This window comes from Pseudorca crassidens, chromosome 10 (assembly GCF_039906515.1).
Source record: "Pseudorca crassidens isolate mPseCra1 chromosome 10, mPseCra1.hap1, whole genome shotgun sequence".
In the NCBI taxonomy this organism is placed as follows: domain Eukaryota; kingdom Metazoa; phylum Chordata; class Mammalia; order Artiodactyla; family Delphinidae; genus Pseudorca; species Pseudorca crassidens.
The window spans coordinates 15,093,493-15,354,362 of record NC_090305.1 but is presented as its reverse complement, the minus strand read 5'-3'; the positions used below and the strand labels follow the sequence as shown (position 1 = coordinate 15,354,362).

Genomic DNA, 260,870 nt, shown 5'->3' with positions numbered 1-260,870 from the left:
TGCGGGAATGTGCGGCTGGAATTTACTCTACCCCCGGCTTAGGCGGCTGAGGGAGCGCTGGGCCCTGCTCGAGGCTCTCCTGTCACTCCGAACAGCGCGGCACCCAGGGACCCTCCGCCACCCGTCACTCCATCCCTGGGATTCCAGCGCCTTAAGAAGGACGCTGTTCAAGAAGGCACGTTCGTTCTCTCTATTTTCCCCCTCCATTTCTTTATTCGCCTTTTCACAATTGCCGAAACCATAATGATGGAATGGAATGCGGAGGCTTTCCGTTCCTGTTTTTAAAACGTTAAAGCTTAGGGGGAAAGAAAAAGAAAAAAGAAAAAGAAGGCCAAATGCAGATTTTTGGTGAAGGGACGTGTAAGTAAAACCAAAACGTCGTAGGGTTTTTCTTTTACCCATCTAGATGCAAAAGTGGGCTCAAGAAATGCAGTTGCCTTCAGCATTAAATTAGGGCACGTAAATATTAAAAATGCATGGGCACGGAGTATTTAAAATTTCACCATGACATATAATATTAATCTGTTTTATGTAAAATTCATACCTGTAACTTAATGTAGGCCATTAATGCACTGCTTCACGTACCCCGCTTTAAATAAGATACTGAGAATGTCCAGAATCTCCTCCTTTTGCAACGAAGCATTAAAATTCACACTTCCAGTCCCTGGAGTCCTGCTTGGGCCCCACCCTGCAGAAAAGTCTGCTAATTAAAGACGTTTCTGTGTTAGATTTCTAATGGGAAAGCTGTCCTTCAATGGCTCAAAACAAAATTGCACAATGAACTTTGATAGGGCCTTGTGTGTACTCTGCAAGAAAAACTTGAGCCCTTCAGATAAGAAATGAGCATAAAAACTCTGTCAGTGGGGACATGAATTTTGTGTGCCTTTACCCTGCAAACCTCCCACCTTTAGACAAGCTGGGAGATGAATTAACTCAAGAATTTTCTTAATTTATATACATGATATGGATTGATGCCTTCATTTTTATAGATAATTGAAAGAAAGAGATATGGACCTCATTTCTTCTTGTCTACCCTCTGTAAGGAAACCCTCCCTTCCTTCCCAGAACAGAAATACCTGAATCAGGCAGGAATTTTGTTTAACCACGTGGGTACTTTATGACTATTGCATTGCTGTTTCCCCAGAGCACATTCCTTTTTCCTGATGAAGTGAGGAGTGACCTTTTAATGCTGGTTTCACAGGTAGATGCAACAACCCTCCTCTCCCCTAATCCTTATGCATTAAGGCCTCCGATAATTGTTGGGAAGCGAGTGACAGTCTCATTTACTCATGAGCATACCTAGATGGTCTACATACACACTTATCAAGAAAAGCAGAATTAGAAAACCCAAAAGAAGTCTCTCTTCTAAATACAGGCATAGTTTTATATAGGCTTAAATTGATATAAATACACACAGAGTGAATATTGTCAATTTTGATAGAAAGCTGGGCAAGGGAGCCCTGCTGGGTGTAAGCTATTCCCCTGGAGCCAATCACATCAGCATAGGTGATAATAATAAAAGGATATATGTACAGATGTTTTGTTCCATTGATTTTTTTTTCCTCCTTCCTAGAGTTTAAAAACTGCTCCAAAATTTAAAACCTAAGATTATTCTCTGCTTGGCAAAATGTAAGTATGCTAATATGCCTAGGGCATACTCACACTTCAGAACTTTACGTGTCCTAGGTTGCTTAAAATTTAAGTTTGAAATAGGTGACACAAAGGGACAGTCGTATCCATCTTTTTGGACTTGGTGAAACCTCAGAGAGCCATGCCCTGGGTGTGGCCAGTGCCAGATACCAAAGTTTCAAGTTTTTGGGGGGTTGCTCTGTGTGTGACTGGCTTAAAGTCAGAAAGACTGAGTGACTTTGGGACTCTGGGGGGTAAGTTAAAGGAATGTACTCTGGCCACATGATCAAGAACACCCAGGAAAAATGTGATCTCCAAATCCTGCCAGCAGAGGAGGTAGAATCAGTTATTGTATCCCTCTTTGTGAAGGTGGGAAGGCAAGAAGATATTTAAAAAAAAAAAAATCAAAGTTCTACATAAAACACGATACAGTGGAAAGAAGGTATACATCCTGTGCTTTTTGGCCCAGGAAACGAGAGTCCTAGGAGCTACACAGCGTTATGTTTTTGATTTTTAGACACAGTCACTTACATGACGTCAAAGCTAAAGTCACGAAAGACTCCAGGCACTGATAGTTCAAAACAAGAGGTTACTCAGCACTTGCCAGCTTTTGGAAAAACCTTACAAGCGACATTATTTCTGCCGTGTAGAAAAAGAAATTCAGTTTCCCACGACTCTTCCTTTTACTTCAAACTGCTTCCCTCGCGCTTGTAAAAGTAAGGCAGACCAGCCAAAAGCCCTTTGCCATGAAAGTGCTAGAGACTCCCAAAATGTACCTCAATGGGAAACGGGGGTGAAATATTCATAGGAGAATTGCTAGGGAGTCCTGGTGACCAGAGTCATGTGTACACCCCTCCTCCAGACAAAGGGGTCTGCAGCCCTTTCTGGGGTTGCTTTCTAGATGCTAATCAGACCCTCGCTGAACTGCAACACCCGGGCTCTTAGAATTCACAATCGCCCTGTGTTTACGTGAAGCAAGGGTATCCAAGCATATTGTGCTATTCAGCCCAAATGCCTTTTTAGGACTTGATACTTCTTTCTCCATGGCCTGCAGTGAAACAGTGGGTGGGCTCAGGCACACAGATAAACATGAGCGTTCCCATGCCTTGGTCCCTCTCTGGATGTAAGTGGTCACTGCACAAGGCACATGCATTCGTTCCGGGCATAAGAAACCCCTATGTACGCTGCTGCAGGAAAGTCCCTTGCTGCAAAAGAGTAAATTGGGCAATGAGGCAATTCAAACTCAAGGCTGCTTTATCTGGTACTAAGCATTACAGACTTACTTGTGCTACCCTTGGACTGCTGATACCAATCCCGGAAACGCTGATGACCTCTTGGTTTGCCCGGTCTTGGAAAAGGCTTGTAGGAAGAGGACTTTATATACTGAACATAGCCGGGCAGTTGTGGCCATCAAAAATGCCTACTACAGGAGTTTTGAAAGGTAGTCTGTTGAAATAAGATGTAGGTGATTTTTTTAAAAGCTCTCTTCGGACTTCCCTGGTGGCGCAGTGGTTGAGAATCTGCCTGCCAATGCAGGGGACACGGGTTCGAGCCCTGGTCAGGGAAGGTCCCACATGCCACGGGGCAACTAGGCCTGTGAGCCACAACTACTGAGCCTGTGCGTCTGGAGCCTGTGCTGCGCAACAAGAGAGGAAGCGACAGTGAAAGGCCCGCGCACCGCGATGAAGAGTGGCCCCCGCTTGCCACAACTAGAGAAAGCCCTCACATAGAAACGAAGACCCAACACAGCCAAAAAAACCAAAAACAAAAAACAAAACCTCTCCTTAGACAGATTAAGGACAGAAAATGAGAAGACAAAGGTGTCATTTGTTTTTACCTTAAGAGTCATCAAGAACATGGGCTCAAAATCAGCCTGGGCTCCAGTTTTGGCTCCTTGATTTACTAGTTTTATATCATTAAGCTGGATTCTTAAATTCTTGTGCCTTTATATATGAAATGAAGATAAAACTATCTACTTCATAAGGTATTTATAATATATATGCAAACTTATATAAAGTTTTTAGAGCAGTGTCTGGCATATAATGTGTGCAAAAAATGTTAACATTTATTATTATTTTTGATAAATAGTTCTTCCCAGTTTGTGGCTTGTCTTTTCATTCACTCAATCTTTTGAGAGCAGAAGTTTTTAATTTTGATGATGTTCAGTTAATCAATTTGTTCTTTTAAGGATCATGCTTTTGGTATTGATCTATCTAAGAAATCTTTTCATAACCCAAGGTAATAAAGGTTTTCTCCTATGTTTTCTTCTAGAAGTTTTATAATTTTTAGGTAGGGTTGGTTTCACAGTCCTGCAACTTATTCACTCACACAGGGTCCTGCTCATAGAAGGGCCCCATGCTTGGTTTAATGCTCTGCTATTAGCATTTTGAAATTCTCAGTAATTTCTGAACAAGGGGACCTGCATTTTCATTTTGCATTGGGCCCACGTGATATGTAGCCAGTGTTGGTTTTATGTGTAGGTCTATGATCTATTTTGAGGTTACTTTGGTATGTGGTTCAAGATATGGACTGAAGTTAATATTTTTGCATATGCATATCCAATTGTTCCATTGGACTGCCTTTGCACCTTTGTCAAAAGTTGGTTGTATATATGTATGGGTCTATTTCTGGCCTCTGAATTCTGTTCTGTTGGTCTATTTGTCTGTTTTTACACTCTGACCACACTGTCTTGATTACATAGCTTTATAATGTCTTGAAATCAGGTAGTGCTGATTGGCAGATCTTCCAGCTTTGTTCTTTCTCCAAGTTGTTTGGCTAATCTGGAGATGCTGCATTTCCATATGAATGTTAGAATCAGTTTGTGAATTTCTTCAAAAAAGGACTTGTACCCAAAATACATAAAGAACGTATACCCAGAATATATAAAGAACTCTTAAAACTCAATAATAAGAAAACAAACAACCCAGTTAAAAAGTGGACGCAAGACTCGATCGGACAATCCAGTTAAGTAAGATATGCAAATGACGAATGAGCACATGAAAAGATGCTCAGCGTCACTGATCATTTGGGTCGCGCTTCAAAACTACAATGAGATACCACTTACACACTTGTCAGGACTGCTAAAATTAAAAAGGCTGACCATACTAAATATGGGTGAAGATGTGGAACAACTGGAACTCTCTACACTGCTCGTGGGAATGTAAACGGAGAAAAATCACTTTGGAAAACAGTTTAGCAGTTTATTAAAAAGTTAAACGTACACATATCATATGACCCATCCATTCCACTGCTAGGCATTTATCCAAGAGAGATAAAATCATATATCCAGGGGCCACGAAGGGACATGAGAATGATGGATGTGTTTATTATCTTGATTGTGGTAATGGTTTCACTGATATACAATACGTTGAAACTTATCAAGTTGTACATCATATCTATATCTATACCTATTGTATGCCAATTGTATCTCCATAGAACTATTTAAAAGTATTAATTTTAAAAATTAACGTTAGGATCTCAGAAGAGTCCCTTCCATGAATCCACCAGGGTTTGTTTTCTATCTTCCATAACTGGGCATTTTATAGTCTCAGTCTTTCTCTCTCTTTTAAACTCTGTATCAAATTGCTCTCAAGCAGGCATTTTAGGAATAACTGCATTCTGGTGAGATGCCCTCCAAAGCAGGCATGAGACATATACTGCTTCAGTGTATCAGCTGTCACGGTTATGCATGAACATATTCAGTCACTTGCCAGAAGTGGATTCTGCTAAAACCACATCCACTCCTCCCTGTTTTGTATTGTTCTGATGTGACAGGGATTTGAGGTTCTGAGGAGGACTCAGCCTGATTATTTGAAATACTTTTCCCTTTTGCAAAAACTAAAGCTATGTTCTGGATTCTCATCTCCATGCTTCACCCCGGTTGTGACCTCTTCTGTCTCAATTACCCCAAATTAGCAGCTGCCGTGGGACAAATGCACACTGAGTGGAGAAGATAAGCAGCCTCATCATTCTGTTTCCAGGATGGCCTAGGATTTTTTCCTCTTCACCATTTCCTTCCCAAGAAAATAAACAATCTAACAGGATTAAATGCATTCATTTCCAGAGCAGGGAGCAAAAATTCCCAATAGGCACCATATTTTTGCCTTTAAAATCCTATGGCTCAATCTGTAGCCTCAGCTTCTCCATCTGGCAAGAGAAGGGATTTACAGGGATGGAGTGAGGATTAGCTGCTTCGAAAGCCCCAGAGGAAAGGCCGTAAGTAAACAATAGGGGGCAGTATACTTGCGCATAATAGATACTCAATGTCCATTAATGTCTGTGCCATTATTGAAAGGGGCTTGTAATAGGTAAAATGGTTATGAAGATGCCAAAGAGACCAAGTTCCTGCTTTAGCTTATCGTTATGCTTTAGCCTTTTGAGAAATTCAAAACAAAATTTATTTATTCGTTTGTTTGCTTATTTATTTATTACTTAAAAATTCGTGCCAATAAATTTATTTATTTATTTTTTGCGGTACGCGGGCCTCTCACTGTTGTGGCCTCTCCCGTTGCAAAGCACAGGCTCCGGACGTGCATGCTCAGCGGCCATGGCTCACGGGCCCAGCTGCTCCGCGGCACGTGGGACCTTACCGGACCGGGGCATGAACCCGCATCTCCTGCATCGGCAGGCGGACTCTCAACAACCGCACCACCAGGGAAGCCCTAAATATTGATATATATATTCCTCTGCTGCATTCTTTCTTGGAGCAGGTAATAATGTGAGACTTTGCCAAGAAATGTTCTGCTCACAGCACAAATCATTGCTAGACTTAAGTGATGGAGGGGTTTCGTTATATTTCCCTTTCTTTTAAAGTGAACACAAAATAATCTCAGAATATAGAAAGAGCACAATTAAATGTGTTTTAACTACTTAGAGGAAAGATACCAAATAAACAGTAATTTGCTTCACATCTTGGAACTGAATGTTGAATAGGAATCCATCACAGCAAATCTGCCTTCGCTGAGAAAAAACCTTCCCATTTTCTTGATATCTAGGTCAAGGTTCCTAAGAACAGATACAACGTTCAAGAAACAGTTGAATTGGGGCTTCCATGGTGGCGCAGTGGTTAAGAATCCGCCTGCCAATGCAAGGGACATGGGTTCGAGCCCTGGTCTGCGAAGATTCCCACATGCCGCGGAGTAACTAAGTCCGTGTGCCACAACTACTGTCTCTGAGCTCTAGAGCCTGCAAGCCACAACTACTGAGCCCATGTACCACAACTACTGAAGCCTGTACGCCTAGAGCCCGTGCTCTGCATCAGGAGAAGCCACTTCAATGAGAAGCCTGTGCACTGCAACGAAGAGTAGCCCCTGCTTGCTGCAACTAGAAAAAGCCTGCGTGCAGCAATGAAGACCCAACGCAGCAAAAAATAAATAAATTTATAAAAAGAAACAGTTGCATTATTTTTACCCTGAAGAGGAATTTTGGAGACATTTTTGTAGAACTCACGCAGTTGTCATTGGTTATTGGATGGCTCACAGTGTCAGCGAACTGTGTACCTGCGGTGGAAAATGAGTGTGTGGAAAGTAGATGAACAGCATGAAAACTCACTTGTATGTAGAATAATTAAACGAGTACATTTTTCTCCTAGTGCAACAAAGCACCAAAGGAATTAAAGATGCAGAATTAAAGGAAAGAGACTGAGTTAACTTTGAACTTTATCAACGTTGGTAATTATATATAAAAATAGTTCAGTTTGAACAAACCATCCCTTTGGGAGGGATTACAGGTAGAACTATTTTCTCTTGAATAAAATTAAATGATATTATAATCTTAAATGAAATATTTTTTCTTTTTAAAAAATTTTTTAAATTTAATTTTATTTATTTTTTTATATAGCAGGTTCTTATTAGTCATCAATTTTATACACATCAGTGTATACATGTCAATCCCAATCGCCCAATTCATCACACCACCACCACCACCGCCCCGCCGCTTTGCCCCCTTGGTGTCCATACGTTTGTTCTCTACATCTGTGTCTCAATTTCTCCCCTACAAACCGGTTCATCTGTACCATTTTTCTAGGTTCCACATATATGCGTTAATATACGATATTTGTTTTTCTCTTTCTGACTTACTTCACTCTGTATGACAGTCTCTAGATCCATCCACGTCTCTACAAATGACCCAATTTCGGTCCTTTTTATGGCTGAGTAATATTCCATTGTATATATGTACCACATCTTCTTCATCCATTCGTCTGTCAATGGGCATTTAGGTTGCTTCCATGTCCTGGCTATTGTAAATAGTGCTGCAATGAACATTGGGGTGCATGTGTCTTTTTGAATTACGGTTTTCTCTGGGTATATGCCCAGTAGTGGGATTGCTGGGTCATATGGTAATTCTATTTTTAGTTTTTTAAGGAACCTCCATACTGTTCTCCATAGTGGCTGTATCAATTTACATTCCCACCAACAGTGCAAGAGGGTTCCCTTTTCTCCACACCCTCTCTAGCATTTGTTGTTTGTAGATTTTCTGATGATGCCCATTCTAACTGGTATGAGGTGATACCTCATTGTAGTTTTGATTTGCATTTCTCAAATAATTAGTGATGTTGAGCATCTTTTCATGTGCTTCTTGGCCATGTGTATGTCTTCTTTGGAGAAATGTCTATTTAGGTCTTCTGCCCATTTTTGGATTGGGTTGTTTGTTTTTTTAATATTGAGCTGCATGAGCTGTTTATATATTTTGGAGATTAATCCTGTGTCTGTTGATTCGTTTGCAAATATTTTCTCCCATTCTGAGGGTTGTCTTTTCGTCTTGTTTGTGGTTTCCTTTGCTGTGCAAAAGCCTTGAAGTTTCATTAGGTCCCATTTGTTTATTTTTGTTTTTATTTCCATTACTCTAGGAGGTGGATCAAAAAAGATCTTGCTGTGTTTTATGTCAAAGAGTGTTCTTCCTATGTTTTCCTCTAAGAGTTTTACAGTGTCCGATCTTACATTTAGGTCTCGAATCCATTTTGAGTTTATTTCTGTGTATGGTGTTAGGGAGTGTTCTAATTTCGTTCTTTTACGTGTAGCTGTCCAGTTTTCCCAGCACCACTTATTGAAGAGACTTTCTTTTCTCCGTTGTATATCCTTGCCTCCTTTGTCATAGATTAGTTGACCATAGGTGCGTGGGTTTATCTCTGGGCTTTCTATCTTGTTCCATTGATCTATGTTTCTGTTTTTGTGTCAGTAAAATATTGTCTTGATTACTGTAGCTTTGTAGTATAGTCTGAAGTCAGGGATTCCTCCAGCTCCGTTTCTTTCCCTCAAGACTGCTTTGGCTATTCGGGGTCTTTTGTGTCTCCATACAAATTTTAAGATTTTTTGTTCTAGTTCTGTAAAAAATGCCATTGGTAATTTGATAGCAATTACATTGAATCTGTAGATTGCTTTGGGCAGTATAGTCATTTTCACAATATTGATTCTTCCAATCCAAGAACATGGTATATCTCTCCATCTATTGGTATCATCTTTAATTTCTTTCATCAGTGTCTTGAAGTTTTCTGCATACAGGTCTTTTGTCTCCCTAGGTAGGTTTATTCCTAGGTATTTTATTCTTTTTGTTGCAATGGTAAATGGGAGTGCTCCCTTAATTACTCTTTCAGATTTTTCATCATTAGTGTATAGGAATGCAAGAGGTTTCTGTGCAATAATTTTGTATCCTGCAACTTTACCAAATTCATTGATTAGCTCTAGTCGTTTTCTGGTAGCATCTTTAGGATTCTCTATGTATAGTATAATGTCATCTGGCAACAGTGACAGTTTTACTTCTTCTTTTCCAATTTGTATTCCTTTTATTTCTTTTTCTTCTCTGATTGTCATGGCCAGGACTTCCAAAACTATGTTGAATAATAGTGGTGAGGGTGGATATCCTTGTCTTTTTCCTGATCTTAGAGGAAATGCTTTCAGTTATTCAGCATTGAGAATGATGTTTGCTGTGGGTTTGTCATATATGGCCTTTATTATGTTGAGGTAGGTTCGCTCTATGCCCACCTTCTGGAGAGTTTTTATCATAAATGGGTGTTGAATTTTGTCAAAAGCTTTTTCTGCATCTATTGAGATGATCATATGGTTTTTCTCCTTCAATTTGTTAATATGGTGTATCACATTGATTGATTTGCATATATTGAAGAATCATTGCATCCCTGGTATAAATCCCACTTGATCATGGTGTATGATCCTTTTAATGTGTTGTTGGATTCTGTTTGCTGGTATTTTGTTGAGGATTTTTGCATCTATGTTCATCCGTGAATTGGCCTGTAGTTTGCTTTTTCTGTGAAATCTTTGTCTAGTTTTGGTATCAGGGAGACGGTGGCCTCATAGAATGAGTTTGGGAGTGTTCCTTCCTCTGCAATTTTTTGGAAGAGTTTGAGAAGGATGGGTGTTAGCTCTTCTCTAAATGTTTGATAGAATTCACATGTGAAGCCATCTGGTCCTGGACTTTTGTTTGTTGGAAGACTTTTTTTTGTGTGTGTGGTACGCTGGCCTCTCACTGTTGTGGCCTTCTCCCGTTGCAGAGCACAGACTCCGGACACACAGGCTCAGCGGCCAGGGCTCACAGGCTCAGCCGCTGTGGGGCATGTGGGATCTTCCCGGACCGGGGCACGAACCTGTGTCCCCTGCATCGGCAGGTGGACTCTCAACCACTGCGCCACCAGGGAAGCCCTGTTGGAAGATTTTTAATCACAGTTTCAATTTCATTACTTGTGATTGGTCTGTTCATATTTCTATTTCTTCCTGGTTCAGTCTTGGAAGGTTATACCTTTCTAAGAATTTGTTCATTTCTTCCAGGTTGTCCATTTTATTGGCATAGTTGCTTGTAGTAGTCTCTTAGGATGCTTTGTATTTCTGTGGTGTCTGTTGTAACTTCTCCTTTTTCATTTCTAGTTTTATTGATTTGAGTCCTCTCCCTCTTTTTCTTGATGAGTATGGCTAATGGTTTATCAATTTTGTTTATCTTCTCAAAGAACCAGCTTTTAGTTTTATTGATCTTTGCTATTCTTTTCTTTGTTTCTATTTTATTTATTTCTGCTCTGATCTTTGTGATTTCTTTCCTACTGCTAACTTTGGGTTTTGTTTGTTCTTCTTTCTCCAGTTCCTTTAGGTGTAAGGTTAGATTGTTTATTTGAGATTTTTCTTGTTTCTTGAGGTAGGCTTGTATAGCTATAAACTTCCCTCTTAGAACTGCTTTTGCTGCATCCCATAGGTTTTGGATCATCGTGTTTTCACTGTAATTTGTCTCTAGGTATTTTTTGATATCCTCTTTGATTTCTTCAGTGATCTCTTGGTTATTTAGTAACATATTGTTTAGCCTCCATGTGTTTGTGTTTTTTACATTTTCTTCCCTGTAATTCATTTCTAATCTCATAGCATTGTGGTCAGAAAAAGATGCTTGATATGATTTCAATTTTCTTAAATTTACTGTGGCTTGATTTGTGACCCAAATGTGATCTATCCTGGAGAATGTTTTGTGCACACTTGAGAAGAAAGTGTAATCTGCTGTTTTTGGATGGAATGTCCTATAAATATCAATTAAATCTATCTGGTCTATTGTGTCATTTAAAGCTTCTGTTTCTTTATTTCTTTCATTTTGGATTATCTGTCCATTGGTGTAAGTGAGGTGTTAAAGTCCCCCACTATTATTGTGTTACTGTCGATTTCCTCTTTTATAGCTGTTAGCAGTTGCCTTATGTATTGAGGTGCTCCTGTGCTGGGTGCACATATATTTATAATTGTTATATCTTCTTCTTGGATTGATCCCTTGATCATTATGTAGTGTCCTTCCTTGTCTCTTGTAACTTTATTTTAAAGTCTATTTTATCTGAGTATTGCTACTCCAGCTTTCTTTTGATTTCTTTTTGCATGGAATATCTTTTTCCATCCCCTCACTTTCAGTCTGTATGTGTCCCTAGGTCTGAAGTGGGTCTCTTGTAGACAGCATATATATAGGTCTTGTTTTTGTATCCATGCAGCAAGCCTCTGTCTTTTGGTTGGAGCATTTAATCCTTTCACGTTTAAGGTAACTATCGATATGTATGTTCCTATGACCATTTTCTTAATTGTTTTGGGTTTGTTTTTGTAGGTCCTTTTCTCTTGTGTTTTCCACTTAGAGAAGTGCCTTTAGCATTTGTTGTAGAGCTGGTTTGGTGGTGCTGAATTCTCTTAGCTTTTGCTTGTCTGTAAAGCTTTTGATTTCTCCATCGAATCTGAATGAGATCCTTGCCGGGTAGAGTAATCAGAGTAATCTTGGTTGTATGTTCTTCCCTTTCATCACTTTAAGTATATCATGCCACTCCCTTCTGGTTTGTAAAGTTTCTGATGAGAAATCAGCTGTTAACCTTATGGGAGTTCCCTTGTATGTTATTTGTTGTTTTTCCCTTGCTGCTTTCAATAATTTTTCTTTCTCCTTAATTTTTGCCAGTTTGATTACTATGTGTCTTGGCGTGTTGCTCCTTGCGTTTATCCTGTATGGGACTCTCTGCGCTTCCTGGACTCGGGTGGCTATTTCCTTTCCCACGTGAGGGAATTTTTCGACTATAATCTCTTCAAATATTTTCTCGGGTCCTTTCTCTCTCTCTTCTCCTTCTGGGACCCCTATAATGCAAATGTTGTTGTGTTTAATGTTGTCCCAGAGGTCTCTTAGGTCTCATTTCTTTTCATTCTTTTTTCTTTATTCTGTTCCACAGCAGTGAATTCCACCATTCTGTCTTCCAGGGCACTCATCCGTTCTTCTGCCTCAGTTATTCTGCTATCGATTCCTTCTACTGTAGTTTTCATTTCAGTTATTGTATTGTTCATCTCTGTTTGTTTGTTCTTTAATTCTTCTAGGTCTTTGTTAAACACTTCTTGCATTTTCTCGATCTTTGCCTCCACTCTTTTTCCGAGGTCCTGGATCATCTTCACTATCATTATTCTGAATTCTTTTTCTGGAAGGTTGCCTATCTTCACTTCATTTAGTTGTTTTTCTGGGGTTTTATCTTGTTTCTTCATCTGGTACATAGCCCTCTGCCTTTTCATCTTGTCTGTCTTTCTGTGAATGTGGTTTTCCTTCCACAGGCTGCAGGATTGTAGTTCTTCTTGCTTCTGCTGTGTGCCCTCTGGTGGGTGAGGCTATCTAAGAGGCTTGTGCAGGTTTCCTGATGGGAGGGACTGGTGGTGGGTAGAGCGGGCTGTTGCTCTGGTGGGCAGAGCTCAGTAAAACTTTAATCCGCTTGACTGCTGATGGTTGGGGCTGGGTTCCCTCCCTGTTGGTTTGGCCTGAGGCAAACCAACACTGGAGCCTACCTTGGCTCTTTGGTGGGGCTAATGGCAGACTCAGGGAGGGCCAAAGGAGTACTTCCCAGAACTTCTGCTGCCAGTGTCCTTGTCCCCACAGTGAGCCACAGCCACCCCCGCCTCTGCAGGAGACCCTCCAACACTAGCAGGTAGGTCTGGTTCAGTCTCTTATGGGGTCACTGCTCCTTCCCCTGGGTCTTGATGCACACACTACTTTGTGTGTGCCCTCCAGGAGTGGAGTCTCTATTTCCCCCAATCCTGTCAAAATCCTGTGATCAAATCCCACTAGCCTTCAAAGTCTGATTCTCTAGGAATTCCTCCTCCTGTTGCTGGACCCCCAGGTTGGGAACCTGACGTGGGGCTCAGAACCTTCACTCCAGTGGGTGTACTTCTGTGGTATAAGTGTTCTCCAGTCTGTGAGTCACCCACCCAGCAGTTATGGGATTTGATTTTGCTGTGATTGCACCCCTTCTACCATCTCATTGTGGCTTATCCTTTGTCTTTGGATGTGGGGTGTCTTTTTTGGTGAGTTCCAGTGTCTTCCTGTCGATGATTGTCCAGCAGCTAGTTGTGATTCTGGTGTTTTCACAGGAGGGAGTGAGAGCATGTCCTTCTACTCTGCCATCTTGGTTCCAGGACCCAGACAGTTTCTATATCACAGCAAGGAACCAGACTCGCTGCTCTCTGGCTTCCTGGATTCTTGCTAAAGGCAGGCCAGGATGATCAGATATCAAGGGTGGCATAGTGGGGGATAAAGAATCTGAAATATTTTTTCTTAAGACAACTGTTTGACCAAATAATCTAAAAATTTGATAAAGCCCTAGATAATACTTGGTCTGATTGAACCATATTTACCATTTTAAAAACATCTTGTTCATTAGGTCAACATTAAGGTATAATTCTCTTTGCATTATGATCTAAAAAATGAGTAAAACACATATTATCAGGAAAAGTAAGACAATTACTGTGACAGCATTGTAAAAATGCTACATATATTGTCATTGAGGCTTCTGGGCATAAGACTGGAGTTATATGAGATCAAAGAAACTTCTTGAAAATACTTTAACATTGGTCATCCACCCATTGTTCTGTCTTTATCAGGAATCTACAACCTGTACTACATAAAATGCTTTCGCCCCTTGGTGGATTATTAAATGGCCATTGTCCATCAACAGACTTCCCAGAACTGCCAACTCTAACTTCTGGTGAACATGGTTGGAAGAACGGTAATGCTTTCTTTTTATCCATCTGCTAGAAGCATCCTCATGTACCAAAGAGATATATGATTAAAACCTCTGTATTAGAATTATATCAAACCCAACTCTCAGCCTTACTTTTTTTTTTTTTTTTTTGCGGTACGCGGGCCTCTCACTGTTGTGGCCTCTCCCGTTGCGCGGAGCACAGGCTCCGGACGCGCAGGCTCAGCGGCCACGGCTCACAGGCCCAGCTGCTCCGCGGCATGTGGGATCTTCCCGGACCGGGGCACAAACCCGTGTCCCCTGCATCGGCAGGCGGACTCTCAACCACTGCGCCACCAGGGAAGCCCAGCCTTCCTTTTAAGGCTCTCTGTTAACTTATCCTTCTCCAAAACTGTTTCGATTCAATTCAGTTCTATTCAAGTCAATCCTGCACACATATGTCTTGTACAGCTATCGTATGACAAGGCTGTGTTCAAGAAAAATAAGCCCCTTATGTACCTCATGGAGCTTGCTATTTAATGGAAACGGTTTAAACAAATTAAAAATTAATTAGTGCAATACAGTGCATTCTGTGCAATAGTACAGGCATGGATGGGGCACAGTGGGAGCAAAAACCAAAGCCTGAGTCAAAAAGGAAACTTCAAAGAGGAAGAGTTACTCAAGCTGGATCAAGAGTTACCCAAGTTACTCAAGCTTGAAAAATGACTTCGTCAGTGGAAGAAGGCTTTTCAGGCAGTGGGAAGACTAGTGCAGAAGCTTGGAGGAGTGAAGCTCCAAGGGTGTCCCTTGTTCTCTCTGCTTCAGTCCAAACACTCAACTTTCATTTCCTTACAGTCAGCTAGTACTTTTCTTCCTCATCTCATGATGGTCTTCCCATCTAAACCAATTTCCACTCTTCTTTCTTCCAATCCATAGCCACCAACTCTTTCAAAAACCACTGTAGGTCTTAGTGCAACATGATTTCTTCATCTGGGAAGCCATCTGTTATTCATTCCCTCACTATAATTTTTTTAGAGTAACTTTATTCATTTTCCATTTTATAATAAATGTATATACAAATTGCAAAGAAATTCCAAACATAAAGATGAAAAATAAAGGTCATGCACAAACCCACACCTAGAAATAACCACTGTTTATATTTTATTGTGCATATTTCCTATGAATATAAATATTATTTCTTGAACAGAGACTTTAGTGTGCAATGCATACTTCTTGGAAATCTAATTTTTCGCTTCATACGGCATGGATGTATTTCCATGTCAATAGTTACTTGTCTTTGTCATAATTTTTATGGTTGCATAGTGTTCTATTATGTGGACATGCCATGACTTATTTAACAAACTATTATCGATATTTTATTATTTCCAATTTTTTGCTGTGTCCTCTTATCACATCAATAGTACACGACAGTTTGCCTTTGTTGGCACGCTACTGTGCAATTCTCCTTAAGCTATGTCAGGATTGTGTGTTTCATTTTATTTTATTATTTATTTTATTTTTTGCCACGCCTCATGGCTTGTGGGATCTTAGTTCCCCAACCAGGGACTGAACCTGGGGCCCTGGCAGTGAAAGCCCCAAGTCCTAACCACTGGACTGCCAGAGAATTCCCAGGATTGTGTGTTTTAGATTTTCAACTGTCAAAAGCATCTTAGAGGAAAGGCCAGTTCTTCCTTCTCTTTTGCTACTTTTCATAGGTGGTAAAGAGTTATTCACATAGTAAGTGCTCACAGGGCGGCTCAGGGGCACTGGCAAAATCTCAGATGGCATCCTGGTGGAGGGCTGGTCAGAGGTGACCTTCAGATATTGCACATATTGAGAGTGTGGCTAGCCTGTTGGAATGAGAGAGAGGAAGGGTTGGAGCAGAGTAGTGGTAGATCCACCAGGTCGGCTGACATCCAGGAAGGTTCTTGTCTACTTAGCAAAAAGCTTTAGGCAGGCTGCTAAAACTTACGCATTTGCTGGGGATTTCTCAAGTGACGGAAGTGGTGGGAAAGAGAGGCCCTAGGGGTAGAAAAACCTCTCATTCCTTTCTTTCAACTCTTTATTTTCTTGCTCAATTATATCCTACAGCCAGAATTTAAGTACAATTACAAACAACTTTGACAATGAAGTTTATGTCCCCTCTGCACAGCAACTAATCACTGTATTCACCCACATTGACCCAAACCTTTTTATTCCCCTAGGGCTACACTACCAGCCTTCTGTAGTGACCACCATAATGTACTCCAATGGCAAAAGGTAAACCACCCATTCTATTGATAAAAATGTAAAGCTGGAATAAGTAAATAGAAAAGGCATTTTTAAAATGAAGGGTTTTTTTTTGGACATTCAGGTGCTCATTCATTTTATTGAACAACCAAACACATAACTATGTAACTTAAGTAGGTATAAGGTCCCATTCAACAATAAGAGTTTAGAAAGGGTTGTTATAATAATGTATAACATTATACATTATAACTTTTTTATTTTGGCAAAATCCATCTTGGAATACAAACGTCCTTAGTATAAAAATGATTCTTCATTTTCTCAATTGGAATATGATAAGTGTTTTAACTTGTTGTTGATGAGACAACACTTTTGTAACCCAGGAGGTCAGAAATCCGTTATTTAATTTCTGAAGGGACAGGAAAGAACAAGAGTGGAGAACTCTTCCATCATCCTGCCGTAACATGTTTGCTGAGCCATCAGGCTCCTGGGGCACCTTTATATCTGCCCTGCTGAAATGAAGAAGAGTGGTTAGCATCTTATTGAAATGGTGGTTCTAAGATATTTATGGCAGGTGTTGTAAAGGGCTTCTTCCTTCCTTTGGCCTTGGATAACCTAAAAATGCGTCATCTGTCTTATGCCTTGATAATCAAGTTTAGAATTGTTTCCAAAAATGGGAAGAAGTAGTAGTCACAGTTCTATCTCTGTTCTCGTTACTAAATACCTAGACAATTCCAGACTTTCGGGGTGAGTAGACAGGTGCAGCCTGCAGTGTGGTAGCCAGCTCCAAAGACTCAATAGTCCATCACCTTGCTAGTGGGATGGTACATGGCAGAGGAGGTAAATTGTCTGAAGATCTCCCTGTTAGTTCTTGTTCCCTTGTCATGAGTAAAAATCACGTGTCTAGGACAGTATGGCTTCTTCTCTAGGCCATTTCATTCTTATAATTCTACCATGGTTGGAATACACGCTGAATAAAGGCTATTTTGTAGCCAGCAGAATTTGGATCAGTGATTGGGAAGTCTGTGGGTATTAACAGAACAAATAAATATCTCTGAACCAATGTTTCAGTGACAACACAGAAAAGAAAATACAAAGGTTGGGGGCAGGAATCCAGGTCTGACATCTAGGAAAGTAAATACAAGGAGGCAAAACATATGAGAGAAGGTATTTTGAACCAATTATCTATTTTAACTAGAGTCTCTGGAATGTGATATAAATATTTACTAGATAAACACGTAGAATTTCTCCTGTATTCACGTACTGAAAGCAGAATATAATGATCTGGGTGGGAGGTTGGACTGGAAATTATCTAGGTCCCTTCCAAATGTAAATTTCTGTGATTCCATGGCATTCTTACATCACTGTGCGTGCTATTCCCACTTCATCTGCAATCTCCAATTAGCTTTGCAATTATAGTTTTAGTAAAATGCTTCACTGGTCTTCACTTCTAAATGCCTAATACCACTTTACTACAGGCAACAAAGAGATAAACAGGTACCTTGGTGATAAAGGTACTTGGCCTATATCAATAATACTAATATTTCATCTTGCAAGAGATTCAGCACTTGTTTTAAAGCATGCCGTTTGCTTTGCGCCTCTGCCTTGTACGTTACCATCTAGCACAATAGTCTCACCTACAACTTGGAAGATATTTATATTCACGTAGTGGCTGTTTTTGAAATACACAGTATGGCTTTGTATTATCAATTCTGATTTCCGTACGTCATCCAAGAAAACTCGTCTATCCTATCACAAAGATGAATTCTGGTTATCTTCCACATTTTTGTTGACTTTTTTCTAGGAAGTAGAGTCTATGTAATTCTAAAAAGGATTTGCAACATATACAACAGTGCATTGTCAAACTCAGCCTTCTACTTAAAGCAGGGAAATCAATAGCCATTCCCCTATGACTATATGACTTGGAGTTCACAATTTAGGGAAGTGCATGCATTCACTCTCTTATCTCTTCGAATACCTAAGGTACCTAAACCTGAGGAGGCTTGAAGCTATTGTATTATCATTCATTCATTATCTATCACTTTGTACTTGGTCCTTCTGTATGTCCCCTGGCGATTTAAACTTTTATAATAATAATAATAGTAGTAGTATAATAGTTATTGTATGTATATTTATTCTGATCAATAGGTTCTAGAGAATTATACTCTGCAAATATGGGTTACTTTAAGGATGTCATAAGATAAATCTCTTTTACCATCTTAAAAATCACTGGCAAAGTGAGGGGATTGATAAAATGCTAGGGATTGAAAGTAGACTAACACAGGTTCCCAAATGTTGGTGTGCAAAACAACCTTCTGTGTACTTGCCTAAAATACAGATATCTGGGAACCACCCCTAGTTTTTCTGCTTCAGGTGATTCGAATGCAGTGATTTAAGGACCACATTTTGAAAAATACTGGTGTCCTCAATAGTAAGTATAATAATAAATTTAAAAAAGCAAACACTGTATATATGAAATTTCATCAAGTCTATAGGTAAAGGTAGATAATTCAAGACATGATTTTTTGAGTGCTATTTGTGCAGACATCACAGGAGGTGACACACTATGAATGGAAATGAACTGCGGAGGGAATAAAGTGGAGATGCATGTTGGTGATGATGATGTGATAGCATATAATACCTACCATTTATTGAATTGTGACTATATTCTATGCACTATGAAATGGCTTCACTTATAGGTATGTCATTTAATTCTTACGATCCTGAGAGGTAGCACCTCAAAATGAAGGACTGAGTGAAATTATTTAGCAGTTGCAATCAACAGAGTAAATGTAAAATAAGAAAGTTAAAAAAGCAAAAAGTCAATCAGAGGCAAAGAGATTAATAATCTCTATCTCTAACTATATAAATATCTATAAATATACATATATACTCACTTTCAGAAGTCTAATCACTAATCATTCATGTGCATGCTATATTTAAAGCTTAGAATTAAGCCAGGGATGGTTAAGGGAAGAAATTGTCAAAAAGTAAATACAAAAAGAACCAGAGCAGGGTAAACTAGTTTTCCAAATATAGACTCTTAGGAGTGAAAGGAGGAGTGGAGTTTCCCCAGCCAAGTTTCACTTTGGAGGAGAACTCCCAATACAGTGTAACCACCAGCTTTGGCAGCTTTGGCAGGGCTGTTTATCATAGCCAGCACAGGGGAGGGTGGAGCCCTTTTTCTGACAATGAAAACTCTTCCCAGAGTTCAGTGAGAACAACGTGAGCTCATTCTTTAAAAGATCTCAAAATTCAACAGAATTGTAAGTCATGAAAAACATAGTATTAACTGTAGTACTTTATTTTAAGACTGAAGTTACATATAATGTATTCTTTTTTTTTTTTTTTTTTTTTTTGCGGTACGCAGGCCTCTCACTGTTGTGGCCTCTCCATTGCGGAGCACAGGCTCCGGACGCGCAGGCTCAGCGGCCATAGCTCACGGGCCCAGCCGCTCCGTGGCATGTGGGATCTTCCCGGACCGGGGCACGAACGCGTGTCCCGTGCATCGGCAGGCGGGCTCCCAACCACTGCGCCACAAGGGAAGCCCTAATGTATCTTTTTATGAAGCTGAACTATGTAACTTCTGTAACGTTATCTGAAGATAAATCGAAAGGTACAGTTTCAGTTATGCAAGGTGAATAAATTCTAGAGATTTACAGAGAGAAGACAGCATGTTGCCTGTAGTTAACAATACTGTATTACATACTTAAGAATTTGCTAAGAGGGTAGATCTTAAGTGTCCTTATCACACACAAGAATAACAACAACAACAACAATAATAATAGTAAAAAAGAAAGCAGGAGGAAACTTTTGAAGGTGATGAATATGTTTATGGCATAGATTGTAGTGACAGTTTCATGGACATATACTTATCACCAAACTCATCAAGTTGTAGACATTAAATATTTACAACAAAAAATAAAAATTAGCCTTGGAGAAGTGCTCAGACTTGCAGCCTAATCTGGCTGCAGTCCTAACTCTACCACTGACTGGGTGAGACTCAGGTAGTCTTCTCCCCTATAGCTTCCCCCCATCTGTCAATGCAATAAGAGGCTAGAACTGCTTGATCTACAGGGTTCTGCCCAACTCCAATAGTGTATGCTTGTGTATAATTAATTAGTTCATTTGGGGTCTTGTTTTCAAAAAGAGTTATGTTGTAAGCCGCTGTGATTTACCTTCTCCAAGAATAATAGCAATGCCCTCAAGCTATTTTAAGCAAGGGTCAATGGGATACTGAGAGACATAGGGGGAGAGCCGCTGGCTGCTGTGTTGACACCATTCTGTACACAAGGACAGAGGTACGCAGGAGGTTACTGTAATAATCCAGGCTTTGACTGGGCTGACTCAGCAGACGTGGTGAGAAGTAAATGGATATATTTTGGAACTATGGCCTGTGGGTTGTTAGAGGAAAGAGGAGTCAAAATTTTCTGTAGTTTTTGGTCTTAAACAACGGAAAGGACAGAGTTGGCATTTACTGATGGTCGGGCTGGGGGAATGACAGTTTAGTTCTGCCCATATTAAATTGAAATGCCTACTAAGGATACAAACTGGACCCAAATTGGACCCAAATTGGATATCTGAATCTAGAGTTCGGGGGAGATGTTTGCACTCGAACTATAAGTTCGGGAGTGATTGTCTCCACGTGAATGGTATGTAAAACCACAAGACTGGATAATGCATTCCAGGGAGAAAGGATAGCTAGAGAAGGAGGTCCAAGGATCAAGTTCTGTGTCACTTCAATGTTCAGAGGTTGGGGAGATGAGGAAGAAACAGAAAAGAATGTGAGAAGAGAGACCAGTGAAAAGGGGAAGTGAAGGGAAGAAATAGTTTCAAAGAGCAGGGAGTGCCTTAGACAGGTCAAACGCTCTTAATATGGTACAGGCTGGAAGAAGCCTTGCCTGCAAGGGAAAAATCCAATAGCAATGGAAACTACCTTATCGGCCTCATCTTCCAGGTAATTCTTTGTACCTTGGCACAGCAAGCATAGGAAAGAAGGAAGACTTTTTAATTAGATATATTTAAAATGTGGATAGGAACATATCAATCTGGGTTTAAAATATATATATATATATATGTGTGTGTGTGTGTGTATATATATATATATATATATATGTATAATCACCTGTTTCCAAATTCAGTCTGCTAGGGCATCATGTAGTGATTTCTTCCAAGAAGAAATTTTATTTTTCTGTGTTTTCAATGATGCAAACTATCCCAAGAGCCTACTTTCCAATGGGAAGAATGCACTGTCAAAGGATTTTTTCAAAAATCTCTAAGTGAAAAAAAATGTTTTCCTTCTTTTTTTGTACTCATCATATGAATGTATTCCTGGATTTCCTTGTAAATAAGATACATGAAATGAATGAATGAGCTCTAACATAATGTCTATTGATTAAGGGACACATTCTAGGCTCAGTTTCTCACAGTGCTTTGCCCATAGCTTTCTGAGCAGTCCCTTCAGCCAGCACCTTTGACACTAAGATCTGTCATTTAGAACACCTCTTATTTGCTACCCTCCTTTCAGCTCTGACTACCCCAGATCAGGTGTTTTCCAGGTGGTCTGTGAGGGCACCGTATGTTTTCACTTCCTCAACTGTGGGCAGGAAACAGCTCTGACAGCCACCCAGAAACTCTGGTTATGAGTCTAATCTCCTCACTTGTCCAGTTGCTTTGTAGGAATCAAATACAATTTTTCATGATTACATCATTCCCACTAGCCCCTCCTCTATTTGATCCTTTTTGCCTGTGGCTTTCATGATCACATTTATGAGGATAATATTTCCTCACATGCTCAGAGAGAATGCTCTTCTTAGTGGCTTTGGGGAGAAGAGGCCCCTTTCCTGGCCTGTGGTCTTGGAGAAGAGTGACTCAATAACATCACCATTAAACTTACATTCTCTACAGTGTAGATTCGCTAGTTTTCCTAATTATCTGGTATTTCAAGTCAATGGATGTTTAAAGGTTTTGGTTTTCAATTATTCAGATTGTATTTGTATAGGTACGCACCATGGGAGTTACCCAGTGAAACATGCTGCCTGCTATGTTAAGTTGTGCACTGTTTACTTGACATTACCTAGAAGCATCTGCTTATCATCACATAATTTAGCATTTTATTGTTTCCACAGTCACCTTAAATGCCATGTAATGGCAGTACATTGAATGTTTCCTTTTCCCCTTATTTACCACAATAAAGTATTATTTATACCAATAAAAACAAAATAATTTTCTGTCTTTATTTCCTAAATGTTCTACAACAGACATGAATTATTGGAACAACGAATAAAAAGAAAAAGAAATACACCACCAAAGAATTTCTACTGTAAAATTTTTTTTTGCTGTTCTTTGTTTAGTGTTATTACTAAAGGATTATGGATTAATTCCTAGTGACTTTTCTAGCTTAATGAGGGATCCTGGGAATATCAGTTCTGGGTGAAAACAATAAGCATAAAAAACAGGATACATATGCCTTTCCCCTAGAATACAAATATAAAATCCAACTGGTCTGGAAGGCAAAAAGCAGCACAGAAATATATTTATGAAGGAAGCCATAAATATCCTGCATTTTGGGGTGCCTGAGTCATATCAGGTTGTAGTGTTACATCATGAGGCAATCTTTAAGTGAATCTGATTTCTCTGTAGGTGATATATATGAACATAATTCTTACCGCTCCAACTTTTTTAAAAAATAAACTTTCATTTGGAATAATATTAGATGTACAGAAAAGTTGCAAAAATAGAACAGAGAGTTCCCATGTACCTTTTACTCAGTTTCCCCAGATGTTAACATCTTTCATAACTATGGTACATTTGTGATGATTAAGAACTTAACCTTGTTATATTACTATTAACTAAATTACAGACTTGACTTGAATTTAACCCATTTTTCCACTAACGTTCTATTTCTTTTCCAGGAGCCAATCCAGGATACCAAACTGCATCTAGAGCTCCAACCTTTGAGGAAAATTAGGACCAGTGTTAGAGCTATAAAGACCTCAGATCTAATGGATAGAGACTTAGGTTTGGAATCAGGAAGAATAAATAGAAATAGCACAGATATAAGCCTTGGAAAAACCTTAACTTCAAAGATTTAGCCATCATTATGTTTTACTTCAGGCAATTTATATATCTGATGGAAATCTCAGGTCATCTGGTATTCCCCTTTATTGTCAGAATTTAGCAAGGGCTCTTTTAAGTCAAAACATTGAAAACTCTATTAACTGTGATACACTCCTGGACTTAAGCAAAGGGCAGTATCAGAGATTTAGCAGTATCATCTACATGAAAATGTGTATATAATCTTCTGAGATATAGTTATCTTCATACCTAGTTACTATCTTATGTATCTTATCTCCTTCCAGTTTATCCCTTATCCCTTGACCTGTAGCTACAGTAAGCATCACAATGTTTCTTTAGTTTGTTCATTCACCCAAAACAGGTATTGAGAACTACTTTGTGCTAAGCCCTGAGCTGAGCTCTGTGGACCCATTAGTCTTTTGCATGAACCCAGACAGGATAGCCAGGCTTTATTGTACAGTGGATAAGTGCTAATAGAGGTATTCCCAGAGTGCTGGGGAAAGAAGCATAGAAGACATGCACGGAGAAGAGGAAACTCATGCAAAAGACATGGAAGCATGAGGTAGCATGGCCTTTTGAGTGTTCATGCCTTGCCTGGGAAACATGGCAGGGACTGGAACTGGATGTGTGGTTGGGGGCTTGGGATGACAAAGACCTTGGATGCCAACTGAGGGGTCTGAATTAATCGTGCAGAGGATGGGGAACCAACAATCAAATTTTGCTTTGGAAAGATCAGTGTAGAGAATGGATTGCTGGAGGAAAGAATTTGAAGCAGGGAAAGCAGAGGGAACTTATGGGGCCATGTGGTTTATGCAAGAAACTACAAAGCCCTCCTTTCTCTTCTTTGCTTGACCAACATCTAAATCATCCATATAGGAATAGGTTGAAATGCTACTTCCTCTGAGAAGCCTTTTTTCCCTACTCCTCAGGACATACATAGTCACTCCTATAGCTCTTTGCTCATAATTTAATTATAGTATTTATCACTGAGTGTTGTATGATTGCTTGTCGTGTCTATCTCCCTACTACAGTGAGTTTTATAGGTCAGGGCCCCTGTCTTATTCATCTTGGCATCTTTAGCATTTAGGACAGTGCCTTGCACAGGGTGTCTGCTCAAATATTTGATGAGTGAGAGACAATGAACATTTGCCAATCATGGATAGAATGCATGAGAAAGTTGATATTTCCCCCCAAACTGAATATTCACTATTACCCAAATTAATTTTTGCAAAATGCCATGCACGATCATTTAATTAGTCCAACTGAGGAAACAAGGAAATGAGACTCAAAGAAGAAACTGTAAGTCTTTAAGCAATTGATATAGATTAGAATTGCTTGGTCATGATTAGATAATCAAAATTTGTGAGTTAGCAAGTAAAAAAGAGAAATGTTTATGGATGCAAACTCATTATGGAATATATTATAAAAATGAAGTTGTGTGGGCTTCCCTGGTGGCGCAGTGGTTGAGAGTCCGCCTGCCGATGCAGGGGACGCGGGTTCGTGCCTCGGTCCGGGAGGATCCCACATGCCGCGGAGCGGCTGGGCCCGTGGGCCATGGCCGCTGGGCCTGCACGTCCGGAGCCTGTGCTCCGCAAAGGGAGAGGCCACAACAGTGAGAGGCCCGCGTACCGCAAAAAAAAAAAAAAAAAAAGAAGTTGTGTGAGTTGTGTGATCTACCTCAACTGTATTATGTGGACAGAAATATCTTTAGTTCTGAGGGTTATTAGTGGGGGTAAGCAAAATCTCTGTTGCTGCTGGGTGCTAATTTTCTGGGAAAAGAACTCGATTTAGCCTATTTGGGTCTCTGTTGCCTAACTTATAAATAGTCACTTGAACCGGGGGTCACAAAAGCAAATGCCTAGAGGAGCCAGGTAAGTAGCAGAAACGAACAAAGGCAGCTGGTGCAATAAAGTAGAATGTTGGAAACACTTGTGGACTAGAATCATGCCTGACCCATCTCAAAGTGACAGCCCTTACTCTGATTCAACAGATAGCTGACATGCAGGAACTTAGGGTCAGTTTGCTGTAGGTTTTTCTTTTTTTTTTTTTTTGAGAAGCCAAATATCTCAACTTTTTCATAGAAACTGTATTTTTACACTGACAATAAATTTTAAAATGATTGATACTGTATGGGTGAATTCTCTTCCAGCAACCACAGCATAGATTGTTTTGGACCAACCTTTCCACTGAGAGCAGCTAGAGAAGCTGGACTAAATATTAAAAAAAAAAAAAAAAAGTATAAAATCAGTGCAAAGCCAGCAAGACTGTGAAGAATTGTGAAGTCAAGATCTGGGAGAGGATTGGAAGTCCATAGAGGTGAACCTGGTATTTGGGTCCACTTTTCTCTCAAATGTGATTGCTGATTCTGAAAGCTCTGGCTGAGACGGTGAGGACTGAGAGCTTTGGACACAGACACATGGAGGTAGGGGCCCCAGAATTGGATGTAGTGTTAGCCAAGGAGTAGAGATCTTGGTAAATGTCTCAGGCAGTCAGTTTGGACCCAGAAGGGCTATACCCAGGAATAACAGTGAACTAGAAATAGACCGATTCTCACTGAAACCCAACTTCAGATGGCCTCCATTTGCTGATTAGATTAAGGAGGTTAGGGGTTATTAGTGCCGCTAACCTAGCTGTCTGCCTATAGCATATGCACCTTCTCTCTGGAGGCATATAGCGTCATACAAAATCTCTTGATGATTATCATATACAGCGTCTGATGATCAATAATAACCAGGTAAACAAGGAGACAGGATGTGACCAAAATCCAAAAGAAAAATGGACAAGACAAACAGAACCACATGGGATCCAGATAACGGACTTTTCAGATACAGACCACCATTCCTATTTTAAGAAATTAAAAGACAAGATGAAAAGTGTCTTCAGAGAACTAGAAACAATAACAATGAACCAAAAGAAATGTACAGAATTAAAACACTATCTGAGCCATAAAAAACAACCAGAATATTAGATTTTGAGCACTGCTCTAAACATTGTGAGTGCAGATGTAGCATGAATGGTACCAGTGCAATAAATTGAAGATTGTCCTGATTTATAGTATAGCATAAAGCATTTGGCAGAAGTAATGAAATCTTTCTTTGTAGACCACAAAGCATAGCAAAGATTATAGGTATCAAAAAAAGTTGAGAGAACTGATGAAGTTCCATTAGCTTCAACAATGACTTGGACCTCCAGTAGCTTTGATACATGGGAATTAACCTATCAAAACCTCCAACCCCAAATCATACCTGAAAAGTTTTGACAGGAAAATGCTGAGAGATAGTATGGTAGGTTCCATAGTCTATAGAATCAAGTAGATCTAGGTTTGATACCTGGGTCTGCTTCTTACTGGGTGAATGACCTTGGACCAGTTACTAAACTCTCTGAATGTCTCATGTCTAAACTATGGATAAGAATTGATCTATTGAAATTGTTAAGAAAATTAGAAAATGAATGTGAAATTCCCAAGCACAGTAGAACCATAGAGTTATTGGCACAGAGATATCTCCACCCAATCTTCTTTCCTCTCTAAACCACCTAGAGCCCTTTCCACCCTGTTGCCTCCCATCACATGTATTTCTTCATTCTCTCCTCTTCTTCATTCCTCTTATTTTATTTTGGGAGAGAAATAGAATCTACTTCATGTAATTAATCATCATCTGGAATTAATATATTATCTTGAATATATTTTAATATATATCTGGAAGTGAGTGTATTTTAAAACATCACTGATTTAAATATATTCTGAAAGTACAAAAAAAATTGACCTTTTTACCTTTCTCACAATATGTCCAGAATAAAATATGAGTGGGAGTTGCCTGTTCAAACTAAAAATCTATTAGGCTTTTTTCCTCCTTGCCAAGGAGAGAGGGTTACAGCCTTATGTTTCTGTGGTTGATAGCCTCCCTTGTGATAAGCAAGACAGCTTAGCAGGGTCCTGAGTCATCAGCAAGACCCCCAGTTGCTTCAGTCACTGCACAGAATGCTGGCAGAGGAAAAGCTTTTGAATTCATTATCTGAAACCTTTATTTTTTGGCCATCTTTTCTTCCACACCTTCTTCCTTTGAGTGTACATTTCTACTATACCTTACCATATTGATATTGACAAATCTCATGAGCTATGCAAAAAAATTGTTTTCAGTTTATATTCCAAATTATTTTGAAATACCCCTCTGGATAAAATGCTATTTGATAAGTATCATTTGCCAAGAGACCTGCACTAAACTAAAAAAACATATTAGACAACAATTTTTATATAAAAATATATGAGCACATTCTATTTTCAGTCTATGTACTTCAAATATTAGTACTTAGGAGAATTGTAACATGTTTGCTTCCTTTCATATGAAAAACAAATTTAACCTTTGTTCTTTACTTAAAACTACTTGGATGTTTTGTACCTGATCTCTGTTTATGTATTTTCTGACTCAATTTTAACATCTCACTATGAAAAGTATGGTTTTCTACCAGGTTAACATCAGAAAAATGGCAATATTCTTAAAGAATGGAATTTGTTTTATTTTCTGTGCTAAGATACTAGGTAGTCTTACAATACTCTTTCTAACTGTCAGGACAAACATTGTTGAACTGGATAGTCCTACAAAATTTTTTTTTCAACTTAAGCAAACAATACATTTTGCAGTTTTATTTATCATCACAAGAAAAACATTCTCTCTTGCTACTCTCTTATTGGAAAGAAATATTAATTTAATAATTATGTTATGCATTGATCACTTATTAAAACCAGGTACTGGGGATATCAATTAGCATGACCTGACCAGTCCCTGCACTCAAGGCACTCATGGGTCCAGGTGCCCTGGGCATGTCTAGCTTTCCAAAGGTTTTGGAGGAGACATTCTCACAGGTTAGTTTGTTTGTGTTTTTCTTCTCTTCCTCTTCCTCCTATTCCTTCTTTTGAAAATAAACTTTAGTCTTTAGAACAGTTTTAGATTTACAAAGTCATTGGAAAGGTAGAACAGAGAGATTCCATATACCCCACACTAGCTTCCCCTATTATTAACATTTTACCTTGATATTATATATATAAATGTAATTTCCAAACCAATCCTGATACATTGTGATTAACTAAAGTCTACACTTTATCACATTTCTTTAGTTTTCATTTAATGTCCTTCTTCTGTTCCACGATCCCATCCAGAACACCACTTTTTATTTAGTTGCTATGTCTCCTTAAGATTCCCCTTGGCTGTGATGACTTCTCAGACACTCCTTTGTTTTTAATGATTGTTAAAAGGTTTTTGTGTTTTTAATTGAAGTATAATTGACTTACAATATTACTAGTTTCAGGTGTACGACATAGTGACTTGATATACATTACAAAATGATCACCATGACAAGTGATCTTTGATAGTTTTTAGGAGTAGTTTGTTTTGGTCTGAAAAATAAAAAGACAAAAATACTTGATCATAGGCTGAGAATCACATCTTGTGATTATTTTTCTAGTTGAAGTAGAACTCCCACTCAACTAGACAGTCCTTTGGTGAGGGCTGTGCAGGGTTTATTCAGCACCACTCCTGAGTACTTCATCATTGCCTGTCATGGGGCTCTTTGCTAAGCTCACTCACTGGGCACCTCCAGGCAGCAGCTGTATTTCAGATCATTTTCCTAACTCTGGGCAATGATGTTCGGCCTCTTTGAACCTTTTCCGGTCTACCTCAGCCTCTCCAGATTCCAAATATTTCTTTATGCTTAAAGTCCTAATTGCTTCTTTTAACTAGCAACAGAATCCAAATTTTTATCAGCAGAAATCTTGTACCTCCTTACTCAAGGGCAGAGAGAACCCAGTCTTCAAAAACCACAATTGCCTGGTGTCTGCTTCCTGGAGAGGAGGGGGGTTGCTTGCATTCCATCTTTCTTCCAGAACTCCTAACAACTTCTAATGCAGCGAAGAAAAGACGAAACAGGTGAGTTTACATTTCAAAGTAGATTGAACATTCATATTCTACTAGACATAATCACAGTAGCAGAGTTAGCATTGTTAACAGAGGTGTGTACAAGATGTCTCTGTACACACGGAGGAGCTAACGGGAGGGAGAAACGAAATCCACTGCTTAGAAAAAGGAAGAGGGGTGAGCAGGGGGTCAGCAGAGACTATAAAGCTTCTCATAGGTAACGTCTGAGCTGAGTCTTCAATAATGTGTGGTGGGCAGTGCCAGCATCTCAGATAGAAGCCCAAGCAAAGACACAAGGGCATGAACAAGGGCATGTTTAAGGAACTGTGAGCAATTCTGAACTGGTGCAGTGCGAGTGGTAGGATATGAGATGGGAAAGGTAAGCAGAAATCAATCAGACTGGAGAGTGCATTTTTTGCCACTCTAAGGTCTAAGATTGCTGTTGAGTGCTGTGAGGTTAGGTTACCTTATTGGCAGAGCAGTGTGGTTTAAGATCTAGATGGGAAAGGGTTAGGATAAGAAGGTTGGAAGGGAAGTGATCAGGGAAGAGATCTATCATCCCAAAGGGGACCATTTGGTAAAATGGTAAAAGAGCACATTTAAATCTCGACTTTTAAACTTCTTAGCTTGCGGAGCCTGTGGGTTGGCTAAGAGTTGGCAATGTAAGATTTAAGACTAGGTTATATGAGAAACTGAAAACTTTGACTGCCTGGACTGAGAAACTCTTTGGTCAAAGAGGAGTCCAGGAGGCTATTTGCCCTCTAGTGGCAACCACAAAGTATTTTCTACTTTGCTAGAAAGAGGACTAGAATACACAGTACAGAACAGATCATTTGGAAGCTACCGCTTAACTGTGCTTCGTGAAGCTCTCTGAATTACTACCTAGACTTGAATATCTAGCTTAATACACAAGCCTAACATGAATTAGTTGAAACAGAGAAAAAAGATGTTTAATAATAAAAATCTATCATACATACCACTAGGTTATATCACTGTCATTGAAATTATTTATTGCCATGTTCTAATATTATGCTTAATAGATAGGAGTGAAGTTTTTTTTTTTTTCAGTCTCTGCCTTCTATCTGAATTACCTTTTAGGGAGTGAAGATTTTTAAGTGTAGAGATTTTATTCTTTTAAATGTACAATGTAAGAAAATGTTTGGAGGTACAGAGATGTGTCCTTGCATATCCAAGAATCTATTTTAGGTTCTCTGACTGTTCACTTATACTCCCCCCTTTTTTTTTTTTCTTTTGACCCTGCCAGTGGCTTGTGGGATCTTAGTTCCCCTACCAGGGGCCTGGCAGTGAGAGCACTGAGTCCTAACCACTGGACCGCCAGGGAATTCCTGATTGTTCACTTAGATTCTACACTTGCCAACTAGAGAACTTTGGCTACTCAGTTGAGCATTATAGAGTTTCCAGTTCATGTCTTTCTTTTTCTTTCTTTCTTTCTTTTCATATAAATGGTTTATATTCTCTTGAGGAACTCTGGGTGTTTTAAAGTTTTTAATCTTTAAAATGTTTAGTCTTTTGAGAAGTAATGCTTTCTCCTGCCTTTGCTAAAGGCATTTCACAGAAACATTTCATTATTTATTTATAAGGGTAAGTCTCCAGAATAAGGTAACATTACCTTTGGCCTACTGTAGCCTCTGAACACATGAATACATTCATAATTGATGGAAGGGTCTATGCTACTGCTGCAGTTAGAACAAACCTAAGGTCAGATCTCTGGGAGAGCAAATCCTGTCATTACTTTTGTTACGAAATGAATAAGGGGCATAAGTTTAAAATTATCTAAAAGGAGACATGCATGTCAAGTGGGTAGGGGAAAGAGAAGGAAGTGTGGGAAAGAGGAGAGAAAGCAAACTGAAGAAAACAAGTCTAGAGGACTATTTTGAGCCATGCCTTGCTAAGAAAGGATTTTCCTTTTCTTTCTGAGCTGTCTCTTGTTGGGGTAGGTTAATGATTGACCGCTATGTTAGCCATTTTTGCTGGCAGTTAGGCCCTCAGTGAAACTGAAAGTCTTTGAGAAACAATAGAATTAAATTGCCTTAGGAAATTCTGATCAGATGAACATGGAACAGGCCTGTGAGGTTTCTCCTGGAATGCTTCTGCCTAGGTTGCCTTCCAAATTATCTCATTAGAGAGCTCTCCTCCATACAATGGATGACTAATGATGAGGATGTAGAGCTATTGACATAGGAAGATATTCACCTGTGTGTAGCTAAGGGGAGTGGGGGAAGTGAGTTACAAAATATATGCAGAGTGTACTGCCATTTTTGTAAAATATATATGTGTGTATATATATGTATTTATATACATATATTTATATATAGATATTTGTGTATAGAAAACCATCTGGATTTACTCTGAATGTTAATAAGGACTGTCTCAGGTTCGTGAGATTGTGGATAATCTGAGTCCCCCCCCTTTTTTAGTTATCTGTATTTTTTTAAATAATTTTTAAAAAAAGGATATAAATGTTTTATTAAAACAGAAAAGATAGTTACATTGTAGGTAGATAACTGAAAATACTCATGTTTATGTGTGTATATATGATCTGGGTTTAAAAAAATTATTCAAAATCCTTCAGGAATTTGAAAAAATAAAGATGAAGGCTAATCTGATTTTCTAATGGCATAGACTTTTTATGTGTTAAAGGAAAGTGACAAAAAACATAAAATATTAATTTATTTTATCACATAATTTTTAAAGCCTCTGTAAGTTTTTAGGTGGAAATACTGTTGGAATAAGGATTAAAGACACATACCAAACTCAGATAAAATATTTACAATATACAGGACCAATTAAAGATTCACAGCACAACACCTGGAACAAGGTAGAGGTTTAATAAATATGTGCCCTTATTATTAGTTATATTAATAAATATAAGCCATTTATTGAAAATCAGTAAGAAAAATAAAAATTCTTCAAAACTGGACAAGTGAAATGAACAAACAAGTCCCTGATCATGCAGTGGCGAATGGAATCAAATTTTAACTATCTAAGAGTTATAGAAATGCCTGTTAAAAAAATATATATATATATATAACCATTCTTTACCTAGTAAATGAACAAAGATTTATAAAAAAAGAAAAAAATTCACTTCCAGTGCTGGCAAGGTTTCAGAGAAATGGGTACTTACTTACTATGCAAGTGAGAATATGAATCAACACAAACTTTTCAGATGGCAATTTGTCAGTAAATATCAAAACCTTAAAAATATTTACGCCTTTCAATTCAGCAATCCCGTGCCCAGGAATTTAGCTTAAAGAAAGAGTCAGGAATGTTAAATACACTCTTTAGAGACCAAGTAATTTCACTTGCAGGAGTTTCTCCTACAAATAAACTCACACGTGTAAAATGTCACAGATACAGGGTTATTTATGCAGCTTTGTAATAAAAGATTGTAAACAACGTAGGTCACCATCAATAGGAGTAAGATAAATAAGTTATGGTACTTCTAGACAATAGAATATTATGGAGGTATAACAAAATGAAAAAGAATGTGGCCGATATAGAAAAAAAACCTTGCAATATTTTAAAATTAAAGTTACAAAACAATGTAAAAATGTGGAAAATAAGAATCTATTTCTCTTTGCTTGTATATTCATAGAAATACTCTGGAACGGTACACAAGAAATTAACAATAGCAACTTCTGTGGGGTGTGAGTGGGAAATTAGGCAGATGTAGGACAAGAATGAACGGGAAAATTCTCTTTCATCTGGTTTTTGAACACATAGATGCATTAGATTTTTTTTTTTAACTGAATGAATTGAATTTTTAAAAATACAGAATGCAGCTGTAAGATGGTGTGGAAAAGTCAAGTACCTTTTAAATGTCCAGACTGAATAAATAAAATACCTTAAATTAATTGTGCTTATCCTTTCCTCTTTGAAGACAGAAAAATTGCTTTTCTTTTCTTGGCATCCTCATACCTGAAAAAATACCTGCACATAGTAGGTACTCAATTATTTTTAGGGAAATGAATGAATCCATGCAAGTTTAAAAGTTAAGTTAGTCACCAAAGAAAAAGCCACAAGGACTTTTCACTTTCTGGATTATTTTTTCAGCAAAAACTAAAACTTTTTCGAGAGAAGACTGAAAATAAAAGTTCCACGGGTCCCAGTAGGTTTTTTTTTTTTTTTTTTTTCCTTTGCGGTACGCGGGCCTCTCACTGCTGCGGCCTCTCCCGTTGCGGAGCACAGGCTCCCGACGCGCAGGCTCCCGACGCGCAGGCTCAGCGTCCATGGCTCACGGGCCCAACCGCTCCGCGGCATGTGGGAGCCTCCCGGACCGGGGCACGAACCCGTGTACCCCGCATCGGCAGGCGGACTCTCAACCACTGTGCCACCAGGGAAGCCCCCCAAGTAGGTATTTTACGTACTTACCTCTTTCATCAGCTGTAATCCTAAAGAGGCTATTAATGTAGATTGTTAAAGCTAAGATAAAATAACTATAAGGCAACACACTGCCACACTATGGTACCATATAGTTTCATAGACCGGGTTTATCATTTCCATCCAATAATGTGCCAAATCACTTTTCCTTTTCTTGCCAATGAGAGATATCAGGATATGTTCACAACTAAGCCATGACAGTAATGAGGGATAGAAGACATTGAGCATAGAGAATGTGCTATAAACCATCAAAATCCACCACAAAATCTACCAAGTATTAAAAATGATATTGTAACTACCGTATAATAGTTAGCACTAGGGGAAATGTTCAGGAGCAGAAATGAAGTCTCTGAAATGAGCTGCTGACTATATATTAGGATTAGGGATTCTCAACACTGGCTGGACATTATAATCACCTGGGGAGCTTTTAAAAATTCTGATGCCGGGACTCTACTCCCAGAGAGTCTGATTAAATTCATGTGGGGTGGAGCCCAGGCATTCTTTTTTTTTTTTTTTTTTAAGTTACTGGGGTGATGCCTATGTGAGTCAGGTTTGAAAAACATTGGATTGGAATATGAGAAGGATGGAGGGAATTCTCTTACAGGAAAAAAGATGACTTAATCAGCTGGTTTCAGGCATTATAACTTATATAAAACCAAAATTTTTCAGATTAAATCTTTCCCTTTATTTCCTCATCTCCCAGACCTTATCTGAAACTCCATGCTTCGACTATTAAATTATTTCCTATAGGTCTGTCTCTCTTGCTTTCATTCTTCCTTCATATTTCCACTTTGCCCAACAATAACAAATGGTTTTCCTTCCATCAAGAGCTCTGCTATCTACAGAATGTATGCAATCTACAATTTTCAGGTTGGCTTCCACACCGAGCTCTGCCATTACCTAATGGAATCATTTTGCTACTCAGTTTCCTCATCTGTAGCAAATTAGTTGGGGCTAATAATGTCTAAGGTTCTTTTCAGCTCTAAAATTGTAAATTCCCTATTTCATTATCATACTACCCATCCCCCAGCAGCAAATATCCAATCTCATCTTTTGTAGCTCTCCAAAATATTTCTTAATTGAAGTCAAACAAAATCCTCTCCACTGCCCTACTAATTTCTTGCTCCTTTCCCTCTAGTGTCTGTCATTATTTATGCTGTTTCTTCTCCTGAAAGTGTTTTCATTCCCCTCAGCCTGTCACATCCTCAGACACTTGGCTCAAACTCACCTCCTCCAGAGGCTTTCAGGAAATAACACCACCTTACACCCATCATATACTTACTTAAGACATGATTACTACTTTGTAGTGTAGATGCTCTTTACTCAAATTGTGGTGCATGGGCCAGCAACACTTGGACGCCTGTAATACATCTGGAATTGCAACCTGCACCTGAGTCTGCATTTCAACCAGATGCCAGGTGACTTGAATGCACATCAAACTTTGAGATGCACTGGTCTGTAACAGCTTATTAGCGTCTTCTTTTGGTTTCTAGTTTATTTCTTTGTTTTGTTTTGTTTTGTTTGTTTGTTTGTTTTGCAGTACGCGGGCCTCTCACTGCTGTGGCCTCTCCCGTTGCGGAGCACAGGCTCTGGACGCGCAGGCTCAGCAGCCATGGCTCACGGGCCCAGCCGCTCCGTGGTATGTGGGATCTTCCCGGACCGGGGCACGAACCCGCGTCCCCTGCATCGGCAGGCGGACTCTCAACCACTGCGCCACCAGGGAAGTCCTCTAGTTTATTTCTTACTTGCATATCTTTAAAGATTTTCAGGTCAGAGATCCTATCTTCTAACTTAAAAAAAAATTCAACCAAAACTTCTAGTACTCACATACTGAGTTCAGGCACCCTGAACTGTTCGTTGAATGAATGATCATTGTGTTTGAATGAATGATCATTGTGTTTACCACAATGGAATAGGAATAGTAAACTCAAATTTAGTTTTAATGGTTGATAAATACAATGATGGGCTTATAGAACTTTAGGGGTCTTAAGAGAACATCTCACCACGTCTACTCCTTTTACAGATGAAGAAACCCAGAGAGGGGAATGACTGCAGCAGATTGGACATCTTCTCTAACGTTCAGGCCATACTCTTTAGTTTTCCAGTTTCAGTAACGATGCATCACCACTCTTGACACCACCAAAAGCCAACAAGTAAGCACCCAAAATAGATGTTTAGGAATTCAGGGGTATTCATTTGACGCAAGCCTTTACTCAAAGATTATTTGCTCTTGCATTGTAGATTATCCATCACAATTTAGATTGCTTACCCTGTCTGAGAGAGTGCTAAACGCTGGGGCTGCTAAAATAGCCATGACCCAGTACTTGGCTTTCTGGAGGTCACTGTCTAATGGACAGCAAGACAGGGCAGAGGAAAAACAAAACAAAAGCACTGAAAAATTGGAGCCTTCACCTTCCAGACGCTTAAAGACACTGTATAGTACAGGACAATGCAATAATGGAAGAAAACGCAGTCGGCTCCAGGCCTGAATCATGAATTTGTTACATTTCGTTCTTCCCTGTACAATCTTAAACTCTTGCGAGCCCTGATTTTTTTTTTTTTTTTGTGATTCCAGCACAATGCAGAGCACACAGTAAGGCCACAGTGAAGCAATTCAACACTTTCAAAGTCCACTTTATCTACGAGGACAAGTTTTATTTTGTTTTCCCTTTTTTAATGAGTAAATGGCATAGTCACAATAGCTGGAAAACAAGTCCTCTCTAACCGTACCAGGCCCAGCTCCCGGGCCTCCCTGGAGAGCGCGCGCTGGTGGGGGAACTGGCACAAAGTTAGGGGTCCCAGCGGCAGCCCCGGCGCGAGGAAAAGGGAGCGCCAGCCCAGCTTCGCCAGGAACGCGCCAATCGCCCCGGGACCGGCGGGGCGGGACGGAGCGGAGCGCCTCCCTGCGCCCGGGCCGCGCGGCTCCCGGCGCATTCCAGCACCCTCCTCCCGCGCGCCGCGCTCTCTCCCCCGACAGCTGATTCATTGGCTCGGCCGCCCAGACTGCCTGGCGCCGGCCGCGTGACGTCACCCATTCACCGAGCCCGCCTCCCCCCCTCCGCTGGCGCCGGCAGGGCGGTCGCCGTGACAACGCCGACGCCACCCGGCGCAATGACTTCCAGCTGGAGCAGCCCCGGCAGCCCGCGCGCTCTCTCGCTCGCGCTGAGCCCAAGAGCGCGGGGGTGGGTTTCTTTCATTCTTTCTCTCTCTCTCTCTCTGTCTCTTTCTCTTTTTCCAGGCTCCTGCGGGTTCCCCCTGCCGGGAAATGCACTCTCTCTAGTTTTCTAGGGCTCTAGTCCCAATCTCTTCTGAAGCGTGCTCGCAGCCTCCCTTCTCCGTCGCGGTCTCCCTGGGCTCTGTGTTTTGCTGGGCAGCATCCCATGCTAGGCTCGGCAGCCCTGTTGGCGGTTGGGTTCAGCCCTTGCAGCGCTAACACCTGCAGAGTCAAGACTCCTGCCAAAAGGCGTAGAGCAAAAGGAGGAAATATTTATTGCCGGAATAGCGAAAATGGTAAACCTCAGCTGTCTTAGAGAATGCCGGGGTAGGTGTTGATTATCTCCCACAATCACAAAACAACTTTTTAATAAGAATTTGCACTATCCCCTCTTAAAACGTAGTGCTTCTTATTTTGCTTTTAAATCAGACTTCACGACAGTTAGGAACTGAACGCTTCCAAAAGGATAAATCCTTCCAGAAGAGAAAACAGATCTGGGAAGTTGTAGTGCTGTAAATTAGAATGGAGGGTGCGTGAGGGTCGTATTTGGAGGGAGCGAGGTTAGGAGAAAAGGAGAGAGGGAGGGAGAGAGAGAGAGAGAGAGGAGGAGAGATGGAAGAGGCCGGTGGTTTTCGAAGTAAGGCAAATAGTTCAGTATGCAACCCACTTCCACCCTCCCCCCCCCCTACAAAAATCTTTAAGCCCTGAAGGTGGCGGAGGTGGGTGTGGGAGGGCGGAAGGGAGGGAAGTAGTTAGCTATTGACCAGGGTTGGATGGAAGGTAATACCTTATGCTGTATTTCACTTTTTTTGGACAAACCTCTTGCTTCAGAACAGCTGCATTTTTGGAAGTAAGTCCACAGCTGAGAACTAAGCGAAACCCTCCCACGGATAGCATAAATTTGCATTGCCGAAGCTGCTCATCTGCGGGATTCTTGAGCCCAGAGGATACAAATTCCCTTTCTAGCTCTTGCAAAAATACCTCCAGTAAAAACAAGCACTTTGGCCCCTTTATGAGTCCAGATTTCAGCATATCCATCTTTGCTTTATTTATTGTTTATATATTTGGTTCTGTCTTCAAACGGATTTTAAACCCTTCGAAGGCAGAGAAGGACTCTTTCCTAAACTTTCAATCTCCTGACCCAATTGAATAGATACACGGTGAGTATCTTTTCATGATGGTGCTAAGGAATGATTACTAACCACACTAGGCACAGTTCTGAGACTACTACGTGGTAGTTAATGATCGTTAGTAAAAATAACTAATATATTAGAATTCACGTTCAAGATTGGAATATTTACTTTTCACGTTTCCCAGGAAACTGCTGGTAGCAGTCAGCAGTTTGTTAAATTATTTTTTTTAAACCCTCGAACTCATTTTGTTACCCATCAAAAATGAGGAGTTAGTGAAACATTAATTTTCTAAAATTGCTGCATATTTAAATGTGATTGTAATTGCTCCTTAGCGTTTGAAAATTGTAACATCGATACCAAATGCTTTAGAATCAAAAGAACAGTCTATTGGGGTTGGCATTTTTGTATAAAATGGTCTATAACATAATAGATGACTGATTATCCCATCCACATTATTTGGATTCTCTTAAATGCCAGGTTTCAACATTGTGGGGGGAGACCCTCAAGAGACCTAAAATAGATTTGCATATTTATTTTCTTCCTTCCTATCTTCAACTAGACTTAATCACAGGTGTTTCAGTCCCTGTAGTTTCAGTAATAGCATGAGCTGCCAGTGGTTCCAAACCTTAGCCATACTTTAGAATTACCCCATGAACTTTTAAAAAATACAGCTGGCTAGGTTCCTTACCTAGAGATTTTTGTTTACTTGTCCTGCAGTATGGCCTGGACATCTATTTTTTTTTTTTAACTTTATTTCGAATTATAGATTAACAGGAATTTGCAAAGATAGTACAAAGAGGTTCCATATATCCTTTACTTTGTTTCCACCATTGTTTACATTTCACATAACTATAGAACAGTTATAAAATCAGGAAATTGACATTGGTATAAAGTGTTCCTATAATTCTGTGTCTTCTCATCGCTTGCAGATTCTTATAACCACTAGCACAGTCAAGACATGGAACTATTCCAACACAACAAAGATCTTCCTGGTGTAGTCCCTTTTTAGTCTCCTGCCATACACACACACCATCCCTAACCCTTGGCAACCGTTTGTCTATTCTCCATCTCTATTATTTTGTCCTTTTGAGAATGTTATATAAATTGATTCATACAAGCTTGTGACCTTCTGAGATTGGCTTTTTTCATTCAGCGTAATGCCCTTGAGATCCCTACAAGTTGTTGCATGTAACAATAGTTTATTCCTTTCTGTTACTGAGATGTTTTTCATCATATGAATGTATCACAGTTTAATTATTCACCTATTGTAGGACATTGTGGTTGTTTCCTTTCTTGGGGGCTGTTCTAAATAAAGCTGCTATGAACATTCATGTATAGGTTTTTCTGTGGATATGAGTTTTCATTTCTCTGGGATAAATGCCCAGGAGTGTGATTGCTGGCTCATATGGTAAGTATATGTTTAGTTTTTTAAGAAACTACCAAACTATTTTCCAGAAATGCGGTACTATTTTACTGTCCCAACGGTAATGCATGAGACAGCCAGTTTCTCCCATCCTTGCCAGCATTTTTTATTTTAACTGTTCTGATATGTGTCCAGTGATTTCTCACCATGATGTTATTAATTTGCATTTTCCTAATACTAGTGATGTTGAACATCTTTTTATGTCTTTATTTGCCATCCACATATTCTTTTCAGTGAAGTTTCTCTTCATGTTTTTTGCCCATTTTCTCATTAGATTGTTTTGTTTCTGCTGAGTTTTGAGAGTTGTTCATAAATTCTAGATATGAGTCTTTTATCAGACATGCAGTTTGCAAGTAGTTTGTCCCAGTCATTTTATACTCTTAAAAGACTCTTTTGGAGAGCAAAGTTTTTAATTTTGAGGAAGTCCAATATTTTGATTTTTAAAAATGTGTCATGCTTTTGGTGTCGTGTCTAAGAAATTTCCACCAAGTCCTAGATCTTGAAGACTTGTTCCTATGTTTTCCTTTAAAAGTTTTACAGTTTCACAGTTTACATTCAAGTCTATAATCCATTTTAAGTTAATTATTATATAAGGTGTGACATTTAAATCAAGGTGCATATTTTGCCTGTGAATGTCCAATTTGTTGAAAAAGACTATCTTTTCTCCATTAACTTGCTTTTGTACCTTTGGAAAAATCAGTTGGTAGTATTCGTGGGGGTCTATTTCTGGCTTCCCTGTTTTGTTCTATTGATCTATATATCCATCTTTCCATATACACCACACTGTCTTGACAACTGTGGCTATGTAATAAGCCTTGAAATTGGGTAGCCTGATTCCTCTGATATCATTCGCTTTGTATGTTTTTTAAAAGCTATTCTAGTTCCATTCCCTTTCCATACACATTTTGGAATAAACCTTGCTGGGATATTTGATAGGAATTGTGTTAAACTGTATATCAATTTGGGAAGAATTGACAACTTTACTATATGGGGTCTCCCAATCTAGGAACACAGTATGTCTCTCCACTTATTTAGACTTTGTTTGATTCCTTTCCTTAGCATTTTGTAGTTTCCGTACTGGTTTGCCTACTTCTTTTCACCTTGTCTTCAGTCATTTTATGCTTATTTTTCACAATGTGTTTTTAGTTGTACTTAGGAGAAAGACTAGGGAAAAGTACTTCTGGTGCATCTTTCTGGAAAGACCCAATGTTTTCTAAAACCACCATTGGTGATTCTAAAAAAGTACAGCCAGAGTTGAGAACCATTGAGCTATACCTCTTTGTGGTACATTGTAGATTATGAAGGGGTCTCAGTATCTATTTCTGTTAGGTTTGTACCATTTTCAAATTATTTTAGTATAAGTGGATTTGCATCTTTCCCAACAGAGAAAATACTTTGACGGAGGGAATAATACCTTCTTATTCTTTGGAAGGCAGCTGACACTGGTGGCATGGACAAGACTTCTGGAAGCAGGATATCTGTATTTTAATGAGATTTGGGGTAAGGTTCTTAGCTTTTTAAAAGCCAGTAAAATTAATTCATGGTTTTTAAGAGTAAATATACGTAAAAGATGTATCAGAGAGCAAGACTAACAAATGATATATGTTTAAATATTAGTATTTCTTCCCATTGTCATACTCAATATAGCACTTATACAGTGATTATGCAAGCTAAATACTTGGGCTGGGTGTTTGAGCCAGAGGGCGTACCTTGGAAGTCTCTTATTCTTAGGCTCAGTAACAGCCAGAAAGGTAGTTATAGGGAAGATATCGTTGTAAATATATTATAAAAATGTGGATTTTTAAAAATTGATCCAAAGCAGAAAGTATGGTAGGGTAGTGGTTTAAGTCGATAAGAAAGACTATTGACAGTGCAAAGGAGAGGTAAAAGTGATTGTAATGGGATTGAATAGGGAAGGCAGTAGAGCACAAACAGTAAGTGAAAGGCTGGAAGAAAGTTAGAGGTTAAGGGCCTGGAAATTTCATTAAGTAAAATTCTTCCTACTTCTCTTTACTTTCTCATTTTCTTTTGAGAGTTTCTTCCTTTCTTTCTTTTCTTCCTCCCACCTCCCCCTCCCTCCCTTCTTCCTTTCTTTCTTTTCCTCTCTCTCTCTCTTCCTTTCTTTCTTTCTTTCTCTTTCTTTCTTTCTTTCTTTTCTTTCTTTCTTCCTTCCTTCCTTCCTTCCTTCCTTCCTTCCTTCCTTCCTTCCTCTCTCTCTCTCTCTCTTTCTCTCTCTTTGTTTCTTTCTCTCTTTCTTTCTTTCTTTCTACCTAGTCCTTAAATGTTCGTGTGATGTGAGGTTCTGCACTCTTCTTCCTTTATGTACTGACCCTGGATAATGTTGTCCAATTCAAAGCGGTATGAAAAAACTAAAAGATTCCAAATGTATGTCTTTAGATCTCTCTCTTAAATCCAGATTCATGGATTGGGTCTCTAATTATCACTGGATATCTCCAATTAGATGTGTCGCTGGCTGTTCAATTTCAACAGGCCTAAATTCTCCCTCTCATCTGTGTTCTCTGTCTCATTAAACAGCATCTCCATTAATTCAGATACTCAAGCCAGAAACTCAGGCATCATCTTTTCAAGCAACAACCAACTATTGATTTTTCCTTTAGGAATCTCTGAAAAATTGTATTGAGTACTGAGGAGAGTAATGTTGGAAGAATGCCAAAATATGTCAAATATGCCAAAATATGAGAAGAAACTGAGAACCTAACCAGTTTCAAAACTAATATTCCCTAAGACTATCTTTATAACTTATGAGGTACCTGATGGAGTTCTCTTAGCACCATCCTTAGTGTCTAGAGCAGTTATTGCCAGTATTTGAATTTTCAGTTTCATATTCTTTCTAGAACTTCATATCCTCTTATTATTATCCTTATACAGCAAGGATTTACTGTATAACACCGGGAATTATACCCAATATCTTGTAATAACCTATAATGGAATATAATCTGTCAAAAAACAAAACAAAAATGAATCACTATCACTATGATGCACACCTGAAACTAACACAACATTGTAAATCCACTGTAACTTCAATTTTAAAAAAGAGAGAGAGAGAGAGAGAGACTCGGACAAGTTAGAGTTTTAGTAAATACCAAAAATGCACCTCTAGCACTTATCCCATGGCTCTAGGGTGCTGATGTACACCATTAGCAGTTGCATGAGTCGTCTTGGCAATTGAATGTAAAAATTCAGTGTGTGTATTTCCCTTGTAGTGTTTTAAAATGTTTGGTTCTGAAGAACACCTGTTCCTCTCTCTGCCTCATTCTGTCTCTCTTTCTCTCTGACTCTCTGTTTTTCTCTTACATCTAGGCAACAAGAAAGCATTCCCTCTTTTTTGTAACTTAAAAGGTTTTTAGCAGATCTAATTTATTTGAAAAGTTCTGAATACTGACTCCTGGCAAAACGGAACTCCATAGTCTACTTATTATAGAGGCATTTATATCAAAACTAATTCCTTTATGTCTTCCTTATTAGTATGCTCACACTCACTCACTCTAGGACTGCATCTCCTATAGTCATATAGAGTATAGCACAGCTGAAGGTTAGTTTTATACTGTAATGAGGAAGCCCTGTCTGTTAGATATGAACTGGGGCTACCAGTCTCATAACTGACCACTTGCTAACATTAAACCAATGCTAAGAGTAAAGCAGGGTGATAGAAAGGAAATCTAATTTATTGTACATGTTAATGAAAAAAAGATATATCTATGTGTACATATATGTGTATATGTGTGTATTTTCTTTTTCTCCTCCACCTTGCTCCTTATCCACACGCCTCCATGGAGTGTTCCATTCATTTGTCACCAGAACTAGGTCACATTTTTGTCCCTTAGACTTAGTGGGAGACTCCCAACCCATTGTGCTTGGACTAAGTAGAATGTTACCCTATAACCATGTATGAAAAAAAAAAAAGAAAGAACTTTACAATCATTTGAAACAATGCCAATTATTACTTTTAAAAAGCTACCTGCTTTCAATTAAGCAGGAAATTATCTAAGAAGCCACTTAATTTGCTTTGGTCTGTAGTCCCACCACTGCTTTATGCTGAGTGGAGCATGAAATTAAATATGTAACAACTATCCTAATGGTTATGTCTCAGAATCCAGCATTTTAGCATCTTAGGTACTCGGAGTGGTGATAGATACAAAAACATACAAATCAAAGAACAGGACTGCACTGAGTTTGAGAAAAAATACAAAATAGTATTAATGTCCTCTCTGTGTTTTATATATTTATATATGTTTTATATATATATATATATATTTTAAACTAAGTTTTAAAAAAATCTTCTATTAATTTATACATACAGGAAGGGTAGCAGTGCCCGTATGGAAAAATCTCTCTGACTTACAATAAAATGCCACCTTTCTCCCCATGGAAATTCTTATACTAGTTTCTTGGGTCTAAATATAATATAGATTATACAAGGATATATTAGAGGAAAAGGTCATAATGAATTTTCACCATTTGGTGAAGAAATGCTAATACTAATCCCTTGTTCGAGGTATCCATCTTTGTTAAGAGCCAAGAATACATACTGTTTGCAATGGAGAAAGTGTTTATGTCGACATATAAGGGCACTAGTTTATGCAAGAAATGTTAGGAGCTTTACTAAAATGACACTTCAATCAGTACTTAACAATGTTGTAAATGCTAGATGGTTCTCAGAGCCTCTTATTTATTTAAAACATTTTTTACAACTTTAAAACTATTTTTATACTAGATAAATCTTTTCAAACACTAATCATATTACAAGTAAACATTTAAAAAATCTCTGTATAAATGCGGATAAAAGCATCCTCGTTCTTTTGTAGGTTGTATCCCAAACCAACCCTTTTCTTTCTTTCTCTTTTTTTAAACTAAGTTAGGCATTCTGGCAGTTTTACCAGGAAATTTTGACAAATAGAAAATTTGACTGGTTATCTTTATCCCCCACGTGTGAAGCAGGACAAGTTTGAGCTGAGATGGCTGGCAAGGTAACAGAGTTACTCTGAAACTCATTTATTCAATGCTAAAGATGCCTAATATTCTAGTTTCTATCATTGAATCTCTCCATACTTGATGATATTGTTAAAAACATTTTCCTGGGCTTCCCTGGTGGCGCAGTGGTTGAGAGTCCGCCTACCGATGCAGGGGACATGGGTTAGTGCCCCGGTCCGGGAGAATCCCACATGCCGCAGAGGGGCTGGGCCCGTGAGCCATGGCCGCTGAGCCTGCGCGTCTGGAGCCTGTGCTCCGCAACGGGAGAGGCCACAGCAGTGAGAGGCCCACGTACCGCAAAAAAAAAAAAAAAAAATTTTCCTGTTTTATTAAACTAAATATTATCTATAAAAATTCTCTGAGGAAAAAACATTTATGGGGCTTTGGTATTTTTCTAGCACAAAAAGTTCTCCTGCATTTGTTCTTCAGCTTTTTTTTTTTTTTTTATCAGAGAAAGTGCATAGACCTTAATCCCAGAATCCTTGCATCAGAATCTGTGCAACCTGGAGAGAACTGCTGAAACTCTCTGAACCAGGTTCCTATAAACTGCAACATTGTTTTATGTGTACAATGGGAATAGTAACTGTCTAACAGAATTGTGGGGATTGCTTGGGATGATGTAAGAAAAGCACCCCTTAAAGTGATTGACACACAGTAGGGCCTCATTATCAAGATTTAAGTGGCTCCAATTAATTGGTGGATCATCTCAGCTTTTTTTTTCTAGCTTCTGTTCTGCTCTGGCAGGTCTTGTGACAAATACTTCATGTCTGTTATTTCATTTACTCCCCCCAACAGCCTAATGAGCTCAGTCTTATTATTATCCCATTTTACAGCTGAGGAAGTCAGAACACAGAGACTGATGATAGCTTATGCACTATTTCAGACAGACAGAAGCAGGTAAGGGTGACATTTGGAGTTCAAGAGGCCGTTTTGCCTGAGACTCAGCCAAAAGTTTTCCCTCCTAGTAGGACCTATGTGCCTGCACAACATTCCTCCACTTTGATCATGCGTCTTTTGACGTGGAATATTAGTGACCGAGTAAAGGATAATGATGGTTCTAACACTACTCTGTTCGGCTTGAAATGGACAGAGTTCAGCATATGGAACTTGTTCCCAGCAAAGCCAAATCTTTGCTACAATGAAAGATATTATAGAACTGTCCAATTGCATTTATTAGACAGTACTGAAATGCAAATGTAAAGATAAAAATAAGTGCCTTTCTATAGCTAGGGGTGTGATTTATTTATACACAAGGGGGTTTAATTTTCCAATTAATGAGTGGGGTCTCATGCACATGCTAATGAATGATGTGTGTGTGGTGTAAGAGATTGTTGTGCTAAACTCAAGGTGCTCCCTGCCAGGAAGTAGATCTGTATAATTTGTATGTGTGATATCACACCTATGAAGTCAAGAAAATGAATTAATTAAATTCACAAATGTTTGGTAGAGTGACAATTTTAAGAGTTAGCCAATTCTTTAAGAAATACTTAGGGGATAATGCTTTACTAGGAAATACTTGGGCAATATTTTAAAATTCTCAACGTGGAGGAAAGATATTTAATTGAAAGGAGTGAATCTAAAGAGAGGACCTAAAATAATATTCAGAACCCTGCAATTCACAAGTCAAAACTGGTCTAATTTAGGTTAGAGTAGAGATGTCATTTGGTCTTAAGGATGTGGGACTAGCCTTTACCTATCCAAATAATCACTCCTGAGAGCCTGATATTTCTTTTCATGGGAAGTTGCATGGAAAATAGAGCTAGAAAATGAAAATGTATTTGGTTTCAGGGAGCAGTAACCAATGCTCAGCTGGTAAAATGTACCAGATTTTCAAAATAAATGACCCAAATCTTAGGGTTTTGTCCATCTACATGACATGCCTTCTGACTGAGGGTCACAGGGAACCAAAAACTTTTCTCTCTAGCCATTCCTAGTGTCCTGTGGCTGCCATGCCACAAAGAAAAGAGAAAAAAAGAGAAACAAATGAGAACAGCAACACCAAGCTATGTTCTTGTGTGATTTCTGTATAAGTTTTCTTTCTCTCTTTACTTCCTATTGGACACACACACACACACACACACTCACTCACATACTCCTTTTCTCCAACTTAGCAGGTACGAAGGGTAATCAGCATGTGTGTATGCTTGTTGAACACATATCAAAAAGCAAACTCAACTTGAAGGGAAGGAAAGGAGAAAATACAACTATTTAAGCTCTGCATTTCTAGAAGAAAATTAAAATTACAATTCTGGGGCCAGCTTCTCAATTTTATTTGAATTTACTCCCTGCCTGTGTTTGAATGCTGGCCTTTTCATACTTAGCAAAGTCTAAGCATGCAGTGAATGAGCAGAAAAAGATCATGAAAGGGACTTCTCTTGGGAAGTCACAAAAACAAAACATTATTGTAGAAATACTAGAATGATCATCAGCACATTTTTCTTATCTAACATTCTATGGTTAGAGAAACCCAGATTCAGCTCTCTGGTTTGGTACATTATGCTCTATTATGACTCAGTTTCTTATTTGTCAAATGGGTATAGGAATATGTCTTTGCAATTAACAGGAATGTTATATAAGGTGAATGAGATATCATAATGTTTAAAACACAATACATTTTTTTAAACAAAGAGAAGTGTTATGAAATATCATTAATCGACACTGTTAAAATGATGGTACAAACCATAAAAAGAATATCTTGTTTATAAGGCCCTATGAGGTAATGTTCTAGAGCACTTAGCTAATTCTCTAATCATACTGGCTCTTAGGAGCCTAGTGTAGTCAGTGCTCAAAAGTATATCTTGAATGAGTGGAAGAACTAATGAATAAAAGAGTGACTATTTCAATTTTCACTTAGGGATTAAATAATTAAAGGCCGTGGAAAAGGGGTGGCAAATATGTAGTATGTGTACCACTTGTCCAATCTCCTTTACTAATTTTATTGCTGCTACTGAAGGTAACTTTAGAATCTTTCTCAGTACAGGACCCCAATATATCCCTATCAATCAACTGGAGTTCATGTGAAAGAAAGTGTATTTGCAATCCTGAAATATTTAGAGAGATTCATAAGCAAAAGGGCAGGGTTAATAATGGGCATGACACTTACCTGGGGCCTATTAACCCTGGATCATCATGAGTATTTATGTTCAAACATACCAGGGCACAGAAGAGTCAAAAGAAACAAATTTTCCACAAAAGAGATGTCACTTTTGTGATGGAATATGATCATGTGTAATCTAGTGTGTGACAAGTAGAGAAAGTATGTTGATATGAAGATGATTAAACATAGAAATTGTCTATAATTTACTAAGCAATATTATTGTTGTTGTTATTGTTGTTAGTAGAAAGGGTGGGAACGAGGAAAGAAGGAGAAGAAATTTCTCACTTTTTCTGGCAGTGTGTGAGTTCAAAGCAAGGATAGGCTTAAAATGATGCTTTTTTGATTTCAAAGTATTCAGTTAGGTTTATTTATTTATCTACCAAAAATCTGGGTTTATATATAATTTGTGAGTACTGTGTGTACACCCAAAGTAAAGATGTGCAATTGGTATGGGACATACAAAGATGGATAAGATTGGATCCCTGAACCCGACCATGCGAGCACCCTGATCTTGGACTTCCAGCTTCCAGAACAGTGAGAAATCAATTTCTGTTGTTTATAAACCACGCAGTCTGTGGCATTTTTGTTATAGCAGCCCAAATGTCTACGACACAAATAAATACTACTAAAGTTAAAGGTAGGGGAGATTTCTTCCTTGTGGAACCAGGGTGTGGATTAGAGATAGTTTATAATAATAGCACACAGGTTAGGGCTTTAAGTAAAGTATATACAATCCATCTATTTATCCACACACACACACACAATATTTTTTTATAGAAGTGTAGTATACACGCAGAACTGTAGTGTATGGCTTGAAATATTTTCACAAAGCATACACAACCCTATAATCAGCATTCAGATCAGAAACTAGGCCATTATCATCTGGTGTATGATACATCCTGAGGGTTTTTTCTTTTTTTTTTTTTTTAAATAAAGCGTGAGGTAGGAATTGATTTTTTTTTTCTTTGCATAGGGTGAGTCAGTAATTTCAGTACCATTTGTTGAAAATATTTTCCTTTTCCCATTGAATTCTCTTGGCATATTTGCCAAAATCAATTGACTGTATAGGTGTGGGTCTATTTCTACATTCTCTTCTGTTCTTAATGGTGCCCTTTGATGAATAGAAATTCTTAAATTTAATATATATATATCTCTATACAAATGTAAAAATATACATACTTTTACAGTTAGTGCTTATCGTGTCCTACTCCAAGGTCATGAAGATATTCTCATGTGTTTTCTTCTAAAAGGTTTATTGTTTTACCTTTCACGTTTACACGATCTACAGTCCCTCTGGGACAGGTTTTTGTGTGTATAATATGAGGTAAGAATAAAGATTTACTTTTTTCCATGGCTATCGAATTGACCCAGAACCATTTGTAGAAAATTCTATCATTTCCCCAGTGCATTGCAGTGAGTGGCCCCTTTGTCCTAAATCAAGTGACCTCATATGTATGTTTCAGTTTCTGAATTCTATTCTGTTCTCTTGATATTTATGGCAATCTATACTGTCTTAATATATCTTTATAATAAGTCTTGATATCTAGAATGTAAATTATCCAGCTTTTTGTTGTGGTTCAGGATTGTTTTCGTGATTTTTGCCTCTTTGCCAAAATTCATTTGTCAATGTATATATATATATATATATATATATATATATATATATATATATATGGGTCTGCTAAGGATTTAAGTAGGATTGTGTTCACCTATCACTAAATTTGGGGAGTATTGTTAGCATTACAATATTGAGACTTTCAATTTACGAACATGGTATAACTTTCCATTCATTCATTTACATCTTTTAACATAGTTCTCCTAGTAATTCTGTAGTTTTCAATGCAGAGGTCTTGTAAATTTTGTGTTTTTTTAGGTTTATACCTAGGTATTGGATTTTTTTTGGAGGGGGGGTATGCGGGCCTCTCACTGCCGTGGCCTCTCCCGTTGTGGAGCACAGGCTCTGGACGCGCAGGCTCAGCGGCCATGGCTCACAGGCCCAGCCGCTCTGCGGCATGTGGGATCTTCCCAGACTGGGGCACGAACCCGTGTCCCCTGCATTGGTAGGTGGACTCTCCACCGTTGCGCCACCAGGGAAGCCCAAGGTATTGGAGTTTTTAAACATTTGTGATAATGTTTTCATGTGTCAACTTGACTAGAGTCCACTAGACTAGTCCTTCCTACACTGGACTAGTGATTCAGTCAGACACCAATGCTGTGAAGGTATTTTGTGTATGTAATTAGTTATTGTAATCGCTGGACCTTGAGTGAGGGAGATTACGTGGATAATCTGGCCCTCCTGGGCCCGACTGTATCAGTTGAAAGAACTTAAAGTCAGGACTGACTGAGGTTTCCCTTTCAGAGAGAAGATATTCTGCTCCTGGATGACGGTGTTGGCTTGTGCCCACGGAGTTTCATTCCATTCATGATGCTTCTGTCCTGATGGCCTGGCCTGTGGATTTCTGGCTTGCTGATTTAGCCCTCACAAATGTAAATCAATTTTCTGTAATAACTTATCTATCTATCTATCATCTATAATCTACCTATCTGCTTATCTATCATCTATCTCCCACTGGTTCTTCTTCTCTAATGGAACACTGACTGATACAGATTTTGACACTAGAAGTGGTTCCAGAAGAACGGGAGCTTAAGGATGAGTTCTCTGAATTGGTACGAGGCAGTCCATGGAATGATATAGCAAAAGAAGTACTCAAATTATTGCCATTGTATGTCCCTGATCATATACCACTACCTCAGAAAGATTAAAATACTTTACTCAAGGTCACTAGATACTGGGGAGCAGAGGGGCTCTAAGACCAAGGTCTTAACAGCTATGCTATGCTGCCTCCCCATAAAACACTGGGATTTAATTAGATATAAATTAAAGCTTTAATATTCATACTCTGTGTGATGCTAAATGTCTAAGCATCTTTTAAATGACTTTCCCCTCATTTTTGTGTTGTTGGGAAGAATATACGGTTTGGGGGATGTTGGATATGAGGAAAAATAGAGTGGGATGGTCCAGCATTTTCTGATAAGGTTTGGAATATTTTGTTCTATTCAAATCCTCATCTACTCATTTCTCAGTGGCTCAATTTCATTCTTCTGATGTCAAAGACCATATGACTTTGCTCATATTCAGAAGCCAAAGAGATTCAAAAGCCAAAGAGAATACATTTAAAAAAAATTTTTCTTGTTGTTTACAGCTGCCTAGTATTTATGAGTCTTCTCTTCTTAGAAGTGAGAATGAGCTCTGGTGGCTCTAATGGACTTGATTTCCTTGGTCAGCACGGGCAGAACATTTTTGCACAGAGGTTTGCAGGCATAATACCTGCTGCATTTTAATGTTTACGGAGATTGAAGGGATGTGTGAGCTGAATGCACCCTTGGCGAACCTTCAGTCCTAATCCCTAAGGGAACCAGGAACTGAATGAGGTCTCCGCCACCTCTGAGCAAACACATCCAGAGCAGACCTGGGAGGGATCAGGACCAGACAAGCTTGGTCCCCTGGAGAAATGTTTGGTCTTTCTAATCCTAAAGTATGGGGTTTAATGGAGTATGGAGAATCCGTTAGGAAAAGAACAGCCTAAAGAAAAAAGAGGGAGCAAGGAATGGCAAAACTGGGTTCCACACTCCAACCAAATTTAAAGAAAAAAATGTATGGGAGTAGAGAAAACACAAACCCAAAGATGCAGCCAGGAGGGACCAGGGAGAGAGACAGCAGTGCCCATTCTGCTTTTCGATATTGCATCAGAAACATTTCTGGCTCTTTCTGTATGCCTCAGATATAATAAACTTGAGGTATTCTCTTGGGAGAAACATTTAATTAATTAAGGTGCATTTTTTGCTGATCTAGGAATTTGCAGAAGGCTGTGAGAGTATTTGTATTTTCATATCTCCCACAAATCTAGCGAGATGGAGTTGTCTTTCCCATTTTCCAGACAAGCTGAGTCCAGTGACTTGTCTAAGAGCCTCAAGTAGCCTGAGAGAAACATCTCTTGACTATTTCTCAAGTAGGCACTTGAGGAAATCATGAGCACTTATATTTCCAAAATACAGTTTTGTGCGTCTTTTCGTTTTTCTGATTATCAAATAGTATTTTGAGGTAGGCAAGGCAAAGGTTGTGATGGAAAATGTGCCTGGCTGAAGAAACCAAGGCTCAGAGAGTTGGAAGGCACCAATTTTCAACCTTGGAAGCCAGAGATCTTGGGCCACATCCATCCCACTCCCCACGCAGCACAGAACTACTTAAACGCTGGGACTTTTACCTCTTTGCCTTTATCAGCCCCTCTCCCTGAAATATCCACCTTTAACTCCAACTCCTGAGCTAGATGTGGCTTCACCAGGAGCCTGGAGGGGATCCTCCACCCTATAACCATCGGGCTTTTGGGAGAAGGCTCAAGGCTCAAGGTCACGGCAGCTGGAGCTGAACCTGGGCTGGTGCCTGTGTGGCTCACATCCACCTGGAGCTGCTGGAAGAGGAGCCTGCAGGACGCCCACCAACTCAGAAAAAGTGACTCTCCTTCCAGGGGGCAGGGAAAAAAACTATTTTGTGAACAGTAATGTAAGAACAAATCTGACTCCATATTGGATCTATTCCTTTTCCTTTAACCTTTGTGCTTTGTTGCTCAGGCTTGGGCATGTTGGCTCTGCCCCTTTTGTAAAAGAATGTTGCCTATAGCCTGAAATATATGGGATAGCCTATTCTCAGGGCTCTGACCTTTAAGAGTCCGTTCATACAGAGATAAAAAGCACCACAACAGAGAATAACATTTGTCTTGTTGGAGGTTTACAGGAACATCGTGACCTGACCTACTTGGACAGCTGCAAGATCAAAGGATTCTGACGCCAAGAAATTTGCAACAACTAACCACGCCCTCCCTCACCTTGCCTTTAAAAATGCTTTGCTGAAATCCTTTAGAGAGTTGGGGTGTTTTGGGCAGGAGCCGCTTTTCTCCTTTGCATGGCCCTGCGGTAAACCTTTCTCTGCTGTTTGGCCTCACTGTGCGTCATGGGGCACATGAACTTGCGTTCAGTAACAGGAAGCCCTTGATAGGCTTACCGTGTCCTACAGGTTCACCAGGTGAAAGTAATCCAGCCGTACTTGCCTTTGAGAGGTCCTCTGTTTTCTTCCTTAACAGAACCATCTGCTGACCAGTCTGCGGTTAAATGAAACATCCGCTTTGCTTTCCTCTACCAATGGACTACAGAGAGGTAATAATAATAGTTGTCATTGATTGAGTGCTTCCTAGGCTAGGAAGTGATTTACTTATATTGCTTCATTAAGACCTTTGAGGTTATTTCAAAATTACAGAAGGGGAAAATGAGACTAGGCAAGGTAAATGGAGGTGCCTGAAGTTATCTACTTAGTAATGAGCCAGAGCAGGGCCTGGGCATGCCACGTAGAAGTCTGATGCTTCTTAATTCCACCTGCTTTGAGCCAGGGCAGGAAGGAAGGTCATTTAATACGGTACTTGGAAACTGGTTTTGCCCCACTAAAGACGCCGCGATTGAACTTTCTCAGGGAACAAGCCCGGTCCTGCTTGCCTTCTATTAATTACCTGTGCAGACAGCCTTGCACTTTAATATTGCCTCACACCTGAGACTCTCCCAAGGTTATTAGACTGAATCCTAAGGTGAGGAAAATTCTTTCTGAGCATTAGTGCTTAACGGTCTTCAGCTCAAAGCAACTGAACCACTTACAGTGTTCTGTTCTGGGCCCCAGGAAAATAAAGATAAATTAGAACTGTCCCTTATTCTCCAGGAGCTTTTAGATTTGGAGGGACCATCACCTTCAAATGAAGCAAATAGACATCCTAGATAGACACTAATATGTGACAATAAATAGAATAAGTAATGCAAATAAAAGAGAATTGTAAAAATGGGACAAAATGTACTGTATAATGTAGAGCAACGATCAGTCGAAAAATATCAGGTAGGATTAGAATAGTACCAAGGAATGTTTGGTAAGTGTATTTCCTCTGATATTAATGGTAACTTTGTCTGAAAGAGATCATTTGTTCCACAAGAGGCACATTAAAATAGTGTTCACATTGTCACTTAATTTAAATATTTTCGATAATGGATTTAGGAAGAGGTGGTCAAGAAAAGCCAATCATACAATTTAATGTTTCTGAGTAAAGTCAGATATAAAGTATTGTTTCTGAGTCTAAGTACTTAAATGAATACAAAACATTAATTCTTAGGATAGTTATTGGTATGTACTAGGAATTCACCAAATGTTCGATATTATTGCTATTATCTCTTCGATGAAGCACTGGCTTGTGTTTTAGTTAGTGGTTCAAATGAATGTTACATAATGTATAATGTTTGGTGATTGAGTTTGATTTCACACAGGCTGTTTTTAATTGCAAAAAATTTTTACCTTTTCCATTTTGTATTTTTGTCAGCAAAAGTAGAGTATTTTGGGAGAAATGCATAGCTTTGTAGCTCGGCTCAATAACTATACCCCCTCAGGTATTTACTGGTAGTTACTTCGCAAATCCGTACATTTTCAAAAGACAGATATCCTTTTACGTAATTCAAAAATGTTTTCTAGGTACTTGTTCATATTCAAAGTCTGTTATCTTGCATGAACATTCCCCAAAACATGCACCAGGCATTTTTCTCATATTTTGAGTTGTAAATATGAAATGTTCTTAAAATTTCCCACAGCATCAGTTTTCTTTGTAAGTATTTTTTTTTTTTTTTGCAGTAACGCGGGCCTCTCACTGCTGTGGCCTCTCCCGTTGCGGAGCACAGGCTCCGGACGCGCAGGCTCAGCGGCCGTGGCTCACGGGCCCAGCCGCTCCGAGGCATGTGGGATCCTCGCGGACCGGGGCACGAACCCGTGTCCCCTGCATCGGCAGGCGGACTCTCAACCACTGCGCCACCAGGGAAGCCCTCTTAGTTTTTCAACACATTTCTTATGCTTTGATAACAGATAATGTCTTATTCTGCAATTACTTTCAAGAAAATGACTTGTATAGTTTTGTAGCTTTAACTCATATTAAAACTATGCTAGGGCTTTCCTGGTGGCGCAGTGGTTGAGAGTCCGCCTGCCGATGCAGGGGACACGGGTTCGTGCCCCGGTCCGGGAAGATCCCACATGCCGCGGAGCGGCTGGGCCTGTGAGCCACGGCCGCTGAGCCTGCGCGTCCGGAGCCTGTGCTCCGCAACGGGAGAGGCCACAACAGTGAGAGGCCCGCGAACCGCAAGAAAAGAAAAAAAAAAAAAAAAAAACTACGCTAATAAGCTGGTTGTCACAGGGAACTATCTTTGTGTCAAACTGAATGTAGCATTTGAAGAAGCCAATTACAATGAGAAAGGTTCCATACCTGAGCAATACTGATATTCAGTTGTGGAATTACCTGCCCAGGTAGTATTCCCAGCCATTGTTGTCTTGATGAAATGAATTGCATTTTGTGGAAGCTGAGCTATTCCGACCATTACTTTCACGGTGAGGAAATATTTTTGAAAAGTTCTTCAATAATAAGAAAAACATGAACTAAACAGGTAGATGTAATAGAGTGGAACAAATTACCTATCATGATAAATTTGCTAGCAGTCCCTTCCTTGGAAAGGTATTTGTATGTGTTATTTGCATTCCTTTCTGTATACTTAAAGGCCATATTATGAAAGTAGTACATTCTCATACAAATTTGGAAATTGTTGAAAATAATTAAGAAAAGAATCACCAACCTATTCATGGACAATCCCTGTCAACATTTTTTATGTATATCTTTTGATTTCTTGTGCATATTAAAAAATCATTGCAGTATGTATGTATTGTTTTTTATCCTTTTGTCTGGCTTTTCTAGAATTTCATCTAAAGGGAATATGTAGTCTTTTGTGTCTGGCTTCTCTCACTTAACATAAGCCTCTTGAGAACATCTATGCTATTGCTGAACAATATTTCATTGTAAGGATATACCACTAATAGTTTATCCCTTCATCAGTTGATGGGTATTTGAGTTCTTTCCTGTTTTTGACAATTATTAATATGAATAAAGCAGCTCTGAACTTGAGTACAACTCTTTGTATGGTCACATTTTCATTTCTCTTGGATAAGTACTTAGGAGTGGAATTGCTGGGCCATATTGTATGTGTGTATTTGAATTGATAAAAAAACCTGCCAATTTATTTTCCAAAGTGGCAGTTCTATTCTGCATCCCCACAAGCCATGCATAAGAATCTAGTTGCTCGACATCTTCACCAACACTTGGCATCTTCTGTTTTTAGAAAATTTTCTTTCTTTTAGCCATTCTAGTGGGTATCTAGTGGTTTTAATGAACATTTTTCTAATGACTATTGATGTTGAAAATTTTCATGTGCTTATTTGTCTTCCTTGTGTCTTCTTTAGTACCTTTTGCCTTTTTTATTGGATTGTTTGCTTTTCTTATGGAGTTATAAGAATTTTTAATAGAGTCTGAATATAAGTCCTTTATCAGATATATGTTCTGAAAATATTTTCTCACAGTCTGTAGCCAGCCTTTTCATTTTCTTAGCAGTACCTTTTGAACAGCAAATTTAGCAAATATTTTCAGTTTTGATGAAGTCTATTCTATCAAGTTTTTCTTTTTGAGTCCCAGTTTAAAAATATTTGCCTAACCTAAAGTCAGTAAGATTTTCTTCTAGAAGTTGGATAATTTTAGGTTTTATATTTGAATGTATAATCCATTTTTGAAATAATTTTTAGATGTGACGTGAGTCAAGTTTTACCTTTTTGCATATGGATATTCAATTTTTTCTTACACCAGTATTGACAAACAAAAAACCAAATGGCTATAGATATGTGAGTCTCTCTGTGGATTCTTTATTGCATCCGTTTAATTTTCTACATTGACACCATAGTACACTTTCTTACTGTAGCTTTTCAATAAGTCTTGAAATCAGGCCATGTTAGTCCTCTAAATTTGTTGTTTTTCCAACATTGTTTTGGTTATTCTAGGTCCTTTGTATTTATGCATGAACTTTAGAACCAGTTTTTAAACTTTGTCAAAAAAGGATTTTTATCCAGAATGTAAGAGGAACGCTCAATATGAATATGTTTTTTACCTGGAGTGGGGCTGGAGCACCTCTCTTTCAAGCTTATCCTCTATTCCTTTAGCACTTCCGTCCAGTGCAACTCTAGGTTGTTTGTACAAATATGCTCATTATGTTAGAAGTCCTAGCCTATTTCAGATAGTTCTTAAAACATTTAGAAATGTGAGTACACTTTTGATGCTGAGTCCTCGATCCTGAAAGTAATGGGGCATGTCAGGCCATAAGGCAATCAGGATCCCAGTGTGTCACATTAAAAATAGGATGGGTCTTTTTGAGCAGATGCCAGATCTAGATTCTGCTAATCATTGCTGCAGCCAGAAGTCAAAGGATTCTTTCTTGCACAGGATGTACAAAGAACTGCAGTTCTTGTAGCCACAACGTGGATACCCAGAGCACTCATTATCAGCCTTGAGAATATAGAACAGTGTTACAATGTCCTGGCCTTCATGGCGGCAGCTGTGGGTATGGTCCTCTCTAAACTGAACCTTTGTTCCTCATTATAGTTATATTGTTCCAGAACTTGGATCCATTTTTTAAGCCATCTTTTTTTAGTGCTTCTCTCTTGTTGGATTCTTTTCCTACAGATAGAAGCTACCAGTTTTTTTTAGATTTTATGCCGTGCTCTGTTTAGAATGCGTATTTTCAGGCATATATCGTATTTGTCGATCAAATCTTGACAATTAAAAGGCATTTAAATGATTAGATTCTGATTATCAAAATTCAAGCCCTTGAAATAGGACGCCTGAGCTAATGCATTCCACATTCCAGCATCTCATTTGCCGATCAATGTATTCATCAGAATCAGTGATGAGAGCATATTATATACTTGTCAAAGTAAACTTATTAAAAATACATTAGTTCTAAATAAAATCTTGTATTGATTTGTCATTTCTTTTATTAATAGAAAACCTTACACCTGCTCTCAAATCCTCAAATCAAAAGGTATCTGTTTCTCAAACAGATTGAAGTTCAATGATGAGTACAATTCCTCTGTGTGTGTGGGCGAGAGGATACTAGCTCATCAGCATGCACCACTGGCATGCCTTACATTCAGAAAAACAAAGATGAGAGCAGCTATGGAGAGCAATTGATATTCCTGCACAGGTTGGAGTTGATATGCAAATGGATAAACACAATGTTACCATTCTCAGGAAGCTATATGAAATCACACCAGCAGAGGTTTGATACTGTATTTCCTTCTGTTTTAGCTCTGTTGTCATTTCAGAAACTGTGAAACTAAGAATCTCTAAGAGATGTATTAAGGGATTCCAGCCCCCAGCAGAGAACTATGTAACAATTAGCAACCACAGAAAAAGGAAACAATAAAGCATGTAACAATACAAGGAGGGTGTTACAAAATGGATTTACAAATGCTGCTGTGGTATTAGTTCAGTATGACTTTGTTACTCACTATTATTAACATAGTGCTTACCGACCTTTTAAGATCGGTAAACTGGTCTAGAGCTAATTAGGTAATAGTTTTTTTTTTTGCAGTATGCGGGCCTCTCCCTGTTGTGGCCTCTCCCGTTGCGGAGCACAGGCTCCAGACGTGCAGGCTCAGCGGCCATGGCTCACGGGCCCAGCCGCTCTGCAGCATGTGGGATCTTCCCGGACCGGGGCACGAACCCGTGTCCCCTGCATCGGCAAGCGGACTCTCAACCACTGCGCCACCAGGGAAGCCCAAGTCCTTCCCTTTATTAGGAAAGAAAAGTCTTTAAGTAGCTTGTCCAATTCCTTTGTGTTTGTGTATGCGAGAAGCTCTTGCAGACTTTCTCTTAAGCTCAGTGGCCTGATCAGGATCTCATGGGCACTGGTCACATGGCCAACCTTAGCTTAAAGGAGGCTAGAAAGCCAGTATCCTGATTTTTTGTCTTTATAGCGGGAGGAAAGCAAGACAAGAGAAGGGGATTTGGGAATGGTTGTTGTGTCTGCCCCGACTGATCTTCTCATTTCTCTGTTTATTCAACCTTCAAGACAGGCCCACTGAACTTTTAGCTCTTAATCATTAGCTCTTCATAGTTTTGCTCCCTTATGCTCTTGGCTGTATTTTTCTGTGCATGCGTTTTTTTCCCTTAGTATTTCTCCATCACTGATGGGATAAAGTCCCAGTTCCAGATCATAGCATCTGAGACCCTTTGTGCATGGCCCCTACCCCCCACTCCAGCTACCTCAACTTCTGTTTCCTCAAAGATGCTGCTCTTCCATCATGTGGACTCTCTTACTGTTTTCTAAAAGTGGCATTCTGTCTTCAGGCCCTTGTTGCCTCCAATACATAACATTTACCCGTTATTCAAGATCATCTCAATCAATATTTCTTCTGGGAAGCTTTTCCAGAAGGCCATCCTTCTGATTAGTACTGACCATGCTGCGTCATAATGGTTTTTTCACATTCCTACACTCAAGGATTTCTTGGTCTAGTGGGACAAAGGGAGTTGGGAACAGTGCCTGGCACAGGGTAAGCATGTAAAAAATGTGCAGTGTAGGAGACTGAAAGCCTGAGGAAAATAAGTATCTTTTAGTTTTTCCCTCGCAACAGCCTAACACGGTTAATAATTAATGACCCAAGATAAGTTGTTAGAACAAACTAATTTGATTAGTTGATTGAGCAAATGGGCAAAAACCATTTTTTAACCTTATAACATCAATTGAGATTAATCATCATTTTGGCTATTATATAAGTTACCAATTGCCCTGTTCACAATATAATGAACATGGTAACTCTTTTCCTATCTCCTCTCCCAAGTATGTGCTTATGTGTGTTTGTGTGACTTTATTACCTGTATTTTTCTTTCTCTGCTTCTAATTTCTCCACCATTAGTAATGGCAGTTCCATATCCCTCATTGTTCATCTGTTCGTGTCTGATTAATATTATCACCAGGTATAAGACTCGTCTCTGCCTCAGTGGAACAGGGGCAGTCTTTGTATAGAAAGCAAGGATAAATCTAAGGATTCTCACACAGAAGTCATTTAACATTCATAGCACTGACCTCTGGTAAGCAGATTTTGTGTGCAGTGCCATGAAGATTCATTGAGGGATGAAGAATTATTTTTTTTCCCACAGTAAATAACCTGAAGACTACTTAGTTCCCTTACAGACTTTTCATTCCATTAAAAAATGACAATACTGAATTCGCATCACTTAATACATACTAATATGGATCTCAGAAAATTCTCAGATTCGTTTTACCCTTTCCCACAGGATTTGAGCATCTACAGAGCATCTGTAGAAGTTGACAGAGACTGACCATCATGTAATACTGGTGAGTTGGCTGGCTTGCTAGGAGATAAGAGTCTCTTCAGTATAAGAAGGGGCACCTGAATCCTGACAGAGATAAAGATTTAAAAAAAATTATATCTTTAGATACATATTTATTTTTATTGCGATATAATTGACATATAACCTTGTATTGGTTTTAAGTATACAATATAATGATTTGATGATTTGCAATGATTTATATATTGCAAAATGATTACCACAATAAGTTTAGTTAACATCCATCACCACACATAGTTACAATTTTTTTTCTTCTTTTTGGTGATGAGAACTTCTAAGATCTATTCTCTCTTCAACTTTCAAATATATAATATTGTTAATTATAGTCACCATGCTATACATTACATCTCTAGGAATTACTTATCTTATAACTGGAAGTTTATACACTTTGATCACCTTTACCTTTTCTTACATTCTCCTCTTTATTTTTATATTCGTAATATTCATACACTTTTATGTTTGAGCATCTTGGAAATACAAGCCTGTGAAATGGGGCTCACTTAGGGCCATATTAGATAGTAAAAACAACAACCAAAACACCTCTTCTGCCTGTTGATTTACTTTGGGCCATTTACAGAACAAAATTGGGAAGCAGGTGAAGTTTTACTATCCTTATTCTTTCAGTAAACACTTATTTAGTGGTCACTGGAAAAAAAACACACACATCCTCTGGGGATTAGTCAGATGTGAGATTGAAGCCATATATTGGTTGCATGACTTTGGGGAAGTTGTTTAGCTATTTAGAACCTTGGTTCCTACATCTAAAAAAGGACTGGTAACCCTTATCTTAAGGGTTGTGAGGCTGGGACACTCAAGGTAAGTACTCAATAAATGCTGCCCATTACTGTTAGTATTATTACTGCTGTTACTGGCTCTAACATGCCTCAAGAACTATGTGAGATAAGGCACAGCCCTTCCTCAAAGGAGCTTTTTACTTTACTTGGGGTAGAAGACCAAAACCAACTAATAATACCATGATACAGCATAATTCTAGGGCAGTAATAAAGGTATAAACAAAATGTTACAAGATGAGACAATGGGTAAATTTGGACCACATGGAGACTTCAGAAAAAAACTCCATGACGAGGAAGAATCTGTGATGAGCCTTCAGAAATGAGCAGGCTCTTAGCAGAGAAAGGGGGAAAGGGACTGATTGGCATTACCCCAGCCTGCTCTTCCTTTAACCTGTATATGCTTACAATGGCTTCCACTACATTCTTCCTCCTTTTTGTACCCAGTACCTGCCTCCGAAAACAATACAAGACTGTTGTTTGAGGGGAAGCACTCTATTATTACATTTGTGTGTAACTCTTGTGTGGAAGTCATGTGGAAGGTTGTATGGTTAAAAGGTACTGTTGTTTTGTGTTCTGTTTGTAAAGGGCAGGGACCTACTGGATTTAAGTGAGAACCAGTCACCTTGAAAGGAGTGTCTCAGGCTGGACAGCCAGAAACCAGAGAGTCAAATCCAGGGCAGCTGCAGGATGATTCTCTTGGTTTTACACATGAACTTAACCAGATATTGGCGAGGTACTCTCCTTACAGAATAGGGTGGGTATGGGGAGTTAGGAATTCCAAGCAACTTAACCTGGAAGCTGCGGGCATCCTTTGGGGCTCTGCGTGATCCAGGTGTATGCGCCTAAGGTCCTGCACACCTGGGTTTGGAGTCCAGCTTTGCCATTTACCAACGGTTGATCTTGGGCGAGTTATTAAATCTCTCTGCATCTTGTTGTACCATTTATAAAGCGTGAAAAATAAAAGCTCCCTTATATGATTGATGTGAGAATGAAAGGACATAGCTCCTAGGCATGGAAACCTTCTAGACAAAGAGTCCTAGACTGTTCGTTCTCTTTCTTCCTTCCATTTCTTGTTTCCTCCATTTCCCCTGCCCTCATCAGCATTGAACTTTAATATAGAATAAAGACTTGAGTATTCTAGTCAGTATCAGCTATGCTAAGAGACACTGAGAAAAGAGGTTTTAGTCATGCGTGGCCTAGAATATCAAAGGGGAGCATGGCGTTTCTGGGGGTCAGCATGGGGCTGGCTATGGAAACTGAAAGAAGAGAACTTCAAAGAGGTGAAACTCTGGTGAAGGGTGGGGTGAGGGAGAACCAACACCCCGAGAGGCCAACCTTCTTCACTAGGATACTGTTCTTCCAGTGCTGAGTTCTAACAGCTCTACATTGTAATAAGGAGGAGCTACCCCCCTACGGATATCCATCCCTTAATATAAAAATGAGTAAACACATAGCTTCTTCCCAGTGACATTTTGAAATGAAAAACTTTGCCCCATGTGAAAGGAATTTTAGGAATTCTTAGGCAGTTTGGGAAAATTTCAGGGAGCAGGGGATGAGGACAGGCTTGGGTGACAGGGACATTTACTCTAGTCACTGGACTTAGAAGTTAGACATTTACTTGACCTAAATATAAGTGGCTTTACCGTGGTGGGGCAGAAGACCAGAAGTTCCTGTATTTAAATTGCTCAGTCTCATTCGATGAGCCATGATGAATGATATACACTAGCTAATTTGAGTGTCTTCTTACAGCCTGGCCTAATAATACTCTAACTGACATCATCATCTCTCAGTATTTAATTCTTCTTTACTTGGGTCTGCAAATGCAAAGTGAAAAAGAGAAATGAGGCCAAAATTCTCTTCGGCACAAATATATGAAGCTAAAGCGGATTTTGGCCCAAATGATCCAGAGCATTGTCTCAATTCTCTGTCTTTTTAGCCCAATGGAGACAAGCTGTTGCCCTAATGGGAAATTAGGGATCAAGATGGAGCTAAACCTGGTTTGGAACTTGAAATGTGAAAATCACGGCTCTTTAGGGAGGAAAGCTGTATTAAAATTCAACTTCTATTTGACACATATATATCTTAGTTTCATGTTTGTGATGGCCATCTCACAAGCAATGTGCACATATCGTTCTAAATAACTAGATATAGGTGGTCTGCAGATGTTTGTGAGGGAATCACTTTTAGTTCTGTAAATGGTACTTATGGATATATGACAAGTCTATTGGGTTAGAGTTAGGAGGCCAACTGATTTGCAGTGATGCATGCATTGCTCTCAAAGTGAAAATCCTCAGCAGTGCTGAATGTACTTGGTCTTAATTCTTGTCTCACTAGTGACACTGGTGAGACAGATAAAAGGATGGTATTGAGAGAAGCGTGACATGAGACAAATATGTAGAAATATTGTTGCTTTTTGATATTAGTAATACTGTCCACAGGTCATTGTCTGCAAAAGCACTGACTCAACTCAAACTCACCAATAGTATCAGGAGAATTCTGGTCTCTCAGAATTAGCATTTAGGATATTTGCCTCATGGTTGAATGTCTGAAGTTGGAATTTAGGTAAGTTTTAAAAGCTGGGGACTTTTCTGAGATAGATACAATAACATTTTCAAGTCCACGGTTAAACAGTGGTCACTACACATCATATTCCAGGTTGGCTGAACTAGTGTTGTAAACAACGTCAGCATCACCTCTGTATTCTAAGCCATGCTAATTGTGTTGTACCGTTGAATGTTCATGTCTGAGTTCAGTATTCTCTTTGCCTTCCTTTGCTTTTAGAATGCACATGTACAAATTGTCAAAATCTTTCTCATTCTGTTATTCATTCTATTTCATTATTAAGTCTATTGGAAACAAAGATATGCCATCGTTATTGTGATCAAAACAACTGGTTCCACATCTTGATAGTTACATCAGTCTTTCATGCAGGTGGAGGTGGAGGCTGAGTGAGTGGGTAAACCTATGCCATGAGAAATGTGTATGTGTATATAATCAGATGCACATCTCACAACCAACAAATAAAAAAAACACATCTAAAAGAGAAAGAAAAGAAATGACACATATCTTGGTCAGCGCTAACTTTACCTATTTCTGCTGACTGCATTGTTTAAACTCTCTGCGAGAAAGCTCTGCCCCCAAGAATTGCTCAATACCCAGCACAGAGGACATTGTAATGGAAAAACCCGCCACATCGACCCCTGCTGAGGGGGTTGAGTCTAGCAGCAAAAGATGATAGTATTGATAGTCAGTATCTCCATATCATCCTCATATAGTCGTTGCTTCCTTTGCTAGATGACAAACAAGGCAAATTTCTGGATACATCTCTGAAGTTCTAGAAGGCTTTTCAGGGTGATGCAAGGTTGAAAACAGATGCACAGTTGGCAGTCAAGGAGAATGGAAAAACAAGAACGAAATGAATGAATGAACGCGACGGAGTGCTCTCTGTAGTCAGGAAGGAAGAGCAATTCATATGAGCTTTCATTTCATGCCAGCTTCTACGTCAAGTTCCTTTCATTCATTTCACATAATCTTCACTACAACCAGGAAACGAGGCACGGAGAGGTTAAGCACCTGTCTGACGTCATATAGCCAATAAGTGGATCGTCCGATCTGCTGACTTCTTCACTTCGATCCAACTGCCTACCCGTAGTTTAGGGTTGGCATTTATATAGTTGATTTCATGCAGTACCTGACGGTAACACAACAGATGGAATGTTCTCGGATCACAACAAAAAGTCAATGAAGTTTCCTTCTGGTTCTACCTGCTAGGAAGTTATCACTGAGTGTCAGGGTTTACCCATCAGAGACATCAGTGAGCATGTAATAGGAAAATTTCACCTGTTGCAAAAAGCAACAAATGAAAATGGTCAAACGGGGAGGAGTGGTTTCTTTGTGTTATGTTAGAAGGTCAGAAGTGCCGGCGTGTCCTTCGTGAGCTCTGCCGTTTGAAAGTCTTTCAGTAACATCGGCAGGTCATTGTGTTTCCACGATTACTTCTTTCTAAGCAGTGCATGGTATAGTCATTGAAATACCCTTATTAATTCCAGGCAAGTTTACCATTATTTCAGAGTTTTTCCTTGTTCTATTTGATATTTCCTAATTAAGAATACCAATATGCAGTTTATATATAGCTTTTCATATTTACTCCATAGCATAACTTACTATGAATAGTATATTTTCAGCTAGACCCTTCTCCATGTCTATCATGTAAAACAAACAAAAAATCATAAGAAGAAAAACATGCCAGCAATGTGATCATTTTCATTAACAGTGGGCCTCTCTGCTTCTGTGTGATTGAGATGCAGTCCGTTTCTGTTGCACCTCTCATTTACTTCCAAGAAACAGTCCCAGTTGTCTAAAGAGTCAACACCTTCTGACAGGCACCATCTGGCCAGCCATTCATTAACTCCCACGGTGCTGCCTGTGAATTTGCCTCTCTCCCTGTGACCAGTGACACTGTTGAGAGCTGTTGTGGCTTAAAGCAATATTGCTTCCTTATCTGGATCATCCAGGCATCACCAACCATGAGTCCTACAGGCAATGTTCTACCTGGCATGTGATTTTGTTATATCACTAAATGTAATACTTAATGACATTTTGGAAATTTAAAGTTGATTACAAATAGCAAAAGAATTAAAGTTTTGAAGAGCGAGTAGGTCATCAATGATGAAAATTTTTGTTTGGTTTGAGGATGGAAAACAATGTAGAAAATTCTTCTTTGGGAGTACTTTTTTAAAAAAAATTCATTAATTAATTTATTTATTTTATGTTTGGCTGTGTTGGGTCTTCGTTTCTGTGCAAGGGCTTTCTCTAGTTGCAGCGAGCGGGGTCCACTCTTCATCGCGGTACACGGGCCTCTCACTATCGTGGCCTCTCTTGTTGAGGAGCACAGGCTCCAGACGCGCAGGCTCAGTAATTGTGGCTCACGGGCCTAGCTGCTCTGCGGCATGTGGGATCTTCCCGGACCAGGGCTGAACCTGTGTCCCCTGCATTGGCAGGCAGGTTCTCAACCACTGCGCCACCAGGAAGCCCCTGGGAGTACATTTTCTGAGAGGCGATTAACAAATAGAGAATCATGAGTTAGATTCATTTTCAGCTTACACTTAAAAATCCCTTTTGCTTTCTTGCTGTTGTTTTTTACTTTTATTATTCAGTTTTTCTTGGTTTACATCCCTGTACTCAGAGGTCGCGTGGACTAATAGAACGAAGAGAGAACATGAAGACACTGCAAGAATTTAAGTAACAACTTGTTACTGGATGTTTCTTAATTCTGGTTTTATCATTTGACAGTGGGACACAAGTCCCAAACCAACTCTTCCAATCTCCCATAGTTTCTAAAGGGCACAGTTTCTATGAATATCAAGTAAATAAGCATGTGAAAAAAATAGATACTTTTCCACTGAGCATCTATTTTGAGGTACATAATATTATAGATGTTGGGGTACCAAAGTATAAGACAACTGGCCCACAAGGAGCTTGCAGTTCAGTTGGAGGGATGGACACAGAAACAAACAAAATGTGACAAACCATTAAGATTCCCCGAATCATCAAGGTCTGAGGAGCCCTGATAATATGAGAGGAATCCCACAGAGCGGGAGGGGGTCTTCTGGGCAGAGGGGACAGCATGTGGAAGAACGGAGGTGAGATAATATGGTCCTTTTGAAACCTTTAAATAATTAAGACAATACCAGTTTTGGCAGAGGACCTGGCAAGACCTGAGCTATAAGAAGGGTCTGGTTCATGAACAGCTATGTATGCCATGCACAGCCATTGGCTTCTACCCTGTGGACAACAGGAGGGTGTCGGGGAGTTTTAAACAGGGGCATGAGATGATTGGAAATGACGTGAATGACTGTCAAGGGATGTTTGAGGAACGATTAGAGGGGACTGAGCCCGGATGTCAGAAACCCAGAAAAGAGTCTAGTACTTGCTAGAGATGCTGAGAAAGGAACTAGAAGAGTGGCAGTGAAGGTAAAGAGGAAGGGAACCATCAGAGGAATCGAGTATGCAAGAGCAAGGCTCGTGGTCATTGTAATTAATCCAGAAGATCCAGTGTCAGATAAATGTTCCATCATGTCTCAGGCTCATGTGTTTTGAATTCATTTTTTTCCCCTTCTAGTTTTCATATAGGGAAGATTTTCTTATTTATTTTGTAAGAGTTGTTTGATCCATCACGAGTCTTGGAAGGATTCTTCTGAAATTTTCGATGCCAAGAACGTTGCCAAGAACATCACATTTATAGAGTAATTCTCCTCCCAAACTTTGAGCTCTATGAGAGGTAGGAACTAGGTTCTCTTATCCTTTGTTGTATCCTGAGCACAGTGTCTGCCATGTCATAGATGCTCAATAACTTCTTATTGAATGCATCAATGATCAATTCTGTAGTGCCACACAAACAAGATGCTCTGATAATCATAATAGTAGAAAACATTTGTAGAGTTCTTTTTTTTCCCTCCCCCCCCTTTTTTTTTTAATTTGGTCACGCTGGGTCTTAGTTGTGGCTTACGGGCTCCTTAGTTGCGGCTCGCCAGCTCCTTTGTTGTGGCATGCGAACTCTTAGTTACAGCATGTGGGATCTACTTCCCTGACCAGGGATTTAACCTGGGCCCCCTGCATTGGGAGCGCAGAGTCTTAACCACTGTGCCACCCGGGAAGTCCCTAGAGTTCTTATAAGTACCAAGCACTGGGATAAATGTTCTTTGTGTGCCTTGTCGGATTTAATCCTTATAGCAACACTTTGTGGGTGTTGTTCTTATTCCCATTATGCAGATGAGGGACGTGAACCTTAAAAGTTACACAGTTGGTGAGTGGCAAAGCCTTGGCTCTAATCCTGGGTTGTTTAAAGGCAAAAACCCGTGCTCTAAACCACCATGCTGGATTTAATGACCCCTTGAATGACGTGAATTCTGAAAATGACAATTTAAATAAGTTAATCCTTTCTTTCCTCCTTCCATTTCTATGTCTTTCCTTCCTGGATTGTTCATATCATTTCTCAATACATATGCCTAGATTTTACAGGCATGGATGCTATCTTCCCTTCCCTCTCCCATGCCTTCTCTCCTTCCACTTTAAATGATGACATGTAGTCAAGGTATTGAAGCATATGTGCTGAGTGGTTAGATATATGGGTCTCCATCCCAGTGGAGTGATGATCTTACACATTTTCCTCTCTAGCCTCTCTTGTGTGGTGTCTGAGTCTTCGTAGATGCCTCCACTTCATCTCTCTAGCTCCCCGTATTTAATTCCCCCTTCACCATCCCTACAGGTTGATGGCTAAGGTGTGGGTGTATGTAGCACTTGTAGGGAAAGTCAGATAACAATAGATACTAGTAGTGATAAGAACAGCCAGCAAGGAAGGTCAGCTCCTTGAGGGTAGGGACGAGGTGTTATTTATCTTCTCCGTACATCACCTAGTTCACTCCCTGGCATGTAGAGGCACTTGATAAACATTTGCTGATATACCTAAGTGTGTATATATGTATGTGAGCCATCTTACAAGAAAACTCACTGCCCTGTTTTATTGTCTGTGCAATGTAATCGACTCTCTTCTTTATACATATATTCTTAACACAGTATTGAACATCAATATGTTCAACACAGATCAGTGAGCATTTTTTCCTTTCTCCTTTTGTGGTCTATCTCCTTCCTAATGAATTTATTCATTATAAACAGGGAACCATTACAAAAACAAACCTTTTACAAGTAGCAATGCAGGTATGGAGGTTTCCTCCCCTTTTTGGTCTCAAGATGAATAGCTGTACATACCACGTAGCTTCCTTGGTAAGCCATCTTTTCCTTTCAATGTGTCTCTTTCCTTCTTTTAAAGGCTAATAATGCAATATACATGATTTTAATTGCAGAATTTGGTAATGTACTCCAATTTTACAAATACTGTGGCTAGTCTTAAAAAAAAAAAGAAAAACGTTTGACAATAACTTGCACTCTGCATTCAAGAATGTCTCTTATTTGTGATATCAGTTCCCCTTGTGCTTTGGACTTTGTTTTTTTTTCCATTTCACCTCCAAAATTACATTGAAAACATCTGCTAAGGACTTATTTAAACAGCTAGTTAATGCTTTGTAAAGCTCAGAGGTGCACCCATCTGTTCCGGGAGCATTCTCTTTTCTCAACAGCTATATCATATTTTCTACCTGTCTGACAGCTGGTTTTGTCTCAAAACTCTTAATTTCTCTCTATCAGTAGTATACACCTTACATTAAAGTTTATAACTGAATTTTCCTCATCTTGCTTTGCTCTGAACAATCAAGTTGTTTCCTTCTTTTTCTTACGTCTTACTTAAATCTTTCAACGTTGTTTTAGTTTTTAGAGCCAAGATGTCCCTCCTTCAATCTTCGTAACCAAACCCAAGGCAGAATGTAGTTCTGATGGATTTCATCTCCAGCATCCTGGTCCTTGCACCACACTACCATGCTCCCCCCACAGCCCACCCTCAGGTACAGGACCCGACGCAAAGCCCTTTGGTTTACATCTGCTCCACAGCGATCATTGACACATCCTTACTAGGGAATGCGGGCCCATCCCAATATCACCCTCCATCATACCTCCTTGGACTGTTTCAGCTTTCTCAGGAGTGATGCAGGAACCAATCCTCTGTGTCGCCTGACGTAGGGAAACCCATTTCCAGATCTCTCGATGGTCCCTTGGAAGCCCCCCCACCCCCACCCCATCTAGGCTGAGAGGACAGAAGAAGCTCTCTCTTCCCCTCCACCCCTTTCAGTGGGCAGACTCAAGGTAACCACCTTCTCCACTGAGTCTCTTAACTGTTTCTCTCTCTCTCCCCTTTGTCCATCCTTTTTATATTTTCAAAATAAGTGATGGGGCTAAGGAGGTACAGTACCAATTCTCAGAAATTTCTTTTGTAAACTCTGGGTGTGGGGAGCTGTTTCATACTCTTTAGGGTATCTGATATCTAAAGGGTATCAACACCTCACTTGAAGAGAGATATGAAGAGTCCTGATTTAACTTCCAGTTACACTCTCCTGACTGCATTATTTTGTTATAGTGGCAGCAATTCAGATGCAGTAATTTGTGTTCTGCCCTTATTACAGAACATCAGATGGCATCTTGCAGCTATTTATCCCTTACATACTCAAAGATGAATTTACCCCATTGGCTTTTTTTTTTTTTTTTAATGCTCAAGCAGAGCTAACAGTCCTCTCATTCTAGACCACAGTCTTTCTGCCCAGAGCCTCCATATTGCCTTCCCAGGCTGCTCTGAGCTGCTTCCCAGGACTTCAGAATACTCTTTGCTCTGTATGCCCATTGGTATTTTTTCCTAATCATGAAAAAATTGTTGCTATTATTATTGTTGTTGTCATAATTGTTGTTTTCATATGTGAGGAACCTAAGAATTAAATGCCCATTTACACCATTTTTTTTTCTGACATAAGAATACTAATTTCTTCAACCTTCTCTATACATGTCCTCTTCTATTTTCCTCCTGATTTCCACGAATATCCTCTAAGAGGCAGCTACACTCTTGGTCTTCTTTCTTTTGCCTCATCAAGTAGAGAGGATGCTGGAAGGAAGAGGTACTTCACATACTGCATACTGACTTAACCCTTAGAGAAGTTTATTTTGGACTGAAATTGGGGAGTTAAGAAAAGGCTTATCTGACTCAGATTTGCCATAGAACACTTGTTATATCCCTTGGTGTTTGATTCCTTCTCAAAATAGAGTTCCTGTGTCTCAGAAACCAAGCATAGTTTTCCATTTGGTCCTCAACCAAAGAAAATACTGTCAGTTCCAGGGAGTCAAATACAAGATTGTCTGTGCCAGTCCATTAAAAAAAATTTATTCAACTGCTATTATTAGTAGATGGCAGTTTCTAAGGGCAAATCCAAAGAATGAAAAAAAAAATGTGTGCAGTTACTTTGCGCTGATGTAGTCATGGTTATTTTTGTTTATCAAGGAGGAAAAAAAAAAAAAAGACTACTTCTTGTATGTTCTACCCACACACACGATGGGAGCCATATTTCTCTGTAAACAAGTGTGCCAAGAAAGCTAGCTGAAAAGCAAGGGCTGGTAATAGACCTGGACAGTTACCCTCTCGCTCTTCCTGTGCTCGTGAGATTCTGGGTCCGTGGACTGGGAATTTTGCAGTTGTCTGGGCATCTGATGACCCATGGAATTTTAGGCAGGTGTTTCTTTGTGACCCGGTTATTCCAGCTGTGCAGTGAGTGGCAACGATAGGAGTACTGGGTAGTTTATTAGCGAAATGGAGTCATTGTTGAGCAAGGTATCTGCAGGAAAAACTACAAGGAAATTTAACTGCTAGAAGTGAAGCAAGTCTGTTTTTTATTTTTAAAGAGGAGGCCCAAGGACAGCGTATTGTGGAGAAGGAAGTCCTGGTTATCTTGACCATCCTCTGCTTCCCTTGGAGCCTTTTGTTCTTCTGGTTTTCAGAAAGTCTGAGACTTGTTTTAATTTTTCCTCTTCGTTAAAGCACCAGTGGAGGGCAATGTCCTCTGAGGGTTAGCCAATACCAACACTAGATAGCCCTCTAAACAGCATTAAAGTTTTATTGTGTGCTCTTGCAGATATGAGGGCAAATATAGGAATTTCTAGTGATAGAACGGCAGTTACAAGGGGTAGGGGGATTTCCAGCGCTCTCAAACTCATAATTGGTCACTTACACCATCTACTATTAAGGCCAGTCTTGGATCCAAGAATATATTGAAGGATGGTGATGATTTCACCGGCAAGCACTGGCAAACTCTGGAATATTCTTGTCAGAATTAAAAGCAGAGATTCTAATTTGCTCATGGGTTCATGGGTCGTCCTGGTTGGAACTTTTCCTGGAGATCCTTTAGACTTTTACTTGATGTCCTGTTTCTCTGGCAAGGCATGATATACATTTCCTTACTGCTTTCCGAAGCTCTGGAGCATCTGGAAAGGCTTCCTCTCCTTCTCATCAATTCCTTGGAAGGTGCTTAGTAGCAGTACCAGGGCATTTGTTTTCCTGCAGAGCAGATGGGGGTAGACAAGAGCAAAACGAACTTTCCCACGTTTTTCAGTGAGAGTCAACAAGTCTTTCCATCCTACTTACTCCCTGCACTTTAAGCCATTGTTTCTCATAAGAGATTTTTATAATATCGAAAGCAAGGCACAAAACCAAAATTTGTTATGCATAAAGGATAGGTACTACAGGACTACTCCTAACTTTGAGAATCATGAAGGTGTTTTTCTGTGAGATAATGCGGATAGTCTCCTGCCTATGTAATGGCTTTGCTTCACCTTCTCTATCTGGACAGATAGCCACCTTCCCTGCTGAGCTGCACAACCCAGAGCGATCACCTTCTAACATCCCTTCCTCCCACTATCACATACCTACCACCTGGTCATGGACTAGTTTGTGTTAAGTTTGTGTTGTTGCAGTTTTTACCATTTTACATTGTATTGGATACGCATTGTAACTTCCTGACATTTCTGCAGGGTTTTATTCTTCTGGTCGAACTGAAAGTCTGACACCTGTGATGTTTCAGTTCCCTACTTGGCTCTAAGCCTTGGACCAGTCACATATACACGTACAGGTTCCCGAGTAATTTCTTTAGCATCCCTGACATTCTCTATCGTGAATGTTAAAAAAGCAAAACACAGTTGCTTAAAGGGAGGATATGGGATGAACCCAGCACACCAGCACTGAAGACATGCCTACAAATACCCAATGTGGACATGATTCATGGTTGGATTATAACATGGCCCCATGATAGCCATCGTTTGGTGACCTGAAATGGAATAACTGCAAACAGTAGCATAGAAAGAAACACTTTAAGCACACCTGGAGCATACTTTAAGGACACCATACACCATCAGCTGTATGGTGATGGATGGAAACTACATTTTTGGCGGTGAGCACGCTGTAGTGTATACCGAGGTAGAAATACAATGTTGTACATGTGAAATTTATATAATGTTATAAACCAACATTATCTCAATAAAAACAAAATGAAAACAAGCTCATAAAGAAAACCCAAATAAATAACTTATACTTGATCAAATCCTATCAAATTTACCTGTGTACAAAGTGGAAATAAAAGTCAGTTATGCATTATTGTTTAACCCCACATATAAAGGCAAAGTCATCAGTGTGATAAGGAAAATTGTGTATTTATGTATCATCTGTTATCCATTGTCTGTGGAGGATAAGAAATCTATATTGCCCTCTATCATTCTCAATTCACTATTTGGTTCACTTAAATGTATTCGTAAGAGATTCTTATAATATACAATGCAAGGCAGGAAACTGGTATTCATTGCACGTCAAGAATAGTATTAGGCACTATGTTATATGATTTCAACTTTCATTTCATTTTTGCAAGCATGGCCTGAGAATAGATATTGTTACCTCTGTTGTTTTCAGAAGAGAAAAGCAAAACCCAGTGAGGTTAAATAATTTATCTATAGCTATGCTTGGGGAGTGCCAGGACCAGGGTTCAATGCCATGTCTGTAAACTCCAGAATCCATTATTTCCCATTACTCCAACAAAAGCACTGGAGAAATCACAAATGTTTACATGCCAGACTTAACAAAGACATTTTTAAGGTGCAAAATATTTTTTAATAGAAGCAATAATCTTCAATTAAAGAAAGAAATTGATGTGTCGATAATAGATTAATTTTCCAAGACCTGGTGGCCATTAACTGGTTTAGTATTTATACCCTCTTCTTCCCTAACCCCCCACCTTTGCCCCACTCAGGCTGTAGGAACCTCCCCAACTTTCTATTTGTGTTTGTCCCACTGAAACCCCTATCAACGCTGGGCCTGCTTCCCCCGTGCCTTGTGGATTGGCTCTTAAACATAGAGCAGATTTCTTCTCTGAAGAAACTGAACAGGAGAGGTTCAGACTCAGAGAAACCAGGCATTAGCATGGGTGAGGGTGAGGCAGTGAATTGGAAAGAGGGTTTTGAGCGGAAGTGTGCCTAACGATGCCTAGCCCACAGGGCTAGCTTCTCAGACACAGTACTCAGGAAGGCCCAGTGCTTGACTGAACACTCTGCTGCCGCCATCTTGAAGTTCTTAATAGTTGTATCTTTGAACTTGTGTTTTGTAAGTGAAGTTCGATGGGATGGTGGAGCATGATTGTGAGCAGAGGAGACAGGTGCAATGTGCACGTCCATGGTTCTTTGCTGCCCCATTGGAGAATAGTGTTTGCAACGTCCCATGAGCACAGGATTCCAATGGATCCAGATGTGTGGTAGTTGAGCAAGCCTCAAAATGAATTCAAGGTAAGTGTGTTCGTCTATAAGAGAGGACACTGAGGCACTGACAGACCCCAAGGGACCACGCTTTCTGTTTAAATCAGAACTAGGGCAATTGCAGTCTAAGAAATATGGCCACCAAGGATCCCTACCCCACCCTTTCTTACTCCTGTTGCTTTCCTGTATTAGCCAAACCACCTACAATGAAGACGAAGATAAGAAGGAAAGGGAAAGATAGGGCAAAGCCATAGTTCCTTTTCCTTCCAGCTCTAACTTACTCAGCAGTAAGGTCACGGTAGAGAATGTTGGTAGAACCTATCAAGAAGTGAAATGAAAACAGCTGTATGTGTGTGTCCAGCCATTGTTTTGGTAAGAATGAAATATACATGCAAGTACACACTATGCAACAAAAATTATGTAATTTTAGTGATTCTGCCTGAGTTAAATGTTCTTATAATTGCGTGTAAAATTGGCATTGCACAATATAAAGATGAACAGTAAAATTCATGCTAATAATGTAAAATTTTAATTTTTTTTTACTTAGAACAACTTTAAGTGGCAGCTAAAAAACACCGTGACCAATGGAGAGAGAGACTGCAGAAGAGGGGGAAAAGCTTTCTATTTTACTAACTTTAATGGAATTTTTCCTGCTTTTGGAACAAAGGGCCCACGTTCTCATTTTGCACTGGGCCCCGTAATTCATGTAGTTGGCCCTGGCAGAATGCTTGCCTCTCCCTGAGGGTCAGCAGTCAGGATTTTACCCTGAGGAGGGAGATTGGTGGATTCTACCCTGGAAGAAAAGAACTTCCATGAACTTAGGAGTTTACCAATATGCAGTGAACCTTCGCCCCATTCACTCTAAAGAGAAACCTACGAGGGTGTGGGCCCTCCCACGTGCACTGGATTTCCCATCGGTGTTTGGCCTCAGTCTGTGAACAGATGGCCAAGGACCTGCAAACATCACAAAATTTTCAGCCCTTTCATCATCCTGCTACCCTTCTCTGACTTAGAAGATGCCCTCCTTCCCAATTCACCACAGGTGTAGACCTAAGTAATTACAAATAGCAGATGCAATTTTAGTAATTGCATTTCTTGTCTGAAAGCGGTCTTCATAGAAAATATAACTTTAGGTGAGCTTCTCAAGAGTCGGTTTGCATCAAGAACAAAACCCTTGCAGATAGCTGGTGAGCTGTGATCCAGTGAAAAAGTCAGTCTAAACTCTACATTTAATGCAGTTGATGAAGTCATTAATACCAAGTTTGGGAGAAATATGTTCATGCTGGGCATAGAGGAAAAGGATTTAAACAGGTGGCTGAGATATTTGGGGAAAAGCCCAGTTGATTTTAAATTGCAATTCAGAGTGAAGAACAGAATGTTGATACTAGCAGTGTCTGGCAGGCAGCTCAGTGGAATATTAGGTTTTGCTAGAATCAGGCTTCATACTAACCTGACGAGGCTCATTTCTGAAATTGGAAACCTGACAGAGATATGGGAAGTAGCGTATGCATGGTTATATCCTGAAGCTGAACAAAAAATAGTCCTTGACCATCCACCGTCCTTGGCTGGGGGTGCGGTGGGGGGTGGTATATGGGAAGAAAAGCAGGAAGATTTATGATCCGTTTAAGAGAAATGAGACGTATTTCTTACCTTTAAATAAGTTAAACAGAAACTTTCTGGGAGGAGGGGCATCTTCTAAGTCAAGTGATCCAACTGGCTCTTCTGCCTCTTGAATCTTATCTCCGTTGTACCCGCTGCTCTGAGTCTATTCTGTGGGGCTATACAGAAAAATGTAACCCTCTTCCCCATGACAGCCCTTCCCACTTTTGAAGGCAGCTACAGTGTGTTTTGTAAACATCTCTTTTGAGGATCAGACAGCCCTCTTTCCTTCAGGCTTTCCTCATCGCAAAATTTTCAGCCCTTTCATCATCCCGCTATTCTTCTCTGACTTTGTTCACTTATCAAAAATTTATTGTGCACTAACTACAGGCCAGGCATGCTTAGAGCTAAAGTACCAACATAAATAAGATATAGTTCCTTCCATGAACGAGTTCTGGGGCTAGTGGATGAGACAAATGAAAGAACTATATGCTGTGATAAGTGCTACAGTACAGATATGCATGGAAGATATTATGGGAGAATAATTTGCTTTTTTGTGCAGAAGGAAGTAATATGTTTCAGGAAGGGTTTGACTGGTGCAGAGCAGAGGGCCTCTCGTATCTTAGAATTTAAAAAATCTCATCCGTAACTCTATTTATGGGCCCCTTTTCATACCTAATGTTATTTATTTATGACTTCTTTTCTGATCTCTTTTTCTTTTTTATACTCATCAACAATTATCTATTTTATTGGTTCTTTTTTGTTTACATCTGCTTTTATTCTTATCAATTTTTTCTACTTTTAAAAAGTGAGTTTTCTATTGTTTCTAGCTTTTTGAGTTCATTAATTTTCAGCTTTCTTGAGCTCTAGTACATTCTTTTAGGTCAACACATTTCCTTTGAAGGAAAGGAAAGTTAGCCACACTTCATAGGTTTTGGTGTAGGAGGTGGTTTTGTGGTTGCTCAGTTATGACCAATTTGTAAAGTTAGGTTTATCTAACCCCAAAGTTCTCCCAATGACTCTCTTCAGATCCTGTCACGCAGAAGCCCTGCACAGAGTCTGAGGTCCCTGCTAAGGGGAACTTGGAATGGTCACCCCTGCAGAGGGTCACTCCCCTTGCAGCATCCCTTTGCCCTCCACAGCCATTTTGAAAGAACAGCAAAATCCCCCCTAATTAGGGCAGACAATGAGGGGAGCTGGCAAATGGGTGTGTTTTTCTTAACTGTGTTGCCCACATGAGGAAATGAGTTCTGGAGAAGGACCCCTTGCCAGAACAACTCGTTAAAACAGGAGCATGACACGCGGCTGGGGGCTGGGCGTGTGTAAATCCACTCTCCTGCTCATTCAGAGCAGGAAAGTTCAGTGTGAGCACAGGTGAGCCTCATAAAGCTTTGTTTCACGTGGACGCCTGCTGGGCTGGCGGTTAAGAAGATGTTGTAGCCCATCTACTACTCCCTTCCCCGTCTTTTTTTTTTTTTGCAGTACGCGGGCTTCTCACTGCTATGGCCTCTCCTGTTGCAGAGCACAGGCTCCGGACGGGCACAGCCGCTCTGCGGCATGTGGGATCTTCCCAGACCGGGGCACGAACCTGTCTCCCCTGCATTGGCAGGCGGACTCTCAACCACTGCGCCACCAGGGAAGCCCGCCCTTTCTTTTTAAAATAGCCTTTTCTTATCAACCTTCCTTCAGGACACAGTGGTTTCATGCTCTCCTCATCCACTTCCCTGTACAAATTTGCCCTTAAGAAAAGATCTGGAAAATCCAAGATATAAATAATTGATAATATACTGCCTGACTGAGACTGACATTCATTCTAAAGGGACACAAAACCTTAAGTTAGGGGAAATCAGTGTGTATTTGTAGACTTTTCATCATCAGTGGAATAAGGGACGACTTGGAGGCAGTTGGAGATGCAGACTCTGCTGAGGACGGGGGCTTGGCTAGTGACTTAAATGAGCAAAGAGGACTGGGTGCATGTAAAGCAGTGGTTCTCAGCCAGGGAATGTTCACCCACACAGGGGACATTTGGTAACGTCTGGGGACATTTTTGGTTGTCCTAACTGGGGTGAAGGTTACCACGGGCATCTAGTGAGTAGAGGCTAGGGAGGCTGGGCTGTCCCCCACAGCTAGGAATTATCTGACCCCAAATGCCAAGAGTTCCAGGGTCGAGGAACCTTGGTGTAGACTGACATAGACTTGATAGTGACACTGGCCCCCATGTTGGAGAGATGGCAGGAGAGCTTCAGTGTGCCAGTTGGAGACCAACCACCTTCCCTGAGTAAAGGAATTTCACCTACTTAGCAATCAAGAGTACTGTCCTACGACCCAGTACAGACCGATCTGACTTCTTTGGAGAATTCTGAAATCCAGATTTTTACATGAACATTTAAAAATACCAGCAATGAATCCAAATGAACAAAGTTGAGAGAGCCACAAAAAAGACGACCATGAGCTGCCCTTGGCTTCTGGGTGGCTACCTACAAGCTCTGACCCACAGTTTTGTCCCAGGAAGTATAGTGTGGGTTGTAAATCCAGGGCTTCAAGGTACCAGGGGAAGGTTCTGGCCATCAGTCCTTCTGTCTGCAAAGACCATGACTATTCTACTGAGGCAGAAGCCAAGGGGAGGTCTGTTTCAGCTCTGTGAGAAAAAAAAAAAAAGTATTGGTGCTCTTAGATTGCTCTAGCGCTATTTAACATAGTTTTCCAAAGCAATTTTACCTTTTCCTCTTGTAAAGGTCTCTTGGGCTCAATATGTACATTTCAGATTCTGGACTTCTACTAATTCAAATATCTAACTGACAGAGTTGTCGAAAATATTAAATAATATATAAGAAAGTTCATAGTGTAGGGTTGTCTGGCACTAAAAGAAATGTTAGCTGACCCTAAATACAAAGATAATTCTTCACGATTTGAAAGGGACTATAGATATATTTTTTAACAGGATAGAATTAGTGACCAGCTTCTGGGGTGATGAGCTGAGTTCACCCGCTTGGATTTCGAGGGCAAACGCATGTTCTTTGTGTCTGGGAGGTATGGTTGAGATTTCCTTTGGCTCTCCCTGCTTCGGGGAAAGCAAATTTGGCAGGGCCTTTGAATGACTGCCTCTCCCCAACTTTTTTTTTTTTTTTTTTTTTTTTTTTTTAGTACGGAAGCTTTGTAAATTCGCCCTTTTATAAACAAGCACCATCTTCATACCTGCTGAAACTGAATTCTCATCCAGAGGCTAGGAAATGAACAAAGGGGGCAGTAATACCAACTGCATGCAGACAGCTCAGCCCACGCAGGTACACAGGCATGGCTGCACCAACAAGGGAGGGAGGCCCTTTGTAAAGAACCCTTTTTATTGTGACTCTTTCACCTCCCCCAGCCCAGCCTGAGCCACGAGAAGAAGAGTGCTGTCAATGAGACAGGCCAATTTTACCCATCTTACACAATCGTGCATTACAGACTTTCCAAGAAGACGCCATTCAGGGTGAATCACCAAATTCAGGATGAAAAGGTTTTGATTTGCAAAAGCACTCAAGCATTTCTCTTTAGAGCTGGAGATGGCAGGGAAGGAACCGACGTGCACGCAGCTGCTTCACCTTTGGGCCAGGTGCACTGGCAAGCACTCCCTGGTGGAGCAGGGCGAATGCACCCAGCATTCACAGGCGCCTTTGTCACACGCTGGGTGCCGGGGGCCATGAATGCCTTATTTAAGGCAGAACAGAAGGAGAAGGTGCTGGTGACTGTGGGGTATTGAAACGTGTGGAACTGAGTCAAAGCATGAACTGCGGGTTAACATCAACTGAAATTAATGTTTAAATTTTCAGGTTCTCAATTCGATTTCATCAACACAGGCAAGAGGTGATGAGAAAGAATGCTAGATTGAGGATTGTATCATTTTGGATGATTTCAGCTACTGATGACAGAAAATTTATCTCAAGTGACTTCAACCCTTATTACTCATAGCTTGGGCTCAGGACCGCCAGGATCACCATCACCATCACCTGGGGGCTCGATGGAATTGCAGAATCCACAGCCCCAACCCAAACCTGCATCAGAATCTGCACTTTTACAGGACACACAGGTTATTTGCAGGCACATTATGGTTGGAGAAGCCCAGCCTTAAACGAGAGCTCTGTTTTTTTTTTTTTTTAATCTCAGAGACCAAGTCGACTAGAGGTAGGCAGTTCCAGGGTTGGTTAATTCAGCAACTCAACAATGTCAAGAAGGGCCTGGGTGTTCTTTATTTTTCTGCTCTGCTCTGCTAAGTGTGTTTACTTTTATCCTCCGATTTATCTTCCTGTGGTCACAGATGGCTGCAGAAGCTCCAGGCATCACCTTGAGCAGCCGAGTGAAGGGGTAGGAAAAAGGAAGCTTCCTCTTACCTGTGCCTTTTTAACAGCAAAGAAACAGTTTCCAGGAGCCACTTAGTACATTTCCTTTCACATTATACGTCTCATATCTGATTGTCCAGAATTTCAATCACTTGCCCATTCCTAAACCAATAACTGGCAAAAGGATTAGAATAATGATGATTGGCTAAGAACAATGAACATTTAACCTCTGGGACCAGGTAGGAGCCTGGTCTTCTTTGAGGCACATGGTGATTAATATATGAACAAAATGGGTTTCTGTAACTTGGAAGAAATAAGAGTGGGTAGGAGAGACAGCAGGTGGCAAAAGCAATAGTGTGTGCTGCAAGAATTTTTTAAAGGCTGCTCACGTATATTTTGGGACATTAGGAATTTCCTCATGAGTGTTTGTTTGAGAGATGAACCCTCCGTGAGGGGGTCCCTCTATGACTGAGCCAAGAGATGCTGTCCGAGTGACATGTATAGCCTTGGATAGTTGGTGCTACAGAAAGTTCTTAATAATAGAATAACGCAATTATAAGTTGTAAAACTAGACAGCTAGAAGGGATGTTTTAGGTTACTTGGTGTCATGCCTGTACACTATAAATGAACAAAAAGTCTAAATGATCTGTACATTGATCAGTTATGTGCTACCATCTTGATGGACGTAGTTCATTCTTTCAATTTGACATCTGGACTTTAAAGAAGTATATAATTTTACCTTTCTGGGGAACATGAATGATTATGTAGAATGAATCGCCTAGAGGCCATTTTAAGACCATCTAAGAGAAATAGGATTCAGATAAGCAGGTTGGAGGATCCCAGATGCCATGAAACCATGAGACCCCAAAGAGCGGGGTCTGTCTGGTGCAATCTGTAGGCACTTGGCGAGTGTTTGTAGAACAGTTATCAGTGGGTAAATGAATTACATGTAATTGTATCTTTCTCTAAAGAAAATTTTCATGTGACCTACCTTCACCATTAGCATTCTTATTTGCTATACATTGTTTTTACTGGTTTGTTCTGAATAAGTGGAATAGAACCAATGGATTCCTGGGCATCCAGGATACTTTCTCTCTCATACTCTTATTTCTGAGGGTCTGAAAGAGAAATGCAAATACAACATTAGGCTCCATTAATAAATGAGATGAGAAAGCTGAAGTTCAGAGAAGTTAATTAGCCTAAGGACAGCCACTTACCTGTGGAGTTAGGATTTGAACTCAAGACCATCTGACTGAGCCTTTAACACCATGATAGTAGTTAATCTATCTAAGCATTGATTGTATGCTAGGTATTGTTCTAATGTGTTATCCATGTAATCCTTGCAAAAAGCCAATGAGGTGGGAAATGTTTATTATTCCACTTTACAGGTAAGGAGACTGAAGCTTAGAGAGGCTGAGTAACCTACCTGTATCTACACAGCTATCCCTGTTAACCCTGGACATGAACTTATGTCTGTCTGACCCTAGAGCTCCATGCCCCACTGTCATGTTATTGCTTACAGATGGTGGAGCCCAATATTGTATCCTATGTTGCTCAAGAGAGCAGAATTCAGATTTAGAAAACCTTTTAGGAATTGGTCTGTGCCCACAATAGACTTGTCTGCCTCAGCTACACGTGAGCTGGTGAAAGGTAACAAACATTGTCAGGGAGGCATAGCTGAATTTACTACATGTAATTAGAGGTAGGATTGGGTTATTTCTAAAGTCTTTTTCAAGAATGGGGTTCTATAAATAGTCTAAATCTTTTTTTAGGCACTTTTATTTTCAGTACTGGGCCATTCACTTAATCAGAAGCATATTTTGCAAGGGAAAGAAATAGGTAGAAAAAGGAGACTCTTATTTTCATCTTCTTGTCCTTTGCTCTCCCACATGCCTACCCCACCTCTAGCTCTTACACTCAAATCCCTACACTTGCAAATTTACTGTAGATGACATTCTTTTCCGCATCTGGTAAAGCAGTTTCCACGCTTTCCCTCTTAAATAAGAGTTGAACAGTGTTTAGATATATTTACCATCCCTCCCCCAAACACCAACATCTGATTATCTAAAAGCACGTGTCTTGAAGTTGTGAGCAAGTAGTCAAAGATTCCATCGATGCAAAGCTTAGATAACATTTCAATGCAGAAAGTATTTGCTTAATTTCTGTGAGGTTAAGATGGTAGTCAGTGGAATCTCTGATTGGTTTTGAGAAATGGATACAAATTTAATGTTTGCTCAGATAAGCATTTTCAAATGTCTCAATCTAGTTTGGCTCCATTCTGGGGAATGATGCTTCAGTAACTTGAAACCTTACCAAGTGAAGTCATCCTGTCTTTGAAACAGTGGGCTTGAGCTCAGAGGGCAAGCTTCTCAGGCTAATACTAAGCACTTTCTTTTTTCTCTCTCTGTCTCTCTTTCCTTTTTCTTTGTCCTGCACTCTCCTTCCTTCCGTTGTCTACCTTTTCACTTTGAAAACCACTGATTTCAAAAATGCATCTGTAGCTGTTACTTTTGCATGCATCTGATTTTAAGGGTTTGTGGAGCTCCTGAAGTTAAATTAATTTTAAATGGATTTTAATTACTAATGCTTTGGGCCATTGCCTTTAGCAAAGTCAACAAAACAATCAGGGTTACCTTAGTTTGTCTCTTTGAGGAATGTATTCACCCGTTTGGGTGAATACTTACTAAACAGAGCAGTTTTCTAACTAGAAACATAAATGAAATAAAGCTACTGCTATATTTGAAAGTCTGAATTTATTTCTTTTCAAAAACGGCCACCTTTGATTTAAAAACTGGGATTTTAAATGAGCACAAAGGGATTTCTGTTTGTCAATAATACCCCATTATTTTTCAAAGGTGGAGAGGGTCCTAGTCGTAATATTATGCTATGTAAATGCTGAAGCAGAGGCTAAATTATGACCTGAAGGTTTGAATTCTGTTCTTAGCCCCACACAGAGTGCTTTGTATGTAACAGTAGAGAAACTGGGTTCCTTCTCAATACAGTGTCCCCTTGTAAATTAAGGGTAATCAACTCCTAGTTGAAAAGTGAAGGGATAATGAGATAATGTTCAAAATGGCTTTTAAGTGTCTACCTATAGAGGTTGAAGGTGAAAAAAGAACATTGTGATGTCTGTGAATACCCCCTCCCAGGAGGGAAGGCTACTCACGTTGTTCCCAGTGGAATGTTCTGTTCAATCAGGGGCCGTCACTTGAGTGGTTTGATAAATAATAAGCTTAGATTGACTGCAGATAAAAATGGGAAAGGTTGATTAAGTCATTTAGTTCCTTGACAATTTTGCAAACCAAGCAATTTCTGTAAGGATCAGACTTAGACTGTGTAGCACACCGTCCAATCAAACCACCAAGGTTCTGGGTTCCACCTACCGCCCCTTCCCCCAGAAAAGATCGCAAGATTTCTACTATTTTCTCTGAAAATTGATATCAAATTTCCTTCATCTAAATGTATGCTACTATTATTAATGATTCCCAAGTGGTCTCTAATACCTCTTTTATCCTTCTTAGTTGAAAATACGCTAAAATACACCCAGGTAATAGAAACACCCATGGTTGTCAGCTGGTTTATTCATTAATCAGTTAAATTCATTGTGTAGCTTGACAGATATAAGAATCTTTCTAAGCAGAATATTAAAACTCTATCTTAATGTCCAAATACACGAATATAGAGGATGATTAGAAAGGAAACAGTGATTTAAATAAAAACTCCAAATATAAACTTCCTGGGGCAAGTTCAGGAAGAGAAAAGGAATTTTTTTCCCTGTAGTTTCTCTCTAGAATTGGCTTCCCACTCCTATTTAAAGCAGCCCCCAATAATCCTATTTAAATCACACAGTGTATCTGAATGTGCAAAGAAATAAATATACAAGCAATTATTTATTAATAGCAACAATATATTACGAGTGTCTAACGTTTTACAGTTTCCAGAGTGTTTAAACTCACTCTTTTTAGTAATATCTGCTTATTTCCATCCAGGTTTAAAAAATGATCTGTGTAACTTTTCACCTTTATAAAAGGACTCATCTTTCATTCATGTAATACTTGTTTGATTCGTGTGTATTTGAAAATTTAAAAAGTAGATGACTTTTAAGGGCACCCATGAAGTTCAGATTCCAGGGTTTTGCATAAACACTGCCATAGGCACGCACATGGACACGTACACACACGTACATCCACTTTGCTTCTTTATCTTTGTCTTGGCTGGTATTCCTGGTCAGAAATTACTTTTCTCTCAAATCCCCCTTGATAACTCAGATTATATGTGATTGCTTTCAATGGTTGCCCACCATTAAGGAGTTTTCTTTTTCCTTCTTTTTTTAAAAAAATATCTATTTATTTGGCTGTGCCGGGTCTTCCTTGCAGCACGTGGGATCTTTTGCCGCGGCAGTCTTTGCGGCGTGCAAGCTCTTCGTTGTGGCACACAGGCTTCTCTCTAGTTGTGGCATGAGGGCTCCAGAGCACATGGGCTCTGTAGTTTGTGGCATGCGGGCCCTCTCGTTGAGGCCTGCGGGCTCAGTAGTTGTGGCACGCAGGCTTAGTTGCCCCGTGGCACATGAGATCTTAGTTCTGCAACCAGGGATCTAACCCGCGTCCCCTGCATTGGAAGGAGGATCCTTTACCACTGGACCACCAGGGAAGTCCCAAGGAATTTTCTTTAAAGGCCAAGAGGCTGGATAGAAAAAAAGATGAATCAGAGAAAGGAAAAAAAAAAAATTGAAGAAAACATACTTGGGTAAAAGAGGGAAAAGCAAATGACATCTCTTTTAGTTATATGGGTGTTTCCAAAACTTGTGCCTTTCTCCACTATGTATAATTTAAGCTCCATGTGAATTCTCAGTACTTTGGAATAGATTTTGGAGTAAATTTTCTTGTTCTGATTCACCTTAAATATAGATCACTATTTGAAAAAATAATAAGTGATAACTTATTTTTTCAAGTAAACAGGGACAGAGGAATTGACCATAGGGAACCTCAAAAAAGAAGCAGGGGAGAGGGGAATTTGCAGGGTGAAATGAAAGTGTTTGATAGGAACAAAAACATAAGCTTGCGATGACTAAATCACAGAACTTGAGTGATGAAGGGAACCTCAGCTCATCTTTAATTTCTTTGTCTCTGCATCTTGGGTAGTTACATGCACATAAAGGAGCCTCCAATGAAAATGTCTTCACAGTCATATTTTATCACTGTTGTGCCCCCCCATCCCCTCATTCCAGCCACACAGGCCTTTCTTTACTCCCCCAGACATTCAAGTTTCCCCTCCTGTATCAAGGCCTTTGCAATTGTTCTACTTTGTTGAAAAAGTCACCAGAAACAGCATTGATCTAGAACATGTTTGATCTGCCAGGACAACCCATGATACAGCTGGTTCTACAGATGTGGAGTGTGACACACAGCATCCTAGCAGGGTCACTCCAGTGGGATACTGGAACACGCTGTCAAGGAGAGTGCAAGGCAAAGTGATGGCATGCCACTGAGGAGTGAATCTCAGTAACAGCCAAGCATCTAGAGGAGGCATCAAAGGAGAAAGAGAAGTGGTCATGGAAATGGGATGTATCAGCTTAGGGCAATGTCTTAGGAGACAAAGAAAGAAATGTTTTAAGAAGACAGATACAACCAGTATTGGACATGGTACTAAGCACAGGGCTGGCAGGTAGAAAAACACTTCATGGTGCCATTCATTCATCCATTCTTTAATCCAGCCATTCATTCTACAGATACGCATGTGTAGCTAAGTGGCAGGTGCTCATCACGAAGAAATAAACAAAACAAACACAGTCCTGGGCTTCCCTGGTGGCGCAGTGGTTGGGAGTCCGCCTGCCGATGCAGGGGACGCGGGTTCGTGCCCTGGTCTGGGAAGATCCCACATGCAGCGGAGTGGCTGGGCCTGTGAGCCATGGCCGCTGAGCCTGTGCGTCCGGAGCCTGTGCTCAGCAACGGGAGAGGCCGCGGCAGTGAGAGGCCCGTGTACCGCAAAAAACAAACAAACAAAAACACAGTCCCTGCTCCATCCTAAAGCTTATATTCTGAGGGAAGTGGGAGTGGGGTGAGGAGAGACAAGAAACAAATTCAAAATAAATATATAATATAATCTCAGGTGGCAATAAATGCTATGGATAAAGCAAAGCAAATTAAAGAGATAGAAAGATCAGATGGTACTACTTTGGGTAGGGCAGGCAGGGAAACCGCTCTTTGGGAGGATATTTCAGTGTAGAACAGAATGAAGTGAGGCATGAGATGCTAGCGTTTGTGATGATGGATGAGATGCTCTGCTGCTGAAGAGTTGAAGAGGGTGGCATGAACGGTACCAAGGGATGAGAGAGTTATAAGAAGGAGAAAACTGTCAACAATTCAAATGCATTGAGATGTCAAAGTAAAGGAGAGGGAAGTGTTCATTGGATTGTTGGGTTTGACCATTAAAGAGGTTAGTAATCCTGAAGAGAACAGTGGCAGTGACTTGTTTGGGAGACAAACTGCAGATGACGAAGGAGTAAGAGGGTAATAGGAAATGGATAGAGGGGAGATATTTTGAAAAAGTTTAGTGATGAAGGAGAGTGGTTAGGGGAGTAGCTAGATACAAAATGATATAAAACTAGTTTTTTGTGTTTTTTTTCCCCTCTAGACCAGGGTTTCTCAACCTTGGCCCCATGGACATTTGGGGCAGACGATTCTTTGTTATGGGAGCTGGTGAGGGGACTGCCCTATGCATTGTAGGATGTTCAATAACATCCCTGGCCTTTACCTACTAGATGACAGTATCACCCCCTCCACCCAGTTTTAACAACCAGAATTATCTCTAGACATTGCTAAATGTCCCCTGGTTAAGTCACCCCCACTTGAGAACAAATGCTTTAGACCAAGATGACCTGTGTTGTTTGAAATGATGGAGAAAGAGCCCCTGGAGAGAGAGTGAGAAAAGAGATTGAAAACGAAGGGTCTTAATGTGCGGAGCCACGGTCAGGAAGTTCAGCTCGTCTCCCCTGCAGAAAAAGCAGAACTATAGGGACTATTAGTCAATGCTGTGTTTTATGAGTTTAGGAACAAATGTTGTTACTCCAAATTAAGAAGGGAGCATTCAAGCTTAAAATTAGAAAAGAAAAAATATATTTGTTGTAACAATTTGGAAACCAGCATGCAAACTTTCAAGGAAAAGCAGTATTATTAAAAAAGAGACACCATCAGTTATCCTTTTACGTTTTAGTAGGATTAAGACAAATGAGCACACAGTTTGAGTTGGAGAGTAGATCATGTGATTCACAAATTGCCCCTTAGCCTGGGAAGTCCTTAACTTGGGATTGAAGACAGATGTTTCTGATGTGACTCATGTATTTTTACCACTTTCTCATGGGCACAGACCGAGTTTATTCCTTTCTGTGTCCCGGTGATGTCAATGTCTTGTTTACACAGGATGAGCCAGCCTAAGTCAAAACTAGCCCTAAGTCATGTGGTGTATGGTAAAAATACAGAGGCGGGTTTCTCTTTAGACAGAATATAGTTGCAGGCTCTAGGGGAATAGACTCGATTTCTGGGTTGAATACATGAACTTTAGATATTTGGGAATGTTCTAGAATAACAGAATTTCAGAGTAGAGAAAGATTGTCACAGTTACCTCCACAAACATTTTACCATTTCTCAAGGTGGTCTTTCAAGTATTGCACATTAAAAATACACAAAAGTTGTCTCCTAGGGACAGAACAAATGCGAATGTACTACTTTGCAATTAAGTATTTTCCCCCCTAAGTTAAAATCAAATGTTCATCTATACCTGAAAAGACAACTGGCATTTACTGAAAACATACTATATTAGAGAGAACTACTATAGTTATTTTATGATGTGATCTCCTTAAAGCCTCATGACAATTTAGTGAGCCAGGTATTATTCCCATGGGCAAGCAAGAAAAACTAGCAATCATGCAGAAAATGATACTGCAAAACCTAACAGTGTAGAAACAGCTGTTTTATGTCCAGAGTTGATTTGGACATTCCTCCCCCAATGATTTTTACCTGTCTGATGAGATCTCAACTTCTTTTTAACAGTACACACAAATTGAACTACTTTGGAACGGATATTCAGCAATTGAGTTCATGCAGCCAGACTCTGGTCAGTAGAGTTGAGTTAGCAGACATGATTTCGGTTCCCCACGTCCTGTGTAACAGAGCACCCTTCAGCCTCTCCTGGCAGACCTCTCTAGCAACACACTCTGGAAATGATCCCTTGAGGCTCCTATCAGATGTCATGAAGAGGTAAGTTTCTTTGAGATTTAAATTATGGGGCTTCCCTGGTGGCGCAGTGGTTGAGAGTCCACCTGCTGATGCAGGGGACACGGGTTCGTGCCCCGGTCCGGAAAGATCCCACATGCCGCGGAGCGGCTGGGCCCGTGAGCCATGTCCTCTGAGCCTGCGTGTCTGGAGCCTGTGCTCCGCAACGGGAGAGGCCACAGCAGCGAGAGGCCCGCATACCACAAAAAAAAAATCATGGACTTGGGTTTGGCCATTGGCCTCCATATGAGAAGATAGTTACGATCTTTTAATTGAGTATAGTTTTTGTAAGCAAGCTTGTGTTGCAAGATTTGTTGGAATCTATTACATCTAAAAGAAAAAAAACCCTCAGAAAATCATTAATTTCTAATAAGTAACTTATTTCAATTATAAGGACCCTTTCCGGTAGTTCTGGTCTAATCTGTGTATTTTCTTAACTTTCACAGTAACTGTTACCATGTACTTGTTATACTATATATATATATATACATATATATATACATCTTCTGCTCTTAATGTTTTGTTTGTTTGCTTGCTGCCTTTTCATTTGGCTCTTAAGAGCCCCCATAACCCACAATAACTTGCAGACTCTATTTAGCCCTGGGGGAAAAAAAGAGCATCTCTGATAAGCATCACTTCTCCCAAATATAAAGGGATACACTGAAGTGACTTAAAAAAAAAAAAGAAAGAAATCTGTGGATGTAAGCTTCAGGATATGCAGTGTAAAAGCATCCCAGGAGTCTTTAATCCAGCATCTCACCCAACTGAACAAGGGATCTCTTCCCAATGTGCCTGCAGATGAAATGATTGGGAAGGCGCAGTTGGGTGGGCCGGTGGGGAAAGATAGATGAGTGGCCTCTGTGTATGTGAGGCAGTCAGCGAGAGAGGCAAATCCCTCCCCCTACTCCCATGGCTGTGTGTGCCACTCTTCCTCTGTACAGAGACAATTTGCTTTTCATGTAGTAATGAAGAACAATGTTAACAGACAAAGGAGCTTCTAGTTTATTATTGTGCTGTCTTTGACTAGAGCTCGATGCTGGGAAAAATGGTAATTCACAGTGTGAATGCTTCTTTTCCAGCCTTACGGGTTATGGCTGAGCATGTACATTGTATATTGCAGATGGTACAATAGAGAACACTGTGAGAACGAGGAAAGAATGAATTACAGCTTTTTTTTCCCCCTTGCTGCCAAGAAACCAGGAATTTCTTCACAATGATTTTTATTTATGACTGTGTGTATATGGGTTATTCCTGAGCAATATACACTGCTGGATTCTGATAAATGATTTTAGGTTTTAGTGTTTTTAAATTAATGTATAAAATCTACCAAGATGCTCTTAGAACACCTGTGTTCTGCTTTTTCCCCCAGTAAACTGATACAAGGCACAGGTGGTGCCTCATTAACTTATTTCATGCAAATAAAAACATATTGCATGATTTCTTCTCCTTAACTATATAATCACTGAAACATGATCGCGCTGATTAATGCAACAAACTTTGGGAGGAAAGCATTCAGCATCTTTTGTCGGTTCTCTTATGCTGAAGGGATTTGCAGACCTTGGAAATCTGATTTAAATGGAAAAGTAGTGGGAATGTCTCTTTCCTATGTAAGAAATATGTTTTCCTCTAGTCTTTTCTGTATGTCATAGGACCCTCCGCGATATAAAATTGGAAAAAAAATTCCCAAATTTCCCATGGAGGTAGAGGAATTGGGAGCCCAGATGAAGACCCATCTCAAATAAGCATGCTTAGGTGTCTTGATTCAGTGTTCAGATATTCTTATCGATGATTTCCAGAAAGTGACATTGATTTGCTTTGGAAACAATGATGGAAAAATAGTGAATGTGTACTGGAATGCTTTTAGAGCTCTAAAATCATACTGGAAAATGTCCGAGCATTCCAACCCAACTATAAACAGTACCATGCTGTATTTATGGGGGATGGCAAGTCTGTTTTTAAAAGTCTTTTGCAATATTATTTCTGTTTTTAATTTATTGAATTAAAGCCAGATTTATTCATTAAGATAATACACTTCAAGGTTAACTGCCATTTGCTGTTCATTTAGGCAAGCTATTGTACAGTTATGTAAATTTCATGAACAGAGACACTACTTAAGTGTCTTAATTACAAGCAAAAAGTGTCATTTAAATATGAATTAAGTGAATAGTTGCCAGTATTTCCTGTTCCTGTATTTTCTATCTTCTTAAAATCTAAGGGCTACCCTATGATCTGTACTGTGTCCTAAGATTCTTTTGCTTGTAAAAGAAAAACACCCCTACTACGAAATATTATTTTTAAGGGTAGGAAAACATGCAAAAAATGCCATCATCTCATTGATAATGAATCAGAGAAATATCTAAATAAGAAGGTGACCATTTTTTCCAGTTGGCCCCTGACAGTCATTTTCACATTGTTACTGAAATTAAAAAAAAAAAAATTCCATCTTATACTAGGGGGGATGATTTGCTACATGTGTCATTTGCTCAAATTCACCCTACATGTGAATTCGTATTTTTTAAAATACCCTCTTTTAAATCTACCCATTTATAATGCATCCAAACATTCAGTTTTCCGACTCAGACAGTGGGATGAGCATACTTTTACCACCGCTATAACATTGTTGAAAGAAACCGTTATTTTAAACTGAGAACTGTCACAACTATAGTTGTGGTTAGCGAAAGTGACCCATAACCTGATACTCTGCTGATTTCTGTGAAATAATTCCCTATGCATGTCGGACTTAACTGACAAATATTGTTTTTGTTTCTCGCTGTGTTTTTGGATAGTTCTTGTGTATAAAAATGATCTAGAGACCAATCTGGCATTAATCACGATGCGGAAGGGAAGGAGTCACAATTAGTTAATGAAAACCACACCTCAGTTCTGTGCAGCCCGTTCGCAGCTCCTGTCCGGAGCCAGAAGGCTGCAGGCTGGGAAGATATTCCCAGCCGCCCCCGAAGGTAGCTCCTGCTTGCTCCCCCAGGAGTGAGAAGTTCACTATTCACTCAATGCTTGCATCATCCCTTCCAACATGTTCCCACTGATACATTAAAGGAATTAATTGCTCATAATGATCTCACCATCTGTTAACAGAGGTTCATACCTACAGGCTGGTGGCATGCGGTGGTTCTATTCAGGGATCAATAGGCAATGCCGGGCAGACGCTTTCCCACATTGCCTGCCTTTGCGCGCTGAAAGGGGAGGAGAGCTCGGTGCCGGCCATCTGCTCCTTGTCTTTCTGTGCGAGACCTTGATGCGGTCCAGCACAGCTCTGATCTGACTCCAGTCCGATTGGAATGTGGCTGATCTGAGAGCCTCTCAAAGCTGTGAAAGTGAGTCAAAAGGAGATGCCCATTGTCCGGCAGGGCTGAAAGAAAATGATCACTTTAAAATTCATAACTCCCAGGTGCCTGCCATCTATTCATGGGAAAAACCCTCTGAACTTCTCTTCATTAAAGAGAGAGAGGGGAGTCTTGCTAAAAAGAGAGAAAAGGAAGTAGTTTGTGGGAATGTGCAGGGGATTTTCAGGCTAAACAAATGAGGAATTTGGAATTTTTTCACTTGTATCAAAAGGGCTGTATAGGGAAGGGGAAGCTCTTATTTTAAAAAAAGGGAGTGGGGAATCCCTTCCTGGGGCACTGTAGCAACTAATAAAGAACATTTTAATTTTTCTCCGGGAAAATTCAAAGATCACCCTGCCCTTTTACTTTTATTACCTGAAACTGAGAAAAAAAAATTCCTTTTTGATTCTAGACAACATTCCAAGTTGATTTCCATTCTTATTCCAGTGGGGTGCAATTTGGGTGGGAATTTAGGGAAGAATGAGAGTCTGGGAAATTCCTGAATATGGTACAGGACATCAGTGCACACGATGAAACTCAAATCTACCAGGTGTTTCTAAGGAGGAGTTTATTCAGCAGGGTTACCTGTACCCACCAAGTTATCTGTCAGGAGCACAGTTCTCGCTGAGCCTTGGTCAACAGAAGAGCCATGAAGACATAGTAAAGAACAAACTTTAAATCTCTCTGCCTAGGCAACTGAAGATTCAACGGAGTTCCAGAACTGCGGGAACCACAGCATTGGTGGATCAACTACTCTTGGTTATTGGTCATCGTGGAAAATTGATGTTGCCTCAGAGCCACGTAGGAATTCAAAGAGGATCTGTGGATTGATGAATTGAGAGTCAAACAAAAGTATAAACAGAAAGACCTAAGTTCTGTCTCTTGAAAATCTTTTATCTTACAGATACTGACTTAAGGCCCCTAGAGGTTAAGTGACATATGCTCTAAGTCACATGTAGTCATAGAATCTGGGCTACAGCCTTACCTGATGGCAATTTTCTTTCTACTGCTTCACGCTACCTCCCTTGATGGGGAGAGTTTTAAATTATTTTTGCTCAACTTTCCCTAATTAAAATATAGATCAGTATTGCCAACCTAAATAATGTAATAGTTCCTTTTAAAATAAACCCTGAGGGCTTCCCTGGTGGCGCAGTGGTTGAGAGTCCGCCTGCCGATGCAGGGGACACGGGTTCATGCCCCGGTCCGGGAAGATCCCACATGCCGCAGAGCGGCTGGGCCCGCGAGCCATGGCCGCTGAGCCTGGGCGCGTCCGCAACGGGAGAGGCCACAACAGTGAGAGGCCTGCGTACAGCAAAATAAATAAATAAATTAATTAATTAATAAAAATAAAATAAACCCTGAGCTCTTAGGAAGATGACGAATACCAATATTCATCACCAATACATACAGAAGAGAATATTGATCAAACGAGGCCCTACTATCATACAGAAAGTATTGTAATAGATGTGGCAGAACCTACTGGTGAAACAGGGTAGTAAAGTCCTGTAGGACATCAATAACCAAATACAGGAAGAAGGAACAAGTGTAAGACTTGGCAATCATGCACGCAGAGTCAAAAAATCACTCCCTTGACAAGCAGGGAGTCAAAAGAAGCAAATGGTGGAAAGGAGATAGAAGAATCTAGAAATAACTCAAACTTCTGAAAATGAGACAAGATATTTCTGACAGAATCTGTGTTGCTTTCTTAACAAAGAAGAGGCCGGCACCTTGATCATATTTTTTTTCTAGAAATTTAGATTCAGTTTATTAAGAATCATTGTTTTGCTTGACTTTTCCTTTGTAGGAACATATCTTTAATTTTCAGTGCAGTGGACGGGAACATAAAATACTCTGAAAAGAATTGTGACACATTGTTTTTATAGCAGGTTGAGGTGAGAAAAAAAGTAAGCAAGGTCGATTATAGATTTGTTCACTAATCCAATTTAATTCTTAAGTTACTAAATTGTCTGACTCTATAGCTTATATAGATAAAGTCAGAATTGGTGATAGATAAAGTCAGAATTGGTGAGATATGGGTTGGGAAAAAAAACCCCAAAAAACTCATGACTAGTACAAGTAGTCTGAGAATTGGGCTGAAGATTAACAGAAGCCAAAAAAGAATAGCTAATGTTTCTGAAGTATTTCATCTTCAGCCTGGAGCTCCAGGGAGAACCCAGAGATTATTCCAGAAAAAGCAAAAAATATAGGTAAACCAATAGAAGAAATGAGTTAAAAGTTACCCACAATCTCCTTACCAGGAAAAACTACCAATAACTTTTTAGAGTGTATATTAAACAACAAAATGAGATCATATTATCTTGAATAGTATTTAAGTTGAAATTATAGATACTTGACTGTTTTTGACCTACCAAAACAATGGCAATTTACAAATGGATCAACTTAAAAGCTTTTCACTTAGTGACATATTGTGCACCTCTTTCCTCTTCAATAAATAGGCAACCAGATCTATTTTTAACGGATTCATATATGCTTTAGGAACTGTTTGAATAAGTGTTCTCTGAAGGTTCTGAGTGTCTCAGCTCTCTTCAAAATCAGATTTAGAACTGCATGCAGATTTCATAGTAGAGCTAAAACAACATGCTGTAGGAATACAGTTCCTCAACCATTTTTCCTAAAAACATATTTGCTGAAATGTATTTGCTATGTTTTTCCTCTTGTATTGAAATGATAGCCCTCTTCCTGCTGATGCATACTCCTCTTTCATAATTGAAAGTGAGTGGGAGGCCATATTCTCAATTGTTAGGCTAGGAGGACTGTAGTTAATGAGGATGTGCCTTAAGAGTGAGGCATACAAAGGTACCCAACTCAAACCACAACAATGACCACAAGCAATGCACTTGAAAACAACAACAAAACCCCAAACAAACAAACCACCAAACCACAAAACATCAATGAAGCACAGTACAGAATTCAAAGGCAGTCCATTTCTTTAGTGGTTTTGGGTGAAGAGAACACGGTTGGTAGGACCACAGGGAACAGCTTGATTCCCGGCTCTGATTTGTGGGTTATGGTCCCCAAAGTTTTATCTTTAAGATTCAGATTCTTAAGGCGCTCTGACTCCCAGAGGAATATATAAGTGTGAATGGGTTTATATCAACTTTATTTCTAGTCATTCTTTTTTCTGTCAAATGTCGTCTGAGAACTGATAACATTGTTTTTCAGGGTTTTTTCCCACAGACTGTTATCAGGGCCAGAAATGCTCATCTTTTCTACAGACGAATGTGTTTTGTTTTTCCTTTCAAGGATCCTACAGGAAAATTTCCTCCCATTTTAATTATTCGGTTTTTGAGACTAGTTTTTTTTTTTTTAAAAACGTGCCATTGTAATCACTTTACATTTGCTCAATCATTGGACTCAACTTTCTTCTCAATCCTTGTGTGCAAATCTAATAAATAGAGAAGACTTTGAAAGCACAAAACAAAAGCAAATACATTTTAATGCTACCCTACACCCACCCTCTAATTCTCACAAACACAGGGCTTGTAGGGTTAGCTGATCTCTGGGTTTTATTATTTTCCCTTTCTTTTCTTTCTTTCTTTTTCTTTTTTTTTTAAACTGCATGGAAAGTAAAAGTTTATTGGGGGCAAGAGGTTCAACGACTATTTTTCCCTCAAACAAATTAATCTTGTATAACCTGCATTTATAAAGGCTATTTTTAAAAAGAGCAGGAAATAATCATGGGGGCCTTATTTGGAACTCTTGTGGGTTTGAGTTCACATTTGCACCAGCCAGAGATTTTCAATTAGCAGTGCCTTAGAAAACAGGGACCCCTGCCTTTGTCAGTGTCCTGTGCAAGAAGAAGAGCAAATAGATTGGAAATGGTCTTATGGCTCGAACTCCTGGGAAAATGTAACAGGTGTTACAGCTCAGCTGGGTGTGAGATTTATGAAAAAAGCGCACTCAGACTTTGCCCATAGAATTCTGCTTTCTAGCCAGGGCTTCAAGTAGGAAGAAACTAATGACTTCATTACCATCTCAATTCTGGGAAATGCCTGGCCCAGACCTGAATCATTAAAGGAAAGGTATAGCACTCTGGGTGACCTTCCAAGATCAAAATGTTGTTTAGGGCAATTTCAGTAGTCTGAGCCATAAACCTGCAAGAACACACCCTTCAGGAATAACACATCAGCAATAAAATGAGAAAAACAAAACCAAAATAAACCCCTACAGAAAAGGAGGGAGAAAGGAGGAAAAAAGCATATTCTGTAATCATCATGCTGGATTATTTCCTCGACTCTCTTTGAAAAGCCCCACTTCCAGCACTTCTTCCCCTCACTCTGTGTTGTGACATATTAAATGGCTCTTGTCACTTTCTCTTTTCCAGTGGATTGTAACTGGGGGGGGAGGTAGAAGCCAGGAATGATGTCAAATTTCCAAGCAGCAGAAGGTGAAGTAAATCTCGCCAATACTAATAGTACTTAATAGTACTAACGGTAGTAGTACTTAACTGGTAGCAATTAACAGTCATTTTTTTATTAGATAATTGCCTCTTTTATTAATCTGCAGTGGGAAAAACATAGTACATGTGAGTCTGTCTCCTGTGCTATTTATCACTAACAATCCTCCGTAGCCATTGTATTGTGTTTTATTTTACATCGCTACGTCACTGAAAAAACGAACTTGGCCAGTGAAAATGCAATTTCAGTAACCTTCTCACAGTCTATTTATCTCTAAATGCCAGTCCCCTAGTGGGGAGGTCCCCCACCCCCATATGACTCATTTTTATTATGCTCCCACATGCTCTGCTTTCCAGAACACCTCTGAGAGAAAAAAAAAATGTCAAAAGACAGATTGTTCATAGGGCCGAAGCTTTAAGGCTTGTGAACTTGCTTTAGGAAACCTAGGTGCCCTCCACTGAACCCCATTCCTGAGAAAGTGGACTTCATATTTAATTCTCTAATCATAATTTCTCTTGTAAAATGTGGGGTTATGCCTTCCTGGTAGATCTGAGACCCTCCACATCCTGGGGGACATTATGACCCTTGAACTAGAGCTAGTCACCAAGAAAGCATTAGGCTGGATTTTTCTGACACTGTAGGCATTAAAGCCCAATGGGATGACAGGGTTGGAACAAAGTAATTTGGATGACAGAGGGCAACAAATACTGCTGAGTATGGCAAAATTGCCAATTAAGGGTTGCAGTCCTTGGTCATCACATACCAAACTAATGTCTGCCCATCATTGCAGGTATTAATTAGGGTTATAATATAATTTGGGGCTTATTGTAGGGACCATGTAGTGGCCTATTTAGTGGTCAAAACAAATTAGGTATGATGTTTGGGACATTACTTCATGATGAGGGCTCTAGGCTAGAGATTAGAAACTTTCTGAAAGAAATGTTTGTTAGAAGAATATCTTGTTAAAGAACTATGTCAAAGGAAGTCTTGCAGAGATTTATTGCTATTCCCTTGTGTATTTTACTTCTACCTATTTCTCTTTTTCAATGTAAATATGGGTGGATGAGAAGGTATAAAAGTCTTACATGAGTAAATTTTACCATTTATAAATTAATCTCACTGAGCTCTTCACATCTGTCCCTGGAGGTAGATAAATGAGGAAACTAGGCTTAGAGAATTTGTTACTTATTCTTAAAACCAGATCTCCAGGCAAGATGATCCAGTGTTGTTCTTGCATTGTCTTGAACTCCTGGTGACAATCTGGTGTTTGGTCACATTGGCCACCTATGGTTTTTATATAATCTTAAAGTACTTCATAGCACAGTTTTCCACAAGAGTCTTTAATAAATTCTTTATGATGACAATGAAGAACACTTACAAATTGTTTTACTTGCTATTCCTTCAACTCAGAAGCATCAGCACAACTGCAAAAGGAAAATAGAGATAAAGAAGATACTCCCCTGGTTTGAAGGAAGTATATGAGAGAAAGTTTGTAAAGTGTTAAAAATCGCATTGCGCTGTACCAACACAAAGGATTAGCTTATCGTTGTGTTTGGGGATGAGCTTCAGATTCGATTTTGCAGATCAACTTTGCAAAAGCTCAGATACTTATCCTTGGGCTAAGAGACTTGAGGTTTGTTCAAAATAAATGTGCAAAGAATAAAACATTAACTAGAAGGTCGTGAGATGTGGGCACCATTCCTGTTCTGCCCAATGTTTTCAACCAGTCATAGAACATTTTTAGTTTGCTGTAAAAACCATGCACTTGACTTACAGAGTAAGCTGTCCTTGCATGAGAATCACTTGAACATTTCACAATAATGGAAACAATATCTGTATGAGATTCTTGACATTTTTACTCTTGCTAATGATGTGCTAAATATTAAGTAGTGAAAAATGATGCTACTGGCCAATTATCAGGATGGCATTATGGTTTTTCATAGTAGGGTATTTTTTAAAAAAGATATTTATTTTCAGCTGGCATGCTCAATCTGAGTTGATTTTTATTTCAGACATTGGCAGAACCAGGAATTGTGCTATGTTATCATTACTTGTTATTTCTAGGTTGGAATTTTGGTGGCAAAATATGATCAGAGGGTTTGCCATCTATTTCTCCTTCATGCTTATTTTATCCTCACTTGCCAGAATGAACAGTGAAACAGCAAAATCAGACTGCAGTTTTATTCCAATATCCATTTTATGTTATTTGACATAACTTTTCTACAGTTATTATTAGCTCAGATAATGAGGCATGGTAATAAGATTACTTCATATTTACAGAGTGCCTTTTCCTCTGAGAATTACAAAGCAGAGATTTGAAAAGCTTATTAAATTTATACTCCTCTGCAGGTGTAGTGCACCATTGTTAATCCCATTTCACAGATAGGTAAGCTGAGGTAGAGAAGTTAGAAAGTTGCATCCAATATTTTGGGTCCTGCTGATTATTTATTTTTAGTTGTTTTCTTAAAATGACGAAAGTTTTTAAAAGTTTTTTCATGAATTAAAGGAAGAAAATTATTTTTACATGTTTGGTTTTAGATTTTCCATTTTTTTAAAAACTATGACAAGATGGTAAGGAGAGTGATAAATGACACACTCTTAAATGATCTGATCGTTAATTATTAAAAGCTCTCAAATGATGGAGGGGTTTGAACAACCCAGTATTTTTCTATTGTACTTTGTCTTTCCAAGATGCTAAATGTCTCAGCAAAGGTCATTCTTGCAGGAGGCAGCAATGAAGGGGGAATTCTGTGTGTACCCATTTCCATGAAGTAGCGCTGTGCCTCAGATATACCCTCACAAGTTGAATCTTATGTTATTTGCTCCATAAAAGACTATTTGTAGGTAAAAAATTACACAGTCCCTGACAAATAGGAAGTGCTCAATATGGTGTTCATATATCTTATTATTGCAATGTAAGCTTCTCTCTCCATTCTGAATCTGCTAAGGCCAAGTATTAGAAAAATGAGAACAGAGTTCTAGTGGCCCCTGCAGAATCCTGTAGCTGAAGAAAGAGGGATTGAAAAGTTCATATTTCTATGAGTTTTTTCCTCCCTACTGCAGGTTCTCTTTTCTGCAACTTTGCATAAACTTGGCCATTTTAACTGCCCTTCTAGACTATCTCCAACTGATAAGCTCGTGGCCTGGTAACACATTGCTAAACCCAATACATATCAGCAGGAGAAGTGAAGATACTGAAGCCCAGTGTCTTGAGAACATAAATGTGTTCCCAAAGTGTGACAGGGTAGGGGTGGATTAAATTTTCACAATTATTTTTCATGGTATAATAGTCATAAATGCAGATCAATGGTTTTGTGGTACTGAGTTCTGTGAATAAAAAAATAAGAAATTTTAAACCTAGTCATATCAGAATAAAAGATAAAGAACACTTGATCACCTCAATAGATGCAGAGAAAGCATGTGCCAAAGTTAAACATCCATTCATGGCAAAAACTCTCCATATATAGGCATAAAAGAGAATTTCCTCAACACAAAAAAGACCAGGTATGACAAGCCCACAACTAACATCATAATCTATGAGGAAAAACCTGAAAGCTTTTCCTCTAAGATCCAGTACAAAGTAAGGATTCCCAACTTTACCACTTCAATTCAACATAGTACTGGAAGTACTAGCAAGAGTAGTCAGACAAGAAAAAGAAATAAAAGGCATCCAAATAGGGAAGGAAGAAGCCAAAGTATCTGTGTTTGCAGATGATGTGATATGATATACCCAAAAACCTAAAGACTCCACACATGTAAAAAACCTGCTAGAACTAATTTAAAAACTGAGTAATGTTGCAGGATATGGAATCAACATACAAAAATCAGTTGCATTTCTTTACACCAACAATGCTCCAACTGAGAAGGAAATCCAGGAAACAATCCACTTATGGTAGCATCAAAAAGAGTAAAATAGTTTGGAATAAATTTAACCAAGGAGGCAAAAGATCTGTGCACTGAAAACTGAAAAACACTGATGAAAGAAATTAAAGAAAACACAAGTAAATGGAAAGATATACTGTGTTCATAGACTGGAAGAATTAATGATGTTAAAATATCCATACTGCCCCAAACTATATACAGATGCAACACAATCCCTCTCAAAATTCCAATGGCATTTTTCACAGAAATAAAATTATAAAATTTGTATGGAAGTACTGAAGATCATGAAAACAATCTTCAGCAAGAACAAAACTGGCTGCATTACACTTCCTGATTTCAAATTATATTACAAAGCTATAGTAATCAAACAGTATGGTGCCAGCATAAAAACAGACACATAGACCAATGCAACAGAATAGAGAGCCCAGAAATAAAACCAAGCATATTTGGTCAGAGTTTTTTCATCAAAAATATGCAATGGGGAGAAGATAGTCTCTTCAATAAATAGTGTTGGGAAAACTGGATATGCACATGCAAAAGGATGAAATTGAACCCTTATTTTATACCATACACAAAATCAACACAAAACAGATTAAAGACTAACTTAAGACCTGAAACTGTAAAACTTGAAGAAGAAAACATAGGGAGAAAACTTCTTGACATTGGTCTTGGCAACAATTTTTTGAATGTCACAACAGAAGCTCAGGCAAAGAAAAAATAATAATAAAAGCAAAACTAAGCAGTAGGACTACAACAAGCTAAAAAGCTTCTGTATGGCAAAGGAAACAGTCAACAAAATGAAAAGGCAACTTACGAACTGGAGGAAGATACTTGCAAGTTATCTATGTGATAGTAGTTAATATCCAAAATATATAAGGAACACTTACAATTCAATAACTAAAAACCAGACAACCCAGTTAAAAAAATGGTCAAAGGATGTCAATAGATATTTTTCCCAAGAAGACATACAAATGGCCAACAGGTATATGAAAAGGTACTTAACATCACTAATCATTAGGGAAATGCAAATCAAAATAACAGTGAGATATTATCTCACACATGTTAGGATGGCTACTATCATAAAGAAAGAGAGAAAGAAAGAAAGGGAAAAAAAGAAAGAGAATGAGGGAGGGAAGGAGGGGGGAAGGAAGGAAGTTGGCAAGGATGTGGAGAAAAGGGAACACTTGTAAACTATTGGTGGGACTATAAAGTCATATAACCATTATGGAAAACAGTATGGAGGTTCTTCAAAAAACTAAAAATAGAATAACATATGATCCAGCAGTTCCTCATGGGAATATACCCAAAGGAAATGAAATCAGTACTTTAAAGAGATGTCTACACCCCCCATGTTCATTGAAGCATTACTCACAAGAGCCAAGATATAGAAACAAACTAAGTGCTTATCAACAGATGGATGGATAAAGAACTTTCGGTGTATGCATATACAATGGAATATAATTCACCCTTAAAAAGAAGGAGATCCTGCCATTTGCAACAACATGGATAAACCTGGAGGAATTATACTAAATGAAATAAGCCAGACACAGAAAAAAAATTGCATGATTTTACTTATGTGTGGAATCTGAAGTTGAGTACGTAGAAGCAGAGAGTAGAACAGTGGTGACAAAGGACGGGAAGGTGGGGGAAATGAGGGAATGTTGGCCAAAGGGTACAAAGTTGGAGTTATATAGCATGAATAAGTCTAGAGATCTGATGTACAAGATGATGACTATAGTTAATATTACTGTAGTCAATATTGGAAATTGCTAAGAGAGTAGATTTCATGTACTCTCATCACACATAAAAATGGTAACTGACGTGAGAAGATATGTTAATTAGCCTGATTACAGTAAAAAGTTCATGTATATCAAATCATCATATTGTACACCTTAAATTTTTGCTTAAAAACTGGGCGTATACAGGAAATCTTTTAATACTATGAGATTTTCTGTATTCACTTGTTCTTATTTGCAGATGCAAGTATATATATATATATCGTCTTTACCTGCCTATGCGCTTCTCCTTGGAACTGTGGGGATGCCAATATTTCAGATATTTGTGTGGAAAACTTATCACTAAATTTGGGTTTTACCCAAACAAACTAAGCTTTCCTTGAGTGATTTTTTTTGATCGGCTTTTTAAGGTTATTACTGAAATAGTAACCCATTACTATGTCTAGATGTGGATCCAATTCTTCTATTCACTTGTGTCATTTCCTATGCATGGTTATCTAGCGTAGACAGAAGAAAAAGACTTAAAATCTGAAAATAACAAATGCAGAATAACGGATTCTAGAAAATAACAAAAAGTCATAATAATGGAAATTCAGTAATATAGATATAGAGTCACGTGAAATGCAAGACTTTCATGTTAAAAGAAGAAATGCTGAGATTTATGTGAATTAATGTGAATTTTGCTGAGGGCAAGGTTGGCAAAGGAAATCGCCATCTTAGAGTGCCACCTTTGATGATGAAAAGTAAAGAGTCAATCCTCATACACACTGTGAAACCACATCACGCATAGAAAGAGCATGCAACTTGCAACTGGGTGATCTGGGCTACAAGTCTAGCTTTGTACTCACTAGCTCTGTGGTCCTGGAAAGATACTTACTTTTCTTGAACCTTAGAAATATATATATATATATATATATATATATATATATGTATATATATTTATATTCTCTAACTGGGGAAAATAATTCCCACTTATCTCAGAGGGACTGAGGGAATTGTACTGTACCGTGATATACTGTATAAAATGTGTTTCATTACTATATTATTTTGGGTTCCAACATGAGAACTAGATATCAAAAGATGTCAGGTAATTAAAGTTTGCTACCCAATGTGGAAAAATGATTTTATTTCAGTACATTTTATAGTTTGCATATTTTTTTTTCACATAGCCAGCCAATTGTTTACTACCTACTTACCAATAATTACTTCATTTGGAATGGAAAAATGAAAAATTTCCTTCAGATTTGTAGATATCTGTTTTTCAGGAGGAGAAAACAGGACTGGCTCCTGATACCAGAAAACTATCCTGGGGTTAGGAGGGCTCTTGTTGGCCTGGCACCACTAATCCCCAGCCGGTCTCCTGACCAGGGCATTTTGAGATCTGATAAACCGACGTGTGGCAGTACCAAGCAGAGAAATGTGAACAATCTTATGCACAAACCTTTAACCTAAGTAAATGCAACACTGAATTCCAATATATTTCAAAGGTGTTTCTTCTCTCTACCAACCAGTAGGAAAGAAGGGGCTCATTTTTCGTGGGGCCAGGTTCTTATCTCTTTCCTCCGAAGTCTTATGACATTAAACATTTTAGTTTCTTGTTATACTTATCACATGTTGCCTTGAATTCTAGTTATCCAAGCAACTGTCTTTTCATCCACATTAAGATGACTTTATCTCATGGAATCACACAGTTGCGTCTCTACTCCTTACCAACTGTAGGATCTTGAGCCTTACTTAAATTCTTCAAGCTTCAGTTTCTTCATCTGTCAAACAGGGATAATATTTCCAAGCTCAAAATGCTGTTGTATTGGAATAACATACGTAAAATATGGTACATGGTAGTTATTTAATAAGTATTAGGTTTTTTCTTAAAAACAAACTGTGTCATATTTATATCTTCCATAGTGCCTCAATCGTAGTAGTTATTTAATAAATATTTGTTGAATTAAAGAATGACAGTGACTTGTACAGATCCCCATCAGTGCAATGAAAATCCTCCTTGCTGTGGGGATTTGTCTGACTGCACCAGGGCTTCTACCCTTACTGACCCTATGGACACTGTAGATTTGACCATCAAGTTTTCAGTGAAGACTTCAGCACACCTGGCACCAGTGAAGCAAGACATGGAGGAAAATTGCTGGATCTCCTGGGACTGGAAAACTCAGCAACAGCAGTGAGAACTCTCTGAAAATGCCGAGAAACTATCGGGAGTGAGGAAAACAAAGCGCACTCACTGAATGACACTGATTACAGCATTGTCTGAAAGAAAGACTTGAGAGAGGCTAAGTTCAAGTTTGTTAACATGAGCCCAACTCTGGACTCACCATTCATCACTAAATATGCTCCAAACCCTCCTAAAAGCACAGTCCTCTAACACCTTTCAAGAGAGTGAATAAGGATCTGGAGACTTCATACATTTGCTAAGTCTTGGGACAGTCTCACGACTCGTCTCATAGGACAGGAAATCCTTCTTTAGGGTTTAAGAGGCCTCATTCTTTTTTTTTTTTTTTTTTTACATCTTTATTGGAGTATAATTGCTTTACCATGGTGTGTTAGTTTCTGCTTTATAACAAAGTGAATCAGTTATACACATACATATGTTCCCATATCTCTTCCCTCTTGCGTCTCCCTCCCTCCCACCCTCCCTATCCCACCCCTCTAGGTGGTCACAAAGCACCGAGCTGATCTCTCTGTGCTATGCGGCTGCTTCCCACTAGCTATCTACCTTACGTTTGGTAGTGTATATATGTCCATGCCTCTCTCTTGCTTTGTCACAGCTTACCCTTGCCCCTCCCCATATCCTCAAGTCCATTCTCTAGTAGGTCTGTGTCTTTATTCCTGTCTTACCCCTAGGTTATTCATGACATTTTTTCTTCTTAAATTCCATATATATGTGTTAGCAAACGATACTTGTCTTTCTCTTTCTGACTTACTACACTCTGTATGACAGATTCTAGGTCTATCCACCTCATTAAAAATAGCTCAATTTCGTTTCTTTTTATGGCTGAGTAATATTCCATTGTATATATATGCCACATCTTCTTTATCCATTCATCCGATGATGGACACTTAGGTTGTTTCCATCTCTGGGCTATTGTAAACAGAGCTGCAATGAACATTTCAGTACATGACTCTTTTTGAATTTTGGTTTTCTCAGGGTATATGCCCAGTAGTGGGATTGCTGGGTCATATGGTAGTTCTATTTGTAGTTTTTTAAGGAACCTCCATACTGTTCTCCACAGTGGCTGTATCAATTTACATTCCCACCAACAGTGCAAGAGGGTTCCCTTTTCTCCACACCCTCTCCAGCATTTATTGTTTCTAGATTTTTTGATGATGGCCATTCTGACTGGTGTGAGATGATATCTCATTGTAGTTTTGATTTGCATTTCTCTAATGATTAATGATGTTGAGCATTCTTTCATGTGTTTGTTGGCAGTCTGTATATCTTCTTTGGAATAATGTCTATTTAGTTCGTCTGCCCAATTTTGGATTGGGTTCTTTGGTTGTTTTTGTTATTAAGCTGCATGAGCTGCTTATAAATTTTGGAGATTAATTCTTTGTCAGTTGCTTCATTTGCAAATATTTTCTCCCATTCTGGGGGTTGTCTTTTGGTCTTGTTTATGGTTTCCTTTCCCTGTGCAAAAGCTTTGAAGTTTCATTAGGTCCCATTTGTTTATTTTTGTTTTTATTTCCATTTCTCTAGGAGGTGGGTCAAAAAGGATCTTGCTGTGATTTATGTCATAGAGTATTCTGCCTATGTTTTCCTCTAGGAGTTTGATAGTTTCTGGCCTTACATTAAGTCTTTAATCCATTTTGAGCTTATTTTTGTGCATGGTGTTAGGGAGTGATCTAATCTCATACTTCTACATGTACCTGTCCAGTTTTCCCAGCACCACTTATTGAAGAGGCTGTCCTTTCTCCACTGTACATTCCTGCCTCCTTTATCAAAGATAAGGTGACCATATGTGCGTGGGTTTATCTCTGGGCTTTCTATCCTGTTCCATTGATCTATCTTTCTGTTTTTGTGCCAGTACCATACTGTCTTGATTACTGTAGATTTGTAGTATAGTCTGAAGTCAGGGAGCCTGACTCCTCCAGCTCCGTTTTTCGTTCTCAAGATTGCTTTGGCTATTCGGGGTCTTTTGTGTTTCCATACAAATTGTGAAAGTTTTTGTTCTAGTTCTGTGAAAACTGCCAGTGGTAGTTTCATAGGGATTGCATTGAATCTGTAGATTGCTTTGCATAGTAGAGTCATTTTCACAATGTTGATTCTTTCAATCCAAGAACATGGTATATCTCTCCATCTATTTGTATCATCTTTAATTTCTTTCATCAGTGTCTTATAATTTTCTGCATACAGGTCTTTTGTCTCCTTAGGTAGGTTTATTCCTAGATATTTTATTCTTTTTGTTGCAATGGTAAATGGGACTGTTTTCCTGATTTCACTTTCAGATTTTTCATCATTAGTGTATAGGAATGCCAGAGATTTCTGTGCAATAATTTTGTGTCCTGCTACTTTACCAAATTCATTGATTAGCTCTAGTAGTTTTCTGGTAGCATCTTTAGGGTTCTCTTTGTAGAGTATCATGTCATCTGCAAACAGTGACAGCTTTACCTCTTCTTTTCCAATTAGGATTCCTTTTATTTCCTTTTCTTCTCTGATTGCTAGGCTAAAACTTCCAAAACTATGTTGAATAAGAGTGGTGAGAGTGGGCAACCTTGTCTTGTTCCTGATCTTAGTGGAAATGCTTTCAGTTTTTCACCATCGAGGACGATGTTGGCTGTGGGTTTGTCATATATGGCCTTTATTATGTTGAGGAAAGTTCCTTCTGTGCCTACTTTCTGCAGGGTTTTTATCATAAATGGGTGTTGAATTTTGTCAAAAGCTTTCTCTGAATCGATTGAGATGATCATATGGTTTTTCTCCTTCTATTTGTTAATATGGTGTATCACGTTGATTGATTTGCGTGTATCGAAGAATCCTTGCATTCCTGGAATAAATCCCACTTGATCATGGTGTATGATCCGTTTAATGTGCTGTTGGATTCTGTTTGCTAGTATTTTGTTGAGGATTTTTGCATCTATGTTCATCAGTGATATTGGCCTGTAGTTTTCTTTCTTTGGGACATCCTTGTCTGGTTTTGGTATCAGGGTGATGGTGGCCTCGTAGAATGAGTTTGGGAGTGTTCCTCCCTCTGCTATATTTTGGAAGAGTTTGAGAAGGATAGGTGTTAGCTCTTCTCTAAATGTTTGATAGAATTTGCCTGTGAAGCCATGTGGTCCTGGGCTTTTGTTTGTTGGAAGATTTTTAATCACAGTTTCAATTTCAGTGCTTGTGATTGGTCTGTTCATATTTTCTATTTCTTCCTGATTCAGTCTTGGCAGGTTGTGCATTTCTAAGAATTTGTCCATTTCTTCCAGGTTGTCCATTTGATTGGCATAGCGTTGCTTGTAGTAATCTGTCATGATCTTTTGTATTTCTGCAGTGTCAGTTGTTACTTCTCCTTTTTCATTTCTAATTCTATTGATTTGAGTCTTCTCCCTTTTTTTCTTGATGAGTCTGGCTAATGGTTTATCAATTTTGTTTATCTTCTCAAAGAACGAGCTTTTAGTTTTATTGATCTTTGCTATCGTTTCCTTCATTTCTTTTTCATTTATTTCTGATCTGATTTTTATGATTTCTTTCCTTCTGCTAACTTTGGGGTTTTTTTTGTTCTTCTTTCTCTAATTGCTTTAGGTGCAAGGTTAGGTTGTTTATTCGAGATGTTTCCAGTTTCTTAAGGTAGGATTGTATTGCTATAAACTTCCCTCTTAGAACTGCTTTTGCTGCAGCCCATAGGTTTTGGGTCGTCGTGTCTCCATGGTTATTTGTTTCTAGGTATTTTTTTATTTCCTCTTTGATCTCTTCAGTGATCACTTCGTTATTAAGTAGTGTATTATTTAGCCTCCATGTGTTTGTATTTTTTACAGATTTTTTCCTGTAATTGATATCTAGTCTCATAGCGTTGTGGTCGGAAAAGATACTTGATACGATTTCAATTTTCTTAAATTTACCAAGGCTTGATTTGTGACCCAAGATATGATCTATCCTGGAGAATGTTCCATGAACACTTGAGAAGAAAGTGTATTCTGTTGTTTTTGGATGGAATGTCCTATAAATATCAATTAAGTCCATCTTGTTTAATGTATCATTTAAAGCTTGTGTTTCCTTATCTATTTCCATTTTGGATGATCTTTCCATTGGTGAAAGTGGGGTGTTAAAGTCCCCTACTATGAATGTGTCACTGTCGATTTCCCCTTTTATGGCTGTTAGTATTTGCCTTATGTATTGAGGTGCTCCTATGTTGGGTGCATAAATATTTACAATTGTTGTATCTTCTTCTTGGATTGATCCCTTGATCATTATGTAGTGTCCTTCTTTGTCTCTTGTAATAGTCTTTATTTCAAAGTCTATTTTGTCTGATATGAGAATTGCTACTCCAGCTTTCTTTTGGTTTCCATATGCATGGAATATCTTTTTCCATCCCCTTACTTTCAATCTGTATGTGTCCCTAGGTCTGAAGTGGGTCTCTTGCAGACAGCATATATATGGGTCTTGTTTTTGTATCCATTCAGCCAGTCTGTGTCTTTTGGTGGGAGCATTTATTCCATTTACATTTAAGGTAATTATTGATATGTATGTTCCTATTCCCATTTTCTTAATTGTTTTGGGTTTGCTATTGTAGGTCTTTTCCTTCTCTTGTGTTTCTTGCCTAGAGAAGTTCCTTTAGCATTTGTTGTAAAGCTGGTTTGGCGGTGCTGAATTCTCTTACCTTTTGCTTGTCTGTAAAGGTTTTAATTTCTCCATCAAATCTCAATGAGATCCTTGCTGGGTAGAGTAATCTTGGTTGCAGGTTTTTCTCCTTCATCACTTTAAATATGTCCTGCCACTCCCTTCTGGCTTGCAGAGTTTCTGCTGAAAGATCAGCTGTTAACCTTATGGGGATTCCCTTGTGTGTTATTTGTTGTTTTTCCCTTGCTGCTTTTAATATGTTTTCTTTGTATTTAATTTTTGACAGTTTCATTAATATGTGTCTTGGCGTATTTCTCCTTGGATTTATCCTGTATGGGACTCTCTGTGCTTCCTGGACTTGATTAACTATTTCCTTTCCCATATTAGGGAAGTTTTCAACTATAATCTCTTCAAATATTTTCTCAGTCCCTTTCTTTTTCTCTTCTTCTTCTGGAACCCCTATAATTCGAATGTTGGTGTGTGTGATGTTGTCCCAGAGGTCTCTGAGACTGTCCTCAGTTCTTTTCATTCTTTTTTCTTTATTCTGCTCTGCAGTGGTTATTTCCACTATTTTATCTTCCAGGTCACCTATCCGTTCCTCTGCCTCAGTTATTCTGCTATTGATCCCATCTAGATTATTTTTAATTTCATTTATTGTGTTGTTCATCGTTGTTTGTTTCATCTTTAGTTCTTCTAGGTCCTTGTTAAATGTTTCTTGCATTTTGTCTATTCTATTTCCAAGATTTTGGATCTCTTTACTATCATGATTTTGAAATCTTTTTCAGGTAGACTCCCTATTTCCTCTTCATTCGTTAGGTCTGGTGGGTTTTTATCTTGCTCCTTCATCTGCTGTGTGTTTTTCTGTCTTCTCATTTTGCTTATCTTACTGTGTTTGGGGGTCTCCTTTTTGCAGGCTGCACGTTCGTAGTTCCCGTTGTTTTTGGTGTCTGTCCCCATTGGCTAAGGTTGGTTCAGTGGGTTGTATAGGCTTCCTGGTGGAGGGGACTAGTGCCTGTGTTCTGCCCGATGAGGCTGGATATTGTCTTTCTGGTGGGCAGGTCCACATCTGGTGGTGTGTTTTGGGGTGTCTGTGGACTTATTATGATTTTAGGCAGCCTTTCTGCTAATGGGTGGGGTTGTGTTCCTGTGTTGCTAGTTGTTTGGCATAGTGTGTCCAGCACTGTAGCTTGCTGGTCGTTGAGTGAAGCTGGGTGCTGGTGTTGAGATGGAGATCTCTGGGAGATTTTCGCCGTTTGATATTATGTGGAGCTGGGAGGTCTCTTGTGGACCAGTGTCCTGAAGTTGGCTCTCCCACCTCAGAGGCACAGCACTGACTCCTGGCTGCAGCACCAAGAGCCTTTCATCCACACGGCTCAGAATAAAAGGGAGAAAAAGTAGAAAGAAAGAATTAGTAGAAGTAGAAAGAAAGAGAGAAAGAAAGAAAGGAGGGAGGGAGGGAGGAAGGAAGGAAGGCGGGAAGGAAGGAAAAAAAGAAAGGAGATAAAGTAAAATAAAATTAAGATAAAATATAAAGTTATTAAAATAAAAAAATAATTATTAAGAGAGAGAGAAAAAAAAAAAAACAACGGACGGATAGAACCCTAGGTCAAATGGTGGAAGCAAAGCTATACAGACAAAATCTCACAGAGAAGCATACACATACACACTCACAAAAAGAGGAAAAGGGGAAAAAATCATAAATCTTGCTCTCAAAGTCCACCTCCTTAATTTGGGATGGTTCTTTGTCTGTTCAGGTATTCCACAGATGCAGGGTACATCATGTTGATTGTGGAGCTTTAATCCGCTGCTTCTGAGGCTGCTGGGAGAGATTTCCCTTTCTCTTCTTTGTTCTCAGAGCTCCCAGGGGCTCAGCTTTGGATTTGGCCCCGCCTCTGCGTGTAGGTCGCCTGAGGGCGTCTGTTCTTCGCTCAGACAGGACGGGGTTAAAGGAGCCGCTGATTCGGGGACTCTGGCTCACTCCGGCCGGGTGGAGGGAGGGGCACGGAGTGGGGGCGGGCCTGCGACGGCAGAGGCCGGCGTGACGTTGCACCAGCGTGAGGCGCGCCGTGCCTTCTTCCGGGGGAGTTGTCCCTGGCTTCCGGGACCCTGGCAGTGGCGGGCTGAACAGGCTCCCGGGAGGGGGGTGTGGATAGTGACCTGTGCTCGCCCACAGGCTTCTTGGTGGTGGCAGCAGCAGCCTTAGCGTCTCATGCCCGTCTCTGGGGTCCGCGCTTTTAGCCACGGCTTGCACCCGTCTCTGGAGCTCCTTTAAGCAGCGCTCTGAATCCCCTCTCGTCGCGCAGCAGGAAACAAAGAGGTAAGAAAAAGTCTCTTGCCTCTTCGGCAGCTCCAGACTTTTCCCCGGACTCCCTCCCGGCTAGCCGTGGTGCACTAGCCCCTTCAGGCTGTGTTCACGCCGCCAGTCCTCTCCCTGCGCTCCGACTGAAGCCCGAGCCTCAGCTCCCAGCCCCGCCCGCCCCGGCGGGTGAGCAGACAAGCCTCTCGGGCTGGTGAGTGCCGGTCGGCCCTGATCCTCTGTGCGGGAATCTCCCCGCTTTGCCCTCCGCACCCCTGTTGCTGCGCTCTCCTCCGCGTCTCCGAAGCTTCCCCCCTCCGCCACCCGCAGTCTCCGCCCGCGAAGGGGCTTCCTAGTGTGTGGAGACCTTTATTCCTTCACATCTCCCTCCCACTGGTGCAGGTCCCGTCCCTATTCTTTGTCTCTGTTTTTTCTTTTCTCTTTTGCCGTACCCAGGTACGTGGGGGTTTTCTTGCCTTTTGGGAGGTCTGAAGTCTTCTGCCAGCGTTCAGTAGGTGTTCTGTAGGAGTTGTTCCACATGTAAATGTGTTTCTGGTGTATCTGTGGGGAGGAAGGTGATCTCCGCGTCTTATTCTTCCGCCGTCTTCCCGGAAGCCCCACGGCCTCATTCTTAAAACTTATAGAAGCCAATGGAAGTAAAGCTGCCAAGGTCGTTTGCAAAGTCATGAACATATTTCCCCAGTTTTTCATGTGAAGCATAAAGAGACAAGAATGGAGACAGTGGTAGAGCTCACTTTGTGAGTAGGAAGTATGGAATGGAAAATAAGATGGTGAGGTTGTATGAAGAGCATGTGTACTCAGCTATCCCCCATGACTCCTCTGACTTCATAAAGTCTTCTCTGAGTTTTGACTTCTATTTTCCCTTCTCCAAACAAAAGCATCGTAGAAATCTTACAAATCCCTTCCATAGAGAGCCACGGTTGTCCTTAATAAAAATTACAGTAGAAGGACCACGGAAAGGTGTGAATGAATGAAGCCTGCTGTGATCTAACACCGTAGACATGAGTCTGATTTCTGAATAGATCATTAAAGTAGAATAATGAAGAAAGGAGAACTCTCAAATGATGGCGATGATGGCGTGAATGCCTCTTGGCTTTCTTTTTTTTTTTTTTTTTTGCAAGTAAGGAAGGAAAAATCTGTGTGTTATCATTAGAGCATTTGATGTCAAGCAGCATGTCCCAGTATTGTGATTCAATAATCACTCTTACCATCTTTAAATAGAAGTCAAACTTATTCTAAATTGCTGGTTAGGAATCTTCTCAGAATGATCGACGGTGTATGATTAAAACTGTTGTACAGGCAATTGCTTCCACACACATCTAGGGAAGAACAGAGCATCCTAAAGGCAATTCAGTGCTCCACATTTGAGCCAAGATCCAAGTACTAACTGTCTTTACTTGGTCACTTTTTAAAACTAGCTTAACTAGTTAATGAATACCTCTATCTACCTTGTCATCAGAGCCTGTCTCAAATATAGAATCTGTTCGACCAAAGTATCTAATGTCTAATAACATCATTCTTTTGCCTACTCCAAGTTCTGCATAAGACCCCCTCCAATTTATCTCCCATACTATGGCCTCATCTCCCAAGGACAGGTCCTGCTGAGAGCCTACGACTCTACGACACTTCCTACCTGTGTCCATCCTCCCATTCTCAGCCAGCTCGTCTTTTCCTAGGGGAAGCTTATCCATATTCTTGCTGCAATGCATGGTCTTCCTGCTATATTTGGGCCTATTTCTCTTTGGGATCAGAAAAATATACTTTTTAAAAAGCTAAGTGCAAGTATTTCCTCTATCCCAGAAGCCTGTGCTTATTACAAACCACAGTGATTAAAGATCCTGGGGTGCCAGGGGAAACTTGGGTCCACATACGACATGGGTCCATTGACAAGATTTTTACAATGCAGCAGACACAGCAGAAGTGATGGGAAATCATGACAGCAACATGTGAGTCTGTGAAGCTGTTTGGTATCCTGAAGCTTATATCCCGCAGCTGTTGATCTTTTTTGTTTCCTTAGAATGAGTATGCAAAATATATCCTTTGTGGCAGCTAAAATGGCACAGAGACTGATACATATTTTAGCAAAATACTAACATTTTAAATAGATTTAATATTATACTTATTCTTAATATGAATTATTAACTCACATAGTAGCCATTATTAACTAGCCACACATTAATTTCTTATAATAATCATAATATACCATATATAATATTTGCCCTGCACTATACCAAGTACATCACACATATTAACTCATTTAATATTCATAATAATTCCATATGGCTATTATTATTACTATATCTCTTTTTCAGATGAAAAAACTGAAGTGTATAAAGTTTAAATAAAATGCCGTAGCTCTTGTTCCTTGAAAATCCATGAGCTGGGTACCAAACTGAAGCATTACAATTGCAGGACCTGTACTCTGACTCTCTGGGCTAATGATACCAGGCAAGGGTTCTCAAAGGATGATTTATGTGCTGAAGAAATTTATACTGCGCATAATAAAGATAGGAAGAAGGAGGTCTATGTCTTTGTGACTTGGCTTCCTATAATCTTTTTTCCCAGTTTTACTGAGATATAACTGACATGTAACACATGTATTAGTTTATGCAACATAATGATTTAATATATATATAGTGCAATAATTACCACATAAGTTTAGTTAACATCCATCACCTCGCATAGTTAAAATTTTTTTTTCTTGTGATGAGAACTTTTAAAATCTACTCTTTTAACAACTTTCAGATACACTAAACAGCATAGTCACCATGCTGTACATTACATACCCAGAATTTATTTACCTTCTAACTGGAAGTTTGTACCTTTTGACCACCTTCGCCCATTCCCCATTCCCCTGGCAACCACCAATCTTCTTTCTGTTTCTATGACTTGGTTTTTTTAGATTCCGCATATAACTGAGATAATACAGTATCTGTCTTTCTCTGTACGACTTATTTCACTTAGCATAATGCCCTCAAGGTCCATCCCTGTTGTTGAAAATGACAGGATTTCCTTATTTTTTATGGATGAATAATATTCAATTGTGTGTATATGTGTGTATATATTTTCTTTATCCGTTCATCTGCTAATGGACACTTAGGTTGTTTCCATGTCTTGACTGTTGTAACTAATGTTGCAAAGGACATGGGGATACAGATCTCTTTGTGATAGTGATTTCATTTCCTTTGAATATATTCCCAGAAGAGGGACTGCTGAATCATATGGTATTTCTATTTGTAGTGTTTTGAGGAACCTCCATACTGTTTTCCACAGTGGCTGTATGAGTTTACATTCCCACCAGCAGTGCACAAGGGTTCCTTTTTCTCCACATCCTTGCCAACACTTGTTATCGTTTGTCTTTTTTATGATAACCGTTCTAACAGGTCTGAGGTGGCATCTCACTGTGTGTTGATTTTCATTTCCCTGATGATCAGTAATGTTGAGCACATTTTCATGTATCTGTTGGCCATGTGTATGAGTTCTTTATTTTGGATATTATCCTCTTTTCACATATATGATTTGCAAATATTTTCTTCCACTTGGTAGTTTGCCTTTTCATTTTGTTGACTGTTTCCTTTGTTGTGCAGAAGCTTTTCAGTTAGGAGTAGTCCTACCTTTCTTTTGTTGCCTTTGCTTTTGGTGTCAAATCCAAAAAATCATTGTCAAGACTGATGTCAAGGAGCTCACCCCTTATGCTTTCTTCTAGGAGTCTTATGGTTTTCAATTTTTTTTATTGGAGTATAGTTGCTTTACAATATTGTGTTAGTTTATACTATACAGCAAAGTGAATCAGCTATACGTATACATATATCCCCCTGTTTTTGGATTTCCTTCTCATTTAGGTCACCACAGAGCGCTGAGTAGAGTTCCCTGAGCTATACAGTAGGTTCTCATTAGTTATGTATTTTATACATAGTATCAGTAGTGTATATATGTCAATCCCAGTCTCCCAATTCATCCCCCCCTTCCCCATTGGTATCCATACATTTGTTCTCTACATCTGTGTCTCTATTTCTGCTTTGTAAATAAGATTGTCTATACCAATTTTTTTAGATTCCACATATATGTGTTAATATATGATATTTGTTTTTCTCTTTCTGACTTACTTCGCTCTGTATGACAGTCTCTAGGTCCATCCATATCTCTACAAATGACCCAATTTCGTTCCTTTTTATGGCTGAGCAATATTCCATTGTATATATGTGCCACATCTTCTTTATCGATTCATCTGTCGATGTACATTTAGGTTGTTTCCATGTCTTGGCTATTGTGAATAGTGCTGCTATGAACATAGGGGTGCGTGTACCTTTTTGAATTATACTTTTGTCTGGGTATATGCCCAGGAGTGGGATTGCTGGATCATATGGTAATTCTATTTTTAGTTTTCTGAGGAAACTCCACACTGTGTTCCATAATGGTTGCACCAACTTACATTCCCATGAACAGGGTAGGAGGGTTCCCTTTTCTCCTTACCTTCTCCAGCATTTGTTATTTGTAGACTTCTTAATGATGGCCGTTCTGAATGGTGTGAGGTGGTACCTCATTGTAGTTTTGATTTGCATTTCTCTAATAATTAGTGATGTTGAGCATCTTTTCATGTGCCTACTGGCCATCTGTATGTCTTCTTTGGAGAAGTGTCTATTAAGGTCTTCTGCCCATTTTTTGATTGGGTTGTTTGTTTTCTTGTTGTTGAGTTGTATGAGATGTTTGTATATTTTGGAGATTAGGCCCTTGTCTGTTGCATCATTTGCAAATATTTTCTCCTATTCTGTAGGTTGTCTTTTCATTTTTTGTTTGTTTTTGTTGTTGTTTTTTATGTTTCCTTTGCTGTGTAAGAGCTTGTAAGTTTGACAGGAATTTCAAAACTTCAGGGTTGAGATACAAAAAACCAGTATTATTAAAGGGGGAGTGATTCATTACAAATCGCTACCCTTCATCAAATTAGGATATTCAAGCATGGTGTCATTTGAATAAGACCATAATGTCACTTGCATGAGCTGTCACATTACTCCTCTTTTCCCCATTGGGCCACAGTATTTTGAGAAACAGACCGTCAAATGTGTAGGTAAAGGAGGGCAGGGAGTATACCTCTGGACAGAAATACCTTTAAGTGACTGAAGCAACAGTAACTAGTGGCAAAGGAAAAGAACTTGAGCACTCAGAACACTGTTGGAGGCCTTGCACACTTTATGAAAACTTGATTACTTGCCACCTGCTAGGATGAAGGGAAGACAGAAGACTGTTTTTTTTATCTTGATTCTGTCTCTACAAAGACGCTCTCTGCAGGTTTGTTTACTCCTTTAGTTTTGTCCTCAAACTGCAGACCAAGATGATTTTTTTCCTAAATATGTAATTTTGAATTAACACTGCCTGTCCCCATTCCAAATTGGCTCCCATTTTTCCTGTATCCTCCAAACACCCCCACCAATCTCTATCCTGCTGTGTAGGAAAACATACCAAAAATGGGTTTGCACTATATTTAGAAAGTATGATTTAAAAAAAATTATCAGTAATTGTATCTGGTTGTATTGTTCCCAGATCATATCCTCCTTCTGTGCTACATTTAGACGTTAGAGAGGAGAATGTGTCATCCATGGAGGGGGAGCTGAGGTGCTGATGTGTACACAGCTATAGCCCCCATGCACAAATCAGATCCTGAACCTGAAAAGTAGGAATATCTTGGTTGGAAACAAAACTGGATGGGAAACGTTGATCAAAATGTAAAATAGCCAATATGTCCAAGTGGTCAAAATGAGTATTTCCAGTCTATTAAGTGCATTTTTATGGCTCACAATTGTTATCTAATCATTGTGTTTTCCCAAACGGTTAGAATTTCAGGTCAAAAGGAGAAATAGCTACACCTCAGTAGAGTACACCACTGAAAAGATCATTTAAACAAACATCTCCCTTTCAAAGGTTCCAGAATGATAGATCACCCATTATCTATTATCTATCTAATTTTTATATCTCCATCTATATGCTAATGCACACATACTATATATTAACATGCGTGTACACACACATACATAATGACAGCATGGGAATATGTCTTTGAACTGCAGTTCTGTCATGCCCTTTTAGGTAATCACTTTCCCCCCAGTCCTGGACTAAGGGAAATATTTTTTGGAGAAAGAAAAAAAAAAAACCTCTTCATCCTTCCTTTGAATTCTAGCAAGAATTTGATGTATTATGAAGCAGGAAAGCCATTTAATTTTTTTCTCTGAATTTGATATTCTGACTGTCATGAAACCATTGTTTAGTAAAGGCAAAAATTGCAGCTACCTAGATTTTGCATGTTTGTTCACTGTTTTTAGATGGAAATCGAGGTAAAAGTTTGGATGGAATTTGAGCACTGACTATTTGACATGCTATGTATTGACATTTTCCTGCTCATTAGTTTGTGCATGTGAGCAGACAGCTTATTCTCCACAATACATAGGCACACTGGTGCTTTGTTGTGTGTTTTATGTTTATGGAAGCCTTTCTGAAACTCTCTTAGCAGTTTGATAGCATAAATCCATATTTTAAATTTTTTGGATGATTTTTTCTACTTAATAACTTCCTGATCACCGATCACTTTTATTTTCTTCTCCTTCTTCTTTTTTTTTTTGTGTTACGCGGGCCTCTCACTGTTGTGGCCTCTCCCGTTGCAGAGCACAGGCTCCGGACGTGCAGGCTTAGCGGCCATGGCTCACGGGCCTACCTGCTCCACGGCATGTGGGATCTTCCCAGACCGGGGCACGAACCCGTGTCCCCTGCATCGGCAGGCGAACTCTCAACCACTGCGCCACCAAGGAAGCCCTTCTTCTTCTTTTTTTGAGGGACACCATTATATGTATTTTATTTATTTATTTGTTTGGCTGCATTAGGTCTTTGTTGTGGCATGTGGGATCTTTCTTTGTGTTAAGTGGGCTTCTCTCTAGTTGTGGCATGCAGGCTGCAGAGTGCATGCGCTCAGTAGTTGCGGCCCGTGGGCTTAGTTGTCCTGTGGCATGTGGGATCTTAGTTCCCCGACCAGGGATCGAACCCACGTCCCCATTGGAAGGCGGATTCTTAAACACTGGACCACAAGGGACGTCCTTCACTTTTATTTTCTTCTGACATTCAAACAGACTTTTCACAAAAAGAATCCAAGTTTTAAAAAAAGAAACGAGAAATGATTATACAAAGAGAAAAAGAACATGTTGAGCATTTTTACAAAGATAATAAATATGTCTCTGTTAACAGAGTTTCATTACAATAAAATAGATGTTTTCCCCCTTCACCTATTGAGACACTAACAGTTTGGGTCTCCTGAATTATATTATGTTTGATAACTTCCTATTGCATTAGTGAATTTCCATTTGGCTATAAAAAATTTCCTGATAAAGCACCATTATTTCTGTGGCTCTGAGGCAAAGCATAATCTGATAATGTAGCTACTTTTATTATAACTGTAGCTAATGTGATAATATACACCATATTATTACAGAAATGCTTGGTGATGTTTTCACTTTTGGAAAAGGGCAGACAGGCTCAGAGAAAGAACAACAGGAGAGACAAGGATATTCAAACAGAACAGCAAAGTGTGCCCTTAAAAAGCAAGTTGGCGCCACAACTGCATAATGCAATTTGTTCTCCCAGGAAGAATGAAGAAAAGGGGTGGGGGGCGGCGGAGCATTCCCTTCCTCACAAATCAGGGTGACACACCCTGTGTCTGAAATCAGAAATCACCTGCCTCTTATGTTTAGGATGATACCTGTCAACAGGGATAGACAATGAAGATGAGCTCATTAGGACAGACTGGTTATCTCATTTAGACTGAGTTTACCTCTAAACCATTCAATTCCCATCCATATGTTGAGCCCCTACTGAGTCTAAGTACTATGCTAGATGGTGTAGATACAGTGGTGAAAACACCATGATCCCTACTGTTAAGCAGAACATATTATTTAATAATCATAACACAATGGAGTGGGAGGTATGTAAATAATTAATTATCATTCCGCGTAACAAGTGATTTTAGGAGATACTGACAAGGCCTCTTGGAGGCTGAGTAGAAGTTGCAGATGGATGAGACAGTCAGGAGTGTGTGGAACAGAAGGGAAGAGGTGGTGGTTGCTAGAAATGGTTGAAAAGGCATTGGGGGTGACAGGTTAAGGTCAGATGTGAAGGACATGACGTGCTCTGAAGAGTATTCTGGACTTTATTCCATGATGGGGGTGGAGGAGGTTATCCCCAAAGGAGCAGCAATAATAGTTCGGATTTATGTTTTGGAAAGAACATAGTGCAGGATGGATAGGAGCGATAAACAACTTAAAAGAGGGGAAGGCCATGAAGCTACATTAAGGTTGCTCACCAGATTTGAGGGATGCACAGATTTGCTATATGTATTTAAGCCAAAATCAATTGAATGATTGAGGGAAAAAGTGGGAGTCAAGCGAATTGACTTGTGTGACTAGGTAACTGCTTGGCCCCAATAACCGATAAAGAAAAATCTTGCTAATGAGTTTGTTTTGGGATGTATTAATTTTGAGATCACTTCCGGAATATCCAGGTGGAGTTGCCCAGCAGGCTCAAGAAAGATATCAAACTTCTGAGTTACCAGTATATTAGCGGCAGTTAGAGTTTGGGAAACAGATGAAATAGCAGAAGGAAGAAATGGAAGGAAAAATGAGAAAGCTGAGGGTGAAAGTCTGGGAACACACATTCAGAGGGCATAAGGAAAAGAACTAGTGAGGGAACCCAAGAAGAAGTATTTAGAGGGGAGGAGGAGAGAAAATAGGAAAAGGTAAAGTCGTGGTTTGACAAAGCAAGTTTCTAGATGGAAGGATCCAACTGTGTTAGAGACCCCTGGGCAGCTAAGAAAAATAATGATGGAAAGTCCTGAAGATGCACAGTTGGGAGGAATAAGAGTCTGCGGAGGCAAACTACTTATTTTGAAGCTTGGTAGGCAAAAGAATGGTAAGAGGTAGAGTAAGGGATAAGGAACTTTTGTAACTGGTGAGAGCCGAGCAAGGCTGTGTGCCGAGGAAGAGAAAAACGTGCAGAGAAGGTAAAATATAAGGATTAGCCTTGGACTTGGAGAAGGATAGGTACTGAAGTGAATGTAGAACGGAAAGGAGGCACGTGATGCGGTTCACATATCACATGCAAACCCCATCACACATCTGTGAGACTGAGTTACCCATCTCAACCCACTTGTATGTGAAAGTTTGCCTCTTTGTGGCCCCAGACTGACTCACCCCAGATTAATCTTCTTATGAATGAGTATCATTGTTCATAACAATCTCTAAGTGAGGGGTTTGTCAAGGTCATCACAAACCCATCAACAATGTTATAACAACAATAACAAAACCTTCAAACCAAAGCCCCTTAACACATACTGTATTTTTTATGAGTTAACAGTATTGTATTATCTTAGTGTACAAGAAATGAAAACAGGGTGATAAAACTTGAATTAACAGATAACCTCATTACTTGAAGTTTTATCTTACCCAACCTTTAGCAAAAAAGAGGCAAATGATAAACATGTTCCTATGAAGTTCACAGAAAGAAACTTTGCAAAATTTCCTTCCCTAATTCACTCTCTGTACCTAAAGTCCTAGGAAGATATTGTAAAATGTTATTGAACATGATACCCTGAGGCACAGAAAAATACTGGATCATTAAAGAGAGATCAAATTATGGTCATTTTCCTACACAGTAAGGAAAGAAGGGCTAAGCATTTAAAGATTTTCAGTGGAGTTAGAATACAATGTATTTGTTTGGTTGACCTCAGGTTAAGCAGAAAATAAAATTTGTCAGAACCTCTAATTTTCACCATTCTCTGAGCACTCCAGTTAATTTAAATTTTGTACAGGGAAACAGTACAGAGTTGATTTTTATTCTATGGTAGAGAAGTTATACTTGGTTACAGGTATGAACTTTCTAGGTATAAAGCACAGAAAGGTTTTCATCCCTGATGATAAATCTTTTCATAAGTTTTATCCAATTCACTTAGAATTATTGAAGCTATTCCAAAGGAGACACTCTGTCATTCTATACTAGTGGTACATAAGATAATTCTCACTCAATGGGGTTGGTTTTTTTTTTGGAAAACCAGTGTTTGTCTCTGAAGAAATGAGCTTATCTAAGCTCATTGACCATGTTTCTAGTTCTGGTTTCAGCTTTGCTGTTGACATTGACAAATCCTTCACTTGTTTGGATCTCAGAGTTCTTATCTGTAATGCAAAGAGTTTGTCTAAGATAAACTTCAAGGGCCCTTTCAGATTTAAAATGCTTTGTGTCCATATTCTTGGTATTTGGCCTAAATTTTCCAATTTGGGGCTATCTCACTTGGATCATTTCCTTCAGCGATCAAAACATCTCCCATCTTAAAATAATTTTGTTCTATGTCCAGCAGTCATCCCATTTCTCATAGAAAACTTCTTGAGAGGGTTGTCTGTATTGGTTGTTTCTCCTTCCTCACTTTCTATTCTGACTTAATCCCTCTCCAGTTGGGCTTCTGCACACACCTATCACTGAAACCACCCTTGTCATTGTTGACAGTGACTTCCATCTTGCCAAATCTTTTGCTTAATTCGCTGTCTTTATTTTGCTCATATGACCTAGTTAACTGTTCCTTCCCACTTTAAAAAATGGTTTCTCTAATCTTCCATGTACCACACTTTCCTGATATTTTCTCCTACTCACTGCACAGTAACCCCTGCTGGCTTTTCTTCTTCTCAAACTCTAAACCAACTTGTCTAATAGAAATATAACATGAGCCACATATGTGATTTTAAATTTCCTAGTATTTAATTTCCACATTAAAAAAAGTAAAAAGGAAGAGGTGAAATCAATTTTAATAATACGTTTTAATTAACTCAAAATCTCCAAAATATTATTTCAGTAAGTAATCACTATAAATAATTAATGAGCTGCTTTACATTCTTTAATATATCCTTAATCTTCACAATCTGGTGAGTATTTTACACTTATTGCATCTCAGTTTGGAGTAGCATATTTTGAAAGCTGAAAAGCCACATATGGCTACTCGTGGCCAACACATTGGATGGTGCAACTCTAAATGCAGGAGTGGCCTGGGGCTCAGTCCTGAAGCCCTTTTTATTCTCCACGTACAGTCTTTCTGGGTGACCGAGGTGAGCATATATTATCAGTCTTTCAATAAGTATTTCTTGGGTGCTTAACATGTGCCAGGCTACTGTGTTCTAGGTAGTAGAGGACACAATAGTGAACAAAATAGTCATAACTCCCCACCCCAACAGAGCCTATTTTCTACTAAAAGAGAGTAGACACTAAACAATATAACTGAGTTAAGTATATCGCGCAAGAGAAGGTGATAAGTGCTATGGCAGGGACAGAGGAGTGGCGGAAAAGTGGAAAGTGACGTTAGAGAGGCAAAGAAGGGGTCCGATGATTTAGAGCTGCTTTTTTTTTTTTTGTATGCTATTGAAAAATCTTTGGCTTTTATCATATTGAGATGAGGAAACATTAGAAGGCTTCAAGCAAAGAAATACATGATATAACTCAAGCTGTGAAGATGATTTTGGCTGCTGTTTTGAGAATATACAATAAAAGGTCAGGGGAGAAACATTGTGACCAGATAGGAGGCTGTTGCAATAATCTAAGCTGGAGAGGACAGTGGCTTTGATCTGTTTGTTACCAGGGGAAGTAGTGAGAAGGTATCAAGTTCAGGCCAGATATATAAACATGGGAATCATCAACGCATGTCTGCTTTGTCCAATAGGATAGCTACTGGCCACATATTGCTATTTAAATTTAAATTAATTAAAAAAATAATCAGCTCCTCAGTTATACCAGCCTAGCTGTATTTCAAGTGCTAATATCCACATGTGGTGAGTGATACTGCAGTAGACAGTACAGATATAGGACATTTCCATTCTCACTGAAAGTTCTATTGGGCAACAGATGATACAGATGACATTTAGAGTTTTGTCCTCCTATCTCTCAAATCAACTTCCTGCTAGATATTTCAACCGAATAATTATATTATTGTTATACTAATATATGTCAAATTATCATCATATACACAACATGGTCAGTATTTTTGATTCCAGTCTTCATTCCTCTGTCTACTTTGACTTCATTTTTGCCATCCCGGTAAATGGGATCACCATCTATACTACTGAGCCAACTGTGAGGTCATTCCTCATTCCTATCTTTCTCTCCCCACCCGTCCTGTCACTTCTAATCCATTAGCAGGTTGATTTGCTTCTACCTCTAAGACATAGCCTATGACCACCGCTTAGCATCTCCACGCCAATCACATCCTCTTTCACGGGACAACTGAGATGGCTTACAAATTAGTGTTTTTTTCCACTCTTACAATACGGTAGAATCACCTGGGAGTTTAGAACAAAAAAAAAAAAGCCAGGAAAAGCAATGCCTAGGCGCTACTCCACGCCCACAAATAGAGCTTGGCTTTATAGAAGTTTCCCAAGGGCAAGGAGGGCTGAGGACCACTTTTACCCTATCCTCTTCCACCACTTCCCATTGTCTACTCGCCACATAGGAGCCAGAGTGACCTTTCTAAATAGTAAATCAGATTATGTTATTCCCTCGCCTGAAACTTTCTCATCATCTCTCATTGCTCTGAAGAATTGGAGCTCCTGACCGTACAAGATCTGGCCCTGAATGTTTCTCCAGTCTGCTTTTGCCTGGTGGACACCTATGGTTGTCACTTCCTCTTCGAGGTGCCCCGTCCTTCTCATCTTAACCAGCCCTTCTCTCCTCCCCCAGCACCTTTCTCAGTCACTCCCCTTCCCAATTCCCTGGTTTATTTTCTTTATGGAATCTGTTGTTCTCTGAAATTGTTACCAAATGCAAGTTCACGTGCCCGCCGTATTGTGAGGCCAAACAATACAGAAACGTTGGAGTTCGGAGCCGGGAAATGTTTATTGCAAGGCCATGCAAGGAGAAAGGGGGCTCATGCCTCCTGCAAATGCCTAACTCCCAAAAGGGTTTCAGCAAAGCATTTTTAAAGGCCGGGCGAGGGAGGAGGGTCACAGGGTATGTGATCAGCTCATGCACAATTCTCTGATTGGTTGATTGTGAGGTAACAGGGTGTAGGTCCAGGACTACGTGCTCATGATCATCAAATAGTTAATTTCTTACATTTGGTGGTGGTTTTTAGCATCTGAAAAACTCAGTAAATATGCATGAGATACTATTATCTGGGTACTTCAGAGAGGAGCTACAGCAGAGGATATGGGGAAGGGGTCTGTCCTGGGAGGCCTCTCATAAGTTCCTGCTCGTTTACACAATGATCATATTTAATACTTTTCTGATCTGTTGTTTATCTCCCTGACTAGAACCTATAGTCCATAAGAGCAAGGAACATTTATCTATTTATCTCTAGCACTAGAGCAGAACCTGGCAACAAATAAATATTTTTGAATGACCCCATTCAATTGCTTCATTTAATACAGATTTTAAAAGATTTAGAATCTTCAGGGAAGAGACAGTGATTACAATGATGATAATAACGTACTCAGCAACAGCTATGATTTATAGAGTGCTTACTATGTGTTAGGCACTGTGTTTATTTCAATACACCCATTTTATGGATAAGAACACTGGGATTTAGAAAGGCAAAGTAACTTGATTGGGGCTACCAAGGTAGTAAGTATGAGAAGCCAGATCTGGAACTGGGGTCTGTCTGAGGCCAAGGTCCTAAATCTTAAAAAACAAACAAAAAACCCCCAAACCAAACTTGTAGCCCTTTAATAAATATGAAATAAATAGAATACATGGCAGTTGATGCATTTTAGAAGCTTGTCAAACACTGATACTTAGTTTATGATTAGGAAAAACAATATACTTCATCTTCTCTTCCCATGTAGACCTTGGGTCACTGTTGCATCCTTTTGCCCCTGTAAAGAACTCAAGTGCTGGCCTGCATTCCTCTTTTGCCAGTTATTTTGTGCAACATGCTGTTCTAGCCTAAAGAATTCCATCTCCTAGCAGCTACCAGGGTTACTTGCAGCCTCAACGATCTTCCTTTGAGAGAGGGAAAAATCCCTTAACTTTGTAACACAGTCCAGCGATGCATGAGAAGCCTTTGTCAAACCGTAGGGGGGGAAAGAAGGAAAATAAAAATACCGTTCTCCTCTGGAATGTCTCCTAGGACTAGTGAAAAATGCTAATTCTGACAACAGTGAAGTCATTTAAAAATCAAAGCACCTTTGAATTATATTCGAAATGAGATTAAAATGAGAAGTGGTGCAAGCAAATAATTATATGCTTCGAATCTAGGAGCATCTTATCCCCTCCAGCTCTGTCCTCCTGGTGTATGAAGCCCTCGATGTTTTTCCTCCAGGAATGATTTTCCCGTAACTCATCCTAGATACGCTTTGGTTCCGTTTGCAGGAAAAGGTAGAGGGCTGCAAGGCTTTTCTTGATTGCCCCAGAATAGGCTGATGGGAAGTTCGAGCCTTCCCTCCTTTCTATAAGAAACCCCCAACGGTGCAGCGTTTTTATTTTTAATTACTCCAAGCTTGGTGTGCATAGGGGGGCTTACTGGCCTCGACTAAACGGGCTGGATCTGGAGACTCCAGGAGATCAAGTTCAAAGTGGGTCAGAGCGCTTACAGAATGTGCATTTCTCCTTCCCAGCACAGGCCTACGCTCTCCACACCCCGCCTCGCGCCTCCGAGCCCCTCACCCTGCTGCGGAGACGCCCCTCTCCCCCGGCATCCAGGAAGCGGTGGGCCCGGGGGATGCGCCCTGGGAAAAGGGCAAGGATCCCAGGCCGCGTGATCTATCCCCAAGGCACGCCTGGCTCCCACATCCCCGGGCCGCCCCCGCCCCGAGCGAGCCCGGCCCGCGCCCTAAGGCTCCGGGGGCCCGTCCGCATTCTTCTGCAGCCAGATGACGGCCCTCGGGGCGCCCCTTCTTCCCGGCGCGCGGCTACCAGGGCGCGGGGGGCGGGAGCTGCGCCCCAGCCCGCGGCCCAGATGGCCCGGCAGCCCCGAGCGGGGACATTTTCTCAGGCTTTCAAAGAGAGCACTTTCTTTCCTGCCTAATATTTAGCTCCTTCAAATGCAAATGGAGAGGTTTCGCTCCAAGGTTAGCATAACAATTATGGGAAAGCTTTAAATCTGATGCGTTTGTTTACACGATGAAAGGCCGGCAGGATCCGAAAGCTCGGAGGCCCCGGCTTTTCAGCGACTATTTTCTAACTGGTGCCCTGCGAGTCAATTTTAGATCACAAAGAAAACCAATTTATAGGATGGTGGAGGCTAATTTTGGAGGGAGTTCGACGTTATTATCATGTTTTTTTAAATGACCGCTGCTGAAATAGTGATTATTTTTGTCCCCCTTTTTCATCGTGAAGTTTGGTGGGAGGTAATTGGTGTTGGTGACGGGCAGGAAGGTCTTCATTCCTGGGGACTATGGGAACTGAGCATGGGGCTAACGCAGGTAGAGGATTTTCCAGGGACCTGGTGGGATTTTAGCCTAACACGCGTAAAAGTGTCTTTCAGTGTGCTTGTCAAAGAAGCTGAACTTTTTTCGATTTGGCTTAAATGGTTTGGTGTTTCAAAAAGGGTTGTCTGGTTTTAGCTACAACCTCAGACTAAGAGTTAGGGAATGCCATTCCCTCACTGTAAAACCATTGATTTCCAGATCTTGACACTGAGAACTGGGCCTGGCCCATTGGAAGTGTCTCAGCTCTGCTGGGAGGGGGGAAGGATAACCCTCAGGGCCTGCTGAATCAGCAAGAAGGAAATCTCAGGCTTTTTTTTTTTTGTCTTTACTCTTATACCTTCCAGGAGACTTTTTCCAGCCCTCCCTCCTGGCACACAAAGGAGAGCTCTTATATGCGGTGCTGTGAGATCTCCGCCTATTAGGGTCTTCTCTGTGTGAGGCCCAGGAGAGAATGAAGACCCCTGGGAGCTTGTTAAATCTATTGGCTTCATTGATAATGTATTAGAAAATGTTTTGTAAACACTACAATCTACAATCCCTGTAACACTGAAAGTTTATGAGTATGGAGTGTTTAAGAGTATTATTCCATGTGGGGAGTATTTATTGACCAACATAAATATGCCGTTTTCAGTGTGAAGATTAAGTGACAAAACCATTTTTTTTCTTGAATTATTTCTACAGGTGAACTGAAATACCTGTCCTGACGGTGGGACCAGGGCAAGCATGGATGGTGCTATTATTGGACAGGTACAAAGCAGTAGTGTTCAACCTGAGTGTGTAGCCGAATCACCTGAGGGTCTTGTTCAACCGGATGGCTGGTCCTCACCCCCCCAGTTGTCTGATGGGGTAGGTCTGGGGTGGAGCCTGAGAATTTCCATTTCGCACAAGTTGCCAGGTGATACTGATGTCCTCTTCCCAGGACCACACTTGGAGAACCACTAGCAGAAAAGAATCAGAACTGTATTATTTTGAGAGAACCTAATAGGATAAAGCAGTTTCCTCTTTGTAAGAATAGCATAGAGAAAAAGAATAGCTACTGATTGCTACTAGGAATTAAGATTGAGGAACTATTCTTAAATTTAAACATTTCTCTGATGTGGGTTTTTTTTTTTTTTTTTTTTTTTTTTTTTGCCGTATGCGGGCCTCTCACTGACGCGGGCCTCTCACTGTTGTGGCCTCTTCCATTGCGGAGCACAGGCTCCGGACGCGCAGGCTCAGTGGCCATGGCTCACGGGCCCAGCCGCTCCGCGGCATGTGGGATCTTCCTGGACCGGGGCACGAACCCGTGTCCCCTGCATTGGCAGGCGGACTCTCAACCACTGCGCCACCAGGGAAGCCCTGATCTGGGTTTTTAAAGATTATTGGCTTGGCCTATTTAGGAGCTCAAAGTGAAGTGAAGTCTTTCTGAATAGTGTTAGAAAAACACTATTTGGCCCTGCTAGCTAGATGAATGGGTTCTCAGCAGGTGGTGGTATATTAATTAAATATATATTTTTTCTGATATTCGGGTACATGGAACTTGCCCCTTGGTCATCTTACTAATCTTGCCCCTCTTATGAATTACCCTATGATATGGCCTTTTCTGGAGTGTTTTCTTTCTCTGAAACCCTAGACTACAGGGTCCTTATCTTACTAAGACCCCTCTTCAAACCCAAGTGCTGAAATAAGCCTTCAAGACAGAGAAGTTGAGATTTTCATGAAATCTTAACTGTTTTAAAATGAAATCTTAAAACCCCTTCTCATTCATCTAACCATTTGATGTAATCAGACATACTTATATGCTTATGTTTAGTGTCTGTGTTTGATCTTAGTGTCATCAATATGCGTTTTCCTGTTTTATTTTAAATTGCATATCCTGTGAAGGAGAGACATTTTAATTCTCACTTTTCATAGTGCTTAGTATGGAGCCACACGGATGCAGATACATAAAAACAAATGATTTTAATGACGATGATGATGTCTCATTAAGTGGCTTGACATGAAGTTAGGGTCTGTTTACATGCTACTAGAATATATAGATGAAAATGTATCTTCTAGATAAAGTCACTTGACCATGGACACATGTCATGCTAGTTAGAGACCAGTAGTAAATTTAAATTACAGGAGAAATTTTTCTCAAGTCATATCTTTATGTGCATTAATATATAGCTCAATAAATCATATGTAAATCATTCTGTAAGATAAACAAACACCTAAAACTGATTTTTTGTTTAATAGGCACCATAACGTGCTGGAGAACACTGAAAAGTGAGCCTCACCAGTAACTAGTTTTGTGATGTTCGGTGTTGAGGATGGAGGGCGATGCTGTTGAAATAGAATTTGCTGAGTAAGTCATTTACCCTTCTCTCATCTACGAGCATGAGAGATGAATGATCGTTATAGTTGTTTGTGGATTACACGTATAGCATCTGCTTTGGGTTACTTAAACCGTATAATACATACACATGCATGAGGGTCAGCATTGGTTTAAACAGGTGACTATTATGATAATACTGTCAACACCTTTTAAAATTATTGTGATCTCCTCTACGTATGTTCAGTCTCCTACATTCAAGTCATCGAAGAGACATTTCATTTAGAAACGGAGCAGAATTTCTTTACCCTTGCCGTTATCGTATGTCACAGCTGACTGCTTTAGTGCCAATAAAATGCTTAGGGGCTCTGGTTTTTACTGGGCAAAAGCACTGAGTGACAAAGTCATTCCTGTTGAATATTAACATCATTTACTAAGAATATAATTAGAAATAAAATAAGCTAGCATATAAAATTTGTATCTTAATCATCCTCTGTCCTTGTTCAGGTGTTAAAAAATTCTTTTCTTGGTCCTTAATGTAGAGTCAGGGTTTTAAGGGCATTAAGCCATCATCACAGCTATTGAGGCAGCGGACATTTCCTCAGGTATTGTAAGAGACTTGACTATTTTGGAGGTCGAGTGAAGAGTGGGACACGAAATCTGTGTGTGTTTGTGTCTCTGTATTGTGGGGTGGGGGAATGGAAGTGGAAAACGATAGAGTAAATAAGGCTCACGGGTACTTACTAGTTCTGAAATAAAACCACAGTTTGAATCCGATAGGTCAATTATATATAAATACGGTGTAGAGGGCAGATAGCCAGAAATAACAGATTTTATTCTCCAGAGGGAAAGGGAGAATTAACCAGAGCAGAAGTCTCTGGAACAGGGGTACTCCATTAGATAAGAACGGTAAGACTTGAATACAATTATTTAATTGTATATTCATTTTATTTACCAGTTCTCCTGCTGCAGACATTGGCGTTGCTTCCATTTATCTTTGCTATTATAAATAATGCTGCTATGTTCATTATTGTGCTTGTTTCCTGGTACAAAGGTGCCATATTATCTCTAAGGCATATTCATTTTGTGATGCGTTATTAATTTCTATTCTGTCTATAACTTTTATGAACAAAGTAGTAACCCCTAAGCCAGTTTCATGTGTTTGCACAGTAGAATTGTTCATTAGAGGGTATGTAGCTCTTCAGCTTTGCAAGCTAATGCCAAAATTGCTTTCCAAAAACTGCATACTCCTACCACAGTGTTTGAGTTCCTGTTGCCGTGTATCCTTCCTAACACACTACATTGTCAGAATTTTACCTCATTGTCGTTTTTAATTTCCTCTCTTTGATTATTTTAATGTAGTTGATCATTATTCATATATTGTTCATTCATGTTTTGTCTTTTTTTAATGTAATTTACTACCCTTTTTATTTTTTAATTTTTTTTATTATTTTTTTTTACTTTATTTATTTGGTTGCCTTGGGTATTAGCTGCAGCAGGCGAGCTGCAGCAGGCGAGCTCCTTAGTTGCAGCACGTGGCTCCTTAGTTGCAGCAGGTGGGCTCCTTAGTTGTGTCAGGTGGGCTCCTTAGTTGCGGCTCACTGGTTCCTTAGTTGTGGCATGTGAACTCTTAGTTGCAGCATGCATGTGGGATCTAGTTCCCAGACCAGGGATGGAACCTGGGCCTCCTGCATCGGGAGCGTGGAGTCTTAACCACTGCGCCACCAGGGAAGTCTCACTCCCTTCTTTTTTTAAAAAAAATTAGTAGGAACATTCTCATACTAATCTTGTGATGATTATATGCTGTTGCAAATAATTATTCTTACTTTGTGGCTGCCATTTTCATCCTCTATTAGATATTTTTTGATAAACAGAAAAGTTCTTAGCTTTAAATGACTTATCATTTTCTTTATGTTTTCACTCTTTGTGTCCTGTTTAAGAATGCATCTTTTTATCAGAAAGATGTTATATCACATTCTTTTTCTAAAAGTGCTAAGCCCTCAACCAATCTGAAATTGTTTTTTAAGAAGATGTGAGGAAGAGATCCAAGTCCGTTTTTTTCCTAAAGGGGTAGCTGGTTATTCTTGTGTGTTTATTCAGTAGTCCCTGCTTTCCTATTGGTGTGTGATGCTACCTGTATCGTATATTCAATGTTCATATTTACCTGGGTCTGTTTTGTGGTTCTCATTTGTGTTCTGTTAGTTTACTTGATTCTCTATGCCCTAATTCTATACCATCTCAATTAAAAATGGCTTTCTAGTCTTCATATCCGGCAGAGGACGAACTTTGACTTGACTCTTCTTCAGGAGTGTCTTGACTGTTCTTGGTCTCTTGCTCTTTCATATGCACATTAGAATTAGCATGTTAATTTTCACATAAATTCTTTTCTGAATTTTTGTTTCTGAATTCTTTTCTGAAGTTTTATAGAAAGACCCTTGCTCAGTCTGGGAAGAATTGACATTGTCCCAGTATTATAATATCGAATTTTCTAAGCCATGAATATGATAAATCTCTCCATTTATTTACATATTCCTTAATGTCTTCAAATAAAAGTTGATAATTTTCTCTAACAGGTCTTCATGACTTTTGTTTTAAATAGTTAATATTCGGTGCTATTACAAATGGTATGTTTGAAATTAATTAAACGTTCTATTTGTCATTATTGTACCTAAATGAGATTGACTTTTATGTAACAACTACATCTAGCAACTTTGCTGACCTGTCTTACTAAATTTGATAATTTATCTGTACATTCACTTGGGTTGTTTTATATACCATCATATCATATGAGAAAAGCAATAGTTATATGTTTTCCTTTCCTTATGCCTTTAACTTTCCCTTCCTTTTTCTTCTCTTCTGTTTTCTCCTTCTCCCCCTCCATGCATCTCTTCCTGTATTCCTCCCTTCCTTCTTTTTTTTCTCTCCTCCTTCCCTTTCTGGGTTTCCCCTAACCCTATTGCACTGTTTTTATTGTACTAGTTAGACCTGCAGTCTAGTATTATATAGAAGTGCAGGCAAATACGCCTTACCTTGGATTTCAGAAGAAATCTTTTTAATGTTTCACCATTAAATATCTTAGTTGTAAGCTCTGTGTGTGTGATGTGTGTGTGTGTAGAAGATAACCTTTAAAAAATTTTTATTTATTTATTTATTTTGGCTGCGTCGGGTCTTAGTTGCGACAGGATCTTTCATCTTTCATTGCAGCGTGTGGGCTTCTCTCTAGCTGTGGCATGTGGGCTCCAGAGCACATGGGCTCTCTAGTTGTGGCTTGCATGCTCAGTAGTTGCGGTGTGAGGGCTTAGTTGCCCCAAGGCATGTGGGATCTTAGTTCCCTGACCAGGAGTTGAACCCACATCCCCTGCATTGGTAGGCAGATTCTTAACCACTGGACCACCAGGGAAGTCCCAGAAGATAATTTTTAATTTGAGAACAAGGTTTGTTAGGTCTTTTTTTCAGTTAAGAATGAATATTGATTTTTATCAGTTTTTTTCATCTTTTGAGACATTCACATTATTACCTTTTATTTGCTAATGTGGTAAATTATATTAATAGATTTCCTAAAGTTGAACCAACTTTACATTCCTGGGGTAAATTAAAATTAATATTAAAAAAATTATTGTATTAAGAAAACACATAAAATTTATTATCTTAATCATTATTAAATGTACAGTTCGGTAATGTTAAGCATATTCACATTGCCGTGAAAGAGATCTCCAGTACGTTTTCCTCTTGCAAAATTGAAGCTCTGTACCCTTTAAACACTCCCCATAACCCCATTCTCCAAGACCCTGGCAACCACCGTCCAACTTTTAGTTTCTATGAATTTGACAATTCTAGATACCTCATATTAGTGGAATTATACAGTATTTGTCTTTTGTGACTGGTTTATCTCACTTAGCATAATGTCGCCAAGCTTCATCCAGGTTGTAGCATGTGTCAAAATTTCTTTCCTTTTTAAATGGAATAATATTTCATTCTATGTATAGACCACATTTTGCCTGTCCATTCATCTGTCTGAACATTTGGATTGCTACTATCTCTTGGCTATTGTGAATAGTGCTGCTGTGAACATGGCTGTGCAAATATCTCCTGAGATCCTGCTTTCAAAACTTTTGGGTATATACCCAGAAGTGGAATTGCTCTATTATATGATAATTCTATTTTTAATTTTTTGAGGAACCGCCATACTGTTTTCCATAGCAGCTGCACCATTTTATACATTTCTTCACATCCTTCCCAACATTTGTTATTTTCTGTGTTATTGATAGTAGCAGTAAGGGGTATGAGGTGATATCTTATTGTGGTTTTGATTTTCATTTCTCTAATGATTAGTGATGTTGAGCATCTTTTTATATGCTTCTTGGCCATTTCCATGTCCTCTTTGAAGAAATGTCTATTCGAGTTCTTTGCCCATTTTTTAATCAGGCTATTTGTTGTGTTGTTGTTGAGTTGTAGGAGTTCTTTATGTACTCTGGATACTAACCTCTTATCAGATATGTGATTTGCAAATATTTTTTCCCATTCGGTAGGCTGCCTTTTCACTCTGTTAATAGTGTTCTTTGATGAAGAAGTTTTAAATTTTAATGTAATCAAATTTGTCTATTTTCACTTTTTTTTGCTTTTGGTGTAAAACTGTTATTTTTTTAAATTGCTGGATTTATTTTGTTAATATTCTGTTAAGGAATACTCTACATCTGTATTAATGAGTGAAACTGGCCTGTAATTTGCCTTTCTCATATTTTCCTTTCCTGGTTTTGTATCAGAATTATACTAGCCTCATAAAATGAGTTCAATAGTGTTTCTTTTTGTATTTTCTGAAATATTGTATGTAAGATTGGAATTATCTGTCCTTGAGTAGTGAATAGAAGTTGCTGGGGCCTGGTATTTCATTTGTGGGAATATTTAAAACTACTGATTAAATTTCTTTAATGGTTTTAAAACTATTCAAGTGATCTATTTTTCTTAAGTCCATTTGGCAAGGTATGTATTTTTTTCCTAAGAATCAATTTCAACTTTTTTGGTAGCATAAAGTTGATAATATTCTTTTACAATTTTTTAAAATGTTTGCAGCATCTATAGCTATGCACCCTTTTCATTTCCATATTACTTATTAGTATGCTCTCTCTTTTATTAATCAAGCTTGCCAGAGGTTTGTCAATTTAATTGCTCTTTTCTAAAAGGTCAGGTGGTTTCTGTGATCCTCTATTGTATTTTTAAAATTTCATTAATTTCTGCTATATTTTTATTACTTTATTCCGTATACTTTATTGGAGTCAATTTTATGTTTTAAAATTTCTAAAATTATCTGCTTTCCTTGCTTTTAATATACACGTTAGATGCATTAATCTTTTTTCTCTAAATATCATTTTACTAGCACTCCTGAGTTACTTAGAAGCATATTTTAATTTTCAAAATATATGAGCATTTAAACAAGTTTTCTGTTGCTATTGACTTTTGTAATGATTATTATATTTTCACGAAAGAATATTTTATATTTTTGCAAATGATACACATATGTTTAAGAAAATGTGTATTTTCCAGTTATTAAGAATATCCTATGTAATTCAGAATATTGAGGCTATGTTCGATATTCTTATTCATTTTTTCACTTGTTTATTGATAAGAAAGGTTTTAAGAATGCTTATTATGATGATAGATTTGTAAATTTACTATGATAGTTCTCTCAATTTTCTTTTTATATATTTTGAAACTGTATTTTGGGTACATTTAAATTTAAATTATTATATCTTCTGGTGAATCTTTTATACTATTGTGCTTCCTTTAACTCTAGAATATTTTTTGTCTTAAAGTATATAGTTTCTAACATTAGTACAGCCCAATCAGTTTGTTATTTTATGTTGTCTAATGTAAACTACGTATATCTAGATTTTAAAAATTCTGGTCTGAAACACCTTGACTTTTAACATGGAATTTGTTGTGATTAATGATACATTTGGATTTATTTCAAATATGCTATTGCGTATCCGCTATTTATTCTATTTTTACTGTGGTATTTCTTTTGGTTTCAGTGCTTATTCTGTATTTTAATTTAAAAATTCTAATCTCTCACTCAACAATGTAGTGATTTTAGAATATTTGAACTCCTGTTACTTTCCTACTGTCTTATTTGCTATTATTTTCCAGTGGCTTTAAAAAAAATAAACCGCACAAAATAGATATTATAGTTTTACATATTCAATATCTTTTTTTCAAGTTTAATCTATGTTTACTACTGTCTTTTCCCTTCTTAAATTTCTCACCATCCTTTCTTGTCTCTCAGACCTTCTTTTTTGCTCATTTTAATTTTTCTTAAATTAAATCCTGTACTTACATCTTCAGTGAGCCTCTATTAATAGTATATACTCAGACCTTGTCTGTTGCCTTTATTTTGCCCATGTTCTTAAATAATAATTTTACTGAGTGTAGAATTCTGTCTTGACAATTATTTTTTTCCTTAGCACATTTTGATATTATTTTGCTCTTTTCTGACTTTTGTTATTACTCTTGAAAACTCAGTTGTCTAATTTTAATTTTTGTTAATTTGCCTTTAACTTCTGCCTTCTTTCAAGATCTTCTTTTGTCTTTGATGCTCTACAGATTTTTACATTTCCATTTATTTCCATTTATTTATTCTGCTTTAGATATACTGGGATTCTGAGAATTTGCATTTTTTTCTTAATTCTGAAACAAACCTTAGCTAGTATTTCTTTGAATATTGTCTCTCCCACATTCTTCCTTTTACTTCTTTCTAGTTTGTCGATTACGGGGTATTAGATTATCTCTTTTTGTCACCCATTCCTTTTACCTTCTCTTTCATACTCTTTCCCTTTTTATAGTTCAGGGTCTCATTCTGTATAATTTCTCCAGATTTGTCTTCTGCTGCATTGGTTTTGTCTTCAGCTTTGTCTTTCCAGCTGTTTAACTAGTTAATTAAATTTTTAATTTCACTTATATATTGTATTTCTATAAGATCTATATGCTTATCTTCAAATATACCTCATTTTGATAGTTTCTCCTTCTTTTGAAATAATCCCAATACCTTCTTATTATTTATGCATGTTAAATATAGTTAATTTACATTCTGTTCTGTATCTGATCATTCTGATGTCTGTAGTTTTGTGGGTCTGATTGGTTGTTTGTTCTCCAAGTTCAAGTTCATGGCTGATATAACTTGTATTTATTTATTTTTTTAATTCATTTTTATTGGAGTATAGTTGCTTTACAATGTTGTGTTAGTTTCTGCTGTTCAGCAAAGTGAATCGGCTATACGTATACATATATCCCCTCTTTTTTTGATTTCCTTCCCATTTAGGTCACCACAGAGCACTGAGTAGAGCTCCCTGTGCTATACAGTAGGTTCTCATTAGTTACTTATTTTATACATAACGTATATATGTCAATCCCAATCTCCCAATTCATTCCATCCTGTATTTCCTTTTTTTTTTTTTTTTTAAACATCTTTATTGGAGCATAATTGCTTTACAATGGTATGTTAGTTTCAGCTTCACAACAAAATGAATCAGTTATATATATACATATGTTCCCATATCTCTTCCCGCTTGCGTCACCCTCCCTCCCACCCTCCCTATCCCACCCCTCCAGGCGGTCACACAGCACCGAGCTGATCTCCCTGTGCTATGCGGCTGCTTCCCACTAGCTATCTACCTTACGTTTGGTAGTGTATACATGTCCATGCCTCTTTATTGCTTTGTCACCGTTTACCCTTCCCCCTCCCCATAGCCTCAAGTCCATTCTCTAGTAAGTCTGTGTCTTTATTCCTGTTTCACCCCTAGGTTTTTCATGACATTTTTTTTTTTTCTTAAATTCCATATATATGTGTTAGCATACGGTATTTGTCTCTCTCTTTCTGACTTACTTCACTCTGTATGACAGACTCTAGGTCTATCCACCTCATTACAAATAGCTCAATTTCGTCTCTTTTTATGGCTGAGTAATATTCCATTGTATATATGTGCCACATCTTCTTTATCCATTCATCCGATGATGGACACTTAGGTTGTTTCCATCTCTGGGCTATTGCAAATAGAGCTGCAATGAACATTTTGGTACATGACTCTTTTTGAATTATGGTTTTCTCAGGGTATATGCCCAGTAGTGGGATTGCTGGGTCATATGGTAGTTCTATTTGTAGCTTTTTAAGGAACCTCCATACTGTTCTCCACAGTGGCTGTATCAATTTACATTCCCACCAACAGTGTAAGAGGGTTCCCTTTTCTCCACACCCTCTCCAGCATTTATTGTTTCTAGATTTTTTGATGATGGCCATTCTGACTGGTGTGAGATGATATCTCATTGTAGTTTTGATTTGCATTTCTCTAATGATTAGTGATGTTGAGCATTCTTTCATGTGTTTGTTGGCACTCTGTATATCTTCTTTGGAGAAATGTCTATTTAGGTCTTCTGCCCATTTTTGGATTGGGTTGTTTGTTCTTTTGTTATTAAGCTGCATGAGCTGCTTATAAATTTTGGAGATTAATCCTTTGTCAGTTGCTTCATTTGAAAATATTTTCTCCCATTCTGAGGGTTGTCTTTTGGTCTTCTTTATGGTTTCCTTTGCTGCGCAAAAGCTTTTAAGTTTCATTAGGTCCCATTTGTTTACTTTTGTTTTTATTTCCATTTCTCTAGGAGGTGGGTCAAAAAGGATCTTGCTGTGATTTATGTCATAGAGTGTTCTGCCTATGTTTTCCTCTAAGAGTTTGATAGTTTCTGGCCTTACATTTAGGTCTTTAATCCATTTTGAGCTTATTTTTGTGTATGGTGTTAGGGAGTGATCTAATCTCATACTTTTACATGTAGCTGTCCAGTTTTCCCAGCACCACTTATTGAATAGGCTGTCCTTTCTCCACTGTACATTTCTGCCTCCTTTGTCAAAGATAAGGTGACCATATGTGCGTGGGTTTATCTCTGGGCTTTCTATCCTGTTCCATTGATCTATATTTCTGTTTTTGTGCCAGTACCATACTGTCTTGATTACTGTAGCTTTGTAGTATAGTCTGAAGTCAGGAAGCCTGATTCCTCCAGCTCCATTTTTCGTTCTCAAAATTGCTTTGGCTATTCGGGGTCTTTTGTGTTTCCATACAAATTGTGAGATTTTTTGTTCTAGTTCTGTGAAAAATGCCAGTGGTAGTTTCATAGGGATTGCATTGAATCTGTAGATTGCTTTGGGTAGTAGAGTCATTTTCACAATGTTGATTCTTCCAATCCAAGAACATGGTATATCTCTCCATCTATTTGTATCATTTTTAATTTCTTTCATCAGTGTCTTATAATTTTCTGCATACAGGTCTTTTGTCTCCTTAGGTAGGTTTATTCCTAGGTATTTTATTCTTTTTGTTGCAATGGTAAATGGGAGTGTTTTCTTGATTTCACTTTCAGATTTTTCATCCTTAGTGTATAGGAATGCCAGAGATTTCTGTGCATTAATTTTGTATCCTGCTACTTTACCAAATTCATTGATTAGCTCTAGTAGTTTTCTGGTAGCATCTTTAGGGTTCTGTATGTATAGTATCATGTCATCTGCAAACAGTGACAGCTTTACTTCTTCTTTTCCGATTTGGATTCCTTTTATTTCCTTTTCTTCTCTGATTGCTGTGGCTAAAACTTCCAAAACTATGTTGAATAAGAGTGGTGAGAGTGGGCAACCTTGTCTTGTTCCTGATCTTAGTGGAAATGCTTTCAGTTTTTCACCATTGAGGACGATGTTGGCTGTGGGTTTGTCATATATGGCCTTTATTATGTTGAGGAAAGTTCCCTCTATGCCTACTTTCTGCAGGGTTTTTATCATAAATGGGTGTTGAATTTTGTCAAAAGCTTTCTCTGCATCTATTGAGATGATCATATGGTTTTTCTCCTTCAGTTTGTTAATATGGTGTATCACGTTGATTGATTTGCGTATATTGAAGAATCCTTGCATTCCTGGAATAAACCCCACTTGATCATGGTGTATGATCCGTTTAATGTGCTGTTGGATTCTGTTTGCTAGTATTTTGTTGAGGATCTTTGCATCTATGTTCATCAGTGATATTGGCCTGTAGTTTTCTTTCTTTGTGACATCCTTGTCTGGTTTTGGTATCAGGGTGATGGTGGCCTCGTAGAATGAGTTTGGGAGTGTTCCTCCCTCTGCTATATTTTGGAAGAGTCTGAGAAGGATAGGTGATAGCTCTTCTCTAAATGTTTGATAGAATTCACCTGTGAAGCCATCTGGTCCTGGGCTTTTGCTTGTTGGAAGATTTTTAATCACAGTTTCAATTTCAGTGCTTGTGATTGGTCTGTTCATATTTTCTATTTCTTCCTGATTCAGTCTTGGCAGGTTGTGCCTTTCTAAGAATTTGTCCATTTCTTCCAGGTTGTCCATTTTATTGGCTTAGAGTTGCTTGTAGTAATCTCTCATGATCTTTTGTATTTCTGCAGTGTCAGTCGTTACTTCTCCTTTTTCATTTCTAATTCTATTGATTTGAGTCTTCTCCCTTTTTTTCTTGATGAGTCTGGCTAATGGTTTATCAATTTTGTTTATCCTTTCAAAAAACCAGCTTTTAGTTTTATTGATCTTTGCTATCGTTTCCTTCATTTCTTTTTCATTTATTTCTGATCTGATTTTTATGATTTCTTTCCTCCTGCTAACTTTGGGGTTTTTTTGTTCTTCTTTCTCTAATTGCTTTAGGTGCAAGGTTAGGTTGTTTATTCGAGATGTTTCCTGTTTCTTAAGGTAAGATTGTATTGCTATAAACTTCCCTCTTAGAACTGCTTTTGCTGCATCCCATAGATTTTGAGTCGTCGTGTCTCCATTGTCATTTGTTTCTAGGTATTTTTTGATTTCCCCTTTGATTTCTTCAGTGATCACTTCGTTATTAAGTAGTGTATTGTTTAGCCTCCATGTGTTTGTATTTTTTACAGATCTTCTCCTGTGATTGATATCGAGTCTCATAGCGTTGTGGTCGGAAAAGATACTTGATACGATTTCAATTTTCTTAAATTTACCAAGGCTTGATTTGTGACCCAAGATATGATCTATCCTGGAGAATGTTCCATGAGCACTTGAGAAAAATGTGTATTCTGTTGTTTTTGGATGGAATGTCCTATAAATATCAATTAACTCCATCTCATTTAATGTATCATTTAAAGCTTGTGTTTCCTTATTTATTTTCATTTTGGATGATCTGTCCATTGGTGAAAGTGGGGTGTTAAAGTCCCCTACTATGAATGTGTTACTGTCGATTTCCCCTTTTATGGTTGTCAGTATTTGCCTTATGTATTGAGGTGCACCTATGTTGGGTGCAAATATTTACAATTGTTATATCTTCCTCTTGGATCGCTCCCTTGATCATTATGTAGTGTCCTTCTTTGTCTCTTCTAATAGTCTTTGTTTTAAAGTCTATTTTGTGTGATATGAGAATTGCCACTCCAGCTTTCTTTTGGTTTCCATTTGCATGAAATACCTTTTTCCATCCCCTTACTTTCAGTCTGTATGTGTCTCTAGGTCTGAAGTGGGTCTCTTGTAGACAGCAAATATATGGGTCTTGTTTTTGTATCCATTCAGCCAATCTGTGTCTTTTGGTGGGAGCATTTAGTCCATTTACATTTAAGGTAATTATCGATATGTGTGTTCCCATTCCCATTTTCTTAACTGTTTTGGGTTTGTTATTGTAGGTCTTTTCCTTCTTTTGTGTTTCTTGCCTAGAGAAGTTCCTTTAGCAGTTGTTGTAGAGCTGGTTTGGTGGTGCTGAACTCTCTCAGCTTTTGCTTGTCTCTAAAGGTTTTAATTTCTCCATCAAATCTGAATGAGATCCTTGCTGGGTAGAGTAATCTTGGTTGCAGGTTTTTCTCCTTCAACACTTTCAATATGTCCTGCCACTCCCTTCTGGCTTGCAGAGTTTCTGCTGAAAGATCAGCTGTTAACCTTATGGGGATTCTCTTGTGTGTTATTTGTTGTTTTTCCCTTGCTGCTTTTAATATGTTTTCTTTGTATTTAATTTTTGACAGTTTGATTAATATGTGTCTTGGCGTATTTCTCCTTGGATTTATCCTGTATGGGACTCTCTGTGCTTCCTGGACTTGATTAACTATTTCCTTTCCCATATTAGGGAAGTTTTCAACTATAATCTCTTCAAATATTTTCTCAGTCCCTTTCTTTTTCTCTTCTTCTTCTGGAACCCCTATAATTCGAATGTTGGTACGTTTAATGTTGTCCCAGAGGTCTCTGAGACTGTCCTCAGTTCTTTTCATTCTTTTTTCTTTATTCTGCTCTGCAGTAGTTATTTCCACTATTTTATCTTCCAGGTCACTTATCCGTTCTTCTGCCTCAGTTATTCTGCTATTGATCCCATCTAGAGTACTTTTAATTTCATTTATTGTGTTGTTCATCGTTGCTTGTTTCATCTTTAGTTCTTCTAGGTCCTTGTTAACTGATTCTTGCATTTTGTCCATTCTATTGTCCATTCTATCTCCAAGATTTCGGATCAACCTTACTATCATTATTCTGAATTCTTTTTCAGGTAGACTGCCTATTTCCTCTTCATTTGTTAGGTCTGATGGGTTTTTATCTTGCTCCTTCATCTGCTGTGTGTTTTTCTGTCTTTTCATTTTGCTTATCTTACTGTGTTTGGGGTCTCCTTTTTTGCAGGCTGAAGGTTCGTAGTTCCTGTTGTTTTTTGTGTCTGTCCCCAGTGGCTAAGGTTGGTTCAGTGGGTTGTGTAGGCTTCCTGGTGGAGGGTACTAGTGCCTGTGTTCTGGTGGATGAGGCTAGATCTTGTCTTTCTGGTGTGCAGGTCCACGTCTGGTGGTGTGTTTTGGGGTGTCTGTAGACTTATTATGATTTTGGGCCGCCTCTCTGCTAATGGGTGGGGTTGTGTTCCTGTCTTGCTAGTTGTTTGGCATAGGATGTCCAGCACTGTAGCTTGCTGGTCGTTGAGTGAAGCTGGGTGCTGGCGTTGAGATGGAGATCTCTCGGAAATTTTTGCTGTTTGATATTATGTGCAGCTGGGAGGTCTCTTGTGGATCAGTGTCCTGAAGTTGGCTTTCCCACCTCAGAGGCACAGCACTGACTCCTGGCTGCAGCCCCAAGAGCCTTTCATCCACAGGGCTCCTTAATTTGGGATGATTGGTTGTCTATTCAGGTATTCCACAGATGCAGGGTATATCAAGTTGATTGTGGAGCTTTATTCCGCTGCTTCTGAGGCTGCTGGGAGAGATTTCCCTTTCTCTTCTTTGTTCTCACAGCTCCCAGGGGCTCAGCTGTGGATTTAGCCCCGCCTGTGCGTGTAGGTCGCCGGAGGGCGTCTGTTCTTTGCTCAGACAGGACGGGGTTAAAGGAGCCGCTGATTCGGAGGCTCTGGCTCACTCAGGCCCAGGGGTAGGGAGGGGCACGGAGTGTGGGGCGGGCCTGCGGCGGCAGAGGCCGGCGAGACGTTGCAGCCTGAGGCGCGCCTGTGCGTTCTCCCGGGGGAGTTGTCCCTGGATCCCGGGACCCCGGCAGTGGCGGGCTGCACAGGCTCCCCGGAAGGGCGCGTGGCCAGTGACCTGTGTTCGCACACAGGCCTCCCGGTGGCGGCAGCAGCGGCCCTAGCCGCTCTGGGCGGCCCTAGCCACGTCCGTCTCTGGGCTCCGCACCCCTAGCCGCGGCTCGCGCCCGTCCCTGGAGCTCTCTCAAGCAGCGTTCTTAATCCCCTCTCCTCGTGCACCAGGAAACAAAGAGGGACGTAAAAGTCTCTTGCCTCTTCGGCAGTTCCAGACTTCTCCCCGGACTCTCTCCCGGCCAGCCGCGGTGCACCAACGCCCCGCAGGCTGTGTTCACGCCGCCAACCTCAGTCCTCCTGTATTTCCTTTTTAACTGTGGGAATTTAACTTTTTAAAAAATTTTTTTATTGGAATATAGTTGCTTTACAATGTTGTGTTAATTTCTACTGTATAGCAAAGTGAATCAGCTATACATATACATATATCCCCTCTGGGAATTTAACTTTTGATTGTGGATGTTGTAGTTGACCTGGGTTGAAAATGGTTCCTCTAAATGTGGATTTACCTTTGTTTATGCCAGGTTCCTGAAGTCACTACCTATTAAGCACCATTTGAAAACAATTCTTAGCTTGGAGTTTTAAGAATCATATAAATAGTATGAATTCTAACCCAAATGCTACATGAACACTGGTTTATGGTTATGAAAGCTTAATGAACTTACCCCCCTCTATCTCAAGTTGAGAAACTGATAGGCAAATTTCAACACCATCTTCCTCTGTGGATTTTTTTTCCTCCTAATTTACTCTTTGCTATCTCGTCCCAGGAGGATCTAATCTTGCTTCTATTCTGGAACCAACTGTAGACTTTGTCTCCTGCTCTCCATGAAAGAATGGAGCTAAATGACATGGGTTGGCAGATTGTCCTAAGACCACTGCTCATTTTAATGCATGATTAACTCTGGATTCAAGATTTCTAGATGTTTTCAGCCTTTGGGGATAGCCATCCAATCTTTTTTTTGGGGGGGGGAGTGGGAGAAGCTTGGCTGTATATTTAAATATTTAAAATATTTATTTTAGGGGTATTCCCTGGCAGTCCAGTGGTTAGGACCCTGAGCTTTCACTGCCGAGGGCACAGGTTCAATCCCTGGTCAGGGAACTAAGATCCCACAAGCTACACGGTGCAACCAAAAAAAAAAAAAGAAATATATATTTATATATATATTTAAAGAAATATATATATATATATATATTTTTACTTTTGTACCTGAAATAGTTTTCGTGGTATTTAGTTCTGCCATACTCTCGCACAAAGTTTTTTTTTAAAGAAGTAGTCACAAAGTGAAAAGCCAATATTAAGACTTGAATTTATGTTACATGGTTCAGAGAAATTCACTAGCTCTTAGCTACTAGTTTATACAATCATGTTTATGATGACAAATACATTTTATAATAATTTGAAGACTGTTTTCTGAACTTATTACTGTTGTTTCCATTTAGGAGTATAAGTAGCTATGATAAATATATTTTCAAGGATTATAGAGAAGGCCCATGAGACTCAAATGCAGGTGAAAAAAATTAAAATTTTCCCAATTTGCTGACCACATGGAGAACAATGCACTTAGCACTCTTACCTGGTTAGGGAAAAACAAGTCTATATTCTAACTCTGAGAATCAAATTCTTATCTTGAGTGTTTTTTGATCATATTTCACTTATAATGGCTTAGCTTTTGTATATTTCATGTGTATAAAAAGGGGAAGGGATGAGAATGACAAATGTCTTGTTTCTTTAAAACATATTATTTACTCTGAAGACTGGATATCATTGCACTGGTTTGTAAATCTCTCCAAATGTTTGTGTTTATTTCTCTATTGGAGGAAAAAAAGACAGGGAGATTACTTACGAAAGTACTTGGCAGTAAAGGAAAAGAAATCAGCTTTTATCCTAGGGAAATTGTGTCTATATCCGATTTCCTTTTAAGCAATTTCAGATTACTGGATATATTTATAATGGGTGACAGATTTTAATCATTGAAGATAATAACCTCATGTTTTTTATTTGTTCCTTGGCTTTAATAGGCCATTCAAATAATGCTCTAGCTAATAGTTTTGTTGTTTTTAGTGAGAAGGAAATGACATTTTGATATTATTCAAGAAAAGCAAATTGCCTCTTAATCTGTTATCAATGAGTTTCTTGTCATCTTCTATTCTGCATAGTGTCTGCCACTTAGAATTCAGAAGATTAATTATTATTTTTATAGAATTGGTCATAAAATTCTAGTTTGGTTATGTGCGATCATTTGATGCTTTGTTCTTTATAGTCTTTTAGAATGACCTCATTTTTAGCTTGTGCTAGTTTAATAGAAACCATGCCATTTGGTCTAGAAGACAAAATATTTATATTTACTATTTGAAAAGGTAAAATGCAAAATTATAGTGAATTATTTTACAACTTAGTGGCTTATTGTTTTTCTTGTTATTATGTGTTTAGCTTTGGAAATGTCTCCCTTAGAGTGGATAGGCTGGGGTTAGTTTAGGCAGGACTGAACAGAGACCCCTTGCTTTCAGTCTGGGTTGGAACTGGTCAGTGTATGTCTGAATAAAGTTTAACTTGTATTCTGATTTTACTTTACCTAGTAATGGTATATGTTATCCCAGTAAAATTTCGATAATCTTCAAGCCTGCTAAAATATACAGGCTTCTACTCAATGTTTGCTTGTTTCTTGTGTGAACTGTCCCGTTTTTAATAGAGTACACAATAATATCTTTCCTCAAAGAAAGAGGTGCATCAGAAACTATTGCAGCTTTTAAAAAAGTAACATTTGATCAGTTTGGGTCCTCAGTTCTTTCATATTTGAAAAAGCACAAATGTTTGGATATAATGGGACTATGTAGAACAAAGTTACCATAAACCAGAATATAGTGGAATGCATTTAATAAACCCTGAGAAATAAAGTCCTATGTGTGGTGGAAAGGGGGAAAGTGAGCTCAACTGAAATATAGCCCTTGTCAACAGAAATAGGGTTCAGACTGACAAACGCATGGTCATATTTCTTTGTTATAGTGGCTGGGAGGGTAAAGGAGAAAGTGGGAGGAGTGTTATGAGCACATCATACCATAAATTTGAAATACTAACTCCAATGTTAATAACGTTTAAAAAGTCTCAGACTTAAGAAATTGGTCCTTTGGCATTTGATTTTTCCATCTTTCTTCTTCCTCCTTATTTCATTGGTTTTTAACATTGTCTAGGTTTCATAGTCACTAGGGTAATTTTAAAAAGTAGATATGATACTCCAGTGCTGTTGAATCAGAATTTTCAGGATATGTGTATTTTAAAAAGCTCCTCCAGATAAATATGATAATTGTGAACCACTGGTCCATTTCCTAATAAGACCACCTAAAATCTCTTACTTGTATTTGCAAATGAGTTCATGTCAGAAGAGCAGTCAATTCATATTACATCTCCCAGTTAACTATTGATCTAACCTACACATTGTAGGATCTTGCCAGAGAGATGAAATACACCATCGTAAATCATCTCCAAAATAAGGAATACATTGAATTTTTGATTAATTCTGATGTGTAAATAGATCTAGGTAAGGAAAGTCATAGCCTGATTTTAAAAGCCTGCGGAGCAGATGCTCCATCAGGATGAAGAGGTGTCCACTGACTATATCCAGTTTCTATGCCTTTATGTAAAAATTTATTGTTCTTGTCAGTTTTCTAAACAGAAAACAAAAGAATTGCTTAGGAAGCATATTTGGGATCTTCATACAGAGCCCAAGGTTCCTGGAACCTTGGGAGAAATTGCCCATTTGGGGTTTAGCTCTGTATATATGGAACTCGATCACGAGAGAAAAAATATTAACACATATTCAAATAATTTTCAGTTTTCTTTTTTTAAAAAATGTATTCAGCTGGAACTTGTCAGCATTTCCAGGGAAAGAAAGTCACTCACTAATTAGTGCTGGAGGTGGTGAGTGAAATAATTTGTGTGTACGTGTGTGTATCTGTGTGTGTAGGAGAAGACAGAAATGAAGGAAGAGGAGGCTTTTTCTTTTTTCTTTTTTTTTGTGGGATCCTCCCGGACCAGGGCACAAACTCACGTCGCCTGCATCGGCAGGCGGACTCTCAATCACTGCGCCACCAGGGAAGCCCCAGGAGGCTTTTTCTTTATTTAATTCCCATGTTCCCACACTGCTTTCCTCAGAATTATTTTTCTTTGTGATTAACTTTCTCAGTCACATTAGTGAGATCTGTTTTTTTCCTACCGAATCTGATGTTTATTTGTTTGATTTACAGATAACACAGAACTGCTTGTTCTTTTCCATCTTAGTTATAGGTCTCCTGTCTACTGGGTCTTTGGTAAATTTAGTCTCTTTTCTCAGGACTTTTGTCCAGCTTTTAAAAAGTGTAATAGCTCCTTTAGAACTAATCTAGGTTATTACCTCAATAAGTTCTAAATTAAGAGGCTCTCTAATAGTGCATAACAATAAGACAGAGGAAGTTTTGATGACCTTTAGAATGGGTCAGTGGGGACTGAGAACCCACATGCCATGCAGTGTGGCCCAAAATTAAAACAACAACAACAAAAACAACAAAAAGAATGGGTCAACAATTATGGATTATAAGAGGTTCAGAAAGTCCAATGAGGGCTTCTCTCTCCAACTATTCTATTTATAAAGGAAAGGGGTGCCAACCAGACCTGCAAAGAAACAAAAAAACAAAAAACCTAAGTGTTGTTGGGAATGTGAAGGAACAAGAACTCTTAGGCATTGCTGGTGGGATGGAAACTTTGGAAAATTTTTGCCCATCTCTAGTAAAACTAAACATACATGTGTGGTATGGTCCAGTAACTCCACTCTTATATATACATCCCCTATAAGTTTCAGCTTATGTATACCAGAATATGGCTAAGACTTTTCAAAGTTGCATTGCAGTGGGCCAGATATATATATTCCAAACGCCCATCAAAATTGAAATGAATAAGTCAATTGTGACATATTCATGCCTTGGAATAGTATGCAACAATAAAAAGTGAATAAACTACACATACATGGAAGAATGTAGATCAATCTTAAAGATGAAATATTGAGCAAAAGAAAGCCAGGCCTGATGGAATATATTCTATAAGAATTGAGTTTCATCAATAAAAAACAGGCATAATTCAACCATACTTTAGGTATGCATAATTATATAATAAAACCTTAAATAAAGTCAAGGAAGTAGATAGAATGCATTTCAGGGATGTTGGTTATAGATGCAGGGAGGGAGGTATTTATATTCAAGAAGGGGCAAGTCTGGGACTCTGTTATTTCTTGCCACAAGTGTGGGTTATGTTGCTGTTCAAGGGTTCACTAAAGTGTACATTTGTTTTATGCATTTTTCTGTTTGCATTATATACGATAATTTAAAAGAAAGTACTCGAACTGTTTTTAAAAAGGAAATTAAGGCACAACCACAGGTGTTCGTGTAAAGGAAGTTTCAGGGACTGACTTAAATTTACAAAAGTAAGGACGGCCTCTGCTGATTGATTGCATTTTGCTCTTTACTCATCCTGCTGTGCCTGTTATTACGGCACATGCAGCAACCTATGGCATGCTGAGAGGACCCCTGCAAGAGTTTCAGGGGGGTGAAGTCAGGTTTGAAAGGAAGCCCTAAGTCTGAATCTGATTACTTGGGCAAGAGTAAGTCAGATGCTTCATGTTACTGTAGCATAGTTGTGTGTGTGCGTGTGTGTGTGTGCGTGCACGTGCGTGCATGTGCATGTTCACATGTTAATTCTACTCTAGTGTGATGAGGGAAGTGCTGGAATTCTGCACCAGCTAAATACCTAGTATGCACTTCAACCCCTGACCATAATGAGTATAAAATGCTGGTAGTAATAGATAGATTGAAATGAAAAACCCCTTCATCTTGGCCTGCAAGAGATTTGCAATCACATTTGGATCTCAAAGTGCTGCTTGACTGGAGATGAACGTGTGGGTTGATTGACCTTTCTTGTGAGAACTGCTGTTTTTGCGCTAAATATGTGAAAAACAAATTTCGAATAGCTGCCCTATTGCGCTTCTCTCGTGATTCATATTATCACCCTTTAAAATTTCTCTGCAATAATGGCACTTATTAAACTCACTGGAGCTTTTTTTCCCTCTTCCCCTCCTCCAAGCACTTTTATTTTTCTTTCATGGGGATGGAACTTTCTACCAACGAAAGGTAATTTCTTCCCCTTTCTCGTACTGTCAACATATGATTCTTCATTGATTGACTTGTGTTTGAGTCCCAAGAATGTCCATTTTAAAATAAAGGAAGCTTTTGGGATACTTTGTAAAGAGGTTGTTCACAATTCCAGGGGAATAAAAACCCATACTTTATTTTCCTCAGCTTTAAAATTTATTAGTTATATAGTTCCTAAATATAAATCTTTCTCAAGTCTTTTTTTTTTTTATAATAAATGTTTCCTGTGTGTTGCCCTGTACACAAATATGATGATTTTTCTTGTTATAACTATCGAATTGCAGCAGTTGATTTAGATTTTGGTCATATTCTTAAAATTTCTTTAAATGATTAAGAAAATGAAACAGGTGATCAGCCTGACCTACACTTTGAAGAATCTTTGAGAAAAAAAAAATTATCCATACTCTGCTGTACTATCAGTGTGGTTTACTTTATTTTAAATGCTATTTTGAGTCGGGACTGGGATGGAGTGAGGAGAGAGCAATTAACAGTCTCCCAGATCAGGAGCAAGCAATTATCCTCCTCTTTATATTTTGACATTCCTCTATATTTTATGTAGGCTAGGAGGTAAGTCATTTTATTTTCCATCGTGTGTTTGATCACATAAACAACCTTTAACATTTGTAGCTGATTTGAATTCATTTAAAATGTTTGAAAGATATCTAGAAAGTGTTGGAAAATTCCTACCCAATAGTCATAAACACCAACACAAAAATCAAATATACATAAGAAACCTTTTACCAAACCTAATTAGCTAATAAATAATAATTATAGTAAGTTGAGACATTTTGATGTTATACAGTATCTTTTCCTGTCTTATAGGAACATGTTTTTTTTTGAAGACTGGTATGGGGCAGAAGGGAAGGAAAAAGGGTACTAATATGTTTACATTTTAATTCTGGACTTCAAGGTTCTTAAGCAGCATCTGTGAAGGAAGGCTTCCTGCTTCAATGTTTCATCTGTATTATTCACGTTATTTTAAGAGCATACCACAAAGTCTGTTATTCCAATAGCTATATACTGAACTTGTTATAAGAGAAGCTTTATCTTTGAAAATCAACTTGTTTTGTTTTCCTGTTGCTGACTTATAAAAGCACTGCACTGTCGTCTTAGTTGGTTCTCTTTCTTTTCATGAGCTACTTGGGAAGAGATTTTGTCAGTCACCCTGCATTTAAAAATGGCCCCTTGTTCCTGAAGAATTGTATAGACTAGAACACATATTAACTTTAAATAGTCTTATGAGCAGATTGATGGTGCGTTTGTACTGTTGAAAAACCATCTCACAGGGGATTCGTAGTGCTCTTATTCAGAGAATAGATAGAAGTACTCACTTCTTCAGTGTCACTAGGGAGTAAAATGCCATCCAACCTGACAGTGGCTTCCAAGAGTAATCCACGCCTTTGCCATCTGCTAGAATATGACCACAAGTCACCAACTTTCTGTGGTCCCGTTGCTGCTCTCAAACAGTTGCCTCCTTGGATGGTGGCCCTTGTCACCTGTGAACATGTTTTACTGTGGAGAGGAAACAAGTGACCTGCTACAAGCATCAGATTGGAGTTCATTGTGGCTTCATCAGGATTTTTCAAAGTCAGAAGCTGAATGCTGACTGACATGCTTGAAGCTTTCTCAGCAGAAACATGGAGGAGAAAATGTGGACCACAGGAGAGGGAGGCAAGATCTGGGAGGATTCATGGGCATTTCAACATCAACTGAACCACATTTGAAACCTGTCCAGAAACATAAATCCTAGATTAACTTAACAATAGACATTGGGAAATACAGAGTTACATATGGGGTAGGGAGAGGAGAGAGTTATAGGGATGTAGATAGTATAAGGAGATGAGAAATAGACTCAGAAGAGCATCTTCCAACCCTGCTAACATAAGCTTTGTTGATTATGAGCTTAAAGATACTTGAAATGATGCTTTCCATGCCATGATTCAGTCTGATTTCCCTGGACAGTGCATATCCACTGGTGTGGGCAACAGGGCATGTCACATAGGAGCGCACAACAACGTCACAGTGCTGGCAGGATGTAGATGAGTCCTTGTAATGCAGTAAGTGGTCCTGTTGGGGATATTCCTGTATGTATCTACATGTAATTAGATATCAAAACATACACAAACACACATCTACACACACACACACACACTCAGAAACCACTTGGTGGTGACACACAGGGATTTTCAAGATGCTACAGAAAAGTGGTCAGAACATACTTCCTATTTGTCTTATTTGTCACTGGCAGGGTGCCTGAGGCGTGGAGGATGCTCTGTGCCCGGGGCTGATGTTTGGGTGGTCTTGCTGAGGTGAGAAGCTTAGGTGAACTGATGACCCATCTCAGCCTGTGCAGCTGACTCATAAATAATTGTCTTTTAACCAAGTGTTGAACTTTGTCCAAGTCAGTGGAAGGCTAGCTAGTTCTCCTGTAGGAGTTCAAGGCTCAAACAAGTTTTTCTTTGCTTTCCATGAGTTTAAAAAAATTCTGAGAACTTGCTGACACCTTTATTTGGAAGTACGGTTGGTCCTTGGAAAGATGCTCATCCTGTGTGTGCCCTCTGTCAGGTAGGAGGGCTCTGACTCTAGAGGAGCAATATGGCCACGAAGGAGGAATTTTAGCAACAACGGTGCCGATAACTGGATGGAGGGCCTGTGTCTTGGTCCCTCTGCCATAGGCCCTGGGCTCCCTGCTGGCAATTCCAGAGCTGCTTCCTTCTTCCAGTTCTGTGGCCGCAAAACTGAGAGCCAGAAATAAATGGGAGAAGACAGATCTTTCATCCCCCTGTTTTGAATAGTAGCAAGAGAAAGTTGAGCTTTGCCTAGTGGGGCTCATTGGATGCTGTTTTTCTTTGGAGCTGCAGAAAATGCTTTACTTTGAGTTCTTTTTGAATCTGCGGTTTTGCCTATTCCAGTACTAGATCTTTAGAACAACCCTGGGTTAGCCAGTTTTAAGCAAAATCTTGACATGAATGACTTTCATTTGGGGGGCTTGCTACTCCCTTTTACTTGTGTTTTTTTTTTTTTTTTTTTTGCGGTTCGCGGGCCTCTCACTGTTGTGGCCTCTCCCATTGCGGAGCACAGGCTCCGGACGCGCAGGCTCAGTGGCCATGGCTCACGGGCCCAGCCGCTCCGCGACATGTGGGATCTTCCCGGACCGGGGCACGAACCTGTGTCCCCTGCATCGGCAGGCGGACTCTCAACCACTGCGCCACCAGGGAAGCCCTACTTGTGTTTTAATTGTTAAAATGCCTTTTACTTTGGTGCCACCCCACTTTTTCAGATGACTAATTATTCCATGTAGCCAGGAATCCCTCCTCAAACTGGTCAAAAACATCAGATAAAAAAACCACAGCTATTTTTAGGATACAGAGATAGCTGAATAACTTTTTTTTTTAAATGACATTACAGTTAATTATTTTGTTTATTTATTTTCTGTCCCTTAAGTATCTAAAATCCATTAAAGGTAGGAATTTTTGTCAAGTTGATTCACAGTCCTGTTCCCACACTTAGAAAATTGCCTAGCACATTCAGTGCTCAATAAAATTTTGTTGAGTTAGTAACTAGATTTTTATTTTATTTTATTGTTTTTTGACAGCTGAATTTCTTGATAAAATCCAGAAGCATTTGCATTATAGAAATGGAGATCTACTTGCTGAGAAATTCAGAGGAACAGAAATGTAATGACACATTGTTGAGTATTTTTATATCCGGGCAAGGGAGATACTTTGGGGCAAGGAAAGTTTCTTGAATCATGCCACTCTGGCACACTATCTTTATCTATTTGTAAGGTTAGTCCTAGTCATAGATGTAATGCATTCAAATAAATGGCTTTTTAGCAAACAAAATGAAGGTATACAAGGTGTCTGTGATTTTCCCACGGTCAGATGAAAGTGACTCTTGTTTAATTTTGCTTTTCATTTTATCGGGAACCTCTAAAATGCTTTCCAGGGGTTATTTTAAATGATGATTAATTACAGGTAAGCATTAATGAGGTTTGGAAACAGCTTGGGCTTCAGTGAGGCAGACTGTTCTAGCTAGAGATCCCGAATGGAAGCGGTCATCTTCCTTGTCGTCGTCATCACCATCGATAATAACCGATTGCATTTAATGGTACCTCTTTCCAGAGATGTCAGCGTCTCACAGATAATTTGATTGCTCTCACAACGTCTTGTTGATGACAGAGGGCAGTTGTGGCTTAAGAAACCCTGATGATTATCACTCTCTACATTCTGGCTGTCTGGTTGTGCTGATGCCTCAGCCTTCTCTCCTTGTCTTTTCTCTCCCCCTGAAGTTGTGTAGCCACAGCTCAGTGGATGGAAAGAAACATATAACCTTGACTTTGTGCAGAGCAGAGCTGTCTATCCTCCATCAGTTGCTACTCCACCCGCATCTTGAGGGAACATTATACTTGATCGCAGCTCATTCTCGACTGTCTTCTTGTCCCCCACCATTTTTTTTTCCCCTCAGTCATTTGTCTTTTTCTCTTTCTTTCTCTCTCTTCTCCTAGCATTCCACTGCCTCCCTTATCTCCATTCTGTTCTTTTTCTATTTTCACTGGCCCTTTCAGATCTCTGTTGTTCCTTATTCTGTCCTGCCTTGGAAGTTTAAGCAAGATAAAATATGTACCTAGAGATTCATATAAAGAACAACTCTTTAACTTTTAAAAGTGGGGAAGGTTGTATTCTGCTGTTTGTAGTGTACATTTTTTTTAAATTAATATTTCTCTACCTTTGGTGACTATTAGCATGTTTTTAGCCACTTAGTTAGATGGAAGTGACTTTCTTCTAGCCCAGTTCCCTTGTTTTTCCTCCATTAAGTTTCCATAGAATTTAGAATAGGAGAGGAAATCTTGAGAGTTTCAAGGCAGGGCTTTGGGGTTGGTACATTCAAGGGGGTGGTAAGAGGAAAAATTGAGGGCTCCCTCATGGTTAAGTTTGTGCATCCAATTCAGTAGAATAATAGCCAGTAGCCCATGTTTGTTGAGCACATGCTAAAGGCCAAGCCCTGTTGAAAGCACTTTACATCCATTAATGCAGGAAGTAGGCGTGATCTGCCTTTTTGTATTTGCTTTAATTTCCCCTGAGGTTCTTGGCAAAAATTTCTTTTCCATAATTTCAAGCTCATGAAAACTGAAATATAAAGATAAGTATTCATCCCACACATTGGATAAAGTCACTATTATAGTGGTATGGTATTCCCATGAAGGGTAAATTGAATTGCAGCATTAAACAACTAAATTAGGTAAAACAATGAGCCTTTCTTTATTTAAAATATTCTTTCTAGTCTATGATTTTAGTATTTCTGAAGATGTTATGAAAAGAATTTATTCTTTGGTAAAGAATGAATTTTTCTAGATTCTGATAGCCATGAGGAAATTGGGGAGAATTGGTAAATCCCTTGGGCAAAGTTTCTGTGGTGATGGATGGGTGGTGCTGGTGGTGGGGTGTAGATAAACAAATGGTCCTGCCTGTTGGCTGGAGTTTATTCTGGCCACTTCCAAAGCAAAGAACTTCTTAGGCATATTTTGGGGAGATCTGTTCATTTGTGAGGGAGGAAAAAAATTTTCTTTAGATGGTCTGAATTTGGCGACTACCTTTTGTTTCTGAGAAATGGTATATCTTAAAATACAAAACAAAACAAACAAACGCAGAAGCCCAAAGTACCTTTAAAATATAAGGATTGTTTTTGCACAAGAGAAACTTGATTCTCTTGGTCTGTACTGGTCTGTACTGTTTTGATGTTCTCCTCTTTACGTCTTTTTAAAATAACCTTTTATATTCTAGAGCTTGTGAAAAATACCTTTGATTCTCACTTGGCCTCTTTCACTGAATTGGAAAATTTGGTTCCATTCTCTTAGTAGGTAAATAGCCTTAAAACCATTCATGGTTCTGTCAGGGTAGAGGAGAGCTGAAAAGCATTACATATGTTCCAAGTTAAGAGAGGCCAATCTTTTACTGTTTTCAAGTGGTTCTTTCCCCTCCCTTCTTCTATTAAGGGCTCTACCACAATGGAGCTTTAATCAGCTTCATTGATTTAAAGCTAATTTGCACTTGGCTTCAAGGTTAAGGTCCACAGCACAAGCTGAAGACCTTTAAATCAGAAGTCAGAATGAAAAGCCTTAGGTATATCATATTGTCTGCTGTGCATAAGAATGACAGCTCTTGATGGCTGTGAATTAACTATTGGGAAAAAAAGGCACAAAGCCAGTTTTTCCTCTGTGTTAATATAACCTCTGCTAGCCGCCTAACACAGCATTGCTATCAACATTTCTGCTTCATCATGTAAATTGATGGAGTTGGCTGAAAATACTTTGGTATTGTGATGTTTGCAGCCGTCAATTTCTGCTTGGTTTCAGTTGGATTTCAACCTAATTGCCAAACTGATTCCATCTGTAATAACTTTTAAAATTTATTTTTCCCAAAGGTAAAAAAAATGTCTTGTCTGTATTCTGCAATTAAGAAGGTGATGAAATATTCAGTGTGTGTCTCCACTCTGACTAAATTCTTTTGTTAACTTTATCAGATAAACTATAAAATATTAACCAGGCTCGCTGTTTGAGCATGTGCAGATGGCATAATATTTACCAGGCATATTTTCAATGCACATTTAATTTTATAAATTGAATTAACTATTACATGGCTAATTTTTTTCTCTCTTTTCCAAATTGACGCAACAAGCAACCGTGTTGTTGGCTGTACGTACCACACTAGAATATTTGAGGATAATTTCATCAGCTTAGCTGTGTATACAACAAATAACATTTCTCCCAAGCTTAACCACACGGAATCAGATCAAGCAGGAATAATGCTATTTTCTAAGCAAAATTATGCTGAGTAGCGATGTGCAGTGTTTTTGCTCTTTTTTTTTTTTTGATAACTTAGTTTTCCCAATTTTCTGAAACATTTAAATAGGTGAGTTAATTTTACCCACCTCTCTTATCCTCCACGCAACTGACCTTAAATATCCATAGCCCTATCCTCTCTGCTATTCCCAAATACACGAATTTAATAACCACGTAATACTTCACTTCAAGCAGATTTTCTCAGAATGTGGTTTGGACTGAATCAAGGTCAAATTGTAAATCATGGTATAAAGCTCATTCTATTAAGGACCATGAAAATCCTTAACAACAACAAAAAGCTAATGAACAAAAGGGTTATTAGTGAGCTAGTAAAATGTCTAAATAGGTCTGCCTAGCTGATCATAGAGTCCTACAAAGCTGCACTTCGTTCAGTGCCCTCAAGGATCTCATGATCTATTTAGTTAAGGAAAAAAAAAAATGGCACAGTTATAATCCAGTGTGGTCCGTGTTATGTTGGAGATGCACTGTAGGGATTGGAGAAAGGAGGGCGTATGGCTGATTCTGGGAGTCAGGGATAATGTGATGGAGCAGATTACAATTTAGCTGAGATTTAAATGGCTGTCCATGTGAACAACAGGGGTGCAGAGGAGAAGGGACATTCTAGGCAAAGGGAACAGAATATGTGAAGTGATAAACGTTTAAGTGCCATGGCAGATGTGTGAAAATGCACAGAGTGGTGAAGTAAGGAGAGCTGGGAGAAGAAATAAGGAGCGTAGTTGCAGCCCAGACCTCAGAGGTGGTATTAAGAGGACCTATTGGTGTCGTGACTCTGTGGTTCATGCAGTCATAGCAGTAGGATGTGCTGGAAGCCATGTGACCACAGGCAAAAGGCAAGCAGTGGAGAGGACAGAGTCAGGAATGGTGACTGAGTTCCTCGAGGTCCCCAGAAATTACTTAGAGGGCTGCATCTTAGGAGCAGAATGGAATGCAGCTACGAGCAGGGTGGGGAGGACCTGGGTGCTCAAACCAATTCATTTGGAATATGGGACCTTATTTTGTACCACAAGTTGGTGAATAGGGACTCAAGAGCTACACACATAAATCTTTTTCAAGTTTATACCAACTTCCAAGTTGTGGAATCTGATTTCATCATGTTTCGCTATGAACTCAAAAGTGGCTTTGAGTGTCCCTCATTCCTCCTTCTCCATTAATTGATTATAAACATGATTACTTGAAGTGTCATACAGTGTAAAGTGATCATTTCCAAAATAGAGTAAGCAATACCATCCATGACCGAGGAATTTGTGGTTAAGCCCAGAAAACTCAAGTCTTTTCCAAAGTGAAGAGACTACTGTGGGCGCTATGAGGAATGCAGAGGGGAATAAAGCCTAGAGAGCTTTCACTGGAGGTGGGAACTCAGAGCATAAATACATCACATTTTAAAGAACAAAAGCATGAAATTACTCAGAACACAATTTAGCGTTAGAGGGGATGGCTGCAGATGCAAAGAGGGTGCTTACAACACAGAGGCAGTATCATCGCATGTACTTATTTTAGACTGTATCAATCCATAGTCATGTTGATAAGTCATTTCAATTTGTACATGTAAGTTAAACGTAAGACATGTTTCATAGATAAACTGAGGCGATAATGATGGCTTATATCAAGTGAAGGAAGGGAGATGAAGCTACAAAGACATCTGGGTAATAGAAGTATAAGGCAAAACTGGATGGAAGCTAACATTTGTTCACACAAAGGAGCAGGGACATGCACAAGGACTCCCCCAAAAGCAAGAGGGTGAGTTTGGAGAAACGCTGTTTTAACATCACTGTTTATTTACAGCATATTACATTAAAACATTGGTTTTTAATTCCCAAGGTAACTAAGATCATCTCCCACTATCACATGCAGTTGTTCAGAACAGTATAGGTGCCATGATCATTACATCCCCAAGGGCAGCCCCAGGCAAAATTGTATACAAGACCAAGGTTCAGCACCCTAGGCTCCCCTTTTAAGTCCTTCTCTGCTTTAGTCATGGTTGCCGCCCACTTGGGGTTCAGAGCTCTTACCACCTCCCGACAATCCCCTATGGCCATCTGCTCTAAGAAAAACGAAAAGCAAATGGTTTCACACTGAGGTGCTAAAATGTGAGAAGGTTAATTTTTACTCTCTCTGTGCAGAGAATTTACATTCTCATTGAGGGCAGAGCCTTTAACTACAAGAAGGGCATTGGCTTGGATGTTTAGGCTCCAGTTAGTGCAGGGAAGAAAGTCTTAGCAGGTGTTGATTTTTCCTTCACTCCAGAGCTCACATCATGGATACAGTCACCTGCTATCCCTACCACCTTCATCACCTCTTATCTATATTAGGACAACTGTCTTTTGGTTGGTCTTTTTTTTTTAGCCTTTCCCCATAATAGGACCTAGTAAGCTAAAACAAATTTTAAAGCATGTATGAGAATACTATTCAAATTGCCACCTCACTCAGGAGCTTCTAATGGTCCACTAGGACAAATTGGAGTGTTTCAAACCCGTTGATAGTTGAAGCTTCTTCTTCAACTGCTGTGAATAGCCCCTTTCATCCTACTGCATTTCTCTACATTGTCCAAGCTAACACCCACCAAATCCCCACATTCCCCTGGAGTTTCACAATTGCCACCATCTTTCCTCAAATCTGTGTCTGTTGTTTCAGAATACAGACTCACTTCACTCCATCATCTTTTCTTTCTAACCCTGCCCATCCTGATCACTCACTTTTCTGTACCATTTTATGACTTTCTTCAAGTTTTATGGCTTATAACTAGGTATTTCCTGATGTATTGCTTTGGATGTGCAATTTTTAATATTGCTACTGGCTTGCAGTTCTTCGTAAATAAAGAATAAGCAACACCATCACGGCAGCTTCTTTTTTATAGAGCCTTTGCTACAAGCTAGATATCTTTCATACGTTATTAATAATCCCACCAGGAAGTTGTCATTATTCCTAATTTGTAAATAAAAGAACTGAGGCAAAGAGGGGTTAGGAAGCTTGACCAAATTTAGCTGGTAAGTGGCAGAGCAGGGATATTAGTCCCACTCTCTTTGTTGAAACACATATTATTCACATTTGTACTGGTCTGTGTAGGGAGAAGTCTTGCTTTTCTTGTCAAGGATTTCTTTTATGAGTCTTAAAAGCCTAGTAAACATGAATGTCTTAGGACCTGCCCTTTAAAATTAAAAATGGAAGATTTGGACACTATTAATATGACAGGCATTTGCAAGTGTTGCTTAATTTATCTCACATCAGTCTCTGGTCAGATGACAGTAAAATAATTTCATCCGATTATAGCCACACAAGAAACTGACCACCTGATGCCCTGGAAACTGAGTCCTTCAGTTAAATTCCCCAACCCTCATTTCGAAGATTTATGCTATCATATCATGAACATGTATCCCATAGCATCAAAAATACAAAATTGTTTGTTGTAGCTCTACATTTCTACTTACTGATCACATACTGATGGACAGTCAAACTTGTCTGCATCAAGCCAAGGAGAGACTAGGAGATAAAATTAAAAGGAATAAAATATAACACTCTAATTGCATTTGTGGCCAAGGGACCTACATTATACAGCAACCAGCATGTAACAGTGTACTTCATGTTCCATGATTTACCTTGCTGATAATTGCTTTGCACTCCTAATAAATTAACCCACAGAAAATCCATTCATCTGCATCTTCTTTTTATGCAGAGCTAGAGGAAAAAGGACCAGTATAGCAATTTGAGTGGCAATCATGCACTGATTGTAGCAAAGAATGTGGCATGGTGAGAGTCTTAAGCATTCTGAAAGCATTTCTTTGTAAGAAAAGAGGAAGGAGAAAAGAAGAGAGGGCTTTTGTTAATTAAGTTCTTTTTTTTTTTATTCGCTATGGAGAATATATTATATTCTAGGTCAAAAATGCTTGTTTAATACAGTATATTTCCAGTCAGATATTTTATTTTAATATCATTCATTTATTATCTTTAAATATTCATAGAAAATTCTCATTGTTTTGTTTAAGATTCCTGGAAGGAAAGAATGTGTAAATATGTTATTGTACTCCTAAGGGGTTCCTTCCATAAATGTTATTCCATAGTAAATCTCATATTTCAATTTGCTCAATTATTTTTTTTGTTAGACTCTGTAATCAAAATCATTTTACAATTCTTTACTTTTATTCTAATACATCATGTGCTTTTAATACTTTATGTTCTCCCTGGTGCCTTGATATCACTTAGCTTACTTGAGCCTCATAGTCAACATGGTAGAGTGGAAAGAAAGTTGAAGGAGTGAGGAGACAGGATTTCTAGTTTCCACACTGCCATTGTATCAGGCTTAATATTGGCCTTATTGTTTTCTTTATCTGAGTCTAGGTTTTCTTTATCTTAAAATAAGAGGATTATAGGAGATGATCTCTAAGGTCCTTTACAAATTCCAGGATATGCAGAAAAAATATTGTGGGTGATTAAGGTTCACAGAGGCCAATGACTTTCCCAGTTTCATAAAGGTTGGTGAGTGGGAGGAGAAGGACAAGAACTAATCCTGCTTCCAGCAATACGGCAGACTGGATACCCTGACTGACCTTCCTACAGCAAACAACTGAAAATGCTGCTTAGTATAGTTTTTTAAAAGCCTCTTTCGATGCATCAGTGAACTGTCAAGAAAATAATAATCCCATTGGTGGAGTGCTGCAAGAAAAAATATAGGAAATAAAGTTACATTTGAATTTCAGAGAACAATGAACACTTTTTCAGTATGAGTCCCAAATATTGCATGGGATATACTTATACTAAAAAATTATTCACTGTTTATCTAAAATTCAAATTTAATAGGGCATTCTGTAGCTAACTCTGACAACCTACTCAGAGGCTAAAAACTAGGTGAAAGCAGGAATCTGGAGAAATAAACTGGAACTGAGACTGTTTTCACAATGAAGGTATTTGCTGAATCCAGATGACCTTGAACTTTGGGTTTTCCATTCCCACAGAAGAGGGCAGAGGAAGGGAATGTAATAGAAGATACATTGAATAAAACTAGGATCCCAAATGACTACACCCTCACTGTTTAGGTGACTAGAATTAAACTTGGTTCCTGTCCTGAATTATATGTGTGGAAGAGGGTAGCATTGATAGCAATAAAAATTTCTCATCTCAAAACTCAGTGTTGGCTGGGGAAAAGGGAGGAAGTCCACCCTGAGAGTTCATATCTGAATTATACACCTTGGTGGTCTCAGTAAACTCAAGTTAATAATTTAACTTAAAGTGAACCTTAGTTACCAATGTGACCAAGCATCTGGGAGAAGCAAAGGCAAATCCCATGTTCAACCCAGGTCTCAAAACATTCCCATATATGAACATCCCTGTATAACAAAACATACAGGGAAATACGGCACTATGAATGACAGCAGAAACAAAGGTCAGTAGACTCCCGAAGGCTTCAAATGTATGAATTATCAGGAAATATAAAATATATACTATCAATATGTTTAAAGAGGTAAAAAGGAGATTGAAAATGAGTAAATCCTTTTTAAAAATTCAAGTATAATTTTTAGAAGTGAAAAATTAATCAAAATTTGAAATTAAACATTTGTCAACAAAGGTAGAAACAAGATCATGTCTATACACATTAGGATGTAAAATGATATGATATATTTGAGGAGTATTAATAATCCAGAAAAAGGAAAAGCAGATGGAGAAAAGAAAGAGGTTAAAATAAATTGGATTTCTCAAGGAAGGAAGAGAGAAAATGGAGGAGAGGAAATCATTAAAAAAAAATAATGCCTGAGAATTTTCCAGAACTGTTTAAGGTCACCAGTCTTCAGAGCCAGGTACCATAACAAATGCCACAGGATACTTAAAAGAAACCAACTCTGCAGACATTAGAAGACAAATTCAAGGCACCAAAGACAAACAGAAGATTTTAAAGTGGACAGAAAAAGATTGTATGTAAAGAAGTAATCAGATAAGTAATAGTGAAAAAACAGTTGAGAGAGTTATATTAAAAAAAGTTGAGAGAGTCAAATAGTTAACTAGAGATAAAGGTTGACTGTGTAATAATAAAATTTCTAGTTTGCCAAATCTATCACTATGGTGGGATATTTAACATCATATCACATAGTAATTGTTAGATCAAGCAGATAAAGAAGTCAGTAAAGCTAGAGAAGATCTAGAGAGCAGAATTAATAAGTGTTAATTGTGAACACCATATTTATCTCAAGTATTCATTGAAGAAAAAATAGACAATATATTTGGCCATAAAATAAGGCTCAACAAACTTCGAAGGATTGAGCTCACTCAGATCATTTTTTTTGAGCACAAAACAACTGAGTTAGAGAGGGACCTTCAATATGGTGGAAGAGTAAGACCTGAAGATCACCTTCCTCCCCACAAATACATCAGAAATACATCTAGATGTAGAGCAACAACTACAGAACACCTACTGAACACTGGCAGAAAACCTGAGACTTCCCAAAAGGCAAGAAACTCCCCATGTACCTGGGTAGGACAAAAGAAAAAACAGAGACAAAAGAATAGGGACAGGACCTGCACCTCTGGGAGGGAGCTGTGAAGGAGGAAAGGTTTCCACACACTAGGAAGCCCCTTCACTGCTGGAGATGGGGTGTGGGTCGGGGGGGAAGCTTCAGAGCCACAGAGGAGTGCACAGCAACAGGGGTGCGGAGCGCCAAGTGGAGAGATTCCCGCAAGAGGATCAGTGCCAACCAGCACTCACCAGCCTGAGAGGCTTGTCTGCTCACCTGCCGGGGCAGGCAGGGGCTGGGAGCTGAGGCTCGGGCTTCGGAGGTCAGACCCAAGGGAGAGGACTGAGGTTGGCTTTGTGAACACAGCCTGAAGGGGGCTAGTGCACCACAGCTAGACGGGAGGCAGTCCAGGAAAAACTCTGGGCCTGCCTAAGAGGCAAGAGACCATTGTTTCAGGATGCATGAGGAGAGGGGATTCAGAGCACCACCTAAACGAGCTTCAGAGACGGGCGCGAGCCGTGGCTATCAGCGCAGACCCCAGAGACGGGCATGGGATGCTAAGGCTGCTGTGGCAGCCACCAAGAATCCTGTGTGCAAGTACAGGTCACTGTCCACACCTCCGCTCCTGGGGGTGTGTACAACCTGCCACAGCCAGGGTCCCGTGATCCAGGGACAACTTCTCTGGGAGAGCACATGGTGCCCCTCAGGCTCTTGCAACATCATGCTGGCCTCTGCCGCTGCAGGCTTGCCCCATATTCCGTACTCCCCCTTCCCCCAGGCAGACTGAGGCAGAGCCCCCTAATCAGCTGCTCCTTTAACCCCATCCTGTCTGGGTGGGGAACATACACCCTCAGGCGACCTATGCACAGAGGCGGGGCCAAATCCAAAGCTGAACCCCAGGAGCTGTGCAAACAATGAAGAGAAAGGGAAATTTCTCCCAGCAGCCTCAGGAGCAGCAGCGGATTAACTCTCCACAATCAACTTGATGTACCCTGCATCTGTGGAATACCTGAATAGACAACAATCATCCCAAAATTGAGGCAGTGGACTTTGGGAGCAACTGTAGACTTGGGGTTTGCTTTTGGCATCTAATTTGTTTCTGGTTTTATGTTTATCTTAGTTTAGTATTTATAGCTTATTATTATTGGTAGATTTGTTTATTGATTTGGTTGCTCTCTTCCTTTTTTTTTTTTAAATTAATTTATTTATTTTTGGCTGCGTTGGGTCTTTGTTCTGTGTGAGGGCTTTCTCCAGTTGCGGCGAGCGGGGGCCACTCTTCATCGCGGTGCGTGGGCCTCTCACTATTGTGGCCTCTCTTGTTGCGGAGCAAAGGCTCCAGATGCGCAGGCTCAGTAATTGTGGCTCACGGGCCTAGTTGCTCCGCGGCATGTGGGATCGTCCCAGACCAGGGCTTGAACCCGTGTCCCCTGCATTGGCAGGCAGATTATCAACCACTGCGTCACCAGGGAAGCCGCCCCCCTTTTTTAATATATATATATTTATCCCTTTTCTCTTTTTGTGAGTGTGTATGTGTATGCTTCTTTGTGTGATTTTGTCTGTATAGCTTTGTTTTTACCATTTGTCCTAGGGTTCTGTCTGTCCTTCTGTGCTTTTTTTTCCTTTGTATAGTTTTTAGCCCTTGTTATCATAGTGGATTTTTTTTTTGGTTTGGTTTCTCTCTTCTTTCTTTTTTTATATTACTTTTTTATTTTTAATAATATTTTAAAAAATTTTATTTTAATAACTTTATTTTATTTTTCTTTCCTTCTTCCCTTCTTTCTTTCTTCCTTTCTTCCTTCTTTCTTTTTCTGTTTTTCCCTTTACTTCTGAGCCCTGTGGCTGACAGGGTCTTGGTGCTCTGACCGGGTGTCAGGCCTGAGCCTCCGAGGTGGGAGAGCCTAGTTCAGGACATTGGACCACCAGAGACCTACCGGCCCCACATAATATCAAATGGTGAAAGTTCTCCCAGAGATCCCCATCTCAATGCTACCTAGCTCCACTCAACCAGCAAGCTACAGTGCTGGACACACTATGCCAAACAACTAGCAAGACAGGAACACAAACCCACCCATTAGCAGAGAGGCTGCCTAAAATAATAATGAGTTCACAGACACCCCAAAACACCACCAGATGAGGTCCTGCCCACCAGAAAGACAACATCCAGCCTCATCCACCAGACACAGACACCAGTCCCCTCCACCAGGAAGCCTACACAACCCACTGAACCAACCGTACTCACTGGGGGCAGTCACCAAAAGCAAAGGGAACTATGAACTTGCAGCCTGGGAAAAGGAGAGCCCAAGCACAGTAAGTTAAGCAAAACGAGAAGACAGAGAAATACACAGCAGATGAAGGAGCAAGATAAAAACCCACCAGACCTAACAAATGAAGAGGAAATAGGCAGTCTTCCTGAACAAGAATTCAGAGTATTGATAGTGAAGATAATCCAAAATCTTGCAAATAGAATGGAGAAAATACAAGAAATGTTTAACAAGGACCTAGGAGAGCTAAAGAGCAAGCAAACAATGATGAACATCACAGTAAATGAAATTAAAAATTCTCTAGAAGGAATCAATAGCAGAATAACTGAGGCAGAAGAACGGATAAGTGACCTGGAAGATAAAATAGTGCAAATAACTGCTGCAGAGCAGAATAAAGAAAAAAGAATGAAAAGAACTGAGGACAGTCTCAGAGACCTCTGGGACATTAAATAAACCAACATTCGAATTATAGGGGTTCCAGAAGAAGAAGAGAAAAAGAAAGGGACTGAGAAAATATTTGAAGAGATTATAGTTGAAAACTTCCCTAATATGGGAAAGGAAATAATCAAGTCCAGGAAGCACAGAGAGTCCCATACAGGATAAATCCAAGGAGAAACACGCCAAGACACATATTAATCAAACTATCAAAAATTAAATACAAATAAAAAATATTAAAAGTAGCAAGGGAAAAGCAACAAATACATGCAAGGGAAACCCCATAAGGTTAACAGCTTATCTTTTAGCAGAAATTCTGCAAGCCAGAAGGGAGTGGCAGGACATATTTAAAGTGATGAAAGGGAAAAACCTACAAAAAAGATTATGCTACCCAGTAAGGATCTCATTCAGATTTGATGGAGAAATTAAAACCTTTACAGACAAGCAAAGCTAACAGAGTTCAGCTACACCAAACCAGCTTTAGCATTAGTTAATGCTAAAGGAACTTCTCTAGGCAGGAAACACAAGAGAAGGAAAAGACCTATAATAACAAACCCAGAACAGTTATGAAAATGGTAACTGGCCAACTGAGGCTCCCGTGGCGCTGCCGTATTGTTCCACCTGGGAGGGATTCTGACTTAGAGGTGTTCAGTCAAAATCCCACAGATGGTAGCTTCGCTCCATTGGCTCCTCAGCCAAGCACATACACCAAATGTCTGAAAATGGTATTAGGAACTTACATATCAATAACTACCTTAAATGTAAATGCATTAAATGCTCCAACCAAAAGACATAGACTGGCTGAATGGATACAGAATAAGACCCATATATATGCTGTCTACAAGAGACCCACTTCAGACCTAGGGACACATACAGACTGAACGTGAGGGGATGGAAAATGATATTCCATGCAAATGGAAATCAAAAGAAAGCTGGAGTAGTAATTCTCATATCAGACAAAATAGACTTTAAAATAAAGACTATTACAAGAGACAAAGAAGGACACTAAATGATCAAGTGATCAATCAAAGAAGAAGCTATAACAATGGTAAATATTTATGCATCCAACATAGGAGACCCTCAATACATAAGGCAAATGCTAACAGCCAGAAAAGGGGATATCAGCAGTAAGACAATAATAGTAGAGGAATTTTACACCCAACTTTAACCAATGCATAGATCATCCAAAATGAAAATAAATGAGGAAACACAAGCTTTAAATGACACATTAAACAAGATGGATTTCATTGATATTTATAGGACAATCCATCCAAAAACAACAGAATACACTTTCTTCTCAAGTGCTCATGGAACATTCTCCTGGATAGATCATATCTTGGGTCTCAAATCAAGCCTTGGTAAATTTAAGAAAATTGAAATCGTATCAAGTATCATTTTCGACCACAACGCCAGGAGACTACATATCAATTACAGGAAAAAATCTGTACAATACAAACACATGGAGGATAAACAATACACTATTAAATAACCAAGAGATCACTGAAGAAATCAAAGAGGAAATCAAAAACTACCTAGAAACTAATGACAGTGAAAACAGAAAGAACCAAACCGTATGCGATGCAGCAAAAGCAGTTCTAAGAGGGAGGTTAATAGCAATACAATCCTACCTCAGGAAACAAGAAACATCTAAAACAACCTAACCTTATACCTAAAGCAATTAGAGAAAGAAGAACAAAAAAACCCCAAAGTTAGCAGAAGGAAAGAAGTCATGAAGATCAGATCAGAAATAAATGAAAAAGAAATGAAGGAAACAATAGCAAAGATCAGTATAACTAAAAGCTGTTTCTTTGAGAAGATAAACAAAATTGATAAACCATTAGCCAGACTTATCAAGAAAAAAAGGGAGCAGACTCATATCAATAGAATTAGAAATGAAAAAAGGGAAGTAACAAGTGACATTTCAGAAATACAAAGGATCATGAGAGATTACTACAAGCAACTATATGCCAATTAAATGGAAAACCTGAAAGAAATGGACAAACTCTTAGAAAAGCACGACCTTCCGAGACTGAACCAGGAAGAAACAGAAAATATAAACAGACCAATCAAAAGCACTGAAATTGAAACTGTGATTAAAAATCTTCCAACAAACAAAAGCCCAGGACCACATGGCTTCACAGGTGAATTCTATCAAACATTTAGAGAAGAGCTAACACCTATCCTTCTCAAACTCCTCCAAAATATAGCAGAGGGAGACACACTCCCAAACTCATTTTACAAGGCCACCATCACCCCGATACCAGACAAAGCCAGACAAAGATGTCACAAAGAAAGAAAACTACAGGCTAATATCACTGATGAATGTAGATGCAAAAATCCTCAACAGAATACTAGCAAGCAGAATCCAACAGCACATTAAAAGGATCATACGCCATTATCAAGTGGGGTTTATCCCAGGAATGCAAGTATTCTTCAATATATGCAAATCAATCAATGTGATAAACCATATTTACAAATTGAAGGAGAAAAACCATATGATCGTCTCAATAGATGCAGAAAAAGCTTTTGACAAAATTCAACACCGATTTATGATAAAAACTCTCCAGAAAGTAGGCATAGAGGGAACTTTCCTCAACATAATAAAGGCCATATATGACAAACCCACAGCCAACATCATTCTCAATAGTGAAAAACTGAAACCATTTCCACTAAGACAGGAAAAAGACGAGGTTGCCCATTCTCACACTATTATTCAACATAGTTTTGGAAGTCCTAGCCATGGCAATAAGAGAAGAAAAAGAAATAAAAGGAATACAAATTGGAAAAGAGGAAGTAAAACTGTCACTGTTTGCAGATGACATGATACTCTACATAGAGAATCCTAAAGATGCTACCAGAAAACTACTAGAGCTAATCAATGAATTTGGTAAAGTAGCAGGATACAAAATTAATGCACAGAAATCTCTGGCATTCCTATACACTAATGGTGAAACATCTGAAAGAGGAATTAAGGAAACACTCCCATTTACCACTGCAACAAAAAACCTAGGAATAAACCTACCTAAGGAGACCAAAGATCTGTATGCAGAAAACTATAAGATACAGATGAAAGAAAGTAAAGATGATACAAAGTGATGGAGAGATATACCATGTTCTTGGATTGGAAGAATCAACATTGTGAAAATGACTCTACTACCCAAAGCAATCTACAGATTGAATGCAATCCCTATCAAACTACCAATGGCATTTTTCACAGAGGTAGAACAAAAAATTTCACAATTTGTATGGAAACACAAAAGACCCCAAATAGCCAAAGCAGTCTTGAGGGAAAAAAACAGAGCTGGAGGAATCAGGCTTCCTGACTTCAGACTATATTACAAAGCTACAGTAATCAAGACAGTATGGTACTGGCACAAAAATAGAAATGTAGATCAATGGAACGGGATAGAAAGCCCAGAGATAAACCCAAGCACGTATGGTCACCTTATTTTCGATAAAGGAGGCAAGAATATACAATAGAGAAAAGACAGCCTCTTCAATAAGTGGTGCTGGAAAAACTGGACAGCTACATGTAAAAGAATGAAATTAGAACACTCCCTAACACCATACACAAAAATAAACTCAAAATAGATTGAAGACCTAAATATAAGGCCAGACACTATAAAACTCTTAGAGGAAAACATAGGCAGAACACTCTATGACATAAATGACAGTAAGATCCTTTTTTACCCACCTCCTAGAGAAATGGAAATAAAAATAAACAAATGGGACCTAATGAAACATAAAAACTTTTGTACCATAAACAAGATGAAAAGACAACCCTCAGAATGGGAGAAAATTTTTGCAAATGAAGCAGCTGACAAAGGATTAATCTCCAAAATTTACAAGCAGCTCATGCAGCTCAATATCAAAAAATAAACAACCCAATCCAAAACTCGGCAGAAGACCTAAATAGACATTTCTCCAAAGAAGATACGCAGATTGCCAACAGTCACATGAAAGGATGCTCAACATCACTAATCACTAGAGAAGCTCAAATGAAATCTACGATGAGGTATCACCTCACACCGGTCAGAATGGCCATCATCAAAATATCTACAAACAATAAATGCTGGGGAGGGTGTGGAGAAAATGGAACTCTTTTGCACTGTTGGTGGGAATGTAAATTGATACAGCCACTATGGAGAACAGTATGGAGGTTCCTTAAAAAACTACAAATAGAGCTACCATATGACCCAGCAATCCCACTACTGAGCATATACCCTGAGAAAACCATAATTCAAAAAGAGTCATGTACCACAATGTCCATTGCAGCTCTATTTACAATAGCCAGGACATGGAAGCAACCTAAGTGTCCATTGACAAATGAATGGATAAAGAAGATGTGACACATATATACAATGGAACATTATTCAGCCATAAAAAGAAACGAATTGAGTTATTTGTAGTGAGGTGGATGGACCTAGAGACTGTCATACACGGTGAAGTAAGTCAGAAAGAGAAAAACAAATACTGTATGCTAACATATATTTATGGAATCTAAAAAAACCAAAAAATGTTTCTGAAGAACCTAGAGGCAGGACAGGACAAAGATGCAGATGTAGAGAATGGACTTGAGGACACAGGGAGGGGGAAGGGTGAGCTGGGATGAAGTGAGAGAGTGGCATGGACCTATATACACTACCAAATGTGAAATAGATAGCTAGTGGGAAGCAGCCACATAGCACAGAAAGATGAACTCGGTGCTCTGTGCCCACCTAGAGGGGTGGGACAGGGAGGGTGAGAGGGAGACACAAGAGGGAGGAGATTTGGGGATATATGTATATGTATAGCTGATTCACTGTGTTATACAGCAGAAACTAACACCGTTATAAAGTAATTATACTCCAATAAAGATGTGAAAAAGAAAACAACTGAGTTATAAATTAAGAACGAAGTACAACCGACAAAGCAAGAGACATTTGAAGAACAAGAAACATTATTTATAAATAAAGCATGGGCCAAATAAGAAATTATAACAAAATTAGAGAATATTGAAAACAGAACAAAGGCAAAAATACTCTGTATCATAATTTATGGATATAGCAAAATTGATACTTAAAGTTTAGTTTTAAATGCTTACATTGGAAAAGAAAATAAGAACATTAATGAGCTGAGATTTTAACTTATTACACTGTGAGAAACAAGGAAGCAACTACAGAATATATCCTAAAAATGTGGATCAAATGACAATTATAATAAAGAGGAAAACAAAAGCATAATAGAATCTACAAAGCCAAAAGTTTCTTTTTTGAAAGAATCCACTGGTCAAATTGGTCAAGGAAAAAGGAGAACCCAAAGTAATAATATAGGAAGAAAAGAGGCCATTGCAGTAATGTCTGCATACATTAAAAAAAAATGAATGACATTATGTCAGTGTTGCAGTGTTATTAGAATTGGAAAAATTCTCAAAATATAATTTGCCATAATTAACACAATAAGAATAATCATAATAATTGTATAATCATTAAAGAAATAGATTCAGCAGTTAAAAATCTCTTTTCTACACACACACACACACACAAAAATGAAACACCAAAAAATAAAACATTAATCCAGATGTTGTTGTCAGTGAGGTTTATGTTACATTCAAGGAATAAATTAGTCCAATTTCATACAAATTAATCTAGGGAATAGAAAAACTCTTATCCTGCTCATAAGGATGAATATCTTCTAAACAAAATATTATTAAAATGAATTGCACAATTTATAAAGAATATAGTACATAACTAAACAGGCTACAACGAATGCAAGGCTGGTTTTACATGGAAAAAATTAACCTTTAATTTATTATATTACTAAATAAAAGAATATATTATCATCTCAATAGCTGGAGAAAAAAGCTTTTAATAAAATTCAAATTTACCCATTATAAAAACTGAAACTGGGGCTTCCCTCATGGCACAGTGGTTAAGAATCCGTCTGCCAATGCAGGGGACATGGGTTCGAGCCCTGGTTCGGGAAGATCCCACATGCTGCGGAGCAACGAAGCCCGTGCACCGCAACTACTGAGCCTGTGCTCTAGAGCCCATGAGCCACAACTACTGAGCCCACGTGTTACAGCTACTGAAGCCTACATGCCTAGAGCCCATGTTCTGCCACAATAGAAGCCATTGCAGTAAGAAACCCGTGCACCACAATGAAGAGTAGCTCCTGCTCGCTGCAACTAGAGAAAGCCTGTGCACAGCAAAGAAGACCCAATGCAGCCAAAATAAATAAATACATAAATTTATTTTTAAAAAAAACCTTAAACTGAAAGTAGATAAACTTTATCTTCAAGAAACACATATCATTTAAGTGGAACAATTCATATTTAATGGAAAAATATTGCAATTATCCCCTTTAATATTTGGAATATGACAAATTTGCATGCTGTTACTATTTTTTTTTACATTGTAGTATACCTTCTAACCAGTACGTTAAGAAAAATAAATAAATAGTTTAAATATATGAATTGTGAAGGAAGAGGTAGTTATTGTTTGCATATAACTGTCTATATAGTAAACTTTATATATTTATGCAAATTGTTTGTTTGAATTAAGGTGGCTAGATATGAAATCAATGTACAAAAAATATATATATATTAATGAAAAAGGAATTGGAAAAATTTTAAAAAGAGAATACAATTTATAATAGCCTCAAAAATATAAAGCATTTAGGGAAAAAAATTTACAAAAGATATACTTGACTTTTACAGAGAAAATATTAAAGCTTTGTGGGAACACATTGAAAAAGCCATAAACAAATGAAGGACTATATGATATTTATGAACTACAAGATTTAATATCATAAAGATATAAATTCTACCAAAAGTTCTGTATAGATGAAAAGCAGTTCCAATAAAAATCATAATATGATTTCCTTCTGACGCTTTACAAACTGATCCTAAAATTTATATGAAAAATCAAAAGCCAAGTAGAGCCCAGATACACAGATACCTATTCCAAGCTAACTGAAGAGCAGTGTGCAAGGCAAAACTGTGACACTTTTAGAAGACAATTTCAGAGATGATTTTTATGATCTCAGTGTTGGACAAATTTCTTTAAAAAGAAGCAAAAGTACAAATTAGAAATTAGATTCGATTTCAGAAAAATTTGGAACTTTTCTTCTTTTTTCAGAGAATGTGAAAATGCAAGCCTCTGAGAGAAGATATTTGTAGCACATAGAGCTAAAAATAGATTGTTATTCAGAATACATAAAGAATACCTACAAATCTGAATGAAAAAAGCAACCTAGTACAGAAATGGACAAAAGACTTGCATAAATAAATAAATTTATTAAAAAAAAAGACTTGAACAGGTACTTCAAGGAAGAAGAAACTTGAATGGTCTATATGCAAATGAAAAGATACTCAATTTCTTTAGTTTTAAGGAAGTGCAAATTAAAACCATAATGAAATACAATTTGGCACTCAGCAGACAGGTAAAAGGAGGTTAACAAAAACAGTTGTTAGTAAGTCTATGAAGCCACCATAACTTTTACATACTGCAGGATGAGTACACACTTGTCCAGGCACTTTGGAGCATCATTGGGCATTATCTAGTAAAGCTGACGATATGCATTTCCCATAAGCTGGCACATCTACTTGTATGTAGATATATCCTAGAGAAAGTCTTGCACCAGAAGAAAGATAGAAAAATCTTTAAAGTGGTAATATTTATACTAGCCAAAAGAGCTAGAAGCAATGCAAATGCCCATTAAAATTAACATAGATATGGAGAACAGTAAAAAAAAAAAACAACTCCTTGAAAAACTAAGAATAGAGTTACCATATGATCCAGCAATCTCATTCCTGAGCATATATCTGGAGAAAACGCTAATTCGAAAAGATACATGCACCCCTATGTTCATAGCAGCGCTATTTACAATAGCCAAGACATGGAAGCAATCTAAATGTCCATTGACAGATGAATGGATAAAGAAGATGTGGGAGAGATATACACACACACACTGGAATACTACGCAACCATAAAAAATATAATGAAAGAAACATGGATGGAGATTATCATACTAAGGGAAGTAAGTCAGACAGAGGAAGACAAATGTCATGTGATATCACTTATATGTGGAATCTAAAATATGATACAAATGAACTTATTTACAAAACAGACACAGACACAGTTGTAGAAAACAAACTTACGGTTACCAAAGGGGAAACAGGGTTGGGGAGGGATAAATTAGGAGTTTGGGATTAGCAGATACAACCTACTATATATAAAATAGGTAAACAACAAAATCCTACTGTATAGCACAGGGAACTGTATTCAATATCTTGTAATAAACTATAATGGAAAAGAATCTGAAAAAGAATATATATATACACACACACACATATATATCTATAAAATTGAATCACTTTGCTCTACGCCAGAAACTAACACAACATTGTAAATTAGCTATACTTCAATTTTTAAAAATTAGCATAGATAAATACATTGTAATATAATCATACAGAGAACAAATATGTCCACATACATAGAACAATTAAAAAGAATGAACTTCAACTACAAGCAACAACTTGAATGTATCTCAGAAATGTAACGCTGAGTGAAAAAAGCAAGTCACATAAGACTGCAGATGAAAATCCAGAAAATACATGTTCCAAAATATGCACAATGAAGCAATCCATTGTTTTTTATGTGAATTGCCTGGTAAAACTACAAAGAAACAGAGGGAACAATAAACATGAAAGTCAGGAGAGCGGTTACTTGTGGAGAGAAGCAGGGGCCCCATAGATAAAGGTAATGCCCTGTTTCTTTATCTGGATGGTGAATATATAGGTCTGAATTTTACTGTGATTCATTGTACTACAAATATTTACAAATGTTCTTTGCATCTATTCAATATTTTAAAAAGCAATTTAGGGCTTCCCTGGCGGCGCAGTGGTTGAGAGTCTGCCTGCCAATGCAGGGGACACGGGTTCGTGCCCCGGTCCGGGAAGATCCCACATGCCGCGGAGCGGCTGCACCCGTGAGCCATGGCCGCTGAGCCTGCGCGTCCGGAGCCTGTTGCTCCGCAGCGGGAGAGGCCACAACAGTGAGAGGCCCGCGTACCGCAAAAAAAAAAAAAAAAAAAAAGGCAATTTAAAAAAATGGACTCAAATCCGAGTTTCTGAGCCCTGTTGCAGTGCTCATTCTAGTGCACTATGCACATGGTCACTGGCTTTTCTCTGTTTTGTGTATCACAGAGCAATTAATTACCCACTTTATTGTCATTGTATGATAGTTGCTTTTCAGTTCTCAATCACCCAGCTAATTTACCATGCCTTCTGAATGCAAACCTCTTAATGCATTTTGAACTAAGGTTCACTGTGTTCAGTGTGTACCTTGAGAATGAAAAACATTAATTAAAACTGGAATTATGAAAAAGCAACCTGTAATACAAATGAAAAAGAAGTCTTCTTCTGAAGAATCTGAAAGAGCTAGCACCTGGGATAATGCAGTGTAATGGTTAGAGGTGCAGGTTTGGAAGTGGGACACATATGAGTTTTAATTCTGCTCTGCTACGTACTAAATGATGCCCTTTAGCATGTCATTTACTTTTTGAGCCTGTGATTCTTCATAATGTTTAGTATTCTGTAGGCTGGAATAGGGGCAGCATGTATTTGGGTGCCTAGTAGAACTCAGTATTAGATAATTGATAGCTATCAACATTATTATTATTATTGTTACTCTTATTATTTTTTATTGAGTAAGAAAGCTGCAAAGTTAGACTATGGAGCTATGGGAAGTAAAAATATACCTTTACATTAGCTTTCATTACAAGTGTAAAACTTCCAGCTTTCCTATGCTTCAGAGGGCACTTTGGTATATTCTGAGTGGGGAGTCAAATGAATAGAACTCATTTCCCATCATTGCCATCATTGGCCTGACCTTTCCTAATCTCACTTTTCTCACCTGAAATATGATGCTACTGCTGCTGCTGCTGCTGCTGGGGGTGGTGGTGATGGTGCTGATGCTGTCCCTTTACATTGCCCTGGGTTTTTGTGAATCTCCAACGGGGTGATATACAGAAAGACTTATTTAATAAATATGTTATTATTATTATTATATTCTAAAAAACATTTTTGGGGATACATTCGCTGTAGTTTTCCAGGAACAAAAAGGTGAGTGCTCCAGTTTTCAATGTGCGTGATTATGTTTTCATGACCTCTGGTCATTACCATTGAAGCTGCATAAAAGTGGTTGGGTAAAATGTCACGTAGCAATGTGTCCCATCTGCTTAGCAACAGAAAGAGGAGAGGTAACATTAAAACAGAGAACCAACAGAAAACTAGGGTAAAAAAATAAAGAGCTTCAAATCCTAAACCTACCAATTTTTTTTTCCCTAAAAAGCAAAACCAAACCCTGAAATTGTTGCCTGAAAGAAAATCTACCAAGCTCCCTCACAGAACTGAATTCATTTTTGTTGTGAACTTCGTCATGCATTTCATTTAAATGGCAAAACTCTAAAGTGTCACAGTAATCTAGATGACTTCCTCAGCCTCCACATGACCGATGTGAAATAAAAGGAATAAAATCCCCTGCAGGAGAAAAATTCTCCTGTGTGGCAGATTAACTTCCCAGAACATCAAGATACAATCTGTAAGAAGTGATTTATTAAATGGTGTCAGGAAGAGTTAATTTACTTCATAGCAGCAGGTCATTTGCTACAAGAGAATTGCTTACTTACCTTAGATACTTTGGTGTAAATTCATTATTGTTTTGCTCACCTTGGGGCTAAAGGAACAGTCCACTGCTACTGTAATGATAGATAATTATATGATACAATTTCTGCATTATTCTGTTTACCATCTAATGGGCCACTGTTCTTAACACTGTTGTTTTTCTTCTCTTTTGGTATGGATTAAGGAGTTTTGAAAGCATTTACAGGTATTCTTCACTGAGTACTTTATTTCATCAATTCCGAAACATCATTCATTGTAAGATGTACCATTACATTAGGTACAAAGACAGAAAAAAAATATGCTGTTTAACTAAGCCTGACACTATGTGTTCTTATTAACAATTTTTATTTAATTCTTGTTGAAAGAATTCTTTAGAATTTTTCAGATATAGATAGATGTGTTAATCATACATTCATAAGAAGGGAAATAGAAGTGACATATATTGATTACAGTATTCCCAAAATAGCTTCAAATTCAGATTTTGACTCTTCTGAATTATTTTTTCACTTGGACTCATTTATATCTATGTTTTTCCACAAAATGTTTTACTCTGTACATCAAGAGGACTAGTGGCAACAAAAGTAGCTCGTATCCTTTCTCTAATGGCCCTCAAATGTTCTCTTGACTACAAACTAAGAAGCTGCAGTTCCGCAGATAAGCCACCAGGAAAAAAGTCAACTTTGCACACCAATAGGCAAAGACAATTAACTCAACAGTCCACCCTGGTTGACAGTGATTTTTAAGGTGCGGTTGACTCTAAGATGAACCTCTATATCCAAACATCAAATAGGCATATTTGTATTGATGAAACATAGTATGGAGTTAAAATTTTTTCATTTGAATCTATTATAGATATATTCACTTACGTGAGTCTATCAACATATTCTTCAAATTATTGTTTTTTGCATTCTTGTTAGTCTCATTATGAGTTGGTAAGAAGATCAGCATTTTAGGTACATTTTTCTCTTTTCTCTTTCCTTATACATTTGGTATTACAGTCGGGATCCTAATTTTGAGCCCTTCTAGAATTATGATCTATAATTACAAACACCATTTATTGAATACTTTCCAGTTGGATGGAGCTGGCCCACTACAAATTCACTTTGACTCCCTTTAAGTGGGCCACTGGTACTGCTTAGAAATACCTTTTTTTTTTTTCTGATGCAAAAGATGCATATTTTACTTTTTTTGCTTCTCTACATATACTCTATAGAAGGATCCACTTTACCTTCATCAAGTTTTCCATAAATAATGCAGCTTAAAGTGGTCATCTTTCAGGGGCTTCCCTGGTGGCACAGTGGTTGAGAGTCCGCCTGCCGATGCAGGGTACACGGGTTCGTGCCCCGGTCTGGGAAGATCCCACATGCCGTGGAGCGGCTGGGCCCGTGAGCCATGGCTGCTGAGCCTGCACATCCGGAGCCTGTGCTCCGCAGCGGGAGAAGCCACAACAGTGAGAGGCCTGCGTACTGCAAAAAAAAAAAAGTGGTCATCTTTCACCACTGTCCTCACCCTCCCCACATATTGCTACTTTTTTATTTTACACATGAGAAAAACATGGCCTATTTACAAATTTGTGAAGAGACTTGTACGCCCTGCTAAGGAACCAATGAGTGCTAAAGTAACCATAGGCAAGGCAAGATTTTTGATTCCTCAGACACTCTTTCCCCATGTATTTAATGAGAATAGTATATACTCTGCAGGGCTTTGAGATAAAATTATGCTTTTAGAGCATCTAAGGGCCTGGCACATATTAGTTGCTTCATAAATTACAGTGGTTACTATTATGGTCATATAGGCCATTGTGGGCCATTGGAAGATTTTTCTTCTAAAAACAATGAGAAGAACAACAGGTGTTGATGAGATTTGCAGGGTATGTGTCATTCCCAATCAAACTCCAAATAAAGGTTGATAAATTAAACCAAGTCGATTTGATAGGGCTGCAAACAGAGTTTGAGGCTTTTCTCTTGAGGTTAGTCTTCCTGGCATGGAATAGTCATACAACTGTTTGTGTTGTGTATCCTAATTTAAGGCTGGCTGGATAGGGTTGAGTCATTCTTAAAGTATTGTGGCTCTATTGGGAGTTCAGTGGGACTGACTGCTGCTTATAAATGTGGAGAGCCATTGGTGATGACAAAAACCACCAGCACTGTAGGAATCCCCAGCCTATTCCAGATATGAGGAGAATGAGGAATTTTTTTTTTTTTTTTTGTGGTACGTGTGCCTCTCACTGCTGTGGCCTCTCCCGTTGCGGAGCACAGGCTCCGGACGCGCAGGCTCAGCGGCCATGGCTCACGGGCCCAGCCGCTCCGCGGCATGTGGGATCTTCCTGGCTCGGGGCACGAACCCATGTCCCCTGCATCGGCAGGCGGACTCTCAACCACTGCGCCACCAGGGAAGCCCAGAATGAGGAATTTTATAAACATCATCCCTAATCTTCTCAAGAGTGCTCTGAGGTGAGTAGTATCTTTATCTTACCAGTGAGTCCACTCAAGCCCAGAGAGGTAAAGAAACTTGTCGTGGCCCAAACTTAGTAGGTGGCAGAACCAGAGTGTGATTAGGATCTGTCGACGGCAAGGCTGTCCCTCTGTCTCTGCACTTTGCCAAGTCTTGCTGGTCCCTCTTTTCTCAGTTTATTGCAGGTCATCCTCCGTAGTCTGTTTTCATACAGTGAGGCTGGCATTTGTCTGAGACTGAAACATTTCAGTAATATTTCTGCCACATGTTTAAACTTAAGGGAAATACGTGCGGGTGCATTGTCAAAATGTCTATGGTCCAGGGTGCTTCCCTGGTGGAGCAGTGGTTAAGAATCTGCCTGCCAGTGCAGGGGACATGGGTTTGAGCCCTGGTCCGGGAAGATCCCACGTGCTGTGGAGCAACTAAGCCCGTATGCCACAACTAATGAGCCTGCGCTCTAGAGCCCGCAAGCCACAACTACTGAGCCTGTGTGCCACAACTACTGAAGCCTGCGTGCCTAGAGCCCGTGCTCCGTAACAAGAGAAGCCACCGCAATGAGAAGCCTGCGCACCACGACGAAGAGTAGCCCTGGCTCGCTGCAACCAGAGAAAGCCTGGGTGCAGCAATGAAAACCAAACACAGCCAAAAATAAAATACATTTATTAAAAAAAATTATTAAAAAATTGTCTATGGTCTGGCAATCTGCTTTTTCCAGTAATAGGTATGGAGCTGTTGATTTTATGGCAGAATTTTTTTTTTTTTTTCGGTACGCGGGCCTCTCACTGTTGTGGCCTCTCCCATTGCGGAGCACAGGTTCTGGACGCCCAGGCTCAGCGGCCATGGCTCACGGGCCTAGCCACTCTGCGGCATGTGAAATCTTCCTGGACCGGGGCACGAACCCGTGTTCCCTGCATCGGCAGGCAGACTCTCAACCACTGTGCCACCAGGGAAGCCCTCTAAAATTGATTTTTAATGGCTATATAATATCCCATTTGATCACCCATATAAAGATAAAGATTTTTATCTTTAAGTAATCCTTTATTTCTATAATTGTGAATACACTTACTGAATATTGTTATGTGTTATGTACATATCTATAATATTTCCTTAGGCTACATTTCTAAGAGTGGAATCGGGGTCAAAAGCAAATATGTTTTTAAAAAGCTTTAGTATATTGTGTTATATTGGCTTTGAGAGAAATTGCAAACTATTTCCATGAGAGACCCACTTCCCAATACCCTTGTGAATGGTGAATTTTATTATTTTCATGCATTATCAATTATGTGAGTGAAAATGGCAGCTTATTAATTTGTATATCATTCATTATAAATGACATTGATATTTTCATCTATAAACTATGTGTATTTCTTCTGTACATTTCTATTCATGATGTTTTACCAATTTTCAATAGGTATATTTGTTTTATTGTTGATTTGTGAAAGGTTTTCATAAGTTAAGGATTTGCAATGTATACTGTAAATATATTTTTTAGTTTATTATATATATATATATATATTTTTTTATGCGGTATGCGGGCCTCTCACTGCCGTGGCCTCTCCCACTGCGGAGCACAGGCCCCGGACGCGCAGGCCCAGCGGCCACGGCCCACGGGCCCAGCCGCTCCGCGGCACGCGGGATCCCCCCGGACCGGGGCACGAACCCGCGTCCCCTGCATCAGCAGGCGGACTCCCAACCACTGCGCCACCAGGGAAGCCCTATTATATATTTTTAATTATGTTTATGTTTCTCTTCTCCCCATACCTGCCCTTTAAGTTTCAATGTGGAGAATTAAGCAAGGACTTTATTTTCTCATGGGAATAACTATCTTTGATGGGTTCCATTGAGTAGCAGTAACATAAGCATTAAGCATGTTACTATAATCTTCAGAATCAGAATTAGGACAAAGTATTACCAAAGCCTTATAGCTAGAAAAGTTTTATTTTGATGTGTCATATGTATTGGTATCAAAGTAATATGACAAGTTTTCTGAAATGGCATTGTGATTCCCCAAGGTAATTCTGTTGAGGAATAATGTATATGTTTCTAGGTTGTGGCTCCTATTGGCTTATATTTAATCACATTCTACACTGCATCTTTATCTTACCCATAGTGAATTATCTATCAGTTTGTGAATGACCAATTCTAAGACAATTAGGTAGAAAAAGAGAAAGATTTTAATTTTTAGTTTTGAATAAAAACAATGTAAACTATGAAAACATAAACATGACTATGTTTGGGATGCATTGAAGGATTAGAGCTCTAAATAAGTTTCAGACGGAACAATGAAACATTATAATTAAGTGACTAGCTCCAGACTGCTTAGAATTCAGTCTGATTTCCTGAACAAGATTATCAGCAGGTTGAAAAGCAGATTTGACCGATAACATGACTCAAAGAATGGCAGCCATGAGCATGTGCCTTGAAGACCTTCAATTAGAACAGACAAAACTGACGAATGCCCTAGCTGCTGGGCTGTGAAATCCATTGCTATGTTTGTGCTGAGACCACCCTTCCCACTGGCTTCTGCTAGACTGAGTGTGGCACAGAGACAAGGCAGCCTTATTCCTGTGTGATGTGGAACTCTACTGATGACCAACTTTGGTTCAAGAATACCCCTCCAGGCTTGCCCAACCTTCCTTGGCCACAGGACAGTCTAGGATGCTTTTCTCTCTGTCCTTCTTTTGGGGTCAAACTTGTATCCTGGTCTGATGGCTCTCCCCATCTTCCCTGAATCTTACCCCATTTTCTCTCACAGGCGTTTCCCCTAATAAAATCCTTGCATGCTTAATCCTGCTTTGCATCAACTTCTTAGAAGATCTAAACTAACACAGAGAAAAACTGCTGGCCAATTTTCTTATTTATTAAAAGTTTTAGTTTTTTTTTCCTGTTTCAGAAACTCTTTAATAATCTTCTTAAAGCCTTCTTTTTCCAGTAAATGGCAACAGGGTACATGCACATAAAAATTTACATGCAGTTTTAGCAGATGCATGGGAACTTGGTAAACCATCCAAGGATCCTCTGAAAATCCACTGCACACCAGGTCAAGAATCCTCTCAGTACGTTCTGAAGACATTGATAGTCCGCATTGATAAGGACTAATTATGTTTTAAGAACTTTTCTTTTCCCTTTATAATGTAGGCTGCATACCCATTCATGACTTGTGGTGATATTCAAATTACTTAACAGCCAATCAGAATAACCACCAGCCTCTACAACATGTACTAGTTCCCACCCTCTTCATTCTCATTATCTTTTTTCCATGAAATCAACAATAACTGTTAGCATGTACATTCTTCTAAATTTTTATTAAGAAATATTCAATAACTTTTACTAAATGTCAACAGGGTATGTGGCCTTGGGTAGGGTAAAACCTCAGAAAAAAACCCCCACAAAAATTAAAAGACAGGAAAACTAGCAGTGAAGAGTTTGTCTTTTTCTTAAGAGTTAAATGCAAGCATGACTTGCATGGTTTAAGTTTGAGCAATGGTTTGCACACCATTATTCTTTAAAAAGCCAACAAAAGGTTTTCAAGGCAGCCATTTTTAATTGGTCCAATCCTCATTCATATCTTTTGAAAAACCCTAACAATTTGTGTTGAACTGCATGTCTACCTTCTTGTGTTCCAACTCTTTGGTTCACTGTGTCTGTTGTCTTTCCCATATGGTTCAAAAAAGCACTATGCATAATGCTTTTCTCTAGCATGCCCTTTTGATTCCCAACATTCTTCTGAGGGCCTTAACTCTATAACCATTACCTGATCATGGTGCTTTCATCTAGGATTAGGTTTTGCACTTCTATTGATCTTCCTCTATGGGGCTGAATGTAGTAAATGAACCTCCTAGCTCCCAACAAATTTGCATGTAATTGCCTGTCCAGTCCTGAACACCGAATAATGGGCTGGAAGAATACACTAGCATTAACAGAGCCAAAAATGTTTTTCTTTCAAAGGCTCTGCTCCTTTGTAAAAGTGGCATATATGGGAAGAATCAGAAAACTTTCTCAAGGTTTGGGAAAATGGTAAGGTTGGGAGATGTCCAGGAATTATTGCCATGCTATCGAAATCATTATAACCTCGCATGCACCTTATTGAATAAGTCTAGAGCTGGCATTAACCTCCTTTTGACCACTGGAATGTATTGACCTACATTTATACATTCCCCAGAGAGAATTGAACTACTTTAATCGTCCTTTTAACTTTAGTTTCTTTAGACTAGTTTTACTACAGAGTGATAAAAATTTCAGTCTTGAACTGTGACTTTGATGGATTTAATGATCAATGACATTTGAAGGGTTATTGTTGAATTATTTTGAATCTAAAAGTATTTTTATTTGAAGTCAGACAACTGTTATATTTAATGTGCTGTATACACTATTCCAAATCTCTTCTGATCTGTCATAGTGGATGATAGGGAATTTTTAGAGGAGATATAAAATTTACTACAGAGATGCCTGATTTTTATACTTTCATCACAGTTAATTACTAAAATTCAGAACTGCATTGTTTCAAGGCTTGATTTTTAATATGATTTTGAAGTGATGACTTCATCAATATTTGTATAATATGCTCCTTATTGACCATCTCCCCAACACAACCCTGTTATATAGCATATACTCTATCTACCTTAAAACTTTTAGTGAGGGATTTAGAAAAAATTAAATGAAATAAAGCTTAATTTTCTCTGTAATAATTGGAGACCCACTGGGATGTCTCATACCCAGAGGCTTGGGAATTATTTCTCCTAAGTAAACTTTCTTACTTCTTTTTGGAGAACACAGAAGCTCTGCATTCTTACAGAACACTTGGTATGTGATTGGGAGAGGGGTCAACACTCTCTCCTTGTTTGTCCTTTTCAATCTGATGAGTTAGTGAAGTCAGCAGACTAAAGACATGCCTTGGAATGATCAAGAGGAATTATTTGGGAGGAGGTGTGGTTTGTGAGGAAATGCTGAAAGGATTTTTAAATTGTTCCAACAGCTGATGAAATTCAAGCATTATTAGCACTGACAGGAAGCTATCTGAGTCTGTAGCAACATCATAACTTTTTATACCATCCCAATGAAAGTGGCAACACTAATGTTCATTTGAGTTAAATTCTTAAGTATTCTAGTTTGAATTTGTTCAAAATGCAAAATATTAACAGCATATTATAAAATTCCTTGAGATATGAAAAATAGATATATTTAAATTCATTTAGAATGAAAATTTCAGAAAATAGAACAAGTTTTGTTGTTTTAGAGCACATCATTGTACCAATAATTATTTCTGCCCCTGTTGCTCTGTTAGTCAGGTTAAGGGGTTATCATATAACTAGTAATAGTATTCCCAAGAATTGGGCTAAGCCCTGTATGTGTTAACTCAGTTGATTCTACAAAAATAATGAGAATATGAGGTGTGGAATACTTTAAGATGAGGAAACTGAGCTTCAGGGAGGATAAGGGACCCATCCAAAGGATAGTCTCTATCTTGAACCCTGGTCATCTGACACAATCTTTCTAACTTATGAAATGCTCCAATTTGTGTATTGTTAGCATTATACTGCATTGAAAACCATGTGGTAAAGTGGGAAGGGTCCCAGACTAGGAAGCAGAATATCTGTGTTCTAATTCTAACACTGATCTTACTTGGCCTGTGAAATACTTTTTTAAAAAACACTAACAAACAGAATTTAATTAAACTTATATAATATTGGCTAAAATAAGTGAAGCTTTTAAGATGTAGCATGTATCTGTCCACAGTGTGTGTGACATAAAAACTCCTTGCTTCCTGCAACCTAAATGCCCATCGACAGATGAATAGGTAAAGAAGATGTGGTACATATATACAATGGAATATTACTCAGCCATAAAAAGGAACGAAATTGGGTCGTTTGTGGAGACGTGGATGGGTCTAGAGACTGTCCTACAGAATGAAGTAAGTCAGAAAGAGAAAAACAAATATTGTATATTAACGCATATATGTGGAACCTAGAAAAATGGTATAGATGAACCGGTTTGCAGGGCAGAAATTGAGACACAGATGTAGAGAACAAACGTATGGACACCAAGGGGGGAAAGCGGCGGGGGTGTGTGTGTGGGGGGTGGTGGTGTGATGAAATGGGCGATTGGGATTGACATGTATACACTGATGTGTATAAAATTGATGACTAATAAGAACCTGCTGTATAAAAAAATAAGTAAAATTCAAAAATTTAAAAACAAAAACAGAACGAAACTCCTTGCTTCCTGATTGTGCTTTTGTCTGAATTACCAATTCTCCAGTCAGTTCACATGAAGAAACATGTTTAAAAATAAAATATGAATAAAACAGTTTACATAGAGACATTTAAAAACATTCATCTGTTGATGGACACTTAAGTTGTTTCTATACCTTGACTATTGTGAATAATGCTGCAATGAAACTGAGAGTACAGATATTACTTCAAGATAATGGTTTTATTTCCTTTAGAAACCCAAACATCTAGAAGTGGGGGTCCTGGATTATATGTTAGTTCTATTTAAAAATTTTTGAGGAACCTGCATAGTGTTTTCCATAGTGGTTGTACCGGTTTACATTCCATGCCAAAAGTGTACAAGGGTTCCCTTTATCCACATCCTCACCAGCATTTGTTATCTCTTGTTTGTTTGTTTGTTTTACAACAGCCATCCTAACAGATGTGAGGTGATATCCATTGGGCTTTTGATTTGAACTTCTCTGATGATAAGTGATGTTGAGCCCCTTTTCATGTACCTGTTGACCATTTGTATCTCTTCTTTGGAAAAAAGTCTATTCAGGTCCTTTTCTCATTTTTTAATTGGGTTATTTGTTTTTCTTGCTATTGAGTTGTTTTAGTTCCTTGCATATTTTGTATGTTAGCCTCCTATCACATATATAGTGTGCAAATATTTTCTTCCATTCCATAGGTTGCTTTTTCATTTTATTAATGGTTTCCTTTGCTGAGCAGAAGTTTTTTAGTTTGATGTAGTCCCACTTATTTTTGCTTTTGTTGCCTTTGCATTTGGTGTCAAATCCAAAAAATCATTGCTGAGATCAAGGTTAAGGAGCTAACCCCCTATGTTTTCTTAAGGAATTTTATGGTTTCCGGTCTTTTATTCAAGTGTTTAATCCATTTTGAGTTGATTTTTATGTATGGTGTTAGATACAGGTCTACTTTCATTGTTTTGCGTATGGCAAATCAATTTTCTCAATGCTGTTTATTGAAGAGACTAACCTTTCTCCATTGTAATCTTGGCACTTTTTATCAAAAATTGACTATATATGCACAGGTTTATTTCTGGGCTCTCTATTCTGTTCCATTGATGTATGTGTCGATTTTTATGCCAATCCCATAGTGTTTTAATTACTGTTGCTTTATAATACACTTTGAAATCAGGAAGTATATTACACTTTGAAATCCAGCTTTGTTCTTTTTGCTCAAGATTGCTGTGGCTATTCGGGGTCTTTTGTGATTTCATACAAATTTTAGGATTGCTTTTTCTATTTCTGTGAAAAATGCCATTGGAATCTGGATAGGGATTGTGTTGAATCTGTAGATTGCTATAGGTAGTATGGACATTTTAATATTATTAAATGCAAGGATGAAATATCTTTCAATTTATTTATGTCTTCCAATCCGTAAGCGTGGAATATCTTTCCTTTTATTTGTGTCTTCCAACTGATGAACATGGAATAGGTTCCATCTCTTTGTGTCTTTTTAAATTCCCTTCATCAGTGTATCATAGTTTCCAGTGTATAGATCTTTTATGGCCTTGGTTAAATTTATTCACATGTATTATTTGATGCTATTCTATACAGTATTTTTTTCTTAATTTCTCCTCTTGATAATTCATTGTTAGTGTATAGAAGCACAAGTGATCTTTGTGTATTGATTTTGGATCCTGTGAAGGTACTGACTTTATTAGTTCTAACAGTTTTCTGGTGAGTCTTTAGAGTCTCTATTATATATACATATAAATATAAATTCCATTTAGCATCAAAACAGAATAAAATACTTAGGAATAAATTTTATGAAAGACTTGTAAAACTTGTTCCTGTGATCTGAATGTTTGTGTCCTCCCACAATTCAAATATTGAAATCCTAATGCCCAACAGGATGGTATTAGAAGGTGGGGCCTTTGGGAGTTGTCATGAGGGTGGAACTCTCTTGAATGGGATTAGTGCCTTACGAAAGAGGCTATAGAGAGCTCTTTAGCCCCTTCTGTGAGCCCTTAGCGAGGAAGCACCAGCTATGAACCAGGAAGAGGGCCTTCAGAATGCAGTCATGCTGGCATTGTGACCCTGGAATTTCAGCATCCAGAACTGCGAGTAATAAATTTTTATTGTTTATAAGCTTTCCAATCTGTGGGGTTTTTTTTATAGCAGCCTGAGTGAACTAAGACGCTTGTATACCAAACTCTACATAATATTGGAAAGAAAGGATCTTAATAAATGGAAAGACATCCTGTGTTCATGGACAGAAAAATTTAATAGTGTTAAGATGACAGTACTCCCTAAATGGATCTGCAGATGCAGTGCAATCCCTATCAAAATTCCAGCTGCATTTTTTGTAGAAATTAATTAACTGATCCTAAAATGTATATGCAAGTGCAAAATCAAAAGGCCCAGAACAACAGAACAGTCTTGAAAAATCAGAAGAACAAAGTTGGAGGACTCACACTTCCCGATTTCAAAACTTAATAGAAAGTTACAGCAAACAAGACAGTGTGGTATTGGCATAAAGATAGACATATGTATTAATAGAATATAATTTTAAAGTCCAGAAATAAACAATATATTTAGGGTCAATTGATTTTCTACAAGGTGCCAAGACCATTCAATGGGCAAAAAAATAATCTTTTCAACAAGTGGTGCTGGGTACATGGTGAGACAACTGTATATCCACATGCAGAAAATAAAGTTGGACCCTCCCTCACATCATATATAAAATTTAACTCAAATTTCAAACCCTAAGAGCTAAAACTCAACAACTTTTTGCTATAAACTTGACCTTGGATTAGGTGCTTATTTCTTAGATATGACACCACAAAAAGCACAATCAATAAAAGAAACAAAAAGATGAATTGGACTTTATCAAAATTTTAAAGTTTTATTTTGCAAAATACACTATTCAGAAAGCGAAATGATAACCTGCAAAATGGGAGAAAATATTTGCTAATCATGCATCTGATAAGGGACTTGTATCGAGAATAAAGAACCCTTACAAATCAATAAGAAAAAACAAAGAATTCAATTTAAAAAAGGTTCATTAAAAAATCTGGATATTTTCCTACAAAGTCCTCAAAATGAATTTGTAATTTGAATGAAATATTCACTTTATAGATATTCTGAGCACTTTAGATTATAAATGAAGCATAGTTTCCTCACTGGATGGTCACACATTTTGAAGATGCTATCTGAAGCATTCTGAAGACCACAACTGGACTTTCATGTTAATGACTCTTGTTAGGGTGTTGATGATAAAACATCAACAGCAGGAAAAATAGTGCTTTTACTTTCCTCATCTTAAAATCAAACCAAAAAAACCCTCACATTAAAAAGTTAAATAAATTCTCACTCATGACATAATTATCAAATTTAATTTCACATAGAAAAATCATTTTGTTTTTTGATTTTGAGGTGGTTCTGTTTTGTTGAGTTACTTTTTCTTTACTTGATCTGGAATTACTAATCCAGAATAGGCACCACGGAAAGGCTAGTATGGAGAATCTTTTTGTTTCAAATTGGAATTTTTATTACCAAAACATCTGTTACAAATTGGTAATAGATGGTAACAGAGGTTTTTGTAAAGCTCCTTCTCCACTGATCATATGCAATAGATTTGGTAAAGACCTGTTATAATATACTTCAGATGCAGAGTACCCATTCAGGAATTTCAACATAAGCTGACTCCAAGGCAATCAATTAATATACATTAAACAGTACACCACAGAATTTCCAGTAACCAGATTTATTATAACATCATGTGCATTACAATGAAATCTCATAAGATAACTGTCAATTATGTTTTCCTTCATTTCATTAGCAGAGTGGTCTGATATTTCTGTATAGCTAACTGAGAATTCATTGGCACTTCGTATACAATTGTATTGTAAATTGCTTTATTTAAAGAAATAGCTGTTTCTGTCATGGCATGATTGACATTTTGGCAGAACTCTGTAGAACTCTGAAAATAATGTTTATTACTTAACTGATGCATTTACAGGAAAGGTTCAAAAATGAAAAAAGTTTCTTGTGGAACAAACGGTAATTGCTTTGAGGACCTGTATGGCTTCATGATTGGAACTGAATAGGGGATCTTCCTGAATTATCTTAATATATAACAGACCTGGTTGATGCCATTGGTGAAGTAATAGTTCTGTAGAGGAATCAGAACAAATGAATATATCTTTACATATAAATACACACACATACACAATGTTTCAGATACCAAATTCCAGAATGAGGTGCTATTAAACCAAGATTTTTTTTTTTTTTTTTTTTTGCGGTACGCGGGCCTCTCACTGTTGTGGCCTCTCCCATTGCGGAGCACAGACTCCGGACGCGCAGGCTCAGCGGCCATGGCTCACGGGCCCAGCGGCTCCGCGGCATGTGGAATCTTCCCAGACCGGGGCACGAACCCATGTCCCCTGCATCGGCAGGCGGACTCTAAACCACTGCGCCACCAGGGAAGCCCTAAACTAAGATTTTAAAAGTAGGTGGCAAAAATCATTCAGAGAACTTTTAACTCCCTCTCCTAAATAAGGGATATAAAAGGGTATAGAAAGGAGAGAATGAGGAGAGAGAGAGAATTTTTGGAGAGACCTTATTGTGTTCTGTGAGTTCTCCTTCCATACCTCAATTCAATGTAAGACTATGGAGTTCAGTTATTCAGTTTAATAAGAAGACTTTCAATGAGACAATTCTGAGAGTTGATCTATGATCTCCCCAATGGGGAGACCCATTGGATGGTCTAACTCCTACTTAAGAAGCATCACAGGGGTGAAAGACACTGACCAACTCCTGTTGGACGAGTTGAGCGGGAAGTGATTTCAGTATTATGTAGCCTGCATTATCTGGTGTTGCTGAGATAAATGTATGTGAGTGTTTCCTGTGGACTAAATTTGGGCCAAATGCAAGACAGAATATCAGCTTGGCATCTTCTGAGATTCTGTCGAAGAACAGATTATCTCTGAAGAGACAGACAGACAAACAGGATCTATTGAATTCCTTCATTTCAGAGGCAGAGACAATGGTAATCAATGAGACGATACATCCCAGCTTCAAGGAACTAGAGGTGAAAGTTCCCCAGTGTTGGGAGAACTTTCATGGGTTCTCCTAAGAACCCGTGAAAAGACCCACAAAAGAGAGACTTCTCACCACCTGCCTGACTCAGAGAGTGGGATGCCAAGTCACAATGGTGTCAGCGGAGTCAAAACTTACCCTTTCCTGCGCTCTTTGAAGGAGTCAGATACTACAGATATCAAGATGGGGCAGAAAAAGTGTAAGTGAAGGATTACTTACACTTCTGTCTTTGAATTTCCTTGTCTTTAAAAATGGAATTAAAAGCACTACGTCAAGTAGAGTACATAGGATTGGGAAGATTACATGGATAAATATATAAGGCTCTTACAACAGTGACCGACACATATTAAGAAGGGTTACGTATCATTTAAAAAAGAGACGGCAGTACCCAGGTACAGCATCAAAGAGATAAAGGGAGGATCGTTTCAAGAAAGACAGTGGCAAACATAAAAGGAAAATTAGGGAGAACAACAGATGAAAAAGAATAACGATTTTGTCCCAAATTGCTTCTGTTCTGTGCTGTAATCTGGACACACAGATCAAGTTTCCATGGTCAAAGGGAAGTAAAACTGTTAGAAGTAATCCAAAGAGGGAAGGAAATACAATACACAGTTTTTCAGAAAGTTTGTATTTGTGTATTTTATACAGTGATTTCAGTTTCCTCTGGAAACTTTTACAACAGATGTGGCTTGACACAAAACAAATACTGCCAACCGTATCCGATTATTTGGCTTAAAACAATTCTTTCCCTCTCTTTATTGTAAACATTTCCTTGTATGGAATAAAGTAAAACATTGCTAAAGAGAAAGAAGCCTGATTATCTTTGTTAAATGATAAACATGGTCGCCATATTTCCGTAAGTAAATCTTCAATGTTGACCAACACACTTGTGGGTCCTTATGAGCACCCTGTTGACGCCATTACTTAGAGCAGTTGTTTTCAACCAGTTTTTAGGTAGGTGACTCGGAATCACATCACCATTCTACACTTCCCCATAGAGCAGTGGCTTCTGGCATAGGAATAGAGACGGCACATTTGTTGAAAGAAGAGGTCTATGTAGTTTCAAAAACTCCAAAGTGATTCTGCTATGGGTCATTCCTTCCTTGCCAGTCAGCCACACTGACTCCTCTCCCATCTCACCTCCATTTATCAGCTTGAGGGGCTGATAATGAGTGTCCAAGAGGATGTAAGAAATTATATCATCTTTTTTGTTGTTGTTCCCTCTCTGTTTTATTTTTTTTGGAATTTTAAAATTTTATTTTATTTATTTTTTATACAGCAGGTTCTTATTAGTTATCTATTTTATACATATTAGTGTATACATGTCAATCCCAATCTCCCAATTCATCCCACCAGCACCCCCCCACCACCACTTTCCCCTCTTGGTGTCCATACGTTTGCTCTAGACACATCTGTGTCTCTATTTCTGCCCTGCAAACCGGTTCATCTGTATGATATTTCTAGGTTCCACATGTATGCGTTAGTATACGATATTTGTTTTTCTCTTTCTGACTTACTTCACTCGGTATGACAGACTCTAGATCCATCCACATCTCTACAAATGACCCAATTTCTTTCCTTTTTATGGCTGAGTAATATTCCATTGTATATATGTACCACATCTTCTTTATCTATTCATCTGTCAGTGGGCATTTAGGTTTCTTCCATGTCCTGGCTATTGTAAATAGTGCTGCAATGAACATTGTGGTGCATGTGTCTTTTTGAGTTATGATTTTCTCAGGGTATATGCCCAGTAGTGGGATTGCTGGGTCATATGGTAATTCTATTTTTAGTTTTTAAATGAACCTCCATACTGTTCTCCATATAGGCTGTATCAATTTACATTCCCACCAACAGTGCAAGAGGGTTCCCTTTTCTCCACACCCTCTCTAGCATTTGTTGTTTGTAGATTTTCTGATGATACCCATTCTAACTGGTGTGAGGTGATACCTCATTGTAGTTTTGATTTGCATTTCTCTAATAATTAGTGATGTTGAGCAGCATGTGCTTCTTGGCCATCTGTATATTATCTTTGGAGAAATGTCTATTTAGGTCTCCTGCCCATTTTTGAATTGGATTGTTTGTTTTTCTAATACTGAGCTGCATGTGCTATTTATGTATTTTGGAGATTAATCCTTTGTCAGTTGATTCGTTTGCAAATATTTTCTCCCATTCTGAGGGTTGTCTTTCGTCTTGTTTGTAGTTTCCTTTGCTTTGCAAAAGCTTTTAAGTTTCATTAGGTCCCATTTGTTTACTTTTGTTTTTATTTCCATTACTCTAGGAGGTGGATCAAAAAAGATCTTGCTGTGATTTATGTCATAGAGTGTTCTTCCTATGTTTTCCTCTAAGAGTTTTATAGTGTCTGGTCTTACATTTAGGCCTCTAATCCATTTTGAGTTTATTGTTGTGTATGGTGTTAAGGAGTGTTCTAATTTCATTCTCTTACATGTAGCTGTCCAGTTTTCCCAGCACCACTTATTGAAGAGGCTGTCTTTTCTCCATTATATATCCTTGCCCCCTTTATCAAAAATAAGGTGACCATAAGTGCATGGGTTCATCTCTGGGCTTTCTATCCTGTTGCATTGATCTATATTTCTGTTTTGGTGCCCGTACCATATTGTCTTGATTACTGTAGCTTTGTAGTATAGTCTGAAGTCAGGGAGCCTGATTCCTCCAGCTCTGTTTTTTTTCCCTTAAGACTGCTTTGACTATTCGGGGTCTTTTGTGTCTCCATAGAAATTTTAAGAGTTTTTGTTCTAGTTCTGTAAAAAATGCCACTGGTAATTTGATAGGCATTGCATTGAATCTGTAGATTGCTTTGGGTAGTATAGTCATTTTCACAATATTGATTCTTCCAATCCAAGAACATGGTATATCTCTCCATTTGTTTGTGTCATCTTTGATTTCTTTCATCAGTGTCTTATAGTTTTCAGAGTACAGGTCTTTTGTCTCCCTAGGTAGGTTTATTCCTAGGTATTCTTTTTGTTGCAGTGGTGAATGGGATTATTTCCTTAATTTCTCTTTCTGATATTTCATTGTTAGTGTATAGGAATGCAAGAGATTTCTGTGCATTAATTTTGTATCCTGCAACTTTACCAAATTCGTTGATTAGCTCTAGTAGTTTTCTGGTGGCATCTTTAGGATTCTCTATGTATAGTATCATGTCATCTGGCAACAGTGACAGTTTTACTTCTTCTTGTCCAATTTGTATTCCTTTTATTTCTTTTTCTTCTCTGATTGCCATGGCTAGGAATTCCAAAACTATCTTGAATAATAGTGGCAAGAGTGCACATCTGTGTCTTGTTCCTGATCTTAGAGGAAATGCTTTCAGTTTTTCACCATTGAAAATGATGTTTGCTGTGGGTTTGTCGTATATCACCTTTATTATGTTGAGGTAGGTTCCCTCGATGCCCACTTTCTGGAGAGTTTTTATCATAAATGGGTGTTGAATTTTGTCAAAAGCTTTTTCTGCATCTATTGAGATGATTATATGGTTTTTATTCTTCAATTTGTTAATATGGTGTATCACATTGATTGATTTGTGTATATTGAATCCTTGCATCCCTGGGATTAATCCCATTTGATCATGGTGTGTGATCCTTTTAATGTGTTGCTGGATTCTGCTTGCTAGTATTTTGTTGAGGATTTTTGCATCTATATTCATCAGTGATATTGGTCTGTAGTTTTCTTTTTTGGTAATATATTTGTCTGGTTTTGGTATCAGGGTGATGGTGGCCTCAGAGAGTGAGTTTAGGAGTGTTCCTTCCTCTGCAGTTTTTTGGAAGCATTTGAGAAGGATGGGTGTTAGCTCTTCTCTAAATGTTTGGTGGAATTCACTTGTGGAGCCTTCTGGTCCTGGACTTTCGTTTGTTGGAAGATTTTTAATCACAGTTTCAATTTCAGTGTTTGTGATTGGTCTGTTTATATTTTCTGTTTCTTCCTGGTTCAGTCTTGGAAGGTTGTGCTTTTCTAAGAGTTTGTCCATTTCTTTCAGCTTGTCCATATAATTGGCATATAGTTGCTTGTAGTAATCTCTCATGATCCTTTGTATTTCTGAAATGTCACTTGTTACTTGTCCTTTTTCATTTCTAATTCTATTGGTTTGAGTTGTCTCCCTTTTTTGCTTGATGAGTCTGGCTAATGGTTTATCAATTTTGTTTATCTTCTGAAAGAACCAGCGTTTAGTTTTATTGATCTTCACTATTGTTGTCTTTGTTTCTATTTCATTTATTTCTGCTCTAATCTTTATGATTTCTTTCCTTCTACTAACTTTGGGTTTTGTTTGTTCTTCTTTCTCTAGTTCCTTTAGGTGTGAGGTTAGATTGTTTATTTGAGATTTTTCTTGTTTCTTGAGGTAGGCTTGTATTGCTATAAACTTCCCTCTTAGAACCACTTTTGCTGCATCCCATAGGTTTTGGATCATTGTGTTTTCATTGTCATTTGTCTCTAGGTATTTTTTTATTTCCTCTTTGATTTCTTCAGTGATCTCTCGGTTATTTACTAATGTATTGTTTAACCTCCATGTGTTTGTGCTTTTTACGGTTTTTTTCCCTGTAATTCATTTCTAATCTCATAGCATTCCTGTCAGAAAAGATGCTTGAAATGATTTCAATTTTCTTAGGTTTACTGAGGCTTGATTTGTGACCCAAGATGTGATCTATCCAGGAGAACGTCCCCTGTGCACTTGAGAAGAAAGTGTAATCTGCTGTTTTCGGATGGAATGTCCTATATATGTCAGTTAAATCTATCTGGTCTATTGTGTCATTTAAAGCTTGTGTTTCCTTATTAATTTTCTGTCTGGATGATCTGTCCATTGGTGTAAGTGAGGTTTCAAAGTCCCCCATTATTACAGTATTACTGTCAATTTCCTATTTTATAGCTGTTAGCCGTTGCCTTATGTATTGAGGTGCTCCTATGTTGGGTGCATATATATTTATAATTGTTATATCTTCTTCTTGGAATGATCCCTTGATCATTATGTAGTGTCCTTCCTTGTCTCTTGTAACATTCTTTATTTTAAAGTCTATTTTATCTGATATGAGTATTGCTCCTCCAGCTTTGTTTTGATTTCCATTTGCATGGAATATCTTTTTCCATCCCCTCACTTTCAGTCTGTATGTGTCCCTAGGTCTGAAGTGGGTCTCTTGTAGACAGCATATATATGGGTCTTGTTTTTGTATCCATTCAGCAATCCTGTGTCTTTTGGTTGGAGCATTTAATCCATTCATGTTTAAGGTAATTGTCTATATGTATGTTCCTATTACCACTTTGTTAATTGTTATGGGTTTGTTTTTGTGGGTCCTTTTCTTCTCTTGTGTTTCCCACTTAGAGCAGTTCCTTCAGCATTTGTTGTAGAGCTGGTTTGGTGGTGCTGAATTCTCTTAGCTTTTGCTTGTCTATAAAGCTTTTGATTTCTCCATCGAATCTGAATGAGATCATTTGCCGGGTATAGTAATCTTGGTTTTAGGTTCTTTCCTTTCATCACTTTAAATATATCATGCCAGTCCCTTCTGGCTTGTAGAGTTTCTGCGGAGAAATCAACTGTTAACCTTATGGGAGTTCCCTTGAATGTTATTTGTCGTTTTTCCCTTGCAGCTTTCAATAATTTTCCTTTGTGTTTAATTTTTGTCAGTTTGATGACTATATGTCTCGGTGTGTTTCTCCCTAGGTTTATCCTGCCTGGGACTCTCTGTGCTTCCTGAACTTGGGTGGCTATTTCCTTTCCCATGTGAGGGAACTTTTTGACTATAATCTCTTCAAATATTTTCTCGGTTCCTTTCTCTTTCTCTTCTCCTTCTGCGACCCCTATAATGCAAATGTTGTTGTTTGATGTTGTCCCAGAGGTCTGTTAGGCTGTCTTCATTTCTTTTCATTTGTTTTTCTTTATTCTGTTCCATGGCAGTGAATTCCACCATTCTGCCTTCCAGGTCACTTATCCATTCTTCTGCCTCAGTTATTCTGCTATTGATTCCTTCTAGTGTAGTTTTCATTTCAGATATTGTATTGTTCATCTCTGCTTGTTTGTTCTTTAATTCTTCTAGGTCTTTGTTAAACATTTCTTGCATTCTCTCAGTCTTTGCCTCCATTCTTTTTCCGAGGTCCTGGATCATCTTCACTATCATTATTCTGAATTCTTTTTCTGGAAGATTGCCTATCTCCACTTCATTTAGTTGTTTTTCTGGGGTTTTATCTTGTGCCTTCATCTCATACAAAGTCCTCTGCCTTTTCATTTTGTCTATCTTTCTGTGCAAGTGGTTTTCCTTCCACAGGCTGCAGAATTATAGTTCTTCTTGCTTCTTCTGTCTGCTCTCTGGTGGATGAGGGTATCTAAGAGGCTTGTCTAATGTCTTTTTTTTTTTTTTTTTTTTTTGCGGTATGTGGGCCTCTCACTTCTGTGGCCTCTCCCGTTGCGGAGCACAGGCTCCGGACACGCAGGCTCAGCGGCCATGGCTCACGGGCCCAGCCGCTCTGCGGCATGTGGTATCCTCCCGGACCAGGGCACGAACCCGTGTCCCCTGCATCGGCGGGCGGAGTCTCAACCACTGCGCCACCAGGGAAGCCCCTAATGTCTTTTTTGTTAAGAGAAATGAGGCCGGTAATTCTAACTCATTTTTAAAAGCAGTTTTATTGAGATACAATTAACACAGGATACCATTTGCTCATTTAAACTTCAATTCAGTTTCTTTTAGTATAGTCACAGATATGTGCAACCATTCTCACAGTCAATTTGAGAATATTTTTCATTACCACAAAGAGAAACCCTGTACTCTTTAGTTATTGCCCCTTTGTTCCCTAACCCCCCCATCCCCACCCCACCAATCCTAAATAATCATTAATTTACTTTCTGCCTCTATAGTTTTGTCTGCTCTGGACATTTCATATGAATGGAATCACCTCATATGTTGCCTTTTGTGACTGGCTTCTTTCACTTAGCACAATGCTTTCAAGTTTCATCCGTGTCATACAATATATCAGTATTCTGTTCCTTTTTATTGCAGAAAAATATTCAGCATGGATATACCATATTTGTTTAACAATTCTTCTGTAGATGCACATTTCAGACATTTTTTGGCCATTACATCTCAGCTATGTAATATATCATCCAATGTATGAAATCATGTAATTAATTTTATTTTCGGTGAAAATAATGGATTATCGATGTCTATAATACACCCAGCTAACTCAAGAGAGCAGTATAACTTAGAAAATTATAAACAATAATGGAGTAGTCTCCATAACCATCAGTTAGATGTGCGGCTAATCAGTTTCAAATGCTAAAACATGAATATAGAGCCAGGAAAACTGGAATGAGTTAGTTGTGCTAAGGAATGCTCCAGGTTTCTGAAAGCACTAGAGTCAGTCTGTGTGTTCCCACTCCTGCTGCTAACTAGCATTGACATTTTATTTGCAGTTTGAAAAACAGGTAAGGTTTAAATCATCAAGAATTTCAAACAAATAGATTCTTTACTTATAGCAATCATTTTCAACTTGAGCAAACATCTCATTTAAAAAAACATAGCAGCTTTTAAACCACTGCCAAAATATTAGGGCAAATAGTTGTTTTTTTTTTTTTTTGTCTTGGCAGAGTGTAATAAACATACAATGCCTCGCTTAAATATTCATAGACTCCCAGCTTGCAGTACAGTAACTTAATAATAAAATATTTTGAAGAGGGAATGATGCTGTGGAGTTTGTGATACCACTAATGGATTTGAAGAGGATGCTAATGCATTGTAGGAGGAAGTGAATTGAGCTCTCGTGTGTAAAGGAGGATTATAAAATATAATTATGAGGCAGGCTTGAGGAAGTTCTGTTGATGGGTGGGTACTACAAATGACATGTTTTGTTGATGAGAAAGAAGGCTTAGATGGATATTTACTGTGCCAGCAGTCTTCTCTATCTGGCAACATGGAATGCATTATAGAAATGGCCATTTTGTGAACTCTAGTCTGAAAATTAAATAGTGTAAGATGGAGGCTGACAGGATCCACGCAGCTTTTCATTTTGAGTAACAGTTGTCTAGGAAGCCTAAGCTTTCCTATCAAGAGCTTCAGGAAGACACTGGAAGAAAAAAAGAGTGATATAACTGTCAAAGTAGATGAAAAAGGTTTTTTTTTTGTAAAAAGAAGCTTAAGGAATTCTAGGATTCAATAATTCATGGTATCCTGCTGGTAGTGCAGAAAGCATGAGGATCTTTCTGAATATCATTTCCTGCGTGCAGCATTGACAACTTGTTATAAATAGTGGGCAGTGGTGGGAGCAACTATGCTAGGGCAGGCAATTAGAACCTTGACTTCTTTTTAAGTTTCCAGTTCTAGTCTCATTTCTTAACCTCAGGCTCTGCCCCTTAGGGCAAAATGAAAAAACGTTCTTAGAACATTAATCTGATATTTACTGGGAAAAGAAGTACAATACCTAACAATTCAATATATGTAAGAACATTGAAGAGACAGACCTTATTGATACAGCTTTAGCTGCAATCCATAACCCCTTCCCTTCATGAGAAATTCTTCACTATATGCTTAAAGTTCAGTGTTTTTCTCCAATCTTTAAACAAGGGCTATATATATAAAATAGCAATAAAGTTTATTTTTCAGAAGCATGTAAGTAAGTGAGTGCTGCCCTTTAATGGAGCTATTTGGGAAGACAGGTGTTCTTATAATTTTGATATTTTTTAACACATTATGAGACACTCTATTTCTGTAAAGAAATTGTTTAAAAATTAGGAAAAAATTCAAACGGAAAATATATGCATCTTGAAGTTTAAATAGTTAATATCTGCCACATTTAGTTTAGATCTTCTCTCTCTCTCTCTCTCTCCCTCTTCTGATACAAGAACTACTGATATACCCAAACCCTCACTCTCATTTATTCTCTCTTCCTCCACTCTTGAGAAACTGGTGTGAACCTTTCCCACACACTTTCGAAAAAGACTTCATTTTTGTAGAGTAGTTTTATGTTTGCAACAAGGAGATTTCCCGTATACCCCCCCACTCCCACACGTGCATAGTTCCCCTCATTATCAACATCACTCACCAGAATGGTGGTTGGTTTTTTTTTAAACCAGGAATGGGTCTACATTGACACGTCCAAAGTCCTTTGTCTAACAAAGATCGATTGGCCACATTTGTGTGGTTCTATTTTGGTACTAGACTGACAACTGTGGTTCATGAAATCACAAAGGGTGAACCCTCCACCTTTTTCTTTTTCAAAATTGTTTCAACTATTCTAATTCCTTTGTATTTCCATATATATTTTAGATTCACTTGTCGATATCCACAACATTTCTACTAGAATTTTGAGGTGGATCATGTCGAATTTGTGATCAACTAGAGGAAAATTTTCATATAAATAACATTGAGTCTTCCAATACATGAGCACGACATACCTCTCCATTTTATATAGGGTTCCTTGCTTGCTTTCGTCAGTGTTTCATAGTTTTAGCCTACAGACCCTGCACATATTTTATTAGATTTATATCTACATATGAATGATACTATTTTAAAATTTCTACTTCCAAATGTTCAGGTCTAGTATTTAAAAATATTATTGAATTGCTTTGAATTTATGTATTTATTTGGAGAGAATTTTTAAGATGTCGCAGCTTTTAATTATATGGAATATTTTTCCTTTTATCTAGGTATACTTTTATGTCTTTCAGTACATTTTCTCCTAGTTTTTGAATAATTTTGTGGCAATTACAAATTGAATCATAATGCAATTTTATTTATATTTGTTTCTGGTTGCATAGAAATGCTATTACATTTTGTATTTTAACCTTGTACTCAATAATAATGCTACACTCTGTAAGTCAGCATTGTTTAGTAAAAATGTAATGTGAACCACATAAGTAACTTAAAACTTTTTGGCAGCCACATTCAAATGCAGAAAGAGCTTCAAGTGAAATTAATTTTAATAAGATATTCTACTTAATACAATTTATCAAAAATGTTATCATTTTTAACATGTGATCAATATATAATTTATTAATGAGATATTTTCTTCTTTTTATGTTAAGTCACCAAAATCTGGTATGTATTTTATACTGAAAGGAGATCTCAAATTGGATGATTATCTTTCAATGGTTAAAGTAAAATGCAGTTCTGATAAAACAATGAAGTCCCATCAAAACAGTAATATTTAATAAAAATATTTCATACTGCTTCAGTTTTAAAATTTACATTTAGGGCTTCCCTGGTGGCGCAGTGGTTGAGAGTCTGCCTGCCGATGCAGGGGACATGGGTTCGTGCCCCGGTCCGGGAAGATCCCACAAACTGTGGAGCGGCTGGGCCCGTGAGACATAGCCGCTGAGCCTGCGTGTCTGGAGCCTGTGCTCTGCAACGGGAGAGGCCACAACAGTGAGAGGCCCGTGTACTGCAAAAAAAAAAAAATTTACATTTAAATTAATTAAAATTAAATAAAAAATTCAATAGCACAGTCACACTAGTCACATTTCAAGTGTTCAAGAGACACACAAAGCTAGCAGCTACCTTATTAGAATTAGCTCTAATTCTAATATGTTTCATTTTTCTTATAATATTTTGGCCTTATTTTATATTTTTCTTTCTTCTATCTTTTCCAAGTGTATTCCATTGTTCATTTTCTCCAGTTGGATGATTATTTCATTAATTTAAATGTTTCCTTTCATGTTAGTATAATCAATTTAAGAAGATTATAATTTTCTTCAAAGTACTGCTTTACATATATCTCATTGTCATTCAGTTTTACATTTGTTCTAATTCCATTGTCATGTCTTCTATGACTCATGAATAATTTAGGGATACTTTTTCAAATTTCCAAACATATAAGAAGACTTAGTAATATTTGTATTATTATTTCAATTTCACTGCATCACAGAGAACTTAGTTGATATAATACATATACTTTGGTATTTGTTGAAACTTGATTTGTGGCCTAGTATGTTCTATCTGTCTTTATATGGTTAAGCTCTAAATTTATTTCATCTTTATTAATTTTTAGCCAGTGTGGTCTATTAATTTCTAAAAGGCATCCTTTTACAATCTCCTATTATAATTATTATTTTGTCGATTCTTTGTAATTTTAGGAATTCTTTAATAATGTAATTGAGATTATGTTTTTGAGAGCACACAGTTCAGAATTGTTCCTATCCTTCTGTAGTGGTCTTTATCTATCTTTCTATCTATCCATCTATCCATCTATCTATCATCCATCTATCCTTCCTTCTGTCTATCCTTCCTTCCATCTATCCGTCCATCCATCCTTCTATTTATGGGTCTTTTGTTTAGTATTTGTCTGATAGACCCTTCTACATTTCTTTTCTTTTTAGTTTATGTCTCATTACATGTGTTTGTTGTTTACAGCATTGTCTTTTTAATTTCCAGCTTACTTCCTGCAATGCAGACCCTGTGACTCAGATTTGGGTGCAGCAATTTATTTGGGGAAGTGAGGCCAGAAAACTTACATGAGAAAATCGGAGAAGTGAGATGGGAGAAAAATCAGTGAAGTTTGCAAATAGTCAAAATAACCACAGTAGAGAACTGGGGCTGAGTCCTGAGGATGCTCGGAGAAATCTTTTCCTTGGTGCGGGGGTGGCTGGGAGATTTATATGATGACTGCATGCTTTTGAGCACTGTCCTGGATGTTAATTAACTCCTTCACACATCCTGATTGATCCTCTTTGACAATGAGTTTCTGTAAGTATTTTCAATATACTGTTCCATTGTTATGTGACCTCTATTGTCTGTCTAATTTTTATCCCATTAGACATAATTTACTCTTCCTTCTGTTGGCTTTTAAATTTGTTTTTCTTTCTTTCTTTCTTTTTTTCCTTTGGTATTCTTTGCTTTCACAATAATGTGTCTGGGTGTGGATTTATTTATGCTGCTCTACAGTTATTGTATACACATCTTCAACCTGAAGACTTATGTTTTTCATCATTTCTAAAAAAATTTCCAACAGTTATCTCCTTGCATATTGCTTTTCTCTATTCTTCTTTGGGGGGAACTACATTAGCTGTGTGTTGGAATTCCTCATTTTACCTATTATGTCTCTTCATCACTTTTTAATATTTTCTGATTTTGTGATTTTTCAGTCCTTTATTCTGTGCAGTTTCCTTAGATCCGTATTTCAGTTTACACATTCTCTCAGCTATTTCTAATCTGTTCTTTTACTTATCAATGATTATACTTTAATTTCAATGATTATACTTTTCATTTGTGTGAGTTCTAATTGGCTTGTTTTCAGTGTCTTATTTCTAGCTTACGTAACTTGGGCAATTGGATGTTACGCCTTTAATTTTTTTACATATTTTTAATTCACTTTCTGATTGTTGGTTTATCATATGAAGTTTTGGTACTTATAACCCTTTTTAGTCTTACATATGTTGGATTGATTTTTTTTTTTTTTTTAACGTTTGGAAATTTGCATTGTGATCACATCTTTTAGCTGGGGCTCATTTTTCCCATGACAATCTTTTGAGTCTGAGTTTTGGGAGTGTCTAGGTGCCCAAGGACTATCAGTTGTTCATGACCAAGATTTGTATTAATTCTCAGCTTGGAGTTTCTTAGACCATGTGGTAATATCTGACAATGAAGAAAGTATATCTGGATTTGCATTTTCAGGAGGGCTTTTTGTTTGTTTTGCTTTTCCAGCAGAATCTAGACAAAGACAGATAACTTTTCTGCTTTTTTGTTCTCTCTCTGTGCCTATGGGCAGATATTTTCTCCTTGTCCTCTCTCGCTTGTATCCTCTCCAAAAATCCTCATTTTATGAGCTAACTTCTTTACTAACTCCCCTTTTTACATAGGGGATGGCCTTAACTTCAGTCATCACATGGTTACTAACATCCAGCCCCTAGGTGATGAAGATAGAATCCCCTCCACAGGGTTTTCCCATTTCCTACCACTTTGATTTTCAGTTCTTTTTTTCCCTGGCTTCTAGAGGTTACTTCTGATTCCTAAAAGCTCAGCTAAGCATTCAGAAGACTTTTGGTTATCTTGTACACACTGTTTCTAAGGGTCTATGTTGGGAGAACCTCCAGACTTATTTGGCCATATTGCTGGAGCTGAAAATCTTGCAGTAACCCTTTTGAAATAGATTTCAGAATACCTTTATGATCTGCAGACTAATTAATCTTATATTACATGCTCAAGGTAACAGAGGTTTAGATAGCAGCCTAGAGGGACAATGGCACTAAATTTGCCTTCACTTTAAGATTTGAAATGGGGTTTTATGAGAATAAAGTTGAACAGAACATGTATTTTTCCAATGTACATTTTGCAGTGCTGTCACATTATACAGAACCTGTGACATTAAGTAGACCAAGCTTAAAAACTCAATATTTGTGCATTTTCCCCAGTGTCCAAGCCTGCTGCTGAATAATTCAGAGCGAATAATAATTCAGAACGAATAGTAATTCGTTCTAAGAAATAGAACGAATCCATCACATTTTAAACTACACTCTTAGCTGACACAGGGTTTTGAGAGTTCTTGTCTTTCTTTTTCCTTATTTTTTCCCTATGTTTTACCCTTTCTGAGATAATTTGACATGTGGCTGACAATGATTTAAATAGGACTTAATCTGGTCAACAGGAAAAAAAAGTAGAAACTTATCCTACTCAAACTCTGAAATCCACAAATTTTCTGTTTGTCATGGTAACTTGCACACCTGTGATACAGGAATGGCATCTTAGGTGTGTATTTAGTTGCCTGAAATGACAAAAGAAGTCAAAAGTTGTCCATTGCAGCATATGGGATAATTACCCTATATATTTGTTTTAAAACAATTCTTAAAATGACTAATAAAGAAAAAAAAACCTTTGAAGTGTCAAAAGCATTCAATTATTAGTATGTTGAACATGTTGGCATTGTTTACTGCAGTGTGATTTTACTGACCTTCAAAGAGGGTCTTGTATAGAAGAGTCACTCCTGGGTAACTAGAGATGCTTCTACCTGACTTCAGAAGTGCAGATTATGGTCAGGAAGGTTTCCTGGGAGGCTTTTGTCAACTGGCCATGAAGAGACAAGGTATAGAAATGGAGAAATAAGCATAAAGCTTCTTACCTTGAACAGGAATAGACTCTTGTAAAACGCTAAAAAAGTAGGATGGATAAAACAGCTCAAACTGTGCGTATAACATCCAAACTGTGCATGGATGGAGCCAGGTATAGATTCAGAGGCTTCTAACTCTAAAATTAGAGAATATTTGTACCCAGGATGGTTACAAAAGCTCAGTGACTCACAAAATCCTTGAAGGCAAAGACTGTTTAATTTACTTCCGTGTTCTTCATGTCCAGAAGAATTCTTTATGTACAGAAGCTTGTTAAATTTAATTGAATAAATGAAAAGAAGTACTTGGGTGGAGGCAGTGCCGCATCATACTTAAATGTATTCTAGCTTTTAGACCTTGCTCCTCAATGTATCTCTTTATTTGTTTGTATTTTTAGAGTTGACTATGCTATTTTAATGTTACCCCAAATGCTGTATTTTTTATTTTAGGTAGTATAATGAGCAGAAAATCTGCTTTAATGCTTTCCATAATTATCTACAACTGGAAGATATCTACCTGTTGAAATTTTACTATTTTAAATAGTCAACACCATTCATTTGGTAGAAGTGACCTGACTTTGTAGGTAGGGCAAATTTTAAAACTCATTTCTATATCAGTGACAAATGTATCATATTGACCTAGAACTTTTTTCTTTATTTTAAGATATGGCCTTTATTTCAAGATACTATAAAGGTAAAGGACTGGCAAGTATAGTCTGAAAATTGACTAAATAATTTATACAAGGCTCTGTATATGTGGAAACAATTTAGTCTCATATTCAAAAAGCAACACATAGACATTAATAATGTCATTACCTCCTATTTATTGGACACCCGTAGTGTTCTCAGCTAAACAGAAATGTTGCTCGTTCTCCATTTACTGCCTTACAATGTGTTTTCCTTTGGGGACTAATCAGTGTGATATGTATTTTGAACTGCTTTTCCAATGAAGTGATAGTTTGGACATACTCATCCTAATACTTCCGTCTTGTTTTTGGCAAATGACTGGCCAGTGTTTAAACAGGCAGCATCTAACAATGAAGGAGAGTCTTTTTGTTCTTCTGTGAAGATAAGTGTTTACTAATGAATCAAGTCCTCTTTTTCGATCTCATTTTCACCCTACTACCAGGACTGTATATTATTTACCTATATTATGAAAACATGTACAACTATCCATCCGTCTATCTGGTTAGCAGACATTTTATCCTGCTCAAAATGTCCATAAGACTTTTGGTCCATAAGACATTTTGTCCATGCCAAAGGATCCTTGAAATTTGGTCTTGCCCAAAGTGTCCAGAAGACATTTGGTCCACACCAAAATGTCCTTGAAATATGGTCCTTTCCAGAAAGTCCATGAGCGTATGTGGTCCATGCCAGATGGTATTGGACAGGACCAAATATCAAGGACATTTTGGCATGGACCAAATGTCTTATGGACGTTTTGAACAGGACCCTGTGTCCTACAGGGGTCTTATCATCTAGTTGTCTACTGCCCTTATCCAGTAGTATAAGCAATATTTTATGATACTGGAATCTAAATACTATTGGACAGTAAAGATAAACATTAAAAAGGAAAAAAAGCAGATATACCCAAGATCATGTAGAGAAACAGGAGACATTTAACAGGAACTTATGATTAATTGGTTACCATAGTTGAGACTGAGTTTGGCTGTGTGCTTCACAAAGGACAAAACCCAATATAGGCTTAGCACAAAAACAATGGAGAAAACCCAGTGGGTTAGATGGTATTTATTGAATGGTAATTAGGGAGGCTACAAGTTATTTTGGAAAGACAATTACAATTTTGGAAGAAATCTATCATTTGGATCTCTATGTAAGGGATATTGGGTAACATGATAAACAATGCATTCAGTTATTTTGTAACAGATGCAGAGTCCTTCCAAAAGTGGAAGCTAGTACAGGCATACCTCAGAGATATTGCAGGTTCAGTTCCAAAGCACCACAATGAAGTGTGTATTGCAGTAAAGCTAGTCACACAATTTTTTTTTTGTTTTCCAGTGCATATAAAACTTATGTTTACACTATACTGTAGTCTGTTAAGAGTGCAACAGCATTATGTCTAAAAAATAATGTACACGCCTTAATTAAAAAACAGTATTATTGGAAAAGTGGCACCAGTAAAGTTGCTCAGTGCAGGGTTGCTGCAAACCTTCAATCTGTAAAAAGCGCTACATCTGCGAAGCACAATAAAGTGAAGTGTGATAAAATGAGGTATGCCTGTATATACAGACTATAAATGCTGAAGTTATAACGTGAAATTGTAACCCAGAAAAGGCAGTTTTTAAAAATCTACGTTAATAGATTGATGTACTTTCTTTCTGATGACCAAACTTAATTGAGAGACAAAGTTTTCCTTTTGCTCCTTTAGTTCAAATATTAGAATTATAATCAACTTCAGTATCAAAGGTGAAGTCGTGACTAAAGCAGACCAGACTAAGGGGAGAGGCTTTGCATTGTTTACTAAAAAGAAGTCCATATGCTTCAGCTACCAGACACACAGATGTGAAATGGACATGACCCTAATTCTTACCTATGGGGGTAGACTGTGAGAAAGGTTATAAATAAGGTCATTATGATTTTTAAAAAATAGAATTCAGTTTCTTCTTATGCTGGAACAAGTACTCAGAGAAGATCCTAGCATTCTGGATGTATAGGATAAAAGTTTTTAACCTGAAAAATAAGTGCAAGCACTGTTGTCACTGACTGAACATCTAAACCATCAAAGAGCCCCATAGAGCATCTAACTTTAGAAAAACTCTGCATGCCCTTTGGGGCTCATGTGAATCAGCTCATAAGAAACAATGTTGTTTAGCCATTAGCCCCATACGTGGTTAAGTCAGACAGACCAAAATTCAAATCCCAGGTTCATCACTGATCAGCTGTGGGATTGTGGGCAAGCTACTCTCTCAATCCTAATTTCCCTTATCTAGAAAGTAAAAACAGCAGTACTGCTTAGTTCAGGATGCTGTGTGAGAATTATATACAGTAATGCACTTAGCATAATGCCAAGTATGAATTAGGAGTTCAGTACCTGTTATTTATAATTATTAAGTGAAAAAATATTCTCCCCAGTAACTGGATAAGGTGACCTATTTAAAAAAATCCTGTTCAAGTGGAAAATGTTTGTGAAATACACTAATTTTGTTTTAACATAGCTAATACCGAAGTATTATTTCGGACAACCATTACCCACCAGGTGCAGCTATTTTGTTAATATTACCCTACGCTGGTGTTAATAAGTCCACTGCATTGGCAGATGAAGGACTCTGCTAATTTTATAATTCTAGGGATCCGTCTACTTTCATCCAATTCGTTTTATCAAGTTACTGAAAATATGAAAGAAGAGCAATAAGGCTACAGACTTTATTTTACTTAATTTCAGAATTCTTTAGGTGCTCGCTGAGGTTTAAACAGTTACGGATGCTGGGCAGGGTGGGTTTAGGTGGGCACTTTCCCTTGTGAAGGACAAGTTCATGTCCTCAGTAAGGAGAATTCATTCATAGGTTCAGGAATAGTCTTCTGCTGTAATTAGGTCTGATTTATTGTCCTTTTGGGGGCTGGCAGTGAGGAAGGTGGAGGGAAAGGAGGAAATTGCTGAACAGTTCAGAATCTGTGCTTTTATGGGTGGAATAGTCATCATTTAAAAGGTATCTTAATCTGTTTGGGCTGCTGTAATAAACTGTCACAGTCTGGGCAGCTTATAAACAACAGAAATGTATTTCTCCCAGTTCCAGAGGCTGGGAAGTCCAAGATCAACGTGCTGGCAGCTTTGATGTCTGGTTAGTGTCTGCTTCCTGTTTCACAAGATGGCCATCTTCTTGCTGTGTCCTCACATGGTGGAATAAGGGTGGAGAGAGTTCTCTTTTACAAAGGCACTAGTCTCACTCACGAGGGCTCCAAATTCATGACCTAATCACCTTCCAGAGCCCCAACCTTCAAATACCATCGCATTGGAGATTAGGTTTCAACATAGGAATTTTGGGGAGACACAAATATTCAGTGTATTGCAAAAGGGTTGTTCTTAGGCCAAAGGTATACTACCCCAAACCAGAACATGAGGTCTTTTTAGGGTTGGGACACTCCAAGGAATGGAGAGAAGCAGGACCTTTATTTATGTTTCTCTTCTTCGAGGCATAAGCTATTGGCAGGACTAATTCTCATTTGTATGACTTTTCTGTTTCTTTTAAAAGTAATTTTAAAAGAAGATGAATGAGTATATAATACAGCCAAAATTAAACACGGGTAGTAAATGTTAAAGTGATAATAATAGTAATAATGAAATTCTAACTTAAAAATATTGACCCACCAGTCAACCACACAAAAATCTTTACTATAATGGCACTAAGAAATACCTTTATATGGATTAAAAAGGAAGAACAATCTATCAAATGTCCTGTGTATCCTGAGCAGCAAAGCTGATTTGTTTACAGCAGTCAGTATAGAGGAATTCTATTGGCTGGCAGCATAGTAAGTGTTTTAGGAGCATTATTTCTCATCCTTGCACCGACACCAAGAGGGAGGAAGTTTTAATCTCGTTTTACAGATGAACAGTGCCACCAAGAGCAGGGTCCATTTCTGGTGAAAAATACTTTTGGGTCCTCCATCAACTGTGTAGCTTTCTGTTGATAGATAACACAGTCAACCCCAGAGCTTGCCTCTGAACCTGATAATTTACATGGGCTTCTTTTCTTCTTGTCAGTCCTGATGGGAAAAGGGGGATCTTCTGATGCCTGGGTCTCTCCCTGTAGACCAGGGAGGGGTTGACAAACTAGAGCCCACAGGCCAAATCTGGCCCACCTCCTGTTTGTGTATGACCTGTGAGCTAAGAAAGGTTCCTACATTTTTCAGTGGCTGAGAAAAGTCAGAAGAAGAATGATCTTGTATGATATGTGAAAATTATACGAAATTCAAATTTCAGTGTCCATAAAAAAAGCTTTATGGGAGCATAGTCACACTCATTTACATATTTATTTATGGCTGCCTTGGCACTGCAGCGACAGTTGAGAAGTTCCAACAGAAACAGGATGGCCTGCAAAACTTAAAATATTTACTATCTGGTCTTTTACAGAAAAAGTGTACTGAGCCCTATTATAGACTCTAAACTCCTTGGAGGATGGAAAAGATGTCTGCTACGGACATTAGGCCCCTAGAGACTAGCACAATATCTATATAGTGAATTCTAAATATAGCTTTTGTTAATGAATGAGTGAATGAATAAAACAAAATAAATAATCTAAAAAGTCTTCAAGGACTGTCGTTTTCAAATTGCCTTTGTAACCTATTTTTCTGAATTGGTTGCAAGAAATCTTTCCCAGAAGTGTGCAGGGTCTGCAGACCTCAAGCTGGCAGCGTTAATGTGGTATTGTCTGAAGCAGAACTGAAATGTCCCCTGCACAGAACTCAATCTTTTACCCTCCACTTGCCCTTTCCCTCATCTTCGCATCTTTTGAATGTATTTCCTGTTCTTTTACCTGAAGATACTTTTATACAGGTGGTCGTTGCTGCAGTACATTTATCTTTTCTGAGACAGGGTTATTTCCTTTCCTAATCTTGTTAGTTAGGCTTGGCAGGAGGACAAAGGTAGGGCAAAGAGAAAGGAGATTCAAGGTTAGGCAAGGCCCAAGTCTAGGCCCTGGGGCAGATGTCAAAGGGCTGGGAGTTCAGAGAGGATCCTGGTGCACCTTAGGTGTGGCTTGTAGGGAGGTGAGAGGGCCCTAGACACATGTGTAAAGGAAAAACTATTTTTCTACTACTGAGTGTATGTGTTTTTACACCAAGCAGTTCTTCAATTCTCTACAGATACCAACTAGGTGTTCTACAATTTCATTCAGTCCTGACGTTACCGACCTGGAGCTGGCACAGACCTCACAGGTTAAGGGCTCAGCCCCACAAGACTGCCCCCCCTTTCAGATGTCAATAACAAGCCAGGCCTCCTGCACTGTTTTTTTCTTTGTTTATTTTTTTGGCAGCACCGTGCGTTACGTGGGTTCCTAGTTCCCCAATCAGGAATCGATCCCGCGCCCGGTGTAGTGGAAGCACGGAGTCTTAACCACTGTACTGCCAGGGAAGTCCCAGGCCTCCTGTACTTTTGCCTGACCAGCTATGAACTGAGGGCTCCCATGGTGCCTTCCTCGGCTTCCATAATTTGCTAGAACTCAGGGAAACACTTTACTTACTATTACTGGTTTATTATAAAGGATACAACTCAGGAACAACCCAATGGAAGAGAGACACAGGGCAAAGTATAGAGAAGTATGGAAGTATGGAAGTTTCATGCCCCATCCAGGCATGCCACCCTCCCAGGACCTTGGTATGTTCACCAACCTAGAAGCTCTCACAACCCTGTCACTGAGGGGTTTTTCCGGAGGTTCTGTTATGTAGGCATAATTGACTAAATCATTGGCCATTGGTCATTAAATCCCCAGATGTTGGCGGGTGGGGCTGAGGGCTCTAACCCTCTAATCACATGGTTGGTTCCCCTGGTAACCAGCCCCCTATCCTCCAAGAATCACCTCATTAGCTTAAACTCAGGTATGGTTAAAAGGGGCTTATTATGAATAACAGAAGGTGCTTCTCTCACCCCATCACTCAAGAAATTCCAAGGGTTTTAGGATCTCTGTGCCAAGAACCAGGGACAGACATCAAAAGTGTATTTCTTATGATGCCACTGTATCGCAGTGTGGTGTAGGAAGGAGGTAGAAAGGTGGGCAGGGGAACATCCGGGGAGAGCCTTGTTCTGTGCAGATTTGTCAGGCACAGCATGTCCTGTGGTCCCGATGTTAAAGCACAACCAGAGATTGGTCGTAGGCCTGTGTCTCATCCAACCAGACCACAGATAAGCTGTGTTGTCAACTCAGGATGATAGAACACCTTGTCCAGACTCACAAGTTTGCTTCTAGGAGAGTGACCAAGAGAAGGCAAGGAGGGAAGGGAGGTGAAGGGCACGTTAATGAGAGCAGTCCACGATGTTTTCTGCATGGACATTTGTACCTGGGTTCCCTCTCATGACTCATGTTTTAAGTCCTGCTTTGTCTCCCGGAGCTTCAAACCAGCTGTCTGCACCGAAGCGCTTTGGCACGTTATTGTACTGTACACTGGCTTGCTCGTTTCATCAGCTGCGGTGCTGCCCTTCACACGGAGCATGTCACATTTGACTGATTTACCACAAGACTGTGGGCTCTATTTTCCTCAGCACTGTGGAACCCTTTCCCATGAGTGATAGCAGGAGTCATGTTTATGCATGAAGAGAGACTGTTCGACCGGGCAGTTGTAGCCTCCACTGCAGGCATGAGCATAGCTCCCACTTGTCAAGTGGGGCTAATAGGGTATATGCATATGCACTGGAGAATCAGTTCTCTGGACATGGACCTCTACTACAAAAATACTTGCTACTCGCTGGTGGTAAAGATCTCAGCAATGTGAGGGCCTTAATGGTGAGATTAATGCTCTACTGTTCCTGGCTGGGCCATTTCTCTACAATAACAACAACAACAAAGTCCCTGGCCTGAGAGTTTGATGAGATGTTTTTCAGGTGAAATCTGGAGCTGTGCTGATTGGCTGTGCTATTTGGGTGACGCTTTTCTCTGTAGACATTTTTCTCTCCATAGACTGTAATTAGTTGAATCAACTAATGAATGGCTTGGAGTCCAGTCCTGAATATACATATGACTGTGGACAAGCTGTTTCTTCTTCCTGAGCCTTGATGTCTTCAGCTTTGAAATAAGGAAGCTGCATGAGATGGTTTCTAAGCATTTTGCTCATCTGTCTATTAAACAGGAATCATGTTATATTGAAAATACATTTGATTTTTGTTTTATTTTTTTCCCTACTAGATTATGATCACATTTCTCATTTTATCTCAAGAGCGTAGCCCAGTTCTTTGTACATATCATATGGGTTCAGTAGATGTTTTGTTTATTGAAAATAAAATTTTGTGATTCTATAACTATAAATCATTTGTGTTCTCACTGGGCAGGAATGCAATTCCTTGGATGACATATTTATTGTTCCTCTTTTTGTATCAGTAAACGTAGAAAAAATAATGAAATTGAATTTATTGCAATAGTATCATTAATATTATGTTACATTATTATATTATAAAGTATTTAGTAAAGAGAGACTTACTGAGCACTTACTATTGGCAAGAATAGTCAGAGAATTCATAGATGAACTTGAATGACAGACTGGGTAGAGCTTACTTCGATCTGTGAAGGATTGGTACACTTGCTGAATAGGCAGGGAAAAAAAAGGGAAGTCTGTAGATGAGAAGAAAATAAATATGACTGCAAAGTGTGAATAGTAGAGAGAGTCTGTGCAACAACAAAGGGACTTGTTGATTTGCAACCAAAGTTGCAGTTGGAGAATGGAAGAAAATAAGGTTAAGTGTGGTGCCCAAGTGATGAGGGTCTTGGTTGAGACCCAGGTATAATTTAAATTTATCACAGTAACAATGTAACCACAGGAATTAATGGTCTTTTCTGAAAAGCAGAATGTCATAGTGAAAGCTGACTCAGAGAAAAGATACTTTAAAACGTTCACCTGATCAGAAAACAGATGGAATCTGATTCCTTTCTTTTTAACAGGAAGCTCAGCTTCCACCCACTATGGAATAGCTACATTCAAGCTGGGGTTCCAACTTAGAACTTAGTATGCTTAGACAAAATTATATTCATTATAGACCACTTCATTATCTAATTGAGTCATCTTTTATTTTCTCTTGGGCTCTCTCTGCCTTTGAGTGTTTAGTTTTTGTGATGGTTAATTTTATGTGTCAACTTGACTAGGCTGTGATAGCCAAACATCCGTCTGGATCTTGCTGTGAAGGTAGTTTTTAGATGTGATTAACCTTTAAATTAGTAGACATGGAGTAAAGCAGATGACCCTCCATAATGTGGGTGGGCCTCGTGCAATCAGCTGAAGGCCTTAAAAGAAAAGACTCAGGTCTCCTGAGGAAGAAGGACTTCAGCCTTGAGACTGACTTTGGACTCTTGCTGCAACATCAACTCTTCGTGAGTCTCCAACCTGCCAACCTGCTCTGCAGACTTTGAACTTGTCAGCTCATCTAATCATGTGAACCAATTTCTTAAAATACATCTCTCTCTCGAGACATCCTATCGATTTTGTTTCTCTGTAGAAACCTGACTAATTCAGTGGTTTTTTCCATGGTTAAGCTGCTCTGATACAATACTTTAAAAATCCAGCTGATAAACTCAGAAGTCACTCAGTCATATTTTTCTGCCTTGGTCCCAATCCCTTTGCCATCCTTGCCCTCAACCTTCAACTGCTTGATGAAAGAGAGTACATATTTCCTCTACACTGTTTCATCTTTTTTGCTGATAGAGTCTAAGAGAAAGAAATTTATGTTTTTTTGGTCCATATTATGGGCTGGAAATATCACTGTGGTAAAAGATGCTCACGTCACTTCAACAGCACCTAAAAAGATTCCAGCCGGGCTTCCCTGGTGGCGCAGTGGTTGAGAGTCCGCCTGCCGATGCAGGGGACACGGGTTCGTGCCACGGTCCGGGAGGATCCCACATGCTGTGGAGCGGCTGGGCCCGTGAGCCATGGCCGCTGAGCCTGCGCGTCCGGAGCCTGTGCTCCGCAACGGGAGAGGCCACAACAGTGAGAGGCCCGCATACTGCAAAAAAAAAAAAAAAAAAGATTCCAGCCAATTTAGTGCATATAAAGCACCAAACTATAGTTGTTACTCAATAAGTTATTATTTTCCTCCTCTTTCTCTTTCTTCCTTTTGTTATTTTTTTGAAAACAATATCTTGACCTATTCTCACTCCCTTCTGCTGCCTTCTCCCTTTCACCTCACTGTAGAACTCACCTCTTCCAGAGATGTAAATGTAAAATGGATACTTTTTCCAAATGTTTTATTTGTTTTCTATTTCATAGAAAGCTTAATTTCGCTGAAATACGAGTAAAGACATTTCTAGAGTCTGCTTCAGAGTAATCTTCCATCTTTTGAAAGTAGTGAAAACAGATAGCAAGCATGCTAAAATAAGAGCTGTTACACTGTTTATGCCAGGATTTGTAAACACTGGGCAACTAGTTCTTCTCTGCTTAGGAGAACTATTTTGGCTATGGTCTTCTTGCTCTATTTTTGACCGTGTAAACTCATTGAATTTTGCTTGGAGCCATGTGCCTGATTACAGATCAAGAGGTACTGCTGGGGAATAAGATATACTTTGGGTTTTTGCTTGTCATCTAATTAGGTTCTATTTTTTCCTTATGTTTTTGCAGTTTTGAAGTTAACGTATATTCACTGCAAAAAAAACCCCACAAAAAACCCCCTGAAAAATTAAACAATGTCAGCCATAATTTACTAGCATATAAATAACATTGTTAATAGTTATGTTTTCTTCTATCCTTTGTGTATATGTATGTGTGTGCATGCCTTTGTGTGTGTGTGTATGTGTGTCGTGTGTGTCTGTGTGTGTGTGTATGAGAGAGAGAAAGGTCTAAACTACTCTTAAGATAAAAGTATCTCACATTTCTTAATACTGGGTACAATCAAATTTCATCTGACTCTGTTCTTGTCTATTACGGTTGAAGTCCAATCTTTGTTATTTTCAGCGCCTGCTCCCCCCTTTCTTAGGCTTGAACAGAATGACAGCATTTCTGCGATCCAGGAAATTAGGAAGACCTTCTGTTCTTTCGTTTATTTAGAGACTGCCTCCCAGTGCCCCTGCCCTGTTCCTCGTGGGGACCTCCTGTGCTTCCAGAGCCACAGAGCTTAATATTCTGCTTTTAGGGCCATTGTCACACACCATTTGGAGGTCCCACCATTCCTGCTTGCTCTTCAGACACACTTAAAGTTGCCATCTAGAGTCACTCACTGAAGGTATTTGCCACCTTCTCGTCCTTTTCTCATGATCTTGAGGACCCCTCCACTCTTCCAACTGTTGCTTGTCCATCCCCAGATCAGACCATGCTCTCCTCTAAACCTCAGAAATACCCAGCCTTTCTTTCGCATTCATTTCTATCGCAGTATTTTAAGGTTCGTCTGAACAGCTCCATCTTTACGATGGACAGATCCCAAGCCCTGACACCCATCTTAGACTATTTAACATTCCAGGAGCTAAGAAGGTTCCAGTCTTGACATCTAATTTCTGGAAACCCATCCCCCAAGGATGTACAGGGAGCTTCTTCTAAAAGCAGCAAAAGATAATAAATTTGAGTTTTTATGTGCTATTGTATTAAATGCCAACACCTCAATTTGTTTGAGTATAAACAAAAACATAATTGGGGTGATACTATAAATACAAGGTTTGTAACTCTCTTTTTAAAAAAACTAACATCATGACTATTTTCCTATGCACTTTTTTTTTTTTTCCAGTCTGCGTTGGTTAAAATAAATGAGCATATATTCAGGGTGTTAGCTGGTATATGTCCAACCAACTTGTGCTCTTCACTTAGGTTATGTCAAATGCTTCATAAAGAAATAACATAAATCCTTTTTGTAGAGCATCCCAGCCCTATTGGACAGTTGGGGAAAAATTAAGTTTTCTGTTTCTGACTCTGCACAAAGCGTCAGAACATTTGCCTTGGGCTTTATTTAACCAACTGTGTCATGTCTGATTAACCTGATTATTCACACACAGAAGTTGTACCAGAGTAGTCTTCATTTGCTTTTTCCATTTTCACCCTTCCCATTCTGTGGTGGTTAAAGGTGCCTGTAATTCTTGACCGGTCCCTTTTGAGACTGAACTTTATCTTCTCTACCCTTGAATGTGTGCTATGATAGTTTAACCAATAGAATATGGCCCAAGTCATACTTGGGCAATTATGAGTCTAGCTTTTACAAGAACTGGCAGCTTTCATTTCTTCTTTCTTGGAATTCTTTCTGTTGGATACTCCCTCTCAGAACCCAGCCCCATGCTGTGAGATGCCCAAGCCATTGGGCATTCCTGTCTGTTGCCCATCTGAGCCATGGGCGACTCCGTCTTGGTGGTTCCAGCTCAACTGAGCCCTCAGATAACTACAGGCTCAACCAATATGAGAACTGCCTAGTTAACATACAGAATCTCAGAGGATCATAAAATAAAAGAAAACAGTCATTGTTTTAAGTCAGTAACTTTTGAAGTGGTTTGTTTTGAAGCAGTAAGATAAAAGAAATACATTCTTTTGGTCTCTATTGTTATAGGATCATGAATAAAGTGAAAGTTTAGCCTCCCACCAGGTTTGTTATTGGTTTCCACGTGGTGGAGCCATCTTCCAAAAAAGACCAGTTCAGTTTCATAAAAGCTTCTTGAGAACCTACCCTGTGCCAGGCAGATGGTTAGGTTTTGGAGATAAGACAAAGTCTGAGCAAGAGGCAGAGAATTTAGCAGAGAAAACATGTATAAATGAATAATTACTACATAATTAGTAATGAATACGTGAGATAGAATGAATGAATTGCAGAGATAACTTTTTATTTCACAAATACTTGCGCATCTATTACATGCCAGATACTCAAGACACTTGGAATAGATTCAAAGGGTGGTCTTGGTATGGAGAAATTTGCCAACTAGTAAGCAAGATAGATTAAAAACAGATATTTTCAATATAATGTGGCAAGTGCTAGGACTGATACATGAAGTAGTTGGTAACTCAATGTCATTACATGTATATTGCCTAGCAGAGAGAATAGCATTTAAAAGATGCTAAAGGCATTTCATATTCCGTCCTCCTTCCTTGGGGTGACAAATTTTATTTTCCAAAAAGAGCTGCAGCAATATCTTCTATCCCACATGTCCTTCAGTAATGTGACCTCGAGTCTCTCCCATCAAGGGGAAGAGTCTCATGGCACTCCTTTTGAAGCTGGGCTGGCCTCCAGGACTCACCTGTAACCAATAGAACTTGGTAGAAGTGATGCTGCATGACTTCTGAGGCTGGGCCAGAAAGGGCCAAGCAGTGTTAGCGTTGATCTCCTAGAATACTCAATTATCAGCTGTTCCGTCTCAGGGGGCTTTCTCTGGAGCCCAGCTGCCATGCTGTGATAAGCCCAAGCTACATGGAAACACTGCATGCAGGCATGCTGATCGACAGACCTCGTGAGCCCAGCCTTTGGGTTGTCCTAACTCAAGCACCAGACACGTGAGTGAAGGACCTTCCAGATAATTCCATCCCCTGACTAATTGAGTCACCCTCAACCCACTTGAGTCTTCTGAGCTGAGGTCCCAGATGCCCTGGAGCAGAGACAAGCCAGCCTCACTGTACTCTATTCAAAATCCTGACCCCCAACATCCATGACCATGATAAAATGGTTGCTATTTTTATGTCACTAGTGTGGACAGTGGTTTGTTACATAGCAATAGATAATTAGAATAGATGGGTTCCAAGAAAGAACCACTTCACAATGAATTATATTATTTCTGAATAGTGTTTATGGTGAGGTACCAGTATTTCTGGATGCAGGTTGTTCAGTTAACTCAGAAAATGAGAAAACATTTGGTCACTAATTCATCTCTGAATGCAGATCACAGGGTTTTGGGACCCCTTCCCTGACTTCTTCGCATTTGTAAAATTATGGGTCTACTTGCTTGAGGAATATTTCATTTCTTTTGATGAGAACTACTTCTCTTCATCTTCAGATTTAGTGCCAATGAAAATGTTGGAAAAAACTGATTTATTTGATATTCATGTCTTAATTCTGTAAGACAGAGCATTTTAGTAACTGATTAGTGGGAGAGTATGCCTTGCCGTATGCAAAGACACTGGCTACCTCAAATATAATGTGTTTTGTGGCTTTTAATCACTAATTAGCATTTGCAGGAGGAATTTGTTTATATGAAGAGGACTTGAAGAAAAATGCAATATTAAACTGTACAGTTCTCTTCCACTTTAGTCATTAGTCCTACCACTTATTAAAAATTAAACCATGTACAGTTCTCAGATTGGCAACTTGCAAATTGTCTAAGGAAGATACTCACTTTAATTATGTGAATTGAAAGAGATACTTTTTTTTTGCTACTTTTAAAAATCTTACTGTAATTGAGAAATCATTAAAAGTTGGAATACAGTTCCATTAAATTTAGAGGGGGAAACAGGAGACTGTATTAATATCCAAAACATCTCCTTTCTTAGGCGGTAGTCTTGGCAGATGAAATAATGAAATCTGAGTCTTTGTGGTGGTAAAATAGGTGACACAGAAGGAAAACAAGGAGGTGCAATAAATGGTTAATTAATGGATGCCAATTATATCTCAGTCAGGATCAAATGAATGTCCTACAGAAGTGAGAGGACTAGTGGTTAAAGAAGGGATGGAATGGAGCTGGAGGGGACAAAATGTGGGTAAGTCTACTGTTGCTCCCTCTTGACAGCCATGTGCTGCTAGGTCAGGATAAAAAAAAGAAAGAAAGAAAAGAAAAGAAAAGAAATCTCCTGGGATCATTGCACAATTGGAATCTGAAAATTCTGACAGTGAATACCTGTTATTTGCAGAAAAGACATACTTCTAGATTCCTAGCTTTCCCATTCTTTGCAATTGGCTAGAATTAAAAGACTTGTTGCACAGGAGGAAAGCATGAGATAGATCCCAGATCCAGAAAATCTTTCCAGGTCTCAGACTTCACAGCATCTTCCTATCTCTGCCTGTCCCAGTCCTCAGACTTCTCTGTTATTTTCTTTTTGTTTGGCAAGTAATATATTTTTGTAAGGCCCCTCAGATTTTACCTGAGTTGCTTAATCACAATTTTCCTTAAAAGACCAGGATGTAAGGTGAGCGCCATGACTGTTCTGTCCATCTTTTGTCCAGGAGTTCATGGGTGAACTGTCTTGGGTTTTCCCAAGTAAAGGAATCATGGAAAATGTTGCCTGAGGCAAGAGAAGTCCAACCCATTTAGGGTTTAGTCCATTCCATGCTGAACATGAGCTGGAATATATTTAGACTTTTCTATGTATCATTTTGGAATATACCCACATATTAAAAATAATTTTAAAAATCAAATATTCTCAGGAATTTTTTCCTAACAAATTAAAAGAGATTTCCATCGAATGTTAATTTGAATATTTTTGAGGAGATAATACATGTCTAACTATTGGGATGTGAAAGTGCACCTTTGCAGTACTTTTGTTCCATTAATTTTTTTTTTTTTGAGCTTGCTTGTCAGTTCAGTCACCAAGCTTCACTAAGCTTCACTAATTTTGTGAAATTTGGAATAGTGTTTTGCCACTTTAGAGATAATCCCTGAAAGCTTCCTTCTTGCAGATGGCAATAAATCATTCTCTCCACTAAAAGCCTCCATGTCATTTGAAATTTATTACATAGAGTGCGTAGTGGACTTAAAAGCCATTTCACGTGTCTTATTACTTCAATCATCTAATTTATGGGTTTCAGCTGCAATTGTAGTTGGAAAAAGTATTTTCCTTGCTCTGATCAATATGAGTCTGGTTTTGCATTCATCCCCACTAACCCTCCCTGCCTGATTTCATCTACTACCCTTCTTGGATTGTATAGCTTCTGTAGTCATTCTCCAGTACCCATCATTCAAGGCAATACAGGTCTGAAATGGAAAGAAAGTGCCAACAAGGCTGATATAGATTGACTAAGCTTTACCAGCTCTTAGCTGCACTTGTCAAAAGATATCTTAGTTACTACTAGTTGAGCAGTCTTGCCCTAGGGAAGGAGAAGCTGTCAAAAACTCCTGTGTTTAATATGTACATCTCTGGCTTCATGGAGAGAGTATGAAGGAAGCCTATTAAACACAGATGAGGTAAGACTAAGTAACACACACTTAACACAAAGAATGAAAAGGAATTGGGTACTCTTTATTGACATATTGAAAGCGTTTGTGTCTTTTTTTTCCCTTCCACAATAAATAATCTCTGTTCCCTTTCAGTCATTTTCATCCCCATAATGAAAGATAGTATCAATCGATTAATAAAATGAAGAGGAATGTGGGAATATTATAGTTCTCTATAGCAGTCTGGAGTCTCATATGACAAACATACCCATGCAGGTGTAACAATGATTGAACCACTGCAGGGTCCAAGCTTAGGCTCAGTCTTTGTCGATGGTTGTAAAAGCCAACTACTGTATTCTTTGATTTCAATATCAGAAAAATCAGATGTGCCCCCAAATATTCCTATCTTGAGTGGGTGATTCAATACCATGTGAATGAATACATCTAACCCTTGTTGACTTTACATTTTCAATCCATTCAACCTCATGGGAAAATTAAAAGTTGATTCAAAGACCACTACATGCAAGATACTAAAAGATAACTGCACCTTCCTATACAATTCTTAGTCAACATTGGGAAGTGAGCAATGTTTTGTCTTTTGCACCCAAATACTCCCTCCTTCATTGCTCTTTCCTTCCTCTCCAGAGGATCTTATGTGGGTGCCCATCCTCCCCTTTTTTTTTTTTTTTAAATTTTTGGCTGCGTTGGGTATGCGTTGCCACGCACAGCCTTTCTCTAATTGTGGCAAGCGGGGGGCTACTCTTTGTTGCAGTGCACAGGCCTCTTGTTGCGGAGTCCAGGCTCTAGGCACGTGGGCTCAGTAGTTGTGGCTTGCGGGCTCTAGAGCGCAGGCTCAGTAGTTGTGGTGCTTGGGCTTAGTTGCCCCGCCGCATGCGGGATCTTCCTGGGCCAGGGATCGAACCTGTGTCCCCTGCATTGGCAGGTGGATTCTTAGCCACTGCGTGCAGGGAAGTCCCTCCCCTTTTCTTTTGTGACCAAATTGTTGCGTGCTTCCAGAACAGCCTCTTCTCTCTCTTTTCTTGCTTGCGGGAGAACACACTCCCACAGTAGATGCAGAATACACCTTATACTTTTCTTCTCATCTCCTTTGCACCTATGACGTGGGTATGAGATCTAATTCCAGTGAAAAAGACTGGAGGAGATGTCCACTAGGAGTTCCTGGGAAACATTTTACCTAGTAAAATAGGCATGCGGGAGGAAATACCTCCCTTCCTCTCATGATACAGTCATGTCAGCCCGTGACACCCAGGGTCGCTGTAGCATCTTGCCAACACATGGAGAATGACAGAGTGAAAAGATGGCAGGACCAGAGTCCTTGGTAGTGAGATGCCCTCTATCTGGAACACTTTGTTTTTGAAAAACAATATGTTTTTACAGAGGCAGGTGGTGTTTAGCAGTTTGACCAAATGGTCTGGAATTTCTAGCTCTGAGATACTTTTACCTGTCTCCACAATTAGAAGGATACTGTTCTTTCTTGGCGGTTCTTGTCCCCTTCAACGTAAATTAACTTATCGGTCTAGGCTGAGAGGTGAAGGCAGGAGCTCTGTGATCCAGATCCATCTGGAAGTTTGCTCATTAAAGACAGCCATGGAAGCTAAAGACAAGAGATATGGGGACCTCTACTCTTTCTTTTTTTCCCCCTTAGCTGAATTCTCTCCCCAAATATAAAGGAATCCATGAGCCCAGACAAAGACATTTTTTAAGTGGACATTGGACACAAAAGACTTCACATACCAACATAATATAATAAAACTGTGGGCCAGTTTCACTTATGAATAAATGCAAACGTCATAAATAAAATAGAACAAATTGAATGCAGCAACACACTAAGAGAGAAAACACCTTGGCCACATGGTGTTCGTGCCAGCAATTTAAGAATGGATCAGTATTAGGAAATATTTTAACATAATTCTCTTATTTTAAACTGGAGGAGAAAAATCCTTTAGCATTCCCACCCATGGGAAGAAAAAAAGCATTTAACAACATTTTGTATCCATTCTTCGTAAAGAGCTCTTCATAAACTCAGAACAGTGGGCCCATCATTAACATGATGGATAGGTAGATAGATGGAGATCCTGATGATATTCTGGTATAATTAGAAGCTGTCATGAGTTAAAAAAAAAAAGAGAAAGGTAAAACTTGAGAAGGAAGCATGATACATATGAAAAGTAAGAAATTTACAGCTAGAAAACATAGATTTCCATTTCAGGTTTTCTACCTGCAATCTGTGAGACCTTAGGCATATCACGTCACTCTCGTGGATTTCAGACATTTCACTGAAAAAATGAGGCTGGTAATAGCTACCTTAGGAGGATTAATGTGATCAAAGTACATTAAAGCACTAACTTATACGGGGTTTTCATAAATGGTTGCTTTGGAAAAAAAATACCACCTGTTCTGGAGATTTACCCACCCCAAAACAGAGAGGATAAAACCCAGAAAACATCTGAACATACACTTACTTGAAGTCAATAGATGTTCAAAATTTCCTCCGCTTAATCCAGGAGCATGGGTACTTCCTCATTCTGATCCTTCGGATAAGATCTTCAATGATAAAAATAAAAGTTTCAAAAACCTTCTGTGACCCATATCGTGACAGAAAGTTGACTCTTCTTTGTCATTCACGTTGACCCAAAACAAGATACGCGTTTTCTGAGAATGTGCCTGCAACCTGTTGATTTGGGATCCATGACATTCTCCAGACAATAGGACTTCATTCAGTTTCCTGGAACTACTCATCAGAGTCACCTTCACCATCCTTTCTGTTTCTCTGACCTTCTGCTTCTCCAGTCAAGATGCATAACTTATGGAAAAATGGGAGAAGCCGTTAACTTTCTTCCTTTTACCTGTAGCTCTCTTCTGAAATTGCAAATTAATTTCCACAGTCTGGCTCTGCAGTTTTTCTAAGACTGTGATCCTATTTATCTTAAGTGTAGCACTAAGGGGAGGAAATGGAAGCTCAATCCAGGTGTCCACATTGACTCTGCACACGTTCATATTTTCGTGAAACCCAATCATGTGTTTCTATGTTTTCAACAGTTTCAGTTTCATTTGGTTTGTGCCTTATTGCATTAATAAGTATAATTTCTTTTTAAAATTTGTTTTATTTTATATTGGAGTATAGTTGATTTACAGTGTTGTGTTAGTTTCAGGTATACAGCAAAGTGATTCAGTTATACGTAAGGCCAATAGGAATCTAAGAAATTAGGCTACTGAGGATCCTGAGTCGAAAAAGTGTCTTCAATTGAAGAAGACATCTAGTAAATTTCTTCAACAAATTTTCACCGTGTTGTCTGACTATATTAAAATAATGAACCAAATTCTGCTTCAGTTCCTTATAAATATCCCACAAATTCTCGGTGGATAATTTATAGTTTTTACCTCTTTGTTCATTGCATCATGTAATGAATAGGTCTTGCAAAGTTAACAAAACACAATCTTTTGCTGTAAACTATGAAATGTAAACTGTGCTCACCAACCATCACTTTTGAACCGGAATACACTTTGTTTTTGTTGTTGTTCTAGGTGCCCCATCTGTGGCATGTGAATTTCTATGTTTGGATCAAACTTTTCATATTTCTTGCTCTTAGGCAGGCACTTAGGTCATAGATATTCTTGTATGCTAAAATTATTTAACATTTTTTCTTGCTAAAAATTTTAAAAAGACCACATGCAGGGGGTTATCAATAGAAAAAAACTAGTGGTATCAAAATACTTTTTATTTCTGATTAAAAATAACAGGAAATTTAAGGAGTGAGTAAAAAAAATAAGAAAATAACAATTGTCTATAGTTAACACCATTCAGAAATAACTACTCTTGACGGTTCGTTTCATTTGTTTCCCATTTTTCTTGCAATGTGTATATTTGAGGGGGATTCCCTGGTGGCGCAGTGGTTGAGAGTCCGCCTGCCGATGCAGGGGACACGGGTTCATGCCCCGGTCCGGGAAGATCCCACATGCCGCGGAGCGGCTGGGCCCGTGAGCCATGGCCACTGAGCCTGCGTGTCCGGAGCCTAAAAAAAGCAATGTGTATATTTGAGATATATGAATATATTTATGCATTTATACCTTTCTATTTATAGAAGGAAGTATGGGAAGAGGGCCTGTCTTGGTTTTTCTCAAACAATAAATCTTAGGTTGCTGTGTGCTTCACCAATTCACAAACAAACACTGGCTTATTTATCATGCCTTTACTATTATTTTGTTTAATTCATTATCTTTTTAAAGGCTCAAAAAGCCTTTGGAACCTGCCAAATAATCTTCTAAATCTTCTACTATGTTAGGAGCTCATTTATCTAATTCTTTTAGGAAGATGGGAGGAATTAAAATGTCTAGAATTATATACATACTGCATAAAGAAGGGAATAGACACACACTAGTAGATAAATGTAGACAAATGTTCTACCTAATTCTTTTTTTAAACAATTCATTTTTATTGGAGTATAGTTGGTTTACAATATTGTGTTAGTTTCTGCTCTGCAGCAAATTGCATCAGTTATACGTATACATATATCCCCTCCTTTTTTGAATTTCCTTCCCATTCAGGTCACCACAGAGCATTGAGTATAGTTCCCTGTGTTATACAGTAGCTTCTCATTAGTTAAATCATCAGATATTTATTTTGTGCATGCTGAAATGTCTGACTAGTAGAAGGCCTGTGTCACTCTTGCTCTGCTTTCATAACTAGTGTATATGTTTAAAATGTACAGGGAAACCCTTGTCCAGCAGCCATATTGACATGGATTAAATAATACCTGATACTTTGACTTAAGTCATCAAAGATATTCTTGTCATTAAATGGGTGAATTGTCTTAAGAAATTAATTGAAACAAGATTTCCAGGGTGATTCCAGTGTGAATTGTGGTACCAAACACAAATTAGAGCAAAAAAAACCCCCCAAAACACTTAATAATGTAAGCATTTCAAAAAGAATCAAATTGAATCCTTTTCCTTATAGATTATTTTTTCTGTTTAAATTCTTACTCTTGTGTAAATGTGGTCTGTCTGATCATAACAAAGGAAGCAAATCATCCACCTTGTATTGAGGCTTTTGGAGAATTTCTTCTTCAAAATATATTCTTTAAAAACAAGTTCCATTTTCACACTACATAGTCACAGTTATCCTGGGGTGGGAGTGGGGAACGGGGAAACTTCACACAGATGACCATTGAAAAATTCACAATTCATTAAAAGGACTTCTGCTTTAACCAATATATTCTATGAGCATTGCTAACAAAGGAAAAATTAGATTCACATTTTCTTTTTTTCCATGGGAGTATAGCCAAAATTCTATAGAAAAGTGAAGCTGAAGTAAGGCTCCCAGACAGCTCTCAAACTGGACTCAACCTCTGTGAAACTTCACAGTGGCTGAACTAGAGCTTTCAACGAGGAGATTTTAGATGGATAAGCTTGGAAATCTCCTTTATAAAATTCAACCTTCCAAACAGAAATTGGAAGTCCGATCTCGGACTGAATTTCAGGTGAGCTAAATAATACAGTATTTTTCTAGAGGCAGAGTGCAGTAGGAATTTATGCGATGGACAGGCAAGATTCTAAGAATGAGAAATTTTATTTCTTAAATCTCTCCAGAGATTACTGCAGACACATGTGGCTCGAAGAAGTCCTTCCATGTGTCTTCTGATTCTCAGGAAAACGTATTTTTAAGCGGCAGCAAGAGAGGTGACATTTTATTTTTCTCCATAAGAGACTCTCTTGGAAGGTTATTTTATAGTTTCTTTCCTAGATTCATTCCGAAGAGGTTTTTCTTAGTCCAGGACTCATATCTCTTATAAAAGGTGGAGAGAAGGTGGACTAGGGCTTGGAAAATGTGTGAGTGTAATTTAAAGTTCTTCCTTTTATCAGCAGCGTTCTATCTATATCCTTCTAAAGTTACAGAGCCCAAACTGAAGAATGATTTTCAGGTAGTCTGGGGGATGTGAGATATACTGTTCCCTACTTCAAAATTGCTTTACTTCTGCTTGTGCACCTTACCACCATGTGTGTGCTTATTAGTTGCTAGCTAATATTTTTAGTTAACACAAAATGTCTTGCAAGTACAAAATCAGCTCTCGGCCTACAAGTCATCATTAATACATCAAACCACTTTTCTCTCTGAGCTCACAAGCCTGAATCAAGCAGCTATTATGATTCAATCAGCACTGTCATAGTAGATAAAATCTGATCACCTGAGCCCTAGATTTCAATCAGCCACCACACTCCAGGCAGGGACTGGAAGACTAAAGATTTCAATGCAAGATGGACTTCAGAATGTAGAGAAAAACCTTGAGTTATCTATCTTTCTGTTACCTAAAACTTTCCAAGCATTAGTTCCCTCAGGTAATAATGTGTTGATATACATGTTCTCAGACATCTTTACAGTCTACAATTGTACAAAAAGGCTAAGACATTGGGTCAAGACAGTATCATTCTTTGTGGATAAAGATAATTATGGTGACAACTGTGCAGTCCAACAGAATTCTCTGTGATGAATAAAATATTCTGTGCTGTGATATGGTAGCCACTAGCCACTGTGTCTCTTGAGCCCTTGAAATGAGGCTTGTGTAACTGAGGGGCTGAATTTTTATGGATGGACCTAGAGATGATCATACTAAGTGAAGTAAGTCAGAAAGAGAAAGACAAATACCATACGATATCCCTTATATGTGGAATCTAAAATATGATACAAATGAACTTATTTAAAAAACAGAAATAGACTTACAGACATAGAGGACAAACTTAGGGTTACCAAAGTGGAAAGGCAGGGGATAAATTAGGAATTTGGGATTAACTGATACACACTGCTATATATAAAATAAACAAGAAGGACCTACCGTATAGCACAGAGAACTATATTCAGTATCCTATAATAACCTGTAATGGAAAATAATCTGAAAAAGAATATACATATATACATAACTGAATCACTTTGCTGGACATCTGAAACATTATAAATCAATTAGACTTCAAATAAAAAAAGAATTTAAATTTATTTATTTAATTTATTGTATTTTATTTTATTCATTTTATTTTGGGCTGCTTTGGGTCTTCGTTGCTGCACGCGGGCTTTCTCTAGTTGTGGCGAGCGGGGGCTATTCTTCGTTGCAATGTATGGGCGTCTCACTGTAGTGGCTTCTCTTGTTGTGGAACACAGGCTCGCGGGCTTTAGAGAGCAGGCTCAGTAGTTGTGGCGCACGGGCTTAGTTGCTCTGCGGCATGTGGGATCTTCCCAGACCAGGGCTCGAACCCATGTCCCCTGCATTGGCAGGCGGATTCTTAACCACTGCACCACCAGGGAGGCCCCCAAAGAGTTTAAATTTAAATAGCCACATATCTTTAGTGGCTACAGTATTGGACAGGGAAATTCTATAGAATACTTTCATGGAAGGTATCTATCCTATAGGATGAGAATGTTCTGATTAAAGTGCATATTTGCTTCTCTGTGATTAAAGTGCATGTTTGCTCCTCTGTGATAAGCCTTTATTTTTTTAAATGGATGCTATAAAAAATAATTATAAAACCTTGAATTGTTGCATGCTTTGGAAGTGTGTAGAAATGGGTGATGTAATTTTTTAAAATTATGAAATATAAAAAATGTGGGCTGGTCCCTAATAAGTTATTTATGTGAACTCCTAAAAAAAAAAAATAGAGACGTGATATTTCTGTAAGTATTCTTTTCATTATAAAATTATATGCAGCTTTTTTTCTGCCCGGTCCCTCCTCCCCCAGAGCGCCGCTCCGGCTGCACCTCCCTAGCTCTGAGCTCCAGGCTCCTACTAAGCTAGTGACACCCTCCGCTCGCCATCATGATCATCTACCGGGACCTCATCAGCCATGATGAGATGTTCTCCAACATCTACAAGATCGACGACGGGCTGTGTCTGGAGGTGGAGGGGAAGATGGTCCGTAGAACAGAGGGTAACATTGATGACTTGCTCATCGGTGGAAATGCCTCCGCTGAAGGCCCCAAGGGCTAAGGTACCGAAAGCACAGTAATCAGTGGGGTGGATATTGTCATGAACCATCACTTGCAGGAAACCAGCTTCACAAAAGAAGCCAACAAGAAGTACATCAAAGATTACATGAAGTCAATCAAAGGGAAGCTTGAAGAACAGAGACCAGAAAGAGGAAAACCTTTTATGACAGGGGCTGCAGAACAAATCAAGCACATCCTTGCTAATTTCAAAAACTATCAGTTCTTTATTGGTGAAAACATGAATCCGGATGGCATGGCTGCTCTGCTGGACTACCGTGAGGATAGCGTGACGCCATATGTGACTTCCTTTAAGGATGGTCTAGAAATGGAAAAATGTTAACACATTTGGCTGTTGGGATCACTTGCTCGTCATAACTGGCTGGCTGCTGCTTCTCATCTACACAACACCAGGACTTAGACAAATGGGGGATTGATGTCATCCTGACCCCTTCGTTTTGATGTTGATTTATTTGGAGCAGAGGCATTGTTTTTGAGGAAAAAAACCCAAAAACATGTTATGTAGATTGTCTAAAAATAAAATGCATTTAAACTCAAAAATAAAAAGTATATGCAGAGTCGCTATGGAACTGTGAAATCCTACTATTTGTTATCGGAAACTCTGTCTTCTGTTGTTTTGATCTTATGTCATCTTGTACATGGTAAGCATTCAACTTTTTTTTTTTTAATTTTAGAATGAATAGGTTTATTAGGTTCTATCACCCACAGGAGGTACATCCCAAATCTGCTAATGAGCAGAGCTGAGCAGAAAAGGAAAGAAGAGTTATTTAACAACTCATCATTTTCTTGCTGCAAGATTGCCCTTGGCTAATCAGCTCACTGCAGGAATTCAATAAATAATAAATAAATAAATGAATAAATGCACAAACTTTGACCAGCAGTATTTGTTTCACATATATACAATTCTTTCTTCAAAAGTAACATCAAGTTGTAACCAGTTAATTTGTACTTTGTTATTAGGTTGTCTCTGTGCTGTGCTTGTGAGTAGAGGTATCCCAAGTGATTCTACATTTTAATTTAAAATGAACTAGGTCTATGTGTTGCCTTTGCATTGGGTTCTTAGTTTTCAATAGGTGCTGCTGAAAACAAGTTAATGCCAGATGATGAAACAGAATGTAGTTTTTCACATCAAGAAGAATGGCTCTGCAGTTAATTTTCCTGAGAGGTTAACTTTCAGTTAAAAAATAGTTAGCATGAGTCTTAGACTGCACATCTTGTGTTCTGGACAGTCTTGGAACCCTCCAGTACCAAGGCAGGAATTCAGTTTTCTATCTAACAGCAAAGGGATTATAAAAAGTTCTCAGAGTAGGTACTGGATATTCTCATAAACCTACAGCTCCCTGTCGATTGAGACTGTCGAGGCTTGCAAGTCAATTCAGAATGATTGACTCTTGTTCTAGATTATTGAGCAATGTATTGATTCTTGGCATCCTCTAATAAGAAACATCAGGAACTCATTTGTTTATATCATCTTTACAGCCAGACCTAAAATCCCAGACATTTGGCATCCAGTTAAAAAATATTCCTATATGGTTTGCATATGATGTCACCAAGACAGTGTGGTGACAGAAATCTAAAATAATATGTGTCTTTCAAAAAAGTTATATTTAAGGAAAATAATTAATGTTGACTATAGATGAGTAGCTTGAATTTCTTAGGAAGTTCCTCTACCTGCCAAATTGTCCACCTGGTATCAGATACAAAACAATATGAAATGTCAAATGGTAAAATAGGTGCTTTTTTAAAATCAGTTTGTTGATGTGGGTTAGGGAGATCCTACACTATGGAAACTTTCCAAGGAACTTGCATAGTATAATTGGGCACTTCTAATGACAGATGGCTCAGAGCCTTAGTATTTTAAATTGTTTTTACTGCCTGATAAATGTGTCCTAGATAACGAGGGTGATTTCAGTATTGTGTAGCAGCAATGTAATTTAGGGTACAGATTCACAATGGGACAAGAATCCTAACACAGGTGTGTGGTCAGTTCAAATAAAACATCATGGACCTTAATATGGTCATGGAGCTTCTTGTCTCTAATTTAAAGTCAAGGATTCCTTAACTTTTGCTTTCCTCCATGTTTGAAATGAGACTGTAAGTGGTTGGTGTCCCTGTGCTATCTGGCACCTAACAGAAAGCATAGATCCATTACCATATGGGGAAATGCCAGTAGAACAAAGCAGTGGTTTCATTTCATCATAACTTGCTGACACGTATAGAAGTAAAGATATGGCTGACCTTATGGAAAGTGTCTTCATATTTGGTGAGTTCAGTATTGGGGAATGTCTACTCCACATCATGGGGAAAAGAGTTACTCTTGTGTGTGCAGAATAAGGTCTAAAGATACAAAGTAAGCATCTTTATATTTGTTATTTCGGTTTGTAATTGTATTCGTTTTCTATTGCTATAAAGATGACCACAAATTCAGTGATTGACACAACGCCCATTTTCTGTTTGTTTTCTCATGGTTTCTGTGGGCCAGAAGTTTAAATAGTTTTGCTCATCTAGTTTCTCTACTTGAGATTTTACACGACTGAAATCAAGGGGTGGCAGAGCTGCGTTCCTTTCTTGAGGCTCTGGGGAAGACTCTGTGTCCGAGCTCACTCAGGTCGTCGGCAGAATTCAGTTCCTTGTGGTCGTAGGACTGCCTTCGCATTTGAGGGTTCCTTCGCTCTGTCAGCCAGGGGCTTAGTTCCTAGAAACCTCTTTGCCACCCTTGCATGTGGCTGCCCTACATCTCAGAACCAGCAGTGGGGTGTCAAATCCTTCTCATACATGGAATCTCTGACCTTCCTTTCTACAGGGTCTCTGGCTCTACCCAGGGAACATTCTTGGCTTTTAGGGCTCATGTGATTAGGTGGGACCCACCTAGATAATTGAGGATAATCTCTCCATCTGGTACGGTTCTTAACCTTAATTACATCTGCAAGTCGTTTTTTTTTTTTCATATTGGGTAATGCATACAGCAATCCAGGGATTAGGGTGTGGTTACATTGGAGGGGGCATTATCCTGCTTACCACAGTGATTATCAGTATTAATGACTTATTTTTTTTTTTGCTGTATGCGGGCCTCTCACTTTTGGAGCCTCTCCCGTTGCGGAGCACAGGCTCCAGACGCGCAGGCTCAGCGGCCATGGCTCACGGGCCCAGCCGCTCCGCGGCATGTGGGATCTTCCCGGACCGGGGCACAAACCCGTGTCCCCTGCATCGGCAGGCGGAGTCTCAACCACTGAGCCACCAGGGAAGCCCCAATGACTTACTATTAATTGTAGTTTAAGAAACAATGACCTATTTTTACCTCTCTCTCTGTATTTCATCTAGATACCTGGAATACCAAAAAGAAGAACTTTTCCATATGTTTCTGCAAGTTTATTCTCTTACGGTTTCCTCATCAAGCACACCTTAGGCGTTTGTTATTATATCTGGAAACTTGAAAAGCATAGTCTCTGTGAAATATGAACAATTTCAAGACAAAGGAAATTATAAATTTAATGTGATTATGAATGCCATTGGGTGCCTTCAGACAATTCTTTTATTACCTCCATTGTTATGGTTTTTAATTTTTAAAAAAAACCAGAGCAAAATTAGTAAAGTCTGTCATATTTGCAAGAACAACCAGGTGTTTTCTATAGGCATGGGATACAGGGGCAGTTTAAGTTCTGATTCATAGTTCATTTTAGTGTCCACAAAATCTTACCACTAGAAATTAGAACAGTGCCAGGTTAAGTGTATTTAAGTAGATAAAATCTTATTTGATATGATACCAGTAACATTGGGATATTAGAACAATGCCCAGTTTTTTTTTTTTTCATTTTATTCTGTGCTAATAGTTCTGTTCACAGGTTTTCTACTTCTCTTCAGTACTTTATGTTTTTCTAGAAAATTGTCCATTTCATCCAGGTTTTCAAGTTTATTGGCAATTTTGGAATTTCTGTTATAATTTAAAAATTAAAAATATCTTTATTTGTAGTTACATTTATTGCTTATGTTTTATTTTGAACTTATTTGTTATTTCATTTTTTTCTTTAATACACTCATAAAAGTATTAGTGTTTTAAATGAGGCAAAGGTTTGTTTTGTTTAATCAATTCTAATTTTTTTGTGTGCTTATTATCATTTGGGGGTTTTACCTTTATATCTTCCCATTTGGGATTATTTTGTTATTCCTTTTCTAGCATATTCTGTAGAAAAATTTACTTAATCTCTCTTGTTTTTAAGAAATAATTTAAAGTTTATAAATTATCCTCTGAGAACCACATTGCCCTTATCTCACTGGCCCTGAAATATAGGATTTTTTTTCTTATTATTAAATATTTTACAGTTTCCATTTTGTTTTCCTGCTTAGCTCATTAATTATTTACATGTGGGAAGAAACAAACAAACAAAAAACCCCACCAGATATACCGAGTTGGGAAGAAAGGGTGACTTCTAGTTTCACTATATGTGAATGTGGCCATTTTGGTACTCACAGTGTAGAATTTGCTGAGACTTCCTTTATGTCTAGAACAGTCTTTGCAAATGGTCTTTGTGTGTTTGAAAAGAATGTACATTCCCTGGTTTTGGATGCAAAGTTCTATATAAATCTGTTACATCAGACTTGTTCAGTATATTGTTGAAATCTTCCACATCCTTGCTTTTTTTTGTGTACTTGATCTGTCAGTATATGAGAGACATGTACTATGATTGTAGATTTGTCTGTTTCTCTTTATGTTTCTATCAGATTTTGCTTTGTACATATTTTAAGCTTTATTCAGGTTCATTCAAGTTCAATACTTTACAGCTCATTAATAGATTTTTTCCATTTATTGATATATGAAATGTCTTTCTGTGTTTCCTGGATTCTATTTTGACAGATTTAATATCATTATATCTTCTTATATCTTGTTTCTTTTTTGCTAGTATTTGACTGGTTTGTACTTTTTTCATTTCCTTATTTTCAACCTCTCTAATTCCTCTTGTTTCAGCTGTATTTGGTAAACAGCCTATATTTGCATGTTGTTTTATTCATTTTGAGATTTTCTGTCTTTTGATAAGTTATTCATATTTACTATGGTTATTAAGATCTTTAGGCTTATGTCTAGTTTCTTTTTCCATGTGTTTTCTGTTTACCTTGCTTTCTCATTGTTTCATTTATTTTTCTCCTCTTGCCTTCTGTTGAATTGCTCAAGAATTCTTTGCTCTGTTTTTTCCTCTATTGGTTTAAAGCTATACTTTTAATTTCTACCCTTCTGTTATTATCTTCACATTTTTATCACACATAAATAAGCTTATTAGAGTTTCCTAATAAAGTCTCATGTTATTCAGTTAATTTCTCATTCCCTCAAAGAAGATAGATATGTTAGAATATTTTTTATTCTGGGATTCTACTCAGTAACCCTCCTGCCCCCAACCCAACTAACCCATGCTATCTTTTGGAATTTTAATTTCAATTATCAAAGTTTATTATACTATTTATTCAGCTATTACTTATAGATTTTACTGCTTATAAGTTGCTTCTTATTGCATTTTTATCTAAATTCTTCTTTGTGTTTTACTTTTTTTCTTGTTAGAATGTATCCTTATATTCTTTATAAACTTATAAAGTTAACTTCTGTGTGGGAGAGTCTATAGGTAGTAAAATTTGAGTGCTTAAACATATGAAAATATCTTTCTTAAATGTTTACTCTTGAATAGTATACTTTTACTTTTGAAATTTTATTGTGTATTGAATTCCAGGTTCAAAGTTATTTTCTCTCAGGATTTAGAAATGTTTTTCCACTGCTTTCTTACATTCAGTGGTACTGATAAGGAATCTGATGTCATTCTGAAGTATTATTTTTGAAGTTGATCTTTCTTTTCTCTTTGAGAGAGGTCCCAATTTTTCTCTTTATCATTATGTTTGTGCTTATGGTATTTGCAGTGAGGTTTTATACTTATTCTCCTTCTTGTCACTTAGCGAGTAGTGTCAACCTAAAGACTTGTGTATTTTTTTCCCAGTTCTGGGAAATAATTGGCCATTGTCTTTTCTACTATTGCCCCTCTTTCATTCTTTCTGTTATTTGCTTCTAGAAATATTTTTAGAGGGATATCAAATTTGGGGTATTTATTCCAAATGTTTTAAATTTTCTTATGGCTTTTCATCTTTTTGTGCTACATTTGAAATAATTCTTCAGTTCAGTCATTCTAGTGACCGATTTACGCTTCAGCTATTAAGACCACGTACTGAGGTTTTATTTTAAGGATTTGGGTACACAGAATTGGGTTAGTTTGAATCCTTGGTTCATGGCACATTAACATTATTGCTCTAGCCAGTATCATTTTTAATTTAATTTATTTATCATTTATTTAGTTTTAAATACAGTAGACATCCATGAATATGCCACCGAAGTCAGTAACTGCAACATATCCAATAACTTCATGTGTCTATATGCCCCTCTCTTATCTGTGTCTGTTTCTTCAACCCAACTGTGCTCAATTTTGTGTTTAGTTTTCAGTTGCTTTTTAAAAAGTTTTATCATACACAGAGATATATCCATTTTTCCACTAATCAAAGAACCATTTCTAAAAATGTCCATCATTACCCTCAATGATTTGCCATCTTTATCATATACTAAATTTCCATATATATTTGGGTTTATTTCTGGACTTTCTATATTATATTCCACTGATTTATTTGCCTATTTATGTGCCAACCCCATACTGTTTTAGTTATAGAGTCTTTATAGTATGTTTTCTTATCTGGTAGTGCTAATCCTTTCTCATAGTTTTTCTTTTTCATTGTTTCCCTGGCTATTCTTGCATTTCTCTTCCATGTGAGCTTTAGTATCAACTTGTCTAACTCCTTATAATCTGTCTTTGTTATCTTTATTGAGACTGTGTTGAATTTATAAATTAATTTAGGGAGAACTGATATCTTCACAATGTTGAGTCATCATATCCAAGAAAAGGGAGTGTCTATTCATTTTTTTAAACCAACTTTTGTTTCTTTCAGGAATGATTTAAATTTGTCATCATATAGATTTTGCACATTTCTTGTTAAATTTAATCCTAAATACTTAATCTCCTCTGTTGCAATTCTCTCTACTATATGTCCTCTAACTATTTATTGTTTGTGTACATGAAGGCTACTGATTTGATATTCTTACATTTTATTGAATTCTTTTACAGTTTATGTTAGTTTTATCATTGATTCTCTGAGAGTTTACAGGTATAATATCTGCAAATAGAGATAGTTCTTCTTCCTAATCTTACACCACTAATTGCTTTCTCTTGGCTAATCATGTTGGTTAATACTAGTCTAGTACAATGTTGACGAGTACTGGAGATAGAATTGTTGCCTTGCTCCTAATCTAGTTGTTTTCCTATTAAATAAGATTCTGGCTTCCAGACTTAAGTATTTCTATGTCTATCTGTATTTCTATCTTTATCTCTATCTATAAATTGATAGAGATGTTATTACATTATGAAAGTACCTGTCAGTTCCTATTTTCTTGAGTATTTTAATAATGAATGGTTAATGGTTGTTAAATTTGGTCAAATGTTTTGTCAGCATCTATGGAGATAAGCATATTTTCCTCCTTATATTTATTGATAAGATAAATGATATTAACCTATTTTAAAATATTGAATCAACTTATATTCCCAAAACAAAAACTTAGCATGCATATTATTTGCTTAAAGTGATGTTGGAGTCTACATGTTAATATTTTATTTTAGTATATTTGTACTGATATTCATTAGTGATATTGGTCTTTGGTTTTCTTCTTTGCACAGTCTTTATCTGGTCTATCAGTTTGTATCATATTTACTTAAAAAAAGAACTTGAAATTTTTCCTTCCTTTGCGGTACTCTTGAATAATTCCTACAGCGTTGGGATTATCTGGCGTTTGAAGATTTTTTGGAGTACCACTGTGTCTAGGTCTGGTGCTTCTCAGTACAGTAGTTACTTCTAATTTTCTCTATTTCTTCTATGGAAAGTATCTGTATGAGGTTGTATTTGTTTGTTTTCCCTTGGTCTGCCTTTGTTCATCTCAAAGCCTTGAAGCTGGAGGCAGTGGAGAAGGTTAGTGGAGAGGTAGTATGAGAGATTGAACACTGGGATTTGGTGAGTTTTCTTTTTATACCTTCAGTTATTTTGCAATTTCAGCATTCTCTGCCTTCAAGTAATAGTGTGATGGTTAATTTAATATGTCAAATTGACTGGACCACAGGGTACCCAGATATTTGGTAAACACTCTTCTGAGAATTCCTGTGGACATATTTTTGCATGAGATTAACATGTAAATGCATAGACTGAGTAAAGCAGATTGTTTTCTCTAATGTGGGTGGGCCTTATGCAATCAGTTGAAGGTCTGAATATAACAAAGCTTACCCTCCCCTGAATAACAGAAAATTCTTTTCTGCCTGATCACATTCCAACTAGGACATCAGCTTTTTCTCCCCCCTGCCTGAAAGGCAATCCAGTGACAAAGAATTCAGCTGAACTGTGTTCTAGTGTTCCATGGAAAGTAGAATTTATGAGTGATGAAATTAGATATTTAGCAGAGATTTCTAAGCAAAATGTTGAAGGTGGGGACTGGATTCTTCTGACTGCTTATAGTAAAAAGTGAGAGGAGTGAGATAAATTGATAGGCAAAAAGGAACCATCATTTGAAGATCTGGAAGATTCTTAGCTTATCCATATTGCAAAACATGAGAAAGCTTCTTCTGAAGACTAAGGGTATGGCTGAACAATCATTTGATAAAGGGATTAAGATGGGTGTGAACCATGAGTTTAAGCAGCCATCTCAGAAGAAGCCAGGAATAGAGACGAGATTATATCAGCAGAAACACTGCCAACTCGTTACTAAAAGGGACAGAAAAAAATAGGACATAATAAAAGATGGCTGTCAGACTTCTTATATTGTGTAGGAGCATACAGTAAAGCTATCCTACTGCAAACGTGCTTCATCCTTCAAGAAAAAGGAAGAATGACCCCAAAGGTGATTCAGAGATCAACAGAGCTGACACTGCCACCACAGACCCAGGGGGCAGGGCTAGTTCCTCCTCTGTTCCAAAGGTGGGCTCTTCATTTTCAGGGGCTAGGATGCCACTGCCCTGTACCTCAGGGGAGGGGCTGCCCTCACAGAGCCTTGGGGTGGGGGTGATATTGTTACTCCAGTGAATCTTAGCCCAGCCTTAAGATCTGATGAAAATCTGCCTTGCTGGGTTTTGTTTCTTCTTCCCAATTTCTCCCCTTTGGAATAAGAATGTTCCACCATTGTACTTTGGAAACATATAACTTGTCAGGCTTCACAGGTTCACAGCTGGAGAGGAATTTTATCTTGGGATGAATCATACCTTGAGTCTCACCCATATCTGATTTATGTAATATTTAGATGATACTTTGAACTTTAGACTTCAGAATTGATGCTAAAATGAATGAAAATGTTTGGGGCTGTTAGGATGGAATGAATGTATTTTGCATGTGAGAAGGGCATGAATTTTGGGGGACGGGGGTACAATATTATGGACTGAATATAGATGTCCTTCCAAATTCATATACAAAGCCCTAACCCCCAGGGTGGCTGTAATTGAAGTAGGGAAGTACTTAAGGTTAAATAAGGTAATACTGGATACTAATGGGATTAGTATCCTTAGAAGAAGCGATGCCAGAGTGCGCGCTCTCTCTCTCTCTCTCTCTCTCTCTGTCTCTCTCGCTTGCTCTCGCTCTCGCTCTTTCTCTCTCTCCCTCTCCCTCTCCCCCTCCCTCTCCATGTGTGCTCAGAGGAAAGCACATGTGAGGACAAAGCAGCTGTCTGCAAACCAGGAAGAGAGCTCTCACCCAAAAATGAACCCCACCAAACCTTGTTCTGGGACTTCCAGCCTCTAAAATTGTGAGAAATAATTTCTGTTGTTTAAACCATCCAGTCAGCAGTATTTTATTATGGCAGCCTTGGCAGACTGATATAAATAGCAAGAACACAGTTTTGTGTAAAATTTTCCTATAACTAGTTTCCATAACTGTGGTTGTTTCATTATATTTTGGCCGGGGGGTTGGGATTTGGGGAGGATGATTGTCTTTAGCTATGGAAAAACTGACATTTATTAAATCCAATATGACTGATATATTTTTTAAAATTCTGAATATAGCCCATTTGGTTATTCTGATTCTTAAAATATTTGGACTTTTTCAGTTACTTTCTACTTGTATCATTTTTCTTTCATCTTACCATTTTTGGATTTAACATATTTGGTCTTTCTTTCTTCCTCAATTTTTTTCTCTTCTTCAAATTTATACACTCTACTTTTAATCTCTTTTTGATTACCATCGAAATTTTATCATGCATATTTAACATAACAAAATCTAAATATCTTAATCTTTATCCTAAACAAGCTATGATCTTGTCTTTTCTCTCTGGGTGTTCAAGATATTTTCTTTATCCCGAAATCTTCCAGTTTTACTAAGATATGCCTTAGGGAATTTCTTTTGATATATCCCATTTGGGACAAGTTGTCCTCACTACATCTATGGATCTATGATTTTTATCTTTTCTGAGAGATAAAATATTGCCTTTCCTCCATTCCCTTCACGCTGTCTATGTGGGGCTGCAAGTAGACTTATATTGGTCTTTATCATTTTATGTTCTAATGTCTCTTAACTTCTTTTTTGTATTTTCTCTTCTCCTTATTCCTTTTTGCTGTATTCCAGATGAAATCTTTGGATACACCTCTCAGTTAACCAGTTCTCTCTTTATTGCATAAAACTGATCTTTAAGTCATCCACAGAATTTTTGATTTCTACAAATACATTTTTTCATTTCTAGGAGCCTTTTTTTCTAGTATTTTTTTCTATTGCCAATAATTTCTTGCTGAATACTCAGCTTTATATAAAATATTTACTTTTTAAATCATTTCATGAAGCCATGAAATACATCCAACCAGTTAAACATCTGCAGTTTTTGTGAGTCTAAATCTGTTATTTCTTGTTTATGCTTACAGATGCTAATAGCAGTGATTTGGGTAATTTTCTTTGTGAGTTGATTACTTGATCTTAATTGGGGTGAGTCCTTCAGGACTAACATATTTATTAAATCCAATGTGACTTCTTTTTCCTTAAACCTTTGAGTTTAGTACATTTGGTTATCTTGACTGTTGTTATTATGAACTATTTCTATTAGTTTCTACTTGCCCCATTTCTCTTTTCTCTTACCATCTTTGGATGGAATATATTTGATCTTTTTTTCATCCTCATTTTTTTCTCTCATTCAAAATTATACATTCTACCTTTAATCACTCTTATTGGGTAGCACTGGGCCTTTCCATGTATATTAAACATAACAAAATCAAAAGCTAAACAATACCTTCATCTACATCCTAAACAATACAGGGACTTTAGCACACTTTACCTCTGATTGCCTTACCTCAGACTTACATACCACAGGGTTCCATCATATTAGTTCCTCTCTGGTTTACCAGTGCCAAGTCTCTTCTGCTCTAGCGCATTTCTTCAACTCTGTGGCCTCTGCTCCTGGCTACCCTGGCCTAAACTTCTATGTGTTCCTACCCTGACTCCTCAGATGTTAGCCTCAGAAACCCCAGCCCCTGTATGCCAGACTACGCTCATGTTTATTTCTCTGTGGGCTCTCTTGGAAAATGCTCCTACCTTGTGTAAGACCAACGATACCTCCAAGTGTAAGTTTTTTCCAGGGCCTAGTTATAGTGAGAAGGTGAATCCCCCGGAGCAATGACCGTTTGTGATACATTGATTATGAACCTTTAATTATTTATTTCAATCATGATTTCTCTCACATCTAAGATATCTAATTGGTTTTTCTAAATAAGAACCTGTTCTTGTTTCATGACCACTACTCTTGTTTAGTAATCTACTGTTCATTTTTCACAAGTGCAGTTACCTAATTTATTCTTTTACTTAAAAATTAATTGTTCAGTTTTTGCTGTATATGTATAAGAAATTCTTCTAGGTGCTGGAGAATATAGTGGTAAATAAAACAAGTTCTCTGCCTTCATGAAGCCAGTACTGTAGTGACAGAAAATAATGGCTAGCATTCATAGAGTGCTTCATATGTGTCAGGCATTAGTCAATGGCATATTTTCCATATTCTGTAAAAAACAAATAACTACTATCTTCCTGGGTACTAAATATACATATTAAAATATTTTCAGATTTCTTTATTATTTCTATCCTTCAAAGTTGAAACTCTTCCATAAGTGTATCCTGTTTTCCCTCCTTCACACGTTAGATTTCCAGATGCTTGGTGTCTTGCTGCTGTGTTTTCATTTTCTAGGAATGCCTTCTTCTTGCCCATCATGGATTCTAAATGACTGCCTTAGGAGACCACCTTGTAGCAGCATTAACCCAAATCTTGAGAACTTAAAGTTCAAATTTTACATGACCCTTGGAGTATAAACAACTAGATAGTATGTTTGACAAAATCTTTCCTGCAAATGAGCACATACACACAAACACACACACACGTACACATATATATCTAGATATATGCATTTATAGCAATATAGTCTTTTGAAAGCATTGGCCTCTTTTTACCACTGTAGCTTCCTGTTTGTTTCCCATTTTGAGATACGTCTTTCTAATCTACGGAGATACTCTTCTTTGGTTTCCAAGCGTAAATATGTGTTTAATCATTTTTCTTTAGCTCTTTTCTATCATTTCTATGAGTTTTATGAAAAAGAAGATTTCATTCTGTGCTTAATCCACCCTCTTAAATAAAAAGTCCCATTTAGGGCTTTCCTGGTGGCGCAGTGGTTGAGAGTCCGCCTGCTAATGCAGGGGATGTGGGTTCATGCCCCGGTCCGGGAGGATCCCGCATGCCGCGGAGCGGCTGGGCCCGTGAGCCGTGGCCGCTGGGCCTGCGCGTCCGGAGCCTGTGCTCCGCAACGGGAGAGGCCACGGCGGTGAGAGGCCTGTGTACCGCAAAAAACAAAAACAAAACAAAACAAAAAGTCCAATTTAGATTTCATATGTCAATTGAGAACCCCTGTTAAAAAGTTTACCTCTGTGTTGTCAATAGTTGGTCCTTTTTCATTGGTTTGGTTTTGTTTTATTAGACATGTCTTCCACCTTTTGTCATGCAGTAACATTGTCTCAGTTGCTAAAGCCTTTCCTTGGGTTGTTGTAAATAATAAGGTGCAGTTCAGTAAGTAAAGCTATTGAAAGTCTTCATGATTAATTTTACATTCGGAGAGGAATTATAGAGAGAACATTTCAAGATTGCTGTGCCCGAAGTGAGGTGTCACAACTCTGCAGTATAAACATCATTGTCTTTGCTTGAGTTTTGACTCGCTTGTGTTATTTAAACCCTTGAACATTGATACTGGCGCCATTGTAAAATGGACGTTATATTATCCCATGTATTCCTCACTTTTAGTCTTCGATGAATGAGAAGTGGTAAAATAATTTCATTACAGCTACCATTTGAGTTTTATTAAATGCCAGAAGTATGGAGCTTGTCTATTCAGGGCTTCTACACCAACTATTTCATGATAGAATGCTATCCGCTCAGCAATGGGATATCTCTGAAGTAGGATGAATACCGTCACATTCTTCAATGGATCCTAAACACATTTTCACTTCCCTCACGTAGATAACGAAAAATACACAGATCCCTGTAGAGAGCACCACTTGTTATTTTCTGTTCCTTCTTTACCTGAAGATGCCTTTCTGTGAATTTATACTCTGAATAGCAACCTCCCTTTCACTAAGTAGCCACCTCATAGTTGCACAGTATTCCAACTGTGCAAGCAACAGCTGTGAACGAGAGAAATGCATATCATCATAGAGCTTATGGAGCTCAATATGTTAGTTCTGTTTATTCAAAAGACCACCTGTGTTCCTGGGGAAATTGGAGACATTCCAAAGGAGAATGAAGACACAGCAGACAGTAATGAAACCTTCAGAGTTGTAAGCCAAAGCATCAGTGCTTTGGGTTACAAACAAGATGACAGTCCTGTGGGTAACTTGATTTCTAATATCTCTAGCAGAGCATTCTTGGTTAGAATGTTAATTAGCAAGTCAGTGGCTAGAATGCCCAGCTCCATTTTCTCACATATAGAAAGGATATGAAGTCATGACTGTCCTTGGGAGGGAAAAATTACATTGATAGGTGAGGGGAAATGGTCCTACTTGTTCCTTTGTTTTATTTTTCCATGTTTGCTTTAACATTTGTGAAGGTTATTTTATTGACCATTAATATCAGAAATATTCTATTTTTTCTTAAATAGATAATAACTCTGTCTCATCCACATTGTTGAGCAAAACTGACTTACTCTACTTCTCAAGAATTTTGCTGTCACCATGACATATGGGGAGAGAAAGGTCAAAGAATGAATGAATGAATGAATGATTCATTGTGATAGCTGGTGTCCTTATAATACAGGCTGCCAAAGAAGGGAAAGTGCAGAATTTGCTTGCCAGGATATCTAAATTGAGCATAGCCTCAGGATAGGATAAAGTGCAAGCATTTCCTTCTTTTTCTTTCCTGGTGTGTCCACGATGAGACTGAATTGGAGATCACACTGCCATAGTAACGTAGGGTTGCTCTAGGTGAATAGTGCTGTTGTTGCTGGATTTTTATTCATTTTCCCTCTAGCCCATTAAAGGCTCTCTGGCAATTTCGAGGCATCCCTTCAATACTTGGGTGTCTATCCTAGCCTTGACTTCGTGGTAACTTTTTCCAGGCTCTTTCTTTACATAGCTTCTAAGTACAGAACAGGCTCCCCAGAGTAGCTTGAGATTATTTTACATTAGAGAAAACAGCTACTTGGGACTGAGTTGATTTAGAAGTTGCTTCTTTTAAGTACTTCCAGAACATACCTTCATTCCAGTTTGCCTAGCTTTGTTATGAAAGCATAGATATACTGTGGGGAAGCAAGACTTTCCAAATAATGTGACGTGCTCTCTGCCCAAGTTCTTTGATTCCTTGCACCACAGTGTGCTTCTATAGTATTTCTTGCAGAATCCATGGACCAGTTTTATTTTTAATTGAAGTATAGTTGATTTACAATGTTGTGTTAGTTTCAGGTGTACAACAGAGTGATTCAGACATATGTATATATATTCTTTTTCAAATTCTTTTCCCTTATAGCTTATTACAAAATATTAAGTATAGTTCCTTGTGCTATACAGTAGGTCCTTGTTGTTTATTTTATATATAATAGTGTGTACATGTTAATCCCAAACTCCTAATTTATCCGTCCCCCACCCTTTTCCCCTTTGGTAACCATAAGTTTGTTTTCTATGTCTGTGGGTCTATTTCTCTTTTGTACATAAGTTCATTTGTACCATGTTTTTCAGATTCCACATATAAGCGATATCATATAATATTTGTCCATGGACCAGTTTTTAAAATGAGAGTTAGTAAAGGTGCAAGTTATGAAAAGAGGTATTAGATATAAATGTGTTTTTGCCTAGGATTCCAGGCTACTTCTTTGCCAAAAGCCAGCAGAAAGCCAAGAAGAAAAGAATATAGCCTCAGCAGGGTGTTATAGTGGAAGGCAGAGGGCAAACATACACAGGATTACAGTGTCATGTAGGAAAAAAGTGTGAAAAATGCATGGTGGCGAGAGAAAAAGCTCTCGGTTTTTGAAATGTGTTACACATATATGTGTTTTTTTTCTTCTGCTCATTTCCCTCTACACTTTCAATATGAAATTCTTGATGCTATGAGAGACACTGTCTGCCACACAATGAGTTTTTGTGCGCCGGGGCAGCTGAGCGTTCTAGTTCTGGCTGGTTAATTGGTACCGAAAAGGAAATGCCTAGACTTGCCTATGAAAAATTTCCCAACTGTTCCTTTTGCAGCTGTTCTACCTGAGAGCAGGTTTATAAGCCAGCCAAGATCTGTCTGGTGTGGGGTGGCAGCAGTGGTAAGGAGGTCCACCAGTGAAGACCCCTTCAGAAAAGCATTCCACATCAGTGTTTCAGGAAATAAAATTTCCTATATTATTTTCTCCCTCTTCTGTTTCCATTAGTGTAACAGTGTGAGTTACTGAAAAATTAATTGGGGTCCTGTCCTTTTTATGGCCCTACAGTCTTCCACAAAAGGGATGAGAAGGTACGTTTTTCTCCCCTTTAAGCAAAAGTAACATAAGCAGTGCTACTCAGAGTGGTCCAAGGACCAGCAGCATCACCCGGGAGCTTGTTAGAAATGGACATTCTTGGGCCCAACCTCGGGTCACCTGAAGCAGAATCTCTCAGGTGGAGACCAGCGATCTGTGTTTTTTTTTTTTTTTTTTCTCTGCGTTATGCGGGCCTCTCACTGCTGTGGCCTCTCCCGTTGCGGAGCACAGGCCCCAGACACGCAGGCTCAGCGGCCATGGCACACGGGCCCAGCCGCTCTGCAGCATGTGGGATCCTCCCGGACCGGGGCACGAACCCGCGTCCCCTGCATCGGCAGGTGGACTCTCAACCACTGCGCCACCAGGGAAGCCCCCTGTGTTTTGTTGGATCTTATATGTGTTCTGTTTTATTTGTTTATTTAAAATTTTTATTTTATATTTCAGGTGTACAGCAAAGTGATTCAGTTATACATATACATGTATCTGTTCTTTTTCAGATTCTTTTCCCATTTAGGTTATTAAATTCTCCAGGGAGTTTTATGAACTCTAAAGTGTGAGAAGGAGTACAGGAGGGAGGAGATCACCTTTGTGTTCAGAGCCCATCCACGTGTATTTTGCTGGATTGTCCCAAAGAGATGAAGGTAGTTGGCAAATGACACCCATTTCTAAGGAATGCCCATTAGGTGGCAGAACCTCTGAGGAGAGGCCCTGGGGACACCTGAATACAGATCACCGAATGTGTGGCCTTGAGAGTGGCAGTGAAGATCCTGGCTGCTGACTTTAGCTTGAAAAGTATGGACACTGCCACCTGAGCCATCCAACCAACTATTTGTGTGCCAGGTGATCGTGGGCAACGAGCATCTCTTGGGGAGGCTACTGAAACTGGCAAGCCAGAGCTCCCCCCGTCCAGGGTTCTCAGACTGTGTCAGCCCAGAGTTCTCAGATAATCTCAGGAAAGTAAGGGCAGGTCCCCATAATATGCCTCAGATGGGATTTTCTTCCAATTTAGGCTTGTAGGGAGCAAAACAATTCAGTTCCATTCCAAAAACAAATAAAATATACACTTGAGTGTATCATAAAAACCGCTCATAAATGTAACAGTGGGAAGAAATAGTATTCAAGAAGGCATGTCAAAGATGAGAATGTCTTTTTCCCCCCTGTTCATAATAACAGTGGAGAATTCTTATATCTGATATCCTCTGAGAACTGCTCTGTAGGAGGTTTTTAGCAAATTCTTTCTGGTTAACTAGCTGGCAAAAGGGAAAACATATATTCCCTTTATTTGTCTCTGTATGAAAATTGTTTTTAAAAGCACTTGTAGAGAATAAGAGGAAATGGAAATGCCATGACTGGTTGGTTTAAGGTTGACCTGCAGAAACGTTAAGGTTGCAGTAGAAAAAGGGCAGGACTGAGAGGCCTGGACTTGACTCCCAGCTATACGACCTTAGACTAGGTGACTTTATTTTTCTGTGGCTGGGTTTCACCATCATCTTCTAAGGATTCATTTCATCAGAGCTTGATATAGCTCACTCTTTCTCCTGATAGAAGTTTCTGCTTTGAGATCACCCGCTGAGAATGGCCTTCCTTGACCTCCATATTTAAAATGTGCCCCTCTCCCCTCCCAGTGCCATTCTATCCCCTTGTTCTATTTAGTTTCTTCTTGGCATTTACCTGAAATTGTGTTATACGTTTATACACTTGCTTGCTTATAGCCTGTTTTCCCCAGAAAGTAAGCTCAATGAGGACAGGAATGTTATGCATCTTGTTCATCCTTCTACCTCCTTGAGTAGAAGATTGCTGTAGGCAACAGTAGGCACTCACATATATTTATTGGATGAATGAATAAGTGATCTGTAATACGGTTACATAGTATAGACCTTCTGGTACTTTTGTGATAATTAGATAACCTAATCCAGGTGGACGCACATGCACATGCATGTCATCGTGGAGGTTACCTAGTAATGTGGTTGAGAACTTGGGCTTTGGGGTCAGAGAGATTGGGGTTTGATACCTGGTTCTGTGGTTGACCAGTAATAGTAACCTGGGGCAGGTTATGCTACCTCTGTTGGCCTGTTTTTGCCTATAAAATGGACTAATAATACCTGCAATATGGGCTTGATATGAAAATTAATAAAATAATGTAGGCTTAGCAAAGTGCACAGTATTTATGAAATAGTAGAGTGAATGAATGAAGTTCATGAAAGTACTTTGGAAAAGGCATAAATCTACAGCAATATAAAATGTGACTATTCATATAACTAATAATAATAAGCACCAAAGTGCCTCCTCTTGAGGTCCTAACACCTATTTCCTACAGGCAGAGAAACATACCCAGCAAAATATGTAAGAATTGCCCACATCATGTGCTGTGAAACACTGAAGGGACACAACCTTTCCCAACTCCATTGTCCTGTGACAACATTTATTATACCCCATCTCACATGGAGGAAGAGAAACAAACCCAAACTCTGGAATGCATGTCAGGTGACCTCTATTCTGGTTCTAGGTCTGTCACTAATACGATTTGTAATTCTTGGCAAGTAGTAACCTCTGGATCCCAGGTTTTTCGTCTTCAGAATAATGATAGAGGGATAGATGATCACGATGGCTTTTTTCAGTTGTAAATATTCCATTAACTTTCTTTCTTTCTTTCTTTTTAAAATTTTTTAAGTTTATTTGGCTGCGCTGGGTCTTAGTTGTAGTACGTGGGATCTTCGCTGTGACATGCGGGATCTTTTAGTTGTGGCGTACAGGATCTAATTCCCTGACTAGGGATTGAACCCGGGCCTCCTGCATTGAGAGCACGGAGTCTTAACCACGGGACCACCAGGGAAGTCCCTCCATTAACTTACTTTCTTATAGCTTATTTATAAGGGCCTTTTATTTTGATTTCCTGAGCCCCCTTCTAACCACATCATGGACAGTCCAGGTGATCCTGAAACATCAGCCTAGCACCTCCTCTAAAAACTCTAGCACGTCACAGATCTTCATTCCTGATGCCGTAACTTTTATTAAGATGCCTTATTGAAATTGGAGGTTGTAAATATTTAAGATGCCATCATTCAGTTTCTAGTTTTATTAATATTGGGAGGACATTAAAATATTGATATTTGTTATGAGGAAAACGAGGGGGTATCAATTTTTCTTTTGGCTAAGTGAGGTTTAATTTTATTTTGTGAGAGAACTATTTCAAAAAAATAGTATTATTATAAAGGAATTGTGGGAAGTAGAAAGTCAGAGTGAGAGATGCTGCCCAAATGGGCTTAGAATCAACACTTCTGTTTGTTTCAAATGGTTCTGTACAACATAGGAGTGTGAATCAAATGAAATTAAAAGGGTGCATATAATGTGTTTTATAAAATAAATTTCTGAAAAGGAGAAACTTTAAAGGGACCTCAAGCTGCCCATCTGCCTGACTCTTCTCAATTCGGAACACAGAGAGCTCGGCACAAAAGACCTAGCTGACCAGCAGCTCTTTCGTCAGTGGACAGAGAAATCCTATGGAAACCAAGTTCAGCTCAGGCTTCCGTGGTCTCTGGCCTTCCTAAGCTGCAAAGCTTCAGCTCCTGCTTTGGCTGGTGCCCTCCTCTGAGGGCACAAAGTTTACTCTTGAGCCTATAACAATACCAAGACCCTCCCTGGCTTTGAGCCACTTTCCTGAACTGATTTTTCCCCTCTTGTCCTCCAATTTGATAATTGTCTGGATCACACCAAATGGTACTTGATTGTTCCAGAACATAATCCTAATATACATACAAAATGATGCCCGATTTATGATTTATGTAACCCTTATCTTTCCACCTGCATCAAAATTTCTTACATTTTATTTTGTCTTCTCACTCACATCAAAAGTTATTATATTTTATTGTTACCCATCACCAGAATCTTGAGTTGATGATCATAAGAGATTATATATAGAGGAAACACTTCAAAAACTGGTTGATGAAGCAATTGTATCTGTACAGAACCAGCATAACATTCCCTGTCTCATGGTTACCCAACGTTAATGTGTTCTGATGAGCACCAAGGTGATAGAGGTCTTTCTTTAAAATGAGATAAGAGACTCAGTAGAGCATTTTAATGCAGCCTCATCTCACTCATCCTCAATTATTAGGGTTATGTTCACTACTGTTTTTAAAAATGTGCATGCAAATGGCATCATTAGTCCATAATTAATGCTTCTTGTCCCTGGGGGCTCTGCAGTGGCCTCTGGGTGATGTGAAGGACGCTGTCTGCGTTGGCTGCCCTGTGTTCTCACTGTGTGTTATTTACTGTGTGCAGTGAGCACAGGCATTACGTGGGCTTCTGTTCCTTGCCATGCTTCTGTGCTTCCTTACTGTGAGCAGGCAATAAAGTCAGATTTAAAGGAATCCTGCTCTTCCAAAGAGGTCAGAACAAGTGCTCAAAGAGCATTTTATATTTTTCTCCTGCACAGCAAGTGACTTGCGAAGTGCCTTCCTGTATAAAATTGAATCAGGGCTATTGTCCATTTGGGGGAAAAAAAGTGTCCAACCACAAACAAAGGCTCAAACTTGTTAGCATGTGATTTTGCATATGATTTGCATGTTAACGGCCTTGATGTCAAAACATACAGTCATCTACCTGTCCCTGTTCCTTCCCCTCTATTGTCAAGACGGGCTGATTAGTCTTATTAAAGTTAACTCTCAGGCTTCTCCCAGTCTCAACCCCAACAGAATGAAAAGCTGCTACAATGACACAAGATGTTGTAAATTGTTCTGATTCTGCTGCAAGATCTGTCATCGTGATGGTAAAAAGCTAAAGTGAGGAAGTCAGTTGTATGGATGAAATTTTCAATTTGTGAGATGGAAGATTGATTGTTGTTAACCTTATTCTCTAAGCCCAGAGAGCTTTTTTCTTCTTCTCATTACCCTAAAACTGCAAAGAATGGCTATTTGGATGTTCTGTCACTTATCTCTTCCAAATGGTTTTAGTTTTAAACAAACAAATAAATAAATGAATCTATGATCTATGCATAAGAGCTGCTCATGTTTCTGTACAACTAAATATTTCAGATGTTTAGGAATAAAAATAAACTAAAGGAAACATAGCAAGTCGGAAATTCTAATGAGGAGCATATTTGTCTAAGGATGTCATCCTAGACATCATTTTGATGGGGAGAATGAAGGTTTGTTAGTGGAAGGCATTTTCCTCAAATTAGTAGCAGAGAGAGACACTGCATGTGGAAATACTTGCTAATAAGGGTGAGATGTTTGGTTTCAGAGTCCAATTAATTGAGAAGTGACTTGAGCTCTCTGGCGTACTTAGATTTGGTACATACAACTACACACATACACACACACTCCTCCGTGATAATTTAAAGAATCGCATTAGGGAAACTGACAATGTTTGTGTATTGCTAAGAGATTTAAAGTTATTGTTAAGATGATAGGTACTCTGCAAGGAATACAAAGAGATATAATGAAATCCCAACCTTCAATTCAACTATGATCTAGCTGGGAAGACAAATCAAACTCATATAAGAGTACAGCTAACATTTTACAGACCATAAATACATAAGATTCTGAGGAAGGAAGTTATGGTGTTAAAGTTCTTCGTGAGTCTTCAGGATATAGCAAAGACAATTATAATATTATTCATTTATCCATTTACTCAGCTAATATTTATTGAGGGCCTATGCATTAGGCACTATGCCAAGTGCTAGATACAAAGCAATGAGTGAGGCACAGTTCCTATTTCCTGATTCAATAATAACTAATAAAGATAATTAATTTGTATGGTATGGAAGGGTTTATGAAACTCTTTTTTTAGAGCTTTATTTTTTTAAACTTTTAAACAAAATTTGTTTATGTATCTATTTACTTATTTATTTATTTGGCTGTATCAGGTCTTAGCTGCGGCATGCGGGATCTTTGTTGCGGCATGAGAGATTTTTCGTTGCGGGGAGCAGATGAAACTCTTCTTGTATTTGATGTTTAATTACATAATCAATACAACCTTAAGATGATGGTATTTATTACCCCATTTTTTGATGAACATACTTTCAGAGAGGGAAATGAGTTTTCAAAGTCTCGCAGCAATAAGGTGGCTGAGGCTGGACTTGAACTTCTGATTTCAAGTATATCAGAGTAGAGCAATCTAATTGGAGCGAGGGTTTCATGTATAAGAGAAGTAGAAAAAGTATCTAAAGAGTTCGTTAAGGGTAAGGCTATGCAAACTCTTGAAGAGTAGGTTAAGAAATTTGGGAATGGGTACTATTACATTCTGAAGGGAGGAATCTTAGTAAAGAGAGCACTATATTAATGAAATTAATCCTGTGATGGTAGGCATAGTGAGCTCAAGACAGAGAAATTGTTGGCAACAGATCAGCCACTATCCCATCACAAGGTGACAACTCAGTTTATTCCAACACTGAATTGACCTTCAGGGCTAGAGGTTGACACAGAAGTGGGAAAAAAGGAACAAATATAAGAATGGTGTTGTTTTTTTCTTTTTTTGGGCATGTACTATAATGCTGTTTATTAAGAAAGTAATTATAGTTTATTAATATATTTATTATGATATATGCTTCTTGTTTTTTTTGTTTTCTTGCCTTTCAGTTTTATTTATTTATTTTTAAATTGAGGTATACTTGACATAACATTATATCAGTTTCAAGTGTAAAACATAATGATTCGATATTTGTATATATTATGAAATGATCATCACAATAAGTCTAGTTAACCTCCATTACCATACCTAGTTACAAATTATTTTTTCTTATGATAAGAACTTATAAGATCTACTCTGTTAGCAACTTTCAACATGCATTACAGCATTATTAACTATACTTGCCATAATATACATTACATTTCCATGACTTATTTATTTTATAGCTGGAATTTAGTAACTTTTGACCATCTTTCCCCACCCCATCCCCAACTCCCACCTCTGGCAACCACCAATCTGTTCTCTGTATCTATGAGCTAGCTGTTTCATTTTGCTTTGTTTTTAGATTCCACATATAAGTGAGATCGTACAGTATTTGTCTTTTTCTCTAAGAATGCCTACTGAAAAATAATTGACAAGAGTGATAATTGCTTGGATGTGAGATTTGGGGAAAAGGAAAGGTTAAAGTTTGTGTTCAGATTTTGACCTTGAGAATTCGAGAGTGCGTAGTAGTCCTACCACAAAAAAGAAGTACAGAGCAATTGGGAGGAATTTTATTTCAGGGGGAGATGATAGGCGTAGTTTGGGGTGTTGAGAAGGAAATGATATTGTAATATTCAGTAGGTAACACACAGTTGTCAGTTGATGTTGAAGGCCTGGGTTCAGGACAGAGGGTTAGAGATGTGGCTTGGAGAGTTATTTTTCATACAGATCACCATTTCCACAGTGGAAACCTTGCTGTGAGATGATATCTGAAGGAAATACAGAGAGTGAAATGAGCAGAGAGGGCTGAGGACTGAATGTTGTCCAAACAACCGTGAGTTCTTGATGAATAATTATCCTCTTTCTGATCGATCCTCAATATTCCAGAGGTGCCAACTTTAGCCTATGTTATGTCTCTGTACACTTCAAGTAGCTAATGAATACGGTCCTGGACAGAGGAATCACCATAAGAAATATTTCTCCCAGGTCATCCTGGATTTTCTTTCTGGGCCAAGAGAGAGAAATGCTTATTTAAGAGCCAGGAGGTAGAATCATGACATGCCCTGATAATATTAGATAAGGTGGCTGTGGTATAATAAAAAAATAAATATTTGATCTTTGTCCTGGTTCCTGGCACAGAGCTCCTAAAACACTGCAGATCTCCTGAGTGACAACAGTGCTTTTCCTATGCTAATGAGATGACTGCTGGCAGGGACTCCTAGATACCTTCTGCATGGGGACTGGTCACCAGAACCAAGGCATGATTAGAAGGTTGGATATTTCAGTGCTTTCTCCTAACCCCCATCTCTGGAAGGAGAGGGAGCTGAAGATTGAAGTCAGTCATCAAAGGCCAACAATTTAATCAATTAAGCCTACATAATGAAAGCTCCACGAAAACTTCTAAACAAGAGTTTGGAGAGCTCTTGGGCTGGTGAACTCATCAGATTGCTAGGAGGATGGAGTGTCTGGAGAGGGCATGAAAGCCACGCATTGTCCATCCCCGCCTCATACCTTGCCAGGTGCATTTCTTCGTTTTGACCGTTCCTGAGTTGCATCCTTTATAATGAACCAGTATTCATTATAAAGCACTTTCCTGAATTCTATGAGTAATTCAAGTGAATTATCGAACCTGAGAGGGTGATGGTGGGAATCCTTGAATTTGTAGCCAGTCAAGAAGTGTGGGTAGCCTGGGTAACCCCTTGAGGCTGGTGTCGGAAGTGAGAGTAGTCTTGTAGGACTGAGCCCTTAACCTTTGGGGTCTGATAATAACTCCAGGTATTTAGTGCCAAAATTGAGTTGAATGTTGTACACCCAGTTGGTGTCAGAGAATCGGAGAATTGATGGGTGTTTTGCAAAGACACCACATATTTGGTGTCAGGAGAAAAAAAAAAATCTCTCTGTGGTCCTGGAGGGTGCTGAGCTTGATCAATAATATTAATCAGTTCTGGGAATTCACCATTCTCAGCAATCTGTCCTGACCAACAGAAGCATATATCTGACTCTTAGCTATGAAGGTCCCTTCCCATAGCCATACATCAACAGTGCTGCAGAGAATTCACATAGAAGATTGCCAATAATCTTGTAAAATAAGGTTCTTTTAAATTGCATGGTGGCAGAAGCCACTTCCGAGTATAAGGAATGAAACTATGATTGTGAAGATATGGTGACCAGGTGGGCAGATCACTTGCTTGAAAAGCATTGGCAGAAAGGAAAGGACCTAGATGGCCGAAACAATCTGCAGGCTTCCCTGACTCAGCTGACTGCTATTTGGGGATCCTCTGTAGGGAGTCCTCTAATCCCATCCCCAAAATGTGGTTGAAAGCGGTATTATAAGTTTGATTGCTATAAAATGAATTGATCCTGCATGGGAACTAAACTACAATGAGAGATTGTAGTAGCTATGGAGAAGACCAGGAAGGTGTGCCAAAGATGAAAAACAAAGAAATAGTTATAAGCATGTAAAATGGCAAACTTCAATTTCAACTCATAGGATTTGTATAGACTTGGGAAGGAGCACAGAGATTGTTCAACTAAACCTGTTCATTTTACATCTGGAAAGGTGAAGTAGCTTTTCTGGGTCTTGCGACTACTCAGTAGTAAAGCTGGGACTTTACTAGAGCTTTGGGACCTCACTCACATATCTTCTTTCCCCTCCTCCCACTGCCACTTCCTGATTTTGTACGTGGCCACTGTGCTTCTGGCCACCTGGATACCGCCTGTCTCCTCACAAACTTCCCACCTCTGTGCTTTTGATCGTGGTGTTTCCTATGCTCGTTCTACACTCTTCTCTTAACCCTCTGTGTTAAATCCTAACTTTCCTTTGAGATTTATTTAAATTTTATGTCTCCCATGAAGACTTCCTTGAATACGCGTCTTAACAGTTCTCTCCTTCTGGCTCTTCTAGCATATTGATTCATTCTTGTACTATTCTTTATGGACTGCTCTGAATGCCTGGCGAGATTACGAGTGCCATTGGAAGGACTATGCCTTACACGTATTTGCTCTCTCTGCGGGAGCTCTTGCATCTTTCCATGGGGTCTTTATTTCTATATCTTTTTCTTAATGATGGTAAGGGGTGTTTTTGGTCTAACTGCATTATTTTAGCACCAGCTAACTAGAGTGACCTCTTTCTTCCTTTTTAACTGGTCTTCCTGAGCCCTTGCCCACATGGATCCACGTTACCAAAAGCACAATACGTGTGGGTAATAGTAACAGGAAGTGAAGAGTCAATATCTTTAGCTTGGGTGAATTGAGGACTGGGGTTAATTTAAAGCCTAATTAATACAGACTTCCTCTAGACAGACACATAGACTTAAGTTAATAAACTTCTCATAACAGGCATTCCTGAAATGGAAAGGCTTTTCTCATGCAGAACATATTTTATTGACTCTTCTGTGGGTTGTATTAATACATTTCAGAGAGAATTAGATTAGAACTGAAAAATTCAGTGGGCTTGAGTCACAGGAGTGTGTCTGGATCCCGGAAACAACCTTTCATGGAGGAAGAAGTGCTACTAATCTTTTGTGGTTTTAGGAGCACAGGACAGACTCTTTACCCACCCATCTCCCTAAGCCCCCAGTACCATTTCTCACTTGATTATTAACATTAGAATTCATATTACAAAGTTTTAATAGTTTTAAAAGATCTAAAACTTTGCATAGAAAATCATAGAGGAAGCTTACATTAAATACCCCTATTAGAGGTAATGCAATGTATAGAGGTAATACATTGACTTAAATTTAAGCCACCTTAAGATAGAGGGTAGAAGAAGACAGAAAGGAGCTGTGTGACTTTGAAAGATGGTGGCGGGAGGAAAAAGCATTATATATTATTAAAAACACTGTATACAGGGGCTGGTGAAAGCTCCAAAGGAAACTTCATGCTCGTGACAACTTTGCCCTGCTTAGTGATACACACCAAGGATGAGGTAATAATTCTAGGTCTCCAGCTCTCAGTTCCAAAAAGTTTATTACATAAAGTAAATAAACATGATTCTCAGAAACTGACTCTCTGTAAAAGCTGGCCCAGTAAATTTGCAACCAGTTATTCCCAGGCTCTGAAAGTTTTTCCCCAATAGAACGTTCAGATCTTTAGACTGTAATCTGATTTTCAACCATGTGAGTGAAAACATATTTTCCTTTTCTTTGAGTTAATTTTTGAATTGCTTGACTAAGTCACTTACAAGGGAAGCAATAAATCAACTCCTAAAGATAGAAGTAGTAAAGGCTTCCTTTCTTATTTCCAGAGCCAATAAAGGAGTTACCTCCTTTTTAATCCAAAGACAATGTACCTATCCAAGGACTCAAAAGGTAAGAAAGGCATGCTAGTCTCACATCCCTTACTCCACATTAAATGGTCTCATTAAAATACTCCGCTAATGTGAGCACTATTTCACAGTTCAGCCACCTCTGGATAGTATGAAGCAGCTGTGCAAAGGTCAGCTGCAGAAGAGCAATGTAAAAGAAACACACAATTCTTCCAGAGCTCCTGGAGTTCCAGCCATCTCTGTTCACAAAGTTCATGACATGAGCACAGGCTCAACTGATGACGCCTGTTTCTTCTAAACAGCTGTAAAGCTATGACCCATCTGAGAGTGAAATACAACATCTTACTGATTTGACAAGTAGGGTAACAAACACATATATGTTATCTGTAATATCTGCCTCACAGGACCATTTGGAGAAATGAGATAACAGATGTAGGGGGCTTCCCAGATGTCCTGGGATATCATATAAATGTAATCAATAGTAGCCTCTTTTATCACTATATATGAAAGAAAAACCTTATTCTCAAAGGCTGGCTTCGATTCTTCAATGAAATGTTCAACTTCTGTTTCCTTTATTTCCCCTCCTTCTTGCCAGTAGTCTTCTTAGGCATTTTGAATTGCGGTTGCATCATCTTTTTAAAAAAATTATAGCCTTTCCCTGCCTGGGTTCTGTGCATTTTTTCTGCACCCTGGCAAAGAACTGCCTTGAGGAGCGTAGCCTTGGGGCTTCCTCCCCTTCTCCGCCTCGTGCCAGACACGTTTGGGGGAGCTCCCTCTTTCAACCTGCCCAACGGAGCCTTGCGCAACAGAAATTTTGTCCGTCCAACTCCACATTCTTCTTCAGTAGTTGACTGTGACTGGGAAAATCGGCATACAAAGCATTTTGCATTCTCTGGATGTACCACACAGTAATTCTGCTGTCTGAAAACTCTGTAATGTCAATAATTGATGCACTTGAGAAGTGGTAATTAAATTAGTTAATTATGCTGGTAAAATTACATGCAATTATGTGACTGCAGGGTATGTTTAGTAAATTAGGCTTTCCCATACTCACTACATATTGTGGTGCCAATTTTGTTCCTTGATGATTAGGTAGCTTTTGATACTTCTTAATTGATTTAATACCTGGATCTTCATTAGCCCTTGATTGCTATGCTATGTATGTCTGACATTTTTCCTCTCTGATATTTTACTGAGATTGTATATCAGGGGAGAATATACATACATACTTGGGGATGATATATACGTATACGTGAATATATACACACGTTTTTCATTTCAAATATTTAGATGTTGAAATATCACCTCCTCTACTGCCCTCCCACCTTCTGGGAGATAGCTAATCTTATAATGTTGACTCAAATAAAATCCTAGAATTTAACTCTTCTTGGACACTCTAAAAAAAAATGAAAGAAAAAATCATGTTTCATTATTTTGCTTCTGAAATATCAATACAAATAATACTGGGCAGTAACAGAAAGAATCAAACACCGGAAATATTAGGAAAGTTAATCATTTTACCTCTTGACCACGTTTAAATAAGATCCTTTATCTATGAGGAGTTACCTAAAAGGTTATAAATAAGGGAAACTACAAAGTTGTCATTTGACCCGTAGAAGTTTATAGTCTGTTATGGGCTTCTCATATACATTAGTAAGTCTCCACGGTGCCAGGAGCATAGTGGAAGAAACCATTAGTACTGTGGATGGAGCTTATGGGGGGAGTTTCTTGGTTCAAGATTTCGATTGGCTGAGAGCTGGAAGGAAGCCAGGGAATTGCTTGGTCGACTCCCTTATGTACTAGATGAAGAAATGAAGGTCTTCATTTGCCACCATATGCCTGGTGGATATTCTCAGAGTAAAGCAGGGACAAGGTTGGGTCTGGAATTCAGGTTCTGTTCTTCTGGCCAGTGGTAATGTATTATCCAGTATTGCCACTTTTTCCCATTTTGTCCATTTCTTTTCTGTCACTCACTCTAAGCCTTCGAGTTGCTTTTGCTCAGACAGGGACGAGGCACATTTTCAAAACAGCTCCTTCTTTTACTATAAACTGAGTGTCACGAGGCACCTTGAGTTATTTGGAAGAAAACATATCAATGGTAATGATCTATAAAGAAGAATTAGAAATTTAGTCTGTTTTGTTTGCTCGTTTCTTGAGGACTCAGTGCAGTTGTCAGCATCTGCAGCTTTCCCCATATCCTATATCCCACCCATAATGTAACCAAGGAGGCATCCTAACGAGGAGGACGTTTCTAGAAAGGAAGACAGTCTTAGTAGTGCTGGAAGGAATGGGCAAGGTTGCTCACCATTTGGGGCTTCTGTCCTCCCTCAGAAGCCAGAGAGGTGGACAAACAGACCCCCATAGAGCCTTTGTTGGTGCTAAGATTCCATGATCATCTAGAAAACTTCATCTCTGAAATGAATGAGCAAAGACTAATTATATTTCTTGTAGTTTTTTCTTATTTTTCTTGGGTTTTTTTTGATCCTTCCGTAGATGAAAAAGAATACCAGAGATAAATGATAATAATTTTCATTTATACAATGCTGTATACTTTATCTCTGTGGATTCTTATATCCACTCTGGTGGATTCTTATATCCACTTATATCCACTCTGGTGACAGAGAACAAGAATTAGTCCCATTTCGTAGATTCTTTTTAATCTAACCCAGAAATTTTTGCCAGATTTGAGTAATGAATAGATGTGTAGAATCATCCAACCTGTTAAATAATGACAAGTGATGATCTAATTCTTCTTATGCTTTATGAACTCAAACTTTTAATGAAACGTGCTTTGGGGCTCTTCCAGGAAGCTTTCCCTACTTCTTTCCAGGCTGGAGTAAGTACTCTCGTAATACCTGTGTGTGTCCCCATCACTGAATTTCTGTTTTATTTTATGTTTGTCTGGTCACATATACACATATGACCTAGATGGTGAAATTCTTGACCTGAGGTATTCTGGATGACCTGCTTTCTGCGTATTAACCTTAAGCCCAATGCCTGACCCAGAGTTATTGAATGAATGAATGAGTGGAAATCAAGCCTAGGAAATCAACATCCTTTTCATCATCATCAGGTGACTTACCTCTGCACTTTCTCCCTAACAGGTGCAAATACCTACTGTTAAGGACTAACGTGTTTTTGTTGTACTTATTACCACATGCTCTAGATATTTGAATGCATTCTCTATTTTTTAAAAAAACCCGCTAATACCTAACGGAATGTAAACTGAAAATGCTCTTGGTCATTAGGTTGAAGGTTTTTATTTTATTAACTTAAAATTGTGACACTTACTCTTCTGGTTGCCAAAGGATATATGTTCTTTAATGTAATGATAAAACGTTATAGTCACGCATAAGCATTAGTTTAAAACACCAGATGTATTTAAATATCTTTCTTTGTGTCTTATGAGAATAACTTAAATGTACATATTTTAATACTTTCCATTTAAATTGATGTGAACACAGGTGGAACACAAGCAAAACAAAGCAATATTTGCTAAATCTCACAGATAGTGTAAGGACTGGGAAAAAGAGGGAGGTATCTTGGGGAATAGAAGAGAATCCTGGGGAATTAGAGGAGGCACTAGGAGAGTATTGATGGAAACCCTGCTGCTTCCCATTAGCCCTGCCAGGAAGCAGGCAATAACACCACCTGTCTGTTTGGCAGCCACAGGTACCTACACATGGTTCATGTTTTTAGATGGAGAGACTGGATGGGAGACCCAACTAGTTTAATCAACAGGTGAGATAAAATGTCGCGAAGCAAAAATCACCATCAGCAGTGCTGTGTGGGGAGAAGGAGAGGCAATCAGGAATTCTCTCCAGGCACGCTTGTGAGTTTCATAAGGGCTTCTTGTCGAAACCATTTCTTGGCCTCCGGGCTTCTGCAAAGCCAGCAAGCTATCCTGTAAGCTGGCACGATGCCATTGTAACAGATGGCCAGCAGTGTAGGCAGCAGAGACCGTGGAGGAGCATGCATGAGAGTGCTGAGGGCGAGATCTCTAGGCATAAGCCTGGAGTCTGTCTGTCCGTTATTTAGTCCTGAGCTCCTGAGCAAAGTGGGGATAGGAAATACTTCTGTCTGGATCCTTGCCTATAACTCGCTTCAGGCAGCAATGCCAGCCTTACCTTATTTGTCTTTTAGTATTAGGTTTTCTGCTCTAACTCTGGTGTGTGCGGGTGTATGGGATATTGCAAGAGGGTGATGGAAAGGTTAGAGACATTCTAAATAAAACCATTAGTGTTTCCAGTTTGCTTGACCTCTCCAATTCATTCTGTGCATTCCTGCCAAATTCATCTCAAGGCACAGCTTGGATCATATTCCTTCTTCCCCCAAACTCTTTATGATAATGATGATGATGATGATTTTGATGATGATGATGATTTTGATATTGATGATGGTTTTGATGATGATGGTGGCAGGGGCACACTTACTCTGTGCATAAGTTTCTTACTCCATAGGCATCCAGGCTCAGAAACTAACTTCCTACCAAAGGTCACATAGGTATTAAGTGTCAGAGCTGAGATCTGTAACTATATGTGTGTGACCCTAGAGTAAGAACTTTTAACAACTATACTCGATATTTGCACATAAGCAAATTCATCTAAAGTTTCCCTTGGGACTTCCTTGGTGGTCCAGTGGTTAAGACTCTGCGCTTCCGCTGCAGGGGGCGCAGGTTTGATCCCTGGTCCGGGAACTAAGATCCTGCATGCCACGCAGCCCGGCCAAAAAAAAAAAAAACTTAAATAAGGGGTGGGGGGAGGATAAATTGGAAGATTGGTATTGACATATACACACTACTATATATAAAATAAATAACTAATAAGAACCTACTGTATAGCACAGGGAACTCTACTCAATACTCTGTAATGACCTACCTAAAAAAGAGTGGATATATGTATATGTATAACGGATTCACTTTGCTGTGCACCTGAAACTAATGCAACATTGTAAATCAACTATACTCCATTAAAAATTAAAAAAAGAAAATAAAGTTTCTCTTGAAATTTCTTGGTTGTCATCAACTTGTAATTTAATAAAATAAAAACTTCTAATTTAACTCAAAGTTTAGTTTAACTAAACGATTTTTCTCTTGTTTTTAGTTTTGAGATGTTTCTCTGTTATTTAAATTCTCAAGAGAGCATTTGTTCTGATAAACTAGATTCAAGTTAATGAGGACCAAGACAAACCATATGTCTTAACAAAAGTAATAGATTGACCCTCTATATCATGTAGAGTAGGTCAGCATAAAAGAAAGATTTCTTATCTATTTCAAGAAACTGCCATAGAGCCTGTTTTTTTTGGGTTTTTTTTTTTGTTTTTTTTTTGCGGTACGCGGGCCTCTCAGTGTTGTGGCCTCTCCCGTTGCGGAGCACAGCCTCCGCACGCGCAGGCTCAGTGGCCATGGCTCACGGGCCCAGCCGCTCCGCGGCATGTGGGATCCTCCCGGACCGGGGTACGAACCTGCGTCCAGGCAGATTCTCAACCACTGCGCCACCAGGGAAGCCCAAGCCTGTTTTTAATCAGGTGAAATTTCTATTTTCTATTGGCTTATCTGTGATTTTATGCCTGGGATCAAATAAGTATGAAGGAGCAAAGATCACTTGGTTTGTTTCTTCTAGAGGCTAATCGAGGCTTCAGCATTTATCTTTCCCATTCATGAAACTCTTTTTTTTAAAAAAGGTGCTAACAATACTATTTTTAACCTGAATCTCTTCTAGTAGTTTCTCTTTCCAGGTAAAGAAAGAAAATGTCTTCATACACTTGAAGAGAATTACTCTCTTTCTATCAGTTAGGTATTACCTAGGAACAAATAACCTCAGAATTCTTGGTGACACACAAAATAAGAGTTCATTCTCCCCGGTCTAAGAGTAGGCAGGAGTTTGGCTGATTGCAGCTGCTGTTAGAGGATATAGGCCCACATTATCTCTCATCCTCCAGCCTGGGCAAGTTCTTCTTTTGCTGAGTTCTCCAGCAATGGCAGAAGAACGCCCAGTCACTCAAACCTCTTTAGAAGCCTTTGGTCATATCACTCCCATTTACATTCCATTGGTGAAAGTATACCCCAGGATCAAACCCAAAATGAGGAATTCTGCCTCTTTTTTTTTTTTTTTTGGTGGTGGGGAGGAAATGCCGTTCACATGGTAAAGAGTGATGGTAAAGGGAAGGGTGAGGAACTGGGGCCATGAGTCCTCTTTCCGTCTATTCCTTATTGCATCCCCTTCTGTAATAACAGTAATGCTCTACACATCATGTACTGGGATGGTTATGCTCTTCTGTCAGACTTTGGTTACTATTTCCACAAAATGGCAAGGCTCAGCTTTCGTATCCACTCAAAGTCCATTGTTAATAATATGCTTTGGGTGTCCTTTTCCTCTTTCAGAGCCATCTGATAAAATCCTTTACCAGGAAGTACTTATCATCACAGAAATGGTACTCATCTCTCAGAACGGTAAGGCCCCTCTGCTCTAGTTCTCTGGAGTCTGAACACTGTATGTTCACCCAGCCACGTATAAAGCATGTTCTTTTGGCACAAAGAGTAACTTCCTGGTTAGAGTTGATCTGAAAATGTCTCCTCCTTTGGGCAGAAACATGAATGACATCATACTTCCTGTGAAATACATTTACATCTTCCCTGGCTGGCTGCATCATCTCACGGTTTTGCTTTGTCATCAACTTCATACCCACTCTCATTTGTGTTTGAATTCTTCTTTACTAAAGATCATAGGAGATGTTTTGGCACGGGGTGGGGGGGAATTTGAGCTTGTGTGTGTATGATTAAGCGAAATGTATTTATCTTATAATTAAGCAGAATATTGAACTTTTTCTATAATAACAGTGCTGTTCTCTGCTCCCTATGCCCATGAGTAAGTATGAAATAATTTGCGCTTATGTTAATTTTAGAGTGGATACACACACACTTTTATCACCACCACTTATGTTTCATCAAATGCATTTTTAAAATTCCAGATCTGAGGACCTGTGAGAAAAGTTATAATTTAAGATCTCTGCACACATCTTATTTTCATGTTAACCAGGCAGAACTGGCTGATTCAGATGTTTGGGAGCATGAGAGCACTTAATCTGTTACCACTGCTTTGCATCATATCATGTTCTAGACTTCTTAGGAGCAATCTTTACTTATTTTTGGAGCTCACAGATTGCATTTGAACGAGTCAGGAATATTTTCCAGCTTATTTTAGTGAACTTACTCATATGTTCCCCAAATGGAGAAAAAATACACTATTTTCCAAAGAGGGGCTGTTAGTGCCATTCTAGTGCTAGACTGTTATTTTATCTGATCACCCCAAGGATTACACACTTGTTTGGTTTTGTACATGCCTGTGAAGGTGTGCATGTGCCCAAACAGCACATTTCTATTGGTTAGAAAAATCAAGGAGAAGTCTCCCTGAAATCTTGTATTTTAACTCCCCACACCCAAATACTTTGTGTTCTTAGATAATCCTTCTTCTGCAAGACCTTTAGTAAACCTATAAGCATTAGTTCACGTTTAAGAGCTACCTGGGGTGATAAGTATGCACATTTGACTCAAAGCTTCCACTCCCAGTGATGAGGGATTAGTTGCCTGGTTATTTGCAGTTATTTTTGCAGCACCTGTGGATTCCAGGATGGGTAGTTTGTTTCATCAGGAGCATGTGTCATACATTTTTATTAACTCACTGAACAGAGGTGTTTCCTGATTAGCTATTTGATTAGCATAGTGACCAAAATTAAAACAGAATAAACAAGCCTTGCTATAGTTACTTTCTCTTTGCATATCCATTTGCATTGTCATAGCCATGGACACGTTCAAAGTAGAGCTCCATGGTTGGCCACCATCTCATTTTAATTTAGTA

General features: G+C 38.6%; 2 long non-coding RNA genes and 1 pseudogene across 3 annotated transcripts; all 3 read left to right on the top strand.

Moving 5' to 3' along the window:
• The first annotated feature begins 36,823 nt into the window (after positions 1–36,823).
• LOC137232973 (uncharacterized) lies at positions 36,824–59,847 on the top strand. 2 transcript variants are annotated; one of them, XR_010947257.1, is made up of 5 exons: positions 36,824–37,222; positions 40,837–40,951; positions 49,900–50,027; positions 52,679–52,751; positions 59,783–59,847. It is a non-coding gene; the product is annotated as an uncharacterized lncRNA (long non-coding RNA). The 2 variants fall into 2 exon arrangements; XR_010947258.1 differs by lacking the exon at positions 36,824–37,222 and adding an exon at positions 37,745–38,055.
• A 27,707-nt stretch (positions 59,848–87,554) lies between these two features.
• On the top strand, positions 87,555–259,448 carry LOC137232971 (uncharacterized). The gene is made up of 4 exons (XR_010947256.1): positions 87,555–88,045; positions 126,642–126,707; positions 128,178–128,286; positions 259,397–259,448. It is a non-coding gene; the product is annotated as an uncharacterized lncRNA (long non-coding RNA).
• Positions 225,881–226,432, top strand: LOC137232970 (translationally-controlled tumor protein-like; annotated as a pseudogene).
• Positions 259,449–260,870: the final 1,422 nt, after the last annotated feature.